The 271,957-nt window shown below is 42.8% G+C and overlaps 2 protein-coding genes across 9 annotated transcripts; one reads left to right on the top strand and one right to left on the bottom strand.

Moving 5' to 3' along the window:
• Window positions 1–111,973: 111,973 nt before the first annotated feature.
• On the bottom strand, window positions 111,974–228,236 carry TRRAP (transformation/transcription domain associated protein). 8 transcript variants are annotated; one of them, XM_088148048.1, is made up of 73 exons: window positions 228,097–228,236; window positions 226,662–226,818; window positions 225,101–225,150; window positions 223,857–223,967; window positions 223,051–223,155; window positions 222,845–222,928; window positions 222,264–222,320; window positions 221,915–222,040; window positions 220,628–220,705; window positions 220,299–220,387; window positions 219,271–219,367; window positions 217,864–218,002; window positions 216,784–216,862; window positions 215,444–215,678; window positions 214,431–214,758; window positions 213,848–213,945; window positions 213,474–213,671; window positions 212,428–212,619; window positions 209,866–210,031; window positions 209,489–209,745; window positions 208,821–209,021; window positions 207,877–208,028; window positions 206,938–207,137; window positions 205,346–205,563; window positions 205,055–205,252; window positions 204,093–204,353; window positions 203,627–203,788; window positions 202,328–202,424; window positions 201,302–201,423; window positions 200,163–200,333; window positions 199,313–199,381; window positions 196,192–196,245; window positions 195,970–195,990; window positions 194,356–194,475; window positions 193,154–193,273; window positions 191,005–191,169; window positions 190,176–190,357; window positions 189,300–189,498; window positions 188,715–188,843; window positions 187,693–187,959; window positions 185,992–186,198; window positions 183,457–183,615; window positions 183,213–183,347; window positions 182,551–182,661; window positions 180,623–180,769; window positions 176,135–176,348; window positions 174,155–174,280; window positions 170,791–170,937; window positions 170,152–170,354; window positions 167,791–167,912; window positions 166,635–166,848; window positions 162,007–162,186; window positions 161,511–161,657; window positions 161,010–161,129; window positions 159,593–159,880; window positions 158,217–158,354; window positions 156,751–156,863; window positions 155,958–156,093; window positions 149,470–149,661; window positions 146,664–146,859; window positions 144,406–144,671; window positions 142,409–142,509; window positions 138,319–138,520; window positions 137,269–137,433; window positions 135,615–135,705; window positions 134,202–134,401; window positions 131,984–132,245; window positions 125,810–126,035; window positions 123,570–123,787; window positions 117,567–117,751; window positions 115,483–115,686; window positions 114,153–114,347; window positions 111,974–113,257 (listed from the first exon to the last, which is right to left on the bottom strand). In XM_088148048.1, the coding sequence occupies exons 2-73, from the start codon at window positions 226,759–226,761 to the stop codon at window positions 112,973–112,975; spliced, it is 11,592 nt and encodes a 3,863-aa protein (XP_088004174.1). In that variant the 5' UTR covers window positions 226,762–226,818; window positions 228,097–228,236; the 3' UTR covers window positions 111,974–112,972. The 8 variants fall into 8 exon arrangements, with proteins under 8 accessions (XP_088004174.1, XP_088004175.1, XP_088004173.1 ...); XM_088148049.1 differs by having other exon boundaries at window positions 213,477–213,671; window positions 226,662–226,822; XM_088148047.1 differs by having other exon boundaries at window positions 226,662–226,822.
• A 999-nt stretch (window positions 228,237–229,235) lies between these two features.
• Window positions 229,236–243,583, top strand: TMEM130 (transmembrane protein 130). Its single transcript, XM_088148055.1, has 8 exons — window positions 229,236–229,729; window positions 232,130–232,432; window positions 233,807–233,978; window positions 234,675–234,853; window positions 236,161–236,245; window positions 237,344–237,546; window positions 239,382–239,494; window positions 240,305–243,583. The coding sequence occupies exons 1-8, from the start codon at window positions 229,654–229,656 to the stop codon at window positions 240,485–240,487; spliced, it is 1,314 nt and encodes a 437-aa protein (XP_088004181.1). The 5' UTR covers window positions 229,236–229,653; the 3' UTR covers window positions 240,488–243,583.
• Window positions 243,584–271,957: the final 28,374 nt, after the last annotated feature.

The raw sequence follows: 271,957 nt of genomic DNA on the forward strand, positions 1-271,957 counted from the left end.
TCAACGCATACTTGCTCTGTCTTGAAGAAGTACAGCTGATCAGCCCTGCTGGTATGAATTTCTCCAAAGTAGCCTCACAATTATGAAATAGCCTCTCCATGGAGGAACCTAAAACCTAAAAGCTGCCTCTTTTGTCAAACTTTATGGGGTTTTCGAAAACTATATTCCCAGAGACCCTCATTATGTGCCTTTACTGCTCTTCCAATGGTACGCTCTGCTGTTTTATCACTGAGAATTAGTTTTATGGATTTTTAGTTTTATGCAATTTGCAATTGTTTATAGTCATGGGGGTTATTGTTGCATTTCCGTAGCATGCGAATTGAGTTGGTTTCCAACGCGCATTCAGAAAAGCAGGGGGGAGAGACAGCGATACCGATGCAGAAATAAAAGCGAGAATAGAAGAATTCCCTTTGGATTTGTTTTCTGTTTTTAATATTCCACCTAGTAAAAGAATCTGATCTTGGCCAATACTTCATGTGATCAATCAGACCCAATTGTTCATTTACACATAGCATATAATCAATCAATAATAAACCCAGGCATTACTCCAGCATACACTCCAATCTTCAATACACAAATCTCCCTGCAGAGATGTCTACTTAATGACTACCACCTGTTTTACAGGTGTATCTGCAGAAGCATATAAACTCAATATCCCATTGCAAGCTCGTGGGGTTTCTTAGACATAGGGCAAAATTAAAAATTAACATCAGCTGTGCTACATCTATACCTGTCCAGGCTAAATCAATTTGGAAGTTTTGATGGCTTGCTTCAACAACACATCAATAAAACACTCCAAAGGTTCTGCACGATGGTTTCAACCAGCATTGTTCAATTCGGTGTTTAGTTCAGTAATGAATATGATAGTCAAGGCATCTAAAGACTACCCTTTCTGTTAGGTATAAGGGATCAATCTTGTAATATTTCCCACAATATTTCCCACAATATCACCCTAAATATTCTAAGGCCATTCTAAAACCTATAGTGTGGCCATATACAATCAGGAGCTCTGGTGGCTTCATCTATAAAAAGGCCAAAATTATCAAGGGGGTCCCTTGTCCTCTTCTTATAGTTTGAACTCTGACCCCTATTAGTAGTACTCCAAAAGATAAAAGAAGAACTCATTGTAATGGCCATGGAAGAATAAGCACAAAAGACTAATGTCCAGCTGTCGAGCCATCCATCTGTCTTTCCATCTGTCCGTCCATCCGTATCGCCATGGTAAAGGAGCAGCTGAATTAACTTCATGAATTTCCTCAGGCATCCAATAATGTTCTCAGAATGATCCAGAGAGCCTGTTCATCCATCTGTCTGTCCGTCCAACTGTCTGTTCCTCTGTCAGTCCACCCAACTGTCCGTCTGTCCATCCATCTGTGGTAGACAAGCATACTTAAGGTCAGTCTTTCTCCACCTTTTGAGCCTGGAGAAATCCTTGAAGTTACAAAATTATTGTATTCATTTCATCTGTAGGCCTGTATATATGCATTAACAGTGTTCTTAAACTAAAAAAAAAAGGAATGAAACTTACCTCTTTAATGTGAAGCCTGTGCTTGTTTTTTGCTCTACAAATACTCAGTTCTGGGCCGAACTTCAGATAAGCACACACGGATTTCATCTTCAGCTGAAATAAGATGATTTCTGTCTTTGCTTCTGATGCTTGTTCAATAAGAAAAACCTTGCTCACACATGTAAGAAGTTGAAAACTGCAGCAAAATGTTCAGTGCCTCCTTAGGAATGGCAGTGAAGGGCTGCCACAGATGAGCAACAACAGAATCGGTCTGTCCAATTGTTTGTCCCTCCATCCGTCCACCTGTCCATCAGTATGTCCGTCTGTCCGTCCATCTGTCTGTCCGTCTGTCCATCCGCCGTCCGTCTGTCCATCCGTCCGTCTGTCCACCTGCCATCCGTCTGTTCATCGGCTGGCTGCCTGTCCGTCCCTGTCCATCTGTATGTCCATCCGCCATCCGTCCATCTGTCCGGCCATCCTGTCCATCTTTCATAATGTCCATCTCTCACAATGTCTTTATGGTGTCCTACGTGAAGCCAATTGTAATTTATCCAGTGCAGCGTAGCCCAACCAGTAATGTCTGGAAGAAAGCATCAGTCTAGCTTAGACACTGGGTGTGATTCAGATGACTTTGGAGGGCAATCCATATATGGAAAGAAGTGATAGAATTTCACAGACGTCAGAGAACGAAACCATAGAATCCTGATGGAACATATTCAACACCGAGAGCATGAGATCCGAATTACCTGAAAACAGCTGCATGTTCTGATGAAACAAGCTTAGTTTTTTCCCGTTCCGTTTCACATTGTCCATATTTGCAAAAGAATGTAATTTCGTTTACTGGCAGCAAGGAAGCCCTCTCGTCTCCCAGCAGTTTTTCAAGGCCATGAAAAGGTTTCTTCAATGTCTTTCCGTTTCTGGTAGTTTGATAGCCACATTTTAACTGTATTATATGTAAGTGGGTAAAATGATAGACTGGATCAGGGAGACCAAGATTCAAGTCCACCCTCAGCTGTAGAAACTCACAGAGTCTGTCCAATTGTTTGTTCATCTGTCCGTCCATCCGTCCTTCCGTCCTTCCGTCCGTCCATCCATCCATCCGTCTGTCCCTCCATCTGTCCTTCCGTCTGTCTGTCTGTCTTAATATCTGTATGGTGTCCTGCGTGAAGCCAATTGTGATTTATCCAGTGCAGCGTAGCCCAACCAGTAATGTCTGGAAGAAAGCATCAGTCTAGCTTAGACACTGGGTGTGATTCAGATGACTTTGGAGGACAATCCATATATGGAAAGAAGTGACAGAATTTCACAGACATCAGAGAAGAAAACCATAGAATCCTGATGGAACATATTCAACACTGAGACCATGAAATCCGAATTACCTGAAACAGCTGCATGTTTTGATGAAACAAGCCTAGTTTCTTCCCATTCCGTTTCACACTGCCCATATTTGCAAAAGAATGTAATTTCTTTTACTGGCAGCAAGTTCAAGCATTTGGAAAGTTGCAATCGACTTTTTAAAAACTGCCGTGGGTGATGAACTTGAAGAAGATAACTCAGTTGAGGATATCAGTTACTGTAAGCCCTAGAGATTAGAATTCCGCTTTTTATGGATATCACTGCAATGCAATTGATTAGGCAGCAGTTAGACCTTTAATTTATTGTTGTTTTATATTTAAAGCCAGGGAAAGAGAGGGTGAGCCTTCCAGGATACTTGCCTTTCATGGCAAAATAATTTGGCCAAATAACGTGGCTGTATCTTGGGGATATGTCTATTTCAATCATAGAAATTCCGGTTAACAAGGCTCCCCTCCACCACGTGTGGTTCTTTGACCAAGGACACAGCTGCAGAAGTGGAGTTCATACAACACACTTGACTAAGCTGAAATGGGAATGGGTAGTTTATGGGTCACCATGCTACATTTTATCATCCTTTTAATATATCATCCTTTTAATGATAAGCTTCAGAACTGAATTAATTTCACATAGATATTTATACTCATACCAATCTTTTCTCTTTCCTTTTTGTGAAGTTTAATTTATGTAATCATTATAAAATGTTTAGGGTTTTTTCCCCTACAGTATTATCACTATTCAGTGCATATTTTTTCTTCTGTATTTCGCTATTTAACTACAAACAAAAAGGATTCTCATTATTATTATCTATAAATATGTTGTAATTGGTCCAAGATGTCATTCCCACAGAGAATGATGCATCATTTGGTTTCCATTTCTAAATATATAGACAATAAATAATAAATAATGCATGGATACCCTACTTCTATAAAATAACCTGGTTTGTGAATGGCTCAGTTAATTTCTCCTTTAAGGCAAGCAAAAATAGATTCAGAACTATGCATTTGAACGCTGGGGTTCCCCAGGAGTAAAAGAATGGCAGATATATGAAGAAATTGGATAGGACAAAGTTGGGGTGACAACGTTCAGAAGTGACAACGGACCACAAATAAATGGATGCATCTTTAACCAGAGGTCTTGTCAAAATAAGAATTATACGATTTCCTCCATTCCAATCTTTTTTCATCCCTTCATTCTTTCACAGGTTGGATATCCCCTGAACAATGTTCACCGATATTTCCCACCTGGGATACGTGCAGTCTTCTTCTGGGCTTCAGTTACACTGCCTTAGCTGATGAACACGTTGTACATGAGCAAATGGCTACAACATAGCAATATTGATTTTATTAGTTGTACAGATGTTGATCAACACAGGGTTGAGTTTGTACACAATAGCAATGCTGAGTAGGAGAATTCTTTTGGTGGAGGGATGAAAACACTTCACCAGAAGACTTCCACACAAACTTCTGCATCATCACAGCCATTTTTAACCTGTTTCTGTCTTTATCTGCAGATAGGAAGGAAACAGAAAGGACTGAAAATTGAAACAAGTTATGCATGCAGAGTGTTTGGTACAGCCATCAGAAATTAACAGAGAAACAGAATAAGAGAGAGTTTCAAATTCATGGAGGTTAACCAAATGATTTGTAGCTTCCAAGTCTAAATGATAAAATGGTGGTGACAGCTTTAGAAGGATCTATCCAGGAAGTTCTTTGCAGATGCAGAAAGCAGAACTAGAACCAACTGGCAAAATTCACCACATTAACATGAGGAGAAACCTTGTAGTAGTCGTAGCTGTTTGAGAGTGAAGCAGACTGCCTTAAAAGAAGGCAATCTCTACTTGAATGGAGTTATTTAATAGGAGGTGCAAATCAACCCTGAACCGATTCACATTGTCAGCTGCCTTCAGACAATCAATCTGATTTGGTAACTGCAATCAATTCAGAAAATTAATTCAGAAGTCCAGATTGATTTGTTGTATCTGGCTGATTTAATTCAGATCTCTGGCTTTGAAACAACAACATCTCTGCACATGTGCCGTAATGTCCATATTGATTTGAAGACATTTGATTTGACTCAGTTATTTGACCGAAATTTCCACTTCAATGGTCAATTCAGTTTGGAAATTTAATTGAATCAAAGCTGCAAATCAAAAGCTTTTCATGGGTCTAGCTTTTCTTCAAAGGATGGATAGGCATTTGTTTGAAATGTGGCAATCTTGCATTAGATCTCTCTTTGAAACAGGAACTGGAACAGATGACGCCCAAGGTCATTCCAACTGTCAGATTCCATGATTCGTATGCTCTTAATGTTCAAGCCAGCCACTGCCTCTCTTCCAGTTAACGAAGGGATTGTACACCAGCTGAGACAAATTTCCACCGAACGTACCCTATTAATGAAAAGTTTTGAAAAGCATTCCACTTGGAAAGTGTCTGGAAAATTTATATTTCACAATAATTAGATGAAAAAAAATGTGCCAACATTTGGAACTCAAATGTGTTTTCAGAGTGGTGGGACCAATTAAAGTCATTGCTTAGATCTGAAAAATACATTCCTGGATACTGTTGGTTTATTTATACTGTTGATCAAAAGAGCGTATATAAGTGGCCAAACGACAGAGGTTCTCATGTTGCAGAACTATCCACGTTCTCTGTTTTTCACACATTGCTCCTTGCACTGAACTGTATCCTATCTTCAGGTCTTCTGAATGTTGCAATGGGGTTCAGGTTTTAGGAATCAAAATCACTAGAGACCTCTCCCAGAGTTCCTACAAAGATGCTATCAGCTTCAAGATGATACATGTCCCACCTTCTTCACTTTGGGTCATGCTTCTGAGGGATTCTGGAAACTGTAATTTCCAGAACAGCAACATCTGAAATGCCACCGTTCCTATTCCTGGTTTGTATCCAGGATTACTCAGTGGTTGTTTAACAAAAAGTAGGTTGCATCGATAATAGTGCTCTGCTCGTTTATTTTTACCAACTTTCTAATAGGGAACAGACAGCAGTGAACTCAACCACATTTCATGGTGAAAGTAACTAATTTCCTTTGAACCTATACTAAAGACCTGCTTTATAACAATAATAACAATAACAGTCAATCATTGCTCCCCGAGGCAGCATAGCTGAATTTGTTCCTAGAAGGGCTACCTTATGTAACTTTAAAGGGACTTCAATCACACTCGTAAAAGCTACATCTATTGAGTTGAGAACTCCTGATGACTATACGTAAACACTAATATTACTTTTAGGCCAGGGTTGCTTGCAAGAATTGTGATGATTCAACACTAGCGTTTTGTAACACAATGAAATATCCAAAATCCATTTCAATGATTCCATCTGGTGCAAATTCAGGCTGAGGAACGGGACCAAAACATGCTTGGTTGTTTGGTAGATAGATGACTTCAACTTGAAGAAATACTAACTAATGACTCTTCCAAATGGGGGAGATGCTTTTTCACACCCCAAAGTGGGGTCAGGGAAGAAAAAACAGGTCAGAAATAACCATTATCGTCTTCTCCTAAATGTCTCCTGACCACGGGACAGCAGAGTCATCCTCTCCAGCTTTTGGTATCCAGTTCAACCAAAATGAAAACACCCGCTGAGTTCTCTTTAACCAGATTTATTCAAAGGATAAGGTATGTGTTTAGAGAAATCTCAGCCTATACATTCCTTTACTTCACAACCCAATTTATCTTTCAGTTTGTTAGGGTGGAGATTCTTTTTCAATCTTTTCCTTCTGATGAACTGGTGAGCTGGCTGCTGTCTTCCCAGATCACTGAGGAAGCTGCAAGTGGCAGTTTTTCAGCCTGTCCTCTGAATCTTTCCCAGGCTCTAAACAGATTGCTACATATTCATTCAGCCCTAGAGAAATCGGAAATGTTTCTGAGAAGTAGCAACAATTGGGCCATTGCTCATTAGAAGTCCATGCAGCAGGAGAACAGGGGAGCTGTTGGGCTGGATTGACAGGTCTCATGGCCTCCCTGTCACCAAATTCTGGCATTGACCCTGCTCTTCCAACATCCAGCCTGTTTAAAATCATACAACTACAGGTTTAACCACATTTGCTCGGCACAGTGTCATAATATTGAAAAGCGTCGGCTTATTTCCTCCTGCTCAAACATAATGACTGCACATTTCCAATTTCCTTGTGAAGAAGCATTGTTCTGTTGACACCAGCTTAAAATGTAACACCCAATTATTATCAAACCATGCTGGTTCTTCTCTTCAGCTACGGCACAAAATTCCAGTGGCGCTTTGTTGTATGAGGATGCCACACAGCTAATTTAGGTCAAGCCAGCATGCTCCAATTTCTTCAGCCCTGCCACCACATTTCTTCCTTCCTAATTCTCTTGTCGGTGCCAGCTGCAACTTTTTCCTAAATGTTTGTTTTACAGCCACACATGATGTGTTGACACTTCATCTTGATTCCAGGGAGCAGCGTGCTTCAGAGCTGACATCAAATCTTTTAGAAAACACAGCCAATTATGCAGATTCCTCCTTCGCTCTTGGTTTCGGATGGAAAAGAAAACTGATCTTAGATGCATCTCGTGCATAGAGACAATCCCAAAGAAGGGGATTTCCATTGCTAATATATCCACTTAAAGTTGTTGGGGTGGTCAGAAGAGGAAAGTTTGTGCACTTTGGTTTAGAAATTGGAGTGGTCTTCCAACATTCAGAAATTAATACATCCTGCCAGCAATCTTAATTTAATTTAATATTGGTTTTGGGCCTCCAAAGAAAATGTAGGAGGAATTCTATACAACTATTCTAAGACTTCTTTAAGATGCTGAGATCAGCCTGGCCTTGATATTAATCCATCCCATTTCTGAACAGCAGCAGCTAATGCTGAACTGACATTTATCACAAATTGTGACCCAGAGAAACGTCTAAGGTTTCTCTCCTTAGAAAGAAGGCCACTTTGGTGCATATGGTGTTAATAGCCTCCATCATTTTCTGAAAATGGTGATTTGACTGTTCACAGTAAAAGTGGCAGTGAAAAAAACAGAACAATATTTAAAAAACCACTCATCAAAAAGCAGCATTACTTCCACTGTTCAAGATGGTCCTCCTCCAAAAACACCAGTTTTCCTGCTAAAGGCCCACCTACCCTAATCCAAGGTCATGTGTGGTAAACCCAGTGCATCCAAGAACTTCAGAAGGAGGACCAACGTTGTCTTCCACTGTTGCCACTTCTAACACCAGGAGTTAAATGACAGCCCTAAAGAGCAGTTATCATTGATAGGCTAATCTTCCATGAGTTTGGCTGATACCCTTTTACCATCTACACCACCATCAATATATTTGAACAACAAATAATTCCATAGTTGTTCAGGATTCAAAAAAGTGCTCCCTTTCATTCATCCTGAATGTCCCCTCAGAAACAATTAATTTCCCTTCCATAGAAGAAAGCTGGTGAACACTTCACAAACACATACTTCTTTGCTCACAGATAGAATAGTGAACTTCCAGAGGCCACAACAACATGCCTGTTAACAGTAGTCAAACTAGTGATAGTGATACTAGCGTGTTAATATTAACTCTTCTGGGAACAATACCCCACCCATTCTTCAAGAGGTACCACATATCCCAGAGAATCCAGCTTTGCTTCTCCCAAGCTTAGCTGACACCACACACTCCTTTGCCATCTGATCTTCCTCCATTAAGTTACGGTTGGAGAGTTGCATAAGAAAAAATCAATAGTTTTTCCTAGTTGTATGGATGACCTGTCTATGCCTAGTTTGATCTGTTGCTGCAACTCAGTCTGTTGCTGTTCTGGGTCCTGCATATGTGTAACGGTCTGTGAGAATGACCTTGGGAGACAGGAGGAAGAGTCACACCCTAGGCAACTGCCGTGCAAAAGATATCTCAGCCCACAGAAGGACAAGGGGTATGGGAAGCATCTCAGAGGGGACCGTCCCTAGTTTTCCAGAGAAAAAAAGGAGAGGAGAGGAGAAATGCTTTCAGACGTACAAAATTCAGTTACTGTAATCTTACAATAAAGGTAGTGTTAATACTCATGGTTTGTGCTTCTTGAAGGGCTGACGATATGAAAAATTGTAGCTTGTCCTAGTCTACCTCCAGTCCTAAATGGATCCAGATGTTAAATTCTGATCTCCAGACCTTTTCCCCATTTGGGGGCATCATCTGGAGACCGCATGCGCTTAAGAAGCTAATGCGGCAAGCAAAAAAGCAGGGGGAGATGCAGCCTTCCTATCATTCTCATCAACTCTTTACTGGGTTCATTTGTGTTGTAGTGATGAGTATTCCAAAAAGGTCAAAGTTGATTAAGCTTTTCCATTCCCATTGTCCAGAAGCAGCCACCAGAAATTCTCATTTGGTTGGGCATGGATGCTAACTGTCTCTTAAATGGCATCTTTGATGGTTATAGATAGGAAAGACAAGAGGAGAAAAAGCAGGCCCTCATAGAAGGATACAGTCAAATGAGTTTCTGTCATACGAGCAAAATGAGGCACAGTGAAAATACAAATAATTGAACGGAATGGAACGGTAAGCTTTCTATATTGCTGAAGCCTTACCTGGAGTCCCTCCGGTCCACACCCATGAAAACATCGTCACACACACGTTTTTCTGTTTCTATCTGCTACTTGGTTAACTGAAAAATCATACGTTAACACTTAGGAACAGGAGCAAAAGAAGCCGGCTATAAGATGGGAGGTGACCAAGGGGGGTGGGGGAAGCAGCTAAGGATACATCTTTAATATATAAAAGCTGCAACTCACTGGGGAGAGTGTTGGCCAGTGAAAGACAGGACAGGATGTTCACTTAGGTCCCTCGGATGTTTTATAATCAAGTGAAATTTCCACTGCCCCTTGATTTCAGCAAAGGATCTGACAAACCAACAGTGAACCATTACAGTTGATCCAAGAGCAAACACTAAGAGCTAAAACCATCAGATCCAAACTAAAAATACAACCACATCTCCTTAATGGAGTGAATAACCTAATTCCGTCGTCTGATCCGAATGCAGAAGATCTTTAAGACTTGGGCCTCAAATTCAGCAATTGTAAGGTGATTTCAGAGCCCTTGTCTTTTCAGAAGAATTCTAAATACCGTTGCTCAGATCAACCAGGCAGTCCACCTATTCCGGGTTGGATCTGTTGCAACTTCAAATCCTTGGAAAATCTGCCCCTGAGAAATTGTTGCAAGGTTGTAAGTTCATCTGAGGCAGAAGGGCATAATCTGTCCAGAAGGACTATCTGGTTATATCTGCTGTCCATGATTGCAGAGGAAGGCTCGGTTCTCCCTAAGAAAAACACCCAAATTCTTTTCTCATGAAATATTCATTCACACACACAGCTCCAGCAAATGGAATGAGGATGGGGTGGGGAGGCTGGGGGGTGGGCTGGGGATCAGATAGATGAAGTTTTCAGTGCACCACTAATGCACATAATAAGGATGGCATTAATGAGCAATAATGTAAGGACTTCCTCTTAGTTACTACTTTCTAAAGGAGATCATTGTTCTCTGCGGTTTCATATTGTTTAGCAATCATGGTCCAAGGATTTTGCTTTTATTTTAGAAAAGGAGGGGTGGGGGGAAATAACCTTGTACCAAATGCATCAAAAAGTGGCCCTTTATCTAACATCTGCAGAGGATATTGATATTTTTCTAGCTGGAGAGGAACAAAGAAGGCTCCTAGAACAGATTAGCAGGCATGAAGGTATTAGCGAAATGGCGGTGCTGAAGCTAAGACTTGCAGCTTGGCTGAACGAATGAAGCACACACACCCTTGGCAAAAGTTGTCTGTCAATTCTTGCATTTTGGAAATTGTCCCCATCTTTCAGTGACACTCTCCTGCAGGAGAATGTGTGAATCCAGAGGATGGGAGGACACTTTCTCAGGTTCAGAATGACGTGTCTGTTTTTATAATATCCGTTTCCACTTGAAAAGGCATGATCTGAGAATTGTTGTTGATGCTGTTGTTATTACTATAAAAAACTGAAGCCATCTGGAATAAGGGACTTTTTTTAGATAAGTAGGATTGAAGTATTTCAGAACTAGATTTTAGTCATCTAGAACTGCTGAACTAACCTGAAGCTTGACAGTCCCTTTTACTTTCCGCTAAATTTTGCAAGGCACTTGCTAGTGTCCGTGTGGTGTAGCGGTGAAGATGCTGGACCAGGTGTGGGAGGCTGAGTTTCTAATCTACCCTCAGCCATGGAAGCTCCTTGGGTTGAACTCTTTCTCAACTCAACCTTTCCTCTTCTTAGAAAAATCAGCTGAAGTTGAGTGATTTGTGTGGAAGGATATTGAACCATAGTTCCTTGAATATGTGACAGTTGGTTAAGCTAAGCCAACACCCAGAACCATAAACCATGGTTTACAGATCACAGCTTCACATGTCATATCTTAGCATGCTGTGTGAACAGGGCCCACATGGCTTTAGCCTTAGGATAAAGACTCAAGATCTTTATTGTAATGATCCAAGCAAGCAGATTATCAATTTGTTGCAGAGCAGGAATAAGACACAGTCCTTTGCTACTGGCCATGCTCATCAGGGCTGATGCCCAAGATCCATGAAAGCTTATGTTGGGATGGATATCCAGGCAGGAATTTTTGAAAATAGAGCCTAAAAGCATCTGCCCTAGCAATGGGATGTGTTCGGATGGGTACGGGTTGTGAATTTCCTGCGAGTCGGATGGCTTTTTTTAACAGCTGAAAATGCCAGCAGGAGTTTGCCAAAGACCGGCTGACTGATAATGATTCACAGAAATTAAGAGGTCAAGTAATTGTTAATAATGAGCGGATCCGAGAAAGTCACCATCTGTTTGCAAACAATCTGTGGACAGATAAAAGAGGGGGGAGAGAGAGAAACCCTCCCAAAACTTCACACCAGATTATTTCTCTGCTTGACTAATTACCTCCCTGTTACTATTTTTTTTTTTTTACCTTTTCCACTTGCAAATCCCTCGACATTTTCCAGTTTACTTGATTAACAACCCTCCCCCCCCTTCCCCGCTTAGGAAGGGAGAAAAACAACTAAATAGGCTTTTCCATAAGGGGTGAACACCGTCACTTATCAGCAGGCACAGTATAATGCCAGCCAAATATATTTCTTTATCTTAATGCAGCAGCACCTGGTTTCACGTTCCTGGTCCATTACAGCTAGTAACATAACAGGCACTTGAAGTTGCCCAGTATGAATGAGACCTATGTGTAAATCCATCTGATTTGAATATTTCCAGGAATATGATCCTGGGTGGTAGAAACCTGAAGCGCGTCTTGAAGGATGAGCAAGATTTATTTCTGCTTAGAGGTCTTACGAAAAGAAGTGCTTCTTATTGCCTGCTAAAAGGAATTTGAAAGCCGTGCACCAAATTTATTCGGATTTCTTGGCATGGCTTGCCTTTTTTATCAGATCAGAGAGAGAGAGCTGGAGAAGCCTTGAGATCGTTATTAGGCTGGCTGAATATTTGGCTTGGAAATTCTCCAAATCTGCTTTGGTTTGATGTCAAAAGACCCTTGGATTTGACTTCATGTGGGAGTCGGTTTGAAGGTTTGATCAGACTGAATCTCCAAATCTCTGCCCTGGATCTTTGTCCTAGCAGCACCCATGATTTTGGAATGGGACTTCCTGCATGCTGTTGAAATATTAAGGTTCAGTCAATGCACACCCCTAACCTGTATAAAAGCCACCGCCAAGTTTGGACCTTCTAGAAACTATTGAAAACAGTTGTTCTAGACAACCTCTGGTGCACCACAATGCTTTGGTTGAGGGATTTGCAATGATGATTTCATGATTTCCATGTTTGGTTTTTAATCTTACCGTGGGTGTTTTCACTTCCTTGCTTCCATTTCTTTTGGCTCTTCTTACTGTAAACCACTAACAGTCTGGCGATTGGGATGGATAGAAATGCCAATAAATACATGAATACATACAATAAAAATTGCCCAATCCGATCAGATGTCTCTCAATGTATTTTGGATGCTTCCACACAGGGACAGAAATGGCTTTTCCCAAAACCGACTTAAAAATCCAAAGATAATCCCAGCGAGAACATCTGAATCCTATCACATTGATTTACCAACGTTATCCAAATTATCAGATTTGATCATATCAGTTTTATGATTACAAGAGTCTGAACAGAGGTCTACTTCATCTTCCTCCAGAGGAGAAGCCTAAAGCTTTTAATGCCTTTCAGTTGTTTGTACTACAATAGTTTGACTGCTGTGTATTCTCTCTCCCTCTTTCTCTTTGTTTTCTTTGCTTTTTATAGCTCTGCTGTCTCTTCACTCCCTCCCATGAGAATCAATCAATGCTTTTTCCCCATCCAGCCTCTACATTCAGAAAGTTTTAAGTTAGCTCCTGAAAAGTTGCAAACTGCCATCAACAGGAATAACAATTTATCGCAAACAGCCAGCACACAAAAATAGATTACATCATTTGACCACCAACTCTATAAATAAGGGAGGGATCAAAATGGAAGAAGGAATGTTGGCCTACAAAAGATGGGTGAACCTTCTTCTTGTCCCTGAGGACAAACCAAACTCAATCGTTCATGCTAATTTGGGAACATGTCCTTTTGGAATACTTCTGAATCAAAAAATACTGAATTGCTGCTTCCTAAATTAAAAACTCCTGAGAAAACCATGGATAAGCAAGAAAACAAACAAAGGGATCATTGAACAAATCAACTCAGAGTTCTCACTTGAGGCACAAATGACCAGGCTCAAATTATCATTATGCAAAGACCCAGCTCCTTTGAAAAGTCTATAATGCTGGGAGAAGTGAAAAGAAAGAGGATGACCATCAGCAAGGTGGATGGACCCAGTTACAGCAGTAATGGATGTACCATTGGAAGACCTGAAGGACAAGGCTGGGGACAGATCCTCCTGGAAAAAACCTAACCATGTAGTCATTAAGAGTCAATTCTAACTTGAGGGCACATAATCAATCAAATCAAAAACTCATATCATCCTTGTAGATTCAGCAGTGTTATCTAGAGCCTGTGTCAATGTTCACGTTTGTTCAAGCTGTTCTAGGGAAGCTTTCAAACCTTTCAAATCTATAGTCAAGACCCTAGACATTGACCATATATTTCACGAACTCTCCTTGTTAACTAAGATTTGAGGAGGTAGCTCGTGGCCTGCTCTTCTTCAGTAAAAAAATTCTGAGCATTTTCTTACCATTTTCTTTTTGGGAGATCTCCCAAACAGTTGGAAAATATATGGCAAAAACCGCTCCTCTACCTCAACTTTCACTAACTGCAAACTCAAGGAAGAGGCTGAAAAGGAGTCTCACAGAAGAAAGCCATGACCTGTTTTCCAAGATCTGTTCGTGTGCAGGACATGAACTCACGTCCTTCCAATTCCATCTTGATCCTTGAGAAGAGACGGTCTCCAGACCAAAATACAAGAGCACAGAACAGTCTTCCAAAAAAGTAAGGAAGGAAATGAGGGAGGGAGGGAGGGAGGGAAGGAGGAAATTCTGAAGCCCAGATGCTAATTATCTCATTTTTATTAAAACAAATAAAATGATTAGTCTACCACTGAAAAACATTCAAACATTTTAGCATCCGTGTAGTTTAGTCCTTTTTTAGTAATTCCACAGTCATTTGCTTAACAGTCTTTGTAGCATAGCAAATTATTCTGTGTCTTTGAGACCTTTTATAATAGTTTCTCATTTATATATAATGTTTTAATTGGTTTTGATTGTCTTTTTGGAATTGCCCCCAGCTCTGGTCACTGACCACAGTAAAGATTTGATTAGTTAAGACATTAGGATTTTGTACACTTAGGGAAAACAAAAGACCCAGAAAATCAAACACACATATACACACACACAGAATTTTAAAGGTTTGTTTATTCTGCTTGGGTTGGTTCTCATAAACCCTTTCCAAGGAGCCATGATTTTTTTTTTCTTCTTCTTCTTCTTCTGAGCATGACTCAAGTGCAAAGGGATCGTGACAGATTCCCAAATTATTGTCTTTTTCTTTGTCAAGAGAAAAACACGTAGGCAATAGGGCCAACAGCTTCCAAACCAGTGGCAGGCTGGTGGTTTTATCCAAGGATGCTCAGCAAGAAGGAAAAGAAGGTGACAATGTTTTCTGAAACAAAAAAAAAAGTGGATGTGAGTTCATGGGGATTCTCTTTCCCCCGCAATTCCTGAAGGTTGCTGCCATTGCTGACAAAGTACCTCAGAAGGACACAAACACGTTGGTATATATGACAGTGAGCATTGGTGGAATAAAGTTTGGAATGAGGGTTCATCACCAAATTCCATGGACCTTCTGCAAGGCATTGTTGGAGAATCCACACATGGCTTTTATTTAGAGACTTTTTCCACAGACGATATGGCCACTCCAAAGTAGCTTCTAACTCCTAACCTAGTTATTCCCAACAAGATTTCCCCCATTTGTGTAATGAATGGCCTAGCCATTACCTCAAATGATCTGTCTATTTTAGAACCACAGGAACTGGGGCTCAACAGCTGTCCGGAGGTGCCCACAACTTCTACAAAAATTGGCCCTAAATTGTTTTAGTGCAACAGGAGGGGAAAATGATTCAGTTAGTGAGGAGCAATCCTGTTATCTGTTTTAAATCAACTGGCTGGAGTTTTAAATCAATTGGAATTGCAACTAAGGTTTCATGTTTGATAGGTTCTCGCCTATTTCTCCATCCTTTCTGGAGCAGGACTCCAACATGCAAGCCAAATGCCTCTAAAAAATTGCACATTCTTACCATAGGCTCAAGGCTGACTTTTTCACTGGGTGTGACTGGGTTTATACCTGGCACTAAGTTATAGTTTGTTTAGCCTTCATTCATGTTTGACTGAACCCCCTACTTCAGATAACACATGAAGTCAAAGTCCAAACAACATTAGGCATTAGTGCATCACCTCCTTCCGGGTTTTGATAACAGGGAATGAAAACACTGGAGCTGTGTGCTCCAAAAGTTGCCACGTTGTGCCTGCTCTGCACGGTATCCCCAACCATCCAAAATACCAACAGTACATCAAAAATATCAAGGAGATGAAGATCATTTGTTCTACTTCGACAGCCTCTTGGTAAGTCTCCAAAATTACTGTTGCAAGGAGCCAGAAGCATATTTTATCAGAGTAAGGCCACTCTAACAGGCTTTAAGACCCAAATGCAACATGACCTCACTTTACTCTCTTATTTTTGTTATGTGTGCATGTACGTATACACACACACACACCAGGCTGCACAAGGTGGATGCTAAAGGCCTTCTGTCCAAGCTTCAGAGCATCCAGATTCTTAATGTTCCTTCTTGTACTGCTGTTTTTTTTTTTTAATTTTTTACCTTCCAGTAAAACATTGCAGCCATGACAAGCCTAGACAGAGTGTGGAAAGAAAACATGCCAGAAGCATTTTAACCACTCAAGAAAAGAAGAACAGTGCTTTTCTTGTCTAGTAAACAATGAATCCATAATGTGAGTCATTTCTCCAGCAGGGTGGAAAGCTGCTGATTTTGCATCCCTTCTGGATGGTGGTTTGCTTGTTTGTTTGTTTCCCTGGCCCCACCCCCACCCCCCAGCTGAAGTTGAACCAAAGAGTCATTGGATCTGTTTGAAACTTACACATTTACACGGCTGAACCTGTTGAACCTAATGACCGCGACAATGATGATGATGTTGGTGACTCCGTGGTCCAGCGAAGGACATTTCAGCAGAGTGGAATGACCCTTCAGCCAATGTATACAATGACCTGCTATTTCAAAATCAAGGCACTGATGTTCAAACTTTTATTATTATAATATTATTATTAGATTGACTAAGACAAACAGAGAAAAAGGAAAACGATTGTGAAAGAAAGAAAGGAAAGCAATATAACAACAGCAAGCATGATAGAAATTTATTTATTTGGTTTGATGCCACCTGACTCCAAGGGACTCTGGGAGGCTTACAATACACCAAACAATATAATAGAAACAGACAAACAACACCCCCAGACTCAGAAAAAGAAAGAAGAGCAAATCCAGCAAACCCCAAAACATCCAACAATTAACATCCAGCGAAGGGGGCACCAATCACCCTAGCCCAAGAACTGAGCCTAGATCTTTAGAGTCCTTTGGAATGCTAACAGGAGGATGGATGGATGGATGGATGGATGGATGGATGGATGGATGGATGGATGGATACGATAGATAGATAGATAGATAGATAGATAGATAGATAGATAGATAGATAGATAGATAGATAGATAGATAGATAGATAGATAGTATAGGAAGATGATAGAGAGATGCATTGGATGAGAGAGAGAGATGAATGAATTGCTTACGGACACTGATTATGTATGGATGATTACAATGAAATATGGTCATCCTTTAAGGAAATTTCATACATATATGAAAGGAGATGGAATGAAGGCCAGTGGTCTGGCCATCCAGACATGGCACCCAGCCCTTTCCTTTGAAGGATCAATCTCATTGTGCTTTTCAGCAATCTCTTTCATCCACCCCCAATACAAATTTTGACCTTCAACAATTCAAGAGACAAAGTCTAGGGAGTAAATACTTTTGTTAACCATTGTGAACAAAGCAGAACAGGAAGGAAGGAAGGAAGGAAGGAAGGAAGGAAGGAAGGAAGGAAGGAAGGAAGGAAGGAAGGAAGGAAGGAAGGAAGGCAGGCAGGCAGGCAGGCAGGCAGGCAGGCAGGCAGGAAGGAAGGAAGGAAGGAAGGAAGGAAGGAAGGAAGGAAGGCAGGCAGGCAGGCAGGCAGGCAGGCAGGAAGGAAGGAAGGAAGGAAGGAAGGAAGGAAGGGTGAAAGCACAATGAAGACTTCTTCAGAATAGCCTGAGTACACCCTATTGCGATTTTTAGGAGTTCCCAAGGCTAGACTCTTTGTCCTTTTATATCAAATCAGAAAAAGGAACCCATTTAATTTACTGTAGTGGCATTTCCACCATAAGTACAAAATTCTCAAGGCTAATGCATTCTCCCCAAAGCTTCAAAGGGCCCTCAAGAGCTCTCCAAACTTGGTTCTTGAACTGTAGCTTTCAACATAACAGAAAAGGGGGGGGGGGTATCATTACTTTTTGCTTTTACTTTCCTTAGGACCCTATTTGCTGGCATTAATTAATGTAAAATGGAAATTAATTCTGTGTCAATTTAACATAAGCCTAATTTAGTTCCTAGAATCAGAGGGTTGAAAGAGCTCTGGAGGCCATCAAATCCAATCTCTACTCAATGCAGGGACCCAAGTTTAGCTGTCCCAAACAGATGGTTGTCCTGGCTGTGCTTGAAGCTATCTAGCAAAGGGGACACCAGCACCTCCTGGGGTCATTGGTTCCACTGCCAAACTCCTCTTACTTTTCATCAGTTTCCATTAATATTCAACAAGAATATTAGTTTTAATGGGTGAGGACAAAGCTGCATATATTCTCCCATGTCACCAGAAAGTAATAGCAGATGACTTCCAAAAAGCAAGTCAAAATGGGATATTAAAAAAAAAAGTGAGGGGATACTACATGGATACGATGGTCATTCCCACATTTCGACACTCCCACCGCTGTATAATACAATATGACTAATATTAACCTGTCCCTATTGCTTATTTGCACAATTATTACATCTCACTTGTAAGCCACTGCATTATCAATTCCAAATGAATTACTAATAAACGCAGGCTGATTTTCTCCTCCTTCCAGTCCACAATCCATCATTCAGACAACCTCTGGAAACATCCTTCATATGGTGGTTATTAGATCCGGAGAGTTATTCTAATTAGTTGGGGGTGGGTGTATATTTATGTGCACGAGAAAGAGCTCATGAAGAGAAGTTATTTCTGCTCTTCCGTCAAAAGTCTTCCAAACCCAGAACAGTTATCTTTTAATAAGCAAAACTGACATTCAGGAACATAAAATAGCAATCCGTGCCTTTCCCGCGGAGGGCTGTAGAGCTGTTTTCTCTCCCCTCTAAAATTTACGGTCGTATTACTGACTTAATTGTCTTTTCAGGGTGTACTCAATTACAAAATTAGAATCCTTATCTCTTTGAAGCAGCCACCTCCTCAGCGGGACCCCATAAAATGGGAAAACCAACTCCAAACAATATTGCTCGGCTTTCTTTCCTGTTCTTTAATATAGTTGCCCTTCAACACCAAGATGGGGGAAAGGCAACCCAAATGGCTGAGCTAGGAAGGGACTGATTAAGCTATCCATGGTTTCTTCAAAAAACAAATGAGTTGCCCCAGGTTTGATTTACACTGGACAAATCCTATCTCAAAAAGGTGACTTTTGAAGATTGCAGCCGATTTTGGTTCCGTACAGAACACTTAGGGCTTGCTTTTCAAACCAGCTTAAAGACATCCACCAAGCCTATCTAGCAATAATATAATTTAAGGGCTGTGAAAAAGCCAAGTTTAACTGTGTTTGCTCTTTATCACCTAAGACTTCCATAGTATGTATCTCTAACCTATAGTTATATTTGAACTGGCAGCTGATTCAACCTCGACCATGGGACAGTGTTCTCCATCGCAACTGAAGGTTAGCTTAGCAGGTGCTGAAAGGGTTATGTTCTACATGGCTGGGCAAGATCAAGGAAGCAAGAAGTACATAGGTTTCAGGAAAGTATGTCTGATGCTAGTCTAGGGTTGCAAAGTAGCGTAGAAACTGCAAGAGGATTCCCCAGTCTCATTTACAGTGAGTTTATTAAAGTGGAGTTCCTTTGATGGTTCTGACATGCTTCTTCTCAGGTGTCCTGCCAACTGGGCTGAGTTGCCACTTCTGAGAAAAAGGACCAAGAGGCTCACCTTTGATCTCTTGATTGGTTAGGTTTACTCTTCCTTCCATCCTTTTTCCAACCCCTCCACTATCTCTCACCCTGCCTTCCAACGCCTGCCACTCGAGGCCCCTTGTTCACCTGACATAATGATGGGCTTAGTTCTGTGGAGAAGAAGCCATCTTGCTCTATGCAGCAACATCTCTGAGGCTAATCCTGCCCTACTCTAATTTTTGAAAAAGGACACAGAAGCACGCTATACAGATCTTCTGTTTCCCATTCTCGCCCTCCCCATCCTCAAACCAATTTCTCAGCCGTCATTTAACTCCAGTTCTACAGAGCGTGAGCCAGCACGGTCTGAGACCATGTTGAGATTGTCAGAATCCAACCTAGGCTTCATTCAAATGCAGCCAAAGCTGGCATCATGCAAATGTGAGAGGTAATAGACTGTGAAAAGGGAAAATTAAATATTAATGCCTATACAAATGACACGCCTGGTACATTTCCAACAACCTTATTTGTGTCCCCACCTGCTTTTCCCCTCTTCTTTCTCCCTTACCCCAATCTTCTTCTTCTGCTATTTGCATTCTCTCCTCGGGAAACACTGAAATAAGATTTGCTATCCCGTTCCGAAAGATGATTATAATAGACTCACAGTTTCATTTCTGTGGCTGGGGGGGGGGGACAGACGGGGGGGTGTCCTGCTATTTATTTATTTATGTCTGCTTCCCCCCCCTTATTTTAATTTTGTAGCATGCACACACAAAGTGCCTCGACGCAACACCATGAATTAATGGAGAAGCACAACTGAGCCCCGAGAGGCTAAACACGTTCGCAAGTTAATTCACAAAAGATCTCTTTGCTTCTTCACGCGTGCTGGCCCCCTTCTGCCTTACTAGGCAAAGTAAAACGGAGGCTTAGCAAACAAACAACCCCGCATAGTTCTGCCTCTTTATCATTGATTAACTACTGCTTGATCTCCTGCTTCCTTCTTTAGCACCTCGGCGCGAAGAGACCATTATTCATTTTACAACCACCACCATCCCCACCAGAACATTTGGCTGTAGATCCATGGCAGACTCAAAGCCAGGTAACCCTTATTTTACAAGCACTATGTTGGGTCCCTGGTTGTCAGCCCTTTGAGGTAGGTCCAGTCAGGAAACAGACTCCAGAAGAAATACTTGAACTCTACTTTACTGATATAGATTCTCATAACAGAATCTTGAAAGCCTGACAGTGTTTCCCTCCCTCCTCCCCCTTATACCAAAGAGAATCAAGGTGGAATCACCTTTAATTTTTTTTTAACACTTTCTTCCTTCCCTGGACTTAATTCATGTTTTGCTAAGCCATGGATCTTCTCCAACGTCATCTCTGTGCTCCTCTACCCTGGTGCACTTCAAAGTTCTCATTTTCACTTATAATTCTTTATATGGCTTACCATTGTGGTAGCCTCTCAAGGTAGTCGAGACAAGAAGCACAACCAGGAGTACGAGCTCTATCTTTATTGTAAGGTTACATTAATAGAATCTTGCAAGACTGAAAGCATTTCTCCCCTCCTTTCCTTTTACTCTCCAGAAAACCAGGGAGGGTCCCTTCTGACATGCTTCCCACACCCTCTCTCCTTCCTTGGACTAAGGTATCTTTTACATGCCAGTTGTCCAGTCTGTGGCTCTTCCTCCTGTCTCCCAAGGCCATTCCCACAGACCATTACACATTGAGGTACCTACAGGACCAGCTGCTCAGCATAGACTTAGCCCATATAACCTTCCTAGTGCACGAACCTGCCAACCTCTTCTAATGATCCTCTAGACCCACGGGGCAAAGCAGGCAGGGGCTTGCAAGACATGCGTTTTGGTGGTGGGGCGCATAAAAAGGGGTCGGGCTTCAATCGCATGATTGCTGCTGCCATCTTGACTTTTTTCACACATCCCTGCTACCAGTATCCACAGGGAGTGCCCAAACTGGCAAGATGGCAGCCGTGGCAGTGTCATCAAAGCCCTGTTCCTTCTTTACAGGAGTAGATATCACATGCTTATACAAAGAGATGGGGCTTCTATCATGCTGTCGCAACCACCATTTTGCCTTCAATCACACACACATACACACGCACACATGTAGATACAAGTAATGGAGCTGCAGTGTTCTTCTGGTTTTGTTTTTCCTTTATTTTCAGGAAGCTTGAGAATTTCTCCCAGATTTCTTTTGATGGTGTTTTGAGCTGCTGATAGTTGGAGAAGGCAGGGGGCATGCTTTTGCTGATCGGCTTGTTTTCTGCAACATATCCTGCTGTCTTTTAGTCTGTTCCCACTCCCTAATTGGGGGTGGGGGGAGAGAGAGGAGAGAGAACTTGAAGGAAACTTTCCACCTGGGAGAACTTCCCATTTTTCTTCTCCTTCGAAAGGAATTTTGAAACCCAGTTCTATTTCAGCCAATAGCATGAGAACTGGTAAGAAAGGGGGGAGAGAGAGAAAGAGAGAAAGAAGGGGAATTTTCTTAGCACAATGCCACTTACTAGATATGTCTGAAAAATCTTGAGTTGTATCTCCTAGAATAATGTGCAGATAAAGATTGGGTTATCAACCCATACTAAGTTTTGGACTTCCAAAATGTCCCCTTTCTCTAACTTTGGGGAAATTGGGAAACCGCTTTTGACACGCTATCAGCTCTAACCCATCTAAGAGACAAGCAATATCTTGCTCAGGCAAGCCGTAATATCATTCCTAATTAAATTACAAGAATTCTAATGGGAACAGGAAAAAAATGGCCAGGAAATGAAGATGGCCTTTTTTTCCCCCCCTGATACCATAATGAGTAGTACGGCTAACTTTTTGAAAAATTGATGTTATTGTGAACTTCCTTCCCCTTCTCAAAGAATGCCCACCTGGGGGAAGGGTTGGCAAATACATTTTTTTGAACATTTACTCATTAAATTAAATTTCACAATGGACCGACAAGCCCTCTTTTCCTTGGTCAACCACCCTAGTTTTTGGGGGGCGGGGAGGCAGAAAAAGAAACATCTGTTGAAGAGTTAATTTGTTAAATCCTAAGGGGAACAACGGCAAGGCAGGTCAACCAGGAAGAAATTCTTGCAGAGTTGCAAAAGCTGTAAATCTCAGACAAAAATTACAGAACTTTCTGAGTCTGCACTTTGCCTAAGGAAATAGCATTTCTATGAAAATAGCAACTATGTCATATTTTGCTGAACAGCCTGATTTGGGCACTTCTACGAATTTTTTCTCTGTCTCTCTCTCTCTCACACACACACACACACACACAACACACGTGCAACCTGAATAATCAGCAGTCTATGTCCAAAAGTCTATTTTATCCAGCATTTTCACTCTGAGTGGCCAACTGGGTGTCTTTAGAAAGTATCTGATATTATGAGAATGAAACATTCTTCCCAAATTTGTTATCTTATAATACCCATAATCTGAAGTACTACAGAGATTCTACCTGGTCACCATAAGAAGGTTTCATTCTTGACGTACCAGATGGCCAACAGTACATTTATCAGACAAAATAAATGTCTTTAGTCCTCCTTAAGTTCATATCATCTCCATGTTCTTTCAGGAGTCAAATCCTACTCATGTTGGTATAAACAGTGGGTCATCTTGACTTTTCTGACACACACACCAGATGTCCCTGCATATCCCACACAATTACCATCTCTGTTGTGACAAACTCCATTCTGAAAAATTGTGATGGTGCCAATTCAGTCTGGTGGAAATCCACCCCAACCCTCTTAAGTTAGACCACACTGAAAGTGATTAATTTCTCGGCAAATATGGTCCCTCCTTTTTCTTTTACAAAACTTCAGATTCCTCAACACAAAATTCAAAAGCTGCTAAGCTTATCATAGCATCTAGATCCTCTCCATAACGTTGCTTCTCAAAATTGTTTAATTGGCCCCTTCGGAAATAGACCATATTCAACGTGAATTGTTTCTCCATCCAGGGTAGCTAAAGAAATGGCACTCAGAAATCTTTTGATTGAATCAATATAAAGGTTAATGCTTTCCTAAGGGAATTTTGGTCATGTTATCCGAGACATGAATGAATCTGAACTCAAGTATGACTTTCCCACATTAGTTTTCTGGCTGTTTTTAATTAGAGGAATGAAATGAATAGTTAAAAGTAGCTGCAGGGAGCACTTCAGGTAAAATTATGCAATATTTTAGTCCTAATCAAATACAGAACTGTTTTGATGAAGTGAGCTGGGCTTTTCATTAAGTTCTCTCTCTCTCTCTCTTTCTTCCTTCGACAAGAAACCCCAAAGCAAAAGTTTTGACTTGTCAATCTGATTTAGACTATTTTTGCTGCTTAAGGAAAAAAAAAAAATAGACACAGCATTATTGCTCCCAAATACTCCGGTGTAATTGTTATTCTTAACCAACTCTGGAGAGCCAGAATTGAACTTAACCCTTAACCCAACTCATGCAGAAGCAGGCAGGGCCACAGGGGAGGGTCAAAAAAGTCAAGATGATGGCTGCAACTACAATCCAACCCCACTTCTTTTTTATATTCCTCACCAGGGTTGGAAGACTGCTGTCTGGCACAGTAGGTGATGGTGAAGTTGGTGGCTCCTTCTAATTAAAAGAGGAAATGACTGCACATAAAAGTCACTTTCTTTCCAGCATGATGGCTTTCCTTCTAACTTTCCCCAAAAAACTTAGTTAATGTATGTAACTTTTGCTCCAACTATTTCTATACCATTTTCAGCATTGGCGTTTGGGGCCAGCAGTTATCATGGGCAGAAGGAATAACCTTGAAGAACAGGAGGAAGAGCCACAACCAAGACAACAGTCAGATAAAAGAAATCTGAGTCCGGGCCAGAACTGTAACCTGAGTAAACATCTCAGACAAGACCCTCCTTAGTTCTCACAAAGACAAAGGGAGGGAGGGGGGAAGTGCATTCCGACTCGCAAGATTCTGTGCTTGTAACCTTATAATAACAGTAGTATTAGCATGCATAACTTTGGTTTCCTAGTCTGGTCTACCTTGGCGGGCTGACAGAAATAGGGGGGCTGGATCCATGGTAGTGGTAGGTGAGGACCCATCAATCCAATCAAGGGCTCTTGCCAATAGATCAAAGGAAAGAAGCTTATAGCCTAGCCCAACTTGAAGGTTCAGGGCTGGTTTCCCCCATCCATTGACAGCAGATGAGAAGTTTACAAACCTGACATTGTTTTCTAAGTCCTGGGCTTTAGCTGTGCTTTATTGTAGAGGGTCACTCTGTCTCATTTGCCCATAATTCTAAGAATAAACCACAACCTACAAACCAAGGCCAAACAAACTTCATTATCAACAGAAGAGCATATCTGTAGCTCAAGGTTGCATTGTGGAGTCCTTGGGGTTCTCTGAGGTTGGTTGTTTGTTTGCAGACGTTTTCTTGCAGATGCTGGGTAGCCAAATGTCTGCAAGAAAACAACCAAGCTCAGAGAACCCCAAGGACTCCACAAACTTCATTATGGCTTAGTGCAGTGTGTGAACAGAGTCACCAACTCAGAAGAGATGGCAACAATATCCTACTTTTCAAACTAGGATGCTTTGGAAACAAGTTGACTTCCCAGAAATGTTTGGTTTATGCTAGGGTGCAGCTTAGGAACAGATGGCCATGGAGAAAAAAATCTATCCATGTGGTTGCTAAAAATCAACCTCGATTTAATAGCACATAATCAATCAATCAGTCAGGGTGCAGCTTCCAGAATGAGCAAGTCTGTTAATATCTGCTCAAACCTACTAGAACTGACAAATCCTACAGTACCACATACTGTATAAAACAAGTACCTTGAGAAGATTGGGGGTGGTGGTGGAGGGGTTAAAAGAAAAACAAATTAATGTGTGAAATGAGTTTACCATCTTTAGACTTGACTGTTTTCTTCTTGAGTATCCCCTAAAAGACATGCTTCAAACAAGCTGCATCATAAATATTTATTCTTTGCTGTATCAACAATTAAAGCTTTTAATTAAATTATCAGTGATCTTTTATGGCGATAAAGCTCTCCTTTAAATAAAAAGGAAACATTCTGCATAATGAAAGGAAGCTACTATTGCCTCCATTCAAGACACATGAAACAGATGGACTAGCACTGCACCAGAAATGTCTTCTGCACCCACCCACCCGTTCATTTTCATTCAGTTTGCCGGGGTGGGGGGGGAGGAGAAGGAGAAGGAGGAGGAGGAGGAGGAGGAGGAGGAGGAGGAGGAGGAGGAGGAGGAGGAGGAGGAGGAGGAAGAGGAGGTGGATTTTTCATAAATGGGGCATCATATTATTGCACTTAACATTTTTTTAAAATGAGACCAAGAGATCTCTCCCATCCTCCATCTCTCTATGGTGTCCCAAACTTCAGATGAAATGAAAATGGGAGACTTTGCGCTCTTCCCATTTGGCATCCTCAGATCATTGTGTGGGGCAGTCAGAGAGGCCACAGAGAACTGGGTAACCCAAAATATCTTTCCCCCAAAGAGGTAGAAAAGCAGAGGACACTTTTATAAGGAAGCAAACACTGTGGGAAAATGAAAAACCCATATTTAGCAAAGCTGTAGCTGAAACACAGAAAAGACCCAAGGCTAGATCTTGGAGACCCTTTCAACAAACTGGAATTTTTTCCCCAATATTTCACAGAAAAACATGAGTTCTATCATCTTATTGTTGTTGCTGCTTTTAAAAAAAAATTACTAGTAGATGGTTCTCCACTCGTTTCTCAGCCCTTGATTGTTTTCTGTACCAGAGATGCTCAGTTTTACAAACACTTCTTGGCAACACAGCTGAGACCTCCAAAGAAAAGACAGAGACAAGTGAAGTGCTGTTTTAAAAAACATATTATTCCATTCCTCGAAGAATTATTATCCAGTCCTGTGGACTTCTGACTGCAGGTAATTCTCAAGGGCTGAATGCCGATTCCTCATAGCAGGTTCCAGAGATGTTAAATTGATGGGCCTGAATGCCGATTGCCTTTTCAGAAAACAGGGCTATTGTCAGACCAAAATCTGACTTCCAAGCAAAATGGAACCTCTTCCACAGAAATTAGGAAACAAAAGTATGTGCCCCCCATCTAGATTTGGAACAAGATTTCTCTTTGAGTTAAATGCATTCTCTTTCTGAAAGTGACATGAGAGAAAGAGACTTTGAGAATGAAATTCGCTCTGAATAATTTAGCTTGGTGGATGATAACCCTATACAGACACCTTGGCTTTAGGAGACGTTCTATCTCTATATGAAATTGGAAAGACACACAACGGGGAAAGATCGTTGGCCCTCTTTCATCCTTATGACATCTGAACATAAATTCACCACAATGGCTAGTGGGCAAAATTTAACAAAACCGTGCAGACAATGAAGTCAAAAGCTGAATCATCCAGGACATTTGAATTACTGGTAGGCTTAGCAGCTGATACAAGTCCAGCTTTCCCCAACTAAGGCATCTTGCAGAATGTAGATTTCAACTCCCAGAATTCTTAGCCAAGGCAGCCATTGCTGTCTACCCTGGAAATCCATGTGTTGTGGATGAATGTTCCCTCACAGCTTGCCATCCTTGGGAGTACATCCTTCAGCATTAGGTGGTATCTATTGGAGTTTTCTTAACCTGATGATCTCAGGTTAGACTGGGACAATAACACCCAGAAATCCTCTCTAGCGTGGCTACAGTGAATATTGCAAGGAAAGAGATTATGGCAAAGCATTAGGAGAAGCTTTCTTATAGTATCCCCAGTTCAGCAGAAGAAGACAAGTTCTGAGAAGTTCTTTTTCTCTGGGAAGAGTTATGCAAAGGTGAGAGGATAATTTTTCAGGAACAGGAGATACATAGTTCCACAAAGGAAGAACTAGGGAGTGCCATTCAGAAAGCCATTTCTTACCTTCTCCATTGACCTGCCCCAAGGAACCTACATCTTACCCAGCTATGTCATCCAAGTTCTAACTGCCTTACTTCAGTTATAGAAATTGTGGCCTTTGTGGTGAGTTGAATTTGCCCACCTTCTAAGACCTGGGAGAAAGGACATGCTGAGGGTTCCATTACTAAGAGAAGGTCATTTTGGTAACGGTGAAGGTCCCAATCCTTTGGAATAGCCTACCCCCACATATCCAGGCCACCCCCTCCCTGTCACCTCTTTGAAAAGCTGTGGAAACATGGCTATCTTGGAAGATCTTCAGGGATGAAGGAAGATCATGTTCCCCCCAAGTAGGGGCACATCGAGTGGACTGTATTTCTGTTATCATTATGGATTGTTCTTCAGGTTTAACCCTGTTCTGCTGCTATCTTGTAAGCCACTCAGAATCCTTCAAAATGGAGTGCCCTGGGAGCCAAAGCAATCAGTAATAAATAAATGCCATCTGAGTGAGAGAAAACTGAAAGGAGATTGGACCACATTAGCTGCAGCTAGTCAACGCAAGAGGAGAGACTCAAGGGCCACCAGCAGCCATGTAGGAAATAGCATTTCAGAGGGACGCCTCATTTGAAATGACCTTCGTTTTCACTCCTGTGTTGTTTGCGTGCCTGTTTGCCTTGGTACCACAACATTCTCGGTTTTATGAGAAAATCTCCCTCCCTGGCAAGCTTCTGCAATCTTTTCTTCTCAGATTCCACCAGATACACTAACATTCCACTACACCTATAAAAGGCTCTTTTATTTATATGCATTTTGAGGATGGAGGATTTAAGCAAAACCCCAGCAGGGGAATGATAGGGCTTGAAGTAATCTTGCTAAGCTTTCTCCCTACCCCCTCCCTCCTTTTCCTTCAAGATTAAATGTTCTTTTCTCTATTTTCATTCCATCCTGAATGGGCACGAGACAAAGGGATTTGTGCTTTCTCATTAAGGAAGCCACGCTGGCATCTCTGGGTTGTACAAAGTGAAAATTTATTTTGGCCAAAGAGGAAAGGCACCCCATGATCGTATGAAAGCGGCTTTCAAATAAGTCATTGGCGGGCTGAGCTGTTGTCACAGGTAGAGATGTCATAATGGTGGGCTGAAGGTCAGCCAAAGACCAACCAGTATGAAGCAATGCCACCTTTAGGGTCTCCTGTCTCTACCCCAGAAATCACCTAAAGGCCTTTCTTCCACCTGTTCTTTTTCCCCCGACTCTGTTTAGTAAATCCCTACTAAAGCAGGTCAACTTTTCTGAGAAGCATTTCCATTCTCATGAAAATTCTGCTACTCAATCCATGGGCTCCAAAGTCTTCAAGCAGTTTCAGAACTGACCTTGTGATTGAAGTGGCCAACCTGTGCTCTTGTTGAAGAGGATGTTTGACTTGTCTGTCATCTCTTGGCATGGGTGGGAAAAGGAGCCCATATGAAGATTTACTGCCATGTCAGCATTATGAGTTGTGAAGGCAATAGAGGTTTGCCACTATGGTGGCCCCAGAAACGTGGAAAACACTAGCAATTCAACCCCTTGGATCTTAACCTATGCATTGCTAAATGTATTTGCTCCAAATATATAGTTCTAAAGGCCCTTTGAGCTAGAGTTGAACCATGAATGCAGAAAACTGGGTTACCTGAAGGATAAGTAATGATCTGAGAGCACTTCCAGATTACAGATTTTCCAACCCTTGTGAATTCAGTTTAGAACACATCCAAGATAGTTTGGGGCTGTTTGGAGCATCAAGATGCTATAAGTATGGGCTTGCTTATATATTTGTGAGTCTATAGAAGTCACTGAGAACCATCAGCCTTTCTGGCCAAGAGCTGAAATCTGTGATTCAAGGATTGCCAGTCAGTGTCTAATTACATCCTCAAATATAAGCCTAAACACATATCCCTTCCCCCACAATAAGAGATTGAATTGCTAGTGTTTTCCACATTTCTGTGCCCACCATAGTGGCAAACCACTATTGCCTTCACAACTCATAATGCTGACATGGCAGTAAATCTTCATATGGACTCCTTTTCCTACCCATGCCAAGAGATGACAGACAAGTCAAATGTCCTCTTCAACAGGAGCACAGGTTGGCCACTTCAATCACAAGGTCAGTTCTGAAACTGCTTTAAAATGGCATCTTTTCATCCAAGGATTCAAGGCCACTGGTACAGGGAGACATCAAAATTGCTCACAATTGCAAACCTCCAGTTACAATGTCAGGCGATTGACAGAAAGCTCTGCTTGACATAAGTAATGGGGTTTCACCTTTGTCTAGAAGACCCTCTAGGAGTTGTGAATCATTTCATTTGTATTGTCAGGTTTCTCAAATATCATGTCACTCCACTACTATAAGAGTACTCCAAAAATACTCCTTTTGACCTTTAGGCTTGGCCTGATACCCACCTAAGATCTGGTAGCTTGCAAATATAAAAACTCTCATTTAGATTAAAATGCAACTCTCCTAAGCAAGAACATAACAACGGAGAAATAACACAACATGCTCAAAAACTATACATCATATCATGGTCATTGTTTCCATACCAGGTTTTCCCATGACATGGGGAAACCAACAAACAGAACGAGTAGGGTTTTTGTAGAATACCAAAGTCCTGAACTGTGCCACCTTTCTTTAATAAAGCCTCTAAAGATTGTTATGCGCGGACAATGCTTTACTCACAGCATCCCTACCGCATGGGCTTTGCGGGTTTAGAGAATACAAAATCCAGGATGCAGTGCAAATAAAATTAAAAGCATGCTAATCTGGGATTATGCAAGGTTGAAAAAAGAAAGCTTCATTGTGTTAGCAGGATCAAGCCAAGTCCAAAATCAAATTTTTGATGGAAATCCCTCATCTTAGACATGGTAAAGCAATTCATTAAAGATATTGTACTTCTTTACCCATGCAGGCTGCATCTTACACTTAGACGTGGGAAATACTGAGTAAGCCACAATGCTGGAATCCCTGCAATGGGAAGAATCTTTGTGACAACCTAATTTCTTTCCGCTAATTTCCACACTTCCGTCCTCTTATCATGCGTGTGCCACGGCAACACAAAGCTTTGTAGCTTCGTAACGTCCATTCACGTGAGCTTTTACATCAACATTTTCAAGAAAAGTTTAAGTTTCAGAAGGAAAGAAGCTAATTATACGATTGGCATGAATGTGAAACAAGGTTTAAGAAAAAATAAACTGAAACCAGCTTTGGGGCGGGGGGCTCTTCTCTCTGAGTCAGTGGTAAATTTTGTGCAAGCAGAAACAATGAGTTATCCCTTTTGTTTTTGTTAAAAATTGCCCCTTTAAGGCCATGCAAAATATTTCAATAAGTTCCTTTTAATATATATGATAATGAGCTTATAGGCAGGGCGAGGGGAAAAACTGTAAGCCAAGCAAACAGATGTCTTGTCAACAAGGTTTAAAATTTAGAATCATTGGGGCCTTTTTAAGGAACAGAGTTAGTGTGACATAAAACTGAAGCATATTATAATATTTCAAACTCACACTGCTGGATGTGACATTTTTGTCTCATTAAAATGAAGAATGACACAGCCAGAGAGACAGACCCATTCCTCTGCTTTGTATCCAAAGTTCAAAAGATGTCTCTAGCAAATTGTTCCAAAGAGAGAAAGCATAAAGCACTTTGAACATGGCATTGCATACAATTAATTCCGCTGCTTTTTGAACATTGTCAGTGGAACACGATGATCGCCAAAGAAATGAGTGGGTACAGAATCTTCCTGGCTATCTATGGTCCCTATTTCACCAGCACAATTTCCTCTGGGTGTGTATTCATTGGTTAAATTTGTACTAGAGCCTGCAGTGTTCTGGTCTTTGGTCAAATAATAATGTACAAGTGTTAACCGCTTCTTTGGGGATGATGGGAAGCCTAGCAACGCAAAGGACTTCCAAACGCAAGGACTTGAGCTCTACTCAGGGTAGCTGAAGGTGTTCCTCTCTTGCAGAAATGTGGGAAGAAATGTTTGGGATTATTCTGGGGTCTTGTTAGCTTAAATATCTACAAAATGATGGGGGAAAGGGCACCCGTTCAAAGAGAGGCTGTGCACTTATGCCTCAGAATCATCTTTATGTTGAGTGGTGAGGAGGCAGTTGGGTTGACAACATAAACCGTGATTTAAGGGAGTTAGAAATAATAGCAAAGAGCAGCAAAAGGACTTCTCCAAAGTAAGGGCGAAGAGAGTGGAATGGACATTCAAATGCCCAAAGTGGTTCAAGATGAGGTACATATTTAGCGCATCATTATTACCAGAAGCTATGGTTGCTCTTAGATCAAGGGTAAGCAAACTATGGTTCCCAATTCCTTTTTCCTGGGTCCCCCCCCCCCCCCGCCCCCAGGCCCATCTTCTGATTGTGAGTGTTGAAAATTGATGGCAGACTGTCCTGCTATATTTGATGGGGGAAGCACGCAAAAACTGTAACATGTGCCTTCAATCATTGTAACTATTGAGGTGGCTGTCTAGAATTTCACAGGATAGAAGGGCTATATAAATGTGACAAATAAATAAATAAATAAATAAATAAATAAATAAATAAATAAATAAATAAATAAAACTTTAGAAGGAAAGAAACTCCAAATCGTTGAAAGGAAAAAAACCCAACCCTCTCTCTTTGCATCGTTGCTCATTCCCTCCCCAAAAATATAAGCTCTGCAAAAATAAAATAAAATAAAAATTACCTGCAAATTACAAGAACATTTTTGCAGGTTCCTGGATCTCTTTGACTGAGAGGAAGTAGGAGGGGAGGGGAGGATGAAGGATGGAGAAATTGTAACACCAGGCCAGATGAAGAGCCAGAAGACATTGAAAAAAGTTGAGCAGGAGGACTGACCTCACATAAAAGCAAAGTCAGAGATCTTTAACTGGGTTTATGAGCTATGCTGTTATTAAGTTAAATCCATTGGAATTTTGAATAGCTAAGTAAATGTTATGGCTCTGCCTTTAAAATTAATGGGAAAAGACTCCTGATGTTACAGCACAAATTTCAGTAGCAATTATCCTGATTTTTCAGCCATCAGAAACTGGAGGGAGAAGGTCTAGCAAGCTACACAGATGGTGCCAAACTCAATTTCTTGGCCAAGCGAGATGGTACATAGGACCAGTCATTACATCTCACGGTAGACTTGGTGGTTTCATGAAAAGCAGCCATTAGAGATGGAGGATTTGCTCCCAAAGATGGTGGGTGGAAAAAGGATGGATCTTAAACCTTCCTTATGGGGGTCCAATCCACGCCTCTTCCCTCCCAAGCATCTTTTCCATATTTGGGGGGACAATTTAAAATTTTGTAAGGCAACTACCCCAAACTAGCAGTCTTGAGATGTGTTAGAACTTTGACTTCCAGAATTTCCACTACGTAGCCGACAAGCCCTGAGTGCAGAAGTCTGCGATCTATTCATCATATCTGCTTCGTCTATTTTCAACATCAGCAATTTATTTTTTAAAAAAGAAACCCTCTGCCTTGGAAATGGCATACCCTTCATGTGCTATTCGTGGCCTTTAGATATTTTCCATACAATTTTGCCTACGGCAGGCATTTTTCCCTGATACAATCCTTCTGGTGGGCACATTTTCCTCTCACCTTCACATTTGGGAAGGCATGTTTGTTGCGAAAAACTGCACCACAAACCCTGGAAAAACGACCAAAAGGAAAACTGAAGGAAAATCAGGTTGTTCCCACAGACGAGGAAAAGTGTCTGCCTGTGCAAGTTGTAAAAATAAAAAATGAGGAGATTAAAACACCCTTCGAACAACTAGCTTGAACCGTTCCAATCTTAACTCAAATGTTTGACTTCCCTTTTCATGTCCTGAGGTTGTCCTTAAACTAGCTTGCAAAAGGTACTTCTGGATGGTTAAACAGACCACGTGGCAATAGAAAGCCTTGGGTTTCAACATTCTGCAAATGTTAAACTCCTTCCTGAGTTTGGGCTGATTTAAAACATGATAAGTCCACCTGCAAGGAATGAAAACGTGTGTTTTGCCATAACACAACAGCCCAGGAGGTGGAATAGTTTGTTTACCTCCATTAGTTCTGCAAAACCTCTCCCATTCTTAGAAATCGTAGGATTTCCCTCTCTATTCTTATCCATCCATTGTCAACAAAATCTCTCATGGCAAGGATTGGTTTCCAACAGCACACAAAGCTTTTCTAAGGCCCCATTTGAAAACCAGTGTCAGGGAGCGGAAATCTTTCTATTCAGACCTTTTCAGATCTTTTCCTAAGCTTTCCTGCAGGTAATTGCTCTGAATGATTTTTTTTTTTTTAAGGCAACACAATCAATGGAATCAGAGAGATTGCATAGTATTTATCTGCCTTCTGAAGAGGACAATGTATTTTCAGTGGCAGAGTCAACTCCATCTTGGCTATTCAACCAGATTAATTTTCTTGGGGTGTTGAAGGCCATAATAAACAGAGGTGATAGACTCAAAGCCCTGACTGGAGATTAAAGCTTGGTTCCTAGCAGTGACGCGGCATCTGTTTCAAGTTTCACAGAATGATGGAATTGAAAGAGGCCATGGAAGCCATCGTGTTCAACCCTCTGTTCAGTGCAGGAAGCCAAATTAAAGCAGCCCCTCCCCCAAGAGATCTCTATCCAGCCTGGATGAAGAGATATCGACTGAATGGGAGTCCACCGTCAGCTTCAATCATTGGTTCTGTTCCCTGAAGACATGGTGGAGGGGGGGGGGGGAGGCATTATCAAAATTAGACAACTGCTTCCTGAGTCGATAAGGGCGATGAGACCAGTCCAGAAGTGCTAGGCTGGGCTGACAGGACTCACATATTCAGAGGTGCCTTTCTGTACTTGGGGTCCTCCTGCTTGATCCACCTCCTGCTTAATCCCTGGTGCTTCTGGGTTCACATTGCCAGGCATTTGGGGCAGAGCTGTGCTGATCCTCCTTTGCCCTTCTAAAGGCGCTCCCACCATATACTCCTGAAGGCTGAACTCAGTAGCATCCCATCCTTTGGGAAGAGCCTGAGAGTGGATATGGTTGGTTTCTGCTCATAGTGTGAAAGATCACCTCCTTCCTCCACTTATCACATACAACAAAATTCGCAACCACTTTATACAAATCAGAACGAACCAACTGGATCAAGCCCTTAGATCCATGATCTGGAAACCACACTGCATTTGATTTTTTGGCAGTCAAATCACACTGTTGCTTCTTATTCACCTCAAGATCAACTACAGAACCAAGATCTCTTTCACACAGTTCTCCCTCCTAGAACTATACAATATATTTCTGAGTTGGCAAAATGTGTTGTATTCAGTTCCTCAGCCCTATTCTGAAATTCCCTGCCCTTCTTTTTCCCACAATGGATTATCTAAGAGGGAGATGGGGGAGAAATCCATTAAAGCTCACCTTCTCTCCATCTTCATCTATAAGACCAAGCCAAACTTTGCTCTCTACAAAAAAGACTTCTGCCCTTTGAACTCATTCTCAGGGTGTTTTAGAATTTTTTCAGATCTCATTTGACAATCTTGACTGCTGAACAGTGATGGGGGTCCTGATCTTTCTTCTCCTACACGTATTTCCATCACATGAAGCTTTCCGGCCACCTACGTTGCAGGTGTTTCCTCTTCTGAACTGAAATGTGGGCAACCAGAGGGGCTGTAGACCACTGGAGAGATGTTGGTATAACACAAGGCAAGATTTTCACAGACACATACCTCCCTCACTAAGGCACATGTAAGAACTCAATACTCCACGTATAAAGCTTGCCAACATTTTCGCTTCTTTGAAAAACATTTCAAAAGCAATCTGTTTCCCAGCCAAACTGCGGGAGAATGGTTGGGGGGAAAAAAGATCCGCTGAAGTTATTTTTGGCATAATGCTACGAGTCAGCCTTTTCTGCTGCCTTCCCCAGAAATGAATGTATTAAATGAGCAAATGACAGAGCCCGTTTGAAGGTTCAGACAACATGACAAATTTTGGTTTGATGGAACCAAGAAACGTCCTCTTAAATCTGCTGGAGAGTATTGGTGGGGGGGGTTGCTAAGCCATACCTATGGGTGGGAATGAGAATCACTCTGTAAATCAACACTTTTTGAATGACCCCTGTTGCATAATTGTCGCAGCACAGCAAGTATGTTTTCAGAACAGAATGTTTGCTTCTCTATTTCCTTTCCAGCTGTTTGCAAAAACAGAAAACCAACTGCACTGGGAGGAGAAATCGGTCAAGCCGTCAAGGTACCCCAACCACAATGGAACATTTGTGCCAATGAAATCAACAATGTTTATATTGGCGGCCATGATCAAAAGCGACACACAGCATATAAGCAGATTGTCACAGGCCACCTCCCTTTGCCAGAAAGAGGTGATGTTCCAAAGAGAGACAAAGATGAACAGTAAACCTAGTCAGCTTGGCAATGTGAAGTCCTCTGCATTATTATTATTTTTTTAGTGCCTTCAAGTCAGTGTTGACTCCTGGCGACTGCCTGGACAAGTCCTTGCGGTTTCTTGGCAAGAGTTCAGAAGTCGTTTGCCATTGTCTCCTTCCTAGGGTTGAAAGTGACTGGCCCAAGGTCACCCAGTTGGCTTCATGCCTAAACGGGACTAGAACTCACAGTCTCCCAGTTTTTAGCCTGATGCCAGAAAGATGTGATGTTCCAAAGATGAACAGCAAACTAGTCAACTTGGCAATGTGAAGTCCTCTGCATGCATGTACAACAAACTCTGTTGCAGCAGTGAAGGGGGAAGATCAAGGGAGTTTTTGCCCACTTTCAGCTGGTCTGTCATCTGTGGTCCTAAATACCTCAATACCTCAAGGTGGTGCAATGTATTTTACATGGTTACAGACAGCTGGAGTTGGGGAAAGGAGAAGATAAATGCATTCTTCAGGGTCCAATAACAGGATGCTGAGTCTCTATTTGGGGACAGGGAGAAAAACATTCAGGGTTGCTTGAACTCAGGACTGCAAACTCCAACCAGCCCTAGCATTGCCTCAAAACATAGCTTGTATCTTAAATGTCACTTTCCTTCCATGTTTGATGTCTGAGTTGCCACTCGTACTGATTCATTTAATGTGGAATGACAGAAATACATGTCCCAGGGTATAAACAACTCAGTCCAGAACACCACAAGAGGTCTATCTTGCCAAGAGCACAGGAACAGAACATTGAAAAATACTGTTTGTCACCCAAACACCAGATCTGGAAACAACTAACTATCTGTTTATATGGCTTTATAAAAAGACTGAAAGCTAAATTAGGTTTTGGAACTGGGCTAATTTTTCTCCTTCTCCTTCTCCTTCTCCTTCTCCTTCTCCTTCTCCTTCTCCTTCTCCTTCTCCTTCTCCTTCTCCTTCTCCTTCTCCTTCTCCTTCTCCTTCTTCTCCTCGCAGCTTATAAAAATGTATGCCATGATATTCTTTAAGGATTTGTATTCTAGGCCCACTACCAAGGCCCTCAATATTCTCAGGGAACACATCCAGAGCTAAAATATAGCTGAAACACAATCAGCATATAACCCAGGGCCCACAAAACATTACAGCTTTGATATTTGGCACTAGACAAAAGAACCAACCAAGAAAAAAATGTTCGCGCTGTAATTTCATCAATCCACCAAGCACCACATCCAGGTTAGAGAAGCCATCACCACTCTTAAAGTGTCTTTGGATGATCTCCCACTCACAGCAGTAGACATTCCTTTGCTCAATGACCCATCAGCCTGTTTTCTTTCCTAGCAGCGGGCTTAACTGACAGCATAAGTTACACCTAGTAATCTACCCACAGTCTTCTCGATGACATAATGAAGGCTCCTCAGGAGCACAGAAGGAAGATCAAAATAGTTCTCAACTTTGCCATCTTAAGCCTGTAGTGGAGTCACCTGGCCAAAAGAACATTAACCACAGGTTACTAATAGTCTGCTCATGTTGGTTTAGGTGTTGCAACTGGTCCTGTGTCTGACTCTCTCCTCAAGTTGAGTTATGCCGAGACTGCATTCACACAGTATGCTCAGCTTGGTTACTAAATTAACTCATGTCCTGGTTTACACAAAACCTTGGGCCATAAACAAAACAGCCAGGTCCATACAACATACTAAGCTGCAACAGCCTAATCCAAATTTAACTCTAGCCCAGCTGAACATGCAAATTTATCTGCTAGGCCTTTACCTGATCTAGTCAAGGGTGTTGTGGGAACACAGCCTATGCTTCATGAAAACAACCAGTTGGTTATCCCCAAAGTATTAACAATTGCAACGGAGGAGAAGAAAATACCCAGGACTCATGAGAGTTAACTTTAATTCACCGGTGCAAATCCATTTTTTGGAATGACCTTAATAAGGCATTGGAGAAAATGAATACATTCAGTCACAAAGGGCAAACCTTCTTTTAGGGCATGTCAACCTTAACATTTGCTCAGCTGGAGAAGATTCTCCTGCCGTGATGTTATGTGAGTTTCCCTGACTCACCTAATCTTTTCTAAAGAGAGGGGAAGGGGGAAAAACGGTCTACAAGATTGGAAAACAGGAAGAACGTTGTGTTGATTGGCCATTGGCTAGACAAGTCCTGAAGATATGTACAACCTCCTACATAAGAAGTTACTCAGCCTGCAAATAAGCTGTCAGGAGAACAATTACAATCTGCATCAGACAGGGAAGGTAAGATAATAAAACATATTATCCCAGCAATAATATATTTTATTGGGATAACTGTGGTGTGAAAATGCTGAGGGGCACAACTCTTTACACCAATGGTTTGGAGGTAAATCTTTCCCCTAGATTCCAGAGGGAGAGGTGATAACTTAGTGGCAAAGCACATACTTTGTATAAGCGATGCACCAGAAAATAATACCAGCGGGATTGCACTTCGGCTAACCTCAGTGATGACATGTTGCTCAGAAATACAGCCCTGAGAAATTCAACAGTCACACTGTTATTTCAGCCACTCCACTATTGCTCAGTGAGCTGAAGGAGGCTGGGACACCATACCACCAATTCAAGTTGGCTCCAGAATGACTCTACTAACAGCAAAATCAAGCAATGGACTGTAATAACCCACCTTGTTGCTTTGTGATCCTGATTGATCCAGGCTGAGTAGAACAAAAGTAGCCAAATTTGTCCAATGATCAGGTCACTGGGGGTCAGGGGTGGGGTCACTCAGAATGGGAAAGGGCAATATCAGTGAATGGGTGGACATTTGGAGAAGATATCTCAACCTCTGCTACTCGGTTGCGATTCCTGCCCTCTGGAATGATCTCCCCCAAGGGGTTCATGTAGGCTCCCACCCTTAGGTCATTCAGGAAATTGTTGAAGACATGAACATTCTCCCAGGCCTTGGGGGGCAAAGTGATTGTGGAGCCCCCTATATGTTGTGTTGGCTTTGTACTCTGCCATGCCCTTTTGTTCTACGTTTCTTTTAATAAGTTGGTTTTGGGTTGTAAGCCACCCAGAGTTCTTTGGGAGTTTGGCAGGTTCAAGTTTCATTTAACATAACTTGTAATAAAATAATAAAATCTCCAAATGAACCCCAACGCAAGGTCTTCATTGAGTTTGGCCAACACAAAACCAGCTATCCATTTTCCACCGCAACACACAATATTGCAGTTGTTGTTTCTTCGCCGTCTAAGACCCACTAAGATTTCTGGAAAGATTTTTAATGCTAAAGATTTAATGAAACAATCAACAAGATTTAATGAAACAATCGAGAAAGGCTGCCAAAGCAATTCTCCAGATCAACTTATACCAGTGTAATTAAGATTATTTTCCATGTTTCCTTCTGCCCCTGGACTCAGAATTTTTTTGTGTAATAGCCCTACTCCCTTTTCTGTGTTCTAGACATTCCATCATAGTCACCCACTTCTCATTGCGCTAGTATATATGCCATTTTCCTCTGCGGTAAGAAAATTGGATGTTTTAATGCTCTGCCTACAGCCTAAAGCCTTACCTTTGCATTAAAATGAAGAAGCAAAAATGGAGAACCGTTGGTAGGCAGATATCTCCAACAAGAGAGGGTCCAGTGTGAACCACCCAGAGCTTTGCTGCTCAATCATTCTGAATCTGTGAAATGGATAGGTGTCCACAATGAAGGACAGTTTTTTATTATATGTCTAAGCCACATTATATTTAATCAGGATTGACAGGAGGTAGCCACAGGATGGTGGCCCCCAAATTGCAGCCATATTTAGTTGCGCCACAGTGCTTTCTCCTCTTTAAAGGTTCCTCAGCAGCTTGTACATATAATCAATTAAATAATCATCGCATCTCTTGACTGGCTGGGGGGGCCATTCATCCATGCCAACTATCATTAATAAATTAACTCTAATTATTTCCAACGGACACCCGCCTCTCCAGGCCAAATCTTGTGCAGCCTCGTTTGTTGGAGTAACTCCAATTGATTTTTTCGAGAGTCAGATCTTGTTATCCAACTTGATGGAATTAGGCACTGCCTGTTTGTTAATTAGTAACACAGAACCCCACACCCATTCAGACATACATACCTTGGCAAACACCCTGAAAATTGCCATATTTCTCTTAATATCCCCTACTGCTCCAAATCGTAAGTGGTGGTGAGCAAACAAATACTTCCTTAGTGAGTGTAAGAGATTATTTTTCCACACTCTAACAGGTATTTATTAGCCATTCAGGTCTGATTTTTCCTGGAGTTTTTTTTTCTTTTTTTCGTTGTACGTCTGTGTGTGTTGTTTGGTTGAGGAGAGGGGGTTACTTTTTCTCCAACTTTAGCAACTTTGCTCGAAGTGACGGATGATTTATTCTCGCAGCTCGTGGCTGCAGGAATTGCTCATTAACTATTATTGATAGTATATACTTTCCAATTCAACACCACCAGCTTTTCCCTACAGTTATTTTTTAAAGAAGTTTTCCGCTTTTCCCTTCTTTGAATCAACTCCAGTCAGAGTTTATTCCTCCAGCGTAATGGCAGCACCAGCTGAGATGGTTTAAATATCGCTGATTATTTCCATGATTATTGAAATTGCATCCATGCTATTTCCTGATGGTCAGAGGGAGAAAGGCAAAGGCGTTGAACAGGGACCAAGTTTCTAGCCTTCCGTTTGGATAAGCTTTGGCATCTGCAGAAATGTCCTGCTTTTCTCCAAATCACAAAAGGAGCATCGTGCTGTTATGCTGTGAGCTTTGCTCCTCCACAACACCCAGGGTTTGTATCACAATAGCACAAAGCTACTTTTATCCTTCCACCCCCCTGATCCCTGCCTTGTGGAGACCCCGATGCATAAGGTAGAAACAGGCAACACTCAACAGCTCGTGTCTGTGGACCCCTTGGGGTTCGGTGAATTTGGATGGGGAAAAAAAATTACTTTATTTTCATTAACCTTTAACTGAAATTGAGCTTTCCATTCAATAATAGAGGTAGGCAGCTAAGTAATTGATGGCCCCTAGACTCCAAAATGTTTGTTAACTTCAACCTAGCTTGCTAGCTAACATATTTATACCCTTAAAAAAGGGCATTGTCTTGTTATTGATTTAATGGATTAATAAAGCACAGATATTGCTATATTCCATATTTTTTAAATCTTTTGATTACTGTATTTGAGCATAAATGGTTTTCCTTTGTAATACGGTCTATAGCTGGGTGTTCGGTTTGATGCATTTAAATGCATTATTCTGAGAAGGGGTCTCTGTGTTTCAGCAGGCTCTGAAAGGGGTTAATGGTGCCAGAAAGCTATGGGGTTGGGAAGGGATGGAAATTTCCAGTAAATGAATATGGAATCTGCTACAGCCACGTGGCTGTGGGGTCACGTGACCCCTTAGGCATGATTGGCACTTAAAGTTTTATTGTGGGGTTTTTAAAGCCAACACTCCAGTTTGACCTAGCCAGATGTTATTCCAACAGGTTTCAACTCCCTACTGCAGTGTTTTTCAACCTTGGCAACTTTAAGATGGGTGGACTTCAACTCCCAGAATTCCCCAGCCAGCCATTCTAGGAGCTGAAGTCCACCCATCTTAAAGTTGCCAAGGTTGAAAAACACTGCTCTAGACAGATGTGCAGGATTGTCCCTTTCAACATCAGGACCAAGGTTTCATTGCTGTAACACAGTGTTTCTCAACCTTGGCAACTTTAAGGTAGGTGGACTTCAACCCCCAGAATTCCCCAGCTAGCATGGGGAATTTGTCGGCTGCCCAGTGACATCAAACCCTACAGGTGGAACTCTTGCCATCTGAGTCTCCTAATATTTGTGCAAAAGACTGCCCAAGAACTATGGGAGAACCCAAGAATATGAGATGGTTCTTCTACAGATGGTTTTTCTTCAGAAAGACTTGCTTTAGTGGCTATTTATCACAACCCACTGGAAGCGTTTGGCCAAAATAGATTTTACTAGGCAAAGCTGTTTTGACTGGCCTCTCCCTGACTAAAAGGAGAGACAAAATGCTTTTTGTAGCAGATCTAGAGCAAGGTATACGCATGAACTTCAAAGCATGAAATACTGCTCCTGGCTTTCTCCCAAAGATGGCTGACACTTGGCTGTGGGATATTCCTCTATTTTCAGTGGGTAATTCACTCTGTCCAAGTCACATCAGTCATAATTTAATATTAGCTCATAGATCTGAGCCCTATTTTAATGTCAGAGGACTGATGGCTGCAAGGAACAATAATGTTATGATCACCAGGGACTGTGCTGTAATTCACAGCTATTTTGGTGGAGCAGCCTTAGGGAACTTCAAGGGCTTCAGATGGGATGTCAGGCAGCTACAAGTGGACGATGTGACTGCAGGTTACCAACTCCTACCTTAATTGGATTTGTGGACAAAGGAGGGGGCAATTTGAATTTTGGGCCAGCTCTGATTCTACACCAGTGTTTTTCAAACTTGGCAACTTTAAGATGGATTGGGCTTCAACTCCCAGAATTCCCCAGTCAGCAATTCTGGGAGTTGAAATCCACCCGTCTTAAAGTTGCCAAGTTTGAAAAACACTGCTCTAGACAGATGTGCAGAATTGTCCCTTTCAACTTCAGGACCATGACTTAGTTGCTGTAAAACAGTGTTTCTCAACCTTGGCAACTTTAAGGTAGGTGGACTTCAACTCCTAAAATTCCCCAGCCAGCATGGGTCCACGTATCTTAAAGTTGCCAAGGTGGAGAAACACTGCTCTACTGGGAATTGAACTCCCAGATTTTCACACTTTTAGATGACTATATACAGCACATTAGCTTCAGGAACATTTCAGGTCCTGCCAGTCAATGGCTGCAGGAAGGGATACATAGAAGCTGTCCAAATGGTATCTACTGGGGAATTCTGAGAGTTGAAGTCCACACATCTTAAAGTTGCCAAGTTTGAAAAACACTGCTCTCCACAGAGGAGAAACTTAAGGACTTCTCTCTCAACCTCCAGAACAGATCCCTGCCATTTCCCACCCAGTGCCAGATCTTCTATAATAATATTTGTTTTCCAACTATGGAAATGCTGCAGGACGCATCTGTGCTGCTGACCTATAGAAGCAAAAAGCTATAGTCATTTGCCAGAAGAATGCTGATTATATTCTCTGCTGTCTCGTTCCCTCTGACCCTCCCCACTTCCAGATACAGGACTAACTTGTCATTTTTGTTGCAGCAACATGGTTCATTTTTGGAATGACACAGAAGATTTGACTGGTCTTGCATTGAAAATCTGCTCCTGTCAACAAAGCTGTCAGGAATTCTAATCTATAGGGAACTGAGGGGGATGTGTGTGGTTGTGTGTGTATTTAACTTGTGGTTTTCCCTATATATTACAGCTGTTCTTTAGAAAGAGATGTGAATTTGTACAGGGCTGTCTGAAGTCCATGTCTAAAAAAAGATACCAACACCAATGATTGTGCTTGCATTTCTTTTTACCGCTACTATAATATTTTCAGTACAAACTATGGAAGATTTTGTAGGGCACCCAGGGGAAACTCACAGTGTGGTGTCTCAAAGTCAGCCTTTGCTGTGCTTCCTGGGATCCATCCATCTGGTCCATCAAGGATGCAACCAGAATGAGTCTGTTTCTGGGAAGCACAGACAGGCTCTATTGAGAAGGACATCCTTTAGGACAGTGTTGTCCAAACTTGGCCATTTAAGATGAGAGGACTTCAACTCCCAGAATTTCCCAGCCAGCCATGTTGGCTGGGGAATTCTGGGAGTTAAAGTCCACTCATCTTAAAGTGGACAAGTTTGGACAACACTGCTTTAAGATGAAGTTTCCATCTGAGCAGTACAGAGCTATACCGTTAAGCAAGGCAAAGGGCAGAATTCTATGTGACGTCTGGTCAACACTCTGGTCCTTAAGTTAAAGTGCTGTTCACAAGTACATCAAAGGATGCTGACTTTTCTCAGTGCTGGAGGACTTAATCATGGCGCTCAGGAGATAATTTTGAGGCAGTCATTCTCTTCGAGTCCAACCCATCTCATAAGTATGTAGAGGGGATGCAGTCTCTCCTGTAAGCTGCCTTAAGATCTCAGAGGAATGATGGGAAATAAATGCAACAATAACAACAATAGAATAAGTGAACTCTGTGGTGTCTCAGCAGGTGGGGACATCTAGCTGCCTTTGGGCTCAGAAGCTAAATAAGGATAGACCTAGAAAGTACTTGAAGAAATTCAGGGGGTAGCAAGGTTGTAAACTAAACTGGGAAGTCAACAACAAGTCCCAGAAGAAAATAATGGCAAACAATGTCTATATTGCTGCAAACAAAATGGCACGTGCGTGTCCTTGAAGACAGCAACTGAGCATGACTCAACCTGAAGACGACTTTAACTTTTATAGACTCTATACGTGTAATGAAGTCTTTCGTTCTTGACCTTGTAATTATTTCCTCAATAAATGCTACCAGTCTAAAAAAGTGGAATTCACGACCCCTAACTCGCACACACTCCTGGGCTCCTCCACAATGCCCCCTTGTTCTCGTGTGATCCTTCTAAGGCTCAGAACATTTGTATAGGTGAGATGCCAAAATGTTTCTGTGGCTTAGAACTCAGCAGTCATGCATTTCCACCGGCTAAACCATATTCCAACTGTTTGTTAGGTGTGTTGACACACTGTCTCCACCAATAGCAGTGAAATGGAACTCAAAAGTTGAAGAGCCATTGGGAATTTCTTCTCCTCCCTGAAAGAGCTGTAGGAAAATCTTGCCCCATTCCCAGTATGTCTTTGATGGCTGTCCATTCACAGTTTTTACAACAGAAAGTTCCCCTCTTGGCCACCCAGATTACAGATTGTTTAGGAGTTGGGCAGCCTACAAAATAAAAATATGATAACAATCCTTTGTCCTCCCTTTCTCATTCTCCACAAGTTGACAGCAACCGCAATCTGGAGGAGAACCCAAAAAAGGATAGAGCTTCTTCCCTAGTCTTTATTTTTCTCCAGGAGCACCTCAGAGAGTTGGAAGGTTGGCTTCCCAGTTAGTCTAGCTTTGTGTATCACCTTTCAGATGTGGTATGTTCAGAAAGTGTCAGGATCTACGCAAGCTAGAAATCATAATTTCATTTAATTTAGACTAGCAATGCATACTTGACAGTTAAATGTTTAAAGTGTTAATTGGAGGCCCGCTTGCTTGTTCCTGCCATCGAAGTTAGGAGAAGGGGGGAGGAAGATGCCAAGCCAGGTGCTGCTGTTATCTCTGCAGAGGCACCAACAAGGTCAAGCAACCGTGAGACCAGGAGAAAGGTGCGAAGAATTTCAAGTGGGAAAAGAAAGTAGAAGCGGGGGGGAGGAAGGGCTTAAAAGGGAAGGTTTTGCTTGGCAATGCTTAGACTCAACAACCTATAGATGCTGTACGTTTCTCTTAATAAAGAAATCTTTAATGGAACTAATTAGACTCCAGAAGATTTACTGAACTTTGGGAATGAGTGAAGCAGCCTTCAAAGAAGAATGCAAAATTAAGTCAGGCGGTCATTTTGATCCCTTTGGGGGCAGTGTGCATTTGTAACAGAAGCTCACCGCAGCTCCTCACAACAGCAACTAAGTTGTGGCTACCAGTGTCCTCTCCCAGAATGCTCTTCCTTCCCCAAAAGTGAGGGGACATTTTGGCCCCACTCTTTTCCTTTTCTTGTTCCACTCCACACTAAACTGTTTGGTCGAATCAGCCTACTCCATGTTCCATAACTGCATAGATGAGCTACTGATTTTGAAATGCGCTCTTCTTATTTCAAGAGGAGTCATTCAATATCCATCTCTTCCTCACTTCAGTTCAGCACTCCGCAATGGGAAACAAATATTTAGCTATCTCTCTGACACAGTTTTTGTCACTGCAACAGTGTCTGGACCCCATGGAAACTCACAGGCACGGAGCAATTGCAAAGAGCAGCGCTGCTGGCAGGAAAGAGGTGCCATCACCATGGAAACTCAGCAACCACCCTCAGCCTCTCTTGCGATGGGTCATATTTTCAATGCAAAATTGTTCCTGTAGATTTTTATCAAAACACATGGACACACAAGCCCAACTTCGGGGGTTTTGCTTCTCTTCTTTCTTTCTTTCTTTCTTTCTTTCTTTCTTTCTTTCTTTCTTTCTTTCTTTCTTTCTTCCTCCCTTCCTCCCTTCCTCCCTTCCTCCCTTCCTCCCTTCCTCCCTTCCTGCTTTCCATTCTGGGACTCAGGACTGAAAAGGCTACTCTGGAACTGCGATTTTTCTTCTTCTTCATCATCTTAATATACCATCAGAAATGGCAACTCCTGCAGGAAAAGGCATTCCTTATATGTTAGAAGCACTCCCAATGAAGTATCATCCAAAACATGCATATGAGAAATGGAGAAGCCATTTCAAAACCTCTGTCTTCAGATTATTTTCCATTACTGAGTTTGCTTGATGAGCTGAAGGAACATCGCTACTTGGCAGCTTTCTACTGATCAGTGTGTTCTGCATTTTGGAGCAGAATTTCATAGTTCTCTTGACAACTCTCTGCTTCAATCCGGGATCTTCAACTGCCAGAATTCCCAGCCAGGCTAGCTGGAGATATTTCCTGTACAGCCATAGAAAGCTTCAAAAATGCATGTCCAAAGGGGTCTTGATTTCAACAACCAGATATATAAATAACCAAGGAAGGAAGGAAGGAAGACAACTGATATAGTATTAAAGTCAACGTAAGCAACTGTACTCACTTTTAACAGATCCCTTCAAGTTTATCAGCTTCACTGTCCTTTCATCTACCCCTCACTGTCCAAACAATCTTTTTGGGTGATTAAATCCCAAGATTTAAGTCTCAGAGGTGTTTGCTTCTTTTTAAATGAAGTCAAAAGATTGTACCCTTACCATTTCAAACACTTTGCCAATAATGTTAATGGTTGCTATAGCAAAAAATGCAAGGAAGAGATCCAGGTAAAGAGACCTGTACTTTATTTAATGAAAAAAATTTTTTTTCAGGTTTTGTCTCGGTTGAAGAAGAAATTTGTTGGTTCTTATCTTAAAGCTGGAGCTTATTGGAGGATGAACTGATGTCATCTCCAAGGTTGAAAATTACAAGGTGGAAGCCAGACAGGATAAAAGATCGGGGTGCTGAAGGATGCAGTATTTATTCCAGGAGTGAAATAAAATGTTGGTGTCCTTGGGGCTTAAAAGGAAAATATTTGGAACCAAGATAAGATCACTGAACTTCACTTCAGATGCATCCACCTAAAATTAACCCAGGATTCAATTCATCACATCGATTTGCAGAGTTGAATATTTGGATCAGCCCACCTTGCCTAGCTGAACTGGTTCTGTACAGGAACATACAACTTACCCAATATTTATTAGCTCAATTTATATTCTACCTTTTTTCAAGGTGGCATAGCTAGAACTCACCCTTCATTTGATCCCCACAATTCTGGGAGACAAGAAGCTTGTTGGCTGTGAAACCTTTGAACTAGGTCTCATGTGAAGTTTCCAGCTGAATGCTTTTAATGAAATCAGGGACAGGTTCCTCTTTTCCCCACTCTAGCAGGATTACTGACCTTTGTCCTAGCTGTGTGGCCAAGAACAGTCTCTGCTAATGGTAAGTGCCTAATGTCAGTCAGTTTGGGCACATCTGGGACAAGCAAAGCCCAGTTTTACCCTAGGCATGACCTTGCAAGCCAACATATTGTGGCCCGCCTCCCACCAACTCATACAGTGTACTAAGGAGATGAGATCCTCACAGAGAGGTGGGAAGGTGTATGAATTGTACGTGACGGAAGCAAGAACAGTTTGCAAGGATGAAAAGGCATGGGGATTTCTACATAAGCATCCATAAGAAGACCCAATGACATCATCCAGACAAGACGAGCATCATTATGTCATGGAGCATATAACATAATTATGGACTTGCATCATGACATCTGACACAAATATGGACACTGCATCATTGGTGTGATGATGTCACGATTCCTATGGCCACCTTTCTCTCTGAGATTGCCTGTGGATTTATAAGGAATGGTACTGGCCTGAACTAGACTTAGTTAAAATTTCCTATTCTCTTAGTTAAGATTTCCTATTCTCTTATCCCTTGCCTTTAACTTCTTTTTGCTTACTCTTTTTCTGTGCTTTGCATAATGCCGAAAGAGATTAGCGCAATGGGTATGTATTATGTATTGTCTCCAGACATGCGTTTAATCATTTTCCTCTTTTGGACATGTCTGAGGGCTACATTCCATCTTAGTGCTTCAAGTTATCCTCCTCTGTTATAAACAAAGTGGGTAAACATGAATGAGAAATATTACATTACTACACCTTAGTTGAGTCTACCAAACATGGTCTAAAATAATGCAGCATTGTCAAAGTTGCAATTCACACTTTCTACTGCTGACCGACACTTGCAGAAAAAGCTGTGTGAGGCTCCTTTCCATACTCCTCTGAACAAGTGAAAGTTCAAACTAGAGAAAGAAATGCTCACCAGAGTTTCCCATCTCGTCCCTTTAGTCCCAAACCTTCTCGTGCTAGGCCAAAAAAAGGGAGAAATCATTTTTCCTCAAGTGTGCTCAAAAACAAGGAGAATTCTACTTGGGATTGCAGGTCCAGCTTTATCAGAGATGGCAACCATGAGAGAATGTGAATAGAAATGCTATTCGGGTCTTGAAAGGATTGGAATTGCAGAAGTGGACCCTTAGGGAGCAGCCAGCTTGTGATATCATGACATGATTTCTGCTTTGAACTATACACCTTCACAGACCAGGTTAAGAAGGCTACCATAATGGAGACTACATTATGTCATCTCAAGGTTGCATGGTTGGGTTCTTGATGTTCTCTGACTTTGCTTCCATACCCCAATCAAAGGCTGATAGGACCAGTTATCATATATAACAGCTAGCAAACTCCACTCTCCCATGCGCTGATAATGATACCTCACTTGATAATGAAATGTCTGTGGGAAGAGAAGCAAGCTTAGAGGACACAAGAACCCAACACGAAGAGGACTCACACGATCACTGTACACATATTGACCTACAGTAGAAAGCACAAACGAAAAACACCTACAAAGCGTGACAAGGCTAATGTCCAGATCAAAATGCATGGCTTTCTGGCTGGGTTGAGCCCTGTTACTTTTCCTTTTCAGACTTAAGCACAGATCTATGCCATCAGAATATGAACAGATCTCAGCTGAACCAGGAAGAAAGCCTTCAGCCATGGCCAAAAAAATCAGAAAGATTTTTCCAAGACTGATGGTTATATCAAGTCAGCTCCACCGTAACACTGAATGGGAACTCTGTAACTGGAGTATTTAACTGATGTGGCTCACATCTCTCAAGGAGAGATGGGATTATATTTCTTACATCTTCTGAAAGGTGATTTCATGCTTCAGGAAGTAAAGTAAGTTTAGGCCTTGACAATCTAAATGCAGATGGCTCACATCGTGATTGACAGCAGCAGTCCTGCAAGAGGAACGGCATTCCGGCTCTAAGTTGATCAGGAAGCCATGCGAATTAGCAGCTGTTCTGGAATTACAAAGTCAACATTTTGACAGCTCCGTCTTCCTTCTCAGCTCCCTTCAGAGGCTGAGGGTAGAATTGTACAAGCAACCAGCATGACGTCAGATCATCTTCCTCCCAATTATCTCTTCTAATAGAAAGCAGGAAGACAAGTCAACAACCCAAAGCAGATCTACTCATCGTGTGAACAATATTTTAAAAAACTGGCAATGGGGTGGAGAATGAAGAAGAAAATAATTGATGAGTATGAGAGAATGAAGAAGAGCTGTTAATTTCTTCATGCTGGTAAAACCCAAGGAGATGGTTCCTAATGAAAACGTCCCACCATGAAATAAGAGTGACCTTTTTCATCATAATGATCGCTGAAGATGTTTAATCAGCCTTTTGATGGCACTGAGAAATGAATGCATTTTGCAGAAACTGGTCAATTAAATGATAATTGCCATTTCATGCAAACTTCATGTTTTCCCTTTTCATTTATATTTTTATTTTTTATATTATGCATACTTTTAAAGTTGTACACTGCCTGAGGGGTTTTTGGGGGAGGGGGAGGGGGCAACCTCAAAAGAGAAGGGAGGGAGGGAGGGAGGGAGGAAGGAAGGAAGGAAGGAAGGAAGGAAGGAAGGAAGGAAGGAAGGAAGGAAGGAAGGAAGGAAGGAAGGAAGGAAGGAAGGAAAGATTTCACATTCCTCTTGCCCAAGGTAGATAGTTGGAGAAAAACAGAAGCTTGTTTGAAAACCTTTTTAAAAAGTAGCACCATTTTCCAAGGGCTTCCAGCAAATAATATTGGCCTGGCAGACAAAGTTGTGAAGAGATGATCTGGACTTACCCAACCTGGTGTCCACAGAAAACATATCCTAGACCACTGGTAACAACAACAACAATCACCACTTCCACCACCATTGATTGATTGATTGATTGATTGATTGATTGATTGATTATATGCCATCAAGTTGTTGCTGACTCTTAGCAACTACATAGATAGATTTTCTCCATGATGATCTGTCCCCAACCTGGTATTTCAGATCTTCCAATGGCACACCCATCACTGTAACTGAGTCTCTCCACCTTGCTGTTGGTTGACCTCTTCTTCTCTTTCCTTCTGCCTTTCCCGGCATTAGAGCCTTCTCCAGAGTGTTAAGTCTTCACATAATGTGTCCAAAGCAGGATAGTTTGAGCCTGGTCATTTGTGCCTCAAGTGAGAACTCTGGGTTGATTTGTCCAATGATCCATTGGTTTGTTTTCTTGGCTGTCCACAGTTTTCTCAGGAATCTTCTCCAACACCAAACTTCAAAAGCACAAAACTCTTCCTATCCTAACTTGCAAAAATTAAGTTCATAAACAGATGGGATTTGTTCTCCACTTGATGTGCCTGATGATAGTGGAGAACAAATCCCATCTGGGGAATATATCCCTCTGGATTTATGGAAGAACAACCCTTCTAATTAAAATGCCTGGTAGGAAGTATTCTTGCCAAATTGTGCAAAGACCACAACTGGTCAAATTAGGAAATCTCTGAATTCTCTATCTAGCATGGATCAGTCTGAGAATTCTGGAAATTGATATGCAGACATTTGAAAACCAGCAAGCCTGGGGAAGTCTGGAGTAGGACTATTAAGACTAACCATATAATGGCAAACTTGACATAGCTGAAGCTTTTTAAAGCTATAAACTGAGTAGGGAACCACTTGTATCTGCTCTACACTGATCTCCCCAACTTGAACATTCCATTCCTCTGACTCATGACAATCACCTAGATGAGAAACCCCCTGCAGACATTTTGATATTGCCACACATTTTTCAGACTGTATTTTAAAAGGATGCTAAGAGCAAAATATCTCACATTGCCCTGATTAAAAAGGAGCAATCAGTTCAAATTCTTATTATTTTGCTCTCTGCATTCAAAATGAGGTATCTTCTGCAAAGTGGCTTCAAAAACAGCTGAGAACCTTCCCCAACTGGGAGACCCAGTTCAGTGCCCATAATCCCTAGCCGACACACCTACTATGCCAGTTACTGATCATGGGAGTTGAAGTTTAATGCAGGACGAAGAAGCATCAAGAAAAATAAAAATGTATACTGGGGTGACCACACACAGTGCAAAGCCTTGTCTTGAGGATGGATCACATTCCTACCATTTTTCCAATATCAGGAGGAAAGCCACCAAGCAAGGAATCATTTGAATTCCATGGAGATGTTCATTTTTGTCAAAATTGCGAACGGAGGCCTATAGGAAGCTAAGGCTGAGAAAAACTGAAATAGAGTGAAACTCTGATACAGGCATTTCTCCATGTCTCTCATCTTCAAATGATACAACCCCTGGTTTTATATGTACCAGAAATTATACCAACGGAGGTATAATGTGGTTATGAACTTAATAGATGTTTGCTAACACTACCATTTATATAAGTCATGAGGGAGATAGTTTGGCAGAAGTTCAACAGAGCACACACTGCTATTTTCTTTTCTATTCTTTTTTAAAAAGACAAGAACAATGTCCTTTAGTGCTTTGCACGATCTGATGTTTACACTTCACAGAGTGCTATTTTGAGATAGATGCAAAGGTTTCTAAAAAATCTTCAAATCATTGGCTTCATCTCCACATTCAAGTGTTTGGGGCAGAAAAAGATGGTCTCGAAGTTCTGAGATCACACCAAAGAAATGTCCACAGTACAGCGCCTAAGGCACGCATCATAATACTTCAGAGATATGACTTTTTCCACAACATCCAAGGGGTATTTGTGCCTGACACCACTAGAACCAGACTGCCTAGTTAATTGTGGTCTGAAAGTTCACAAGGAATTGTCCTAGATGACACCCCCAGGATGCTGAAACTAAGAACGTTATAAACTTTGCAAGGCTGAGAGGGCTGAGAACATCAGAACAAGGAAGCTCCAAGAATCACTGCAAGAGACAAGGTAAACCTAGAAACAAAAGACCCCATAACTACGTCCTTTTGGTGGAAAACCAGTTTTCTTCACCTCCTGGTTTGTGTCCGCAGTGTGTTCTTTCCTCTCACATCCCAGTGTGTAATTTACTTTCTAACTGTAAGCAGCACGGAAGATCAGAAGATCATTTTAAAAAAAGAAATTTAAAAGGCTTTTTCTACAGCATTAGCGGGAAGAGTCTGGCATTTATTGAGGGGAGAAAGCCTTGTCCAATTCCTCATGGCAAACCACAATTTAGACTCCGTGCTTCCCAACAGCTATTGGCTCACAGTTGTTTTCAAAGCAAAGCCCCTTCGCTCGGTTTATAAAATAACACACACGTTTTATCGCTACTGCGGTCTAATCTTTCTCAACTGAAAGGTCTCGATAGGAACAGATTCAGACGTTTTTAATCCCCCCTCCCTTGTTTGGGGGGCAGCCAACAGCTATATCGTTCATTGTAAGCCAAACACTAAGGTCAAAAGGGTGCTTAACACACTCATTCTCTTGCAAATGTCTTATGAGGTTGGTCTAATGCAGTGTTTCTCAACCTTGGCAGCTTGAAGATGTGTGGACTTCAACTTCCAGAATTCCCCAGCCAGCAAGGCCAAGGGAGTTGAAATCCACACATCTCCAAGTTGCCAAGGTTGCCAAGCTTCGCTCCAAGTTGCCAAGTTGCCAAGGTTGGTCTAATGGCTTTAGAACATCTGCTAACCACCACCTGAACTGTAGCAGGCCCTTCAACATTGAATAAATCTTCTTGTTCCACTCATTTTCATCCTCCAGCCCCATCTATGATTGAACGCAGCCACAGAAGAATGAACATAGCGTACCCACCCTCCAAAACAATCATCTGAAATTAAGGCAGCTAATTCTCTGGATGCTTCTGAGCAAACAGAGGCTCATTATGCATTCACTTTTTTTTTAAAACCAAAGCAAAACTTTGATTCTTTTTTTAAATGACTTAAATTATGGGGTTATGGGGTACAGGTGGGCTCCACAACCATATTGGAAAGCAACAGAGAGTGTCTTTTTAAAAAAAAAAATGAAGCACTAAGTTAATCAAATTTCACAGAGAGTGAATGCATAAGAGCTAGCGGCAATAGACTGAGCTGGGGTATACACTTTTTAATTTACTTTTCCACGCTCAAAAACCTTCTTCCCACTTGAGAAAACAAATTAACAAGGCTATTGCAAGAATGTAAGATTTCTGCATCAATATTTGCTCATCCTTAGAGGGGATGAAAGCAGAGGAAAGTGGGGTCAGAACTGGTACGGGAATTCTTGGATCCAAGTAGTTTACATGAAGCCCATGCTGGACGAGGTTCTTTTCCATTTTAAGTAGGTTGAGACCACTTGCATAGTCTCCAGACAGCCCTAAAGGCTCCCTAAATCTTGCTTAACCATAACTTTAAACTCACCCCCCAAAATGGGATGCAACCACATGGATAGCAATCACATTAATGACATTTGACCTCAGTTCATCCAATTCATCCAAAGCATCATCTTGGATTTTGCCCTGACCTGATATCATTCTTGGAACATGGGCCAAACCTCACATAGTTGGTACAACCAAGGAAGCAAAAACAACAGGAATTTCAGTAAGGTCTTTCTCATGCTTGTCTGGGGTCACTACAGAATCTTGAAAACTAAGAGGAAATTCCCAGGTTCAATTAATGTGCATTAATTAAGATGGAATCCCTCTGAGGCACTTTTCCCCCAAATTCTCATCATGTGGGCTGAGTTGCAATTCTGAGATACTTTCACTGACTTACCCCAATTTTCCCACAATCCCTCAGTGTGCCCACAAGGCCACCTCAGATAAAACTGGGGTGACTCTTATCTTGAAAAAGAATACCTTCTCTGATCTTAGGAAACAGCCAGATATGACTGCAGGTGATTTCCCTGTTTTCTTCTGAAAAAAAGACCACAACACTTCAAGGGCATATGCAAATGTCAAGTATGTGGTACTAGGGGAGAATTTCTAACACTGACTTTTCTTTCTCCCCATGGAATAATGGCAGATCTGTTTTATTCCACAGCAGAGCCTGAAAGAGCCACTGACCATGGAAAATCTCAAGCTTATAGGATCTGCTTAAATTCAAAGTCCACCAGCCAGACGATTGTGCAAAATGGTGGGTTGGGAAGCACAAATAAATCAACAATTGTTGCAGATAGGTAATGAACATTAAACCCAAGATTAAACTATGTAGGTTTTGAATCCAATGCCTTTGAAATGAGATGTTTACGTTAGTTTTCAAGATTGATGGACACACCCTCATGGTTTAACGGTAGACATGATCACACCATCTCCTTGGCAAGAATGAAAAAGACTTGGTGTTTTGCTCTCTTGTGAGTCTTTTCTTGACCTTAAAATGATTTGTTAATTAGTCTAGCAGGATGTTTTCCAATATAAATGATGCTTAACCTATTTCTGGTAGAGATGGGGAATCCATCCATTTCTGTTTAGCTCGGCTGCTCATTTTTTCTTACCTCAAATTCATTTCCAACCCATTTCCTCATCTACTTGCAATTTTTTTTTAAGCCCACAAGAAAATTCATACACCTGTTTGTCTGCATTTCTTCTCCACACGTCTGCTGAGTGAATCCTTTCCAATTTCCTTCTTTGGTATTTTTCCCCTTAATATATTTTTCCTTCACATTTTGAGTGGTGAACTGCATCACAAAATTCTAAAGAGTGCAGGAATGTGGATATGTCCAGTTTGTGGACATAAATATGAATCAAACAAGCAAGTATAAATATATAAACATTAAGTTCTCTGCCATCCTCTGTTTTTGCAGAAGATCAAGGGAACTTCTCAAACCCATATTTAAGGAGGGTGAATCAGTTTCTGTTTCTCTAACATCAAAATCCTATTTTTCCCTTGGTTTTTTTTCGGTCTATAACGGTGTTATTTTTTTTAAAGGCTAGCACTGTCTGTGGATCTAAAAATCCTGCTTATAGCATCCAAGTATGTGCAAAACAGGGCTTGAAAACAATAACCTGTGGTGTCTGACATTCCCAAGATAGAGTTTAGCTGACTGGAAAGTAGAGAGAGAGAGATGCCCTTATGTTTATTTGTTTTATGAGATACTCTTCACTCCACCCAGTGAGTGGATGAAAAAAAGTGGTTCATACTTGATCAATCCATCCTGTTTTTCTTTGTTCTTAGTCTACCACCTTAGTAGATGGTAACATCTGGCTTGGCTGATGTCAGAACTTAAGCACATTCCATCCTGTTTAGTACTTGGATGGGAGTCGGTCTGGGAACTTGAGGGCCAGGCTGAGATGTCAGAAATCATTTCCATAAAAGCCACCTCTATAACATTGCCAAGAAAACAGTACCGACGCAGGCATCAGGAGTCAAGCCCAATGGGAGGTGGACATCAACTTTTTATTTCTACATTGCATCTGTTATTTTCCTCTGCTTTCCTATTGTGCAAAATATACATCCACGAGAAATGTCTTCTTACTGACCAACATGTCCCCATGGTCTTCTGGATTCAAGTAAATGGCAAATACAGAAAATGAAATTCATGTTCTGCACCAAACCAAGGCAGATTATAAGGACCACATAGGGTTTGGACAGCATCCAAACCTTTATTTCCAGGTCTTCACAGGTAAGTGAAGCATGCTAGAAACATCTTACCTATAATAATCTGCAAGAACGCAGACTTTTCTTCCCTGCTTAACCTATTTCCAAGTCAATTGACAGTTTTCCCTTGTGTCATGCTTATCTATTTCATACAAACAGACGCTTCACCCTCAGTCATGATTTGTTCCACATTTGAACTCCAAGACTGAAACCTGTGTTCATGGCTAGTTGGACAGTCTGACTGTTGGAAGTTTCTAAAGTCATGTTCTGGAAAGAACAGATTTTGAAATAAAGAATGGATAATTTTGCAATGAAAGGACAGCAGAGGATAAGAGTTGCACAGTCTTTTAAAAAGCATCTCCAAGACTTTAACCACCCTGGGGAAGTAATGGCCAGAATTCTGTGACTAGAGGTAATATCCATCTTAATTTTCTTTTGGAGATTAAGTTTTTTTTTTTTCCCTAGCAATGGAAAACTGTGTTGCAAACTGATAAATGGAAACAGATTTTTTGTTCTGCTTGTCTTGTTCATTGCACATAGTGAACAAGACGAAGTGAGGTTTTTTCCCCTGGTTTTCCTCTTTTAAATGTACAAAGACATTATACCAGATGCTAAAATATCAGAAAGACTTTAAGTTTCTCCAGAATTCATACTTGTGACTTCTGAATCTTGGCCCTATCACATACAGGAGGATCCAAAAAGCCTTTCAAAATTCAACCCCAAATTTTCAGACAGCAAAAAGGAGTGAGTGAGTGAGTGAGTGAGTGAGTGAGTGAGTGAGTGAGTGGGTGAGTGGATGGATGGATGGATGGATGGATGGATGGATGGATGGATGGATGGATGGATATAGATAATTATAGTCATAGACCAGAATTAAAAATAAAACATGTTAAAAATAAAAAAGAATAAAAACACAAAATAGGATAAGAATGTTACAACTGGTGGTGGGTTCATTGGTAGGCAGTCAAGATGTGTCTGTTTTGTTATATAGGCAGTATAACAAAATTTGGCTACGTTCAAGGAAAGTAAATCATACTGAACTGATAACAACAACTGGTGAATGGTTTTTCCAAATGTCTCTAGGGAATTCTAGAGAAATTATTTGATCAAGGGTAAGAGTGGCCTTGAAAAATAGGACAACAGACACACTTCTCTTGGCAACACCAGCACTAAATGAGTGAAGGACACCATTCTCCAACCAAGAGAAATGCTCAGAAAAAAATCTCTTTTCAAATAAAATTTTAGAATAAATTCTTTTTCATGACATTGAATGAAAAATGGCAGGGAAGACAGCACGTCTCTTCCATCTTGTAGTAGTATGATAGAAAATGGATTTTTTCCAGAGTGTATTCTGTCCATGTTTCTGTCCAAAGAACACATTCTGCAAGAGAATGTGTGCCTTGGGGGGGGGGGAATCCTGTAAATAAGTAAAAAATAATTTTGGGGAATAAAGGGAGCTATGACTCAACACAGCAAAGCAATTGTCCATCAAGTCAACTACACCCTTGAATCAACCAAGAAATGGTGCATAAAGAAAAAAGAAAAAAAATAATTTGTTCCACTTTAAATCAGCCATGCAGGTGTAGAAATGCAAAGGGAAAATGAAGATGTCTTTTTAATGTCTATTAATTATTCACTGCATGGAGGGGCAATTTGATATCCATTTTGGAACCTGCGTTTCCCTCAGAACTTGGGATAATCTGCTCTGTGTTAAATCGACACCCAGGGTACCAAAAATAACAATCATTGGCCTTCACTCAGGAATGGTGATTTTTGTAAAATTACCCAATCACTAAGAAATAGGCTTAACCTTTTTTCTACAGATCAGAGTAACCTTTACAACCAGGCGTGAAGGTCAGATTGGATTCAGTGTTGCTGACCTATCATTCCTTTTGCTCCTTACGCTTGGTGGTGGGTGCTGGGATATGTAGTTGAGCTATTTCTGCAGGGCTACCAATTTTCAGTCACTTGGACCCCCACTCCCCACGCACACAGATTTTGAACACCATCGCTTAGATGATTTGTTTGTTATGGTCGTTGCAATGCATATAATGCCTGGTGCTGATCTGGTTAGCAAAAATTCAGATTTTCATTTCAGCAGATGATCTAAACGTAACAATCATTCCATCTCTTCAAAAACATCTTTCCATTGTCATCAGCAACAGCCCTGGGAAAGCTCTATTCCCAGCTCCCCTGTATAATAAGGGACAATGATTTATCAAGGACAAAAAAGCGTGGGTCCTTTCTGATCAGGGCTGAACCTGAAGTTCTTTTCACTTGCAAGCCCAACCCACGTTCTCCATCTGAATCCAGGCTAAGGAGGGGAGATGTTCAAGGGAAAACATTTTTAAAAGAAAAAAAAAGAACGAACCACGGGGAACCTTTGCCATGATGGCAGCCATTAAGCACCGAAAGCTAACAGAACAGCAAGCACCGTGTTTGTGCTGGAGCTGTGGAAAAGGAGCAGCAACGTGTGCTGGTTCCCTCTTCTTTTTTCTTTTTCTTTTTCTTTTCCTCCTAAGTGTTCTTGAAATGAAATGAGATTGATGCCACATGCATTATGCAAAGGTGGAAGGATTGATTGGGTAGGTCACACACTTCCCAAAGACCCATTACACGGCTGGCTTTAAATAATTAAATGCGGCACAGTTTACCTTTGCAACGGTCCAACTCACCATCTGACACCGCTAAGGAGACCAGCTCATGACCCCCAAACTTTCCCAACATTCACATTTCTTTGAAGAAAACAGGGTTCCTCCAAGCACCTCCCTAGACTGCTTCTCTCAAAGGTCTGATATGGAATCTGAGCTAAACTCCAGTTCCCACCACCCCTACCCCCTAGCCCCAGCCAACGGGGCTGATGGAACTTCTTGTCCAACACAACAGGAAGCTTACATGTTCTCCAACTCATGGCTTTAGATCTTGTTTCTACAAGAGCCAATAACTCAAGATACAACAAAGATGGCGGGGGGGGGGATTTATGTTCTGCCGTTGCGTTGGGAAGTACATCGTATATATATCCTCCTTCTCTGCCAACTTATGTTCCTCACAATCCTGCAAGTGATATTAAGCCAGGGGTCCCCCAACTCTTCAGCTCATTGAACCCTTCATGAACTTTCAGATTGTTCATTGACTCCCAAACATATGAAAATAATTTAATAAAGACTACTTTAATAGTACTACAAATAATAATAATAATAATAATAATAATAATAATAATAATAATAATAATATCGAACCTTTGGATAGTCCCATTGACCTTGGGCATCAATACTGACCACTCTGGAGAACCTTTTACTAAACGAAGGTTAAGCCACCATTTGGCAACCAAAACTACACATAGATTTTTTCCCCCTACCTCCAGGGAACAGAAGTATGACCCAAGATAGAATGGCATTCCTGAAATGGCCAAGGCTTGCACATTGGTTGAAAGTTGAGGATCTATTCTACAAGTACAAAAGAAAAGGGAAAATCACGGCCACAAATATAGGATTGCAGGGCATGGATACCACCCTTCCCAGCTTCTTTTTTTAAAAAATCATTTTTATTAAAGACATTTTTAACAAGATAAAAAAAAATACAAATTTAAGAGAAGAAATAAGGAAAATAAAGAAAAATAGTGAACAGTTAAGAAAATGAGAAAGAGAGAAAGAGAAAGAAGAGAAAAGAGAAAAGATTACAAAGAAGCAGCTTCTGATGCAGTTATAAATGCATTTATATTTTGCCCTCCCTAAGATTACATCATCATTTCTTTCTTTCCATAGTTTACCCTTTCTAGTCATCAGACCCATAAATCACAAGCTCCTTTTTTTCTTTCTTCATTAATAAATGAAGTTACTGCATTGTCCTTTCCCTAATCAGACAAGTCCATTTGGCCATCTCTGCAAGTTCCACCATCTTCACCAACCATTGCTCCACTGTTGGTCTTTCAGAGCCTTTCTGTTTGGGGGCATATAATAGTCTTACAGCAACCCCTCCTAGCTTTGATAGACTGGAAATTCACTGTGGGTAACTTTTGGTTTACTTGCCACCCACCACGCTGCTATTGAATCCCTGTGTCTACATCACAACAAGCCCATGTGGCACTCCATTCAGCAAGCAAAAATAGAGGTTGAGGATTATTTATGAAACATCCACCAGCATCAAACAGTCAACTGACAAAACCAAGATAAAAGAGAGGCAAAAGCAGAGAGAGAGAGAGAGAGAGAGAGAGATGATAGATTGATAGATATAGATACATAGATAGATGATATAGATGATAGATTGATAGATAATGATAAATAGACAGACAGACACAAAACAGGCCAGAATCAAGCAATATACTGGGTAATTGCAGTCTCAAATTAACCAGTTTATTTATATCAGCAGTCCTTAAAGTGTGGTCTGGGGACCCCTGGTGATCCCTGAGACCCTTTCAGGGGGTCCCCGTGGCCAAATCAATAAATATTTTAAATTTTTCAGTTTTAATTTCTAATACAGAAAATATCCATAGAAAGCTTTTTGGGGTCCTCAATAATTTTTAAGAAGGTAAAGGAGTCCTGAGACTAAAATTTACATAGCAGTAGCAGAATAGGGATGGACAGTAGGACACCAGGTAATCCCGCCTCTCTTCTGCACCATTAAAAGAACAATTTGATGTATCCAGCGATTTACCCAGTCAGCTTCATGGCTGAGTTTTGGGGGGAATACAGTCCAGGCCTCTCCAGCGCTAAGAGTATTGTGAGCATTATCCTTCACCAATTTTTCTCTCCAGCCATTAGAATCCCCAATTATTCAACTCTATTTGTGAAAATCATCCTTTCTTATTAATAACGTATACATTAGAGGCCCCTGATAGAAGCCACAATTCCATCAAAAGAATGCCATGTGCATTATGACATCATTACACAAATAAAACAAATTACATACTTGCATCATTTTGTATTGTGATTGCATCATTCACACTGTGGATGTGATGATACCATGACACACGTGAGGTCCCTCGCTCTGCCCCAGATCCCCATCAAGGCCAAGCTAACCGCTCTAGGTCCGCATCTGCTCCCCCCAAGATCCCTCAAGGTCCAACCCAAAATCTGTAGGCACAGATATTCCCTGCAAGTTGAGAAACCAGCTTGCTTAGAAAAACCTGCAATCTCACACAGGATTCCAGAATTTGTTCCTAATGAGCCTTCCCTCATTAAAGAACACTGTTCTTCAAGTCTCCCTGAGTGTAACTACAGTAAAAAAAACAAAGACAGATGGTTTGCCTGCAAGAGTTTGAACTGCAGACAAGTCACTCGTAGCAACTAGATCTATGATCTTCAGATGAGCAATGGCAAGGTAACAAAAAACTCTCAGAAGATGCTGTCAGAATATCACCCCAGGAAAAATCCTGATTCCATTCACTGTACACTGCAGCTCCCATTCATTCATTAGAAGGCCTGGCTGCTAAGTCCTGATGCCAGCCTTACCAGGTAGACCAGACTGAAAACACAACCAGATGAGCTCATTCTACTTTATTGTAAAGCTACAGTGACTGAATCTTGCAAGTCTGAAAGTATAATTCTTCCCCCATCTCCTTTACAGCCTGACGAACTAGGGAAAGTCCCTTGTCAGCCTCTTTCTCCTCCCATTATATAGTTGCAGGCTATGCCGCCTCTTATCTGACCGTTCCCTTGCAGTCTCCGGACCCCATCTCCCAAGGTCTTTCCCCCATGCCATTACACCTAACCGCTTCAAGGGAGCAGCCAAGGCGATGGGAAGGAGAATCAGGAATTTGCTCTTAGTTAGAGGTGTGTTTACCACAGATTGCTAAAGTGCTTTTCTCGAGTCCAGAATCTCTGACTTGTGCAACGGCTCCATTGAAGCAGCAGAAAACAGCAGGTGAAGCATAGCACAGCATGGAAACATGTCTTAGCAATCCATAATGCCCTTGCATCAAACTGCTGGGGAATGTACAGGAGCGTAAGGAAGGCAAATTAGACACACATAACACAGACACATACACACCCGTTACGAATGCATCCTCTCCATCTTTCTTCCTAATTGCTGCACCTTTGCAGTATGTTCCCCCCCCCCAACGTGCACACCTCATTTCACTTTAGAAGGGGCATTTTTAGATATATTTCAGGACCGGTTGGTATCTCAAGTCAGCAATGACCACAGCACACCACAGGGATGAATCCTCGCTTGGAATCTCTCTGTTCGGTTGTGCCAAGGGAAGAAAGGCTAATTTCGCTGGTGCAAGTCCCAAGCTAAGTTGCAATTGAGCAATGTAGGTTAGTAAAGCTTCGACCCTGGGTGACAGGAAAGAAAGGAGAATAAATTTGCTCTTTCCCCGAGATGCTGCGAGAGGCCTACGGGCCTCAACAGCTATGCTGCAAGAGTTGGGCAGCCAATACATTTGAATTAATTAATAATAAAAACGATCACAACGGTCAGGCTGATGCGGATAATTCCAAAGCCAGATTGGAAAATGTTTGGAGGCCTTCCCCCACCACTTAACCCTTTTGGAAGGGCAACCCCTAGAGCAGTGTTTCTCAACCTTGGCAACTTTAAGATGTGTGGACTTCACCTTCCAGAATTCTAATGTGACCGTACTTGTCAAGCAATGGTACTGATTGAAGAGGGAGTTCAATTCACTCTATGGGTACTATAGATCCAAACCTTAGTCTAGACCAGTGTTTCTCAACCTTGGCCACTTTAAGATGGGTGGACTTCAACTCCCAGAATTCCCCAGCCAGCAAGACTGGCTGGGGAATTCTGGGAGTTGAAGTCCACCCATCTTAAAGTGGCCAAGGTTGAGAAACACTGGTCTAGAATTTCTTCACTCCCTCTCTGCCATGCCAATCAGCAAGAATTCCATATATACCTAGCCAAATATAGTATTGCTCTGCTTTTTCAATTTTTAATTCAGTCTTTCAATTCATACACCTTGAGAAATACTGGTGGATGTTCATAATTCCAAGAGTTATTATATTTTTATGCTTTTTATTAAAATAGAAATAACATGCTTTTAAAAGAAAAATAGAATGCCAGAAGAGTAAGAAACATACCCCACTGCAAATAATAAATAATAATAAAACCTAACAAGAGGTGTAAAATTTAAAGGGTTTTGCAAAACTTCCTATCCCTAAACGAATAAGTCTCATCTTTTACTAAAACCTTCAAACTGTGGTTGTACAATCTGATGTCTCCTGCTTTTAAAAAGGCAATTTGGCTCATAGGATTCAGTGTGACAATCTCAATTTATCATTCTCCTAATAAGAGCCTTCAGCATTGCACGGCTCATGAATTATCATAGCTGGACTAGAACGCCAGCGAAATGGGAACAGGTTTGGGATGAAACCAGCTACCCACCCAATTTTGCAATTTTGACACATTTGGGAATGGGGGGAGAGAGGGAACCACAGCTCGATGGTAACTGGCCAGAACATAATTCAGATGTGGGCCTCATGCTTTGTCGAGCCTTTGGGATGAAGAAAAGCAAGATGTTGGATCCAAAATGATAAAAGAGAGTCATTCTCTTTCTGACAACTTTATGTTTCTCTTCTCTAGAGAACCTAAGAAATCGAGCAGTGCCCTGTTGGATCAGACCCCTGGCCCATCTTATCCAGTAGTCCATTCTCACAGTGGCCAACCAACTGCGCAAGGAAGCCCATTAGCCTCCCAGAAGATGGTCTTCAGAGGCAGTCCCACCAATAGCCCTTGATCCCCATGACCTCCACGAATTGGTCCAACCCTTTCTTGAAGCCAGCCAAGCTGGTAGCCAGCACCGCATCTCATGGTAGCGAATTTCAATGCTGAATTACGCATTGTGTAAAAATAGATTTCCTTCTGTTTGTCCTGATTCTCAGGATTCCATTTCATTGGGCGACCTCTGGTTCCAGTATTTGGGGAAGGGGTAAACAGCTTCTCCTGTTGGCCATGGGGTGACCAACTGATTGGGGCCTGTTTTTACCCGGCGCAAGAGAGAACCAAATTACCCACAGAGTAGAGAGAAGGCTTTCATTTCTGTACAGAAGCAAAGAGGCACACTCGGGACCAAAATCCTAATCGAGTGTTTGTTATCCAAAGTCTTTTCTGCATTTCAATAAGCAGATAACATTCGTCACAATTCTTATTGGCTAAAACAAACTCACGGGTGTATTACTTCATGCTCGTGTGCACTACCACAATGTATCCCATAATAAGCCATGAGGGGGGCTCATTAGCATCTCATGTTTACTCCTAGGGGTGTGTTCTTTACTATTATAATGAGGCAAAGGGTTCAGGTTTTAACTCATCATGTATCAAATCAAACCAGAACAAGCAGGAGCGACACAGGAAATTCCTAATATGCAAACACAAACAGCCCCCAACACACCAAGTCGGGGCCCACACTCCTTGCCCACTTTATCTTGTACATAAATGTGCAAGAGTTTTATCTTTACCTTTATCTTATCTTGCACATAAAGAGGGCAAGAGTTTTCCTTCACAAGCACCATTCTTCATTTAGTTCTTCCCAAAGCTCCAACTTGCCAAGAACTGCAGCATCTTCATTCCAAGCTATCTTTTTTTCTATATTCAGTTGGACGCATTCCCTCTTTTGTATACTTCAAAGAAGTGATCTTTCTTTTAAAAGGTTCTGAAATTTGGCAAAAAAACACTAGCAATTAGCAGCTTAAGAATTGGAGAAGGATCAGAGTTTAAATGGCAGGACATACACTTACCCAATAAACAGATGGTGAATAGCCATGCAAAGCTGCTGTGGGATAAGACAAAAAAAATATAACTTAACCTGATACAGTGCAACAGCCTAACTCAATAAAAGTTGGAAAGTTACAATCTTTGTATTCTTTTATTTATCCTCTAGCCACAAGGGTGTATCATTCATTCGTTATTGAATGATAAAGAGTTGAAGTCCACCCATCTTAAAGTGGCCAAGGTTGAGAAACACTGGTCTAGAATTTCTTCACTCCCTCTCTGCCATGCCAATCAGCAAGAATTCCATATATACCTAGCCAAATATAGTATTGCTCTGCTTTTTCAATTTTTAATTCAGTCTTTCAATTCATACACCTTGAGAAATACTGGTGGATGTTCATAATTCCAAGAGTTATTATATTTTTATCCCCCAACACACACAAAAAATGGTATTATTGCTTCAGTTAATTCCTTCTCCCCTTTCTGTGTTTTTCGGTATGTTTTTGTTTTCATTTTTAATCCTAGCCTCTGAAATTTCTAACCTGGCATGTTGCAACAGCAGGCAGTTTGATAAATAAAGTGATGTAATGAAATGTGGCCGTAGAGGAAACACGTCCAAGTGCAGAGTCTTAGAAACTTGGGCTCCCAGTATGGTTAATGTGTGCCTTGCAGACGATTATCTATTCAATTTAGTGAGTGCTAAAACTTCTGGCTATAAAGAGTGCCTTTGTTTCTGCAGAAGATCAAAGCTCAGCTTGATTAAAGGAAAGCTACAAGGTAGCTTGGTGGGGGCTGTCCCCTTTATGTACAGAACTGGGAAACTGAAAACAGTTTCCTTTCTTTCTCTAAAAACCAGGTCTCTATAAACCACATTTCTCGATAAACAGTCAAGGAGGACATGGACAGCTGGACCATCTCTGCCAACACCGTGAACTGCAATGAAACATTTGAGGGTGCTCGGGATACAGTATCTCCAGGAATGCCATTAAACATTGGTGGGGGTGTAGTTCTGAGTTTTCACTGCAGACCACTCCCCCATACCCAAACCTAGTCTGAAAAAATCCACTTCAAAACCATACTCAAATTCATACTTGAATACTCAAGGTTTTCAAGCAAAGGGTCATAATACTGTAGAGCTGGAAATGACCACAAGGTCCAACTCTGTGCTGGTAAACCAATTCAACCATCTTGAACGATGACTGTCCAGCCTCTTCTTGAGAATCTCCAGAGATGGAGAACCCACATCCTCCATAGTTAGAACATTCCACTGTGGTATAGATTTTACCATGAGAAAGTCTGTTTTTCTTATATTTAATCAAAATCTAGCTAGCTGCCACTTATTCTCATGAGAAGTTATAAGACAAGAGGGTCTTCTGGGGTGTCAAAAAGTCAAGATGGCACTCATAACCCCCTTGAGGAGTGCAATCAACACCTCACCCCTTTTTTACTTGTCATACATGATGTACATAAAAAGGGGGCGGAGTTTCAATCACATAATTGTGGCCACCATCTTGACTTTTTTAACCTCCTCTATGGATCCCCCAGGACTCTTCCCTTCTGGTCAATCACTACAGGTTTTTGGCCTGGCTTTTGTAGCAATGTTCCCTGCTTCAAAGTGCATTTCTTCTTCTCTTATAAAATATCAGGTTAAAGAGCTGAAGAAATCTGAAATACTATACTTGAAAGCTAGTAATATACAAAACAACAGTGAAGTACTATGCGACCAAAGGATAGATTTCTTAGTGCTAGTTAAATGATCCAAAGCAACTGAGCCTGTCTAGAAGAGACGAATAAGGATGGATAAAGAAAAGGGAGAAGGGCAGTGAAGGGAAGACTTGACGAAGAGAGAAAAAATAAGAAGATACATAGCATTTTTCAGTGTCTTTAGTGTTAATCATCAGGAAGAAAAAAAAATAAATGAGATATGGGTATTGTATAATTGCTAGAAATTTTGAGGAATGGGTTGTGTCCAGAGAAATGCAATTAAGCCTTAATAATCTGGCACACTGGGGGCAAACGAGGAAAAATACTATACATTGATCGAAACTCAACTTAAAAAAAAAATGTGTGTGGAAAGAAAAATACCTAAATTAATCAGACACTTAATGATACTTTCAACCATTTTTCTAACAGATTGCCTTAATTACAGGAAATGGGATTGACGGAGCCTCACAAGGAGACAAGAAACCATCTCTTTCCATTTCGAGCTCAGAAAAAGAGAAAAAGCCACAAATTATTTTCTTTGTATACTCCACCAGATCCATCTTCCCCGGGTAGCAATCTTTTTTTATTATGATGATGGTTATTGATTATGTGCCATCAAGTCAATGTTGATTCTTAGCAACCACATAGACCTTCCCCACGTAGACAGACCTTCTCCAGATCCTTCAGGTCTCCCAACAGTACATCCAACACCACTGTAAATGAGTCCATCCGCCTTGTAGGGACAACTGTAGGCTGAAAGACCTATCTGCACAACCCTTGGCCACCTCATCAGTGCAAGCACATCACACCACCCATAAGAACATCACCAATGTTCAAAAGGGATTTCCCCCCCATCCCGCTGAATGAAACAAAGCAGAAAATATTTTTGCTGGAGCACAGAGGTCAGTGCCTGTAGAATAGACATAGCCACGCAGATAATTTTTTGCTGCATGATTTTGGAGCAGCTCTGGATCCTCAAAGCAAGCATGTTCACAGTTTAGCGGCTCAATCTATGCTTATGGTGACTTTTTTTTTTAAAAAAAAAAGCAGGGTAGCCACAAGTTGTCTAATTAAATGACCCACTCTTGAGGACTGTGTCAGCATAGATGGTTACCAATCAAACCTACCTGAGCTGTAGAATTTCAGTGTCAGATAACAAATTGCTCCTGCGGGAGCTTGGTCCTATATCTCAGCCTTAAGCAGTCAAGAAATACACCACAGACTAGCACTTGATAGAGCAGCCATGAAGGCCTTGGAAAAGATATTCAAATGCTGTGATTATCTATACCTACAAAGATCAGAATCATGCAAGCCGTTGTATTCCCTGTGACCCTCTGTGAAAGTGAAAGTTGGGCTTTAAAGAAGCAGGATAGGAAGAGTATTGATGCCTTTGAATATTGGTGTTGGAGAAGACTCTTGAGAAGACCATGTACAGCCAAGAAAACAAACCAATGGATCATCAAGCAAATCAACCCGGAGTTCTCACTCAAGGCACAAATGACAGGCTCAAATTGTGCAACTTTGGACACATGACACGAAGACCCAGCTCTCTGGAGAAGGCTCTGATGCTGGGAAAGGTGGAAGGAAAGAGAAGACAACGACGACCAGCAGCAAGGTGGAGGGGCTCCGTTACAGTGGCGATGGAGCCACCATTGGAAGAGCTGAAGGACCAGGTTAGGGACAGGCCATCATGGAGAAAATCTATGTGGTCACTAGGGGTCAAAAACAACTTGATGGCACATAATCAGTCAATCAAGCTAGACATGGAAAAAATGCTTTATGCAGAGGTTTTCCCAGCGTCCCTTGGTTCACAGAAAGTGAGGGTGCTGTTCACAAACGGCACAGAGGGACTCTTTTTCAAAACAGCACCCTCTTGACTTCTAACGTTCCTGTCTTGAGATCTCACATTTGTGCTGTGACCCTGGAACACTCTCTTTGAAAAATCTGCAGCCAAGACTGCCAACGTGTGCTGTCCCAGCATAAAGCAACTTCTTTTTCCATGCCCTTCCCTCAATGTGCACTTCCCATTAAAGCAGGCAATATTTTAGCCCTGTTTTCAAGAGCGCATTTATTTTCATTCGTTTCATGATTCGTTCATTAACATGGCATTCCTTTTTGTCCCCAGTTAGGGATCAATGCATTCGTTTTTGCTCCATCCCATTCATGTCATTTGCGGCTGATTTCTACAGGGGACTCAGCTTTTGCAGCCTGTAACCTCCAGCCTGTTGGCACAAAAACTTTAATTCCAGGTGGCGGATCACATTCTTGAATGCATCCTGATTTAAATAAAGCTCCTGAAAGTAAAAAAAAACTGGCCTAAGAGGAAGTCAGCTGAGCTTTACTGTTTTGGTCTCACTGCTTATTCACTCAATAAGGTAGCTTATTGTCAAGACCACACACCTGGGCAAGATCTAGAAACAAGAAGGTATCTGTAATGCTAGCCAGGGGTAAAAGCAGAGCCAGGTTAAGGCCAATGGATGCCCTAAACGAAGCACATTATTTATTTATAACTAGGGCAATAGAAAAAATGCAAATTTTCAACACTACTTCATCCATTTTTAATAAAGTGGTTATAAGGGGGAAAATCCAAATACATTTCAGTGAAAACTGAAGTTGAGTGTGGTAGTGGAAGAGTTAAGGGCAAGAGAGCTAGGGGGAAAAACTCTGGGGTGCCCCTCTTCCCATGGTGCCCTAAACTTGCTTAATGGGTAAAAGCAGCATCTTGGAAACTATTAGGAATTTCCCAGCCTGCTTTCTAAGGCAGAGTCTCTTTGAATAATTTGAATCACTTCTTCCCAGATTTCTCCCCACCTGGGCTGAGTTGGTCTTTATGAGATAAAATGCCAAGAGATTCACCTTCTGTCTCTTGACTGTTTTTGACTACTCTCTCTTCCATTCCTTTCCCAGCTCTTCCCCACCCAAAAAAACTTTCACACTTATGATTACTACTTATTACTATCTTTCCTAAAGTGGTACCCTTGGGAGGGACAACAGTCCCAAACATTCCCAACTAGCAATACTGGTTGAAGACACAAGAAAACTGGACACACTTTTTTTGCCCTAGGATTTCAGAGCAGCAAATTGTGATAATTGCCGTTGACCGAAGTTTATTGAAAGTTGCCATCTCTATTTCTCAGGGAAAAAAAGAATGCATCAGGTCCGGGGAAAACCAGTCCTGATCCTTTTCATTATTCAGAAAAGATTGTTTCCCTGGTTTTTTGTCTTGACTCGGCAAATAAAACACAAAAACATTTAATCTACCCTAGCGTACTCTGAGGAATACATTGATTTTAGAAGGGAAATTGTTCGGTTGCTGAAATTCTTGCAATTCTAATCTCTCTCTTTTTTTCCCCCCCAATAAGACAATATCTGACTTTTCTCTCCATCACTTCTCCTTTTGCATCATAAGTTCATAAGGCAGAGACTTCTTGGGAATTTTTTTCAGCTAAAACACTAAGTTAAAACACTATAAACAAATAATCACATTCACTTATTCTAGTAAAAGCAGGGGACTAATAAGCCAGACCCCACCCATCAAAAATCAAATTCTTGGATAAAAATGAACTAGAGCACTCTTGCTTTCTTAAGAAAACTGGGGCCTGCTTAAGAACCACTCTAACCTGAGATCAATAGTAAACTAAATATGCTTTATCCATCATCAATATTTTGTCTAACCACCTGTATCAAAATTTTCAGCCTTATTACAAAGTAGATGGATCTCTCTGTCTCTACTTACCAGCCTTCTCGCACTGAGCCCTACCTATTTCATTGCTAATTTCCCATTTTCTTTCTAAGAGCTTGTCATATATCTTATTGTTGAAAATTCAGTGCTAACAGAACACAGATTAGGCTGAGATAATACATCTTCTAAGTTGGCCGCATCTGTCCTATCAACCCAGGATTGTTCCTGAAGGTTGTGAATAAAGTTGCTACCTCCTTCATTTCCTTGACAAAGCAAGGAAGAACCTTGAGGATGGACAACACGCCCCAAGAAGGCTGAAGACCCAAGGGGGCCCAGCTTGATGGAAATGAGGAGGTCACATTCCAAGGGTAGACAGGGCCAGGATGAAGAGTAGGTGATGTAATGGTCAGCTCTGGATCCCACAGGCCAAAACTCTGCTGGCATTTTAGAAAGGTTTAAAGACATGGCTGATTTCCCAGGTCTGGGGGTTGGGAGGTTAATAGGGACTGTGTGATAGATGTTATTGCAGTGATTGTTGTGGCCCTCAGCTGCAACTATTTTTCTTACTATTTTCTTACTGGCTTTTTTTTGTACTGTGTCTTCATTTTATATTAGCTGCCCAGAGTCACTGTTGTGAGATGGGCGGCCATATAAATCAATTGATTGACTTAAATAAATATTCAGTAGTTCCTCCTCCTCCTCCTCCTCCTCCTCCTCCTGGAGGAGGAGGAGGAGGAGGAGGAGGAGGAGGGGGAGGAGGAGGAGGAGGAGAAGAAGAAGAAGAAGAAGAAGAAGAAGAAGAAGAAGAAGAAGAAGAAGAAGAAGAAGAAGAAGAAGAAGAAGAAGAAGAAGAAGAAGAAGAAGAAGAAGATGATAGATATCAGATTAGTTGGGGGGGAACAGCTCTTATTCAGTCATGTTCTTCAATTACTTCTGCACAGATGTCATTAACAAGTCCCACCACCAAAGTCCTTATATGTATTATTCCAACAGAAGGTCTACCCATGTTGACTTAAATGTCAATAAATCTCGGATGATCAGAAGCACTGATATAGCAACATTTCCTGTCTATTTGAGTCTCACTGGATATCAGGCAGAAGATGTTGAATCAGCGAGCTATAGCAGAGTCTTTTTTGGATTTACTACAAGTGGAAGAGGAGGAGGAGAACAGACAAAGCCTGTTACACCAGCCTTGATATCAGCTAAAATCACTTGAAGGTGATGAAGATGTAGATGAGATTTTGCCAGAGAGTAAAGTGGACGAGCTAGCTAACAAATCTTCCTTAATAGATGTCTTCTCACACAATACGTACCTAAGAAATCCGGCAGAGTTTCAAAATCAATGAGACAGTGAGGACTGTAACAAAGTTATGCCAGTCAAAAGGTATTAGATGAGTATAATTAGAGGGAATTTTGCTGAGACAATATTGGGCAAAGGAAAACTATCAACTTCCCAATGACAGGAAGGAAACCTTCTGATGATGAACCAATTTTGAACACCAATTATTTTCTGAAGACAGTAATAAAAAGATGAACAATCATTATATCAGCATCATGATTCTCTGCAGTAGTGGAGAAATAGAGAGAAGTTTAAAAGGAGGGGAAAACATGTTTGGAATTGATCAAAATCTGCATCCCCCAAACTGGTATGAGAACTGAAACACAACAATGACGATCCAAAATCCACATTATTCTTCATTTTGTAGTTTTTTATCTAACTTGGGCACAGATTCAGGATGTTGGAAATGACAAAGGAGACTGATATGAAGAACTCTGCAATCAATTTAACTTTCAGTTGGACCAACCAATGTATTTCTCCCTCCCCAAATTCCCAATTTCCACTTAGTAGCTCCATTCCCATCACACACCTAATCATATGCCAGCCTTGTTTTAGCCTGGTTGGTTGTGCAAAAGAAGCCTGTTTTGTTAATTTATGGTAAGTGTTTGTACAAGTGCAGAAAATTGGGTTAATGGTTATCAGGTCTATTAGCCATTGGTAAACATGACCTCAACCACTGAGAAATTATATGGTTAAAATTTCTGATATTTTATTATAGGATTGGATAGAGAGAGAGACCCTTTAAACTCGTTCTAAGACTTTGAGAGCTGTCTTTGTTCCTCACTGTATTCTGTGTCACTGTCCTTTTTTTCCCATCATTCCTCTATGTTGAAATCAACGGTCCAGTCAACAAGAGCGTATGGACAAATGAAAAGAACCAAAATAATGTTGTATTTTGTACAATGGAAATTGTAACTGAATTGAGTTCTGTTTTTCTACGGCCTGGAATAAAAAGTATGGCTCCATCTCAACATTTCAAAAGCCAAAACTTTGGATAGGTTTGGTTATGTGTAGGGCCCAGATAATTAACCCTGTGCTCCCCTAAAAGAAATGAAGGTATATTAGCCAGTCTACCATATTTCAGAATGTCTCTGATAAAGGATTCCAGTCCAAAATGCATTAAAAATAAACTCTACTAGCTAAGTTTTTTTTTTCTTGATTTGTTTGCTTGCTTGGCCAGTCTCTTACAGTTGCTCTGGTCCCACATGTGTTTTTGTTCTTCTAAAATATTCCCTGGAAATTGTTGACAACACCCCATTCTTCCATTATTGTTCTTCAGCCAGAATCAACCACTAATATCAGATTCTATGGGGAGAAAATGCTTGTGATATGCAAATTGAGTGGGAAATTCAATATCCCACATTATCTGAAGGACATTACAGGACCCAGCTTTGTCCTGGAGTGAGTCTACCACCGGGGTTCATGGGAAATTAATAAGGTATCTAGGCTCAGCCATCCATTTCTGCTTAAAGCAATACTTGAGGATTTAGAGGTCAGGATTGCTTAGAGCAAATACAGATCCTCAAATATAGTCGTCATTACCTGCTCCTGATGAGTTCCTCTCCTATGATCATCATTCCACATTGCTACCCAATATTATATATAGAAAAAGCAGATATTTCTAAATTCTGATGGCAGCCAAAAATCCCTCGGGAATTGAATGCAAACCCTCACAGAAGCCTGTGCAAAAATTCCCACTGATCTCAAATTTTGGGGAAAGTCCTGGCTGGGTGTGTAAAAGTGTTTTTGAAGGTAACTCTCGTTCCTTGCCATTGGTATACAAATGTAGTTAAAAAGAGGAGTTGGGGTATTTTCTGAAGCGTGTTTGAGGAGGTTATGAGATCAATAAGAAGAGTGTCAGTGCCTGTGAGGCAATTTAATTGGATTTTTTTCCCCTTCTGGAAATACTCAAGGGGGAGGTAAAACACACACAAGCACACACACAAACACATTCCCTATGATTTAACACAAATGAAGAATTGATGGAATTTGAAAAAAGTAATAGAGCATTTGTTAGAAGGGCTTGAGGTATGCCATAATTATCCCAGCTGGATTTTCAGTAAAGAAATGGGTTGCACACGGATATAAAGGGAAATGACAATGCATTTCTTAGCTTCAGGCTAAAAAGTTTAGTTTAGAGGGACATCAGCATCTCTTTTCTGGTTGACAATATTAAGTGTGTGTTGGAGAAGGACTGGTACAAAATATCTCACCCCTTGGGGCTACCCCTTCTTTCCTTCCCAGCAATTTCCCCCCCAAGTTAGCATTAATCTTTTGGCCTGGGGTAGCCATAGAACGAAGCATGGAGCCCGTCTAACTAATATCAGATGACTGCACACCACGTACAAACATCAGGACCTTTTGAGGGGGTGAAAAAATATATAAGAGTTTGTTCCCAGAAAAAATCCAGGATGATTTCCCATGAATTAAACAGCCAACAGCAAGCATCTCCATGACCAATGCTTTTGGCCAGATCTTCAGAAGACTATTAGGAAGAATGCCAAGAGGGGGTCTATCTTGAAATACACAGGGATATATAGTTCTAAATGGGGAAGAGTGGCTAGAATTCTTGTAACCCCATTCAACCCATTCCAGTAAGAGAACTCTGCAAAAACTCTGCTTGGAGAAGACTTTTAGTATTAGGTGGCTGTCAAAGAGGCTGAGAAAACACCCCAGATTAGCAAGGTCAACTTTTTCAGCCTTTGAGGGGACCATGGGCAAAAGAGCAAGTCTCCCTTGTTTGTCATCTAAATCAAATTGACATTATTCTACCATGCATGGAAAACCTCTAGAGCAGTGTTTCTCAACCTCAGCAACTTGAAGATGTATGGACTTCAACTCCCAGAATTCCCAGCCAGCATGTTCCTTTCCTGCTGTGGCATTTACCCCATCTGAGCTCTATAGCATTCCTCTATAGCAAATTTGTGAGGTGAGGGCCACAGTAGGTAGGGTGATTGTGCCTCTGTTAGGATTGGCACCACAATTTTCTGCACTTTCTGTATCAAAATGTCAGGGCCACTATTTGTCCTCAACTGGGGTTGGGGCAGGGACCCCAGGTACCACAGAAAGAAGTTCAAGGACCACTGGAGGCCCTGGGACTTCAGGTTGCCTGTCCCTCCCCTACTGCAAGTATTGAAGGCATCCATCTTATATCCACAGGGAGAACATTCAACCAGTCTGTAAACATGACCCCAGAAATTATGATACTGAGTTCCATAAGGGGAAAATAGAAGAGGAGTCCATACAGGCAGACATGAGACTGAGAAAACTACTGACCAGGGGTTCCAACACAGTCTCCACATGAAAACATGGACAGCAGAAGAGGCTAAAACAAGCATTGCCTCTAGACAGATTTCACTGCCCCGGCTGCTCTTCCTTGGCTCCTGTAGTTATGTCTACTTCCCTGAATTTGGTAGTTCAGCAGGATCTGGACTTTGCCTGCAGACACCGAAGAGGAGCAGGAGGAGCAGGAGGCAGTATCTAGAACAACCTGGGCATGATACTCAGTCCCCCAACAAGTGCAGTAGCCTGAACAATTACAGCCAGCTGGAGAAACATAGTTAGGTTTACTTCTGGAAGATGGAGGAGGTTCAACCCACCAACGCTCTGGATCTGAGGCCATAAGTCAATGACAGAACATCTCCCACTTGGCTAAAACACAAAGAGGGGAGATATTAGCTTACTTCTTACGACTATTAGATTTGGGAAGTTGTCCTCACATACTACAAATGGTGGAGTACAACTCCATTATTTTTATTTTTTGTTGAATGAATCGCTTTTGAAAACAGCTGCAGAAAACCAACATTTGCCCCCTGTTCAGATCCTTGCGAAGTATTTCATATCACCTCAAAAATCACTTAAGTCAGAAGTGACAAAGTGATGAGTAAATTATCCTGCATTGCCCCCCACATTCTCTTCTCAATGTGGTGTTAATTACATAACCCAGTCTTGCCTTCTGCTTTTTTTTTTTTTCCAGCTTAAAGGCAGCATACTAATTGAGATGGGTGGCACATGGATAGAGCACACAGCATGAAAACCTCCAGGCATATCTTGGCTTATTAAGCTGAGATATGATCTTCCAAAAGGGCCATAGATTTGAAACACCATTCTTAAAGAAAAGGTCCCTTAAAAGAAATAAGAGATTTTGTACTGTAGGACTCTATTCTAAATAGAACAATCCCTTTTTTCTTATCTGATTCAAACTGGCATTACTCTCCCATGGATGGAAAATCTCTAGACAGACCAAGCAATGTTCTCATGGACTCCCATCTTACCAGTACTCCCTCTGTCTATTTAGAGACCTGGTTTCTTTGATCTTCTCTAGCTGATCTCAACCACCCACTGTTTATTCAGAAGTAGCCCTCAAAGATGACATGAGAGAACACTTATGAAAGGGCTGTTGTTGGTGTAAGTAGATGAAAGTAGATAATTTTAGGCCCTTGATTTAATGTCCATATGGAACACCACTCCGTGCTCTAGACACAAATATGATTTTGGTTGAGAAACACACAACTAATTTCGAAATACGCATCATTGGACCATAGAAAAAGATAAATTCTTAAATAAGTCCACTGAGTGTTTATAGCCTTCTATGTGCCAGAAAACCACCTCCTAATTCTTCTGATTTAGAAAGAAAAAGAAGAAAAATGCTGTCGGGATTATTTTTAGCTCTCCGGGCCTCTATCAGGATGGGAAGCACAGTGCAATGAATAAAAATACTGAAATTTCTAAAGAAGAATGCAAAACAACAAAATCCATAGCAGCATATATACATACATGTGAATTAATCTTTCATGCTGATTGACATGAGCATATTTGGAGGCCAAAGCTGACGATAGGTGTCTCACCTTCTTTGATTCAACTCATGGTCATTACGTTATCATTCATCTAGAACAGTGTTGTCCAAACTTGGCCACTTTGCTGGCTGGGGAATTCTGGGAGTTGAAGTCCACTCACCTTAAAGTGGCCAAGTTTGGACAACACTGATCTAGATGGATCACTTCAACCCAAATTTAGGTAGGAAAATAATATTGTATAATTAGAGGGGCTCTAAACAGTTCCCTTTCAGGAGGCACATTACCTTCCAAATCTAAACCCTACTGAAGTTTGAGACCAGCTCATTAGCAGCTCACTTTTGCATCATATTCCCCATTTCTGCAACTACCTGCTTGTTTTGGAGCTCCTTCTGGTGAAGTTCGTTTCTATCTTTCGGCTCTGTTGAAACTCTTGAATAACATTTGCACCACAACTATTTCCAGGGATCTATTAAGAATGTTCAGTCCAGCATGACTGTCTCACAACACTATCTCCTTGTCCCTATAGCAGAGTTTCTCAACCTTGGAACTTTAAGATGTGTGGACTTCAACTCCCAGAATTCCCCAGCCAGCCAAGGTTGAGAAATACTGCCCTATAGTCTTTAAGATACTAGATTTCTTCTGCTCATTCAATTCCTGCCTAATCTGTAGCCACATATCATAGTGGGTGGAGGGAACAATATCTCCTAGGATATTTAATTCTGGCCCATGGGGAAGCTACTTAAACATTTTGGTCTGGCCAAGTTCAGCCTCAGTCCATCTCTTCTAAGCTTACCACCCATTAGCACTCAACCCACTTTACCCATTCTCATTTGTAAGTTTTCTCTCTCTGATAGATCCTCCTTTCCCTAGATTCCACCCATGGTTTTTAAGACCTTGCTCCAACCCTGCCTAAGGTCCAACACAATCTTTGGTTGCCCACGACAAACACCACTCCAATCTCTATTCTTACTATTTTAAGTAAAAGCAGTTAGGAATAAAAGAACTGCATGTTCTCTAAAGCCAGAGAGCCTAGTTGTTTTCAGACATGTAGTAGGACAGCTTTCCACAGCAAAGTGTTTACAGAACACCCAGCCAAGTCCTGGAGGTTCACCAACCCCCATGCCTCTATAATTTCCTTGTTTTCTACAGGATGGCCAGATGTTGAATGAAACAGAGTGCATTCCAGATCTATTTCCATCCAGGCATCTCTCCAGGGGTCAACAAAACATAGCAATGTAAGTAAGTAGGCTTGGTTTAAATTCTTGCTTCTTCCAGTGCAGTGAGAAGATAATGGGTTCACTATCAGCAGCAAGTTCTACATTTGGGTTTCTTTGCAATATTTACGGTCTTGCTTTTCCCCTGTCCCAGCAGATAGCCTCAGAGGCTTCTGACGTTCTTCTCAAACCTATTTCTTCCCAGATTCTAAAATTCCAAACTGACTGGTATAGTTTAAGCATAACTAAAGTTAACTTTGTATAAACTGGAGGGGATAACACATATAGCTGCATGAAGGTTCTTTTTTCAGGATGCATTACCAGTACATAATAATGCGTACAAATAAAATTCCACCCAAAAGGAACCTTGATGCATTCACACATATGATCACAAGGTTTTTTGTGTTATTGGCTTGCTTGTGGGAAAATGGTGTTATTTTATCAATCCTGTGTGAATATTGGTAATGCAAAGTAGGGGATGGCCTATGAGAAAGGTATGAAATCATAGGAATACATGTGCATTGCACCAATATTGGAATTAAATATTGGGGCTTTAGAAATTTTTCTAATTAAGCAGCAAGGCAGAAAGGAGTAACCCAAAATAGGAAAAAGTCATGGTAGAATAAAAGCATCACTTTTCTCCATATACTAAAACTGTCTCAACCACATTATACATAAGTGTGATACAGAGGAGGGGTATCTGCAATACCTAATTTGAATAATCAATTCAGTTTGGATTTATGATCTGATCCCCCCCGGATTACTGTAATAAAATATCCGGATCAGGAAATTTGATTTGGAAAACTGATTGGGTGGAGGGGGGCAGAAAAAAGACGTTCTGCACCTACAGAAAAGTCCTGATTAATTTCAGGGAAGACGTCCGTTGTGATCCGGTGCTTCGATTCAATTTGGAAATGCAATCAGGAGAGGATCCATCTAATCACTTATCAAGCTGAATATTCCCTCAGCCACAATACCGAAGTGAGGAAGGTGTGATGGAAACATCTCACCAAGGGACCAACATCTTCTTTGGAGGATCCAAGTCTGGGAGAAGGAACTCGCTGTTATTACATCAAGTCTTAGCTTTGATATTCCTTCCACTTGACCATGCACATCTCAAGGAAGTAAGTAAGGGTGGAAGTTGATGGGTTTTTCAATTGGGGATTTTATTTTGTAAGCCACCAGAGTCACTGTGTGTGAACTGGGTGGCCATATACATTTGTTTAGTGCAAGGAACGTTTAGTGCAAAGATGGGCATGATAAAGGACAAAAAAGGCAGGGACCTAACAGAAGCAGAAGAGATTAAGAAGAGGTGGCAAGAATACACAGAAGAACTATACAAGAAAGATCTTAATGTCCCTGATGTCCACGCTGGTGTGATCACTGACCTTGAGCCAGACATCCTAGAGAGTGAAGTCAAGTGGGCCTTAGGAAGCATTGCTAACAACAAAGCTAGTGGAGATGACAGTATTCCAGCTGAGTTATTTAAAATACTAAAAGATGATGGTGTTAAAGTGCTGCACTCAATATGCCAGCAAGTTTGGAAAACGCAACAGTGGCCACGGGATTGGAAAAGGTCAGTTTACGTTCCAATTCCAAAGAAGGGCAACGCCAAAGAATGCTCAAACTATCGCACAATTGCACTCATTTCACATGCTAGCAAGGTTATGCTCAAAATCCTACAAGCTAGGCTTCAGCAATACATGAACCGAGAACTACCGGATGTACAAGCTGGGTTTCGAAGAGGCAGAGGAACTAGAGATCAAATCGCCAACATTCGCTGGATCATGGAGAAAGCACGAGAGTTCCAGAAAAATATCTACTTCTGCTTCATTGACTATGCAAAAGCCTTTGATTGTGTGGATCACAACAAACTGTGGCAAATTCTTAAAGAGATGGGAATACCAGACCACCTTACCTGTCTCCTGAGAAATCTGTATGCGGGCCAAGAAGCAACAGTTAGAACCAGTCACGGAACAACCGATTGGTTCAAAATAGGGAAAGGAGTACGACAAGGCTGTATACTGTCACCCCGCTTATTTAACCTATATGCAGAGTACATCATGAGAAATGCCAGGCTGGAAGAATCACAAGCCAGAATTAAGATTGCAGGGAGAATCATCAATAACCTCAGATATGCAGACGATACCACCCTAATGGCAGAAAGTGAAGAAGAACTAAAGAGCCTCTTGATGAGGGTGAAAGAGGAGAGTGCGAAAGCCGGCTTGAAACTCAACATTAAAAAAACTAAGATCATGGCATCTGGACCCATCAATTCCTGGCAAATAGAAGGGGTAGAAATGGAAGCAGTAACAGACTTCATTTATTTGGGCTCCAAGATCACCGCAGACGGAGACTGCAGCCATGAAATTAAAAGACGCTTGCTCCTTGGGAGGAAAGCTATGGCAAGCCTAGATAGCATATTAAAAAGCAGAGACGTCACCTTGCCGACAAAGATCCGCATAGTCAAAGCTATGGTTTTTCCAGTAGTAATGTATGGCTGTGAGAGCTGGACCATAAAAAAGGCCGAGCGCCGAAGAATTGATGCCTTTGAACTGTGGTGCTGGAGAAGACTCTTGAGAGTCCCCTGGACTGCTAGGAGGTCAAACCAGTCAATCTTAAAGGAAATCAACCCTGATTGCTCATTGGAAGGATCGATAATGAAGCTCAAGCTCAGATATTTTGGTCACCTAATGCGAAGAGAGATCTCTTTGGAGAAGACCCTGATGCTGGGAAAGATTGAAGGCAAAAGGAGAAGAGGATGGCAGAGGATGAGATGGTTCGATAGCATCACTGAAGCAATGAGCATGAAACTGAGCAAACTCAGGGAGGCAGTGAAGGACAGGAAGGCCTGGCGCAATATGGTTCATGGGGTCACGAAGAGTCGGACACGACTTAACGACTAAACAACAACAACATACATTTGTTAAAAAAATAATAAAATAAAATAAAACAAAATAAAGGCCAGCTTGAACAGAAGAGGTTTAAAATATTTATTTCTGGAGATGTGATGGATTGCAGCAGAGAGCAAGGTTATCGGGAAGGAGGGGCCGCATTCCAGCAGGGGAAAGGAGGCAAGAGGCAACACAGTCCGGAGCAGGAGTGTAGAAAGCAAAAGAGGTTCAGGGTAGCCACTCCCTAAAATCTCCCAGGGTAGATCCCCTAGTTGCAGTAGTATAGATTGAGTCTGGCCAGATCCTGTCTATAGGGTGTAAGCAAATAAAGGAACTGAACTCAACTGGATTGTTTCACCGTTGTTCTTGGGCTGGGCCTGATAGGAAGTGACTATCCATAAGGTACCTACTTGAGCACTGGTTTCCTACTCTCCCTCCCCACAAGTAATGCATTCTTTTATAGTTATTCCTCTATAGCTAGCAACCGAGGCGCACTTTTCCCCTGGCATAAGCTATTTGGATAGCCACCTCTCAGTCACTCAGGGTTGATGCTGCCCCATATCTCCTCCTGGACAAAGCACTCTTTCAATCCATACACACTCCTGTAACATTTGGCGCATTCCCTGGGCAAGAGGTTCAACGGAAGGGGAGGAACCATTGTTCTAATCTCAATGACCAGGTTTTACGAGGAGGAGAACTTGGACCAGGGAGAGGTCGTTTTTCATCCCAGATGACAGGGCATGAATGCACCTCCAACTCCACCAGCTTCATCAGGATAGGACCAAACACAAAGGTTACATTTCCCGGGAACCATTCATTGTAAACAGCGGCAACACACTTTGCTTACAGCCACACAAAGCAAGGATTCTCTATGCCCACCACTTGCCACAAACAGAAAGGAGAAAGCCAAGGTAGAGTTTTCTCCCACTTCTCTGGAAATGATTGGTCCACCTGCATTCAGTAAATGTGAGCAATTTTGAGAAAATTGGTCACTCCTTTTATAGGCTCCTTTCCAGCCCACCCTACCCCACTTTTCCCATTGATGGTTTGCTCCACTTGGAACCAAGTATTCTCTTAAAATACTTCATATATAATAGTATTAAAAGGCTTTGCCTTTGCAAGCCAAAGGCTGTTGGCCTCTGCAGGAAATCAGCAAATGTTGTAGACAAATATAAAAGAAAGGAATAAAACACCAAAATATGAACAAGTCAGTGAAAACAGCAGGAGCATAAAACCAGCAATTCTCCATTCACTTGAAACCTGCAAGAGTTGGGAGGTTAGGTGTACTTTGAGATAAGGAGTTCAGGAGCATTTGAATGATCAGTGAAAAAGTTTGTTCCCATATGACTTCCAGCCTTACGTTGGAGAAGGAGAGGTGCTTGGAGGAAGCTCTAACTTTTCTTGCTGTTGGCAAAGATTCCTGATTCGAGTTGAACCATGAACAAAGTCCTTAAGAATTACAGTACAGTAGTTTAACCTGGCCCGGGAAGAAATCACATCATTTTGAGAGGTTGAAAAGTGTTTCCAAGTGATTTGAGGGACCGCCTCTCCCCAATTTCATAGGCCCATCCTACCAGATCCAGCAGAGAGGGCATGTTGGTTCTGTTGCTTAGAGAGCTCCATTTGGTGGGTCCTAAGTGGCGGGCCTTTTCTGCTGTGGCGCCTATGCTGTGGAATCTTCTCCCCTCCAGAGTCAGGTTGGCCTCATCACTGTTGAGCTTCCAGAGGTCCCTCAAGACCTGGTTATACCAGCAGGTCTGGGGATCCCAAAGGATGGGTAAGCTAGTGAGGTGGCTCTGTGTTTATCATCCCTTCATCTATTATTTTTTGTTTTAGTTTGGTTTTAACATTTTTTTATGTATTTATTGACTGTTTTAGCCCTGTTGTACGCTGCCCAGAGTTGCTTACATGTGAGATGGACGGCTATATAAATTGTGTAAATAAATAAATAAGGATAAAGTTGGACTCAGGATGAGCATCAAAACTCAGCACATAAATTCCAAGCAACAGCAGGCCAGCTTTAGCTGCCATTTAATTGCCCCATAATGCTTCAGCTCCATACTTGTTTGGGGCATTATGGGAAAGAGCTAGACTTAGTTCTTTGGGGCTGCTGGGAAGCACAGCTATCCCCTTGGTATCTTCTCCTTGGTCAACCCATCAGAACCTCAAAAGCTTATTGATATGGAATATCAGGAGAGCAAAAAGCAGTGTGTGAGCAAGTAGCCCCTTTCTTTCCCCCTCCTCCCCAAATTTAATTTGCACAGAACACCATAGAATATTTGAGAGTTTTTGCCATGTGCTTAAGGTAATAACAACAGCTCTTTGCTAACAGCATTAGAAAGGATTGTGGCAAGACAAAAAAATGTTAGGAATAAAGAGAAAAAATATTTTATTGGCAGAAAAGGAAAAGGGGGAGTTGGTTGTTTCATCTCCTTCCAAGAATAACTTAATGAAAAAGGATCAAACATAGCCACTAAGGCAGCCTCTGATGCGTACATATTATAAATCAGCAGTGCCCTAAGGCATAATGTTTATATAGACACTTAAATTTAAAATAAGAACACTCCGTCTTCATTGCAACAAACAGAGATTCAATTACTTTGAGTCTTACAGTCTGAATAATATACAGCATAACGCTACATTTTGGTCCCCCGAGGTATCTTTCCCTTGCAGCTCATTTAAATCACCTGGCAAACGAAACAAATTAAATGCAGCATACAAAGGATGAAAATACATACATATATATCCTTTACGTTTGATATGACTTGCAAAACGAAAAAGAGCAGCCTTCCACTTCCATAAATACAAAAGCATGACAAAGCTTTTGACGCCCCACCGCTTTTTTTCCCCCTCTCTAGACAAAAGGAAGAACATTTGGTTGCTAAAGGACTTTGATGAATCCATTGTAATAGCCTTATTGCTAGCTAGATAAAAATAGAGTTGCGGAAATGGTGGGGGAGAAACCTGAGTTGAATGCAATAGCAAGCATAAGGTAGCACATCATTCTGATTATCATTCGCGAGGGTATGGAAATGACAATATTGCGTTTAGAAAGACCTTTTTGCCCACCCAAGTCAGAGAGCCATTTGGCCCACTCAGGTTCTTCATGGCATCCACAGCCAGGAATGTTGACACTCATCCTAGGAAAATGGACTTCCAAAAACATGGCCCCTTCCTTTGAAACATACCTTTTGAAATTTCTCTTGATTAGCCATCTCCAGACAAGCTTGGCATTTTCTCTTGGGGAGGCAACTGAGTGACAACCTACATACACGCTTTGTCATTAGGAGTAATTGCTTTTCTCGATTTCCTGTCTGGTTTTAAATTTTGTGTGATTTATATGTTTGTTTATTCCAACATTTATATCCCCCAAATTCAGATGAAAACCAAAACAATTCACAGTCATAGAAACATAAAAAGCATACAACAAAACAAAGCAATAACCACCCTCAAAACCATCCATGATCATTTCCATAAAAAGCAAGTAAGAAAATAGAATGGAATTTAAATCCAAATCCGGAACAAATACCCAAAACAAACCTTTCAACACCTTCTCCCTTCTTTGTACTCCAACCAACGTGCAGTGCTTGTTGACATAAATTTTAAAAACCATACTCTAAATGTTTGTATTTACCTGGTTGCATAATATATAATATACAGTGGTACCTCTACTTACGAACTTAATCCGTTCCATGACTCTGATCGCAAGTCGAGTTGGTCGCAAGTCGAAGTAAATTTTCCCATAAGGTTCAATGTAATTACCATTAATCCGTTCCGGCATCCGCGGACCACACGTCAGGGACGGAAAAACGGCCGCTGACCAAGCAGCAGGGCGGAAAAATGGCCGTGGACCACGTGTCAGGGGCGGAAAAATGGCCACGGACCACGTGGAATGGGTGGAAAAATGGCCGCAGACCACGTGGAACGGGCGGGAAATGGCCACGGACCATGTGGAACAGGCGGAAAAACGGCCGCGGACCACGCGGCAGGGCGGAAAAATGGCCACGGACCACGTGGAACGGGCGGGAAATGGCCGCGAACCACGTGGCACGGGTGGAAAAATGGCCGCGGATCCGGTTTGTAAGCGAGTTCATAAGTAGAGGTAAATTTTTGGGGCCAGAGCTGGTCGTATCTCGAAATTTTCGTAAGTAGGGACGTTCATAAGTAGAGGTACCACTGTATATGGAAGCCACTTGGTTTTAATTCTCACATTCTCAAAACTTTGCAATGGGAATCAATCCAGATGACCATCGCATTCACATCATTTCTCTACTCCCTTCTCTTCCTCCATCATTTTTCATCACTAGAATTTCACCTTAAATCCAAACCTAGACAACTGCAACCCATTTGACTCTGGCTTACTAAGACAAGCCTATTTCCAACCTAGATTTACAAAGCTGGCTTGTTTCAATCAACTGTTGTTAAACTCACCTAAGATTTTAGATTTGCTTAATCTAGACCTGAAAGAGAGGCTTCCAATTTTCCTGGGGAGAACTGGAAAGACAAAGGATCACCTGCAGATCCTTTTCTTTCTGTTAAATTTTAATTTACTGTTGTGTTTAAACACAGTCAAGATCTCAATACGCTATTTATTTATTCCACTCGTATCTCATTCTAAAGAGCTCAGTGATAGCTGTAGGAATTTTTATTTTATCTCCTCCCCGAATATTCTGCTTTTAAGCGCTGCTTTTTGCTGTTTTATCCATTTGATTGTCATTGCTTTGTTTATTGATATGCACGTACACACCGTTATTCTTTTGCAAGTCATCCTGGAGATTTTAGAGAAAGATGGCATATTTTATACACCTCTCTGCGAGAATGATGAGAGAAATAAGAAGCCAAGCTGAAAAGCAAAATGTATCCACGGATATGGTAAAAAGAGACAACAAAGGAAGTCGGAAATGGTGTGTTGTTGGGTTGTTGGCTTTTTTTACAGTCATGTTACAGATGTCTTTGGACTACAGTTTTCATAAGCAAAGTCAATATGGTCAGGAATCTCATGGGAATTGTGGTCCCAAATATCTGAGAAATATGGGTGGCTTATCTGTGATAAGCTTTAATGGAAGCTTATGAGTTGGGGTCTTTTGCATCAACTAAAACTTTTCCAGATCAGGAAGTGTAGACAATAAACTGAAGCCTTCTTCCAGCAGAAAGGGAATAGGTGTTTATTTAGCTAAGAGCCTTCCCTGAGATTCATCTTGAGTCTCCAAATAAAAGCAATCACATATGATGAGACATGACAATAAATGTTTCACCATCATCTAAAAGGGTAAGGACATTTTCCTGGTGGCTTCAAGGACACATCCATGTTTTCTTGGGAACAGCAAGGTATAGGCTTTCACAGCCAGTATCTGTTGGGTAGTGTTGGGCTTCAGGGTTTAGCAACCATGGTCTAGACAACAGATTTCCTGACGTTTCACTGGCAACTGTGGCTGTCATCTTCAGAGACAAGGTGGCCTGCTACAGAGACCACCAGCAACTGAGTCAGGACTGACTGGTCTCCAGTTTTTATAGCGAGATGTCCTGGCTTCTGATTGGTCTTTAGCTGAGCTGGTGGTTCTGACTGGTGCAGAGACCAGCCCTCCCCATCCTGCACCAATCAGAAACCAGCTCGGCTAAAAGCCAATCAGAAGTCAGCACACTTGGCTGTCAAGACCGGAGCCCAGCTGAGTTGGAATGTTCTGATTCTTCTTACAAGTGGCAGCGATTTCGCTCTGCAGATGTGATTCCTTACTCCTTGCCCAACTGTTAACTATTTTTGTTTCTGGGGATCTGCAGGGGAGTCATACAAATCAAGATGGCATCCATAAACAAGCAATCAAAGCCCCTCTCCTTTCTGCATATGTGGCACATAAAATGGGGGTGGAGTTTCAATTGCATGGATTTGGCTACCATCATGACTTTTTGACTCCTCCCTGCAGACCCCCCTGTATGTTTTCCTCCCTACAAAGAGCTCCATCTTTCCAGCTCAGACTTACCTCATCTGCTCATGTATCAAAGCTGGTACTTTTGAAAGGTTCTGCTCATGGCAGAAAAGGTGTGGAAACTGCTGTATTTCAACACACACACACACACACACACACACACACACACGGAGAGCGAGAAGGCAGGAAAGGCAGACAGCCTTTCCAGACACTTACCCTACAAAGCTCAGATTGACGTAAGCCACCATCCTTCTCATCCTGCTTGGTGCATTCATGGGAGAAATTTCTCTTCATTTTTGTCTACTTCATATTGAATGAAGGCACCTGTTATGAAAGAGGAAAGGGGGATATTAAATGGAGGCACAGATGTCAGGCTCAGTTGGGTATCTTCATGATGCAACCCCAAATACGTTTGCAAGCATGTTAAGCCAAAAAGCCCAGCCAAAAGCATCATACATGTGGCTTGTGGGCCAAGCGAGCTCAGAAAATTGGTATGACTTGGATAAACTATGGTTAATTGAACCACAGGTAGGAATGTCAGGAGAATATAGTCACAGCATTGCAGGAGGGGGCAGGCTATGGCTGAAACACAAGCTGTGTGTGCTGAAATGCCACTGAAATGAATTTCTTCCCCCTTCTTATTACCTTATGTCTTCTTTTCTTACATCAAGGTTTCTATTCACTGTCACACTACTGAGATTAGTTCCAAAAGCTTCATTTTAATACTTGAATCCTTTGCTTCATACGAGACACATTTTTAAAGTCTTCAACCTTGTCCCAGCCCAAAAGGTTTATGAAATGCTTAAATAAAAGCATCCTGCCTCAATTTAACCGTATTTTTTTGTCCACAGAAATTCTGCTTTTAAACTCAGGAGACATCTAAAATGGCTTTAGTAGGAAAAAGAACTCCAGTCTGCTTCCGATAAAATGTTTAATAAAATTTACAACATTTTGTTCAGATCGAAGTTGGAGGAAACCAAATTTATGACGGGCTGCTTGGCTCAGAGCAACAATAAGTGCCAGCTCAATAAAAGGATGCTTTTTCTTAACACGGACAAAATAAAAGATGGGAGGCAGAGAGTCACAAAATATGGCTGGAAAACATCAAGTTACAGACTAACTAATGCAAAAAAATAAAGGGAAGTCTTCTTTTTAGGAGATGGAGAGCATCTGCATAAGACAACAAGCAGGTTTCCAAAACAAAAACAAATTAAATGCTACCTTTTGAAAATATATAGCCATCAACTCTCACTTTAGACCTCAATTTTGCTGCTAAAAGTCGCCAACCAGGTCTTTCTCAGCCAGGAATGGAGCACGTGTGACCTTCCAGATATCAGCAGACTTAATTCACCACATCTCAGACTCTGAGTCAAGCTGGATGATGGAGTTTAACAATAACTCAAAGATGACAGAATGCCTCCACTGCTCTATAAGAGGTCATAAGAAAGTCACACAGGAACCACCCCTTTCTTTTATCTCCCAATGGTTCGAAACCCAACATTTCAAAATACCCAACCATATTTTAGATGGATCTTCTTCCCTCACCCATCAACTTTGTTGACTGAGTCAAATAATCCAGTGTTCCTCTAGATATCAAAGGCAACCTCCAAATGTGTAGAAGTTGGCCACTGATGAGAATTTTAGGTCTTGAAGTCCACGTATCTGGAAGTTGTCCAGATCAGGAAAAACCACATAGACCATGTGTTCTAGAAGTCTTAAAGCTGTCATTTCTGATTTATGAGTATGGGTGTTGATGAACAAGATGGATAGATGTTTTTCCTGAGTCAATATCCAGCCCTAAACATTAATAAAGATCCCATTAGATCTCTCTGTTTTGCAATAAGATTACAGTCTGTCATCAAACAAAACATTTACGCTGATAAAGTCTGCATCAGGTCAAGCACCAGCTTAGTCCAGTATTACAGCCCTAATAGATTGAAGTTGCATATAAATATTCTAAATAAAATTAATTGTTCTCACGGTGGCCCTGCAAATGCTTCTAGTGGTCTGCAAGGTAGATGTAAAGACACACTCCTCTCCTGCAGTTGTCCCCCCCCCTCCAAAAAGCAGAAAGTTAAACAAAAATTTCAATCAAACTTAGAAGAGAATTAACAGGGGTAGGGAAGCAGAGCATGAAAAGGGTTTTGACTTTCATGGATGAAAGTAAAAAGATGTTTGAATAGCATGAAAAACTCTTTTGTGGAGCCTCACCCTGCTCAGACTAAAAACTGAATGCTGCCCAGGTCTCTCTTCTCCAATGTTTCCATACAACAATCCTGGCCCAAAGCCACCAAGGCAGCTTCCATGGCCAAGAATACAGATCAATCCAGGTCTCCCTGTTTCTAGTCCAACACCTTCACCATTATGCAACATGAGTACTCTTTGTCAAGGACCAGGAAACAAGATCGCAGGCAGGCAGGCAGGCAGGCAGGAAGGAAGGAAGGAAGGAAGGAAGGAAGGAAGGAAGGAAGGAGAGGGAGGGAGGGAGGGAGGGAGAGAGAGAGAGAGAGAGAGAGAAAGAGAGAGAGAGAGAGATCTCAAAATCCATCTTGAAGCATGAAGGCACCATTTGTCAGCAGTAAGAGGGTCAGCAACCTGACACTAAAAAGCTAGTAATTCAAAGCACTCTTCAGAGAGACTTCAGGATGAGAAGGCAGCTTTGCTAGTCAAGATATGTAATTTTCCCATGCTTTTGCTGAGATGGAGCAATTTGCACAGCTCAACCAAGGGTGTGGATGGGTTGCACAACAGACCTCTTCAGGAGAAATGTCTAAAAAGGACCAGAATGAAAAGGAAATGACAACTCCGGCTGTCTAGAACCCAACAGTAAATGCCCCTACGAGCTTCTAAATAAGATCCTGTATAAACAATGTGCTTATTTTCCTTCTGAGGTTGCATCGTTGCTACATAAATATGCAATGTTTGAAGAAAGCAAAAACAGTAACTAGTGGAGATGAAACAAAAAACAAAAAATTAAAATCAACATATTGCAAACCAACCAAAGTCTCCAAAACACTTTAGATGCTTATGAGAAACCAGCATCTTCCATTACACACAGCTGTAACCTTGAGTTTATGGTAATATAAGAAACTAGCAGATAAATCAGGATGTATTTGAGAAAGTTGCACTTTAAGAAGCTACCACTTGGGTAGGTATAATTGTATATATATTTAAAGGAAGTCCTGGGCATTTTCCCTCCCTTCAGGAGTATCACATTATTTTGAGGAGGCCTCCAAGAATCATTCAGAAAGGGTTGGTGACATGGTTGAGAATGGTCTTTTAATGCAATCAATCAAACTCCCGCAACAAAATTCAAGCTGCCAAATTTTGCTGCAAATGTTGGTGGCCTCATCCAGTGTTTCTCAACCTCGGCAACTTGAAGATGGGTGGACTTCAACTCCCAGAATTCCCCAGCCAGCATGCTGGCTGGGGAATTCTGGGAGTTGAAGTCCACCCATCTTCAGGTTGCCGAGGTTGAGAAACACTGGACTAATCTAACAAGGTTCTGGGGAAAAAAAACTTTAAAAATTATCTTGGGGTGGTTTTTAAAGCAAGCAACCTAATTCTCCTGTCCTTTTCACTTTGTTTAGCATCTGGGTTTGTTCTGTTTATTTTCTGGCCTCTTTAGATCAAATCTATAACTCAATGGATGCTTGTTATCTGCAGCAAGGAAATCCCGCATACATCTTGCTTAATGAAGGTTATTCTGTCATATTTGAACTCTTGAAAGTGAGGGAGGGTTGGTAAACAACCTTCTCCCTTGATCCTTTAATCCAGTTCACTTTTTATGTATTGCAAGCACTCATTAGAGATGATTTGTGTAACAGACTTCTTTGCTTTGCAATATCGGTGCGTTTGTTTAAAGCCCCTTGCATAAATGCCTTCCGTGATGGATAAGGATGCCTTCTGGAAGACGTTCTCCCAAATTGTGATTTGTAAGGAAATCAGAGGAAGGCTATTAGAAAAATTATGAAGTGAAGACTGATTTCCTGGGAGATACAACTGAAGAGCTGAAATAAACACCTCATGCCTGGGGCAGAGCTGAAAAAAAATCCCAGAGTTTTTTCCCCCTACCAGTTCTCATTCAGTTTGATGAAAGAGACTTGACTTTCAAAAGTTCTTTGAAAGAAGAAAGTTTCAGGGAAATAAGTGGAATGCGGCATTCTGACACTTCAGCAATGACGTGTCTAAAATTGCTTGCTTGAACTTCCTTTCCTTTTACAATCCTGTTTTCAGTTATCTACAGCCAGCTTCCAGTATTCCCATTCAATCATAAGAAGGACTTTTTCCGTGGGGTTTTTCCAATAGCAGTGCTATGGTCCCATCTGGTCCTGGAGAAGCTGTTGAAGAATTTCCCTTCCCCTGAAGAAGTGATTCAATCAATTTCTCTGTCTGGTAACCTGGGGGTGATGTTTGAAGACCTGGTTCTAAACAAATGAAGGGGGGATCTTCTTGGCTTGGTTGATGCTTTTGACCTTCAGTCCCTTCCACCTTGAGTTTGTCTCACACAATAAGCTGTAAACAAACCATAGGTACCTGCTTCCAAGCTGCACAATGCAGAAGAAGGAAGAGCAAATCCACCAGTAGTGAGTTATGTCTATCCTGGCACATCCGAAGGCACCACCATAAAATGGGCCTGCATAGAATCGCTGAGGCTAGAGCTGCCTCATCTCAGATTCTCAAGAACCAGTCAGATCTTGGCAGAGGTGCAATATTTCTTCTCCATTCAGAATTCTCCCAGCATGATTGATCTGTCCTTCCCTAGTTCTCTGAATCTGTTTTACAGTTCACCTGGTTATCAGCCTTTAGAATTACATTGGGTCAAGATCCGAATTCCACATCAACCATGCTCTTCCATCTCTAACCAGTTCTGCCCTTTGAATGAAAACAGCAACATCTGCAAATCTGGCCTCTACCCAGAGTCTAACAGGAAGCTCTCACCCAACTCCCTCCAACTGCTTCATCACAATGCCCAGCCTGGACTCTCCATCTGTTCTTCCACACCAGAAGAAAAGCTTGACATTTTAGGAGATTTATAAAGAGAAACCAGAAAATTAGCCTCCACTGAGTGACCTTGACTTGATGATGAAAAAGAAACCTCTGGTGGGTTGCCATGTGAAGCTATAGATTCTCTAGGAGGCAAAAATAAAATCAAGGGGTTGGGAGAAGAAAAACAGCTGTGTGCGTAGGTTGTGCAGAACAGCATGTACTGTAGCTTAATTAGGGTGCTCAGACCTGGGCTTCAAAAATTGTGACAACCACTAGGGGCAACCAAGATGTAGAGCTTTGTCCTCCTCTTTGCTGCCCACTAGTGATCAACGGTATGCTTGCAACCCAGCTCTGATAGATCCAGCTTAATCATCTATTGGGATTCCGGAAGCGTGTCTTCTCTGTAGCAGTACCTCCCCTCTGGAATAAGGTCTCCCCAAAGATCCAAATGGCCCACAAACCCTGCTGATGTTTCAGGGAGCCTTGAAGACCTGACTCTTCATTCAAGCCTTTGGCGAGGATGAGTGAAGCCCCCTTTGGATTATGAGGATTCTTCTTTCATGCCTGTCCGAGTTTTGTCATCCTTGCCATCTTTCATTCTTGCCTATTTTTGTATTTTTTTTCCTTGTTTTTAATGTTTTTACTTGTGAACCACCTGGAGTTGTTGGTAGTTGGGCAGCATACAAATTATTATTACTGTTAAAACCCTTGGCAAGAAATTTCTTTTTCCTTCCCACTTGGCCATGTGGCAAGTGTAATGGTATGTGGGAAAGACCTTGGGAGACGGGGCGAAAAGATGCTGCCTAGGGAACAGTCAGATAAGAGACAGCATAGCCCACAGCTGGATAGTGGGCAGGGCAAGAGGCTCAGAAGGGACCGTCCCTAGTTTCTCCAGCTGCAAAGGACATGGCGGAAGATTTGTATTTTCAGACTTGCAAGATCAACGTCAGCCTTCCCAGGTAGACCAGACAGGAAACACAGCCAGATGAGCTAATTCTACTTTATTATAAGGCTACATTAAGAGAATCACTTGGTTGAGATGGGGGCTACAGAAATTAAAATAAACAAAAAATAATAAAAACAACAGAATCCTGCAAGTCTGAAAGTACAAATCTCCCACTGTCTCCTTTACAGCCCAAGAAGCTTGGGAGGGCCCCTTCTGAACTCTTGCTCCACCCACTGTCCAGCTGCAGGCTATGCCTCCTCTTACCTGACCATTCCCTAGGCAGCATCTCTTCACCCCATTTCTCAAGGCCTTTCTCACATACCATTGCAGCGAGAACTGTGGGAGTTAGACTCTGAACCCACCTGGATGCCACCAAGTTAAGGATGACTCATCTATATCATAGCAATGTTTTCTCTATATACAATAGATACAAAATATCTGTGGCACCCATATGTGCAGGTTTTATGCAATATGCTTCTATGAGGTCTCTTTTCACAGCACCCCATGTCTTCCCAAACAACGGACAGTGTCACAAAGTGATGCCCCTTGATGATTTCTCCCCAAAAGTTGCAGCTTCCAACCTTAACTTGTATCCTTTTAGTTGGATTTCACGGGAGAGCAAGCTTGAAATGTTTCATGTCGTCTCAGAGGGAGAAGAAATGAAACAGGTAATTCTAACTCCTACGCTGCTTGGTGGGGAGAGGGAATTTCCATTACAAGAATAATATACCAGGGAGCTATTGATGTGAAGAAAACCACAAACACAAGGAAAATAAAAGCAAAGCACTGAATTAAAATTTCCACCTCCAAATGGCACCTTAGTGGTGCAGCAGAAGATGGGGGAGAACAGGGGGAGGAGAAAAACACCTTTGCAGAAATTACAATAGTCATTCCCTTGGAGATCTGTTTTGTGTTTCTTTCAGTGCACCAGAATGTGGATTAAAGAAACCATTAATATAAAAAGAATGATATTTTTTCAGTTTAAATCAAGAGCAAGTGGATGCAAAGAATGTTCTCCATCAAGGGGTATCTCAAAATCTCAGATCTGGGTGTCCTTGCAAAGGGATAAAGGTCATGCGGAAAATTTCATCCCCATGTTTCCTCCTTCTTGCTCACTTAAATGAAAGGAATAGTCTTGCCTTCTTCCCATCCCAAAGGAAAAAGGGTTCATGAAATGTTCACATGGGAGGGTGGGGGGAGGTGTCTGACATTTCCCTTTGCTGAAAGCTGAAAGCTTTTCATTGGGCTGTTATCTCTGGCAGCCTCCTTCGCCTTCCAATTTTCCATTCAAGCCCCAGGGAAGACTTGAGAAAGAAACACATCATGCATTTTCAAAATCATTGACAGGCAGCCAGGGAGGCTGCAGGGGAAGGAAGGAAGGAAGGAAGGAAGGAAGGAAGGAAGGAAGGAAGGAGGGGAGGGGGAGGGGAGGGGAGGGGAGGAAGGAAAGAAGGAGAGACAGAAAGAAAGGGAAGGGAGGGAGGGAGGGAGGGAGGGAGGAAGGAAGGAAGGAAGGAAGGAAGGAAGGAAGGTGGGCAGACAGGAGGAAGGAAGGAGGGAGGGAGGGAGGAAGGAAGGAAGGAAGGAAGGAAGGAAGGAAGGAAGGAAGGAGGGAGGGAGGGGAGGGGAGGAAGGAAAGAAGGAGAGACAGAAAGAAAGGGAAGGGAGGGAGGGAGGGAGGGAGGGAGGGAGGGAGGAAGGAAGGAAGGAAGGTGGGCAGACAGGAGGAAGGAAGGAGGGGGAGGGGGAGGGAGGAAGGAAGGAAGGAAGGAAGGAAGGAAGGAAGGAAGGAAGGAAGGAAGGAAGGAAGGAAGGAAGGAAGGAAGGAAGGAAGGAAGGCAGGCAGGCAGGCAGGCAGGCAGGCAGGCAGGCAGAGGTGAAAGGAAAGGAAAAAGAAGAATGAAGGAACTGTCACAGTGAGAAAAGTAACTCATGCCAGCGCAGGAGAAAAAATGAAAAAATTCAGCAAGATGATCTTTAAAAAAAAAAGACTTTCAGATTTACAAAGTAAGAAAACACCTTTTACTCCAGGACTTACACCTCTCTGACACCTTCCTTTGTGAAAGGACACAAAAGTTCCTTTCTGCATACTTCAGCCCCACTGTGAGGACAAGCCTCCTAAGAAACAGGAGAAGGTGCCAGTAAGCTTGGTTGAATCCAGAAAGGTGCAGGAATACCGAAGCACCGAACCCTGGATGTGCCACAGTTGAACAGCATATTTAAAAGTCCCTGGTTCCAGCCAGACTTCATCTGACTTTCTCAAGGTCTCAATATTTATTTATTGTTGTGGAAGTTATCAAACCGTGTGATGACATAGCTAAAACTGGAGGCTGTGGGAGGAAGGAGCCAAAGAGTGTAGTTCCCCTCGCCACTCTGCTGGGGATTAAGGGATTAGAAAACAGCTCTACAAAGTCCTATCTCTCCAATCCCATTTTTCTGGGACCCGGCGCTGTGCTCCACTGCACCCATTCTTTCCCAGCATCAAAGCTCTTATTTAAATATGAATTCTTCTTCCAGGGCTTAATTATTTTTTTCTGGGCACTTTCACAAACAGCTGCAGAGATGGGCCTCCCCTGGCCTTGCATGTTGGAGGCCTTGTTAGATTAGATGTGCTACTTGTCATGGCTGTTTCTGCTGGAAGGCAGCAGGCAATTGGGCAAGGGGGGTGGGGGCAGGCTGAGGATTCACACATCCCCCCAAATCTTGGATGTGTCTTTTGGAGCAATCCCAAAGTTGCCATCAAGTAGATATTTCTTATGTGATAGGAGAAAATGAAACACCCTTTGAATTTGGGCCAGTCACTTTCTCTAGGGCTACTTTGACTGCTTGTAAGAAGGAAAATAGAGAGATAGAGAGATGAGAGAGAGGAACGATAGATGATAGATAGAAAGATATATAGACAGATAGACATTATACATAGATGACTGATAGACAGAATGATATAAACAGATGATATAGACAGGTATAGACAGACAGATGATAGAGACAGGTGATATAGACAGACAATATAGACAGATGATTGATAGACATGATAGAATGATACAGACAGACAATAGAGATAGATAGACAGATAGACAGACAAGTGTTGACATTATGAAAAATTCAAATGGAGGCACTTAACTGTCAAAGGCTAAAGATTAGGGCTTCGAAGCATCACCTTTAAGGCAACCCTTCCAAGCATCGGATCAAGGTGATGCTCCAATCCATTGTCCTCAAGGCTTTGCTTGGAAGCTTTGAAACAAAATAACTTGGTCCTCTTCATCACAGCTCTGTTTCAAATCAGAACCCTTTGAAGACCCAAAGCCGAGCTGGTATCCAGCTAAGGAGCTGATCAAAACCCATTTAGGAGCCTAGTGTTAGATGGGGGAGGATTTGCACTCTAGCCTCATCTTCTTCATTTGGGCAACAGCAGGATAAGGATGATGGGACATGTAATTTGCTCCATCTCTACCTCTTGATTTGACTATCTGCCACACATTTAAGTGCTTCAAGTGATGGAGGGATTCTAAAATTTCCAAACAGTGTGAGGGTAAGACTTAGTACTGCTTTACATTATTCAACAGGAAATATAACATTAGTTCCTTAATGGGAGTGGGACCAGATTTTGGGGGCGGGGGGGGAGGCAAGAGACCTTCCCAGTCCCTGCCATTTCAGAACTGGGAATCCAATCTTGGAAAGCCAACTAATGCAAGGGACACAACCTTGTTCAGGCCAAGGATGAACATGGTACATAACATGCAACAGCAAAGCAGTAGAAAGTCCCATCTAAAGAGACTTTCCTTCCAAATTATTTTGTACTTAGGTTTTTTTTAAAAAACAGCTAATTATTATCTTGTTCTTCAACTAGGTAATTAATTTTTTGCATTGGTGCTCTGCTCCTTTCCTTGTGTTTAATTGTCAGAGGGAAGGAGGAATAAAATGAGAGGAATTTTAATCAATGCAACTAGAGCATCTTTTGGGGGTGGGGAATAAGAGACAGTCCAGCTTGTAAATATCCTTTCATCAACCACATTCACTAATTAGCACAGGGCTGGCAAGAATGGCTGGCTTTACCTTTTTCATCCTTCCACCAATTTTTAAAACATAAAGATGTCCCTTGGATATTAGGGAGCAAAATAAAAGTGTTGCTTTTATTTTGCTCACCAATGTCCATGAACATGCTCCTCAACAACCATGAACTCAAAGAGCCCCAGGGACAAGAATCAATCCCGCCCCTTTTTTTTTTTTTTTTTAAGTCCAGCCTCTGGAGTGGGTAGGGGCAAACATTACCATTTTAAAAATTTCTGTGGGGGTTGGTGAGCTTCTAAGAAGCAATGGAGATGCTGTAAGCCTTGCAGAGATGGAGAGATCCATCTCAATTCTTCTGACTCCAAGCTCAAGAAATGAGTCCTGTCCAGTTTTGGAACATGTTCTTCAACATGCCATACAAAGCCCCACGTGGGTCTTGAGTCTCCAGAAGTCATGCTGTGGACTTTTGAGGAGCTGGCACTTCCAAGTTCCTCTTCTTCTCTCCATACCAGTTCTGATATTTCTCTTCCACCATTTCTCCATACCACCCATCTCCAGCATTCAGAAAGGTAATTCCTCCTACGGGATATCCATCTCTATGGAGACCCAATGTTCTTTAGAGTAACGCTTTTGGAAAAGCAGGGCAAAGAAAAAATAAGGGAGTCTCTGGGTACATTTCTCCCCATGCACCATTCTTAATATTGCTACTACTCCCCTCCAGATGTTCACAATAAGCTAATGTAAAGCTAAACATACCATGTTCTAGACTGGTACATTGGATGAATCAAACCATAGAATCAAGAATCATATTGAATAGAGTTTGTCTAACTGAAAAAGATTCTCAGATTGGGAAGAGACAGGTAGAGATCTCTGTATTAAAGCTCACTAGGTGACTTGGGGCTTTTTTTCAAAATTATTATGAGCTTAAATTGAGGAAGGAACCATTCACTCAAAAGAAGTTTGGATTAAAAAGAAAAAAATGAAAAAAACTAAACATTCTTCTGAGGCTTGAGAATCTCTGAGTAAAACACTTTTGCTATGAAAAGACCACCTTTGGTAAAAAAATAAAATAAAACAAAGTTCTCTCTCCTCCACCTCTACGCCTTATAATAGTAGCTGTTTTACTGGATCAATAAGTGATGGAGAACAGGGGGAAAAACATGTATCTTATCCCCATAGCGGTTCTACTAGAAGTCTGAAATCCATGCCAGGCTCCTACTCAAATTAACATTGCTTAGCTAATTTAATGTTTCCCATGTCTCTACATTCCTTTGGAGAAGAAAGTAATTAAAATATTTGCTTGTTTTTATTCTGCTTATTACACGTCTTTGTGCCAAATGAGTTTTTTAAAAAGGCAACATTTGTACAGTTTAAACACCCCTACATTTTACTTATTTATTTTGGGAAACCACCATTTCTTTTTTAATATAGCAGATGAGTCAGTTGCCATTGATCAAAACTAGCCTGATGTGATGTCGTGAGGAGGGAACAAGTTATGGAATGTTGATGACCATTAAAGCTTCTGAGAAGTAAATCAGACCAGCTTTGGAAAGTAAACTAAGAAATGCTGCTAGCTTCATCAACATATCTCTTGCTCCAGTCCAAGAAATACATCAAAGAAGATTGGGTGAGTATTTTACTACACGATTAAAAAAAAACCAGATTTGCACATTCCACAAAAACCACCAGGAACCAAACATCAGTCAGTTCCTTTTTTGTCCTCGCAGTTAATGCAACTTCAGAAAGCTATAGACGTGTTTATTAGGGTCAACTACTTCCTTAAAACGTTTTAATTTACCTTGTTCACTGGGTGAAAAGCACCCTGATCCAACAAGGTGGAATTCATCTACTGCTCACAGCAGTGGCTTAGATGTGCACACAAAGGAAGGGGCAAGTGGAGGAAGAAATGAAAGTCATCGAGGTACTCCAACTAATAATGCAGGTACCACCCAAGAGATTCGGTTTCAAGACCACGGAGAGCACCTCTTAGCTACAGAGCAGACAAGTTACTCCAAAACCAGCCTGGGCCAATTGGGAGTCTTTTTACTAAAGGTACAATAACACTGCTGGAAGCTCCACCCTTTCCAATATGCCTGTTGGTTCTAAAAGGGCCAGCACCCTTTTTCAATGGCTATATTTGCAAGACATACTCACCCAGAGCTTAATAAACCATGGTGTTAACCCAATCGCTTGAGTTCTTATAAGTCACCAAATCCTAAATTAACCATATTGGCACATGGTGCTGATTCCCAAAATAGCAACTACAATTTAGACCAGTATGTTACATGCACCCAGCCTAGGTGCTTAGTTTATGATTCTGGGTATTGTGTGAATCAGGGAATTGGACTGAGTAAACAGTTATTTTCATCATTGGTAAGTCTATCCTATGAATACTGGCTCCTCGCAAGTGATTAAAGTTGGAAACATGATCAGTTGTGTTTGCACAACACATTGAGCTCGTGTCACAAATTAGACAGCCATTTTTTAGCCTGCAGTGTTATACTAATAGCCAGCCCAGGCCATTAGTATAGGATTCAATGAATTATGCAAACCCAAAGAATTAGACTAAGTAAATTATGTTCTTTTAATCCTGAAAAAGTATATTTTGTGAAACACAACTGATAAGTAGACTGGAGAACACTTTATGACATTTCTCTGTTCATGGACATCTTACCCTAGAATGAGCTAGCTAGCTAGCTAGCTAGCTACACACACACACACACACACACACACACACACACACACTTTTGCAATACCTCTCTATGGTTCCAAAAGTTGGGGGATCTTAAACCTGTTTACTACTATAGTTTAATGTGTTTGTCAATAAACAGAAACTGTCCTCTCAAGAGGTTAATCCAAGACAAGCCATCAGTTTCATAGTTGACACTATTTCATTTAAAGACAGATCTTCTGCTTGAAGTCCAATATCTTAGCTACTTAACTGCTTTTCCTTGTATCAGGATACCAGATTTGGTCTGCAAACTCCAGCCAATCACAAGCTATCCGCAAAGAGGTGGGGGGAAAAAAAGCTTCAACTCTTATGATCTGGTGGCCAGCTAGATTTTTACATCCCAGCCCTGTCAGCAGATCTGTCATGATAATCTGGGATCCCTCCAGCTATATTTGGATAATTTTTGCAACATATGTATATGCTCCTTTAATTTTTTCTTCATCTATTACAATTTTCCTTTCAAAAAACACCAAGCAGCCTAGAAGCAAAAGGAATTATGTTTTTCACATATGCTTTTGCCCACTTGGCAAACCTTTTCCTTCCTGTCCCTTGCAAAGCCTAAAATGAACTTGGCTTTTGAAATTCTCTGTGTTGTCTTTGCACATCATTATCGGAAATGCTAGGACAGCTTTGAAAAGGGTGTTTGATTGTTAATTGCCACCACTGAGCTATCCACTCCAGGGAGCACCACCACAAGCCGCATTTCATTTTCAGCAAAAAGCATCTGTTCACAAACACTGGAGAACTGCAGGCTTTTTAAAGCAAAACAGTTTTGCCAGCCACTGCGGAAAGGAAAGGAAAGGAAAGGAAAGGAAAGGAAAGGAAAGGAAAGGAAAGGAAAGGAAAGGAAAGGAAAGGAAAGGAAAGGAAAGGAAAGGAAAGGAAAGGAAAGGAAAGGAAAGGAAAGGAAAGGAAAGGAAAGGAAAGGGAAAAGAAAATTGGGGAAGGGAAGGGAAGGGAAGGGAAGGGAAGGGAAGGGAAGGGAAGGGAAGGGAAGGGAAGGGAAGGGAAGGGAAGGGAAGGGAAGGGAAGGGATTTCCCCACACATATAAAAGCACAAATTTTTGGCCTGGATCTTAGAATGACTGCAAAGTATCAGATAGAGAGAGATTTCAACCTTCAATTTAGGTGACACCACTCCCTGTGAAAAAGGACAATAATTTTGTGTTGTTTTGTTATCTGGTTTCTTTGTATCATCCTCAAAGCTCAGGGTGACTTCAATTCTTACTGGTTGCCCTATTGCAGCCTCAGAAGGACGTTGGAGGTAAGCTAAGCTGAGGAACGTTGGGCGTGCACGTTGCACTAAGCTGGAATGACCTGATTCACAATATTGCCCAAGCTATCATGCTGGCTGGGGAATTCTGGGAGTTGAAGTCCACACATCTTAAAGTTCCCAAGGTTGAGAAACCCTGGCCTCAGGTATCTTGCCTGAGCCCCACCAATGTGCTGAACCAGTTCCAATTCCATTATTCTAGCCCCAGTTCAGACAAGGAATCTATAGTCTTTCTATATTTCTGTAGATATTACTGGATTTTACTTCTCGGCCCATCTAGGCAGCCCCTCATGGATAAGGCTCTTCTGGCCTTTGTTCTTGACCTTTATTTCATCTAAGAGTAAAATATCTGCTACCCTCCATATGCTTCGGACCTTACTGTCCATCAGGCCCCACTGGACACTTAATAGCACAGAATTCTGGGAACTACAGTCTAAAACATCTGGAAGGCTTCAAATTGCTTACCTGTTTTAAACTCTACATTAAGCTTGATTTGGGGATGGGATGGGGGAGAGAATAATCATAACTGTCCCACTGTTTACATATTGTGCTGGTGCCTTATGCTATTTTTTCCCCTTGTTCTAATTAATTTTTTACCGTAGTTTGATTTCTTACCTAATTTGTACATTACCCCAAAGACTAGCCTGATAGGAGATTAATAGCACCATCTCATGCTTGTCTTCTCTGAGATGCATGCCAAACAGAGTTCAGTGTGGCTTGTTGCAAAGAAGTAGATATTAGAATGCATCCCAGTTAACAAGCACCAATTAATTAATTAATCTGTCTCCCCAAAGGATGCCTTCTATTTTGACACATGTACATAAACTACAGCCAAAGAAATCCTTCAGGTTTAATTGCCAAATTAATTAGCTGGCCAAGGTCTACGCAGCTACAAGAAAGAAGTGGTTGAACAGGCAAGGAATCTGCCCTCCAACGGGGCTTAAATCTTCTCCACCATCACAGTTTTGCACTGTTTTGACAAGTATTGCTATGTCTGATTGCCTAGAGGAACGGTGGGAAATTTGATATGCAGGCGGGCTGTTAGTGTTCGCATCGCAGGCTGTTGGCTATTAGCTCTCCCATCAAACTGCACATCTCTTTTTCTGCATGATGGAAATGAACAAAGCTTTGCAGGGGGGGGGTCTTTTCAGCCCACCCACCTCTTCCAAACCCCTTCCGACCATTTATCCCTCTGGCACCCTGGTGGGAGGGGAGCCGAAAAAGTCAAGATGACACCCGCAGTCATGCAATTGAAGGCCTAGCTATTCACATGCGACCCACAGAAAATAATGGGAGCGGGTTGGGCCATCGCAGCTCCCCCGGGCTGCTCCATCCTGCCTATCGATGTTCCTGCTTTCCAGTGAAGCTGCTCCAAAGACAGGACGGGTGGGGTGAACTGTCCAGCTGGAAAAACAGCACGTTTTTATGTCGTGCACCAAAGAGAGGCACAGAGGCTGGGTTTGCACACCGCATGAAACCACAATGTGGTTTGTTAGTTACCATTCCATATCAACAAAGCCACTGCATGTTATCAATGGGGGGGGGGGCTGTGAACAGTCCCTATTTTCTCTCTGCAGCAACACAACAGCTGCAACCCACAACAGTACCCTGCCCTTTGTTTTTTTTAATAATATTTATTAAAGTTTAGAGATACAAAGATTAAAAAAACCAGTACAAACTGAGAAAAATATAAGAGTAAAAATAAAAAATAAAAAGTGCAAAAAAATCTTTTAGAAAAAGGGGTGCGTGTATATACACACACACACAGAGGTAGTCCTCAACTTACAACCACAATTGGGACTGAAACTTCTTAACGAAGCGGTGCAGTCATTAAGTGAGTCACGCCCAAGTTTATGACCTTTTTTACAGTGGTTGTTAAGCAAATCACTACAGTCATTAAGCCAATCATGCAGTTGTTAAGTGAATCCAGCTTCCCCCATTGACTTTGCTTGTTGGAAGCCCCCTGGGAAGGTCGCAAATGGCGATCATGTGATCCCCAGGATGCTGCAACCGTCATAGATACATGCCGGTTGCCAAGCACCTGAATCACAATCACATGACCGTGGAGACACTGCAATGGTCATAAGTGCGAGGACCAATTGTAAGTCACTTTTTTCACCACCGCTGTAATTTTGAACAGTCATTAAATGAATGGTCATCAATCAAAGACTACCTGTGTATTCTTCTTATGGTGCCCTGGCCTTCAGAGCAAAAGCTCTAAAATACTTCAAGGCCAATTCTTCAAGAATGGCCCACCCCAAGCAATTCCCACCCTATATCAACTCCTTTGGGGCTTTGTCCACACATTGTGCCTTAGCAGGCTGCATTAATCTGGTTCGCGAGGAAAATAGGAAATGCAAAACATGGTTTTCCTTTCCCTCCCTTTGAATTCTGGCCATGCCCACTTTCAATTAAATACAAATTAACGCCATCTTTGAGGAGAAAAAAAATCATATCGCTCGGTCTGAAAGAAGAGAAACCCTTCCTGTTAACTCTCCTGCACAGTCACAGCCCTGACAGTCTGCCTGGATATAAATAGGACAGAATATTGTCTTGCCATAAACTTCCCTTAAGCTTATTTAAAACACAGTCCTTTGCCGCCTCGGTAAATGCCTTCCACTCGAAAGCCTCTTTGTGCAGTGACCTTATTTCTTCCTAGTCAATACAATCAATGTAATGTTCCTTTTCTATGCAAGAATTATGAAGGAGCCTGGGAGGAGGGGGAGGAAGAAGAATCCAGCCTCCCAGCAGATAACGTTTTGATGCCGAAGATGAATATTGCAATAGCAACCCTGTCATTTTATGAGATGCCATTTGAGTTCCAAAGCATTTGCTGCCTCATTACTCAGATCAACTATCACCATGTATAAGTTTCCAGCTTGCTCCACATTTGCCTTCTCTCCATCTGTTGCTTACGCTGTCGCCCTAAACATCTGCAAAGAGGGAGAGAGGCTGTTCATGCCCTACACTTAACCTAGGCAAGTCTTCTCGCTGGTGGTTGGGGGGAGAGAGAGACCCCCTGCCTTTGACAGTACTACATTGGAGAGGTTTACTCATCTTGAGACACTCTATCTCCAACTCTTTTTCTTGGAGGATTAAAGGGGCAGAGTTTGGACACAGCCCCACCATGGCTTGGATTAGGTTGTTCACCATGTAATCCAAACCAGAGTGTTTTACCATCCCACCCACCCAGAAGTCAGGGCTGTTTGGGGTTAAAACTAACCTCTCCTGCCCCACTGATGAATCATTTATGGCATGGAGTCCTCGGTGCTCTCTGAGCTAGGATGTTTACTTGCAGACAATTCATTACCCAACCAGATAAATGGTGTTACCTAGTTGGTCCCAAATTTGTAGGGGCTGAATTCACACGTCATACCAAGCTCTCCTGAGGTTTCTTTGGGTTTGGGCTTCATATGTTGCAGGAATCCAAACAGGGTGGTTTATAAACTCATAGGATTTAATTAAAGGGGGCGGGACCTGGGGGTCTGTTCACTAAGCCACAAAACAAGCCAATAGAAATATGTAGGTTGTCCACCGTTCTTCATACTGGGGCTTTCTTGGGGAATTTCTATCATTGCCTCAAGTGAAGAAACCACTCCTCTGAAGATGTGTGTGGCCCTACTATAAACGTAAAAGGTTCCCTCAAGTCAAACTCAACCTCTGGTGATTTCTTGGATGTGTTTCTGTCACTTTCTTGGCACCCAAGTAGAAGTGGGTTGCCACAGCCTTCTCCTGGGAAGTTTCTCTGATTGTCCAGTCTAGCCTACAGACCTGGGACTTCCTGGTGATCTCCAGGTGGACTAACCAGGTGTGACCCTTCTGAGCTTCTCTCAAGATCATTTAGGAACTACCATCCACTGTAGGCACAACCTTCCCACCTAATCACATTTCAGCCTCATCTGTTGGGGGAACTCATTTGATATGAGCCAGTTCATAGTTTGGAGTGTTGCACAATTCCAAAAATTAGGTCCCTAACCTTGTTTAAATAAACTGTGGGCAAATATGTCATATACACATACCACAGTGACTAGCTTCTTACCATATATGGCAAGCCAAATCATGCTTTGCTTGCTTGTGGCTTTATGTGTTTCTGGAAACTTAGCCACTGCAGTTTGCCTTGTAAACCTTGGTTTATGACTTTGTATATGGTATGAACTCTGTCACTTGTGGTTTGTCCAATAAATCATGATTCATCCAATCAGGGCTTAGTGTGTGCAGTGTGGATCCAAGCAATCTGTCTATAATAGCTTAAGACCAATTTCTAACCTAGAGATACCCACCTGAGTTGACAATGTCACTGCTTAGCTTGTCCCCAACAACTCCTTGTCTTTCATGTGCCTGCCAAGGTGCCTACAGATTAAATCATGCAGCAGAGAGGCAATTCCTTAAATCTTCTAGTTGTAAATTGTCACCATGGCACATATTCCAAGAAGTTGTCTGCAAACATAAAAGGTGGAGAAACATAAATGGAATTTAGATGGTAGGGCCAAAACCATTAGGGATCAACAGGTTGATCTTTCCCTTCACTCAAATATTCTCAAAGGTTTCTACCCTCCTCTCCCCTCCCCACTCCAAGCCCTCCAGGCTGCTATGGAAAACAAAGTGTGTGTGTACGTGTTTTAACTTAAATCATCACATAATATGATGGTAATGAGATTCTCAGAAAATCATTATGTCTCTGTCAGGTAGTAATAAAATTGAGTATTTGTCTGTGTTCTCAGCTCGCTTGGAGAATATGCAGATCTGCCAGTCCTTGTTATATCTTGATGGAAACAAAACCCATTATCATGGGGGCTGTGGATTTTAATAGGAGAGACATGCTGGAAAGCAATCCGGGTCAATGATAATGAAACTGTTACACCCAGCTAAACTGATAAAAATCTAATTATGCTCATTATCAATGGACTATTTCAAATTTGGGTGGCATCAACCTTCCCATTCCCACCACCTTGTGGCAGGAAGGCAGGAGAGGCTCCTCCCTAAATGGTGGTCTATAATTGGCAGGTAAAGAACGTATGCTTCAAAGGCAGGCTGTCTTCTGGCCTTACAAGAACTCCCATCTTTGCTGGAGTTTTGCAAAACCGCAGAAATTTCATTCCGATCCAAGCAGTGAGCATGCCACTGAGTTTTGCTGGTTGATGACCAAAATAAAGAGATTTGACCTGCACCAGTGGGTAACCCAAAGGGTTGAAGAGAGATCATGATTCTCAACCAGTCAAACTGCTCTGAAAGTTTGGAACCAAGCTAAATGTTGGGTGGGTTCACACCACACCACTCAACCAGAACGTGCGTTCTGCTGCTTTGGCTTAGGGGATGGTACAACCCCAGCTGTTGTGGCTTTTAAATGGAGACGGATGAGTTGGACATTGTGCAAGCCAAGTCAGTTGTGGTTTAGCACTCTTCTACACTGCTGATATCCAGTGTGGGTACTGGCAGAAGATGCCAGCTTGAAGGTGCAATGCTCCCTCATTTTACAACCCCCTACCGTTCCCTTAGAATGAAGGGGTTCTAGCCACATCAAAATTAAGGGAAGGAAAGAGATGGAATGGAGGACATCTCCTTTGGTACAAGGAACCAGCTACAGAAGACCCATCTTCTCTCATCATCCATGGCAAGAAGTAGGTTGAGAGAAGAGATCCATTTCCTGCTTGTCTGCCCAATTTCATGGGGAGCAGAAGCAGGAATCTGATTCTGGTGTCAAATCTCCAATCCCACCAAAGAACTAGTAGTAAAGAAGCATCATCTCCTGCTTTTCTCTTCTCCTGCCCCCCTGGCGTTGATTAACCACTTAGCCATGGTTTACTGAATAAACCACACTTGCCTAGGCTTGCATGATACAGTAAACTATAAACCATGGTTTACTAAGTTTATTAACCACAGCAGGTGGTTTTACCCAGCATGCTAATCAAGTAATAAACCAACCACAGTATGGCTAGCATGATGTGTAAAACAGGCCTGTGGTTGCACACCTTAAGCTGAAGTGTAATGTAGACACGTTTGCTTTTGGCTTTGTTCATGGTATGAACCTTATTACTTCATGGCTTCTGGCTAAATACGTTGAGTGAAGCCAGTTAATTGTGGCTTATGTAATTGTGTTTAAGTCTATGTGAGAAGTAGGGCTGTGAAGAACAATCCAAAGGCACTTCTTGGTGGCTGGACAGGAAAAACCGGAAGATACAATCAGCTGAATTCCTATATCTTGAACCTGCGTGTATTGACACCTGAATAGCAGTTTGCAATAACCAAAAATTCAGTTATAACAGAGAATTAATGGCTTTCATTTAAAAGTAGCAAAACTCCTTACAAATGAATTTAAACTCTTTCTTTTCATAGCCAACACAAGGGAAATGCAAAGACTCTGATTGTAGATAGCTACCTCAAAGAAGCAGGAAGAATCTGTCTTAACACAGTACCTATTGAAAATTGATTGCCCTTCCCAGAAATATTAGGACTCTCCTCTTACTGTAGAGTATCCTCTTACTGCCATGTTTCAATCCATCATTTAAAAAAAAAAAGTTTGCTTATTCATTTACAGTGACATCATTTTTTTATCCTCAGTGATGGTGATTACACAGCATCTATTATGATCCCTGGTAGGGTAGGATCAAACATACTGTACAATTAATGTAGAATGGCAAAACTAACATCCGTTCTGGGTCAGGTGTGATGCAGAAAAGGGGATAAGTTTGAAAATCTAAATTGTTCAGAGACGTTTAGGAGCATGAGAGGGGAGAAATCATCCTGCCTGGAAATGAACCCTTTTGATCAGCTCTGGACCATTTTTTTGCATGTTAAGATTCAGTCAAGTAGAGATCATCAGCATATTCATGTTTAAGCCCTCCAAAATCACAAAATGTAACATTCCACCTTTGAACAATACAAATACCTTCAAGATCTTCTTCCAGAAATGGTGTTGCTGAGCAACTGTCACAAATGAACCAGGATACCTTGAGGTGAGTCCATAATCAGGATAGAAGAAACTCCAGGAAGCAGAGTTAAGAAGCAAAGCAAAGACCAGGATCAGAAGCTGTACCAAAAACCAGGACTGAAGAACCATTAAGGAACCAGGAACATACTCCTTGTGGTTCAAGAGAGATTTAACTGGACCACTGGGCTTACTTATACTGCAGGGGTAACCATGATGGGTGGAGTCAATCCAAAGCAGGATGGCGATTTGCTAAGATGACCACTCCCTGCAGCTCTGTAGCTTGCCACCCAAGGCAGCCTCCACCAGAACCAAACAGCTTCTCAATACCTGTGTTGAAAATCAGAAGTTGAAGCTGGAGCACGCATGGGAGTTCAGCTGATGTAGAACGATTGGAAATCATGCCCCCATTTTGGCTCTCTGGACCTGCCTCAAAGAGCAGTGCCTTTAAAAGGAAAGAGAATAGTTTTCTGAAATTGATGGTTCTCTGTTATTTCCCAAAATGTTCATATTGACAAGTGCTACTACTCTGTCTGCTGCAATAAATGGAAAGAGCTGTCCAATACTCACAGCAAGAAACTAAGGCAACTAGGTTTGCTCTTTGAGTGTGGTGAAAGTTCTGTAAATTGGGTGTTGTAAATTACATGGCATGAGATGTGTTGTGGGCAACTGATTACTTGTTGATGTTTCTTTATTGGTTGGTAATCTTCTAAGGCAGGTCTTTATGTATCACAGGCCCAAAACTGGATTTTGGTTCTCGTTGGGATTCTTCTAACAACAGCTAACGGTCTGGAGGGATAATGAACTCCATTATAAAGCAACTGTTCTACCTGAAGGGAGTTTTGTCAAAATAACTATGTTGTTATTTTTGAATGTGTTATTTTGCTTGTGCAAGCTCCAGAAAGTAGAGTAGGAATGGATGGCCCATAGATTACACAACTTGCAAAGTTCTCACTTTGGTTGTCATCCAAACTTGCAACTTGGTTGACCGCTGGAATTGGTTAATAAACATTTATTTTGTAGCTTAACACTTTGAAATTCAGGAATACAATCTCTGCGTAGGGACTGGGGAGCCTTCAACCAAGTTATTGACTTACCCCTTTTTCTGGGATCACACAGTATATCCAAACATAAATGAACCAAATGGGTTAACTGCAAAAAATCCTAGCTTAGCTTCTTGTGCTGATGTAACCACAAGGTTTTTCCAACCTGATTAAATGTGTTGTGCGAACAGAATGAAGTCATTGTTTTGTTTGAGCATGATTGACAACCTTCTGTTTTTACCTATTATTGTTATATGAAAAAGAATTGATTGTGTTAAAGATGATATAATAAAAAGCAATGAAATTACCTTGAGAGGAAGGGGGGGGAAAACTACTGCCACCTACACAGTTTATATTACTTTAAAAATACATCTATCAACTTCCAGATCTGATTTATAGAATAATTGCTGGGTTTTTCTCAAGGAAGTGGGTGACAGAGCATTTTTTGTTTAGCTTTGGAAGGGAGCTTGCAACTTGCATGACACTGGCAGACCTCCATTAAAATCCTGCTGTGGTCCTGACTTTTGGTGTGCTCTTGACCCAGTGTAACGGTATGAGGGAATGACCTTGGGAGACAGGAGGGAGAGCTGCAGAGTAGACAATGGTCAGATAAGAGGCAGCTGAACCCACAGAAGGAGAGAGGGTGTGGCAAACAAGGGACCCTCCCTAGTTTCTTGGACTGTAAAAGGGGAGGGGGGAGAGATGACTTTCAGACTTGGAAGATTGATGTTAGCCCTTCAAGGTAGTCCAGACAAGAAACACACCCAGAAGTACGAGTTACATTAATAGAATCTTGCAAGTCTGGAAGTACATCTCTCCCTCCTCGCTTTTACAGCCCAAGAAACTAGGGAGGATCCCTACTGAGACATTTGCCTCGGTCCCTTTCCTTATGCAGGCTCAGCTGCCTCTTATCTCACTGTGGCCTAGTCTGCGGCTCTTCCTCCCGACTCCCAAAGTCATTCCCACATGCCATTATACCCAGTGCCGAAGTGCCCACTGCAGCAATGGGTGCTGATCAAAAGATCTTGCCAAATAAGAGGATTTGATCCGTTATTATCCAAGTCTTATAAATATCACCAGGCAGTGCAGTGAGACAAGAATTAATGTGCTTAGAAGTCAAAAGCCACCAAGGGCCTCTGTCCTCCCTCAGATAAGAAATTAGAAGCTTTTCTTAAGAAAACCTATGAAGTCAGCACTGATTGAGGGCCCAAGGAGGGCAAACTTTGATTGATGAGGGTGGGATTCTGACAGCAGCCACGGATAAATACCCCATCTCCCCAAGGAAAATAGCCATCAAGCATGGCTTGATTGTTGGAGCATTGACTGCATCAGTTCTATGAAGCAAATGTCACCTTTAAAAATAATAAATGCCAGCCCCGTGACCCTTCCTCACTGAAGCCAATGGGCTGGTTTCCTTGGCAGCTGCTCTGAAAAGCAGATGGCATCATGGATGGCTTGGGAGGGAATTTTAACAAGGAACTCTTGTACAAAAAGCAAATTTGATTTGGGCTTCGCATTTGAGTCTAATGGGTCAAAAGTGTAGAAGCAAGGCAGAGGAGGCCACAGAGACTGGGGTAGGGAGCCATGGAGACGATCTTGGAGGAACGATTCAGAGAGGGTTACAAAACATGCCCGGGGAACAGGGAAAGTGTTAAGAAGAGACTCAGGCTGGCTCCACGCTGATTCCCTGGGGTAGAAGAGGGAAGGGAGGGAAGGGAGGGGAGGGAAAATGCAATCAGGAGGAGAATCCTGCAAGATTCTTTTAGCCTGTCTCAATAAAATATAGTTCTAGACATCTTGCGGACAATTTTTCCTGATCTGGTCCACCGTGAAGGGCTGATAGTCACCAAGTCCAATCTATTTCTTCAACTTCCTCCAAAGTTATTAGGACTTAGTGAAACCAGTCCAGCCTCTGCTTGAAGACTTGAGAAAGACTTTTTTAGCTAAATAATGCCATTGTCTTTGCTCAGATGCTTAAGCATCCCAAACCAAAACCTGTCCTCCTATATCTGAAGTCGAATAATTGCTAAAACCCAAAATACAACAGATGCAGGTAAAAGGAGGGCAGGTTCCAGGCTAATCTTTCTGGTAACCATACTGTTGTTTCCACTTCCAGCATAGTAAACTTTGAGACTGGTAGACATTTTCAGAATGTCCTCCATGTCATTGGTTTTCTTCTACTTCCCTCCACCTTGCCAAGCATAACCATTCTTTCTAGTCCATCATCTGTCTGCATCACACACCCAAAGGGAATGAGTGTCTCCTTGCAGATCATTGCCTTAAGGTTGGTTCTTGAACTGACTGGTTGGACTGTTTGGTTCTTCTTGCACTCCATGGTCCACCTTGTAACCAAGAGCAGATGTGGGTGATTCAAAACACTCCCATCTCAGAAGTCCTGCTGGCAAGTCCCTCAAGTCCCTCTCTCCTTCAAAAACCCTGCCATAGAGAACCACAGAGATGACCTTGGTGAAGAAAGGTGGCAGTTAGCAAAACATGAATTAAACCCAAGAAAGGAAGAAAGCAGGAGTCAACTCAAGACTGCCTCACCTTGGCCCTCTTTGGTATTAGAAGGAGGGAAGGGAAAACGTTGTCAGGCTTTCAAGATTCTGTTACTATAACTTTCATCAATAGAGTTGCAGCATTCTTGTGGGGATTCCTGACCTGGCCTACCATGAAGGGTTGGCATGTACACACCCTTTCCAGATGCTCTCTACCAACATGTTCATGTTTTATTCAGGCGGACACCATCTTCAAAAGATCCTACCGCTTACCATTTTTGTTTCTGAACAGCATCTATGGATTCTGTGATAACTCCAGAGAACATCTCCTGGGCTAGGGACTGAAGCTTTGCATCAGACTAACTCCCATTACTTGATTTAATTAGCAGAATTATCTTTAACATGCAATAACGTTAAGTAGGAGAGGGAACCGGATGGAGCCCCAAGAGAGGTGCTCGCAGTACCTTGCTGTTCATAGATACCTAGATTCCTCCCTTCAGTATACATTCAGCAGCAAAATACTCAGGAGTCAATGCTCTATCCATCAGTATATAGAGAATTAGGCTGATATGCTATTTTTGGCATCTAGCTAAAACAGTCAGCTTCCTGCCACCACTACCCTCAAGCAGCTATTTCTTTGCTAGACACCCTGAGTCATCTCCAACCACCTAATCTCTCCCTCTCTCTTTTTTTAACCCACTGAACAGCCCAATTACAGTGGGGGCATTGCGGGGGAGTAAGGTCCCAGACTTCGATGACTCGAAACACTTAGCCAGCGCTACATGATCTCACTTGGGAGCAAGACGGCGAGAGCAAAAATACAATTAGCAGCATCAAAAACGCACAAATGCTTCACCCAATGGAACAACGTGGAGTTTTACCAGGTCTCCATGTGCTACATCAGCCAGCTGCCCTTCCAGGACACGGGGGAGTGTAATTTTCTCTCTTTTTGCACCCGTTTGCTCCAGCGTTTGCTCACCTTCATCAGCTGCAAACGGTGTTCCCCAAATAAACCAAGGCATAAATAAAAGAGGCCGCATCTCTCTCTCCTCCTGGATAGTTCTTGACTAGGGTATTGATTATGGAAAAATGCAGTCCCCCTCCAGAATATGGGACTGTTTTGTTCCTACCCTCCCTGTCTTCATCAGCAAAGCTGACCTTTGCACAGATGTGAATTTCTTTTGCTACAGCCATGATTCACTGGGAGAAATGTGGATCCCCCAAAATTTTCACTAAGGGGATGTAGGCTGGATGAGATATTTGGGAACTGGAATCCCAAGGAAGATGGGAATTGGAGTCATCTGAGAAGTGACATATGACGAAAAAGTCACTAGGATGAATCAGGGGGGTGAGCACATGATGTGCAGAGTTCTGTTTAAAGGCACAAAAATGGCCATATTTAAAGCACCAAGTTCTTAGAATGTCTGAATATAGAGGCAATTTTATATCTGCTCTTTATGCCCCGCGTGCAGCCAAAAGGCATAGGAAAAATCTCTATTTTAAAAGCACCCTCCTTTTTTGGGAGGGCTGTGCCTCTCATACCTCTCTTTTTATTGCCATTTCAAAGACCACCTTCTGGTAAATAAGTGCCATTTCTGGCATTTTAGAAAATATTTATTCTGAAAAAAGTTCACTCCATACAAATTTGAACTAGAACATTCTCAATATTGCATGGTTTATAAAAAAATGCTAACAGGGACCCCAATAAAAGCAATTTCTTTCTCTGTTCTTTTAAATTACACAGCTAAAACTAAAAAGTTCCTCAGGAAGTTACATTTAAATGAGTCAGAGCTCAAAAAAAGAAAAAAAGGTCACCAGGTTTTCAAAAGCTTTTGGATTTGGTGTGAATGGGTTACTTCCAAATACTTATTTTAGTAGATGACAATTTCTGTTTTATAATGTTCCTCTTAGGCATAAGGGATTCATCAACCCAAAATTCAGAAAGGAGTCCCCTTTCACTACATAATGCTCTGCAGGGGGGGGGGAAAAAAAGCACAATTTGATCTTTTTTTTTTACCAACTAGCAACCAAAACAGTAACAACACCAATAAAAACAAGAGGGATTTCCTGTACATCTTTCTTACAAAATTGCTGTACAATTCCACTAACTCACATACACTTTTGATTGGGTTAAAATGATCTTTCAGCAGTCTCTGTATCAACCTGAAAGTAAACAATTAAAAAAAAAACCTTGAAAAAATCTTTGCACACTAAGATCCACAACGTGGGGATAATTCTTTAAAGCACTTTTTTAAAAAAGGTTGACAAGGATTCCTATGAAAGTCTCAGCTCTCACAAGCATCTTCAACTCTTCTTGCTCACGACATAAAACAAGATTGTTCTATGTGCAAAGTTCAAATCTCATCCGTTTCGTGATCCCTCAGAATGGGGTGATGCCAGCATAATGAGGAAGGAAAACAACTTTCGGAGCCTAAAAACAGAACAGCTCCTGGAAAATTGATCATGCTGCAAATATCAGGGCCGAGATGGATGAAGAAGCCATCCATGATGGGTGTGAAGGTTCCCTTTCATGTCTCAACTGGCTTTGTTATTATCCAAGCCTTCATGACATCTACAGCCATGGATGCCAGGCTGGGTCCATGCGACAGAGGTTGTCTAAGCTATTAGCTGCCGCAACCAGGGTGTTGACTTTGCTCTCCCCACCTTCAAACTGAGCTAGGTTATGGAGCCGTGTCATGATGGCGGTCACAGCTTTCTGAACAAGCGAAACCAGCTGTTGGCTGTCCATGTTCTCAGGTTGTCCGGCTGCCGAGAGCGGGGAGGATGTATCCTCCTGGGTTTTCTTATGCCAAGCGATTGTTTCATCCCGCAGCACTGTTTTCAGAATGCCATCAACCTAGAAGGTAGGGAAAAAGATGAGTGAATTCAACTCAAAAAAACAATCAGAAGGATGGTGGAGTTTTGGACTGCCCTGGAAATACTCCCTGGTGCTTTAGGGCTTCTTCCAGACATTTTTCTTAACTCTTTACATCAACAAGTTCATTTCAGAGCAAGCCAATTGAGAGAGAGAGTCTGGATTCAGGATCTGGGTCAAGCCAGAACCTTTGAAGCCGGAAGATTTATACTTCAGAATCACTGGAGGTGGTGAAATATTTTAATCCGATCCTCTTTTTGGGGGGCGGGAAGGGTGGTGCTTTAAAGCTTTGGGGAAGATTTAGTCCAACTGCAGGATGAGTCGTCAAAAGTAGCTCCAACATAAGCTGTTCCTTCCTTTGAGCATTTCAGAAGGAAGACGCCCACTTCCTTTAGCAAAGAGCCTCCTGCAACGAGCTCAGCCGCATCACAGACACAGTACAGATTTCACTCCCTGTTCTGCTAACGAGCTACCAAGGCCAATTTTGATTTGCGGCGCTAGAGGGGTGGGGGGGAGAAAATTACCCTAAGCTAAACGATGTCATTTCCATCACCTTTCTCAGCCTTGCAAATGCCGGCGTTGCTAGAAGGACACAACGGCTGGGCCAATTACTTCCGCCCCAATGGGCCGAGGCGAGGATGGAATTACCCTCCAAACAGCAACAATTCTTCCCCCCAAATCAAAACCAAGATGGCTCTGCACAGGCTCTCTGGTTGTACAAGGGGAAGCGAAATGGTTCTCTAATTGACTGGAAAATGGGCATGAAAGAGCGCTGAAGCACAGCAGCGCTTTGCAGATGGATTTCTGGTGGCTGAGGGAGGGACAAGCTGCCCATCTCAGTACTGACCCAGCCCCGAGGCAGCCACTACACACTTACCTTGAAGTTTGGCTGAGCAAAACAGCGGGCAACTGCAATCATGGATGCAGTGAGTGGGCCAGAGACCCCGATGGTGGTGAGGAACTCAGAAATGTTTGGGGTGAGCCGGAACGGGACAGGACGGTTGGCGTCCAGATCTCCGGTAGCGTCGTTGATGTCGAACCGGAAATAGGCCACATTTAATTTGCCTGTATCCTATTTTTTTTTTAATGAAACACAAGCACAACATTGTAAGGAATGATAGGAAAGGGGGAGACAGAAAAACTACTCCAAAATAATAATGTACAGCCTGGGACGCCGGGGCCACATGTGGCCCTCCAAAATCTTCAGAGTGGCCTTCAGAAGCTTCCAGACATTTCCACCAAACAGTAATCGGTAATGCGATGGAAAGAGAAAATGTATTACGTAATGGGAGGACTCATATTCATTGTACTTAATTAATGCAATTTTAATGACATTAGATTTAGATTTTAACTCTCCCTCTCCTGCTCAACTGTTTTTGTTTTTTTTTTGGTAGTGTGGCCCCTGCCATGTCCCCTAGAGATGAAATCAAAAAAAGGGCACCCCTCCTATTCAATTTTTCTGATATACAAGGTTGACGTTCATGCAGAATCATAAAGGATGCTTTGTAACCTGCTCAGGCAGAATCAGCGCAGAGAGGTTAACAAGAAATTCAGCTCTGAACGCACCCCTCTATTAACAGCCGTATAAAGATGACAGGTATAAACTTTCTCAGCAAGGTATCAATCCTGAATAATGGGCTCTTTTGTTGTGCTGGTGGATGGGTCAGGCACGGGGAAAAATTGCTCTTGTTTCTGCCTTTCTCAATACAGAAACTTTCAATGTTCTCCCAGACAATACAACTGAAAATGAAGGGTTTTAGAATTGGAAGCGGGGGTCAAAAAAAAAGAAGGAGGGGTCCATTAACATTTCAGCAAGCTCAGCATCTTTTGCATTAAGAACAAGGTAGGGAAAAGACAAAGAGTGTGGCTTCTGGTGTTCTTCCCAACCCCTTCACCAGCAGTGGCCAGAGAAGACATTTGGGTTTTCTTCTCTGTGATGAACTGATGTGTTGCGTCTGTGTGTATGTGCAATTTCTCCCCAGAGTCTAAACGGGGTCACTGCGTGTGTCACCTCTGTGTCTGTCTGTGTTTCAGCTCTCCCCTCCTGTTGTGAGTGTGCATTCACATATCTCTAGGCCAGCGTTTCTCAACCTTGGCAACTTTAAGATGGGTGGACTTCAACTCCCAGAATTCCCCAGCCAGCCAACTCTGCTAGATTGGAGGGGCACAGACAAAGTCCCTAGGGCCAACCAGCTTTCAACGCCTACCTGGGCAATCTGCAACATCTCAGGGTTAAGCCGGTTCAAATGGAAGACAAATTCTGCAAAACCGATCAGCGCCAACTGGATCGTGAACATCTTTCGGAATGTCCAGTAGTCGGTAGCGTTGGGGAACGTGTGAAGGGCCCACTCCTTCAGCATGCTGCGTGGCACCATGTTACCCTGAACTTCTTTCAGAATATCCCGAAGGACCTGAAAAGGAAAGAGTAGGATGACCAGGAGGTGGGTTGGTTACACTGTTGGGCGCTGTGGGGCAGAACCTTGAAATGATGTTAGTTGGAAACACTAACCCCACTCCCTTCTAGCAGTGAAGATGTTACTTAGACGGGTAACAAAACATTTGCAAGAAAACAGCCAAGCTCAGAGAACCCCAAGGACCCCTCAGTTCAACCCTGAGCTACACATATTCACTTCTATTATATTCTTCTTCCCTATCACTTTTAGGGGGTCAAATCTTACTGTTCAGATGGTCCATAAAGGGCTTAGATCAGCCTCAAATCTCTAAGAGCTTTTCGCTCCCACACATTCTGCAGGCGAGTTGGGTCTCACGTGTAAATATCTGTAAGTCACCCATAATGAATTACTACAGCATGGACTGGCTTAATTAATTGGAGCTAGAAATAAAGAGGGGAACTGCTCCTGTGTGCTCGGAAAGAACAATCACTGCACTTGCTCAAATTAAATTATTCAGGGAGACAAAATTTCTGCGAGCCGAAGGCAAGTGCCTTGAAAGAAAAAGGAGACAGATGTTCCAAGTCACTTGATTTTTAGGCTGGGCAAAGAATGAAAGGTTGTTTATTAGCAGGTGAACTTTCAAGATAGAGTGCACCTGGAATTTCACCTATTAAAAATAGGTCAAGGACAACGTTAGGTCTACCTATAAATTTTAAACCTTTTAAGCTAACTATTTCTTATCACAAATGGATGAAAACAGAAGATTAAGTCTTACTTATTCCATCTCAGAAAGACTCAAAGTGTGCACTGGTCAGAGTAAGGAAATTAAGGGAAAGATGTGGGACAGCAGTTTAAATGCCAACGGGAAAAGACTCGTAACAGACCAATCTCTTGAGTGTACAACACTAAGTGGAGAGTGCATTCTGGGGTACATCACCACAGTTCACCCAATTGCTTGGTATTATTATTTATTATGGTTGCACAATGCTTCAAATTCAGTTCCAGAAAGATACTTTGAAGTGTGCAGAGACATCAACGTAACAGTTGTTGGTGACTTTAACATCCCCATGTTCACACATCACACCTAGGGTCATGGGCAAGATAGGAAGGTTGTAAAAACACACACAACCAGTCAACAGCAGGTTAAAGGGGGTTCATTTCAGCTCAAAAGAACTTTGTCCCAAAAACAGAGGCGAAAAATTAACACCATCTCTTCCTGCTGCTTTTGTAGAGGCAAAGTTCTAGAAGGCCCCCATAACAATATTTTAGCAATTGCATCTCTCTGTTCATTTTGCTTTTCATCCCCCTCCCTGAAGTCCAAGAAGAGTGGAAGAGAAATAATAAGGTGATGGGATATATGAGTCAACCTCCCAATATTCACTCTGCAGTGGTGCTAGATCAATCAGGCCACTGCGTTATCTTTTTTAAAAATTTTCTCAAAAAGGCTTTGTTTTTTACAAGTGAAAACCTCTCAACCACTTTTGCAGCACCTGGAAGGTTGCCCATAGGGGAGCAGTTGAGTAGGTCAACCATGTTCTCCACGTTTAAGTGTGGCTTCCACCCAAGGCCTCCAAAGGCAAAAAGAAAGAACATTAAATGCCACCCCCCAAACCTTTTCATCCTACACAACATCTGCTTTTCCCATAATCGCATTCTATTAGGTAATCACGGTCTTCTGTTTTTGTTTGAGGGGCTTCGGTTTTCAGAGTCCACCATGAGCTTAATGTGATGCAAGGGCTTCCAAGGGCTTCTGGTGTCTCTGCATTAAAACAGTATTCAGCCAATAAAAAAGCAGGGGAGGAAGAAGGCCAGAGAAGGATGCCAAAGCAAGGAAAGCAAAGAGGTGACAGAAGTGGAGAAGAAAGCCCATCCTCAATCTTTGGTTGCCGGTGCAATACCTGGTGACTGGCCTGGGTTCCTCGTGCCTGGACGGTCGCCAGCCTGTCATAGTAGCGAGAAATTGGGCTGTCGTGCTCAATCCCTTTCTTGGCACAGCGCTGCTTGTAGATCTCCACCAGGGAAAGAGAAGAGGGATTGTCTTCTACCAGGCGCATCTGGGGAGAGACAGCCACAACTCGGGGAACTGGAAGAAGGGGACAAGAGGAGAAAACAAAAGGAACAATTCATTTCATGGAAAACAGCTGGAAGAACCACAGCCAGCAAAGTCCAAAAGTTTATCCCTCTTTCATTGGGAGAGCACATATCCTTTTACCTTCAAATCTCTCCAGAGTCCTCTGTAATCTCTCTTCTAATCTCAGTATGCCATTTCTCGTAACTTATGGTCACAGCTTCTCATCAGCTCAGGCCACAGGAGATGCTGCAAGGCCTCACACAAATGCCCAACCTTGAGCGTTTAGGACTCTCAGGGTTCCCCAGACTTCACCAGTTTTCCTTCATAAGGCCAGAAGATACCCCTTTGCCTTCAAATTCTAACTCTGAGGATTCTGTAAGTGAAGCTGAGATACCATCACTTTACCCTCACTCCTGAGGGTGGAACTTAAGGGAAAAATATGCATCTTCTCTGAGACTTTGCTGGAATTTCTCCTTGCTAAGACCTATTTATGAACCTATTGCTGGTAGTTTACCTTCACCTTAGATAGTTCCTTCAAGTTTGACCTTCAGCTGTCCAATTTCATTTCCTTTTTGTCTTGTGTTGCTTTGCACTAACAGACAACCCAACTTTGGTTCTGCTTTCTCTCTTGTATCTTCTTGCCCTACCAGCTTTGACTTCAGATTTGTCAATGTGCACTGTTCATTGAGCCAAGTTCTATCTGAGGTCAGCACAAAACAAACCCATCCTTGCCTCTTCTAAACAAAACTCACAGAACCCTGTTTTGAGCCTGAAACCCTCAAAATGGTCATTTTGTGCTTGAAATGTTTTTGTACATGGCTGTAAATGTTTCTGTACATACAACATGTAAACGTTGTAAATGTTTTTGTACATGGCCTCACGGCTAATACTTCGGATTTCTTTTCAACAGAATTTGAAAAAACAGAAAAAACCAAAAAAAGAACAAAAATATTTGGGCTGAAAGGAAGGCACCTCTGAGTTGAGGAAATGCATGAGTGGGATGGACAATGGATTTTTTTCAGTCAAATGCAGGCCATGTTTGTCCACCCCCCAAATCACAGCTACAATATTGAGTTGATTGATCAACTGCAAACACTGTAAAAAATTTCCCTCCTAGTCAGTCAGCAGATTTTAAAGCTTTTCCAACATTCCACTGGAACCCTTACAACAATGACAGGCAACAGCTACAATCTTAAACATGGCACGCCCTCTTCTGCGAGAGAGAAAAGGGGAGGGGAGCACGAAGCCACAACGTGCATGTGCATGTTTTGTGATGGGTGAGCAGCCTTTCTATTGTCAAGGGCTGGATTGCTTCCAAGGTAAACTTTTGCGGAGGGGGGAGCACAGGGTGGGCTGGGCTGAAGCAAACAATGGGTGGAGATTGAGGGAGACAGAGCAAAGGTCTGGGAGACCAGCCCGTCTAAATAAAAGCGAGAGTGTTTAATCAAGCAGAAGCACAATGAGATGATCGAGTGAAGAGCATTGTCCATCTCTTACAGCATACTCAAGAACTCTCCACAGAGAGAGCTCACAAGAGGACCTACCCAGAACAGACATTCAGCCTGTCAAAGATAACTCTGAACAAGCAAAGGTATAACCGTGAGCAGATTCTAGTTCCCCTGCCTCGGTTGCTACACCGTGCCACTGGAAACCTGAAGGCAACTGGCAAGTTTGCTTCCTTTAATTAAGGCATGAAATACGGTCTTCTGTTCCAGTAGCAAAAAAAAACCCAGAGCAGGGCTCAAAGCTATTGGAGATGCAACAGAAAACCTGCACAGACTGGGGAAGGAAAAAGCTGGCCAAGAACGAGGGAAAGGCCTTCACCAGCAAGGCTGTTGCCAGTCCACTGATACTCCAACTGTGACTTTTAGCTCTGTTTTATACCTGAGGTGTCAAGACCTGAAATTCTACACTCTGTCTTTACAGCCAAGAGACCAAAGAAAGAAAAGAGAAAAGAAATGTGATTTATTAGGTGGTGGTATATCAGTCCATAGCAGAACTATCAAATATGGCAAGGATACGACTTTCAGATGAAGTTCCTACAAAGCCACCAAAATTGGCTACAGAAGGAGAAGAAAAATCATTAAGTATATGGGATAGGACTCAGATGAACTGTATTTAATTCCACTTCAGTTTAAGTCAATTCTAATTAAACCAAATGTCCTGGTTTTGTCCTGGCCCCATCAATTTCTTGGGCAGCCCCCAGCCCCCCCAGGAGGCTAGATGCCCCCCAACACCCCCCCCAAAATGCTGAAACCATTTGAACAGGTCATCTTACAAAAGCCAAAATAAAAAATAATGAAGGCAAGAGTCAGTAGGTTAAAAGTCTTGTAGAATATGAACCAGGACAGAAGCCTGTTCCCAACTCAACTTCCCCAACATGATATCTTGAGTCTGAGGATGATGGGGCTCATGATCCCTTCAGTCCCATTGGCACGGCAGACATAACTGAGTCAAGCTATCACCCCAAGATGATCACGTCACCCTAAAAACTAATCCAGGGGGGTTAAAATAATTCACCCCCAATCAACCGCATCATGCAACAACTTCTGGGGAGGGAGGGATGAGGTGAACCTCTCCACTTTAGAGGTAGCAAACCAGATTCTTTATACCTAATAGGATTTCTCAGTTGTCTCCTATTTGCAGAACAGGAGGCAGGAAGAAATGGAGACCGGTAAAGCCGCCCATCTTGCTCTGTCCACCATGATGCTGATTACTGCGGGGACGACATGGACCATGAACACTTCCTGGGTGACAAGGTTGTTCGAAATTCTACTTTGCTGGTGGATGAGGATGAGTGTGCTCCCAGGGGAACAGCTGTCTCAGCCATGTCATTCAAGCATGGCCAATGAAGCAGCTGAGTTTAATCACACTGAAATGGAGATACAGCTGCTTCTAATAAGAGTTCAGAGGAACCTCAAGTAGCAAACAGTGCAAAACTTTCTAATCCTTGCTTTCTGACCATCAGCAAGCTAGTGGTGATGCCTCCCTCCATGAACTGGGGAAAGAGACAAGCTCAGCCTTCACAGGGTTTAACTTCCTATTTAGGGACCCCGCCAGATTGCTGTGTTTCTCAACCTTGGCAGCTTTCAGAGGTGTGGACTTCGACACTCAGAATTCCCAGCAGCCTTGCTTCAGAGGTGTGGAATTCTGGGAGTCGAAGTCCACACCTCTGAAAGCTGCCAAGGTTGAGAAACACTGCTTTAAAGTCAGGCTTAGAAAAGCTACGTCAGGACTCTGTTTGCCAGCATCAGATAACCTAGAACAGCCTGAATTGTACTTTGTCACAAATAAGTAAGACCTGTCACAAATGTGGGGGCAGAAAAGAAAAAGTGAGAACGTAAGCATTAGGGAACAATACACCCCATCCCAAATGGGTTGTTAAAAATGACTCTGATTGAAGTATTTACTTTCCAAACATGTTCTTGATGGGTTTTTTTCCTCCTTTCATTATACGCAGAGAATTATTGTGTGACATGCTGCTATATTTAGTCTGCCATCAGTGAACTCGTAAAACTTAAAATAAAAAAACCCTCCAGAACCAAAAAGTTTGGTTGAATACTGTAATCAAACCCAATTGAGAAGCAGAAACGATGCACGCAAATTGTAACTGAAAAGAAATCTGACATTTTACCAAAGCAATACGAATGAACAATGGCGGTATTATGTTATTTTGCCAACACTGACTTTACGTTTGATCCTGGTGCCCACCCTGCCTGCTGGGCTGAAAAGAATAAAAACCACCCAACTTAAGTTATTGTAGCAGGAGAGTCCTGTTAGTCCCTGGTGGCAAAACAATCAGGATTCCAATAGCCCCTTTTCCGACTAACACATTTGATGAAAAGGTAGAAGCTTTTGTAAGCGGCAGGTTACTTCATCAGATGCATAGAAGGGCTAGACTGATGTAGTTCGTGGCCAGTCGAGCCGCTCCCTGCATTTAACGATGTGATTTGTAGCTCACAAAAATGGATGCCTTTCAATAGAATTCGTTAGTTGGAAAAGGCGTTACCAGACTCTGGGTCTTTTGCCAACTTAACATTAGTGCCCCGTCTCAACACTAATTCTAGAGGTTCTCTGAGCTTGGTTGTTTTCCTGCAGACGTTACATTACCAGGTTAGGTAACATCATCAGCACATGGGAAGATGAAGTTTGCGGATTGTTTCTTGCTTCTCTAGGTAACACTCAGATAAGCAGGAAACAGAAATCATCAAGGAATTAAACCATCAAGGAAGAAACAATAGTCTAATCAAGTGTGATGGAATGGAATTATGAAGGCCAGGCTCAGGGAGATAAGCGTGTTCTTAGTTCACCGGAGGAGCGTGGGAAGTTCAAGAGGATGAGGCTGGCACCTCCCTGAGGAATTCACAGTGTTGTGGCTGGCTGGCTTGGGAGCTAAGTTTCAGTCTGGGGAGATTTCTGTCTAGAGGTTGTAGCTAATAAACACAGCAGAACTGAATTTGCATTGTCTCTTGGAGTTCTTTGGGCTAAATCTGACAGTAGAAAAGTTTATACTGCAGATCTTAATTGTCCACATTCATGATGTGATGGAACAATCCCTTAAGTCAAGGGTGGATAACACCCAACCCTCCTATGGTGCTCTTTTGGGGCCCCAAAGCCTCACCAGAGAGGGAAGGGACATTTTCAGCCCTGTTTATTGGGGAAGTGGTTAGGGTACAAACAGATTTGTGATATCTGCTTATATTGTGTTGAGTTTTGGAAATGGACTCCAGGACAGCCACTGTCTCTGTCGCCAGGGCACTGTATGAAATCTGAGGCATATTTTAAGGCTGCTCATAAGAGGAGAACCTATTCCTCAAGATCCTTGGAAGCAATAAGTTTACAGGACAGCAGTGGAGGACCCAAAGCTCTCTGGAAGTTATTGAACTACGGTTCCCAGCATTCCTCAGGCTACCTGGAATCAAGAGTTGGAAGGGTCCACCTAGGTCATCTAGTCCAGGTCCCTGTTGAGTGCAGGATACACCTCCAACAGATGACTACCCAGCCTCTGTCTGAAGACCTCCAATGAAGGACGACTCCCCATTTCACATGGCAGTGTGTTCCACTGGTTGACTCAGCTTGTACCATCCAGTAGTTCCTCTGGATGTCTAACCTGAACCTCCTTCCTAGTTTTAATCCACTGGTTCTGCTCCTGCCCTCGGAGGCAACAGAGGGTAAGTCCATTTTCTATATAACAACTCTTCAGGTATCTGAAGACTTCTCCCTTCGTTCATCCATTTGGTAGCCTAAACATACCCAGATTCTTTAACTATCCCTCACAGGGAGCAGTTTCCAGACTCTTTCACTACCTTGGCAGCCCTGCTCCAAACTCCATCCAATTTTGAACTGCCCTTCTCATGGCTCAGCCACAACTACAGTCTCTCCCCCCCCGCCCCCCCCCATATGTTAAGGCTTATGTCAGAATCCTCGCAATCAATCACTTGCACTGCTAGTTCGCTTGCTTCGTTTCTGTCATTTCAGCGAAGGGGAGGAAAGGAGGGAAGGTTGGGAGGTTAACCGTTAGGCGCAGACGGACTATTATCTGGCTCTCAGGAATGCCCAAGGTTGTACCAACGTGAGAACTGGAGAGAATCTTCAACATGCACAAGAGAGATTCAAAGACAGTAGAAGGATGAAGTGGGGATGAGGCAAAACTAGGTTTTGGCGCACACGGGGCTCAGCTCCAGCTATGCTTCTAGAGCTGTTCACTACTTTCCAATAAATGAACTTTCCTTTGAACCCGCCTTGGTTTCAATGGGAGTTGCTTTCGTTGGGAACAGAGTACCGCGGTTCTTACAGCTTCTTGGCTGCTGCTCGCTCTTGTCAAACTCACCGGTGAAGAACAGGTGTCTCTTTGTGGTTTCTTTCCTCTTTTCTAAACAAGGGTTGAGGAGGCGAAGCAGCTGTAGCACCCGTTCCTCTCTACGCGACTCGGTCAAGCAAGCATCGTTCATGACAAGATATGGGTAAATCTTTCCATTATGGCCTCGGATATAGAGTCTTCGGGCTGCCGTGTTATGTTTCTGCACTATCTCCACTCTGGGCATAAATCTATCAAGAAAAAAGAGAGAGAGGAGGGGGAAAAAAAAAAAAGATAAAAAGCAGCTGAGCTTCCAAAGTCTAAAGCTTCATTTCTCTCCTTCACGATGAAAGCCAGATTTTTTTTTTTTAAAAAAAGGAGGAGGAATTCTATTACCTTACTTAAAAAGCTAACAATAGGAAGCACATTACAATGTTAGACTAACACCAGCATTATGAATTTTTATAATGATACCACCTTTTAAGCAACTACGTTTTTCTATTATGCGGCTCAGCTGAGATTAGTGTTTTCCGTGAAAAGCTTCTGCAGATACATACATGCTTTTTGTCTCCTCCAAACTGAATGACAAAATTTCTTTTTAAACACACACACACACAGACATGTGGGGAGAAAAAATGCAAGTTACTGAGCATAATCAGACAGTTTTCTAAGCCAGAGACAACACACCTCCTAAGTGCATGTGATGTCCTTGAGCCCAGCCTTCCTGAACTGTAGATCCTCCAGCTGGGTGGGACTACAGACTCCATGAGTCCCAGTCTCTGGTCCCAGTCCCAGTCTCTCTTTCAGCTTGTACCAGGTTGGAAAAGACTGGTTTAGATACTCAGATGAGGGGAGATGCTATTTGGCAACATCTTCTACAAGTTGGGTCTAATCAGAATTTTAACTCCCATTTACGTCAGTGAATCTGTACCGGCTCAACCCATCGCTAAATCACTATTTAAAGAGTTCAATACTTTCAGCCCCTAAATGGCTGAATGGACAAAAAAGCTGCTCCAGTCACCCAAGTGCCTGACAAATCCAATAATTGGGTATATTAAACTAATTCTAAGAAGAACAACTAGACCATGACAATGTTTTCTACACGGGGCTGCCTTGGAACAGGATAGAAAAGCATCTGTCGATGCAGAATCTGGTCCCCAAGTGTTTTGGCGGGAGGGGACAGAAAGAAAATGCTTTGGTTTTATCAGTGGTTTTATTAACGCTTTATTTCTTTTACAAAAGCACCTTCTGGGTGTTCTTTGAGCTTGGACGTTTCGTTACCAGGCTAGGTAACATCATCAGTGGAGTTTCTGGATGTTTAGATATTGGAGCTTGCCTTGCCGGTCCCTTTTTTTTTTAAAGATTTTTTATCCCGCCTTTATTATTTTTATAAATCACTCACGGTGGTGAACATACCTCATGCTCCTTCCTCCTCCTATTTTGCCCACCACCACAAACCTGTGAGGTGAGTTGGGCTGAGAGAGGGGGGCTGGTCCAAAGTCACCCTGCCGGCTTTCGTGCCTCAGGCAGGACTAGAACTCACCGCCTCCTGCTTTCTGGCCTGGGGCCTTCACCACTAGACCATACTGGCTCTAAACTGGTTTGGGGTGTGGTTTCTTCCTTTATAGGAATTGATTTGGATATTGCTTCTTCTTCCCTGACAGTTTATCTGATGCTGTTTCCTGCTTATCTGGGCACTGGCTGCAAGGGAGGGTGTGAAAATTGCGGCTGAAAGGTGGGTGGATTTGTCTACGTGTTGAAAGATTAAGGAACCAAAACATCCCTATGTGTCTGTCCCTTAATCTGGCAACAGAGAGACAAATTCACCCACAATTTCAAGTGGGTAAAGGCTGATATTCTAGACCAGTGTTTCTCAACCTTGGCAACTTTAAGATGAGTGGACTTCAACTCCCAGGATTCCCCAGCCAGCATGGCTGCCTGGGGAATTCTGGGAGTTGAAGTTCCCTCATCTTAAAGTTGCCAAGGTTGAGAAATACTGGTCTAGACCAACCTTCATGCAAAAGCGCTAAAGAATTCCTGGAAGCTTAGCATTCTGACTAATCCGCCATCGACAGGCCCACAGAGATAAACCCTACGTACATTCCATTTTTAAAAAGAGACAGCCTCAGGAATCTCACCGTTCAACCCTGAGCTACATGTATCCTCTATTATTAAAAGCATTTCCCATGAATCAATTAAAAAAAGAACGCTTGGACAACGGTACCCAGGACCAACACTACCACCAAGTCTCCATTTTGCCAGCCTTCCATTACCGTGCAATTTTGATGTAGTAGTGTGTTGGCTTCGGCATGAGGAACTCCCCGGGAATTTCCACTTCGGCAGTTTGGGCAGAGAAGTTGCTGAGGAAACGGCACTTTTCCTCGATGAGAAAAAATTTGGGCAGCTGCTTGGTTTTGGCCTCCAGGATTTTGATCCACTTCTTCAGCTTAGAAATGAGATTGTGGAGTTTCATGGAGCCCGGCACGCTGAAGTCAAAATCTATCAGAGAGACGGACAGAGAAAAATATCTGCTGTTACGAACTGGAATGAGAAATATTCAGGTACCTGAGATACAGAATCAGAAGCTTCACCTCCAGAATTTTATTTCCTTTCCCCATCCTTTCTAAAAGGAGTTCACGATGAAAAGCAGAAGAAAACAAAAGAAGAACGTTGTGCATCTTCAGATGCGTAGGAAGACACATCTCTTTGGCCAGGTTTTTAATGGTTATATGATTTCCATTATCTATTTTATTGTTCTTAATCTGTACTTTCCCCCTTTATATTCTTTTTTTTAAAAAAGTTGTTTACTGTTCTGAGTGCTCGCCAGAGCAGAAAAGTGGGGTATAAATCATATCCAATCAAGTCAATCGAGTCTTAAGATTTTGCAGCATTTTATCCTATAAGCCAGTGTTTGAAATAGACGAGCAACAGGGACGTAAGCTGACCTCTTCCAACTTGCACAGAGTTGGAAGAGAACACACCTATATGAAATGTGCTTGATTTTTTCACTTCTTTTGATATTCTGTGGATGCTGCTTGTTGCTGGGGTACCCTGACATTAAAAAAAAAAAAACTATAAACGTTTCATTCTGTGCTATTGTTAACTGCATAAAAATGGCTAGATAGTTCCCTCCCATGCCAACTTTCAAAAGGTTCACTAGACGTGCAGTAAATCAAAGGCAATTTTGTTTGTAGAAAAACAGGCCCAGGTCCTCCTGCTCTACAGAAATATATTCTGATCTTATCTGCCCAAATATGCCCAAAGATTCAGATTTGTTTGGAGGAAATCAAATCTCATTCATTCATTCAATTTGTTCAATTCATTCAACTTATATACTACTCATGCCAGCTTACAAAACATTAAAAAAAAAAAACTATCCATAACAGTTAAAACGTCCAAATACTTGGAAGGAAAATGGAAACGGACGGGTTGCTGGTGGCACCGGGAATACCTTGCCTAGAGAGAGTTGCTGATATCTGCCTTCAAAGATTTTTGACAGCATGTAAATTTTCTATTTTCATCTGGCATTTTCATACACTGTTCCTAAACCGCAACTGACAGGCAGTGACATTGGACAGTTTTAATCTGATTTTTTCCCCTAACGTTATCTTTCATGCTGTGTCTTGCACTTTATATTACATTTGTCCTATATATGTAGTTTTTATTACCACTGCAATCATATTTAATAATATGCGATTCGGTATTATTAGGTGCTTTAGAATTACCCACTTTGGAAGTGTTATATAAAATTTAATTGAAAGAGGAACCTGAGTGTGAGAAAAGGCAGGCTTCAATGTCTTTCAAGTATTTTTAATCTAAATCTGACCACTGTGTTTAAGTAACAAAACTGGTCGCTGTGATTCGTTAAGCTTTGCATTAACCCAAAGGAAATCTTTACATTCAGGGCCTCCTTATGAAAAAGGCCCAATGGGGCGATAAAGATAGTACTCGTTAAAGATAAATTTATATTTAATAAAAGGCAAGCATCTTCTATCTGGAACCGTCCCTCTTAATATTACTCAAAAACAAGACTTTAAAAAGATTTGGCGAGCGGCTTTCAACAGCTAAAGTTACCCGTTCTCAAATACCAATATTTTTAATCCCTTTAGGTAAACGGACAGGGAGACTTACACACACTATCAGCACGTCAGCAGGTTTTCAATACATCCTCAACAGCCCTTCCTAGCCTTCAAAACTGCAGAATGACATACATACACAGTGTTTCCCAATGCAATGCCCTCTAAATGTGCTTGACAATCTCCTCCATCATCCACAGCCAGCCCAGCACGCCCAGAGGGGACCGAAGATTGAAAAAGGCTGCCTTCTCAAACTAAAATTCTTCAACCCTGCTCGGAAGTACGAGGCATACATCAAAATAGCCCAATCATTTTTGCTAGAGGCGGAAAAAAAGAGGGCATTTCTACGCAGTCTCCACTCATCTCTGTCAATGGCCTCCTCGTTCAACGCAAGGCGTACCTGAGACAGGTAAGGATGCGATATCTCTGGAGGGTTTTGTGCGGAGGCAACCTATTTATTCGTTTAGATTTATGTCCTCACTTTCAATAGAAGGATTCTCAAGCTGGTGGATAATACATTGTAATACTCAGCCCACTTGTGCCTAGGGCAACCGATCTACCAACAGGCCCATGATCAAAACATTTTGCGAGATGCCCGTTAAGAAAGAGATGGACGATTCGTATGAATCTCACAACAGATTTATTGCACAAAAAAAACCCACGTTTTTTAAAAAATGCCCCAAATCTTTTCCAGCATCTCTTGGGTCGACTCTGAATGTCAGAAAAAAACCAACTCTAATTCCAAGCCTACCCTCTAGTGAGCAATTGGAGTAAATCGCTCGGCAGAAGAGAAAGACGCAACACGCCGTTCCGTTTGCTGCTTTCCGCTACCTGAAGCGCAGAAATAGGCCACCGAAGGGGGAAGTACAACATTCTTGCTAATGCTATGCAAAGAGCTGAAGTTTAAAAAAAAAAAAAATCAGCAGTCTTAATTTTTTTTTTTAAAAAGTGAGTCACTCTTTGCACCATGGGAATCACTCTAGTTTGCCGAAAATACCTATTTTAGATTCGCTTTTTCTTCTTTCTCGCTCTTGTTTTGCTTGGTGGGACCAGATGATGACGACAAGAGAGCACGCAATTAATTACCTGTCTTTGTTCATGCCAGAAAGGCTTCACGCTGAGCTTGTCTAACTAAATCCAGACTTTCAAAAAGGCAAAGAATTACCAGCAATGTGAGTGGCACGAGCCACAGTCACCTGTTCTGGCGGTAGCTTAATGAGGTTAGAAATGAAATCTCTTTTGGCATCAATCCGAAACACAACCCAAGCCTTTATTACCTGCAGTGGTTTAAGCGCTTCAAATTGAACAAAAACATGACAATCTAGTTGAAGGAAAGTACATTTTGGACTTAGCTCGGAATGTTCTTCTGAAACACTGAATAACTGACAGATGGATTAAGAGTCTTTCACTGGAGGTAAAAGGGGAAGCCAATTATTTGGGGCAGCAGTGAAATAGAACAGGGAAGCCTAAATCCAACCATCCCCAACTGGTTGAGGAACATGGGAAATGAAGCTCAGAACATCTGAAACAACATTGGGTTGGAGAAGGCCAAAGGAAGCATAAATCACAACTCCAAGCTTAAAGAGTAAGTTGACCAACGGAGAAGGCCTATGAGGTTTGGTTACAGGATATCCAGATAGGCCACAAGGGATGAAATGAGGTCACCCATAACAGACAATCTGCTACCATTCAGCGCTACTCCTGAATTTGAGAACCTTTCACCTTGACGTTTAATGACCTTTTATTTTATTTCACCAATGTAGATGACACTCACTCCTTAACAATGCTTAAGAGCTATCTTCCATGGAGGTTAGGATAGAAGATGCTAGTTTGGACCACAGCTTTCCTATGGATGCAACACCTTTCCTGCACTGGTATTTGTTCTTGTAGGCTCTGGCTGTTGCACTGCCTGGACCATGGAGATGGTTGGAAAGTGATTCCCTTTTCGATTCACAAAAGAACAATTGCCACTGGAGAGTAGAGAGACAACACAAAGAGATGATACTTCGGTATGGAAGCTACAGGAAAGGAATAAGAAGAGCAAACCCTGAAAGGTCTTCTTTAGCCATGATTACCTGAGTTCTCAGTATGCTCTTAATGTAGCAAGAAGCTTACAGAACACAACTAGCCTCCAAACCTTATCCACGGTTTGCTCTCTTCACAAGCAGCTGAGAGCTGGGAAGTTCTTCCACCCAAAACGCTGGATTTTAGTTCCTTCCAAAAGGTCAATGTGCTGGCAGACCCAATTTCTATCTTGCCACCATCCATCCCACAAAAGAATCTCCCCCAGATGCCAGCCTGCACAGCACCGGTCTCTGCTTTAAGGAGAGCTAGGATCCTTGGCTTAAATACATTTCCTAACCACTCAGAATCAGCACCCAAGAACAAATAAGTCACTTGTGCAGTGAGATGGGCAGTATATATAAATTTGAATAAATAAATAAATAAATAAATATCCTAACTTCGAAACTTGGCTTGTTACTTGTGACATGGATGCTTGGGAAAAGATCCAATGCACAGAAGAACAGGACGACAACTGCGACGAAGAGATTATAAAGCCGGAAGATCTTGATCAGCGATGGAATAGTATGGTGATTAAATTGCCATTAATTCAGCAGCACTGATGCTATTCTTGTTGCACATCAATCAAAATTTTTATTTTCTGCAAAATGAATTAAATCCCACAACTCCAAACTGTAAGCCCATTGACCAATTTAATTGCAGCCGTCTCCCCTCCATCCTTCAACATTAATTCAACGCCCAACTTTTAACAGATTAAAGCAATGTCATCTTGAGCTAAGTAAAATGGCTATTTTCATCTTAATTACACAGGCCTAATCATAATTGAAAAATAAAATATTCTGAATCTATAAAAGATATTTGAAAGGGGTTTTTAATTATTATTATTATTCTAAAAAGGAGAGAATCCTTTCATCATCCTGATTGTTTCAAGCCCTCTATTTCAGAAGTTGAAGAAAATCTGCCTCTCCGAACAGTTTTTTCCCAAGATGCACAACTCAAACAAGCCCAAACTTTGTCCACGGCATTTGAAAATGTGAAAAATAAAGAATGACCAAATGCATGCAACTATTAAGGATAGAATTATTTTTAAACGTGAGGTGGGAATAGTAAAATATCTCAACTGAACCTATAACATTGATTTTTCTTGGAGTCTACACACCGGGGGTCTATAGGATGTGGATTAGTGGGAACCGAGCTTCAGATCCAGCATGAGATGTGCAACAAGATGGCAAGAATTACGTGATCCCTGGTTCCACTGAAGATGTCTGCTTCCCCATCCTCAATCTTCTCCCTATCCATCCACCTTTCCAAGACTTTTCAATATCTGAAATTTTGGTGCTACGCTCCAATGTCTCTTCACAGCAACCATATTTGAAATGAAGCACAAAGAAGGCTCTAAGTGAAAGCTGATGGCCTTGCAAAGTCAAGGCAGAGGGAAGGAAAAAGTTTTGGCTTGCAACATTTGCATGTACCCATGTAGATACCATTCTACGTTGGCCTCCTAGATGCCACAGAATTGGGGAATGGAGAACATTTATGAAATGGTCCTGCTGCTTGTTTCACAGGGAGGAGAACCAATGGGGCTCAGTTCACGTTGCAACCTGAAGCAGGTTTTACTCTGGATTAAACCCAACAGGGCTTCCTTTGGAGCAATTGTGCTTTCCCACTTCAGCAGAACAGTAAACATCCCGCCTCCTTTTCCAATGGCTTTGCACAGGTGCTCCTCACAGATCAAAATTTTGTTCACTGCCAATCTTGAAATAATGGAAAAGGAGACTGGCTAATATAAAACCAATAATGTTATTGCAATGCTTCCCAAGTGGCCCTTTTAAATAACCAATTATAGCAATCGATTTAAATTATTTGGCTTGGATGCAAAACCCTCAAGTAATGCTGTAACTGTCTGATACCAAAAGCTTAAATTATTTGCTTGTACGAATGCAATTTGGTGGGGGGGAGTGGCATAGACGCATACAAATTTTATCATCACATTTCAAGAGGGCCATTCAACCATAAATTTGAACTACCTGAAGATTATTTTCTTATTCACGTTTTTTAAAGGACTTAAGGCATTAAGTCTGGTAGACTGAAAGCCCACAAAAGAATTTTTATAATGGGTCGTCCCTTTTATAACAGAGATTGGAAAAGACCTAATAACCAACAGTTTCAATTGCCCTGTTGCTTCCACCCCCCTCCTCCCAAACTAAGAAGAGAGAATGTCCTACTTCAAAGGCAAGCATGAACATTCCAAATTCCAAATTTGGGGAACCATGGTTGATTTAAAACTGGGGAGGGGATCCTGACAAGGAAAACCAAAACTGAATCCCAGTCAGTATAGAAATGACTTGCCTGTTGTGAACTGCCCTTTCAGTTTCTGAAAGACAGGATCTTGAGCTGTGGCCTGAGCCCTCCTGGCTAGTGATTCGGAAGCAGCGCTGGAGAACATGGTGGAGACATTGGAGACGTTCTCAAGGCCCACTCCGAAGGTGCTGACCAGCTTCTTGACAAAATTCAGGGTGTGGGGTGTGATTTTGGCATCTGAAACTGCCCCACTCTTCTCAAAGGCAACAGAATAGCACTTGGCGAGGCCTTGTTGAAGTTGTCGGAGAACCTAAAGCCACAAACACGTGAGGGACCAGTGGGGGGAGGGAGAGGGGTCACAGAGAGAGAGACAACACAAAGAGGGTCTTTTGAGTTGAAAGTATGGAACAAACCCACAACACAATATTGCAAGAAACCAAAGCAGAACTGCAGGTAGCCAGAATCCAACCCTGATAACTTTGCAGATGGGACACAACCAGATATGGAAACGATTACCTTCCAAGTCAAAGAGAGCTCCCTCTCATTTACAGCCACATCACTCTGACCTTGTGAAGATATTGTTTTGCTCCCGAACGAGTTTTAGAAATATGCTAATTTATTAATAAAACCTATATTCTGTCCTTCAGCTGTATTGTTCTTTACTTCTATAATAGCTATATTAAATGCTTCAAAGGAGATCTTTTCCTGAAGGATGAAGTATAAATGCTTACAAGAATGGGAAACAACGTTGCAAGAATCAAGGGGTTGGCTAGGATGTGGTCTGTTTGACTTTGGCTTAGAGTGCTGCGTGAACCCAGACAACTGTAGCAAAGTTACCCAAAACAACAAAAATCACAGTGTAGCTTCACGTGTGAATTTAGCTCCTATATGTATATGAGAGAAAGAGGTCATATGTTCTTGCTGACTATGCAAATCAGGAAAGCTAGTGAGGTGTGGTGGTGAAGGTACTGAATGGGCACCAGGGAGACCCAGGTTCTAGTCCACCTTCAGCCGCTGAAGCTCCTTGGATGACTTTGGGGTAGACACTCTCTTCAACCCAAGAACCAACATGGTGTAGTGGTTAAGGTGCCAGAAACTGATATTCAAGCTTCTTCTCAGCCACAGCAGCTTTCTGGGGGACTTTGGGCCAGTCACTCTCTCTTGGCCAAAGTTTCTTCATATGGTTATTGTTGTGGGGCAAAATGAGATGAGGAAGAACTGCGTACATCATCTTGAGCTTCTGACCAAAACAGCAGGAGATAAATCTAATAAATAAATACATAAATTCCAATAGAAGAGACTATCTGTAGCTCAGGGTTGAACTGTGGAGCTCTCTGAGCTTGGTGGTTTGCTTGAGACATTTCATTACCTGACTAGGTAACATCATCAGTGCTAGTGAGGGGTTTGCTCTGTAATCAAGAAACTACCAAGGAGAAAACCACATCTCCACTAACACTATATATAAACAGGGAGCAAACCCCACAACTCCCTCACTCTGATGATGTTACCTAGTTGGGTAATGAAACTCCTGCAATCAAACAGCCAAGCTCAGAGAGCACCAAGGTCTCCACAAATACATAAATATCAGGTCATACTCAATGGTGCTGGGGAACAGTCTACTTCTGCTGATTGGTTTTATTATAATATACTTTAATTGCCACTGTTCTGATATGTTGATGAAGATTCTCAGTCATCCAGGTGGAACTGTCTGGAGGTTGAGTCATGGCAACTGGACTTCTTTCCTTTTCGGTTAGAGACGTTTCGCTACTTGTCCAAGCAGCTTCTTCAGTCTAAAAAGTTGGTTGGGGGGACCCCATTAAAAGTCTTCCAGGGTGGCTGTTCTGCAATATGCCAGTTGGGAATAGAGTAGCACAGAACTATGAGTAATAAATAACATAAATAGTACTACCACCAGAAAACTCTAAAAAATGTTTCGAGTCTTCTGCTACAGAATCAGAGAATCGGAGGATCCTAGGGTTGCCAGAGGTCTTGGTGGCCTTCCAGTCCAACCCCCCCACCCCCAGGGCAGGAATCTCCAGGCCATCCTAGAGAAATACTGTCCAACCATTACTTGAAAATTTCCAGGGATGGAGCACCCGTGACTTCAGGAGGCAGGCTGTTCCTCTGCTTAATGCACTGCGTACATAAGTGCTCCATTTGAAAAAACGTGGACCACACCACTGCACAAGGGAAAAAAAATCCCACTACTCAGGGAAGCAGGAGAAAACGCAAAGGAGCAAACACCTCAAATTAAAACAAAGTCTACCTCCTCGTGCCAGTTTTCTCGGAACCAGACCATCTGATCCACAATCCCTTCCAGAGACGAAAGGAGCGTCGGGTGCAATTCCCGTTGCATATGCATGATTCGGCTGCATCGCCACATGGGGGCTGTCGCTCGGATCGGCCCAGGGTCAGAAGCGGAGTGCGACTGGTTTCCAACCGAAGTTGGCTGCTGCTGCCCAGAATCTTGGGGGGGGGGGGGGGAGATGGGAAGGAGGAGGTGTCAGCCCTTCAAAGTAGCCCAAGTTGAGAAACAGATACAACATAAACTATTGGAACTCTATTATTATAGGGCAGGGTTTCTCAACCTTGGCAACTTTAATAGATGTGGACTTCAACTCCCAGAATTCCCCAGCAAGCCTATCTATCTGGCCTAAGTTGATTTAGAAAGTAAGGAAGATGATCGTGATGGAGATATGCAAGCTCCATTCCCAAGGCAGCAAGGGGTAAACTATAGTTTAAGTCCACACCAACCAGATAACATTTGGCTCGGGCAGACACCTCCCTAATTCAATGAACAATAGAAGAGGAGGCACAACACAATCAGATTGGAAGACTCTGTTATTGGAGCCAATCTCAGTTATAATTGGTTTTAGCCTTCCTGTGATTTTCTGGTCTGCTCTGCATAGTGGGGCTGACAGTTGACATTCACATAACGGTCACTGAATGTCTTCTTCAAGGCCACCTCTGTACTCCTCTACAGGAGAAGAGAATGCCCAGAAAACATCATTAAGACTACATAGGTATAGCATAGCCTCAAAAACACACTGTTGCTGCCTTATAAAGATGCAGCAAATGTTAACAGATTCGTTATTCAAGAACCTGAGAGATTTGGCAGGTGGGAGGTGGCCACTAAGAGAATACCTTGTTTCTACTTCAGTAAGGCTGATCAAGAAAATATTGGGCAGAAGACTCAAGCTGGGTTGATTTCCTCTCAAAGTGCTGTAATTTGACCACAAAACTCACAGTGCCATCAAGGCCTTGACAGAACAGGCATCCGAGTAGCCTTCTCATTCATTCAATCTCACGACCAGCCCCCCAAATCTACCTTATTCCTAACTCCAGGACAATCTGCATTGAAGGAAAATGGAGCTGGGATCGATGAGAACCCATACAATTGAGTACTGGGGGATTTTATATCCCTCAGACGTGCTGCTTTAAGAAAATAATCCTTACTGCAATCGCAACTTTAAAAAGGCTAAATTCTAGCCATCATCAAAAATATCATTAAAGCAGCAATTAAGGGTTTAACTAGGTCCATCTGATCCCATTCTCTAATTAGTAAAGAAGGCTAACAAAAGATCTGCCCATCTGCCAGCCATGGAGGCAAGGTAACTCAATTCTCCCTGACCTGAGATCCATCCCCCGAGGACACAGCGCTGTGATGTTCCCAGCTTACCGCTTTTGTAACGCTCTCGTTGTTCTATCTTCAATGTCAGATAGAGGGTTCGGATGGGGAAGTAAACCGCCTGGGGATAGACGCGTCCAACCTATTTCATGAAAGAGAAGCGCATGTTAAAAATCAACGGCCGCCTCTGAAGTATTATGATACAGCAATTTGCCTGCTGATTTACGTCCAGCTCTGTCTCCATGAAATCAATTAATCATGATTTATATAGAGGAGAGAGAAAAGGGATGGGGGGGAAGGGTAGGTTAATCTTAAAACAAAGGGTTTGATGATGAGAGAACAGTTTTACACAAATCGGAAAGTGCATCTTATTTTCCTGCTCTCCTTGCAGACAGCTCCACAATCTTTGAAGGGGGACCTACCAGAAAAGAGTCCACCAGGGATGTAAATCTAAAGCCATTTTTAATCCCCCAAAGTCCGGATGCTCCCCTTCCCCAGAACCACCTCACCTGCCCCACAATGTGCATTTTGTAATTATAAACAGCTGGGGCGCAATGATATTGATAGCTAACGCTCAACTAAATCAAATTTAGCTTTGCCCTGGTTCTACTTCTTTATTCCAGTGCCACTTATTCTTTGCTGAACTGCCCCGACATGTGACTCAGAAAGCCAGCATGATTCTTGATCTAATTCCCCCCCACCCCAAATGTACCTAAGTCTGGTATCAAAATTAAACACACGCAGACCCAGATTGCAAATCTTTTCCCCAAAAGGCATCCCAGATATTCCAGAAAAGCATCCTGGGCCTACCTAAGTTGGGATTTAGATGCATGTATGATCAATTTAAATGTTGCCCCCTCTATGGATGTCTACTGTCAACATCAGATGGAAACAGAGGGCATGGTCTAAACACCCTCTGCTTCCTCTCCATATTTCCCGATGTGCTTAAAAGAGGAAGCTGAGAAAGGTTCTGCTGTATTACTCAATATGCCAGATATCTGCATAACCCAAGGCTGCCAAGGATGCTAAAAAGATGTTATTTATGTGAATCAAAGAAGGGAGCAACCCAAAAAGGATACTTAGCCTTTAAATAAGGCTGCCATAAATTGTGTGCTACGCATTAGTCAGGCTCATTAGAGCGTAACCTTACTCAGCAAAAATTGTGGCACTAAAGGTAAAGAATGGCCACTGAATGAAAAGGGGAAAAGCACAATTAGCAAGTGGTTTTCCTCCAGAAAAGGAGGCAGAGGAGAAATGGGGTAAAGTAAGGTAAGGTAAGATGGTGTATTGACATCCATGTGCCACTTTTGTCTTTAGAGGTACAAACTTTGGTGTCCATGAAATGAAAGAATACATTTGATCAGATGTTATGAGGCAAAGCATATGAGAAGCTATGGCAAGTGGTTTTTCCTTGCCAACCCTTACATCATCTGCACCATGTGGGATAGGGGTATGGATTACAACTGGAATTTTGAGATCATGTGGTGGTTAAAAGCCCCACATAGCTGGCAACCCAAGAAGTGAGAACTGGATAGAATTCAGAAAGGCTTCTTTAATGCTAGTCAAGGTAAAACCACCCTTTTGAAAACAGTAAAAGCCTTCTAGCAACCCCTTTTTCCTTCAAGAACCCCGGAAAATGCCGTCCCACAAATACAAGAACACCAGTCGTCAAACCATGGCTCATCCGCTTCCTACATCTCCATACCTGACTAATAAGGTTCAAGAGGAGTTTTCCTTCTGATCCAACCAAACAAGTTAAGAGCTGTGGGATCCAAGCCAGCCACTGGATGGGTGGGACTCCGATGCAATACTTGTCCACGGCATCAGCCAGTGTATTCTTGTCATCATCAAAGCTCAGGAGCCAAAGAACCTGAAGCAAATCGCAAAATAAGAAGAAGAAGAAGAAGAGGAGGAGGAGGAGGAGGAGGAGGAGGAACAACTAGAAAAAATAGGGAAATATAAAGACCTTCAAATAGAGATCAAGCAAATGTGGGAAAAGAAAGTTGTAATGGTGCCAGAAGTGATTGGAGCACTTCGTGCCATCCCAAAGATCTGAACACACACTTGGACACCAGATGAATGGACAGAGTCTCAACTCTTCAGTTACAAAAACTTGCATTACTTGGAATAGTGCATATATTACAGTCTCTTTAACTATCTGTAATGGTATATGGGAATGACCTTGGGAGATGGGGGAAGAGCCACAGCCAAGGGAATGGTCACATAACAGGCAGCTGAACCTGCAGAAAGAATGGGGGAGAAGGTCCCAGAAGGGACCCTTCCTAGTTTTTTGGACTGTAAAGGTGAGGGGAGAGAAATTTACTTTCAGACTTGCAAGATTCTGTTACTGTAACCTTACAATAAAGTAGAATTAGTTCATCTGGGCGCGCTTCCTGTCTGGATTACCTCACAAGGTTGACACTATCCTAGATCCTTGGAAGGATCTGATAATCTAAAGCAGTGTTTCGCAACCTTGGCCACTTGAAGAAGTGTGGACTTCAACTTCCAGAATTCCCCAGCCAGCATGCTCATGGATCGGTGGTTTGCTTGCAGACCTTTCATTACCCAACTAGGTAACATCATCAGCTCGACTAGGTATCCCAACCTACTCACTCGCACAGATGATGTTACCTAGTCTGGTAATGAAACGTCTGCAAGCAAACCACCAAGCTCAGAGCGCACCAAGGACTCCACGAGAAAGAAACTGCCCACATCTGTCTTTCAAATTGTTTCTCCCCCAAAAGAAGACACTCACCTTTGCTAAATACTTCCTGGATTTGCTTTCATTCTGGTGCCGGCAGGCATGTAGGTAGCAAGTAAGTGCCGACACCCCGAGGTGCAGCTGACGCTCCTTCACAAAGATGTTTTCCAAATAATCGCCCCACATGGCCCAGGCCTTCACTAGCACATCGTGCATCTGCACAGCTGCCGAGAAAGCTTTGTTGGCTTCTTCAGACCTGGGGAGAACATGAAAGGGGAAGTTATGAGCTGTGCACGATGCCAGCGACACAGGGAAGAGAATGATGGAACTGGACAGTCCAAAAATCCAAACAATTGTAGCATCTTCCAGGCTGAAAAATAATGGGTTCATTTCACAATGTAGAAAGGGGAATGAGGAGGAGGGAAGCAGTAGATGTTTCCACCTTCCTCCTTGGCCACAGCTACCACCTTTACCCCTACTGGAACCTCAGATGCACTAATATGCACTACTTGTATCTCAGCATTGGCAATCAACATGTGCCAATCCAGAAAAATGGGCAACCCTTTCAAACGGGGACATTCCCAAAGGGAGGGAGGCAACATCAAAACAGCAGGTGCAACCAGGCAATTGAAGCCCCTTTTTATATCTGTGCAATACTGGTAGCCCTCGTTTAGCAACTGCCTCATACAGCGACCGTTCGCAGTTACAACGGTGATAAAAAAGCAACTTCGCAACCAATCCTCGCATTTACGATCTTCGCAGGTCCACAAAGCAAAGGAAAGCTGAAGTAAAATCCACTGTGATGTTTTACTTAGCAACCAAGTTGCCAGTCCCAACTGTGGTCGCCAAACAAGGACTACCTGTACAACCAATGCACAAAGAGGTGATCTGTGATTGCACAGTCACGCCTGCTGTTCTGACTTGGTGGAGCCTGCCCCTGCCCTGCCCCGGGATGGCCCCACCTTCAAAAGTTTCAGAATGCCTCTTGGCCTTACAAAATCTCATCTGCACAACTCTCATCGTACTTAATTTAGGACGGCCTAACCTGCCGTTATCCGCCTGCAGCACTTAAGAAAAAAACGGATGGAATTGGGTGAAAAACATTGCCAAATGGAAAATAACCCTATCTGTCAAATAGCTTATTAAACAGCTAATTAGCCTCGGTATTACTCGGCTTCATCTTCTTCTTCGTCTTTTCCTTTCTGGCTAACGGCTTTCAGCAACCCAGACTCTGCAAAGCCGTACAACTTATTACCGAAGGGAAACAGCTGATAAATGGCTTGCCATATTTCTCCTTTCGACGGCTAACAACAGGATTTGTCTTCGAGACGCTTCTTCTGTTCTCGCCCCCCGTCTGGGGTTATCTATCAAGAACGCTTCTGATAACTCTTTATACTCCTACGGCTTCCAGAGCCACACGGCTGGCAAAACTGACCGGGCCTTCTCTCCAAATGATCTTTCAGTCCCAGTTCTTCCAACGGCTAGCCAGGGATCACAACTCAATCTAGGTTTTAGCAAGCATCTTGAAAATACGGAATAGAAATACCAGATCCCTGGTTCCCTGCCTGTACTTTTCTCCTGCTTCTTTTTGGACAAGAGACAAAGTGAAGCTGGCATTTGAAGATTATATCTTGCCCAAAACCTTGACAGCAGGCAGGTCATCTAAATTATTTAACCCCACTTCCTCTGCAGAGGAAACTTCTGAACACGCTCCTGGGGTTGCTTAAAAAGAAAGAGGTTATTGTACTTTTCTGCTCAATTAGTTACCTTTTCCTGGTTTAAAATCCTCTCTTTCCCCAGGAGAGGACAATGATTGCTCCTAACCTATGCCACTGTGATGCTAAGCAGCGCGTTTGACAACAGGTGGATTTTTCCCCCCACTTTTAAAGTCCCTCCTCTCAAAGGACTGCAAAGAGCACTGCCTACAGGCTCAACTCTGCTTCTGGTTCAGTATGGAGAGGTTCTGAAAACCTGACAGCACCAAAGCAGGCCCAGAGCTGTCTTGCAGCTTGGCCGTGATGTGTTTTTGAAGTGAAAAAAGGAAGGACAGGTTGCCTTTCCACAAAGATGTTAAGGAGTCCAAAAGAAGAGAGGGGAATAGGTGTACAGAGGGTTGAGCTGGCTTTCTTCAAAGGTTCTTCTAATTAAAACCAACCAACCAATCAACCTTAAATTGGAAATTCACAAGCTGCAAAGCACAGTTCCAGCCTCTATCATCAAGTGTTATTTGGTGGAATATCTTTAGAAAACAACATCTCACTGGGATAGGTAAGGCTGGCCCCAAACCCTGTTGGCCTTCCAGGAGGCCCTCAGAACATGGTTTTGTCAATGAGCTTGGTGATCCCATGGTAGAGTAGAGCTTGTTGGATAGTTTATGATAGTTAATTGATGCACTCTCTGTCGGCTGGCCGCCGGTTTTGTTTTTTACTTTGTTTTTATTTTTAATTTAAATTGTGGCTTTATTGGGTTTTATGTATTTTACTTTTATGTATTTTGTTTTATTATGCACACTGCCCAAAGTCACTATGTGAGATGAGCGGTTATACAAATAGGATAAATAAATAAAATAAATTAAAAAATAGTCAACTTTTGTGACAAGCCATCTCTTCCATGGTGGACCCTCTGCTAGCTCCATGCAGGTTCTTCCTATGCTCACTCTACGTTTCGTGGATTTTAAACTCCCCACGAGTCACACAGTCAGATGCAAGATGTGAGATGTCATCAGAATAATAGGTATTTCTCCCCTACATTCTCTTCTTCCACCAAGATCTGGTTTTTATCTTCTCATAGGGCATGACTGCAAGCTCATTCATTTAATTCTACATAAATCTACTTCTAAAGCAGTGTTGCTCAACCTTGGCAACTTTAAGATACGTGGACTTCAACTCCCAGAATTCCCCAGCCAGCATGCTGGGAATTCTGGGAGTTGAAGTTCATATGTCTTAAAGTTGCTAAAGTTGAGAAACACCGTTCTAAAGAGAAAGGCTGAGAAATCCCATCAGAAAATTCTTAATAATTTTAGCAGAGTTACAGTTCTGAAGAAAGGCCGATAAGCATGAGTTTATGGCGATACAAATGCACATCACCAAAGCAGATTTTTACATACGTCCCCTCTCCATTCATTCTCCTCCCTCCTCCCTTTTTTAAAAATTATTACTTATTATTTATAATCCATTTTTAAGGGGAAAAAAGAGGTGCCATTAGAGAAAGCCACCTTAAGCTAGATTGCATCCTGATGGTGAGTCCCACCCCATTACAGAAAGCTGAACAGCATTTAATTTCTGCAATTCTGTGTGCATTTCCTTGTAAGTTTCACTGAACCCAGGGACATTTCAAAATGACACCATTTGCCCCCGTAGGCCACAAGCTATGACGGGCACCCATAACAGTTGATATGTAGAAGACGGGACAGAATTGTTCAGAAATGTTCCAGAGGACAGAACAAAAAGTGGATGGATTCAAATTAGAAGAAAGGAGACTGCAGTTGGACACCACAAAACAAATTTACGCATATAAAAAAGGAAAAAGGTTTCAATGACACAGTCGTAGCCACCATCTTGACTTTTTCTGACAACCTCCACCCCATCTCCCACGGACATCCCGAGGTCAAAAGAAGGAATCTTAGGTTGCTCTTTGCATTTTTTTGCATCTCTGGCCTAAAGTAACGACTTCTCGTTAACTAACGTGTGTGAGAAGGGCAGCTGTATACATTTGATAAAGAAATAAACAAATAAACAAATTTCCAATAGTGATCTACTTGTAGTTTTAACTGTTTAAAGGGCTAATATCAATTACCAAAGACAGACACTAACTCGGTATCTCTTTTGTAACCCATCTCAGTCAAGGCTGATCGAGAATGAAGAGGGAAAGCTAATTCATTCCATCGCATCTAATTTTAACTTCTGAAATACATGTAAAAACCTAAACAAAGAAGTGGGTAGTACCCATCAATCTTTCTACCACACTGCGTAGGGTGCAACTGATAATTATTATTATTATTCTTCATGGCCCACACTGAAGCTCTCACTTTGCACACATGGTCTTTGGAATTCAGAAAACAAAACAAAACTTTGTCTCTGAATCCCTGGGCGTTGTTTATACACATTCTTAGATGTTACTGCAACATTTTACCCAACATACATACTTGTTAATCTGCGCTAAAAACATCCCCTTCAACGCGTAGAACTCGGCAGTCATTTCCTTGGTAAAATATTTCAGGTTGGTGGACTCAATCACCTCCAGGCCCTATCAGACAGATTTGGACACAGCAAGATTTGCAAGAGGTATATCAGTTAGATAAAGACATGTGAAAATGTTTCAAAACTCAAGACTTCACAGTAGACGACTCCTTGATATACAGCCAAATGCTCAACAATGGTGATGGAATGTGAGGGTGGCCTTGGAAGACGGGGGGGGGGGAAGAGATGCCACCTCGGGAACAATCAGATATAAAAGAGAAAGGAGTCCACAACAGGATAGCAGTCAAAGAAAGAAATTTTGGAAGGACCCGCCCTAACTACTCAGGTGGTAAATAGGAAGGGCAGGAGACTTGTACTTTCAGATTTGCAAGATTCTGTTAATGTAGCCTTACAATAAAGTAGAATTCGTTCATCTAGTCTTGTTTCCTGTCTGGTTTACCTGGGAAGGCTGTCAACAGCCTTAAACCATGCTAAATATTGCTTGAAATGAGAAATCAGACACTTGCCATAAAATCCAAAGCAGTCAATCGATTTTTACCATTTGATTTTTATTCAGATTTTTGCCGCTTGAACAAGTCTCTATTCATAACCCCTTTGGAGTTTAGTGGTTTTACTCTCTAGAAAATACCTTCAGGATTGCAACTGTAACATGTTTAATATTGGGGATTACTTTTCTGATCGTCCCCGCTCAAGGCAGAGGGTTGATGTGTTCTGCAAGGATTATACAGAAGGAAAACTGAATTTGGAGTCAGATTAACTGTCCGGCAGACAATTGAACATGCCCTAATTCAGAAGTATTTTTCCTCCTTCCAAGGCATCTCAAACAGCAACACTTGGGAAGTGGAAATCATTGAACGCCAGCATCACAATTGGCAGAATCAGCAGCAGCAACCTGAACACATCTATCAAGCAAGTAAAACCAGTTTAGGTAATATTTTAAAATGCCCAAACAGACACCCTACTGGAGGTGCCAGGCAGTTCTTTCAAGGTGATGGAGAGGACTCAAACCATTGGTGGCTGTTTCTCCAGCCACCATCCCCTCCTATGGAAGCTGAAGGAGCTTGGAGAAGTCCTTCTAAAGATGCTGTCTTAAACCAGACTTTCGTCCAGATGATGGAGCACGATTCATGTTCCTTTTTTGCATTAGTATCCTTATATATATGAACCAATGCGTGGAAGGACAGCTTTTAACTTTGCTACAGGAGCAGCCTTTGGAGTTTCTCTCCAAAACCAATCATCGTACCCAAGTCGAAGATGGGATTCTGGGCATCTGCGTGGCATTATGGATCATTACTGGGCTCCTGGACTAAGGGATTAAAGGCTTCCCAAGATCGATTTCTGGTATCCCCAGGCAGACCAGGGAAAAAGCCTGCTTGAAATTCTGGGCCAATCCGTGTTGACAATATTAAGCTATAAGGACCATTAGTCTGATCTGGTATTCCTACCCCCCTAAGGGTATAATTTAAATGCAAACCAATAATCACAGCGTATGGCTTTTGTTTTATTCTCTTGAGCAGTCTCTTGTGTTATTTAGACTGTTTAATTGGAAACTGAGTTTCAAGGTGCCCACCCCTTTTTGCTCTCCCCCTGCTGTCATGGATTTTAGCTCTAAGCTGAAATGGTTTCTGCATTTTTATTAACCCCCCCACAACTTCCCCTCTCTTCTTGTATGCTGAATTCTTAATCCCATTCTCTGCTTCTTGAAAACTAGACCCCGATACAACCCTCCATTCCACTGGGCCAGGAGAGACACCGTTGGCTGCATTTACACATCACGTTAAGCCAGATGGGAGGTGTTTGCTCTCAGCTCAGTTCAACGTGTTTGTAAATCACAGTTCAATGTTATATGCAAACCAGACCACTACGGTTGTTCAGCAAATCAGGGATTAAGGGCGTGTGCCCTGCAAAACATTGCGCGTAGTCTGGAACGTGGCTGTTGTACCTGCATACATTCGTTTTTGCCCATCACGCCAGCGAGCTGGAGGTAGCATTTGACTTGCTGTCGAATCTTCTGGAAGCAATCCACAATGGGCACAGTTGGGATGGTATGAATGCGGCTCAAGATGTCCAAGGCCACGTTGACCAGACCCTGTTTCCGAGCAATCTTGCCATACTGGATAATGGCTGAGGCTGATGCATGGACTCCCAGCATGGCATTGTTGGAACTCGGATCATGTTGAGTACTGTTCTCGTAGGCACTTACGATGGCTAGAAAAGTAGAAAAATAAAGAGTATTTTTTTAAAAAAAAAAGACATGAAACACAGAATGAACCTAAGTATCTAGGTTCCCTAATTACAGCGTTTATATCCTGCCCTCCTTTGATGATGGTACACAGAGTGGCTAAACAGGGATGAAACTGAGTTCTCACACTTATCAGTAAAAAACAAGGTAAGTGGAAATCCGACCACTGCAAATGTCAAGGGTAGATGGAAACAGGCCAGGCCATTCAAAAGACGGGACCTCCTAGTACTCTATTACACAGGGTAGGAAGAAAAACAAAAGGCAAGAAAGTTTAAAAATTTTGTCTCTACGTAGGATTACTTCTTGAATCAAAAGAGTTGCTGACAGTTCTTTGGTTCTATCTCCCTGTCTTTAAAAATATTACTTATCAGAAGTTCCTTGATTTTCCTGGGAGCTCTCCTAAGTGTTCCGGTCCTTGTCAGGTGAAGTCTGCAGAACACCCCAAAATCCAGATTCGCTTTAACTTCAGCAATGCCCTAGTTCAGGTGCCTTCACACTAGACTTGATTTAGCGGCAAAACACTTGGCATGCAAGAAGTCTCAGATGCAGATCTGGAAAACGCTTCTTAAAAAGAGCTGCTGTCATTATTGATGGTCCTCTGCTAGATAAACCCAAGAACTGATTGAGTAGAAAGCAGGTCCTGGTGTTCCTATGTCTTCATCTCATAGCACTCTTGCCTCTGACCAAGGATAGCTAAAACAGGGATAGGAAATCTGCAACCCTGAAGATGTGGCTGACCAACTCATAGCAGCCCTACGAAGCGTGGCCAACAGTGAGGGCTGCAGGAAGATCTACTTCAGCAGTATCTGGGACCCCACTGCAGAGAGTACAGAAGATGACCTTGATGGAAATATCCAAGAACCGTCACCTAGGCAAAAGGGGCTGAAACATTCTTTACATCCAGAGAAATGAGATAACATTGAGAAGGAGCTCAGGCAGAGCCCATGATGGAGTATAAGAAGGGGGAGGAGGTCCAGCACAGTCCGACTTGCAAGATTCGGTTATTATAGCCAATCTCAATTAAATAGTTTGAGCCCTCCTGTGGAGTGGATTTCCTGGTATGGTCTACCTAATGGAGCTGACACCCACTCGGGCGAGGTTCTCCACTTCATTCTTCCACAGCCTATGGGTGGCCCCATCCCACAGGAAACACTGGATACACTAAAATACAGAATTACTCATTAGGATCTCTCCTCCTGAAACAGCTATGCTGTTTCTAGGCAAAATTCCAAGTGCTGATCTCAACCATTAAAGAACTTAAAACAGGAGTAACTGAAGGGTCACCTTTTCAGATCCATACTGGCCTAAGCCCCTCAATCATCAAAGGACTTGCTGTGGGTATCCTTGCTACAGGAGATGAAACAGGTCAGGGCCACATCTATGAAGCACCCTCTCCACAGGAACTGAAACTTCCCTGAAACCAAAAGCATCCGCCTTTAGGTACTAATGATCTGCCCTTTTAAACTTCCAACATTTAAGCTGTTCTTTTAATCCTTAGTGATTGTTTTATTTCAGCCTTTCTGCTCTATTGTTTTCGGGTATTATCATTTGCACTGGTCCATTGTCAAGCTGCTTTGAAAATACCTTGCTTCAAAATCAGAATAAAAAATCCTTGCGTACCTACCCCGACTTAGTTATGAATGTGTCATCATCCCATTTGATGCATGCCGTTAAATATACATCAGTGCCTCTCAAGAACCGTCGGTTTGGAAAAAGAGTGTTTCACATCACTAAGCTTGTCGATACTGAGATTTAATTTCCCAGACAAGCTTCCCCAAAATAGAATTTTAAAACCCCACCACGTAGGGCATTGTTTTCTTTCAGCTTCCCAGACAGGCAGAAACTCCAAATGCTCTAGAAAAAGAATCCAAGTTCATCCAAGGAGAGGATCTCAGCGAGATGTTGCAGCAATGAACTTTTTAACCAAGTTGCTGAGGTCCCTCTGGAGGGGGTCTCACCTTGATAATGATGCTGCCTCCACATGAAAATGCTGCTCCAGTGAGACAAGTCATCCGACACGATGGGCAACCTATTCCTCCAGGTCTTCACCACGGTTTTCATGTCATGCAGGCTGTTGTTCCGCCCAAGGTTGGCTGGTTGCAACCCTGCGTTGATCTGGGCAGCTTCCTGAAGTTCAATGATCTGCTGGGCAGCCTGGGTGGGGGAGGAGGAGGAAGGTTAGAAAAACATAAAAATGTGGGTTCTTAAACTCTCAGGAAGGAAGTCTTACTTAACTATTGGCAACATAGTTGGGTCCAAGCATCATACTAAGAACAAAAATAGACAACACCAGGGTGTGTGTGCAAACAGGCAAGTGACTGGTTGAAGATCACCCTGCAAACATCATACAATATAACTAAATGGGGATTGGAGCCCAGATTACCTAATCCAACATACTCACCACTGTATATTCTATCTCTGCTTACTTCAAATGCATATTAACCAATTCCAGTACTTACTAGGCCCAGAAACCAGCAGTGTTTCCCCAGCTATTTCAAAGCACACAGAGAGAGGCCCCTACACAGCACAGAGTTAAGCTCCAACAGACATATAAACATTGCTGGAATTTAAATCCTGCAGAGACAGTAAACTGATGTAAGCCATTTGCCGACCTCCTTCATGAAAGATAACACTTGTATGAGCTATTAATCAACTAACTCAGGTAACTGTCTCTTATACCCCAAAAGTTAGGCTACACTTCTGGCACGAATCTCTGAAAATAAAATAAATTCAGCAAGGCAGCCTCTTTCTCCAACCCCCACTCCCACCCATAAATGCCATGGTATCAGCTCCCACAAGAGCCTCACCTTCTCCCTACCCCATTCATCACATAAATTTAATTTTCAAGCAGGTACTTAATCACCCACTATCTGATCTAGAAAAAAGTAATTACTGCTGAGTAGCTTTATTGCCATGTTGCTAACTTGTCATTCACAGCCCACCTAAGCCATCTAACAATGAGAATATGATGGAGGTCATCCATCGTGCTTAGCCATCATTGGATTAAGCCAAGTTTGTTGAATAAGCCACCAATAAATTCAAAAAACCCACTAAGTTATACATCGCAGCCTACAAACCAAAACAGCGTGCTAGGGTCAAGCCAACCACATGATAGCTTTGCGCCTACATTCCCAATTTTGCCAGCTTCCAAATGTCTGGGCTTCGACTCCCAGAATGCTCAGCATGGGTCATGCGTAATGGGGAATTCTGGGAGTTGAAGTCTTCACATTGGGGACTGGCCAAGGACAGGAAACATAGCATAATGTGTGTACCCCAAAAGGACCTGATAAGGCTTAGGAGAAAGCAGCTCAACAACAACTGGTTGCCAGCTCTGGAAGAAAGGTCCCATCACTGATCACTGTTATGGCACCTTCCTTTTGCCTTTCAGCAGTTCTGCCATGAATGCGAGGGGCACCATTCAGTAACTGCAGGGCACAGCAACTGCTTCACAATTCAAGGAGGTTTATACATCAGAGTTTAAAAGAATTAGGGTCCCCCTGCCCCATATTTAGGTCTCCAAGGATTCCTTGCAGCCAACCCAGGTGGAATCAACAGAAAGAGATTGCATTTCCACAGACTGGGGAATGACCCATTAGGATGACAATCAGCATCTCTCCCAGGGTTTCTCAACCTTGGCAACTTTACGATGGGTGGCAACTCAACCTTGGCAACTTTACGATTCTGGGAGTTGCAGTCCACCCATCGTAAAGTTGCCAAGGTTGAGAAACCCTGGGAGAGATGCTCCTTCCGTCTGCACTCAGAGACAGAATTTGAGCCTGCATCACGTGTGCTACTGTTGACGATTGAGCGCACAGCTCCAACTACCAGTACTTTTAATTGTCCCTGTGAGTATTGCAGGAGAAGAACCATGCTGTTAAAATAGGATGGGAAAATATCAGGGATCTGGTAGCGACAAATTGTATTAAAAATCATACGCTTTTGTGAACTGGAGTTTACTTCATCAGAGGCATAGACTGGTTCGACTGATGTATCTGAACAAGCGAGCTATTGCTCGCAAAAGCTTACGCCTTTTAATAAAATGCGTTAGTCATAAAAGATGCTACCAGATTCCTGATTTCCTGCGATTATGATATTACTGTTCTTCTTTTATGTGATCAATTCCCAGAAACCTGTAAGAAGGTTGCTAAATTCCTATCGATAAGCCAAGGCTTTTAGAAATCACCCAACTGATTAATATTATTAACTGTTTCAGGTTTTTTATGTTACTCAGTACATTTGTTGTATTTTACTTTGGATGACTGGGCTCGGACCATGAATAAATAAACCTCTTTCCAACCCAAGTGGATTCTATGGATCCATCTGTCCTTCAGCAAGATGAGACTCCAAAAACAGAACGGAACTGGACCAAATTTGGTGAGGGGGGAGAACCCCACACCAAAAGAAAGTTTGAGATCAAGGGCAGGTCTGGCCAGGGGGTGCCGAGAGAAGAATCCCAGGAAAAAAAATTATCCCAGTGCATCCCTAGAGGAGACACAACAGGACAGCAGCTTGGGAAGTTGACAACTGCCCCATTCTAAGCCTTTCTCCCACTTCCTTTCTGAGTCTTATTAAAGAAAAAAATTCAGAATTTCTCTGCTCTGCACGCTTTCCCTAGCTGGTTAAGGAAAGCCAAATATCCCAGAATGATTTTTGCAAAAAGATGGGGTAAAAATCCTGAATAATTCATTATTAGCTCTCTTCTTTTGTGGTTAAAGTGACCACCTGCAAAAGAATTAGGCTCCTCCAGAGATCAACCTATCTTACCTGAAGAAGTGGTGTATGGACGTGGGAAACCACCTGTGGAAGTCTTCGCCACTCCCGGATAGCCAACCCGCTGGCCATTTCCACCAGGCGCTCAATGAAGTTAAGCTGCTGTTCGTCAGGGTGGCAAATTGCCAAATATCCCCGATACATGTTGACTTTCCATGCCATCTCTTTGGGGCAACTCAGCTCCACCTTGGGACAAAAGAAGATGATAATGGAGGTGTCGGGACCAAGGGGATCCCAAAGAAAAAGAGTGGATGATTTTAGACGCAACATGAAACTGTGGCTCACGTGAATTGCATCAAAGGCTCACGCCATGCCATAAAGACTGATTCTTTGCTTTAGTTTCTCACTTGATTAAGACTCAGCTTCATATAATTCCTCCTGCCTCTATTAAGAGGAGAGCAATGGTTTTAATACTGAAACGGTCAGGAAATTCATACTTGCTAGCAAAACATACTTAGAACTAATGTTGGTTTGCAAAGGTTCATCAACCTACCATCACCTAGCGAGCCAACCCACACTTCCATTTTCAACCAAGACGAACAGCCAAATCATTCATACAACTCCACCCGGTATAAACTGCTTTGAACTACATTAAATGACTCCCAGTGAAAGTCGGTCAGGATGAACTAGCAGCATTAAGATAATTATGCTTCCAATATTGTATTTATGAACATTTCTTTTTTTTTTTAATGGAAATAAGAACAAAATCAGAGCAGCTTAATTTATACCAGAGTGTTCCCCCCCACCCTTTGGAGTTCATTAGTAAAGGCTTCATGACTGAACATCTCTCATTCTCTCCAACTCCATTGAGAGAGTGTCCAAAGTCCTGGTGGCTGTCACATCGTTTTAGCTTGCAAGACTACACAAGGAGAAGCTGTCAGAAATGATCAATTCACTTGGCCGCAATTCAAGGCCTCTTAGCCTACCCTGCAATTTATTCTTTATTGCACAGCTGCAGTAGACGTAGGCGCATGCAAACACACACAAACGCAGCGCCAAAATACACTTGTTATAAAATTATCTTCAGATGTATCAAAGGGATAAGCTACCTCTGGAGAACAGATTTGTTCCTGCTCTTTAAAGGGAAATAAATGTACTGGACCTCAGTTCCTCATTATGCAGGAAAAAAAGGCACCTTCCAGTTTTCTGGCCTGTCTTTTAATGATGAAAAGATTCCTTCATTGTTGAAGGACAAAATTTGTTTCAATTATTTCATTTAGACCTGAAGAAGAAGCACAGATTGCATAATTCCTGCAATTAATCAGCTTTCTGCTTTATTTTTTTTTTCCCCTAGGACTTGCCCTGTCACTAAATGTACCTAAAAGGCTGGACCCTGACCTCAATTTTGCACCCATGGTTTAGAAGAAATAACGTTTGCACAAAGAAGAAATAAAGTGAAGAGCTCATTAAAGAATTGTCACTCCGCCACCATCTTGAATCCCTTCCAGTAACGAGTTTCTGAGTCATTCTCCACCAAACCCCCAGACTCTCGTCCACGAAGAAAACTCAATACAGAATAAGTAAAACAGGGCCGCATTCTTCCACTAACTTGTCCTCTGCCCTGATGCTGATTCCTCCCCATTTATTTCTTCTCATTCTCGCCATTTAGGAGATGAACCTGTCCTTTGAGGGTATGTTGGAGGGGGAGTCAAACTCCAGAATTGCAAAGGAAGCAGGAAGGGGCAATGCCACTTGCCCACTGGGTAAGGATCCTTCAGCCACAGAATGGGCATTTTGCCAGACTGCCCCCCATCCCCAAGTTGGGAAGGATCCCCTCCAAAATCAGCAGCTGAATTGTTACTTTTTAAGTGACCGCACAGAAAGATTATTACATCTATGGAGTAACCATAGTAAATAAAGCATTCTTTGACTTTAGCTCCGTGCTTGAAGATTTCAGGGAGATGTCCATGAGGAGGCCTTCTTCTGAGATGCTTTTTTGGACTCTTCAAGGTAGCCTCCACACTTGGGATTCCTCAGGTATCTCCCATCCAAGGACTAGTCAGCCCTAACCCAGCATAGCTTCCTAGGGCAGAGAGGATTGGCTGCCACTGCTAAGCTACATTCAAATCAAGTTCTTGTGAAGTTCCTCCCTACGTCCTTGGCCCTTCTTTGCCCAATGCTGGAGTTTGACTCCCCCTCCAACATGCCCTCCAAGGGCAGGTCCATCTCCCAAATGGCACACCCTTGTGTTATGAGCATTTCGTCAGAACTCCACACACAGATTCTTCTTCTCGTCAGTTCAAAATGGGTTTCGTTTCTATTCAGCTGAAAACTTCTTTAATAAAAATTAATAATCATAAAAAAAAAGAACTCCACACACCCAATTGTGAAGATTCATGACGTTCATCCTGGTTTTCCTAATCTCTTACTTCCCTGCACTGCACAGGTTCAAATGCATGCAGGCACCGCCCCCCAAACTTTGCAGGAGAACTGAGAAGATACAGGAGGACCACAATCAGATGACTGAGTGCAACACCACCAGCTTCCATCGTTTTTTTTCAGGCCTCTAAGGCTGTATCCATTTAACTTTAAGTATCATTTAGCTTAAGGATGGATTCCACAGGCATTCTTGGTGGAATTCTTTGGATAGACTCATGATAAAAACCTACTTGAAATATACATTTGAGCAAACTATACAGAGGGGCTTCTTTTAAAAAATCATTATATCTGAAGTTCTCAAATATCTCAGCATGCCTGAATTATGGGTTTAGTGAAGAGAAGCTGCATTTCAAAACCAGCCCTTCTATAGCAAGCCACTTAGCGATATCAAATTTCACCTAAATGCATGTGGAGTTTACTTAAGAGGAAAACAAACACACTCCAGTTCAAGTGTGGAGATTACTTAGCAGGATGCAAGATGCAGGATGTAACAGCGTACAGTGTGTCAAAAGCAAATCGACCATACATAATTTGGGATACTACCTAGGGCTGCAAAAACCTATAGAGTCACTAGATGGCAGTGAAGGAAATGCTATCTGCCACCTAGTGGTGAGCTGGATTATTGCAGCCCAGATCTGGTACAGTAGTCCTAATATGGCCCCACAATCAGAAGCCACTTCAGAAATGGCAAAGGGAGAAAGAAACTATGGTTTGCCTTGTACATAGGAGCAAACATCTTTTATGTTACAGCACATCTTGGCTTGGTATGACATAAGGCAGCTGCTTCATCCTATTTTAAATGTTGAGCAAGACTCCTCTGGAAGGGAGCAAGCTTCAAAAGCTAGGAGCTGGGCACTGAAGTTTTTCATAAACATGGTCACTGTCTAAATTGGCCACTGAAGTATGGATCTCCCCAACCAAGCAAGAGCAAACGTTCGATCCCACTTCCAATTCTTGTCTTGAAATAAAGCACGTTGACCCAACTTGAGCATCACATCAAATAGCATCAAATGGAAGATGAAGCACATATTGGCAACAAGTAAACCATGGTTTGGTCATGACTGTCGAACTGGGCCAATGAAGGTAAGGTAGGGGAAATATCAAGCAGTCTTTCCTTTCAGACAAGGATTGCTCTGCATCTTTGGTCGCTCCATGATTACACCTATTTTATTCTCTGTCTTTAGATGCCAGGTAGACATCCCAACCCAATTCTGGTTAATGCAATTTTTTATACCACACGAAGCTGCATGACCTACATAGGTTTAACACACTGCATGCAGTACATAAACTGCCAGGCATCCCAAACATTCAAAGATCGTATTTAGAATGGTTGCAATTGCAATCCAAGTTGTTCCTCTTCACCATTTGCCAACTAAAACCTTCAAGCACATCTAATTGATTTCTTGTCTTTTTTGGTTGCCAATCTTCACTGCCATTAAAGGCTATATTGCAGGGCATTGTGATGTCAAATGAAACAGTGGATGGCTGATCACTAATGAATTTTTCATTTTAAAACTATGCCATCCGAACTGAAATCTATCTCCATTAGCCATCAGCAGTGTTTTATGCCCTCCACTTCCAGCGCCGGCTTTAAGCACGTAAACAACAGAAAGAAGGCAGTACCTCAGACAACATGGTCATCTCCTTGGTGCACAAATTCAGAAGCCAAAGGAACACCAGAAAGGAACCCAAAACTGAAAAATCCATGTCCAGCCACAGTGACAGAAAATGGTATTTCCACAAAGGTATTTTAACAGATACTCCTACGCATTGCTGTTGAGTAAATTACAATTACAAGATCTGGTGCTCTCTCTTACCACCAACCTCCATTTGGGAGCATACACAATTCCACGCAGCTCTAAATATTTCTTACATTTAACCTTCAGTGCTTTCTAAAAGGGTAGCCCAATGTTCCTTCTGATCTTAACCATCTTAACCAGGAGTGATACAAGCAGGGTAGAATCTTCTACAGGCTGGATGCTGAAGCTGTGGTCTATGGTAGATTTCAGAGGGACTCAGCAACACAGTTAACAAAGATGCCAAGGCAGAGACAATGTATGGAATCTGTGCTTCCTAAAATGGTGCAAGCGATCCAATGATCTTGCCATGCCGCCTGATTTTTGTTAAACTATATTCTGGGGAACGACTGTTGGAAACGTATGATCCATCTGTTTCGGACAAGGCTATCATAATTCTCTACTAATCAAAGGATGCAACGCTAACGTGTTATTACGGCAGAGAGGTTGTGATATTTTACAGAAATATTTTGTACCGATTATATTATAGCGGTAAACCAGTGTCTATTGATAAGTACAATATTAAGTTAGATTTTTCTCTCTTTTTTTTTCAGTTTGTATTTTTAGTTTCTGCGGGGTTGTCACTTCTCTATTTTTAATTGTTTTTCTTAAGTTTAAAGATTGTTTTATTAAGTATCGATTTTTTTAAAAAAAAATATGTTCTTACTAAAAAAAATATTCTGGAGATGGGAAATCTTTTGTGTGCTGAGGTGTGGTGGAAGGCATGAGCGGGGAGGATTCTGGAATGGAGCTCCAAGGTTACAGGGAGGGGGGAGAGGCATTCCAAGGGAAGCAACTCCTCAGCCCCCAGATGGACTGTGTGAAGGTCAAGAGAAAGAGACCGGCCCCTCCCTAAGGGCACAATGTTATAGTTGCTGTCGTTGGGGGATTAGAGTTAGTCTGGCGAGATTCTGTCTAGTAGGTGCAAGCTAATAAAGAAGCTGAGCTGAATTCTGGACTGTCTCGTGGTGATTCTTGGGCTGAACCTGACATGAGGGCTGCACATTCTTGGGGACAATCTCTTAGAAGACCCTTAGTGGTAGGGAATGAATGTCCTCCTTTTTCCTCTTCCTGACTTTTCTCTCTCCTGTCCTCAGTAACAATCACGGTCTTCTCCAAGTCCCCCAAAAGCAGAGGAAATCTCTTTATCTCATCCCACTTGCTGACAATTCTGGAGGACTAGGGAACTGGGGTATCTGTCTCCGGATGTATGTCCCCTCCCTTCTCTTCTCCTCTGTTGAAAAGCTCCCTGGTCACAGGACGAGACCAACGAGCTGCAAAATCGTTTGTCTGTGTTCCATCTGGAGATGCTCAATCAGCATTCTCTACTCTTCAAGAAATCTTGATGACAAAACCTACAAATCCCTCATGGGTAGGCTACGTGTTGATGGCCAGAAAAACCAGCTGCTCACTCCATCAGAAATAATCCTACAAAAGCAGGGCAGAGTCTCTGTCTGTGTGTTTATGTCGGTGTGCATTTGGCTAACAGCACCGCACAGGCCGCATTTGAATGTAGCATCATAGATGGTCTGACCCGGTAGATGTGAGAGACTGTGGGGAGGCTGGGAAAGAAACGGAGGAGAGAGCAGACATAAACAGTCAAGAGATAGAAGGCAAATCAATTGACAGTTTATCTCATAAACAGCAACTCAGCCCAGGTGGATAGAAACCTGGAAAGCGGCCATTCAAACCACTCAGAGAGACCTCACCTTAGATCAGTGTTTCTCAACCTTGGCCACTTTAAGGTGTGTGGACTTCAATGCCCAGAATTCCCCAGGCAGCATACCTTAGATAAATTAATAAAAACAAGGGTGGGAAATTCCTCCTACAGTTTTCAAGATTCTGGATTTACCCTGACATTTGCCCCCAGTGGTGATTACATATACTTTACAAACATTCGTGTAGATCTTGCCTAGCTGCCTGGGGCTGACGGAAGGGGCGTAATCCAACCCACTGCTCAGAGTGGGCATCAGGCATCCATTAAACCATCTTTGACAGTGGCCATCCAGCTTGTTTGAAAACGTCAAGGGAGGAGGAATCCACCACCCTTCTATGCAGACTGTCCTACTGCTTCACGGCTGACATCAGCCAGAAATCCCTTCTAACAATCAGTCTGAATCTTCTTACTTGTAATTTCAACACGCTGATTATTGTTCTGCTCAAATCTGAAGACAGGTCCTCTCCTCTTGCTCAAGACAACCCTTTCGATATTTGTCAACCACAATCACATCTCCCTACAATCTTCTCCCTTGCAAGATAAAGATGCCCAGGCTTGCAGATCCTTTGATCACATTGTTTACAACTCACCTGTACTAGGGCTTCCTTCATGGCTGTCCAATTGGAGACACGCCATGCACACTCCAGAACCAGGTAAGGGTTTATGTGACCCTTGGACTGGCCATATTCCGTAAGCGCTTCCCACTGATTCAATTCCTTGGAACACCTAGAAACGAGAAATGCAACACCAATCCAGTTTTCTGGTCAAGAGGAACCTTTCCTTTGATCAAATGCAGGAAATCTAGCTGTTATAACCCAGCATTTTGAAGGATTCTGGCCTTCTCCACTCCAGATATACTGCAGATTCAATGATTTTTGGGAATTTTTGGAATTTTTGGAAAGGCATGCCATCACACTTTGCAGGTACCAGAACACAGAAAGTCTGCTCAAAACACTTTCAAAGAGTTGAGTTACCCTTCAACATTCAACTGCTGTCTTTTGGATCCAATTTTTCTCTTATTAGGAGCTTAATCTGAAATAGTTTTTACTCTACTCCATTTTGGCTTGTAGAAATATTCTCACAACACACATGTGTAAAAGGAAAAATATTTGTGGTAAGAGACACAACAAAACAAGGTCTTTTTCCCATATCACAATTTTAATGTAGAACGAAATAATTCTGAGGAAGTCCATTCAACTAAAAGCAAGGAACATTTTTGCAAAGCTGTAAGGAGGCACTCGCTCTGAGGGAATGGAACAAAGTTTGCCTGTTTCTTGATATTTTCTGAAATTTAGGTGAAACCTCACATCCTGGTCTCCAGAGGCCCAAATGTTCATAGCAACATCATAAAAAATGAGCCACAACCAGATTTAATTAACTTACCGAATCCAATGGTCTTCCCAGAGCTGATATTCAGGAAAAATAGCAGGAGAGGCATTACTTCTTTCATGTTCTTTCTTAGCTTTCTCCATCGCTTTTTCGTAGGTTTCCTGAGCCTGGAAAGAAAACAAAGACGTTCAGTTTCTCATGGACCAAGCTAGAGGAAAGATATGCTGACAGAGGCTAGGCCCCACATAGTCTGCTGTGGCATGACATTTATTCCCCACCACCATCACCAATCACTCAAGGAGACTGGCTCCACTGGGGAGGGACAATCTGATGGGTGCCCTGATTGTCGGACGCAGCTTCCTAAACTGGAGAAATAACAACCATATCACACATTTGCATTATTCATTCATCAAGACAGTGGCGGCCATCTATTTTCGGAAGGGAGGGAGGGGAACACTTTCTCCTACACCAAAGGCCACCTCTGGCCTCCGGGTGGCATGCCAGGATAAATTGGTGGGTGGGGCCACAGCAAAAAATGGAAATGGATTTAGTGGAATTACTTTCATTAAAATACACTGTATTTTTAAGATTTCCCCCCTTACCATCCCTTTAAATATTGTAAATCGATTACAACTTTTGGAGGGGCTTCAGGAGTCCGCTCAGAGGGCACCTGGGAGTTTTTCAGGAGGCCGTGGCATCTCAGTTTATCTATCTACTTTGCCCTAGAGCATCAAATGTATCTGTGGGGTATGGGGGGAGCTGGCGGGACCAGCCTCTCCCCCTGCCCCCCCAGGGCCCAGCACAATTAGTCTTCTAAGCAAGCCAGAATCCCACTGGTACCCCAGCATCTTTGCAAGGCGGGACTACGTGCAAGTCAGTTCGTTGAGTTTAAACTTCAAAGTCTCGCACAGATCCATAAAATTCCTAACTAGGTTAACCATGCTATACAGGTTAATCCAGACGTTTTTCCAATTCAACAGGGTGGCAGACGAGGGAAAGACAACCGCCTGCCTTTAAGTCTCAATAAATTCCAATTCCTACATGCGTTCCTTCAAGAAAAAAAATCTGATTCCAATCAGCCAGAAGGGTTAATAACATCCTACCTGGCTCATGTGCCATCCGTTGCTAAATATCCCTCTTATCCATTTAATCAGCGTTCAAACTGTTGGTGGAAAGGGTTTTTGCTAGAAAAGGCTTCTTCTGGCCTTATATGCAAACATCGCCAAGCTCAACAAAAGTAATTGTGGCGGCTACTACCAAGCACCTCAAGTTTGTGAGAAAGCCCTTAATTAAATTTGCACGGTTTGAATGTATCACAGCTTGCAAGAGGCACTTAATCAAGATCATTCACAGCCCTACTGTTGTTCAATAAAAGAGAGGCTTCACAGGCTTCTGATGTCAAAGGAATGGCAACTTCAAGCAGACCTGTACCGTTGTGGTCTATTTTTCATCCCATAGATAGGTTTTTTTTAGTTATGCACACATACATGCACACACACACACACACACACAGAGACAACCTGCTCGAAGAAGCCGTGCTGTTCGTAAGCAATAGCGGTTGCTGTCTCCGGAAATTTACAACGCTTCTGCCACAATCCAGCCCACATATCCTCTTCTTGGAGCAAGCAATACAGCTCTGCCAGCGAGTCAAGGATTTCCTACAAGGGGGCGGGGGGAAGCCAAAAGACAATCGAAGATCAATAGGCACTGGTTTACAATTAAGCTTCTCAACCCATCAAGATGGACCAGGTCAAGAAACAGCCACCACCGGGCTTCTAGGAGTGTTACTTTATTGTAGTAGGATATATTAACAGAATCTTAGAAGCCTGCCAGAGATTCTCTTTGCCCTATCTTATACCAGACAAGATCATGAAAGGATATTTTGAGTTTCTTTCTCACACTCTCCACTTCCTAAGGACCCAGTTGCTGCTTCTCCCTTAACCCTCCCTCCCTCCCCTGTCCTTTACACAGCTCAAATGTCCAGTCATAAGGGCATGGCAGCATTAAGGTATTTATTTATTTAAATGGATTTAATGGCCACTCCAACTGCAAATAACTTGAAGTGGCACACAGGTACTCCTCATTTAGCGACTGCCTTGTACAGCGACTGTTCACAGTTATGACAGTGATGAAAAAGTCACTTTGCGACCAATCCTGCATTGACAACTTTCACAGGTCTGTAAAGCAAAGGAAAGCTGAAGTAAGGTCAGAAGCACAGTCGCGGTTTCATTTAGCCACCACTCCGCTTAACAACTGAGTTGCCAGTCCCAACTGTGGTCGTTAAACGAGGACTACCTGTGTATCTATCTTTAGAAACTGGGTTAAAAACAAGGCAAGAAAAAGAAGAAAAATCAGGGACACCAAAAGATCTTCCACAACCAGAGGGAACAAGATCACAGCTTTCTAGCTGCCAAGGCCTGATGGAATAACCATGGTTTAATGACCTCCCTAAAAGTTAGGAGGGAAGGATCTATCTGGTTGTCTGGGGAGATGCTGCTTTGCAGAAGGAGACACCAGCCTTAAACATTTCCTCTTCTAGAGTCTAGTACTTATATCTTATTGTTCCGTTTTTAACTTTTTAACTTTTATTTCCTAATGAAGCTTCTCCCTAATTAAATTAGAAATTGTTGAGGCCTTGCCATTCGAGCTCCGAAAACGCTATGACACAACTGTATGCTTTTCCAGCCCATGTCTGTAACAAAGATGTCCTCTTCTCCCTTTCCAGACTGGGCATTTTGAATTCGAAGTGGTTCCCGTTCCAAACATTGTGTAGACCCATTTGCTTCACATCCATCACCTACCCAGGTTAACTGCACTTGCTGGGCCTTTTTTGCCTACACACACACAGACACACGTATATTTTTTTTCAGGAGACAAATCCCAAATTTGCATGTACCTGCTGGGGCGGCGTGATGCTTTCCTGCTCATAAAACTCCGTGGTCTGCTTCGGTTTGATCTGCAGACTGAGCCCTTTTTCAAAGGCCTGGTGTTCCAACATCAGGGTGGAACGGAACCAGAGGTTATGAGTCTTTCCCAGGTACTTCAGCACGCACGGCCTGATTGGGATGGGGGGGACGCACTGTGACATGGCTTCCACAAAGCAATTCAGTGCGCTCGGCTGGCAGTCGCGCTGGACCTGGTGGCTGCCGCTGCACAAGAAAGGACTGACTTCCCCAGCAAGAGCCTAAAAGGGAATTAGCCATTGTTGCATTATTCAGGCAATTCCAAGCGCAGAGCTGGCATCGTGAGCAGGCTTGCCGGTAATGCTCTCCACAGAGACCTTGCCAAAAACTGTTCTTTCAGGACTGGAAACATGAGTCTTGGTGGGACTGAAACTGCCACTGTGAACCTCCCGGGAAAGCATTAAAGCTCTGAAACTTCTTTTTCCAAGAGGAACAGCGCTAAAGTGAAGAACAGAGTCTCCTATTCCCCAACATCCAGAATGGAGCGATGACAATTTAAAGCCATGCGCGAAACATTCCCAATTTTCTTTTAGCTGCCTGTGCCAAGTCGTCTAGATTCAGCAGCTGATCAAAGATTATCAATCAAGAGGCTTCCTCTGTCTGCCCTAACAGGTTACATAGATCTGGCGGCATACGAGTTTGATCGATCAATCAATGAACAGCAGACAAGCATGTTGTTTCTTTCAAGGAAATCTAAGCATCCCCTTTTCCCTAGGCTGGAATGATTTCCTGATCTTGGAAAAGGGCTTTTTCTTGCAAATGGTAACTCCAAGCAGGAAGGGAGGTGAAAGAGAAACAGAAAGGAGGGAGGAAGAAAGGAAGGAAGGAAGGAAAAGAAAGAAAAGGGAGGGAGGGAAGGAAGGAAGGAAGGGAGGGGTCCCTGCCCTATGGAATACTCCCCTCCCCCCGCAGAGGTGAGGCGGGCCCCTTCCCTCCCAGTTTTCCGGAAGGAATTGAAGACCTGCCTCTGCCAACTTGCATGGAGCAAGAAAAGATACAACCAACGCTGGGGATGGCTGGCACCTTAAAGACACTCCTAATTAATAGCACCTAATTAACATCAGTCTCTTGGAAGTATTATATAGGAACCTTGCTGTTGTAGTGTATTTTAATTATTAATATTTATTTTATATTTTAATTAATATCTATGCTTTTTTACTGTAAACCACCCAGAGTTGCTCTATAGTGAGATGGGCGGTGACAAATCTGAAATATAAATAAAAGAGAAAGAGAAAGAAAGGAGGGAGGGGAAGGAAGGAAGGAACAAAGAGAAAGAAAGAGAAAAAGAGAGCGAACACCAAAATATTTCACTAGTTTTGCATCACTGCTTATTTTCAAAATGACACTCACATGCTGCTGTCTGTCTGAAAGGATTTTCCACAATCTGGAAAACAACTGGATCCACGTTTTTTCAGCCAAGGGGGTGGAAATGTGACAAAGCTGTACGAAAGCACTTAGCAGGGCTCCGGTCTGGAACAAAACTGCTAGTTAGGCATATTAAATATGAAGAAGATGAAGCTGCTTTACCCCTCCAGAAACAGCAAGGGAGAATCTTCCCCAAGCCACAACCTGAAGCCAGCAGGTTTACGACAACTCCTCAAGGTCACCCATCTGGGGAGGGCCGAGCTAGGAAAGGCTGCTGGAGAGACCAGCAACACACAGGTCTCATCCTCACCCAGCAGACCAACTATGGGACAGCTGTAACAGCAATGCATGAGGAAACACCCTAATGAATGGCTTGCAATGCACCTACTCTTACACCAAGAGATTTTAGCAGCATGCACACCGCAGAAAAGGCTCCGAATGCTCAAGTGGTCTTGTGAAACGCAAGGGGAGCATCAACTCACTCACCTTCACTTCACGCAGAGAATCCAGGAATTTATCGTGCCGGTTGGTTAACATGTGCAACTGGTTACCGATGTCCTTTTCAGAAAGCTCTTTGGTTTTGGGGGTGCTTGTCTGATCTCCTGGAGCCAACTCGATGTCTATTTCGACATCCTATTTTATTTGTAAAGAGAATGCAAGAGTTTTTCAACTACATGCGTTAAGGTACCTAAAATGCAGAGATCTCTATATAAGCCAGTATGGTTTACATGGGTAGCAATATATAGCAGGCCCAATATCTGAAAGGGAATGATCTCCAGAATCTGCCACCCAGTAGAGGACCTCTGGTTCAGCCCAGGTGGGTGGGAAAGATGAAGAATTGCTACCACCAATTCCACTAGATCAAGTTGACTTCAACGACAACTCCCATAATTCCCCAGCCAGTATGGCAGGATGGAGTCAGTTTGCAAAAATCTGGTGTAGTGTAACACGAGGGGAGGGGTGTTGTGAAATAAAATGTTACCTCTTCTTTTGATTCACTGTTTTCTCTTTCGCGAGGTTCTTGCTTGACGTGAGTCACCATGGCAAAGGCCGCCCGGTCGTGACTATCAGCCAGGTTAATGACATTTGTGATAGAGGGAAGTGTGGCTCCTTGACAGCTGGTCCCAATTGTGGTGTTTCTTTCGCATACCGCCAGCAAGAGCTAAAGGGGTTGAAAAAGAGAGGCTGCAGATGGCTTGTAGACATGGCTAACCATTTTTCCCTGAGTGTTACAGTTCCTGTTGTTCTTAACCAAAGCTGAACAAAGGTGTCTTGTGCATGCCACTTTGAATTCCTGGTGGAAGGAAGGCATCATCAAAAAACTAAACTCCCATTGCTAATGGACTTGTGCAGATGTGCAAATGAACATCTGTTCAATAGGGGTGGGAATTCAGGGGACCAGGCTACAGTTTCCCTCCTTCATCAGACACAAATCAGCGCTCACTTTAGCTCACTTTCCTCAATCTGATGCTCTCCAGATGTGTCTGACTCCCAGGATCCCCTAGCCAGCAAGGTCAAGGACTCACTTATGGGTTACCAGAGCAAATGCAGAAGCCACGCTGGGAGGAAAATACTAGGAGTTTTGCTCCCCAAAACAGGAAGACAACAGGTTGGGGACACTTAGTTGCCTTGCTCAACACTATGGGAATGAACTTAGAACTTGGGTAATCCACCTTTACGTTACTTCTCCTCCTACCCCAGCAAAAGGTGATGCAAAGCATTAGCTTCTATTGTTCAACTCAACAGGCTTCACCCCCATAACTGAATCCAGAGAACTCCAGTTCGGTGTGGTATAACTAGTCAGCAAGTCAGAATCTGTGGTTTTCTGAGTTCAGATGGAGGGGCAACTCCTTTTATTTTAAAAACAGGACATTGACATGTCAATGCTTTCCCAGCTACAGAAGGAAGAAGAAAAGAAGAGGAAATTTGTCAGCCCTTCAGGGTACAGACTAAGAAATTCAAGTCATGCAAGCCAATATTACTTTTATTATAAAGATATAAGTAACAGAACCTTGCAAGTCTGGATGGACTTCCCCCTTCCCTCCCTTTAACTTCATGAGAACTAGCGAGGTCTTCTGTGAGATGTTTTCTCAGGTTACAGTTCTGCCCCAGACCAAGGTTTCTTTTATCTGACTGTCATCTTGGTAATGGATTTTCCTCCTGTCTCTCAAGGCCATTCTGTCTTCCTACTACAGAAGTCCAAGCTGGAGGCTCTTGTGAATAGTGTATCATGTGTTGGCACAAATCCTGTGGCAAGTTCCTTTATATGAGAACTGGGGACCACATTTCAATTGTTATGGCTTCCCAGAAGCTGTAGCGCATGAACAGTGATGTCACTACATCACTGGAATAGGCAGGGGCAAAATTTTCACATTTTCTTTTTTCGTGCATTTGTTGGAGGGATTTTAAGAACTGAAACGGATGTCTTAAGACTTGTGCCTTATAATTCTTCAAAATCAGGAAAAAACAGCCAAATCTGGCAGCGGGAGGATTAATGGAGGAGTGAAATGGACTTTATAAATAAGGCTTAAGGCACCCATTTGGCTCTTTAAAAATTTGTTAAGTTAAAAAAAAAAAAGAAGCCGAAAACTACTCCAAACTGCTCTGGGTCCCCAAAATAGGTGTGGGGAGCTGCAAGCAGATTGCCTCTCTTGTATTAGTCAATATGACCAGGATGTTGGAATAAGCACTCCCCACTTACATTTTATGACCTAAATTGCGGTTTTCAAAAAGTCAGCTGGAATGAAGGATTCCAAAAAGGGGGATTCTTCTGCAGATCTCATTAAACCCACTTTGAGATTACGAAGACTGATTATTCTGCACAAATGGGGGGCAGCTTGCCTTCCCACCCCACCCCACCCCCAAGATCCATAACAGACCCACTTTTATGCTGACATTCCAAAAAAAAAAAAAAAACGCTGAAAACCCGGTTATTTTCCCAGGCATAAGGGTAAGATGATTGGTGAGAGTAAGATTTTGTCCCGTTTTGTATGATTTTTCTTTGTCGAGATGCACATCAATGGCTCTGTTATGCTATTATTCTGGCGCTTTATAACATCAAGTGCCTAGAGTCATCGGGAGTCGGGCATTCCTTAAATCTATGCATGTATGTCAATAAATAAATGTGATTGTTTCTCCATTTGATTTGTTTGTTTTGCGCTTCAAGGAATTGTTCGGCATTCACCCAGCAAGACTGTAAGGTATGTGTTACAATCCCATTATTTTATCATTAGCCAGAGGCTGCTCCGTGTTCTTCCTTTAAGCTTCTCCCTTATTAACTTGATTTATCCCACACTGTTTGACACAGATGCAGGGGGTTACCAGCAAAGGCAGAGGAGGCAGAGGAATGTCAGCTGTTGTAAGAGAACAAGGGAAATCCTGCGTGCGTCTGAACGGCACCCACAATTCTAGATGGCTTTATGAACCTTCGTTAAGAGCCATCTTCACTGTTCTGCTTTACTACATGCATTTGGTACATGATGACCTCAAAGCATTTCTGGATTGGCATGTAAAATGGGATTTCTGGGTATTTTTCCCCCACTGGGGTGTGCTTTTGTAACTTTAAGAGTAAATTGATCCTGGTAGCAGCGTTTCTCAACCTTAGCAGCTTACAGATGGGTGGACTTCAACTCCCAGAATTCCATGCTGGCTGGGGAATTCTGGGAGTTGAAGTCCACCCATCTGAAAGCTGCTAAGGTTGAGAAACACTGCTGGTAGAAATGAGAGATGGTACATAGTCTAAGCAACTGGCCTTAAATATGCTGGGTTGTTTAATTTGTATAGGTTGTCCTCTCAAGAAAAACGGTCTCTGATAACTACTTGGCTATCATCTCCTTGGAATAAGGAAAAATATTACGCCCCCAGGCTTTCTTCTCTCCCTTTTCAAACCCTTTCTTCCTCCTCATTCAAGTCCCAGCACAACTATTTCTTCTTTAATCATTACAGATCACAGGCCGTGAGAGAGTGCTTCAGCCACCCGCTAGCCACCTTTCTGAATTCATCCTGGACGCGTTTCCCCTTCACCAAGAGCCATTTTTCTTGCTTCCACACCCCCTTTAAATAATGTCTTTCTGCAAAACTTGGAGTTCTCCCAAGAATTCAGACTCCTCCCTCCCATTCAGGGCTCTCACGCCTCACCAATCCAAGACCTTCGGTGGAACGACAGTGATTTCTGCCTTCTCGCTACACAAAGGTACACAGATCACTGTCTCTGAATTTAATCACTAGGGCACTTGAAGGAGCAGAGATGATCATGGAATGTCAAAAGCGCCCAGAAATGAAATTCTACTGGTAAGTTTCATGGGGCAGATCAGTCATATGTTTCGCAGTTGAAAAAGATGATAACAAAGAAGTTTATTCGGGATTCTGCTGGTGTTCGTTTAAAAAAGAAAAGAGATCTGGCGACTGCTGTGATGGGATTTTTCTATGCGGAAGGACCCCAAGGAAATGCGGTACCTCTGTTTACGATTTATAATAATAAAAAAAGAAAGAAAGAGCAGAGCCTGGGAGGAATTACGCAGCACAGTTAAAAAGCTCAGCTCTGCGTGGTTTGCGTGCATCCTATTTTTCTGCAAAATGTAAATAAAACAGGAGTTATTCCCTCCCCCTTTTTTGGTCCCTGGAACCTCCTTTGTAACTGCTGAAAAGCAATAACATGATTCCCTTCCACTGAGAAGTGGAAAACAGATGAAAAGTCTACTCTAAAGCCTACAAATGGCAACTCACACCTTAAATCCCAGTCTAGGGACCTCATGATCACAACCGCATATCCCACACTGTCTTTCAGCATGCATTTCCACTTCTCCATCTAACCTACAGATCTGATCATCTCCCATCCCAGTATTAAGTGAAATCTTGTGGAGAGCCACAGAGACAGCCTTCAGGAAACTAGGCAGCGACAGTTACTGAAACATGCATTAAGCCTGGAAAATGAAGAAAACATTAGGAAGAAACTCAGACCGATTATGTCTTAAGCCCATGGGGCAGTGTTTCTCAACCTTGGCAACTTTAAGATGTGTGGACTTCAACTCCCAGAATTCCCCAGCCAGTTTTCCCGACATAGTCTATCTCCAAAGGCTGACACAACTGTAAAGAGGCCCTCAACTTCTAATTTTAAGTGTAGCCAACCAAACCAGAATGCAAATTAGACTGTACAAGTAGACCCTGACTTACAACCACAATTGGAACCGGAACTTCCATCGCTAAGGAACACATTCATTAAGCGAGTCATGCCCGATTTTACAACCTTTTTTGCTGCAGTGGTTAAGTGAATCCTGCTTCCCTCATTGATTTTGCTTGCCGGAAGCCCCCTGGGAAGGTCACAAATGGCAATCACATGCCCTGGGACGTTGCAACCATCATAAGTACATGCTGGTTGCTAAGCATCCAAATTTTGATCATGTAACTATGGGGACACTGCAACAGTCATTAGCACAAAGACTGGTCATAAGTCACTTTTTTCAGCACTGTCGTAACTTCAAACAGTCATTAAACAAATGGTCGTAAATTGAGGACTACCTGTATACTGAATCTGCAGTGGAAGAGAGATCTTGCTGAAAAAACCTTACTTCCAGAGAAGGCACAAAACCCCCCAACTTGCTGTATCCTCACCTCGATGCACTGCTTGATCCAAAAATGATTTCCCATTGCTTCCCAGTTTTGAGAACAGGTTATGTACAGCAGCCGCTCGTAGACCCGGCGCTTCATGGAGTTGTCAAAAACCTCAAAAAATTTAGCCCTAATGAGAGGCTGGGCACATCGGAGGCCAGAGAGAAAGGCTGGTTCAAGTTTAGCGGTGAGTTCGCTACCTGAAAGGTTTTCATCCCTATGAAGAAGAAGAGGGAGAAGGAGAAGAAGGAACCCAAATTAGTGCTGGTAATAAAAGTATAGAAATGACTAGATGAGAGATACAGGATAAGTTCACCTGCTGGAGTTAGTTAACAAGGAAGCTCTCGCTAAACATTACTAACAAAACTGAATTGTAAGGCTATGCAGAGATTTAAATTCAAAGGGCAAAATATGACTTGCAGCGTAGTTCCTACCGGGAACACTTTAAACCAAGCACAACTTTTCACCAAATCACGTTGGAAAAGATGCCCAGAAAAAGTTGCAGCAAGTTTAAGATGGTCCGAACACATGCTCCCCATATGTTCCAAATCACATCCAGGTCATTGGGTAGACCTACTGACTAGAAACATCAAAAATAACATACTCCTGGATAAAACGCTGCTTGAAAATTGGCACATATTTTAAGAACAGGACACGAGGGACATCTCAGAATGCTTTGGGAACTTTAGAAAGTAGATGCCACCTAGTAAATGCAGCAACGGGTTAGATTAGGGATGGGTAACGTGCACGCTCTGAATCCCTTTCTTGAGATGCACAGAGCTGTCCAGGGAATGTTGGTTGTAGCTAAACTGCTGAGAAAATCCAGTCATGCTCCAGTACAATGCAAAGAAATTAGTCAATTACAAAACTCCCACTGAATTTTCTATCCTGAAACTTTAAAAAATGCTTTGACTCCTATAGGATTTCGGGAGGGGGGGATATTTTTTCCTTAGAAGAACTGACAGAGATTGACTTAGAATTTGAGTAGCATGAACATTAACCAAAACCTTGGAGAACTAGAAATTGATTGTCCCCATCCCCACAACTTTCCCAAATCCCTAGATTGACTTTAAAAGATGAATGGGGCGTTCTTAAGGTCATACATGGCACAAATTATGAACCGAGATGCTGGACCAGGTGATTAATTGCCATAATTTACCTATAGACATAGTTAACAAGGTCTAAGAACTGAGCGTTTAATTCAAGGTCCTCTGGAAAACGTTTTTCAATATAGGTCATCATTTTTACCAGCAAAATGGACTTCTCTCGGAGTGTTGGAATCTGTTCAGGGGGGAAAAAAAAAGATCATTCATTTTTCTCCAGCTGTCCCTAAGATGGCAGAGGAACAGCTGTCCGTCAACATAGCCCACTTCTGAAATAGTCTTGTAGCAGAACATACACAATAATGTGTGTCACCACCCCCAAATTCTTAGGACAAATGCAGTGATTTCATCAGCAATCATACACTGTATCACCCCAAAACAGTATAGAACATGAAATTCAAAAGGTCACAACATCCCACCTTTGGTCATCTCTTTCTTCTCAAATAACTATTCTACCTAGCAGACAAAGGAGGTAATCGAACACTACCCAAGCTAAAAGAAAGTGACAGATACTGCAGACAGTATTGTGAGAGGAAAAATGCTAGTAGCCTAAAACTTATTTTGATATAGATATATGTTGCTTAATCACATTTAATAATAAAAGCAAGGGCTAGCTTGGAGACGACCTTTGGGGCCCTGACAGGAAATAATACTTGCAAAACCAGAGCAAACTGTTAAATAAGCAAACTCGTTGATGGGAACAGACGTGACAGGGACAAAGGGAACAGGAAAGTGTGGTGAAATTAGCTTTGGGAACGTTATGAAAATCCTAAGAGTCATGATTGTGGTTTGCGGTTTTAAAGGATAAAAAGGATTGCATTTTGGGGGTCTGGACCCACATGGTCAAGCTGTCCCAGTGACAGCTTGCTCCTGTCGGTCCGCATTGCAATGAGTATCTAAGTAAGTACTTTGTATGTTATTGATTGCACTTTACTTTCTTGCTGAACTAACTTTTAATAAAGCTCTTAAGAAGAACTTAGAACTTTGAGGTGACTTGTTTTATGGTGTGTCTGTCTCCCGTGTTTAATGAGGTTTTTTCCCTGACAGTATGAAACTGAATGTCTGATAGTGTAACATCTAAGAAAAATTTCCTGGCAAGCATCTGCATGTGTAGCAGAGCTGCTAAGGCCCACCCTTTATCTAACTCTGTCTTGTACGGATCATCACTATGCTTGTCACTTGTTCTACATGCTGGTGATGACAATGGTTTGTTTAACTACTGCTTTGCGGCATAGACAACAGATAGATCCTTGATTTCACATGACCTTAAAAAGCCAAACAGTATCCACCTGCTCTCTTCACTGATGAGAACAGAGGTTTTTATGAACAGTAATATTTTAGGGAGAGCCAGTTTGGTGTCGTGGTTAAGGCACCAGGCTAGAAACCGGGAGACGGTGAGTTCTAGTCCTATTTCAGGCACAAAGCCAACTGGGTGACCTTGAGCCAGTCCCTCTCACTCAGCCCTAGGAAGGAGGCAATGGCAAACCACTTCCGAAATCTTGCCAAGAAAAACGACAGGGATCTGTCCAGGCAGTCCCCAAGAGTCGACACTGACTTGAAGGCATCAAGAAAAATAAAAAATTAGGACTGTAGAACTAACACAAACTTGTCAGTGAGATGGGCGGAGACAAATTTAAATATACATAAATAAAATAGTAATGGTACGACACCCTACACAATACACCAAGAATGGATCCCTTCCCTGGGGAGAGAGTGTGGCTTTGCCTGCATGCATAGAGTTGCTGTGTGAATTTTAAGAAGGGTTCAACAACACAGTGAGTCCTGAACCACCTTTTTTGGCATCACTACTTCAGATTGGCTTGGCTTCCAGAATGTCATAAAAGGGCTGGGAGGGGTGGGGTCAGTTACAAAATTGCCGTGGTTGTATACACAGAAGAGTGGTAGAGCACATGGTTGCCATTCGGCTCCAACCTAAAAAAAATCTTTTAATGACATCACTTCTAATCAAGCTGGGAACCCAAAACAGCAGGTAAAAGAGAATAACTAGCATGGCCAGTTAGGTACTATCGTGTATCATCTATACTGATATTGTGGAGGTACCATTAAAACAAAAACTGGATTTGTTTCCCAAATAGTGGTGTGGCTTTGGGGATGTGACCTTTGAAACAGGAAACCCATAATTCAAAGTAAAAGTAGCAAGGTTCAATTCATTACAATTCAACTCTTAGCCCTTCCATTTCCTTCTTATTTCATCAATATCCATGTTTATGCAGCCTTCCTTCCAACATGCTCAAGGACATGCATGGGTCCCTTTCCACTCACTCCTCCACAACCCTCTGAGGAATGGTTTAGGATGAAAACGTAGCAGCGAAGTGGGGAGTTAGTACACTCAGTGGAATGGGTGGGAATTCAAGCCCACTTCCACCCACCCACCCACCGTCCTCCTGTTAGGTTACCTGGTTAGCTGCCATGGAAGAGCTGTTTTTTACCCACTCTTCCACAATTTTGACCACGGCACGAAGGATTTTGGCATCGTTTGATTTTTCAATGAGCGAGGTCAGGATGGCTTGAATGAAGTTCTTCCTCATTTCCATGCTCATCATAGCTAGACGGGTTTTCACCAAGTCCAAACTCAGCATAACCAACTCACTGGTGCCCGCTGCAAATAGAATCAAGACAGAAACCCAGTCAAGTGTGGTTTAATCAACAGGCCAAGGTTAAGCACACCGTGATTCAATTCCATGCTTAAATCCAGCCTGCATATCTTAACACATGGGGGAACGTCAATAGCTCAGGGTCTAGGGGAGCTGCAAACAGGGTGTTGGGGCTGGGATGGGGCCTACATACATTGCCCACACCTTTCCTATATGGATCACTCCCACCCACACTCCTCTCCTGGCAGTTTTCAATTGTTTCTCCTGTTCATTATCAGAAAAGAGCCAAATTTGGTTAGGGATGGAAGAGGCTTGGAATAACACTGGCCAAAGCAGATGGTACTGTCACCTACAAATACTTCTCCCTTCATTCAGCCAAACTCCACATTTTAAGGAGCAAAACTGCTGTGACGGGAACTTCAACGTGGCAAGGAGGCCTACCTGTATTGGCTTCTACTGTTCCTGCTTGAGACTGCTGGTTTAAATGCTCCCTCACCATCTTCTGGAGCGATCTCATGAAGACTGAAATAAGCCTGTCTATGTAACTGGGGTTATTGCTGCATGCAGATTTCAGAATCATTAAAGTACCTAAACAAAACAGAACCAGGCATTATTGGAAGATAAGAACAGAACAGAAGCCACCTGTCACTGTTCTGTTTTGAACCAGCCCAATCAAGTGCTATTCTGAAGGTGATAAAAAAGGTTAGATCCCTTGCTTTTGAACACCACAGATGGATGCAACCCACCAATTGTTCCTTCCAAACAAATGACTTCTCACCGGTGGAGTTTGAAAGCAAAACAGAATAAAACTAGACAGTAAAATAGGCTCAATAAGCATTCAGTGACTTTCTGTAGACTCTTACAATGTTCTGGGCACATACATCAGGCCTTTCTATCTGCTCCTCTGTTGCATATTATCCTCATTTCTATTCATCTATCTTCTAAAACCATCATCTCCAAACTTGGGCAGTCTCCAGATATGTGAATTTCACCACTCAGAAGTCCCAGCAATGATCATTTTGGCAGAGGAATTCTGGGAGAGGTTCCCCACATCCGGAAGGCACCCAAATTGGGGAAAGTGGTCCTTGTTTCTATTTTACTGGGCTTATAAACCACTCTAGTCAAAGCTGGCTCTGAGCAACATACAGCTCAACCTTTGTAAACTGGGTTAAAATACACAACACGCATTACAATAAAAGAGCAGCAACCACAAGTCATAATAATAACACTACAGAGAAAAACACAGCACTGGGAATCTAATCTGTTCAGCAGTCACCAACCAAAACACAGTTTCTGTTGCTATAGGAAGCAGATCACACCGTTCCAGTCCCCAATGCCTAATGAAATAGCCATGTTTTGATGAATGTGAGAGACTGTGGAGAGGGCTGGAAAAGAATGGAAGGGAAAGCAGACACAAACAATCAAAAGACAGAAGGACAGACTGTTGGCGGCTTATCTCATAAACAGCAATTCAACCCAGGTGGTGAGAAACCTGGGAAGAAGCATTTCAAATCATGCAGAGACTCTGCCTTAAATGAACTCATATAAATGAGGCTGAGAATTTCCAAGACTCTTTCTTTACTCAACACTGTCATTAAAGGCCTCTGTGTAGTTCTTGCCTTCTTGCCCAGTTGAGTGGAGCTTGATGATGGACTTCCTAAAAACCAGGAAGATTTTGCTGCCCAACCCAACTCAGCTGCCCCTAATGTATCCAAACCATACTTGCCAGGCCAAAACCAATTCCACGTCCTCCCTATTCCAACTACAGAGCTGGGATTAATCCCGGCTTCTCTCATCCATTCTTATTTGCCATCCAGCATATGAAACCAAACATCCAATCTCATTGAGCCACTGTTCTGAGCATTCAATCACTGTTAGACGTCATCCAATCTATAAATGCCAGGTAGCAGAACCATCTGCACCTGCAAGAAAAAGCAGACAACGAATCCCAAACCAGGGTTGCCTTCAGCAGACCAAACATTCATCTCCGTTCCAAGGCAGAACAGGAGGAAAAGAAGATCCTGAATCGGATATGTGATGGGGTTCTACCAAATCTAAACCAGCAGACTGCTGTTTACAAACACGCTCCCACCTTCAAACCTTTGGCAGATCAAATGCATCCATAGTCAACAATACGGTCCCATAATCTCTGATGTGTTTGCTCTCAAATCATAACTCAGGGAATTCTACAGAAATCCCATCCAAATAATTTAGACATTCCATAATGGGTAGCCAAGAGGAAGACTTCTCCTACTGCTTTGCCCCACTGTTTCGGCTTTTGTCTTCCTCATCATCAAAGATGCTTGACATTTTGCATCCTTTAAGAGACTTCATTTACTTCCTTCCTTTCACAAGGGGGCCTAGGGGACAACATCTTCAAAAAGGTTGTGAATTAGCTCTGGACTGGGGGTGGGGATGGGGGGGAGAGAAACCCAGTAGCAGCAGGCTCTATAACCTTGATGTGTTCTAGACAAATGATAAGTATCTTTCTTGGTTAGTCTGTCCTACAGCACAACTGACACCTGACAAATAGGCAATTCCCAAATGAAATGACCTCTGTCTGCACAGATCACAGGCTAGGATACCGAAGGACATCTGCCATTGAAAGCAGCCAGTGCACCAAGTCACTGCAATTTCAGACCCACGTTATTGACAGAAGTAATTCCACAGCAAGCTTAAGATGGCCGCAACTCGCCAAGAGGTTTAATCATCTCAGCCCATCTGCGCTACTGGTTAGGTGGCTTTGATGGGATCCCAAGAGAAGCCTAGTGCCGCTCGCTTAATCAAAAGTTAATATGTGAGTGGAAGAGGAGAAAGCTTCTTCGAGATTCACAGGACAAAGCGAACACATTTAGAAACTGTTTCTGAAACAAGGCTCTGGTATCGGTAAGGAAGGAACAAAAAGGTCTCGAAGGTTATCAGCAACGCATGGGAAACGCAGAGAGCGTCCTTAAATAAGAGCCAAACAGCAATGGGCCCACAGGGAAATAAAGGCAACAACTGAAGTTTGGGCTATTTAATTGTAGAATGTGAATGTTAGCATTCCTTGGCTTTGCAGTTCTAGCCCCTGTGCAGCAAATCTTCCATTCTTTCGCCTACTCAGTTCGTTTTCCCCTTTTGGAACTGCCTCTCCCAACCTAACCTTCCCCTTCCAGCCTGAATTCCATTTTCTTAACCAACCTGCATCTGATGGCCTGCAATTTCATATTCACCTCCTATCCCAGTGTCTGACTATTCCTCCTTCTCCTTCTCCTTCTCCTGTTTACTCCTTTGTGCTCTTGTCTAGCATCACAATGGCTCAACCAATAGCAATTAGCTCTCTGGAAGTATGATCCCAATGTCTTTTTTTAACTAACATTAAGCATTAAAGACCCTCAAGAGAAGCTCAGCCAATCATTCTAGAGATTTCACCACCCCCTTGATAGAGATTTCACTATCACCAGCTTCTGCAGGCCCCTTATGTAACTGTTGAGCACCGTTAGTTACGTTCCAACTGACGTAAAGTCAGCCTCAAATAAGACCAAGTTAGCTTTACCCTTCTCAATCGCCATCACGCACAACCAAGGCAACACCAAGGTCTTCCAATGCAGACCATCATCTTGACATACATAGCATGCTTTCTGTGAATGCACATCATCAGCTCTATGGAAGCATAATGAAGTTGTCTTAGTCTGCTATGAATACTCAGCAAAAAAACTATGGAAAGTTGTCTTCTTAGTTCTCAAAATATTAAAATAAATGGACCAGGCCATTTTGTACTGATTACATGCTCAATCATAATGATGCAATAAATCAAACTGCTTACCAAAAAGCTGAGAAGGGTTAGCACTAGCAGCTTTTTCATAGTTGGTAAGTCCTTCATAAATAACCTTCCCAACAGCAGCGTAGAGACACTCCAGTTCCTCATATTTGGATGCAACACTCGAAGTGCCTACGCAAGAGTGGACAAGAAACAAAACAAGATACATTCACACATTGAATGGAATTCTTTGAGTTTTAGCAAGTGGAATGTATATTTTTGAAAGGGGGTGGGGGATACCATACAAATCAAATCAAATCCTTCCTCTGGGGGAGATGGGCAGCATATACATTTAATTAATAAATAAATAAAATCAGGTGTTATAATCATTGGTTTGTTCCTTGCTTGCTATGTGGGGGAGGTGGGGGAGAATGCAATCTTTTTTTCTTTTTTTTTGCAATCCCCACCCAGACTGTATGAGACCAGAAACTTTACTCTTTTTTGCATTTTGTAGAGTTTGGATAAAAGGTGTTCAAGAACAAAGCAAGTACCTTAAGGCTTGCGAAGAGTAAGGCACCAATCTGGCCCATAAACCCACTGAAAAATCACCCCAGGCTGGGGCACTGCATTCCCCCACCCCATCATAAAATCCAAGGTGAATCTGTCATGCAACATTTAGCACGGTCTTCAAGCCAACAAAAGTTGTGCCTTCTTGCTCTACTGCAACCAACCCAGTACATGGTCAGACCCATCTACAAATTGGGAAGTCCTCTTTCAGCTCCTGAAGAATGTGACGGGCTACATCTACCACTTTCCCATCTCCATCTTCTCCCACTCCCCAATCCATTTTTCAATTATACTGTCTGATGAAGAGTATTAAGACACTTGGACACTTGTCTACTAACATCAAACTTCACCTGGTGAAATAAAAACATTGCCTCTGGGAATTTTGGAAAACGTTACAAGTTCTCTAGGAATGTCAGCTCTTCAAGGTAATTCAGACTAGGAATCCAATGTCACATAGGTCAGTACTACTTTTATGGTAAAGCTATAGTAACAGAATATTGCAAGTCTGAATGTGCTTCCCCCTCCCTTCTTTTATCTTCATGAGAACAAGGGAGGGCCTTGTCTGAAACATTTATTCCTGTCCCAGTCTCGGTCCTCTTTTATCTGGCCACTGTCTTGGTAGCAGCTCTTCCTCCTGTCCCTCAAGGCCATCCCCTCTGCCCTCTACAAGGAGCCATATCTCTGCTCTGCATCCTCTGCTTGAAAGGGAAAAGAATATGCAATTTTTCAAGCAAAATGGGATCTCCACAATAAACTACTAAGCAGGAACATATAGCCCTTTGGAGCCAAAGAGAGCAAGGTGGTTCAGACCCAGTGTGCTCGCTCTTGCTGTTTGCCTGTGTCCATGCAACTACTGTACAAGTCCAGGAAAAGACAACGATTCTTTCAGGAGCTACAGGCAGATGCAGCCCCTTTCCTGCTTTGGATCCAAACAGACGCATATCCCTAATATTAAACTTAGTTGCAATCATGATGGTGCAATCACCCATCTCTCTATTTAGCACTTAATCCCGTGCAGCCAAATGAGGCTTCTTCCCAGGCAAGGTTGGGCAAAGAGATCCTTGGCTTTTATTCAGTTGCTCCCTCTTATCAAAAGTCTGCCTTTACACCTAATTTCCCTTCCTTGTCTTACTAATACAGCCATGTTCAACAACTGAGAAACTGCACTTTCAAAGCAGAAAAAATGGTAATTGCAAAAGACATTAAATTTATGACATGCATTTCTTGAGCCAAAGTAATAACTGCCACAGGTTATTAAGTTTTTATGCCACTGGATAATGATGTATTTCTAGTGGTTACCTATTTCAACTTTTTATTTTAATTGGGGCTGGAAGTGCAAGTTTTAAAAAATAAAAAAGTCCATAAAAACAGGCACAAATGAGAAGAGCAACATTAGAGATGTTCTGCCCTTTTTCTCGGTCTCCCATTTTCCAGGAGGACCCCGAAAGGCCATCCCCATTCCTTGTTGTCCCTACGTACTTGGTTCGGTAGGGAAGTTGCTCATTAAGCGAGAAAGGAGTGTGTGGACAGCCCGCAGAACCTTGGTGTTTCCACACGTCATGCAAGAGGCTATTCCTCTCTGCAGCGGTTTGAAGCTACTCAAGATAACGGAAGACTGGAGCACAGTGAGCAGAAAGCTGAGAACTTCCAATCCGGTGCAGATATTGGCAAAGTTGGCTTGGTTGGGCTGTTCCTGGAGCAAAACATTGGAAAGAAAAAGAGGATTTGAAGGGACAACCAGCAAACTCACATATATACACACCTAAAGAGGCTTTAAGATGTTGTGGAACAGTTTCCATTCTTACAAGGAGTCTTCCGACCTGAGCAACCTGTGGTTCTTCAGATGGTGCTGCATTAAAGCTTCTAGCAACCTTCACTATGGGTCATGCTGGCTGGGAGCTGCTAGGATCACAAGTCCCCTCTTCTTGTCTTAATTCCTGAAGGCTCCAAAGGAAAACCCATCTGCCCTTTTTAAATGCATCGGCCCTTTGCCCTGAGGTCAAATCACAAATGAGGTAAGCAGGCTGAGTCCTTTTCAGCAATCATGCTCCCAGTTGGGGAATGTCTTCTCCAGACAAGCATGCTTGAGGTCTACATTATGATCTTCTAGATGCCAGGTGACAATGTTTGTATTTCCCCAGGCTGTACAGGAAGCATCTTACACTTGCGAAGGTTGCTTTGCCATTTATTTCACTTATTACATTTATTATTGATGTTGTTTGTTTCAATTCTGTAAAGCTGCTAATTTTTACTGTTTTATACCCCACCTGGGAATCTGGGTGTTGTGAGTTTAGGAATGTAAAAGCTAAATATGCGTAGGACACATATGGAAAGGGAAGAATAGAATTTTATATACTCCCCATGTCCAATCCCCTTGAATTCACAGAATCAGGAGATGCCGAAGACTTAGGAAAAACAGCATAAACTGATCTGAGGACTTCCATACCAATAAACAGTGCCACCTTCAGGAAATATTGCTTAATAAATAGATTTGCAATCATTTCTAATTGGATATGTACCAGAGCACCATTTACAGGGAATCTCAGTCTTTACCATTTTACAGGTTACATCAAATTATATTTCAGGACACACCTTGATTTCTGATCAACCAACCAGATAGATGGTTACATCTCCATTTTGATTTAAAATGAAAGAACTGTTCTGCTTCTGTGAGTAATAGCTATGCTAATTATGTCCTAATTACAACTGCAAAACAGTGGAGGCTAAGATTAAAACCAGACCATCTTAAAAACAATGCTTTAAAAAAAAACTAGCACTCTCCAACCACATTTAGATATCTTTCATTCCATGATGAAATATAAAATTGTGTTCCTTCCCTTCCCTTAAGATGCATTCCAGAGACTACCCTTTTGAGTCCCTTAATTTAAAATGGAATAAGACTATAGTTTGGTGTCAGCAAACCCAAAAATATAGTTCACTCATAAAAAAGAAACTGTAAACAGAGTCACGACAACAGCCCAAGGGGAACTGAAATACGATTTGTAAAGGCATCATCTTGTCACAGCTCAGCAGAAGGACAGACATTTTGCATGGCTAACATGCCAGGTGTAATCCATGGAATTTCCAGTGGGGAAAAAAATAAGAAACCCTTCACAAGATCTCCAAGAGATATTTCCTAAAAATCAGAAAGAGCCTGGAGGGCTGTAATTAAGAGACAAGAAGATTCTGGAAAGCTACAATAAAGAGTCAACAAGGTCCCAGAGTGCTACTTTCTATGAGTCAACAAGATCCTGGAGAGCTATCATCAAGAATCAACATGACCCTGGAGACATATCATAAAGAATCAACAAGATCCCAGGGAGCTACTCTAAAAGTCAAGGCTTGCAGGGAATAGAGGGTGAGGCTGAATGGACCAACAATCTGGGCTGGCAAATGGCATCTTTCCGAAGGTGGAATAAATTATAGGTTTCATATCTTCATACGTTGTATTCTGTTCTAAAACTCCCAGACATAGTATTCTAAATGAGTACTTGTCCCTCAACTCCTCTATGAATTATAGATTTCCACTCAGACTAGAAGCCAGCCCCTTGCTCCATGCAGGAACCAACAATACAACATCCTGACAGACAGCTGTCCCACCTCTGCATGAACAGCCAGGACAAAGGGGAGCCCACCAACCTCAACAGATGCAAGAACCATACAGACACACTGACGGATGAAGTCTAAGGATGGGTAACGTTTTGTGTAGCCCCACCCCATTCACACTGTGTGGCACTGTCTTCCTTTCAACTCTATCAATCCAACATGTTGCTAGTCAAAACCTGTGTGAATCGTGCCTCAGACCCAGCTTCTTCTGTCCTTCCCCAGAGCCTGAGGCATAAAGGGAAACGTGACCCTCCAGGTTCTGCCAGGCTCCAATTCCCATCAGCCACAGCTAGAAGAGCCTATAGTCTAGCTACCAAAAGTCACACAGAGGTCCAAAGATCCCTCACTCCCCCCACTCCCTATTGCCAGAAAGGTGTCCCAAGGAACAAAGGAGCCTCTCTTTTTTGCTTCTGACATGTCTCTTGATGTAGGATTCAAAGATCTGACAACTACCAAAATAATAGACCTACATTCAATTATTCAGAGCAGGAGAGATGGGCCAAAAATCATTATTCCAGCCCTATCTAATGGCATTTCATTTATGAGAAAGGTAGATGATGTGCAGAGCAGGGACTGAGTGATTCAGTTTGATCTTATTTTCTTTTTCTAAAGCACTACATTTTAATAGGAATCATCTCATGTTCACATATCAAACAACCAGAGAATGGGTGTAATAAAAGCCCACCTTTAAAGAGAAAGAGAGAAAGAGACAATTACAATTAGACCCCAAAAGAAAACTCCAAACTCTAAAGCTCAAGTGTTTAGAAAATAAAGGGGAAAAATGACCCCCAAGTTCACAATTAATTAATTCACAATTACAATTCTGCTAAATAAATAAAAGGCCCAAGGCTGAGACACTACAGAAGAAAACTTCGTATCAAAGGCTTCCTAATGTGTAGAAGGATTTGGAATTACATGCCATCCAGGAATAAGCTCTCCAATCTAATTGCCACATTTTACAATACAGGCCGCAACTGGGAATTTTTGTTTATTTTATTTGTTGATAGACCTATGTAACATAAATGCTACGCTAATGAATAAAATAAATATTCCAGACTGCTGCTTAGGATGCAAAATGTGGCAGTTAGCACCCACACACATAACTACCAGGACACAGTTATTACATTTACTGGTAGCATTAATTAGGTAGCATTTAAGGTAAGTTTGGAGGCAGGAAATGTTTAACAAACCACATCTCTGGTTAGAGACATGTTCAAAAAACATCAGCTTCCGTTTTCCCAATGTACACACATTTGGAAGTGTCAGATTCCCTCTTCCTTCCTTTTCCTTTCTCAAGAAGGAAGCTAGCTAGGCACCTTTCAGATCTGTTGGGTCTACAACAGTTAGCATCGCTGTCATCCGCGTTGGTGGAATAAGCCTGTGATTTGCAGTCTCAACACATCTGAAGAGCACCAGCTGGGGAAGAGTGCTCTAAACACTTTACACCATGAGTAACAGTCCCAGTGTTACTGCTGATGCGTGAGGCCAATCTCAAGGATGTGAAAAAGGATACTTCCATTATACCCCTGAAAGTAAGATGTAGTTGAGCCAAGCTTGACTCTTGCTGACACTTCCATGGAGTTGACTCTGGGCGCTTACCAGACACATCCATGAAGTTTTCTTGGCAATGAAACAGAGGTGGCTTGCCACTGACTTTTTCCATAATTCCCATTTTAGCCTACAACTCTGGGACTTCCTGGTCAACTTTTATCCAAGTATTAAGCAGGTATGACCAGCCTAGCTGTTGAATTCAGACAACATCAGTCAAAACTCCCACTCACCATTACGCCACCTGAATGAACCTGAGCTAATAATGAGCTATAAACACAAATCTACTTGCATAGATAGCGGGTGGTATTCATATAATTCTGAGCTTTTTAGGGGAAGAATGAAGCTACCACCAGACACATAAATGCTCATCTCAGAAACAATTCTCTGGAAACTCAACCATTTTAAAAGATTTGCACTGGGGGAAAAAAGAAACTAACACCTCATCAATATTCCAATTCAAAGCCTAGTATCCCTGCCTTGCGTTCATTTCCAATTCGCAGCCGTTGACTTTTCATCCCAAGTCAAGAACAAGGACAGGCGTAATTATTTGAGACTATAAATCAATTCCATTAAGTTGAACATTTTCCAAGTCATGACATCAAATTAAATTGGCAATTAAAGAAGCTAACATGACATTTCGAGATCTCTGCTTCCATACACAAACACCCCTCCACACCTATTTGGTTTCTCCATAATTTTAAAACAAATCGACACACTGGACACAGCATGACAACTCATAATACAACCAAGGTGCTTTATGAAGCACTTAATTATGCTGATGAGTTCTTTCAAAGCCACAGTGCAACTTACCACGGTCATTAGAAGCTTATCAAACCACTGCAGTTTCAGCTCCGATTTTGGCCACATGTCTGGCCGTAAAGCTGTCTTCAGAAGGTTAACACAGCGCCGAGAGAGCATTTCTCCTGGAGAGCCGGCAGTGTTTGAGTTGTCATTTACCTAGCAATTAACCAGAATAATTACCAAGCGGCAAATATTTATCATCATCATCTTTTAGAGCTCATTAATATTTTAATGCCATCATACCTCCCATGGATGCAGGGATGACATTTCACTTCTCCAAAAAGACTTAGTTCAACTAGGAGATTACTGTTAAGGGCAACGTCATTCAATAATTCCAGTAAACTGCTGCTGGGTGGGGAAACAAGATTTCCATATCTCCACCTGCCCCCGAACCTAAAACTCCACCGAGCAGCAGATGTCGGAAAAGCTTCTGCCCTGGAAGTCACTTAATGGTATCGCTTGGGCTAATGTAGGGGCAAAGCGTTCCCATTTTGATTAACCAGCGCTCCTTGGGCATTGTCTCAGCCCTAAAAAGTTGTAATTAATCTGTACTGTAGTTAAGTGCAACAAGCAAATCCAGACAGTGGGTTATCAAGTTGTCTTGCCTCAAACAAAGCACACGTAGAATTATTCACAAGGAAATGTAATAATAAACTGAAGGACAATTAGTCTGGGATGGGAGCTGAAGACAAAGTGTCCTTCAAGTTGAGCTTGGCTTCTTGTGACTTCATACACACTTCATTCATTCGTTCGTTTGTTCATTTGTTCATTCAATCACGCCTAGAACTTACATCCTGCTCCATTTCTGGAAACTCTGAGTGCCTTATAAAATATCAGTATAATAAAATCGAAACAGAAATCGATTAATACAGGTATAAAGCAATCAACTTGATGTGCCGTGATGATTTTACTCATCCCCAAATGTCTTTCTGAACAGCCATGTTTTTATGGATCTCTGAATATATAGTAAAAAAAAAGAGTGGTCCAAAGATCCATGCAGTTTTCTTGGCTACAGAATATAAGTGGTTTGCCACTGCTTTATTGGATGATATATTTTTTTACCTCCTACTCTAGTCTGCAGCCATGATATTCCCTGGAGTCTCCCATCCAAATACTGACCAGCTCCGACCCTGCTTGACTTCCAAGTCCAGACAAGGTTATCTAGATGCTTCCACCTGCTAGGACAAACTGGCAGCCAACATCTCTAAATGCTTCCTGGACATGTCAGAGGAAGAAACAGGAACTGGAAGCTTAGGAGATGGTGACTGGGACCATCCTTGTCATGATAAATCCATGATGTCTAAGGGCAATAACTGGCTTAGCAAAATGTGTGACCCAAGCTACTGCATACAGTATGCAGGATCCAACTTTGGAAAAATCATCACAGATACTTTTCTAAGTGACCCTCTGTTCTGGCAGGAGGCAGGCCTATTCAGTGGTGGCCTCTCAGTTCCATAAAACTCCCACCAGAGCCACCTGTCTAGTGCCATGTTCAATCTCAGGTGGAAACCTTTTTCCATTTACCCCAATTTTTTAATCCTGGCTACCTAATAAAATAACATTTTCAGGGTAGTTTCAAGTGAGGTTCAAGGTAAAAAAAATACCACTGACAGAATCCAATCACACCACATTCAGAAAATCCCAAATCTCTTCTTCCAGCTTTAGACCTGTGGGACACCATTTCTACCATGCCTCCCCATGACCTCTCACTGGCTGAGGGACCCCATTGGAACTTGGAAGAGATGCTTCAAACAGAAAGACTATTGTGAACTGAAAAATCCAAAGGAGTAGAAGAAGAACTGGATAATGCTCGAGGATTCTTATTTCTCTGCCTTAGGACCAAGAAAACCCTCCAGATTGCCCTTCAATGGAGCAAAGAGACTGACTCTCTGATACTAATCAAGCTAGACCATGTTCATTTCAGAAGAGCACAATACCTGGCAGGCAATTCTAATGAGGAAATTGATCACCGTGTCGGTGTGTTGCTTGTCAATGGACTTGGAAAAGAGGGCGTCAGCTCCAGAAAGAGATTGGCTGCGTCCAAACACCTGAGAGAGAACACACAGGACACTGAAATGTTTAGCCAGTCATTACAACAGCACAGCAGCACAGAAAAACCGCACAGCAAAAGCAGAATAGGCATTGTCCTTTTTTTTTTTTTCCGGTTTCTTTTCCTCATCTGAAAACCTGCCCATCCACCCAGGCGTTTGCAAGACAGAGGGACCAGGCTAATTTTGAATCTGCCTATTACTCTACTTTTTTTTTTTTTTTAAATGTGGAACATGGAGTGTTGTCATGCAGACACGGTAACTATGTTTTTGGAAAAAGGATGATGGTCTTCTTTGGACGCCTCGTACCTCTTCCTCAGTTAATTCCAGCTGTTCTAAACATACCTACAGATACACTTAGTCCTTCAGTTTCTCTGCATTTCTTTGGTCCTTATTTTGAAGATTGCTGGGTTTTACAGGTGAGAGTTTTTGTCTTTCTTTTCTTTAGCGTTCTTTGGTCAGCTGCTCTAGGCTCCTTTAGAAGGAAAAGCAGCACAAATATCAAGGGAATAAAGAAATCGGGGGTGGGAAGCAGAAAAAAAAGTGCTTACTCCACTGATTGCCCCAGTTGCTGTTCGGAACCGCTTCACTTCCTGACCGGAATCCACAGACAGCCCTCTTTTCACCGCCGACGAGGCAGTGCTCACACCCTCGCCGCTGGCACCTTGATCCATATCTGAATCCGGCTTTGCGGGGGGAAAGGAGAGGAGAAGAGAAGAGAAGAGCCCAGGAAATGGCTACGATTAATTCTTTTCCCAATTTTGCAGGCAGCCTCCCAAACCGTTCCCTCTTTACCTGCTGATCCTTGATTCGCTGCAATTCCCACTTGATAATCACTTCTGCTAGATCCACTGCCAGTTTCCTCTGCTCGATGGTCACGCTGGGGGTGAAGCCCAACCTTTGCATGGCGCTCACCATGTGCTGCACTAAATGGTGTCGGACCGGGTAGTAAACCTGCAAAGGCGTATCACAGAACAGCTCAAGAAGATTGCTCAAAACCACTCAAAAGTCACCTTCCTCGCCCCTCTATTGAAAGAGAGCTGAATCAATTTTAATATATTACACACAACAACGTGAAAACGCAACTACCAGTTCTTTAGCTGGTGTTGGCCTTCATTCGCATCGAGTTCTTCCCAAGAACCAAGGATGTCGTAATGTATCGGCGTGGTCTGTGTGCGGATCCAAGCAGGGTGGCCTTTTGTAATGGACAGATGGAAATTTTGTCAATGTGCACATTTTCTAAATGCCATCCAAGGCTTTTTGGTATGACACCCAGTGGGCCGATAGCCTCTGGGACCACCACTGCTGGTTTATGCCATAATCTTTCAACTTTGACTTTCAGATCTTGATACTTTGTGATCTTCTCCAATTCTTTGTCTTCTATTTACTAACCCCTGGCACTCCCACATCCATTATCCACACAAATCTGGTTAGAGGAAACTGCACGAGACGATATGTCTGAAGAAAGATTTTTGGTCTGGTGTCTCAGTGCAGAGATTCAAAATTGTGGAACAGAGTGTTGTTATACAGGCATTATAAGAGTGTTTTCGGGAAACGGATGATGGTCTTCTTTGGATGCCTCGTACCTCTTCCTTAGTAAATTCAAGCTGTTGTAAATATACCTACAGATACACTTAGTCCTTTGCATTAGGAGGGCCAGAGTAATATAAAGAAGAGAAAAAGAGCTTCCTGGTTCTAAATACCATATTCTAAATGCCTCAGGCCAACAGACTGCCGAGCACTTTTCTCTTTTGTGACTCCCCTGAGCTCACAAATAGCACGAACCTTGGGGGCATCATTACTATTCCAAGATGACAAAAACCAACCCCATTCACAAGTCGTCCAAGTGACAACAGGCCACAGCTCCAGCAGTCTTGGTCAACATTAAAATGATTTCCCCAGCCCTCCAGCAATCCCATCAAGTATTTGCTGCTGAAAATAACCCTAACCCATTTGACTTCCCTGCTGCTCCAAAACGTCTCGGAGGATTCCAATCCGAGCTGCTTGGACCCCACGCAGGCCATTTGTGAGTCCACTTCATCAAAAGGCATTGCACGGCTTTGGAGCCATTCTGCTCCTTTGAGACCACACATATACATTCAGCACAGCTTCTGCTTAATGCCAAGACTGATTCAAGAACACAGTATCACCCCAATTGTTTGTATCTATCTATCTATCTATCTATCTATCTATCTATCTATCTATCTATCTACCTACCTACCTACCTACCTATCTTCTACCAATATATATTTTTTATCTCTATATATCATCTAGCTCTATCAATCATCTATCTATATCTATCATCCATCATCTATCATCTACCTGTATCTGTCATCCATCATCTATCTCCATCTATCTATATCTATATCTATCATCCATCTATCATCTATCATCTACCTATATCTGTCATCCATCATCTATCTCCATCTATCTATATCTATCATCTATCTCTATCATCTATCTATAAATATCATCTATCTATATCATCTATCATCTAGCTCTATCTATCATCTACCTATATCTATCATTCAACATCTATCATCCATCCCCTCTCCTCCATCATCTATCTCCATCTATCTACCTACCTACCTATTTCTCTCTCTCTCTCTCTCTCTCTGTGAGTGTGTATGTGTGTTACTGATTTATCTGTCTCTACACAGTAACAGGACAACATTGCAAATCCAAACGGAAAGAGGAAGGAGACAGCTTTCCAGTTATTGTATACAGAACTGTATTTATTATCAGCCTCCAATTTTGCAATATGAAGTGATGTTTGGCCAACGTGACCTGTTCCTGAGATGACCTCCAGCAGGTCTCAAGTCAATACAACAGAATGTTCAAAGGTAATTAGGGAATGTGCACGTTTTGCTAGAGAGCTTCAGCTATTACAGTTTGTTACAAGAAAACAGATGTGGTTTGATATAATATTTAAGAATGGAAATGATCTGAAGAAAATTTGCAAGAGTTTCTGATTTCGCAGGACAAGCAAATCAAGTGCTGGGGTTGCACCACCATGATTTGACTATAGTTTACTGAATAAACTATAATTTGCTGGGTTCACACATCACACTATTCACAAATTGTGAGCTCCAATCACCACAGGTTACCAACGCCAAGGAAATTACATGTAGAAATCCAGCCTGTCTATACCTATGCTCGCACTGCCCATACACACACACACACTGATGCAAACCCTACCAAACTTGGCTGGCATTGCATGTGGTCATTAAGTTATTTACTAGTTTTAGTTTTTAATACACAACATACCCAGACACCTAAAGAAACAGAAGTTCCTGCCTTGCATCAATGTTATGCAGGCTGAGTTCATACCTTAAAGTGCTGAACTATCAAGTGCAAGATATGGACCAGTTGAGGGACAGTATGGCCTTCCTCAACTATGATCTTCCTTGTCCAGTGAGTCAACATCTGGTGGCCATCCTCCATTCGAGCAGGCACTGCAGGAGTCAAAATAGCCATGGCTTGTCTTACAATGATCCGAGCCTCCATTGCATGAGCCTTCAAGAGACTGTGAAACACCTGAAGAGAAGGTGGACACGATTTCAATGGGCAGGAGTCTCAAGTATGTAGCTTTTACATTAAGACTTTCTGGGTGGATATTACAAGATGATAAGGCAGATCTTTCCAACCTGGCTGGCTCCAGACTGTAATTCCCTTTCAAATTGGCTGGAATCCTAGCAGCTGTACTCTCAATACATCAAGAAGCTGCCATATTGAGGAAGATTAAACTAAGTCACCTCCCCAGCCAAGATGTCAAATGGTTTCTCCAAGAACTTTCCACCTTCCACCCCCTAGCATCTTCTCCAGTTACAGGAAAATAAATCTCTTCAAAAGAGAAATTTAGAGAATGGAAGAATTCTGGAGAATGGAAGAAAAACTGTCCATAACACTAATGACATCATTGGGTATCTTTGGCCACACAACAGTTTGTTCTTTAGTCATTAAGGTTTTCACGTAAAGATAATGATAAATGATGGTTTATGAACCACTGCTGGATTCTATGCATTGAAGACAAGCTTCCTTTGAGCCAAGCTCAACTCCTACAGTCCATATGGATGAGTCCATGTCATTTTCTTGGCAACAATAAGGAAGTGCTTTGCCACTGATCCTTATAGAACAGCTTTTCCACTTCCCAGTCTAGCCAGCATCCTGAGATCTCCTGGCATTCTCCCATCCAACTGCTAACCAGGTCTGACCTTGCTTAGCTTCCACGTCTAAGAGAAAGCCCAACACAGAACTCGAACTGAAGACGTTCTACAGTTCAGTGGCCGTTGCCAGTAGCTGAACTCCACTGGAAGATATCTTACCAACCTCATGCATTGACTACTCCCAAATGAATCCAAATACTTTACACCAGTGCTCAATATAGGAATCCAATGGTTATGTCCAAGGATATTCAACAGCCTTCTTCTAACTTCTACTACTGGTATGAATCACTGGCCACACTTCCACACATCCTTCAGAAGAAGCAGTTATCAAACCGTGGACAACTGGGGAAGATCGAGGATTCTACTAAGGTCTCCTTAATGCTAGTCAAGGATAAATACCAAATCTTGAAAGCTGTACAAGGAATTTTCCAACCTCCTTTATAGTGAGTTCATTAAGGGAGAGTTTCTTTCAATAATTTGAAAACTTCTTCCCGGGGTTATCTCCATTTGGGCTAAACTGCTATTTTTAAGAAACTGTCAATTGATTTGCTTTCTATTTCTTGACTGCTGGTATCTGCCCTCTCTTCAACTCCTTTCCCAGCTCCTCCACCATCTCTCACAGGAAGCTGTACCACCACCTCTTCCCAAGCAAAGCCTTCAAGGATCCCTTGGCCATATTAATGCATGAATTAATACATCAATACACACCAATGCATTGCATCACATATGCCTACATATTTCAGGCCCAGCATCATTTATGGGAAGGAAAACAGAGCAAAAAACACAATGGCACAAACCCAGAATTGGCGTGATTGCAGAACAGTGCTTCAAAAGGCTGCCAACCTCTTATTCACCCCACACATACCTGTAAGACAATCTTCTTGTGGATGGCAAACTTGGCGATGATGTGCGCAAGGAGCAAGTGCCCGCTGTATTTGCAGGCTGGGTCGACACAGGCTTTGGAGAGCAAACAGGGCCAAGCAAAGGTCATGAGGCGGCGGAGTTTGCTGTTCCGGTTCTTGTTGTTGTCGTGAATGTGGTGCGGTGCGTGCTCGACCAGCAAGGTGGCAAACTGCAGGAGGTAAATCCGGAGCGAATCCAGCATGTCGGCTTGCTTTTCTGGGTCAAGAACCTGAATCGCCCAAAGGGAGGGGAAGAAATGCCCAGAATATATTATCGAACAAATATGTATCGGCGTGCACACCTTAAAATTACCCCAGGAGCTGCTGGGGCTTGGACTGGCAAGGCACACTTGAGCCCCAAAGGGTCGAAGGTGCAGTCTTCCCAAGGGCAGAAAAGACTGCCCAGGGGCAGAAATTCTATAAGGGAGCCCTCCCAGACTTGACATCCTCCAAACTGCTGGGTTTCACCTCCCAGAAGGTATCCATGTCAACCTGGAATTGTAGTCCTAGCCAAGCTGGTGTTGCGAGATTGGAGAAGAAGACTAGAAGATAAAGGCCTCCTGTTCGGACTAAGATTATGGGCTGGCCCACAATAAACCATACTTCTCCCAGCTTCCAAATGTGTCCCTGGCGGTTAAATTCTTACATTACAGTTGAGCACCAAGATCAAAGGGACATAAAGACATTTCTCATCAGAGTTGATCTGAGATAGTCTGCCACTTGAGACAAAGGCCAAGATGATAGTCTCCCTGCTTCATAGAGAGAAACTGACCGGACTAACCAGACTGGCAGCTGAAAAGTAGCTAACGATATCTCCTTCTACACTATGCTAAAGACAGCAGGCTAGTTTAAGAGATGAAAGACAAACTCTGTCTCCCCTCCTCTTGCATCTCTCCCCCTGCCCAATGGTAGAGCTGGCCCTGCTTTGAATGCATCCCCCCCATAAGCTTCCGACCCTCTTTTTCCCCTTCTTAGCTGAAACTACCTTTGTTATGAATACGCTGGTGATACTTTCAGGGTTATCACCTTCAGGGTTGGGGGGCCCCAGAAGCTGTTCCCCTTCCCCCTTTTCAAAGCTGTACAAGAAAGCAGGATTCAGAATGTACTGCAAAACCTATCAGCCAAAGAAAAGAAAAACAAAATGACGATTAAAAAACCTGCCAGGTTAGCCTATGGGGGAGCCCATGACCTACAATATTAGGAAGATGACGCATAAGTAGATATCAACAGGACACGTCAATCCCTCTTGAAATTCAATTTCTTTTGCAGAAAAGCTGCAGGCGAGCACACACGTCAATATTCAAGAAGAGGCATGTCTGAAAAGGAGCTGGATGAATTCCCAGTTTCACCCATTATTTATTTATTTTATTTATTTATTAGTCACATTTATATAGCCGCCCATCTCACACCCAGCAACTCTGGGTGGCGTACAACGGTTATTTCTCTTCATCGGGCTCAGAATTCTCCCAAGAGGGGACCAGCTAATTATCAAATGCTCCCCAACATTTAAAGCGAGGAATTCGTGTTGTTCAAGAACAGGAACGCACAGCCAAGTTGGACTTCGCTTTACCTTAGCTTTCAGCTCATCACCGAAGTTAAGGTCGCTGAAGTCGACAAAGCGGAAGAACAGAGCCCGCTTCTGGGCAATGGTGTAATTTTTGGGAATGTCTTCTTCCATGTACTCTTTCAAGAATGTCATGTTGCAGAGGAAACGGCCAGTGAAGGCACGGAGAAGCTGGAAAAGCAGTTCGATGTCGTTGTAATTTCTCCTAAAGATAAAGAGGGGGAAGGAAACCCAGATGTAAAAACACAGAGGGCACTAAAGGTTTCCCTTAGGTGCAAATGGCCTGTCTCATTCATCAAGGCTTTAGGCGAGTGCTGGGAAGGGGAGGAAAATTGGGAAAGGGAAGGGGAGGGGAGGGGAGGGCTCAGCTTTACAGATGTTGGAAATATTTCTAGCCAAGGGACACCTGCAACAAAATGTCCATTTATTTCTTTATTTGCTGGCTTGATCTTACAGCCTTTTTCTTCCGGTGCCCAAGATAATGTCCATTAGGATCTCCCCTACTTTTTTTATCCTCCCACCCCAATAAGGTCAGTTGGGCTGAGAGTGGCTGGCCCAGACTTAGTTTTGGATGACTTGTGGCTGAGCAGAACCCAGGCCAGGTCTCCCCGTCCAAGGACTGCTTAGCCCCACAATCACCCTCTGCCCACTGGGTGGGCTTCACATGGTACGGGCCAGCCCTCCCCTTTGCTGAGCAATGGGGCGTTCTTCCTCAGCCCTCCGTGTGGTCAGGAGGGTCCCGTGGGTATCCCCTTCCCTCCAGAACTCCATCCCATTCTCTCTTGGAGTCCCCTACGAGAGGGAGTGACCCACACTCCAGTTTGTTTATACAGAAGCAGGCAAGCAGGGTGCTACGTTTACTAACTAACAGAAAAGACGCACTTGCAATAATTCAGTAAGCAGTAGGCCAAGAGTTTGGGTTCCTTCCAGTTTGTGGCCGCCATGTTCTCCTTCCGGTGCCTCTCTTGGAAAGCGTCGCTGACCCACACTCGCCTCAGTTGGCTGACCAAGGAATGCTGGTTTGCCAGCCAGCATTCATCATTCTTAACAATAATACTTATGATCTGTCAAAGCAAAAACAAGGACGTCAGTAGGTAAATTGCCTTACGCAGGTGATCAGTTGTTGTGCACCTAATGTTTCCTCTGCCATGGTTCTAGGCACGGGGATTAGGAACCTGAAGACCCTTGGAGGCCGGATCAAAACAGAAGGGACAATTATGGAAGCATTCACCATAACAAGGGACCTACAACAAGCATGGAAGAACCTGGAAAGGAGATGAGAGATTAGAAAGGGGTGCTAACAAATATGTTAAAGAAAGGAGAGTGTCTGGGGGCCACTGAAGAGGGCAGAATCTAGCATCTGAATACACTTTGGAGGAATCTGCTGGTGTCAGCCCCACTAGGCGGGTCAGACCTGGAAATCAACTCCCAAGGAAGGCTAAAACTACCTTCGTGGAGATGGGCTAGAACAACAGAATCTTGCAAGTGAGATTGTGCTGGGCCTCCTCCCCCTCTTCTTATACCGCAGGGAGTCAGGGGGGTGTCTGCCTGAAACACTTCCAAATAGTATCTTGTTTCAGCCCACTTCGCCTGGGTGACGGTTCCTGCATATTTCCTTCGAGGTCATCTTCCTAACTCTCTACAGCTAGCAAAGCCAGTGAAGTCCCGATGAGTACCTCTTTGCATCACGTGTTAAAGAGAACTGCCCTACCTTAATAGCCTGGAACTGGAGATCGAGGCGCATGGTGCTGGTGCTGGGGGAGCCAGGCCGAACAGCTGTCTGGGTACTGCCGGGTAGGAGTAACGTGATGAAGCGGTTGGGATTCGCTGCCAGGACATCCCGCAAAGGCTTGGCATCTTTGTGTTTTAAAAAACTCTTTAAAAAAAAAGGGAGAGGGAATAAAAACTTCTGATGAAGACACCCGCCCAAGCTCTACGAAAAATGCCCAAGACATGATTTTCTACAAGGCCTTGCTTTGCACCTCGAATACACAGTTTGCCCAAGTTGGAATATAACATACAAATCAAACCACAAATCCTGGCCAAATAGGTTTATTTCTTTACTAAGATCTGGGCACTTTCTTCTCCTTATCTCCTCCCTTCCCCCTGCCAGAGTTAACCATGAGGTAGACTCACCCCAGCACTGGCCAAATAATACTATGTTTGTGTGAAACTACAGTGTGTCAGAATACACTGACATTGCACCCTCCTGTGGCTGAAAGCAGAACCACCATGCCAAAAAGATGTAAAGGGGTTTGTGTATATACACAACTACAGCTGATCTTCCAAAGGCCAAGAAGCAATCAATGTTTTTCTGATTATAAGGTGCTACAAAGCTTTTGTTAACTTTTGCTGCTGTCCTGGAAACTCTCTGTAGAGCAGGCATAGGAGGAGAACCGTGTCAGTCTGTGGTGGCAAAAAATCGGGAGGAGTTTGGTAGCATCTTTTCTGACTAGCAATTTTTACCAAAAGGCAACAGTATTTGTTAGTTGGAAATGGGGCTACCTAACTCCTTCTCATTGTTTCTAAAGAGGAAGGATGTAAGGCATCATATTCTGGTCAGTCACTCATGCCCTAGTCATCTCCCGTATAGACTACTGCAATGCGCTCTACATGGGGCTACCCTTGAAGAGTATCTGGAAGCTACAGCTGGTGCAAAATGCAGCCGCGTGAGCAATTTTGGGTGCCCCGAGGATGGCACATGTAACACCTTTGCTGTGGGAGCTGCATTGGGTGCCAGTTTGCTTCCGGGTCTGATTCACGGTGTTGGTTATTACCTTTAAAGCCCTACATGGCACGGGACCAGGCTACCTGAGGGACCGCCTCATCCCCATTATGTCGACCCGTCCCACCCAGTCAGGCAGAGAAGGTATGTTGCAGACCCCGTCTATGAAGGAATGTCAACTGGTGGGGCCCAGGAGGAGCGCCTTCTCTGCCATTGCCCCCACCCTGTGGAACACTCTTCCCCCAGAGGTGAGGCGGGCCCCCACTCTCCCAGCCTTCCGGAAAGACCTGGCTCTGCCAACTCTCTGTGTGGGGCGATAGGGGATATAATCAACCCTGGGGGTGGATGGCGCTGTGAAGACGCTCCCTGAGTCTACTCTTAGTTAACATCAGCTTCTTGGATGCAAATTATTATTCATATAAGAAGCTTTTGTAACATCTTTTTCATTACTATTTATTTATTAATTTATAATAAATTTATTTATTAAACTGCCCAGAGTTGCTCTGCAGTGAGATAGGCGTTGATATATTTGGAATATATATATAGTGGCTGGACAGCGTAGTGGTTAGAGCACCGCCTTTGTCGCAGGAGGCTGGGGTTCAAATCGCAGCTGGTACCTACCTTACCAGTAAGGGTCCTTGGGTAAAGACCCCCTAATGCTTCACCTGCCTACCTCAAATATGAGAGTGACACAAACTAAGAGAGAGAGAGAGAGAGAGTGTGTGTGTGTGTGTGTGTAAACACAATACCCAGCAACAGCTTTACTGTCAAAGTCCTTACAGCAGGGCATGATAAAGGAACCAAGGATCACACAGGCTTTAATGCAAGAATTAAGGAATCTCGGAATGAGAAATAAACTCACGAGATAAACTTTATATCTTTATGAGATAAACTCCCACTAACTCTGCCATCTGCTGACGGCTGGAGGCTAGAGCTCCTCCCAGTTCTTCCCAACCTCCTCGCTCATCCTTAACATCTCCCCGTCTTCAACACCGCATCCTTTCCCGAGGTGGTGCATTTCAGACGCCCTGGAGTTCACGCCACCTAATTCATACTAGCCAAGATTGGAACACTGAATGCCAGCACTAGGCTGGGATGGCGAAGGTGGGTTTACAAAAAGCCAGCTGCACATTACCATGAACATTCTGCTCCACTGTGGATCGTTTAAGGTCGCTTCCATCATAAAGAGCTCAACCGTCTGAGATGGGTGACGCGTCAGAAACTTTATTAATGGTTCTCGGAAGGGGCTCCCAGCCTGCAAAGTGGATTACAAAGAAAAGCTCCATTAGCACGTGAGCAAGCACGAAGCACGTCCAGCTTGCTTTCTACGAGCCCTTTTTCTTACTGACTGCAAAACATGACAGCAACTCTCCTAAAATGGCAGGTTTTTAAAACATTTTTAAAACGCAAGACTTTGGCTTTTCCTTTTGAATCCAGACTAAGCACAGTGATAACATATTTTACACACTGGGTATGTTGATACAAGGCCACGTTCTTGGGCAACGCTCAACGTTACAGGAAAAAAATCAGTTACGATTACAGTATAATACCGATACACTTTACAACGCAAAACATTCCGGGAGAGACAGATGTGCAGGCTGAAGTCTAAAATACGTTGTGTGTAAACGATAAACAAGGAGTAAAGCCACATTTCTGATCAGGTGGGCACATCTGGAATTCCCAGAGCATGTGACATGCACGCTCACAAAATGGCTACCCAAGAAAACTGGCACATTCCCCAAATGGCTGCTATCACATGACCAAAAAAAAAAAATCTATTTCCCATAAGGCAAACTGAGGGTAGATCTCAAAGCACAGATGGCAGGGCACTTGTTAATCAGGGTGGACTGTGTGTTGCCTCACTCTACATCTCAATACCATGTGGTGGGTTGCAGGAAAGAGCAAGGTCCTCAGGAAGGAGGGGGTGCATTCCAGGAAGGGCAGAGAGACAAGGGACAACACAGTCCGGAGCAGGAGCGCGGGAAGCAGAAGAGGTTCAGGACAGCCACTCCCTGGAATCTCCCAGGGTATGTCCACTAGTTGCTGTAGTATAAATATAGTCTGGCGAGATTTTGTCTATCGGGTGTATGCAATAAAAGAACTGAACTCGGTTGGACTATTTCCCTGTTGTTCTTGGGCTGGGCCTGACATACCCCCTCCATTGCTCAAATGCCTTGAAGATCTATCTCCAGCCCTTCTAAAACCACCATCAAGAGCCAATAAGCCAATACTCAATCAAACCAATGGCACTGGAGAGCTGAAGGCATTCAAAACACAATTGTGGCGTGCATTGCAAACAGCGGATCGGAAACAGTTAAGGAAACAGGGGGGCTTTACCTCAATCAACATGGCCCGTTCCGTTTTCATCACCACTTCCAGTAAGGGTTTGACAAGCGTCTGTGGAGCAGCCGGGATCAGATGAAACAGGTTTATAATCGCTGAGCAAATCTTCATTTCCTGCAAAATATCAGCACGCACACAGTGGCCTTAAATATATATTTTTTAACACCACGACTAGCCCTAACTGAAGCTATGGTCCTGTTTCTGCAGGTTAATACAGCTAGCAAACCAAAGCAAGGAGTTAAACCATGGCTACTTACCCCAGGGTGTTTAAGAAGGTGCCTTGGTTTGAGGGGCCGGGGTTTATCTAGGTCATTTGGTTATGTTTTGGTAGTGATCTGTAACTCTTTTCTTGTTTGCTTTTAACGAAATAAAAACAGGGGCTTGGGAAGTTGTGAAACTCTGAAGTGGTCCCTTTCTTTTCCAAAGGCAAAACCTGCTACTGAAAACGGACTTGGACAAGATTAGATCGTTAAAAACGTTTTAAAAAGTTTTTAAAAGATCTTTCTCCAATACTGCAGCTCAGCTGTTCATGTGGACTAGCTACTTTAAAAGCCAACTGTGCCATCCTAGCTGTGCCTCTTTCACAGGATGGCTATTTTCCACCAGCTACTTGTTTTCACACTGAATTGCAGTAAATGCCTTAAAGAGGAGGGGGAAGGAGGAAAAAAAAATGCATTAAATCTAGAAAGGTGGCTGCATTTCCAGGACTTAAATCAAATATAGGACAGAGAAGCCGTCACAGCTTCCAAAACAGGGAGCTCAATTATTTCGTTCCAGTTTGACATTAACAACTCAAAACATTCAGAGATATATAAACACACACACACGCCCCAAATCTCCCAGTGTAAAATAAAGAACATGCTTAAAACTCCTTCACACGGCAAGTGTTACACAAACAACTCCATCACAGACGAGAAAACAGAGGACAAATCACAGCACTGCACTCAAAGGCACAATGCATTCTGCCCCAATGTGCAACAGATACAACTTACAAACCACAGCAAAAATAACAGTGAAATCAAAAGAGTCGAAAAAAGAACAACAGGAAGGCGGAGGAGGACAAGGACCAGGAGGAGGAGAAAGATGAGGAGGAGGAAGATGAGAAGGAGAAAGAGGAGGAGGAGGAGGAGAAAGATGAAAAGGAGGACGATGAGGAGAAGGAGGAAGATGAGGAGGAAGATGAGAAGGAGGAAGATGAGAAGATGAGGAGGAGGAGGAAGTTGAGAAGGAGGAAGATGAGAAAGATGAGAAGGAGGAAGATGAGAAGGAGAAAGAGGAGGAAGAGGAGGAGGAGGAGGAGAAAGATGAGGAGGAGAAGGAGGAGGAAGACAATGAGGAGAAGGAGGAGGAGAAGGAGGATAAATGAGAAGGAGGAAGATGAGAAGATGAGGAGGAGGAGGAGGAGGAAGTTGAGAAGGAGGAAGATGAGGAGAAGCAGGAGGAGGAGGAGGAAGATGAGAAAGAGAAGGAGGAGGAGGAGGAGGAGGACAATGAGGAGAAGCAGAAGGAGAAGGAAGACGATTAGGAGAAGGAGAAGGATGAGGAGAAGGAGAAAGGTAAGGAGAAGGAGAATCACCACTTCCTTGTGCCTCTACCAACAATTCTCACCTCTACCCCTTCCACGGCAGGCTGAACCAAACAACAAAAGAAAAAAAGAAAAGAAAAAACAAAAATTCACAGCATGAACAACCACAAAAAAAGGAACACAAATGCCAAAAACACAAAAACCAAACGACGTGTATGTGCTGGTGCTTTGGATTGCAGTCGGGGGGGGGGGGGAGAAACAAACCAACCAAAAACTGATTTTTTACGTAGGGATCATGTTCTCACCTCAAACTGACCGAATGGAGACAAGGAACATTTCCTGCACTCCGCAATACTGTCCTAAGGATGGGAAAAGCAACTTTTTTTTCTTTTTTGCTCTTTGAACACACACGGAATACACAGAACTCCCCGCATTTCCAAAATGAAAATTTGCACACGGGGGGTGAGACGGGAGAGAGATTAGAGCTGGACGAGACAGTGAAAAGCAGCATTCAGATTTTTCGCAGGGGGGAGACAGACGGTGTGGCGTGAGGAGGCCACCGCTAGAACGTCCCCTTCCGGTGCCTGAGCGAATAAACCAGGCCATCTGTTCACTCGAACACACACCCAAACACGCTGCATCCTTTCAGAAAGTTTTAAGAAAACCGTCTGCATGTGGGGAAAAAGGTATACGAAGAGCAGGATCTCTGCAGAGAGGACGGGCACCTTGTAGATAAAGTTCACTGCATGTTGGATGTGTGAGTAGAAAGACTTTCTTAAAATATTTGAGGGAGGCGGGGGGAGGACACCTGTATGAATGCCAAAACTGAAAAGCCAGTGCCATTTTATCCCAGTGCTTTATTTTCCCCAAGAAAGAGATTCCAGCCTATCTTGTTGATGAAGCAAATTAGGGGAATTTCAGTAAGATAATATGCATCAGAAAATTTCCAAATGCAAGGTAAAAAGCATGCAATGCAAATTTCCCTGAAATTCCCAGATCAAAATGTTGGGAACTATCACTCTGCTGCTGGTGACCCTGCCCTAGTTTCACTGGGTGTGAACCAGGCTAGTATGGCCTCTTCAACAAACCATAGTCAAAACAAAGTATTAATTACTCTAGCCTTATCCCTGGACTAATCTACTTCACAGGATTATCAGACAAATGTTACTCGGGCACAGACAGACTGGAGGAAGCATTAAGAACACAAGCGTAATCAGCTTAATGGAACTCCCCCCACCCACACCCCAACATAGGGCTAGATAACTTATGGATGTTCTGGAAATGGATGTTAGGAGTAATATCAGGAGTACCACAGATTGCCAACCCCTGCCCAAGCACAGGCCTGCAGCTAAAGACAACATCTGGATACAGGTTATGTGATGAGTGTGTGGTCAACAGAACTCTATCAGTTTCTGTTGTGATCAAAGGATCCATAACTACAACTCCCAGAATTCCCAGGCAAGAGTTCCCTTAGGAAGTTTGGGAGATGTGGTATAAAAAACCTCAGGAGGACATCAAGCCAAACAAGGCTGATGTTGAATCCAGAGATACAGCAGTTCATTGCTGGTGGTTATCTGGGCTGTCTACTCAGAAGTAGGCTCTTTTGTGACACAACTCAAATGGGGTGACTTTATATTCTTGGAGGGAGCACCTAAAAGAAAGGGAGTTTATGGAATAGGAATCAACATATCATCATAAGCTAACTTTGCAGAGGACTACTCCTCTCTACCACCCAGGAGAGAAGATGAGTCATGAAAGATGATGAGTCAAAGGATTACATACTTAGTCATCCTAAATAGGATTACAATTATGAAGAAAATAAGTTCTAAGGGGGGAGGTTTTGGTTTGAGAGTCCCTTAGAAGCATTTTGCTAGCCCATCTGGAAAACCAGAAAGGACCAAAAGCTCTGTTGAAATTCCAGGAGGTTGGAGGAGGTGCCAAGACAGTGACTGAACCGGACTGCACCATCCTTGGTGGAAACTGAAGCTGAATGATGGAAGCTTCAAAAGGACTTGGCTAATTCCAACCTTCATGCACACTGCTGTAAAGCTTCCAAACAAGTCCCATCCACACTTCAAATTTTATTAAACTACCAGTGATTTATCATGTCTGTATTCCCTGATCGCTTTGCAAAAAGCTTTTAATATCGAGGGCTTGCCACTCAAGATTGAAACCACATTTTTTATACTCCCCTGACAGACTTCCACGGCTGTTTAAAGAATGGATTTTACACACACACACACACACACTCTGAAACACTGACAGTTGTGACAGAAAATATCAGAAGAAGGCACACCATTAAAAGCAAGCTGCTGTGCTGTAACACAACTGCTGGATAGAAAAATCTATCCAATCAGTAGTTTTGCCCTACTAATGAATCTTTCCAAAAGTCCAGAAAAACAAACGATGTCTGTAGATTTTAGGTACCAGGAGACTAAAAATGAAACAGGAAAAAATTACTAAATGTTAATGATACGCCAAAACTATGGAGATGCAGATTTTTCCTTGGGGATTCAATCTGATAGAGCTGTAGCCAACACAGATCAGCCCATCATTTCTTTAAAAAAAAAAAAATTCAGAAGGCACAGCATGGAACATCTGTCAGCCTTTTACTAGCTTTCACTAGTTTCCTTTACTGTAAGTCTCATAGAAGACTCTGCTTTCTTTTCCCCTAAACATGGACACCAACTCAACATAGCCTTCAGGGGAAAAAAAAAGCTGGGGAATGTGATATGCAAGAAGCTTGGCGCGTCCAGTACATTAACTGGAGAGATGGAGGGGAGGAGAAGAAAGAGACAGACTCACTTCCAGGTCAACATGTATTTTTTCTAAGGATGGATTACTCTTAACGACAGAACCAGTTCTTCTGAATCAGTCCACCCCAACCAGGTTCCCCACATCTGTTGGGGGCAGATTTCCCCCAATCCAGAGGCTAGAGACCATTCTGGCTGGAAATCAGGGAATTACAAATCCGAATGCCTCCGGAGGGTACCAGATTGAGTGGGGTGAATTGGCCTAATTATCTCCAATGTCCCAGCGGTGGTAACCCAGACCACCACCAAGGGCCAGGTTGGGAAAAGATGATCAAGCAACAGACTGGGATGGAACTGCCAATGGAAACCAACTTCCGTCCAGCCACACTTTTCACAGCACAGGGATCTTGCACACCTTTCACTCAGCAAAAAGGGGGCATGTCTTGCACGTAAGCTCCAGCAGCAAATGTCCCACCAGCTGCATCTCCATGCCATGGAGGGGCTGTATGCTGATTATGAAAAATGCAAATGTTTAAATCGTATGAAAAACAGTTATTAAGCAAGGTAAATTATTTGGAGTCAAAACTTGGCAGTTAACATGATGTTCCCCCTTATACTGTTAAGCATCTCTGTTTTGGAGTTCAATGCTCCTGAGAAAGAATCTCCTACTTACATTGCCATCGCTCCTCTGACCTCCTTTATGGGTAAGGACCACCACTTCCATCCATTTACGCAAGTGTTGCTGCAAAAGGATTAAAGACACAGTCATGTCCTGCACCCTTACGTTCCTGATTAGCAGGGGTGTCTCCCAACGAGAAGAGTCACTCTGCATGGATCATGACATGCCGCAAATGACACAATGTATATATGGCGAGTTATTTGCGTCATGATGAGTCCAACGCAAATGAGAGTTTGTATCCTTTGCATGGTGACATCATAACACACACCCATGATGTCACTGCACCCGGTGCTTATGACTATACCCTAGTGTTTCTTAAACTTTTTTTCTCTCAGGACCCTTTCCCACTTTTCAAAATAATAGAGGACTCCAAAAGAGCTTTCGTTGGTATGGGTTATATGGATCGAAATTGACATATTCAAAATTAAAATGGATGCATTGACACTGCTGCTTCTCACAATGGATGGAATTTTAATACTGTGTGATTTTTCAACAGAGGATGGCAAATAATTTTGATTCTGCGGACCCCTGACAAGGTCTTGGGAGACCCCCCAGGGGTCCTTGGACCATATTTTGAGAAACACTGCCATAAGCAGGAGGTCAGAACAGAGCCTCAGGGATTATTGGCAAGAAAGAATCAAGCCAATATATTTAAGAACACCTATTTTAGCTCTGCTTTTTTTTTAACTGAGGAAACTAAGGGCAGGATGTGAAGATTGTGAACATTTCAAGTCAAGGAGTTCCTAGGAATTTCCCCACTCCCCTTAGTGGCAGCCCAACTATAATCTTCAAGAAAACGGCCAGTTTCCAGCCAGCAACCTTTGCCTTTGTTCCATGTCCTCACCATCATCTGATCGCAGAATTTATCGTTAAAAGAGTTGGGGAAGAGCCTCGTCACCGAGGTCAGCCTGTTCACCACATTGAGGGTCAAACTTCGATAGTCGCCCAGCATCATTAGCAACGGTCTCATGTGTGTGTGGATCTGGTCCACTTCGATGGTTGCCCCTTCCAAAAACTGCGAGGGAGCAAAAACAGACAAGCCTTGGAGAACGCCAAGAGAATGCAAACGCTCCTTTTAGGCTACTGTACCGTGATCAAAAGAACCATGCTGTTCCCTGACATTATGACTAGATAAATATGTTGTAAATAGCCTGTTATTTACAACATGTGCCTTGGTTTATTTCACCAGTCTAACCCAGTGTTTCTCAATCTCAGCAACTTTAAGCTGTGTGGACTTCAACTCCCAGAATTCCCCAGCCAGCCAGCCTTGCTGGCTGGGGAATTCTGGGAGTTGAAGTCCACACAGCTTAAAGTTGCTGAGATTGAGAAACACTGCTCTACCACTGCTCTAACCAATATGTAATGCTGGCTCTCGCTGTTAGCAAACTCCCGTAGCTAATTAACCACAGTCTCTCAGCCATGTAATCCCTGCCAATCAAGACATCAGACATTTAACTCACTTTGCCAACTGCTTAGGGGGAAAAAAAGTCACTGTGCCCACATCCAGAAAAGGAAGCCCACTGCTTGTTTCTCTAAGGTTAAGATGCACGGTCTGAGCCCTGCTGTTAGCTCTGAATATTACGCAGCCCACAGGCACCCATCAGCAGTTACTTTAACAGTTTGGGGCAGGACAATTAAAGATCCATTAAAGGGACATTATAGCTACACCAACCGCCTTCGTTCAAGACTATACGGGTGGGTGGTAAACGTGGCACGGAGAAAGCATCTGAGGGAAATGCTTGTTCTCAGTTTGGGAGGTAGCACCAGGCATTTCAGAGGCCCTGGAGAAGCGGACACCCAAAGTCAAGCCATGTCCCCATCCCATCCGCTTCACGGTGCCCCCATTATAGCGGCTTCCCGCAACCAAGATCTCGACAGAGACTCCACTGGCCTCAGGAACCGTCTGCTTTCTCGCAAGTTCTGGGGCTGAAAAAGAAAGGAAAGGAGGCCAAGAGAGAAGAGCTGGGTTTCCCGGCCACGAACCTTTCGCATGCATGCTTCACCGGCTTCCTGAAGCTCGTTGTTCGTCGAATTGAGGGCCTTGAAGAGAGCTCCGATGATTTTCTCTCGGGACTGGGGCAAGTAGTTGCAGGCAGCCAAGGCATCTGTGGGGAATCAGAGGAAAGCAGGTCCCCTTCTTAAGTGGGAATTCAAAACCCAGAACCCAAACAGTCCAAAACGAGGCTCTCGCGATGGACGTTCTGCCACCTAACACCCTTTTGATCTCTCTTCAAATTAGGAAGCGCTGAAGAGCTTCTGCCAGGAGCAACAGACTTCAAGAACAGATAGATCTAAGTTCTTAACAGATAGATCAAAAGAGAAAGATCAACTGGAACTCTGGTTCTGGACCATAATAACCCAGACACCCATGTCTATTTGCACATATATTATGGATTTGTGTGGGCTACTCCCACAGCTGGACTTCACTACTGAGTTTTTCCCAACAGATTTCTCAGCAGTTTGCAACAACTTGATTCAAGCAACATAAGGCAGGAATTCAGGCCATGCCCTACAAAAGCTCTTTTCACTCATACAGCTAACACTTGCGACTTCATTTCTGCTAATGGTAGCCTTCCCCAAGTGGGATGCTCTCCAAGCAGGTGGAATTAAATGCCCAGAATTCCTTGCTAGCCACCTCTGAGAATTCTGGGAGTTAAAGTCCACATTTCGGGATACACTTCAGTTGTAGAAGGTTGACTTCTTCATTTCATAAATGAAGGGAAAGAAAAAACAGCAACAGTGGAAAAGCTTTCTCTGACAAAAAAAGGAGGGGATCCATGATGAAGTAGAGATGCCAGAGGGCTGCATTTCCAACCTAGTGCCCTCCGGCTATTTGGGCACAGCTAATAATTTTGGCTAGGAATCCTGGAAATTGTATGCCAGGGTCAGGGGAAGCCGTTGAGCCAACAAACACCAAATCTTTTTCAACCCAGCTGTCCTTAGCCTTGGAACGGGTGCCATTTATCCAGTAAACCTGTACTAGCCAGCTTGAAAGCTTGATAAACTTACTCAGTGCTGCAATTCGAAGGGGCACCAAAGAAGGAAGACTCTTGTAACAGGGCAATTTCATCAAGGCACAGTCTTCAGCCTCACACAAATTCAGCAGCTGAAAGTTCAAAGAGAAGAAAACTTAGCCCGTTGGCTTTGGACCCAGCCCAGGCTGGAAGAGAAACCATCGAAACGCCAACATGATCTCCAGAATTAAATTGCTTCATTAACTTAGTAAGACATTTTGAAGCTGAACGTACTAGTACACTGTTTCTTCCCCAGAGAATCACCTGTTACATTTTGGAAACCTCTCCCATCACTCCGTGCTGTTTTACTGATTCAACCACAGAAAAATATAAAAACAACCCCACTGGATAACACCAAGGCCCATCTCAGTCTAATATTCTGTTTGTCACATTGGCCTACTAGATGCATCTGAAACATTCATGAGTAGGAGATGAATGATCCCTTTTCCCTATGTTCCTCTACAACTGGTGTTTGAAGATACGCTACTCTCAACCCAATACTGTCTTCAAGAGTATTACAGCGTGCTAGACTTTCCTTCATGAATAGATCCAACCACTTGGTCTAGTCCAGCTTATAATGACAATTCCAAATTCCGCACACCCTTTTTTCCCTCTCTTGAACAACTCTGGAACATGGCTCAGTCTGATAATCCAACTTCAGTTCTTCAAGTGCTGAACTTCATTCCCCAGAATTCCTTTCATCCTACACATCTGGAAAGATGCTGGCTGGTTCTTGATTCACATCTACACTGCATACCATAAAAAGTGAGGACAGTTGAAAAGATGAAAAGCTCCCTAGGAACGATTTGTTCAGCGTATCAAAAATGAAAACAGGGCAAAAGAAAAAAAAAATCAACCATCTTTGAATAGGGATTCTTAACCTTTTGGCGCCATGGATCCCTTGGGGAGAGAGAGTCTGGTGAAACGTATGAGGTTTAGAAACGATAAATTACTTGCTCGCCCATATTCATTATTAAATGAAAATCTAAATTTCAGTTAGAAATTAGTAAACGCCAAGCGGTACTTTTTTTCCCATCCAAGTTCATGAACCCTCTGAAATCTATGGATCCCCAGGGGATCTGTGGATCCAAGATTAATAATCTCTGTTTTAACATTAAAAAGCCTAATACATTAGGGGGAAAAAATCCAAGCAGAGGTATGTTGCTGATGCACAAATTTAACAGCATTCATGAATGCCAGTCTTTCTCGCTCAACGCTAATCAAAGCATGCACAGGACTGCCAATTTACAGGGGTCAATTTTAGAAAAGATCTGAGAGCACCAAAGGAAAATACCTCTGTATAAAATACTTTGTGCTCCACCACATTAAGGTCCATTGTAAAAAGCCGAGGTTGCAGGGTGGTGCAAAATGTATTCCCCTCCATCAAACCAATCTGGGCGTTTGCAGGCTGGTGTCTGAGCAGATGCTTCTTCGGAGGAACCATGTCTTGGAGAACCTAGAAGACAGCAGAGACATGGCCTTGCTGGCTTGGTTCCACCACCTCTCTGGTTGTTTCCCCGTTCGTCACTCAAGCCATGTTCAGCCCTCAGAGAACAGAACAGCAGCATTACATTTGAACGCTCAATCTATGTGGAAAAGATCCTTGAAAGCAACGAGCCAATTATCTCGCATTCAAAGCTCAATAAATCCCATGCAATGCCACTTTTCGACCTGCACGGAGACTTTTCTTAGAAACAATACTGCAAGAAAGCATTCACGCTTCGACTTTCCAGCTGCAGGCCGACAATGCGCAGCCTCACCTCTTTATGAGGCTCCATGATTGCAGTGACGCTCTTCCCCGTGACTTGGGCGACCACCTGCAAGGAATGCATTGCTTGCTTTCTCACAGTGGAGTTTGGTGAGGTCACTTCTCGCACCAGGTCATGGGTGACATGGTGGAACGACTTTTCCTGGGCTGCAAGGATGTCGTCCGTTTTCTCCTCTTCTTTCAACAGCGTCGCGCATCTGATCAACAGCTGCTCAAGAGTCGTCTTGGCCATGGCAACAGCCCCGTTGGAAACCTGGGTGGGCAAGGAAATGCTAACTTGAGGATCAGATGGAGGCCTCTGCAATTAAAAGTGAGAACGGATCTGCTCCTGAACCCAGGAGAATGCAGCATTTAATCAGGTATCTTAAACATTATTTTTTTATCCAACTCCACAATGCAATTATTTCCCACGTCAAACCAAGCTGGGAAGTTTACAGCCTGCAGCCTCCAATCCCGTGATCCTCCAGAACACCCTCTGACTAACTACACAAATCATGTTGGTTGTGCCAGTTTTTCACAATTCTGAGATGCAAGAAAATGGCAAAAAGGTTAAAAACGCTTAAGAATGATGAGCAATCTCAAAACTCCTTCCCCAGGAAGGAAAAATATAACAATTGTGGCTCCGTCCATTTGAAACATTACTTGCCCCTGCAGCTCTAGGTTCCTTCCAGTTTAGCCCTGTACCAGAGGTGTCTGAAGGTGTGGTCAAAGAAGTGGGCAGCCACAACAGTGCAACTGAAGCCTGTTTTTCATGCGCATCACACTTTTTTGACTGCACCCTGCCCAGATCGATGCATAATATGTTTGGTTTGGGCTTAGCAGAGGTGACCCATTCCACCCTGGCTTGTCCACAAACTAGTTAAACAAAAGCTGGCTAGAAAAGGCAGCTGGAGTGAAAGTCACGAGAGGGGACAAGGAAAGGGAGGCCAGCTATAAAAAGCCAGTGAAAAATACCTCTCCTGTCAGGTCCATCATGACAAAGAGCAATGCCTTGAGGAACGTCTGCTGGTTCTGGAGGACCCAAATGAGAGGCAGGCGTTCCATGAGGAACTTGATCGACACCACCCCGCCAAGCTTAGCATACCAGGCTTGTTCGTAGCAACACGCACACAGGCGTTCCACGATGTATGAAAACAAGGGCAGCTGGCAAGCCTGGAGGTCAGAAAGAAATGTTGGTCAACCAAAGGGCCAGGAACCAGGCCCCGGTTTTGAAGAACAAGATGATGGCCGCATCCCACTGGTTACCCGTTCCTTTGATCCCAGAATGATGCTGGCCACATCGAAGATCACAGCCAAGGCCACCTCTCCTATTTTGCAAAGCTCCTTCTCCTCGTAAGCCATGCAGATGGCGATGGCATCGATCAGCACCAAGGGATCCATGCCTCTCGATCCGTTTTCTTCACTGTGAAACATGGCTGTGCTGGGCTGGCTTCCCACCTGATAACACTGGAGCAGGAAAGGGCCTGGGGATGGACCACACAGCAAGAAGAGCAAAAGTGGGGGGAAGGGGAGGGGGAAGAAGAGTCTTCCATTAAAGAAGAGCAAGTGGGCAGTCTTGCTGAAAGAGAGACAGAGCCCTCCACATCCAGCATCCTGGTGACCAACCTGCAAAGGCTGAATGAGACGCTTCCAGTAAACTAGTAAGGATGATATTAACAAAATCCTCTTCTTATTGTCCTTCAAGCAACTCATTTTCAGTTTTGGCCACGAACATAATAAAGTCTTCCCTCCCTCCCTCCCTCTCAATGCTTCTGAACAGGAGCTTCAACTTAGCCATTGTGGCTAGGGGATGCTAAAATTCTCCTCCCCCAAAACAGGGAACTGAGGCCTTCCAGATGTTGCTGAACAAGTCCCCAGCAGCATTAGCCAACATTAAGGGTTGAGAGTCATCTTTCAACAACATCCAGAGTGGCAACAGATGCACTCTGTTCTATAACCTTAGGTAAGCTTCTTGATTAAGCCAAACCATTTAAGCCAAGCCTCTTCTCACAGACCATCTCAATCATTCCATTCCAGGTAACCAATCTTCCCCACATTTATTTACACTGAAGCTGCATGCTAAAATAATCATATTTTTCATTCTGATTCATGTGCAGAACTCACTTCCCTGATAACAGCCAATATCTAGCATAGTGAGTAAAGCAAAAACCAGGTTGACTCCCTCTATGTCGTCCACCCCCAACTATGGATAGGAGTGTGAAAATCAGCCAAATTTGCAATCCGTTGGGTTGATCCAACCCGTGCAGATGCCTACTGAATCTTCAAATTGATTCAAAAGGCCCGATTCAAACTGATCTTGCAATTCCATTCAAAGGGGTAATTTGATCAAATCATCTTCCAACTAACACTTTAAGTCAAACCTTTGCAGAGTCCAACTAACACTAGATCTTTGCAGTCAAATCGCTGCAGAGCCCTAAGAACCCCAGACTTATATCACAACCTCTCCCAACCTGGTACATGTAGGATTGCAATTCCAGATGTGTTGGAATTACAATGTCAAGAATTTAGTCTTTGACCCTGCTGGTTGAAAACTCTAGAACAGTGTTTCTCAGCCTTGGCAACTTTCAGATGCGTGGACTTCAACTCCCAGAATTCTGGGAGTTGAAATCCACGCATCTGAAAGTTGCCAAGGCTGAGAAACACTGCTCTAGAAGCTTCAACATCAACATACCTAGAAAGCGCTGGGTCAGGTCTACATTTATAGTCATCTTTCCTCCTCCCCAAATTAAAACTACATAACAATGACTTCTATTTCTTACATGCTAGTCTCTATACCTACAGGCAAATCAGGAGCAACATAGGTAATTGTTATGTCTGGCGCATCCCTGAATTCTTACCACACTGCTGAGCTACAGCCACCATGGTGTAATGACGGATTAGGCTGGCTACGAAAGGCAGCGCGCTGGGTCGCAGGTCTTTGATCACCGCTGACATGAAGGCCCCGGTCAGGGCCTGCTCAAAGGTTTTACGGGCAGGCGTGTCCTGGGCCTTGTACCGATGGGAAATGATCACGCTGGGAATTGATTTCTCGGTAAAGCTGCCAAAACCAAAGTAACAGTTTGTTACTGACCCAAGAAGAATCACATGAATTTACTCTGAAGGATGGGAGAAAACTGTTGGAGCCAAGCAAGGAATCAGAGAAACCTTCAGCAGACCACAAGCTAGCATCCATAAAAGGCAGCTCGCATGTTGCATTAGGCTGCAGCCAATATTAATCATTAAATCAAACTAACAGAATCCAGTCTTGGTTCATGCACAGCGATAAACTATCATGTGGCTTCTCAGCCTTGCATAATTAGAAACCCAGCATTATGGCTTAGTGTTCTATACTGAAAATCGTCATAATGGCTAAAAGGTCCTATTTAGCCTCATGGGTTCATTTTAATCAGGATTTATTGAAAAAGCTAGAGGGCTCTGCTTTACACACAACACCTAGCCATACATCCTAGTTAACAACGGCAATGCCACTGTCCTAAAAGCAAAAATCAAACAAACGACATTGTAGCTTAACTCAACATCTGAATCCGATCAATGACAGCTCTTTGCCAAACTGATTTCCTTCCCTTTTACATTATCCCCATATGATCTGGCCAGCCTTCCCCGCCTTAGGCAGCCTCCAACTCCCAGAATTCTCAGAAATGGCCACACTAGCTAGGGGATGCTGGGAAGGGAAGTTGACGCCTCCAAAGGGCGCTCAGATTGGACAGACTGCTCTGGGCCACTGCGAGAACAAGGCCCAGCTTGCCAGTGTCAACTTGATCCACCTGTACTCTTACTTGGGATGTGCAAGAAGCTGATACAAAGCATGCTTGTTATCATCTAGGCTCATCATGGCGACCAGAAAGCACTTGATGACTTCCCAAGCTTGTCTCCGATAGTAGGGCTCCGTGTTTGCGCTCTTCAAGCAGTCCAAGGCAGTCTCAATGGCCTAAGAAAGAATCTCTCTTGGTCAACCAGTAAAAAACCCTAAAGCACCACAATATTGGAAAACGACAACAGAGCATTTGTACAAGATAGAAACTCAACAGGAGGGGAGGCAGGGCATAGACAGATGCTGCTCTGTGGCAGGGTCTGCGGGGAGGGGGGAAAATGGACGTCAAAAAGGATGAAATGGTGTTTGCAGCACGATGATGCAAGCCCCACCCCTTTCGCGCAGGCTGTACAAAAGGGACAGGGCTCACATCGCTATGCCATATTCACCCCCTTGGTGACATCCCCCCCACTGTAGACCCCAATGGTGGTCTGTTCGATTTGGGCTTGGTGTGTTGGACAAACCCAGCCCCTATGGCTGTTGGGCATATGGCATGTACCCAGCCAATGGTGGTTATTCCTTAAGCTAGGTTTAAGCCAACTATGGCTTAGAATGTTTTGTGAACCCAATCCAAGAGTGCTTCACTCCAGACAAAGGCTGACTTTTTCATCAAGAAAGGTTTCCCAATTTTCTGGTGATCCTAAAATGTTCTGCCTGGATGCAGAATATTAATTAGATGTATGTATAAAGGCTGTAGGCTGGATAGGGTATCTGTCTGTCTGTCTGTCTGTCTATCTCCACCCTCGTAGGAGGTGATGGCAAAACGGATCTGTCTCATTCCAAGAAAAATGCTTCGTTCTCACCAGAAGTCAAATAGGACTCGCCATTCAAGGCCACCAGGATCTACGTATAAATGCAGACTTTCAGGCTGAATACCCCTAACCAGAAGGATCTCAAGGTAGACATTACCTTCTCCATAGGGAGCTGAATGGATGCTTTACAGTCAGAGAACTCTGCCGTAATACTGGGCCCTTGAATCTCGGTCACCACGTAGTGCAACTTCTGCGACTCCTTCAGCATTTTCCTGTTGCTTCCACCGAATTTGCCCAGCACGCGATAAGCCACGTGAGAAATCGTCTCTGCAGGATTGCGCAGTGTGCGCCACAGAGCCTAAGAAGCAAGCGGGTAGAACATCAAGGGGCAGTTCAGAAGGATGTTGAAACTCTGGGCTTTCAAAACTTTTTGAAACCCATTCTGGATGGTGGCTCTTCAGGGAAGTATAAAACCTCCAGAATAAATATACTGTGAAAAATAAAGAAACCGTTCTTCCTAGCTAGTGGGAATTCTTGCAAGTTACAGTTTTACGACATTTTCCCTGTTACAATTCAACAGGTCTAAAACAGGCCAAGCTATTCTCCCTGCCGCTCTTGGACTGATCACCAACAATTTACACAGTAGTTGTATACCACAACTTTCCATTAGCAGCACCTTCCTCAAAAAAAACTTGCCTCCTGTTTATCAGACCGCCATCCACCTTGAATCACAATCTGAGACATGACCGGCGCAAAAGCAAAACTTTCTGAATAACCAAGCAAAGGGCGACTCCTACAGCCCCATTCCCATAATTACACCTTTACCTGCATCAGTTCAGCTCGGACGGGTTGAATGTGATCGTACAGGAAATCTGGCTGCAGATTATCTACACACAGCTCCAGAGTGCGCAGACCCTGGCTGACTAGTGTCTGGGATCCATTTAAAGCCGATACCAAAGGATCCATCAGCATCGGTAGATAGGGAAGGAGGGAGCTGAGGCGAACCGGGACAGTCAAGCAAAGCTCAACAAATAAATCTTTCATGTGCTGCTTGTGCAAGCCGCTCTGGAGCATGTTGAGACCTGAATGGCATCGGGGGGCAAGAACAAAACATTAAGTCCGCTACCAAAAACTACTGACCTAAAGAGATATATGGGGGGTGGATGGGGGGGAGTGTTTGATGAGCTTAGAGGTCTACTGACCTTGTAGTAAGTTAGGTAACAAGGGCAAAAATTCCTGATACAAGAGGTCGTGGCTCCCTCCTCCAATAGATCGGAAAAGGGCTCTGAGAAGCAAGAAATAATTATAGGGTTCCTTAGCTGTCTGCGCAAGTTCCATGGAGCTGTTGACTATCTTGTGTAGATGTGGCTGAAAAACAGAAGGGGAGGTGGGGGGGATAAGGGTGCTGATTACAGGGAGTCCCCGGGTTAAGAATGCCCAGTTTATGGACGACCCGTAGTTACGGATGGAGGCTACAGTAGCAAAATTTGAGTTAAATACACAGTGGTTTGAGTTCATTACCCAATACTACTTATACAGTACAGGTAGTCCTCAGTTTCAGAACAAGTTCTGTTCTCAAGGCCCGTCCTCAAGTCAAATTTGTATATAAGCCGGAACAGTATTATTGTATGATACAGGGAGTCCCCAAGTTAAGAACGCCCAGTTTACGAATGACCTATAGTTAAGGACGGAGCCTCTAGTAGCTAGTTCTAGTAGTAGTAGTTGTAGTATTCAAGTTAAATACACAATGATTTGAGTTAAATACACAATGGTTCGAGCTCATTACACAATACTACTTATACAGTATTATACAATAATACTGTTCTGGCTTACATACAAATTCAACTTAAGGACAAATTTGATAATTAATTAATTAATTGATTAATAGCTGGAGTCACGTATTGAGCTGAATCAAGATTTTTTTACTCACAATTTTTTTCAACCATCACAACGGTGTGGTTCACACCTGTATCACTAAGCCATAAAAATGAATCATTCTTCTATTGTGGCTTAGCCTCATATTTGAACCAAGCAACTAGGTTAGGTTGAGCAGAATTTATTCTTATGTCCTTAAAGCAATGAAGCTCTGTTGTTCAAAAAAAAAAAAAGGGGAGGGAGCAGTAGGAATATGACAGGCCCTCACATTCTTTGAGGGGTTTTCCCCCCTTCTAATAATCTTACTGCTCTCTTGAACGCACTAAAAGTAAGCAGGAGGTTCAAACCGATAACATTAGACCAGTGTTTCTCAATCTTGACCTCTTGAAGACGTGTGGACTTCAACTCCCAGAATTCCCTAGCCAGTCATGCTGGCTAAGGAATTCTGGGAGTTGAACTCCACACATCTTCAAGTGGCCAAGGTTGAGAAACACTGCATTGGACAGTTAATCAACAGATGAATACATTTCCCATCACTATAGGAGAAAAAAATTAAGAGGGCTGGGCTACTCCGACAGAAAAGTGGGAGAAAAAATGGCCATTTGACTCAACTGAGTAACAAACTCCAAAATAACTGTTGTTTTTTTATTATTATTATTATTAACATCTAAAGGCCCAGCCTTGCTCCACTATTGGTGAGAATCCTTTTCATCACTCAAATTAAATTGTCTACTCAGGGCCATACATCAATTCTTGAGCATCGAATAATTTAACAGGCGTGGAACAAAGGCGCAGTATATCACGCCAATGAAATTGGATTTGCCTTTTATACAGGCAAAATGACCTTGATTCAGGAGGCTGGCTTAAAAAAAATAATAATACAGCACCCAATTCCATGGAAGGAATGCTTTACACATCCTGGATTTATTTGCAAGGCAGGAAGCAGTGGGGTTAAACAATTAGCCCACAAGTAATCAGGACTTCTTGGCAGACGAAGAAATGTTCCCTCTCTCTTTTAAATATACATGTCACGTTTGTAATTCAAAAGAAAAAAATTACCGAGTACAATTACACTAGTTGAGAAGTAGATTGGTACATGTTGGCTAAGCCCGAAGTAATTATTTAGGCATGCTTAAAACAAGCTTCCACAACATGGCGTTCTCCATATATCCTGGACTGTAACTCCCATAATCCCCAAGCGTATCTGGCAAGTACAGCTTAGAGAAAACTGAACTAACCATTTTGAAGGGTTCATTAGTTTTTATTTTCCCCTCCAGCTTGTCACAAATTGCTTTTGATAGGTCTACCAACACAAAACGAGTTACTTCCTAACGTCAAGACAACTTGTAAGACGTTCTTGATTTAATCAACTGCGTGCTGCATTCCTTCAATAACCATGCCCTAAATTGTGCCCTGTAGACATTTTTTTTCTGCACTGTTTGTCTTCACTGGCTGGAACACAGTCTCTATGTCAAGAGTCTGCTATGTTTTCTGATTCCAGGAGCCATCACATGCTCTTCTACAATGGTCCAAGGATTCCTCCCTTCTCACAAATCTCTACAGAAATGCTCATGAGATTAAAAAGTTCTATTATTTTGGGGTGCTCAAGCACTTCACAGGTCTTCAAGAGAGTCCACTTTCTTCTATAAATAGCTATCAAAACAAAAATGAACAAAACCGCAACTAATTTTCAAATTCCTGCTCGTTCAAAGAGGCTTTCTTTGGAAAACTCCAACCCTTGCTCTTAGATGCACCAAACCACGATTTTTTTTTTTGGAATCCAACTACAATTTTGAGATTGGTTTGGCTTTTGCACAAAGGGAATTGGCCATCCTTACGCTCAACACCATGAAAGACACTTCCCGCATCTCCATTTCTCCAACGTTTACCTTTAGCATCTGCTCGTTTTCTGCAGCGAAGAGCGAAACCGAACCAAAGACCAGCTTGAAGAGTTTGAGATAAAGGTTGGACAGCTCCACGTTGGAGCCCATTTCAGGCAAACGGTCAAGCAGATACTCTACCAGGATTGTGGCAAATAAAGCTGAGGTCGTAGGATTGGCCAAGAAAGAATTTGCAACAATCTGTCAAAATACCATAAAGAAAAAGCAATTGGGAATCATCACCCCACCAATGATTTTTTCTAAAAAGGCTACTGAATGGCAAATTTAGCTGCTGGGGGAGAAAAGCAACCGGAATACCAATATCAAAGCTTCCATCCCCTCCAAACCCCTTCTAGGGTGACCCCAAAAAGCAGAAGAGGAAGCAGCAATGTTAAATGCGTCTCTGGAACTTATTCTGCCCCTCTTTCCTGATCTGCTTTTCTCCAGCTTGTAGAAAAAGAAGGGCAAAAAAATAGGTCAGTTCCACAGATGACACAGCTCTTCTTCTGCTCCACAGATGTCAAAACCACCATGGCTTGCTCGTGGTGACCAGACTTTGCTCCACTTCCAGAATGATGTCATCGGGGAAGTCATGGATAAAGAACTTCCATGGTTCTCCTCCTGTTAAGATTGACCTCTCTTCTCCTTTGGAGAAAACCTAGAGCAGCTGGGATACACAGGGTGACACCTTCCTAGTTTTCCAAGGACCCTCCTGACTCCTCTAAGGCTGTTGCTTTGCTGACGTTCCGTTCCCAATCGTAGCAAAGGGCAAACAGCAGAGAGCTGGTGCCTGCCATAGACCTTCCCCAGAAAGGCTCACCAGTGGCTCTTTTTAGATCAGCTGGATGTAGATCTTTCTTAAAGAGATCTTCCCACTTCAATGATTTTCATTTTAAATCGTGATGCGCACCGTTCAACCTCCGGTGCACAGCCTCCCTGCAACCCTGAGCGCCCAATAAAATGCCATGGCTCTTATAAATCAGTCTTGGAGAAGACTGTGTGAAACTTGTCACCCAGTTGTAGGTTCACCTTACTGTCAAGTGCACAAAACATACTACCTGAAGGGCATAGTTCTTGGAGATTCTTTCAACCATATAAGGGACAGACGTCTGGAAGATTTCTTTAAACGTCAAAGGATTCATCATGGTGAAGACACCAGCAAAGTGCTCCAGGACCTCTTTCTCCTCTTTCATTCTGACTGTCTGGCAGTTTGCAACTCGAATGTACGTCTGCCCATTTCCAGCTATTTGGACCTAGGTGTGGTGGATACATTTCAAAGGATTAAAATACGTTCCTTTGCAACTGGCCAGGCGTTAACTGGAAAACACTGAGCTTGAGAAGAAGAAAATTTTCCAAGGGAAATGGATTAATCATCTTCCAAATTAGGTATAAGCCACATCCATGATGACACAGGGGTCCCAATAGGTACCTGATAAATATCCAAAGCCTGCATGGCATATTTCACCAATTTGATATAGATCTGGGTCTCTTTAGGCTGCAGCTGCTTATTGGGAATGAACTGGGCTTCTAAAAAAAAGACGACAAAGAGAAGGGAAGAAAGAAAAAGACTGAAACCAGAATTCTGCAAAAGATCGCTAGTTTGTGTAACAGTAAAACATTAGGGCTGTGCCATTTATTCAATTAGCCAGCATGAATTTATTTAGATATTTTAATGCAATAAAAAGACACCCCCTCCAATTAGGCAGGCAACAGATGTTTTAGAAGAGGCATTCTGCTTTCTCCCACAGAGTGGAGGGAATGCCTCTTTGAAGATGTTTGCCATAACTATTTATCCCGGAGTGAAGAGAATGCCTCTTTGAGAAGATGCTTGCCGTAACGCACCTTTCATCCAAGCACGTAACATAGAAATGCCATTTGCCTATAAGTATGCATAAGTTAATAAAGCAAAAACAGAGCAAACTCCAATCCACAATTTCAACTTAAAGGTCTGTGACTGGGTTGTAATCTGAATACATTTTTAAAAAGGGTAATTAAGAATCCATCAACTTTACCACCAGGAGCTTTACAAGATGTGATGCCCCACGTAATTGTCTTGACGCCACAGACTAAGGTCTTCACCAGGCTTCGACAATCAGTGACTTGAAAGGTCTGCTTGTCCTCCTTCTCCTTCTCCCCTTGTTTCTCAAAGACAGGTCCTGACGCAGGGACTACGGGGGTGGTGGGAGCAGGTGACGGTACTGTGACCGGAAGAGTGTTTCCCCCTGCTGGTGCACCAGATAAAGCTGCTTCTCCTGCCCCCAGCTCTGACTGTGGTTTGCACTTTTTAAAGATAACGGAAAGCTGATAACGGGCAATGGTGTGAAATTTCAAGACAAAAACCTGAGGAATCAGAACAAGAGGAAGGGAGATCAGGAATAACAACTGCACCAGACTACCAATGGAGCTACAAGGAAGTGGCTGGAATTCCTGCATCCCTCTTGCTACCCAGTCTTTCGGATACCCACGCGCCCAACTGCTGTAAATTTCACATTCCCTTTGGAATCCTACATCCCTCCTATTATTGCAATTCTTCCTCTGCTCGGCTATCGGTAATTATTCTACCCAGGCAGACAAACAATGGTTTGTACTGCAAATGAACTTTACAATCCTCACTGTCACTCAGTGAAACCATCATTAACCTGATGGATTAGCAAACTACATGTTTGCCTTCTTGAAGAAGCCAACTGCAGACTGAGCTGAAGCATGATCTAACCCAACATTGTCAAAATGGGTCAACATTCATCAGGATTTCAGGCAGGAATCTTTCTCTCGACCCCACCTGCAAATGCTGGGGACTGAACGCAGGGTCTCATGGGTGCAAACCTTAAGTTCTACCACGAAGCTATGAAGCAACCTTACACAACCGCCTGACTTTCAAATGACTCCACCATTTCTGTTCCTCCATTTTTCATTCCCATTCTGGCCCCCACCATCTCTCCAGAGAGACCATGTTTCTGAGCAGTGATATCCTTTCATGCTATTCCCGCCACTGCAGGCTTCTCGCTCCCACTACAAGTCTTCCTACCTCCAACATTCTCATGAGAATATCTCGGCCGTTTCCATTTTCCTGTTCGCTCTTGGACCGAATACAATCCACCAGGTTTAGCAAAAGTTTACACGACATAGTCTGAATACTGCTGGGTAAAGATTCGTCATCGATATTCTTGGCAAAGAGCTGGACGGCCAGGGAGAGATCGTTGAGGGGTAAATGCTGGCGGACGTGGTGGACCAGATCGGCCAGGGTGCTATACGCAAGGGGCCTAAAACAAAGAGAAGCGTACTGTTTTGGAGGCGAGGGTTACTATCTTAAGCTTTCGCTTTTCCAACAGAGACGTCCAACAGCTACCAAGGTCGGGGAGAAAGCTTTCTACTGCTTTATTTTTCTGCAGAAAGCTTTCCATCTTTGGAAAAGCATGCAGTTGTGATACAGTAGTGCAACCTTAAGTCAAACTGGGCAACAAATACCTGCCAAATTTTAAAACTAAAAGAGTATAATTAAGGGGGGAGTGAAATCTAGGAAGCCTTCCGCCAATCCACTCCCACCCGGACCCTTCAAATGGGTTAGATTACAATTTCCACAATTCCCAGCCATCATGGCTAAAAGGATGCTAAACGTCAAGGAGATGGGTGGGTGTTTTAAGTATGGTTTAAAATTTGGGATGATTCTTTTCCCCCCAAGAACTTTTACAAATAAATCCATTTAAAAACCATACTAGGCATGTTAAAGTGGTTTCTGAATAAGCCCTTCATTTTGAACAAGACCGGTAACTTCAACCTTCCAAAGGTTAATTCCAAAGAATGCCGATTCTAGGCAGATCAATCACATGGAGTCTTCTTATCCAACTTGCAATACCCAGTTCAGCTCCTCAGGAGTAGGGCCCACACATTCATCTAGCATTTCACTGTTACTAATGACTCATTGAAAAAAGGAGAAGCCCCACCCATCTCAGTTTCTTCTCTTAACATAGCCAGATATTAAGCAAGCCACTACATTCATCTTGAGAGAGAGGAAACAAACTCCATAACGTCCCATTTTCACCTCTGGAGGAATTGTATATTTTATCTGAGAAAGGGGTTTCTGAAACACCCTCTTTTCCTCCCTTGCTGTTGACATGCACAGAAAAGACAAAAAATCTCTAATCATACACCCATCAACTTCTGAAGCATGACGCTATTAGCCATGCCATCTATAGCACGCTATTGTCGAAATGACGGTCATCGTTATGACATCTGATGCAAGTATATTAAGATGCAGCGTTTGTGTGATGGCGTGATCATGCATGCATCGTAATTCGCCTTCCCCTGCAGACACCTATGACTCTTATATATGACCCCTAAATGCCTCTAATAGCCCCCATTACACACCTGAGAGTTTCACGGGCCGTGTAGCCAGAGCCTATGAGAATGGATTCATCAAACAATTTGTCCATGCATGGGATAAACTCTGCAACAAAAATTTGCAATAGAATCAGTATTGTAACGAAAGCAACAAGGATTATTAAGATGTTTCAACTAACTGAAGCTAGTGATACAAAGGTCGCAAAGGAATGACTTCCGTGTGAAAACATGCTGGCTGATTATGAATGCACTGGCTAGGCGACACTCTCTTTTCGTCTTCCTTTCCTCCCTCAAGCCAAATAGAATACAAAGCAAAAGCAAAACTTTTTTCCCCATAACATTTCATCCACTCCAGAATTCCCAGCTACCTGCTTCTAACAACCCCCAAATGGCAAGGCCCAGGGCAAATTTTCTTTCGCAATTAGGGCTTCTGAATTGAGTGTTATGCCAGAATTCCCTTTCTGAAAGATCTGCTGGGAAACTAGCCGGTGAGAAAGAAGTACATACAAGACAGTTAAGAGAAGCACATCTTGCTCTGTGAGAATTTTGAGATAAAGTCCCTGGGTCCATATCAGTATCTCAAGAACTTGAGAACTGAGAGATAGCTGAAGTTTCTCTTTAAGGTCCACCAAAACCATAAAGGACTGCATCATTGGGCAGAAATCCAAACAGTGTATGCAATGAAGAACGAGGAGGAGGAGGCTGCAAGTGGATAGTGAATATTTTGAATTTCTACTTGCACCACTACTACAGGAAGTAGAATTTAGGGGAAACACTATGCCTTGTACAAATGCATTGCCATAATTGCACCATCACCATCCTTATGAAGTGATTGGGGAAGCTGAGCCTGGAACATCTGCCTGGAACCCTCCCCAGGTTGACTTGAGAAGCCCATGATATGGAGCAAAATCTTATATGTGGCTTTTAATGTAAGGCTTCAAACTTCCACAGCAATTGCAAAAACCATTCTTGCAGAAATTGCATGGCCTTAACAAGGCAGCCCATGGGATGGTCTGGCATTTATTTAAAGAAATGGTATCCTGTGTCTACCGCTCGCCACTTCCTCATCGCTGCATGCAACTACCTAACCAGGGCAGAAATACGTACGGCTCCTCAGGTCAGTGGTGAGAATATGTTTGGCTGCAATGAGCAGCTCCTTCCTCAGGTGAGCCGTTTCTGCTGGACAGTTGGATAACAGCTGCAACATTCCTTTCACCATTTGCTGAGAATACTTAGCCACTAGCTCCTGGCAAAATGAAAAAAGGAAATGCACCTCGATATTATAGATATAGCCTCCATTGTTAACATCCCAAGGAAGAGTAACTTAGAGGAAGTCTAAGGAAGGTTGACTTTCCATTGGGTTGCATTCCAAACTACAGGACCATGGCTGGCTGGCAATGACAAGGATTGTAGTCCAATGCATCCTGAGGCCACTAAGTTTGGAAACTATATCTCAAGCCACCTAGATAAGCAGCAGAAACATGTAGTCATTCCCATGATCTCCTTCCAAGAGAGGCGGCTTCAACACTTATCAACCAAGAACCCAAACTCCTCCTAGAAGGTGCCTATATAAACTATCTCCATGGAGGTATCTCCAAATATTTTGGGGGTATGAGGTTGAGAAGGATGATTTGGAGGATCTGAATGAAGAACATGGAGAGAGGAGGAGGAGAAAATGAGACAGTAGATTGGTCCCCATTGTGACAGCTTTCCAGAAAGAACTAAGGTTTGAACTATTCCAGAGGGCAACAACATTACGGTCACTGTTAGCTATGGGGTGCATTATAAGTGTCATAGAAATATAGTAAGAATTGTCAACTTATTATGACAATAGGGTGTTACTTTATCATTATACTGTAATGTAGACATTTTAATTTTTTTCCATGGATATATTAATGTCTATCACTTACTATGAACATTTACCATTTCATATTCATTGTGGATGTTCTGTTGTTCTATACCAGTTGAAACCTTGGCGACTTTAAGATGTGTGGACTTCAACACCCAGAATTCCCCAGCTAGCACACATCTTAAAGTGGCCAAGGTTGAAAAACACTGTTCTGTCCTGTTACATGGACCATGGAGATTTAATTGCTGCGAGCTGCCATTCATCAGCATGAAATCTGCAGCGTACATATTTGAGAAATCACTAAAAATATCTGCTTCCTCTCCTTTACCCATTTCCTCCAGCCTCCACTAGTGCTCAACATTTAATCATCATCCTCTTTAATATGGCCACTGACCAAATTTCAGCAGAGTTCCATAGGTAAAAAGGGAGCAAAATTTTAAAAATGGCTACGTAATCTGCACAGAATAAGAGGGAACAAGTTAAAAGAGTAGAATATAGGACTATTCTAAGATATATAAAATATATATTATCTAAGATACATAAAAGAAATACAATGCTGGCTGTTTAGTGTTGGCTCACGGAACCTGGCCAAGACACTTTGCCTGGTTTCTTCAGCTTCTGCAGATCGTTGACATCCAGTTCCTCAGACTTCTACCGTAGCTCACCTGATAAATTCTTATAATGTACGCCAGGAACGACAACGTTTTGATCTGTGCAGCAATGAAGTCAGCGTACAATTCCTTGTTGTAATTTTTATTCTGCCTAAAAATTGAAGAAGGCATATTTGATCACAACAATTATTCATTGGCTGTGTTATGAAATAAGCACAGAAAATGTTTGTAAGAAGTATAGAAAGCAGGCACTGCCTTGGAAGAGGCGTTCTGCTTTTCCCCCAAAGCATGCCTCTTCTTAGAAGGTGCTTCTTGAGGCACGTATTTTAACCCCTAGACACAAAGCCAGCTTCTTGTTATGAAAAGTCCTTTTCTCACATGTGTGTTTGTTTTCTTTAAAAAAGGTAATTTTCTCAGTGACTGCATATTTGTTATGGAAAAATAAAAGGCTTTAAAATGGCCCTGCTTCCCGGTGGGTGGGGGGGAAGACCCACCATATTCAGTGAGGATTAATCCCGAGTAGTACACACAGCCTTGCACTCTTAAGCTAGCAAAATAATATTCAAAAGTGCATAAAGCTTACATCTCAAACCAGGATGGAGACCCCCAAAATCTCTGGTTACAGATCCCCCACGAACCCCCCTTTGTCACCACAGATTGCAATGTTTCATATGACAGATACTTACTTGTTAAACCCATGGAAAGCAAAGATATGACTTATACCTAAGTAAATAATGCAACTGTCATTAAATTACATCCCATTTTTGTCCTGGCCCATTCCTTGTTGGATACAACTCTCAAATGCAGCCCTCAGCTTGAAAAAAATAAAATAAAATCTTGCCACTCCCTGCCTTAAAGACTCCAGGTTCAGGGAGGCAGCCTCCAATTCAAGGAGGTTTTGGTCATGATAAATCTCTCCATCTTAAGATCCCTGAAGACTACGGCGCCTTTTCTTGCAGTAACGAACAGGGTTTCTCCTCTGAAATTTGAGGTTGGAGTTTGTTCCCCTTTGCTTTGTATCAGCAGCGTGCATTTCTTCACATAGGTCAGGAATTGTTAAAAGGTTTGTCCCCTACACATACCTGGCTTGGTTGGACACCTGAATAATTATAGTATTCATGATCAAGGGCACAAATTCCGCTACCACGTTGTGAATATTCAGTTTGTACAGCTAGGAAAAAACAAAAAGGTGTGTTAAGGAAGGACAAGCATCAACCCTGCTTTTTTCTTTTCTTTTCTTTTTTTGCCTTTCAGTAATCCGAGAAGAATAGCAAAAACGTTCGAGACCAGATGTGCACGAAATTACACCTACCTCTTATTCTTGTCTCTGATGGAGGAAAAAAGGGCCAGAGGGTTTGTTGGAGGTAAAGAATAGGAATGTAGCTATGGGTGAAAATCGCTTCATACGAACCTGATACATGAGGACAACAATTATGGGAAGTTCTGCTAACACTTTCAAGGATAGAGAGCCACGAGGAATGACAGCGTGCTGAAAAACAAAAAGAAGGGCACTGAGCTTTGCAAGGCAATAAAGGCCTGGATTTGGGCCACAAGTTAAACAAGTCCTGTTGGTGGGTTTGTCTGTCTGGTGTGTATCAGTTAATGAGGGATGGTTTTCAGGCCTGGGCATCTCTTACATATTTTTTATTAGCTAGGGTTTTATTCGGCCTATTAGCTTTGGCTGGTTTTAATCCTTTGTGCCCCACCCAGCATCTGTGCTGTAAGGGATTAAGTTGTTTAAATTTACTTTTACTTTTTTGAAGCTCTTAGGAATTACCTATAGCTTTATTACCAGATTGCTTTTGCTGCTTTCTCATAAAAGATCCCTGAAGTCAAACTGGATTCTTGGTGACTACATAAACATATTCAGATAAATTTCTTTGGTAACAGTACTGAAGGAGCTTCCTGTTGCCTTCTTCATTAATTTTTTATTTTATTTTTTTTACTTCTCAGTCGAGCCTATAACTCTGGGACTCCTAGATTGCCATCCAAGTATTAAGCAGAACCCTCCCTCCTTAGCTGCCACCAATTTTGATTCCACTTTCTTAAATATCCTTATTTTAATGTAAACTGCCCATACTTAACGCAGCTTCATTTCAGTCCTGGCTTGTTCAGCAAGACAGGCATTCTTCCAGGTCAACAAAACAGCCCTGCCTTGATTCAGCCCATTTCTAGTTTCTTCCCCATCTATCTCTTCTGCCAGCACTCAAAGGATGTCTCAAATATCTTCCCAGCCCCCAACCAAACCAGAAATAAGATAACATTCCAAGTTTGGACGCAAAAGGCTATAATTAAAGCAAGCCAGGCTGACCATGGTTTGCTGAGGTGGCTTCCCGACTTTCAACCACATACACTTCAGTTAAACAAACTGAGATGGAGCATTATGTGAAGCCAGACTCAATTTATCTGCTTGACCGCCCTATATTTTTGTATTAAAACCTTCTCTAGATCAATGTTTCTCAATGTTAGCAAGGTTAAGATATGTGGACTTCAACTCCTAGAATTCCCCAGCCAGCCATACATTGAGAAACACTGCTCTAGATGGTCATTAAATAAGTAATATTTTCTTGTGTATGTACTGCTAATATGGCAGTGGTAAACAGCTCACTTTTCTGACACCATCCAGACTGACAAGACTGCAAGGAGTCACAAAGACAGAACTTGGCAGTTTTCAAGAGATATCTTTTCTTGTACCCACCGATCTGGTTTCACTGTCATCTCTCTCCGGATTTACTTTCACCACAATCGTCGTGATCAAGCCCACCATTTCTGGGGTAGGAATGGTGTTCTCAGGAACGACCTGAGGATTCTCAAAGTATCGATTCTAGAGCAAGAAAGACAAGACATCACCCTAGCTGCGGAGCACAGGCTGCAATGTGAAAGTGATTGGAACGGATGGATTCTGGGATAAGGAATTCTTTTAGGAAAACCAGCCAAGTGTAGAGAAGGCACTGAGTATTCAGTGATACTGGCTCAAGACCAAGGGTTACAAAAAAACACACCTTCCTATAGAAGAAAAACAGTAACACCATCATCACGTTACCTACCACTACTTTTGGTAATTCCTTGTAAATCTGTTTCACAAAATCCAAGAAGTGATGAATCTGTGGAAAGGGGGAAAGAGGTATGAGAAATCTTATTTCAAAATCTGAAGCAATTCTATTCTTGGAAGAAGCCAACATGAGCCCCAGGATCTGCTGCTTGAGGAGCCCATAAGGCAGTGTTGTCCAAACTTGGCCACTTTAAGATGAGTGGACTTCAACTCCCAGAATTCCCCAGCCAGCATGGCTGGCTGGGGAATTCTGGAAGTTGAAGTCCACTCATCTTAAAGTGGCCAAGTTTGGACAACACTGCCATAAGGGAAGGCCTATGACCCACCCAACCCAAGTAGAGGAACCAAGGTGGGTTCCATGTTCTCTCTCATCTTCTGCTTTCAAGCGCAAATAATCATTTGTAGGGAAAAGGGACTCTCAATGTTATTTCTGCCCAATCAAATTGAATTAATGTAGAAATAACATTGAGAGTCCAGGATGGCAGAAAGGGCTACATGTCACCCTTGTAAAACAGGCCATCAGAAAGTATCTCGGAAGTCCCATAATTTAACAACTCTGACCAGAAAATTATGTACCTCTTGTGTGATTGGTGGCCGGAACTGTTTGTGAAGTTCAATAATGATCCTCAAGCAAATAAGTACATTTTCTTCATTTTCAGTCTAAACATTGGGAGGAGGGGGAGGAATAAGGGAAGAGATTTATTAAATAATGGCAAAAACCAGAGCCTCATATTACAAAAGGTTTGGGAAAAAATGCGGATCATATTATCAAATACAATTACCTCTAGAAATCTAAACATCACAGATAAGATATTTTTCGTGTGTGGGCGCAAATGTTCATTGGTTGGTATTCTATGGATTATTTCCAAAACTAATTTTCTCAGTTGCTGCAGAAGGGGAGGAAAAAAAGGGGGGAATAGAACTTGGTTTTGAATGATATATGTTAAAGACACAAATTCAACAGAAAAAGCACACGTTATAACACTAAATGAAGCTGTGCATGATCTGCAAATCTGTTAACTTCATTAACAGCTTAAGCAAGGTTTTACATTAAAAAAAAAGGTAACATTAAAATACACAATAATCAAACCCAATTAGGTATCAGTTCCTCTCGGCTAACCTCAACAAACTAAGCAGAGTCACACCCCGTTACTGTTCTGATGGGAGACACCAGGAATTTTTAGGGTGGCAAGTAAAACTGGGAAGTTCAAAGAAAGGTCTCAGAAGATGCCCTAAACCTTTTACATTGCAGCCAAGAAAATTACACGGAGCCGAATTCTATCCAAAGCGGGCTTTATCTTTTAACAGTAATTCCACCTTCCTTCCAAGATTTGAAATGACGGTATACATGTCTTTATAATAAGGATGGGCAACCTGTTTAAGATTATGCAACATCCACCAGAAGTCACAATTTGCAAGAGAAGGGGACACCTTCCCTTCTGAAATTCATTCCCTTCCTGGCCAACAAGCTGCTTTGAGGAAGAAGAAAATCCGTTTGACCCGCATGGCTTTTAGCCAGCTGCTAAAAAGGCCCACGCAAGAAGCTGAAGGCCACCTCAGCCAAACAAAGAATTATTTTGGAGGATACCTGTGCGGGTTTTTCCTGCAGGAACTGGACTTCCCCATCCTGGAGAAACGTAAGGAAGCGAGGGATGATGTGTTCCAGGAACGTGGAATACTGAGGAGATGAGGTTACATTCTAGTAAGAGAAAATAAGATTTTAAGTACCTGAGGTTTTCAACCACGCACAGGGTGTAGAACAGTGTTTCATAACCATGGCAGCTTGAAGATGTGTGGACTTCAACTCCCAGAATTCTGGCTGGGGAATTCTGGGAGTTGAAGTCCACACATCTTCAAGCTGCCATGGTTGAGGAACACTGGTGTAGAAGGAACGTTCCAAGCTTTATGGTCAGTCACTTACAAAACTGCTGCTGTTAAAACGGACCAAGCCACAAACTCTTAAAACAGCTCACTCGCGCGCACACACAGAGCATCCGAGACTGGAAGGGTCAGAAGGGATCTTGGAGATCACCTAGTCCAACCCTTGGCCCAGCAGGACTCCATGGTTCCAGCAGCCCTAACCGATGGCCACCCAGCTTCCGACCTAAACACCTCCACGAATGGTTTGCTTTCCCACGCTGTGCTCTAAAGCAGGGTGTGGAAACCACAATGGAAATGACAGAAGGCCAAAATGAAGTCAGCCACACAATGGCTCAAGGCAACCTTGTGCAGACTCAGATGACTGACTGCAAATCCTTGGTCACAAGTCGATTTCCACATACCCTTAAAGGGAGCAGCAGACCTCTGCTCGCATCCCAGTCTGAAGACTGAGATGTCCCTCAACACCGCACAATACACTTCAGCACGAAGAGACCCCAAATCTGCAAGCAATCATTCCAGCAAGGAGCAACAGGGACCCAGGAAGCTACCTTCTACTTAGTCAGATTCTGCCTCATCTCTTCCAGTATTTGTCAGCATTATCTACCAGCAGCTTTCCAGGTTTCTAGTACAGGGAGCCCCCAAGTTAAGAACGCCCAGTTTACGGACAACCCATAGTTAAGAACGGAGCCCACTGTAGCAAAATTGAAGTTAAATGCACAATGATTCAATGGTTTGAGTTCATTACACAATACTACTTATGCAGTATTATACAATAATACTGTTCCGGCTTACGTACAAATTTGACTTAAGGACAGGGCTTGGGAACGGCACTTGGTCTTAAACTGGGGATTGCCTGCAGACCTTTTCTAGCCAGGAAGTGAACCTCCTCCTCTCAACAACAGCCCCAATGTTCAGATCTATCAAGCACCCCCTGCCACCCAGAGCTGTTACCTCAAAGTTTTCACTGACTTCTTGCATCATCTTCAGTTTCGTTTCGTCGGCTGCAAAGCAAGAACGAAAGGCAAGTGATTAAATATATTTGAAGTGCAGCAGAGAGGTATGATTTGAATTCACTTAAAGAAGCAATCAGATCTTATCAGTTTGACTCTCACGACCCCCATTTTAAGCTTCACACATCACAATTCCCAGCCATGCATCTTCACACACATTCATCTCCATGCACTCACACGCAAGTTATTTTTGTGGGGTTCAAGGAAAATAGTGCTCATCATTTGCTTCTTTGTCTGTACATGTCTGAAATTGCACAGCTGTGTGCAAATCTGGGTTTGTAAATTATCAGCTGTCCTCACATAGGCATTCTCTCCCCTCTCCAGTGCAAAATGCAATTGAGCATCCACTATTAAGTTTCTCAAACTCTGGGTCATGACACAAACACACCCCTCAGAGAGGTAGTCCTCGCTTAACAACCACAATTGAGACCAGAATTTAGGTTGTTAAGCGACCTAAAAGTTTTCCAACCTTTTTCTGGTGGTCATTAAGTGAATCACATGGTCGTCAAGTGAATCCCGCAGTTCCCCATTGACTTTGCTTGTCGGAAGCTGGCTGGGAAGGTCGCAAACGGCGATCATGTGACCCCGGGACACTGCAACTGTCGTAAGTGCAAGCTGGTTGCCAAGCGCCCAGATCGTGGTCATGTGACCATGGGGGCACTGTGGCAGTCATAACTTCGGGCACTGGTTGTAAGTCACCTTTTTAGCACTGTCGTAACTTCGAATGATCGCTAAACAGTCATTAAGTGAGGACTACCTGTACAAACAACTTGCAGGTGGTGCCCCAAACATTTTAAACTTGATCAGGCTTTGGCAGGCAAAATGGGAGAGCTATCAAAACTCGCTCTTGGTTTTGGTTTGTGCTTTGCCTGCTTCATCTGTGGGCTCTTCTGGCAAAATGGGAGCAAGTTTTGACAGCACCCACGTGTGCCTGCACAATCCTGCGCCGGGCAGTTATGCTACTCCAAAGGTTGAGAGTTCCTGTGATGTGTGGAATTTAATTATGAAAAGTAGCATATTTCTTTCTTGGGCAGCTGTAACCACAATAAGGTCATTCAATTCATTCAGCACAAATTGTTTTAGCATTTTAGTGGTATTGCAAAGTTGGAGAACTGGTTGATTAACATCGCTTATATATTCAATCTCAGCCATGCACATTTTAAGCTGTGTTTTCTGATCACGGCAATGTTTTCTGGATTCCGGCTTTTTCTGCTCAGAAAAGGGAATAGCAATCAGGAAGCGTGTCCTAAAGCGCTTTCCTCTTACTGGCAACCCAACATCCTGAAGAATGCTGGCTTACCAATTAGTGCTAACAAGCTAGTGGTCAAATGAGGACTTTTATGACCACCCACGCTTAGCAGTAGATTACTAAAAAAAATTCAAGTTCAAGAATTCACCATTCGATAAGAAGTCAACAGGAGAGGAAAGAGTATGCCCTCTGGAAGATAACTCACAATTTGCCAACTACAACTCGCACAAACCAGAGCCGAAAAGAAACTTACGTGTGTTAGCATCCGTGAGAGCCGCCACAAACTGGAGATACTTTTTCATTAAGGTGGTCTGGTCGACCACGGTGGGCCCCTGGGTTGAAACAAATGCCATTTTGCTTCTGAATGTAAGTTCGTGTTTAGGAGGGAACGGAAGAGTTCAAGTATCAGCCTGCCTAGAAGAAAACAAAAGGCAGGGCTATTTTACCATCCTTACACAGATCCCGTGATGTTACAGGCATAGGAGAGATGCAGGATGATTCAACCATAGGCTGGGTCTAAGCCCTAATCCAGAGTTTGTTTCAAAATAAATTAATCTCCAGTGCTTTAGAACCTTGGCAACTTGAAGATGGGTGGACTTCAACTCCCAGAATTCCCCAGCCAGCCTTGCTGGCTGGGGAATTCTGGGAGTTGAAGTCCATCCATCTTCAAGTTGCCAAGGGTGGGAAACACTGCTTTAGAAAAATGCATTGGCGTAGCTTGGTGCCCCATTGCAGCCCCCAACAATAAAAGGTTAGAGCCTTTTTTCTAAAGTGTCAGAGATTAATTTATTTTAAAACCAACTCTGGCTTCGAGCAGCTTCGTCTGTCCGAAGTGACACTTACTCCTGGACAAACCTACTGTAGTTTCAGGCTGAAAAAGTCGAGAATCGGTGTCTATGAGGTCAGACATCCTGAACTACAGAGGACAGAAGGGCGACCCCTGAGCTCCTTCGCTGCTCTGAGACAAAATAAAAGCCTCTGGAAGGCTTTTATTTCGGGCGTCTGCTCCGCATCAGGCTGGAATTAGGATTTGGGTATTTGCGGCGGAGGAATTGGGAGAAGGGAGAGCCGAGATAGAGTCCCCGCTCAGCCGCAGAAGCTCCGTGGGTGACCCTGGGCCAGCCGCAGCCTCCCTCACAGGGCTGTTGTTGCAGGCAAAAAAATAACACTGCATCCAATGCCTGGAGTTCTTGTGCAGAAAGCAAAGGATAGATCTAATGCATCCATTATATATAAAAAGCTCTGCCCCTCCAGGCCTGAATCTATCCTAACCCCATCCCACCCTTCGAAGACAAGCCACAATTCCCATCACCCACAGCCGCCACTGAATCTGGATCAGCATCCTCTCAACCCCCAGCTCAGCAGCCCCAAACTTGGGGCGACTCCCCGTCCTTTCCCCGCACGGGTCGCGAGGCAGGGCTGAACGCCCAGCAGGGCTAGGGAGAATGGGAGCGGCAGCCCCCGGGAAGCAGAGGGCGCCCGGTTGGAGAAGCACCCCGAGTCCATCCCCCCCACCGCAGAACCCGAGTGCCAATCTCGCCTCGCCCCGGGATGGCCACGCCTCCCCGGCGAAAGCCACGCCCCCGCCACGCCCACTTTTGTGCTTCGCAAGGGGAGGGGAAGCGTGCCTCCCCTTCATCCTTTCCTGCCCCCCCTTCCCGGGCGCGCGCTCCGCCCGCTCCTCTCACCGGCCCGGGCCGCACCGGCCCCCTCATGCCCGTCTTGGAGGCTTCCCGAAGCTCCGCCACAACGGCCCCGGAGACGCGGACGCCTCCCGCGCCGCCGCTCTCGCTCCGCTCCTTCACCTGCCCGCGGCGGAAGCCTTTGGCGGCGCCACTTCCGGCCCCTTCCGCCTCCCCTAGAGATAGGCGAGAGTTGAGAGAGGCGTGCTGCCGACACTTCCGCCGCCATCATAAACTAAAGAGTTAAATACGGTTGGGAGGTGCCTCAGAGCTAAGAAGCGAGGCGCATAAAAAGTAACGCAGGAATCCAGGAAAGTATCGGAAAACGTCCGCATCGTCCTGCACGCAGATATACATTATGCATAGCCTTTATCTTCTCTATAAACGTGAAGATGCCCGGCTTTTCCCTTCTCTGTATACAGAAAGAGCCATGGCTTTTGCCTTCTCTACACATTTTCTATCTCTATCTCTCCCCGCCTCCTCTGGGATCGGCCAATCAGCGCGCTGCTCTCGCCTCTTCCCAGCCAATCCATGCAACGCTGTGCAGAACTGAGTCCCACCGAGCTTCAGGCGACTGACTTCTCCGAAAAACGGGCAGGGGGAGCTTTTCCAGAGGCGTAGGAACTACAGCTCCCAGAATTCCCTCTCCGCGGCTTGGGCTCTGGGGCTTTCTCGTGCCTGCGCGTGTGTAAGGCGGCTGGTGCAGAACGTTGCCCCTGTATCTGGCTTTGCAATCCGTGGGACTTACGCTGCCAGCATAAAATGCTCCCCTGAAAGCGCTCGACCATGCCTGGTCGTCGGATTTTCCACCTGGCACGGCCATGGATTGCAAGCGCCCCGGGGTTATCTTTGCAGCCGGTCCTTTCACCAACAAGTCAAGACAATCGTCCTCGCATACCCGGGTTTTGGATGGATTGACACCAGGAAGGCAACACCAAGAAAATTCTGGCTTTGATTAGTGTGACGCATCGTTATTCCACTCTCTGCAACAGGAAGATAGTTTACACCGGTGTTTTTCACACTTGGCAACTTGAAGATGGGTGGACTTCAACTCCCAGAATCCCCCAGCCAGCCATGCTGGCTGGGGGATTCTGGGAGTTGAAGTCCACCCATCTTCCAGGTGCTGAGGTTGAGAAACTCTGGCTCATGGATTTCCTGTTGGTCTCCCATCCAGTCCTAACTCCTTCCTCTCTCACAAAGAACAAGTTTCATTCCTAGATAAGACCCTTGAAACCCCGGTTGGTTCTGCTGCATAACGCCCCGGGGAATGGGCTACAAATTGCTCTTTCCAAAGCAGGCTGGGCGTCAGAAATGCCGCGGAACGTTTAGCAAAAACCTTCCTGCGGAGACGGAGCCTCCGCTGCAGAAGAATGCAGAACGCCCAAGAACTGCGCACTGTTCTCAGGCTGCCAACAGAGGTCGGCAGCTACCACGGGCTGGTTTTTTTTTCCCCCCCTTAAGGTAAAAGGAAAGGAAAGCCAGCCCCGCTGAAGATGAAATCTGACACTCTTGGCACTGAGCAGACAGGAGGAGAGATTTCCTTCCAAAGCCGTCATCTCCGACATGGCTCGGCTGTTCTCTGCCCTGAATTTCATCCAGGTGATTTGGGGGACACTGTTCCTTGCCACCACAGCTGCAGGTAAGATCCATCCCTATTTCTTGGGGTGGGGGGAGAACAGGATGGGCTACATCCTGAAATGCAAAGGGTCTGCTCCAATAAGCTTGCTGCAATTCGTGATAAGATGCCCTCAGCATTATCTTAAGGAGGCGAATGCATTCAAACGTCATCTGCCCTGGCTGCGTTATTGAGTTCAGGCATTCCAGAAGTCTCTTGTCTGTGGATGGAGAGGGGGAGATGACTTTAAGATTCACCGTCCGATGAGATTAAAAGAGGGGTGCACAATCGGAGGCCGTGGGGTTGCCCCAAGTGCCTTGGCCAAGACCCTAAAGGCACCTCCTAAGGATGTCCCCAAATACTCCTCATTAATAGGATCACTGGAGAAAATGAATCAAGATAGACGGAGTATCCAGATCGGAATTGCGCTCCCTCCGTCACCTCCCTGCCCACTGGAGAAGCATATTGCATCTTCCGAACATTATTCCAAGGCTAAGGGTATTCTACAGCACCCCCCTGCCATTCAGTATCCCTGGGTTTAAACAAGACAGCCGCTGCATCCACACGACACACTAAACCCCAGACTAGTTGACTACAGTTTAGACTAGCATTGTTGGTCCGTATGCTTTGCAGGGTGCTTCAGAAACCCAGAAAACTGAGTCAGTTCCATCCATCATGATGGCTACTCACGGCAAATGTGTGGCGTGAACCCGGGCCATCGAATTAGAATGATCTTCTCGGGGGGGGGGGTCCTATTTGGCAATATGTTCCCTGTAGCTCTGTTGGTCTGGGGGCTGAAAAAGCCAAGTGGTCAAGTCAGGGAGGAGAAAGAAATCAGCTTTTGTCAGCAAGGCAACCGAAGTGCAAGAAACAGCATATGAGCCAGCAGGAACCAAAGTTGGGCGGGGGGGATATTTCTGTGCCCGAGGACAGAAATAGAAACAGACACCTTAAAATCGTCAGAAGAAGGGGAAAAGTGGATGAAAAGTGACATGTTGAATACCCTTGCTTTTATTTTTTGCTTCTGATGGGTGCCACCCCGTTCTAAACCTAGGTCAGTTTTTAGACCTGCTGGCTTTAAATAGCTTCTTGAATGTCACCTTTCACGGTTTGTTCATCACACTAGTGTGTGAACATTTCACTCCAAGGGGACAAGTCTTGTGGTCCACTGTATGATATTCAGATGCCCACCCTCATTTTTTCTTCCTGCAGCTGCCATCTGATCAGCTGCTTTTCGGGGGGAAAAGGGTTCTGAAAAAGCTGTCTTTAGCTGGCTTCATGCTTTAAAGCTTGGTTCCTTTAACTTGGTTTGTTGGCTAAGCTGCAGTTGGTCGGCTTTGCACAGGAGCTAAGCTTTCAGTCAAAAATCAAGCCACGATGGCGCGTCAGCCAACTGGGGTTGAAACAAGCCATGGGTTCGTGTGACAAGTAAACCCCGACGTTGTTCCATGAAGATGTGTGCCCCATTGTCAGGAAAGCAAGGAGTGTAAAATGAAGGGACCTAAAGGAAGCTGATAAACCCTATTTTTTTTTTTTTCTAAAATTGGTCAGGAGTGTGCAAAGCCAAGATACAGGACTGAACTAGGCATTATATGGAATGGGATGCAGCAATTGTTTAAAATGGTCAGTGTTTCCCTGAATTTCCTTTTCACAGCTATATTAAACCTCTCTTAGGGTTTATGCTGCAAGTCCCCCTATTTCAACATGTTGGAAAATTGCACCACCCGTTTTCAGCCATCACAGTCAGAGGCAGCCCCAGGGCTGTAGGTTGCCGACCCCTGGCGTCTAAAGTCCTTCCTGTAATTCTTATGAATCTCTGGGTGTTCTTCACCCAGGCCTTCAGAGCTGAAGATGCGCCTCACCCAACAATTCAATTCTGTCTTGATTTGAGGTGGTTTTTGGAAGTGGGGGGGGCAGGGAATGAGGATCACAACTCTTTTCCATACTACAACTATATCTCAAAGAAGTACAAGTCGACGGAAACAGTCTTCATATAGGTACAGTAACTCCAGGATGGCTAGGAGCAAGCCCTAACCTGACGGGACGTATTCAGGAAAAGTCAAAGAAGATGGTGCCAGGTTCATTGGGTGAGGGTCTGAATAGTCGTCTTCTTTTTACAAGTGCTGATGGAACATAGGTAAATGAGCCTCAACAGATTCAGCATCTTGTCCCTCCCGTTGTTATTTCGACACGGGCCACATTTTCGTAAGAGAACAGGGTTTCATTGAGTTCATACCAGAAACTACAAATTCCAATAAGAAGCATAGCAGATAAAGTAAAAGAATTCGCAGAAGAAGGTCCCATATTCCTTCACCGTAGCTCTAGAAAACACAACCACAACTCCTTTGTGCCTAGGGTCGTTCTCAGATCCATCTCTGGAATGAAACCAGAGTTCTTCATTTTGAGAATGTATTATTTCCACAGCCTCCTATGAACTGGAAGTCACCAACAATGGTCCTGTTGTAACAGAAGCTCAAGCTACGATTCAGTCCACCCTCCGCCAGAAGAACAATGGGCTTCCACCGTCGGACATCCCCAAGTACCATTTTGCCTGGAAGTTTGACGCCCCCCTGGTTCTGGTGGAGAAAATCAAGTGTGGGAGAAATTCCCAAATTGTGGTCACTAGCCCAGTTCCTGGAGCGTTTCCTATTTCTGTGGAGGTGACACACCCTGACTGTTGGTTTTGTGGGACCCTTGTAAGAAATCTAACCATCCTACAGGTTTCAGGTAATTCTAATTTTGCATGCACCGATGGGTTCTCCAGGAGAAAAATCCTACCTGTGTCTACTTAAAAGTGCATGCCAATACATTCAATGGGGCTCACACCCAGGAAACTACTGTCCCAATAGAAGAGAATATCTGTAGCTCAGGGTTGAATTGTGGAGTCCCTGGTGCTCTCTGAGCTTGGTGGTTTGCTTGCAGACTACCCAACTGGGTAACATCATCAGTGCAGTGATGAAGTTACCTAGTTGGATAATGAAATGTCTGCAAGGAAACCACCAAGCTCAAAGAGCACCAAGGACCCCACAAACAGCACTGTGTTATAGTGTGATCCCATCCATGTCTGATTCAAACAAAACACACTGAACTCTTTTCTTCTAAAGAACTACAGAAAGGAAAGCAGCTAAAATTAATTCACCATTACATTTAGTCAGGTCCAGAGGGGTTCATCTTATGAACTCACCCAATTAATGGATTATATTCAAGAAGGCACATCTCAGAAGCCGTGACTTTTGAAAACACTCAGAAACATGAAAACTGTGAATTCAAAGGTAAAGTTTCCTTGGATTCTAACTTGATTTTGGAGATTTCATGAACACATTTATATAGTTTTTTGGCAACAGAAATGGTTCTTCATTGCCTTCTTCCAGGATGTTGTATTACTGTTGTTGTTATTTCCCAATCTAACTCACAGCCCTAGAATTTAGGTGGTCTCCATTCCAATACTAAACTGGTTTAATTAGATGCTTCCATTAGATAACACTGTCTGCAATGTTTTATTTTAGTAAGGTTTTTTTTTAGATTCACATTTACCAAATAATTTAAATTATTTTAAACTCTTCTTCATCTTGGAATTTAGTCAGGAAGATCTAAGGTACAACACAGTGCAATACATAATGAGCTTCACACATATCATGTTAAGCCATAAATGTGGTTTGTTTGAACCCAGAACCTTACCTGCGGGCTCAGCCAGTAGGATTTAGAAACCACGGTTTATAGCTGAGCTTAAATTGTGCAAATCCAGGCAGTTGCTTTTCCCAAGAACTATGCTTCAACCAGTTATGGCTTAGCACAATCTGTCATCCCAGTCCTTGTTCACCCAGAAGTGCCAGCGATTTCAATGAGGCTGACTTACCAAGATTGCAAATAATCTTCCAGAATCTAAATGGCTACATATCTATTTTGGGGCTTCACCCCTCAGATGTAGCCTCCATCTAATAAAATGTTATTTCTTTGCTGATTAGTTAGTTGATGCACGTACCAGTTCAAATGCATCAAAGTCCTCCTCTCGGCCATGTCAAAATGACTACTTTCCTAGGGGATGGGAAGGTCTTTGTGCGATGCAGGCAGGCTAAAAATTCTTCCTCTCTTCTCTTACAGAGTTTATCATAGGGAATCTCTCCATCACTCAGATGAAGAGCTGCAATGATTGGGAAGAACTTGATTGCCATCACCCCTCTGCTGTTCTGGCCCTGGCGGCTTTTTCTCTTCATGACCCGAGTCATTATTTTAAGTCCGCATCATTCATTTACAGCTGGGATTTTGGAGACGGGTATGCCCTTCTTCTCCTCTTATCCTTTAGTGACATGGTTCGTGTAACATACTAAGCCATAAACACCTGGCTTAGTAGGTCGTGTGAATCCAGCCAGCTGTGGTTTATTCAGTAATTCATGGTTAAACTAATTATGGCTTGGCTTGATATGGGAACCCAGTCCTATACATTTGAGTTTTAGGCATACACACATACACACATACACGCTTACAGTATATATTCTGTATCATCTTGGTACTTTTTTTATTCCTTATTTTTCTTTTTTTAATTGTGAGCCACCCAAAGCCATTAGAATTCGGGCAGCACACAAGTGTGTGTGTGTGTGTGTGTGTGTATGTGTGTGTGTTAAAGCAGCAGATCAGAAGCAACCACTTGCTTATTTACTGAAAGGAATCACTATTACAACTATTAGGACTAAGAATTGTCATATCAGTATGGCTGGGAGATCACCTTCACAGGCTGTCCACAGATGTCACTCTCAAATGTGAAGAGTTGGGTGAACACCAAGGAAGATGTGTTCTGTGAAGGGATCAAATGATAAATTTAATCACAGAAATTCCAAGCCATTGAGAACTTCATTTCATGACATCCTGAACTGATTGTTCTGATATGGCTACCTAACTTTTACCAAACAGTTAGGCCAGCCCCATCTAATGACAGAAGAGGTTGACTGTCCATGTTTTCCATCCAACGCAGGACAACAGCAGAAACAGGAAAGCCCGCCATCTACCATAATTACTCTACCTTCGGGACTTGGACGGTGCGCCTCGATGTCATTGCAGAATGGAGGCGAGAAGGGACAAGCGTGGAGCATCCCACAGAAGTTGCCCAGAAAACAGGACATTTCACCACGACACTGAAGTTGTTGGATGAAAGCCAAGCAGAGCAAGAAACTCAAGGCAAGATCCAGGGTTTGAAAACCTTGGGGGCTGTAGGAGAAAATATGGTGCTGGTTAGGACAAGTGAAATAAATCAAAAACATTTCCCTTCTCTAATTACCTTCCCAGAGACTTCAGAAACAACACGCTTTGTCAGCTCAGCCATAAAACATACAGAGGGCCAAGGAACGTTAATAAAACCAGAAGAAATTAGGAGGCAAACGTTGCTCTGAGAACCAAGGCCAGTTTAGTAGTAACTCCCTAGAAAGAAACCATGTTCAGGAAATACTATCTCTTTGTTCTCTCAGAATGATTGTCTTTGTAGTCCTGCCCTCAATTACCTCACAGTCCCACCCCAATTCCCTCAGTAAACACCATGTGCTGCTACATCCAGCCAAATATTTTGCCGCTAGATCCAATCACATGCATGTTCTAAAACACACAGCTGTCTATTCCATCCTTGTCCTTTTTAAAGTTAGCCTCAGCTGCCTCCGGTACCGTGTTAACTCCGCTGTGTTTCATTGGAATTGGGTACCGGTCTCCAGTTTTAAACAATTCCTTGGAGGAATCTGTGGGAGGAATTTCTCCTACAGGGCCACAGAGAATACCCCATCAGTCTGTCTTATACACCTCTTCCCCTTTCTATGCAGCTGAGCCCTGGATGGAATACTATCAAATGTTCACTTAGAAATGTGATTACTTACAGCAAAGGAGAATTAGCTATGATCTTCTAGGTCATGCTGAACTACAATTCCTAGTAGCCCCAGTCTGTGGGTCTAATGATGGGGGATGATGGCCATTGTAGTTCATCAGTGTCTAGACCAGTGTTTCTCAACCTCAGCAACTTTAAGCATGGCTGGCTGGGGAATTCTGGGAGTTGAAGTCCACACAGCTTAAAGTTGCTGAGGTTGAGAAACACTGGTCTAGACAACCAGATGTTCCTCCATCCTTGACCTACAGTCCCTAACATCAGCAGCCACTGATTGGCTTCTTTTTCCACAAATGTCAGCTTTAATTATTCCTGTTCCACAGCCCATTTTGATCATTAATAGTAGTAGTGTTTTTGATAACCTTTATACACCATTTGGAAAATAATACAATTGAGAAAGTCCCGCCCTCAGGTTTGCAGCACCAAAGGAAAAGCACACACACAGAGGGAAAAGGAAAACACAAAACTTCTGCTACTCAGCGGATTGTTTAGACCAGGAAAATTTTGAGTCAAACTTTGAGACTTCTCAGTTTAATAAGTTAGGACAAAGATAGCAATTTCTTGTTATCTCGTCTTTTTTATCTCTCTTTCCCAGATGCTGTAAGAAGCATTAACATCACAGGCTCCACTGAAGCTCATGTGATGGAAAACTTAAATTTATCTCTGCATATCCAAGGGAGGTGAGTAATGGGTTTTTAAGAAATCCAAAACATCTGCAGCTATTTTCCCCAAGCTGTACTCTTTGCATTTCTTCTTGGAATAGTAGTCTCCATTTTTAGGCACGGGAAATGTCAAATACATGATGGTTGATCAGGCTGGTTGGGAATTGCTGTGCCAAGACAGTTGGTGGGCACTTTCAGGGGCAGGTGGACATGGTCAAACCATGCTGGACAATATCATTATTTCCATCTTTGGATGGCTCCTGGATCATCATCGTATCATCCTCCAGGAGGATCTTAGACTTTAAATCAATCCAGTTGAGAGTTCTAATGCAAAGGGCATTCAAATATCCCAACTGGATCAATGCAGACCAACTTAATTCCTTGCAGATGACTGCCAATAAGAGATAAGAAATAAGAGATAAGAGATGCAGCAAATTTAACAAAAATGAAAGAGTTCTATATTTATATATTTGAATTGATAGATCCAATGTTAGCTTAAATGTCAGCAGAAGCAAACCTCTAGGCAATGTGTGGGGCAGAAGGAGAACTCACTGCTGTCCTCAAAGGACTGTTAATATTTGCAGTCCGACTCAGGGTGGAAAGGACACAGTTCATCTCTTGATTTGGTTGAGCAAAGGGCAACCTGCGCCTTTTTAAAACATTCCAGCCCAGCCAAAAAAAGAGTCTTGTCTCCAGGCAAAACGTTTCTCCCAGTCATCAGCAAGAGAACGAGGTTGGGCCATTGGGGCTGGTCCGCTCTTTCGTGGCAATTTCTGCCAGGCGAGGAGAATCATCCCAGGGCAGCTGTTGGAATGAGTTGACCCACCGTACCCAGTGGGTACCTGGCAGCACTTTTCCCTGCCAATGTAGACCCAGGGTCGGCCAGGGGAGGGCTTCCTGCTTGCAGATCTGGGGCCAGAAGCATCACAAGGATGCTGTATCTGCAAAGTGTTGAGAAATGAGAAAGGCTCTCCAGGGGTGCTCCCAGCTCCAAGTAGCCTGGGCAGCGGTCAGAGATGAGGGGAGTTGGGGGTCCAGACCCACTTGGAGGGCCACCGGCCCCCCCTCCTCTGAGCAAAAGTGAACTCACTGTTCTTTGCACTCACTTGTTTTTAGCCCCCCGCTGAGTTTATGCTGGTTAATTAAGACGGAGTGTATCCCGCTCGGAAGAGACCAGTGCCACCTAGTGGTGACAAATAGCACACAATACTATCTGAACCACACCTTCAGCAACGCTGGACAATACTGCCTTAGCATCCGCGTGGAGAACCGGGTGAACATCTTGCAGTCCTACCAGGAGATTCAGATAAGGCCGTCAGGTGAGAGTTGGATGGCACCTATGGGGCTGTCTTTGCATATGCACCCTGTTTCATCCCCGTTTTGATTTCCTCCTCTTCCTCCCCACGTGGGATACGTTTGGCTTGAGGGCAAGATCTTTCTATGGAGGTCAAAACCTCAACCCAGAATGGAAGTCCCAATGGTTAAAAAAAAGTCACGTGCTGCCATTTGGTGGTCAGTAATAACACCACACTGGTTACCCACTGTAAAAATAGGGGGAAAACCACCCCTTTGGAAGTCACATTGTAGGTGGGGGATGTAATGGCATGTGGGAATGACCTTGGGAGACAGGAGGAAGAGCAGCCACCAGGGCAATGGTCAAATGAGCAGCAGCTGAGCCCATAGAAGGAATGGGGACGTGGTAAATGTCTATCAGCCTTACCAGACAGGAAACACGACCAGATGGGCTAATTCTATTTTATTGTAAGGCTACATTAACAGAATCTTGCAAGTCTGAAAGTACAATCCTTCCACCATCTCCTTTACAACCTGAGAAGTTAGGGAGGGTCCCTTCTGAGCCTCTTGCCCCACCCACTAACCAGCTGTGGGCTATGCCCCCTCTTATCTGACCATTCCATAGGCAGCGTCTCTGGGCCCAGTCTCCCAAGGTCTTTCCCACATGCCATTATGACATCTCTGAAGGGACCCTCCCTAGTGAGATGTACTTTCAGACTTGCAAGATTCTGTTAATGTAACCTTACAATCAAGTTGTAGAGCTAGTGCTTCTGGGTGTGCTTGTTGTTTGGACGACCTCGCAAGGCTGACAGGGGACATGACATAATATAACATCTATATCTCTCTGCTATGAGTACGTAAGGGCAGGCGGATGGCATGTACCATTCAGATAGATAATTAGTGCGCAAGTTAATATTGAAATTGCACGTACAGACTAGTTAGTGAACTCTACAAGTCCCATTTTCCAGTGCAGGAGCAAAATCATCTGCTGGAACGCCAGAATAACTAAGTCCCCCTCCTGGCTTTGCAAATGGAGTTGCATGTTGCAAATTTGTAAAGCTTCCTTCTTTACGATAGAGTTAATTCAGATTCCCGAGTGGGTTAGTGAATGAAAATAGAATAATCACGCAGGAAGTTAGATGCTTTGTTCTTTGGTGATTTTCCTACCCTTACGCCCAATAATTTAAAGTGGATTGTTTGGACTTTCCGCGAGGAAGGATGTGTGTTCGTAATGAGCGCCCGCTTAACATTGGCACTTATCTCTCTGTGTCCGTAAGAGGAGTTCTGCTGAATGAGAGGCAGACGTGTGTCTGCTTGTGCGGCGGCCAATCTCGGATAAGAACAAACGCAGTAACGACTCACTCTTGCAAAAAGTATATTTCAAAGCCAAAAGGGTTTGGGTTGGGATTGGGGAGCACCTGAATCAAGTCCACCATCAGGCATGGAAGCTCGCTGTAGGATTCTGAGCCAGCCGCTTTCTCTTTGCCCAACCTACCCCATAGAGTTGTCGTTGGAGGGGGATGGCAAAAATCGGAGAGGGAGTGGGCTACCTTGCTTTGAGAGGAAGAAAAACGGGAGGTGGGGGAATGTAAATCTAGCCAATAATAAATAGAACATGTTAAGGCAGTGTTGGCTGGGGAATTCTGGGAGTTGAAGTCCACAGGTCTTAAAGTTGCCCAGGTTGAGAAACACTGTGTTAAAGTATCCTTCTCTTGACCTTGGAAGCTTGACTTGGCTATCACAATCCTTGGAATGGAGAGGAACTTGGGTCAGTTGTGAATGTAAGCTCAGCCTTGCCTAATCGGGGCCTGCAGAAGGCTGCTGGTTCTACCCCAAGGTTTTTCCTTCTGTCCTTCAACAGGCATCAACCCAGCTTCTTTCGTCCTGCCCTGCATCCTCCTTTTGCCGGCCACACTGGGTTTAGCCGTCTACGTGACCTTTCGAAGCACCATGCAACCAAAGGATCTGGTGGAGGTGAGCTGTTTTTATTTCCCTGGACCTGAGCTAGCGAGCTGGACAGCTTTGATCATGCTTTTGGAAATCTCTTCCCCGGCCTTCCAACCCGAGATCTCTATGGCTTCATCATGCACTGGCCTCCAAAGGCAACCCTAGCCATAAACGAGGACTTCTCGGGGCCAACTTGTTGGATTTATTTATTTATTTGAACAATTTATATGGCCACCCGCTCACTCACGTGATTCTGGGCGGCTTACAAGAGTAAAAATCCCAAATACAAAACCCACTACACCCCCTCACCCCCCTGGCAACACCACCTCATTTACACTGGCCATTTGATGGGCTCCGGATCGACCTGGGATCCCCAGACCGCTGGCAAAACCATGTCTTCGGGGCCTTGCAAAAGAGCATTGAGGTGGGGGCCAGTCTTATCTCCACGGGGATGATGTTCCACAGGGAGGGAGCCACCACGGAGAAGGCCCTTATTCTCGGTTCCACTAGATGGACGTCCTTAATAGGGGGGACCCGTACATACCCTGCCTCCCCACTCTGGTGAGTCGGGCAGATGAAACTGGGAAAAGGTGGTCCTTCAGATAACCTGCTTAACGTGTGCTAGAGCTGTTTGGGGGAAAGGCATAGCTGAAAGATGCAGCCCAGACACTGTGTGCTGGGGGTCCCAGTCTCGGTTCCATATAGATCTTGGGAGCGATGCTCCCTTCTTCAAGATTCAAAGGGACCAGATCAGCCCAGGTTAGTTGAGAGCTAATTCTCCAGCAGCTGGGTGTCTCCCAGGTCCCACAGAGATTTTGTCTTGTTGCTGAGTTACAGGTTGCTGATTTTGACTTCTCCCCCGTGTCCACCAAGAAGCCATCCAGCACCAGATGGAGCTGTGGTCAAATCTGCTGCAAAACCTGCTTTCTTGGGTCGTCTCCCAAGCCTTGCAGCACAGCCAAGGAGCACCATCGCCTTCTTCAGCCCCTGTGCAAATCTAGACAGTTGTACAGTGCCTGAGAGACCCCAAACAACATATTGCTCGTGTCCAATGCATTTGCTTCGCTGCTCTGCCATGCCCAAGTGCTTCATGGAGAATCAGAGGCTTCGCCAACGTGGGGGGAAGAAGCATTGATTAAGGGACAGATGATTAATCCGCCGTCCAGAAAGAGAGCAAGCTTAACGCTGTCACCATGCCAAAATCTGCCTTACAGCCCTTGAAAAAAGAGGCTTCTGTTTTTCCACTTTATGCTCAGGGTGCTTGAAACTTTCTTGGTCATTTCTCTTGGGGGAATATTAGAGCTGATTTAACGGTAGGAGGTCTCTAGAAGGGAATTTGACTGGTGCCGCAATTTTTGATCATCCATCTCTCCATCCTTCTGCAGGTTCCGATATCTGTACTTTCTAAACTTGAAAAGTGCTCCAGGAGCTGTTGTTGTCTAATGTCTTCCCTTGGAGCATGATAAAAACATGGGAAACTAGAGAAACTGTGGGATACTAAAGAGAGGGCTCTATAATAAACAGCAGGACATTCACATCCAGCCTTCAGTGAAATCCTGATCAGTGATAGTCCATGATTAAAATGATTACAAATTTCACCAAAATATTCTCTGAGGGGGAAAAAATCCCTTTGAAGTGATTTTTCCACATCAAACGAATTGCAGGGGTAGTTTTTTTTTTTTTTTAAATAGAGAATTTTAAAAAATAGAGTACATTTTTAACGGCACTACTGAAAAAAAACCAAATTATCAAGTTCTAGCCTTGTTTACCGAGCAGCAATTCCCATCCAGTTCAGTGGCATTCATTCAGCACGAAGCAGCCTAAATGACTTTTTTTTAAATTGTGGAGACATGCACTGTATGACAGGGCCCCTGCCAGACTGCATATACATTAGGTCTTATTCATAATTTAAAATAATTATAGACCCAGGCCCTCAAGAGCCAGAGAATAAATCCTGGACATTTACGCACAGCCTCTGGTACGCTCTTTCCATAAAGGTATTCAAAACAGTTCTGAAGGAACAAGGCCAACCGAAACCCTGTTGGGGATGGAAACGGACACAGATCTGTTTGGTATCGGCCTTACGAGTCAGTAAGAAGGTATCTGAATCTGTTGATGCTGTTGATGAAATGTCAGGTGAGGCTCCTTGTTTAATTTCAATCAGCCCTGGAAACAAAGCTTTCTGGCAGCCAAACCAATACTTTTTCACCCAGGATGGAATTTAATCAGAAATCCCAATCACCCCTTCTCCACTTGAAAAATTGTCAGCAGAGAGATCCTCTTTCCACCTGTCCCTAAAAAGAATTAGATAGGCAAATCTCAGCTTCGTTGCAGAGACTAAATTACATTTAAATGTGGAGGGGGGGCTCCTCCAGTGCTCCACATTTATACTTGTACAGTATACTGGCAGAACATCTGGCAGCAGACCTACGCAGGAGAAAAGCTCCTCGTGAATCAAACTCCAGGGACAGGATGTTTGAAGGGTTTCCAAGCTTCTTCCCCATCAACATATTTTTTAAATAAGGGAGAGGAAGATTTACATGGTCTGAAGAGAAATCAGAGTACTTTTTAAATATATTTCAAAGAAATTGAAAGTGTTGCTCTTTACTCAAGCGTGTCCTTACGGCTTTGAGCTCTAGCCAGCGCGGCGAAAGAAATATTGGGAATTGTCTAAAACCTGAGAGAATCTTATACAGCTTGCCAATCTTCCCAATATTTCATGTTGGGGATTGCCAAGGGGGAACTGGTTTTTTAATTAAAGCTCACTGCTGGCAAAACATGTTGGTTTGCCTGTTAGAAGCTTTGGATGAGACAAACCTGGGATAGATTGGTTAGGATCACAAGGATGTTGTCACAGTTTGCTTAACAGTGGCGTGTTGAATAAACCACGACTGGGTGACTTCATACATCTGGCCAAGTCGTAAACCATTGTTTTCAGCCCATAACAGCTGGAATCACATGCCATACCAAGGTGCAATTTGTATACTAAGCCACATTTGACTGAATTCACACATCACGTTATGCTGTAAAACCACAATTTGCAACCTACAAAGGCTAGTTTCATGCACTGCACTAAGACAATTTTTGGTATTGTGGTTTATTGACTCAGCCACAATTGGATGTCTGCACAGCACACAAGCCATAGACTGAGGTTTAGAAACCATAATGGCTGGTTTCATATAACACACAGGCCCCAAACAAAGCTGCATTATAGCTTTAGTCTGTTGTGTAAAGCACATAATAAAGTGATCCAGTAGTAACACCCCAGGTACAGTATGTGGCACTGAATACACAAACTCAGAAGGTCATATTTTGCCAAGAAAAAATAATCCAAGCAAAGAGTAACCACATAATAATTGGGTCAAATTTAGCAGTTGGCAAAACTTGTCTAGGCTCAAAGGCTAAGCAAGATCAGCTGAATTACTAGCTGGTTGGGTGACCACAAGAAAATCAGGGCTCCAGGACGTTCTGGGAAGCCCAAGGCAATGTCAAGCCATTTCATGCTATTGACAAAACAACATGGATTGGTGTCCATGAAAGAGATTCTGATTGAATGGAGAAGGGAAACACCATCTGCCATCCTGACCACCCAAGCATAAAAAACGTACTTGTGGTTGATAACCCAAATCTCAGGAAGAGCTGTGAGAAGAACAGACACTCTTTCATTTAGAAAGAGTATTCATGAGATGTACGGAGGGGAGTAGAAATGAGGTATGAAGCCAGCAAGGAGCAGTTGAGGGAAACTTGGAGAAAAGGAGAAGGCCAGAAGAGAAAGAATGGCCAATGGAATCGGACATCTTGGGCTGCTGAAAAGATGCCAGTTTGAGGGGGATTCTAGACCATCAAAGAGGAATCAGTGTAGGGATCACTGTTCAAGAACATGATGATGCAGTGTGGAATCAGTCTCTCCACACAGAAATCCAGAGAGAGAAGAGCAACTGGAAATACCAGGAAGTTTAATGTGTGGCCAACTAACTTTAATGAAGCCCTTGATTAACTCTTTGGGGGAAGCAGTAGCAACTACATTTTAGGATAAGCGCACTGCCATTTTATCAGAAGCAGCATTGGGACCAGCAGAGAAAGTGTGATGAAAGTGGGGTTATGCAAATCCCAAAGGGCTGGAGGTTGATGGTACACATCAGGTCTTCATTATCTGGGGTAACAGAACAAAGAACTTCAAAAAAGATTGCTTGATCCGGAAAGAAGAAAGCATGAAAACAACACTCAAAACAACTCACCGTGATTTTGTTTGGTATAAGATGGAGTAGAGAGAAATCCCGACAAGCCTTCAAGATTTTGTTACTACACACAATGAAGAACGTTCATGGAACCCCCTGCCCCTCCTGCTGCCTACCTCAAAGGGCTGGCAGCTGCCTCCAAAGATCAACCTACAGCCAAACTGATTATATCCATCCTTGTTATGCTAAGAAAAAACATTGGAATGGTTCACAAAACCAGTCTGGCATGCTGGATTTGGTCTAACTAATCCTGAAAACTTCCGATAAAACGGCTTTCTCTCCTCTACCCACCCTGAGTGTTTTTATGTTGATATGGAATATGCTTTTTACAGTTTTGCCAGCAGAGGCCTCTCTTGCATAAGTGTCTGGCCAGAGAGTTGAATGAGCAGCTGGCCATTGTTTGCAGACTGGACAACAGTAGTAAACAAATTCAAACCTGCGTGTTCACCCCCTTTTCCATCCTCCTTAGAAGATCTTCTGTCTTTGTACAAGATTACAGATTATTTACAATTGAACTACAGTAGTTTCAGGATAAAACCACCTTAAATACTTAGGATCTACTGTATTCTCAAGTTTATGATTTAAAGAAAAGGAACGCTAAGGGGGCGGATGTCGGGTGGGGATGCTCAAGATTTGAGAAGGAGCGAAGGGGGGAGTTTGCAACCAAGACTCTGCATTTCAAAGGCATCCTGTGCCAGAATTCCCCAGCCAGCGTGCTTTAAGATGTGTGGACTTTGAAGTCCACACATCTTAAACTTGCTGAGGTTGTGAAACATGGCTCTAGAGGAAATGGTGCCAAACCTTAAAGGCTGGAGCATTGCTGGGTTCGCACAACATGTTCCACCAGGTCAGTTATAAACCGAGTGGCAGAACTGGCCCAGCATAGTAAGGTGGGTTTACTTAGCCTTGGATTTTTTTTCTTTGCCCATTGGTTTCTGCTTAGCACATCACACGCATTCATTGGTTGGCGGGCAGTGTCCTGTGCAAAGTGAAGTTGTGTGTCCTGAGTTAAGTTGTGTGAACCCAGCTACTCGGTCATGAGCATTGCGAGGGGGTAAATTCAAATGGTACACCCCACTCAAAGCCTAGGGCTTCGAGTTGCTTCAAAGGAGGTGCCTGCTGGAACACCAAGACACAGATGCGGGGTGTGGATGCGAAAGGCTGCATCCTTCTCTCGCAGGCTGTGTTCGAGAGAGGGATGCAGATCAAGCCAAGCCTCCGGGCAGATTTCTAGAAAAGCCACGTTGGCTTTGTCAACCTTACAAAAGAAAGGAAAAGAAATCAGGTTAGCCACCATGCATTTTGCATGAACTAGAAGAGAAAGAGAGTGAGAGAGAGAGTGTATTCCTGGCCAAGGGCAGGTCAAGTCTCAGCAGGGAAATGCTAACGTATAAATATTACTTAATAGGGAATGAAATGACCAGACAATTGAAAGAAACTTACACTGGCCACTGTGTTCCCCTGTTCACTTCTCCGTTGGCATCGGCCCTGGTGGGTTGCTCATTTCCCAAATTCAGGGTTTCGCCCGCACCTTTGCCTACAACAAGAGATCAAGGAGAAGAAGAAGAAAAGAATTAGGACTCTGGTGATTGCAGCTGCCTTAAAGCCAACTCACCCTAACAGAAAATAGATGTGGTTCAAGGTTAAATTGTTGGGCTCTTAAATCTTCCTGGAACTTGCTTTGCTGATAATCTTACCTAACCTGGTAACAAAACAACTTCAGAAAGAGAAGCAGGTTCAAAGAATCGGAAGAACCCAACAATTAATGCAACTAAACAAAGAAAAGTTCAGCCCGGACCTGCAACTCTAGGGTCTTACATTACAATTTGTTTTGTATTAATTTAAAAAATGTTTAAACATAATAGAGGTCATACAGCTAGATATGCATAGCTAGGATTAGATTGTCCAAAGATTCATTTATTATTTATACACACACACACACACACACACACACACAATTTTCTATTATACCCAGTCTGAGACCTTTTGTGAATAAAGGCCTTTTCCTATTTTCAATTTCTGTCTTCATTTGCTTTCTAAATTCTGTTGCCAGCACTGAGAGACCTAAGATTTCCACAAATTATTATTCCTTCCTTAAACCTGCAGTTAGACCCATGTTTGACCCACTTCTCTCCCTGCCAGTGAGAAAGTCACAAAAAGTTAGGAGAAATCCACCGACGGACCCTTTAGAGAATACATCTGCATCTGTTTCCATAGTAATGACCCATTGCACAAGTCACAGAACATCATTTCAAGAAATTTTACAAATGCCTCTTAAAAAGCCATCAAATACTGTTGGGGAGGCTAAATGAGAATGCCCTGTGTTGGCTAGCGATTATGGTTGTGGGCGCCTGACACATCTGGAGCACCAAGTTAGAGATGCCCGTTTTGAACTCCTGTCTGTTCTCTTCATGTATAAGCAGGTCGAGTTTTCAAAGGCATCAGCCTTAAACCAGAACATGATTTGCACACTTCATCCAGTGCTGGCTTAATTTACTCCACCCACTGTGCGTGCTTTGTTCACAGACGGGGCCAACCCACAGTTAGCCTGTCGAATTTACCCGATTGCTAGAGTTGCAGCACATGACACACCAAGCCCACACCTAACTGCCTTGGCTAATGAACCATAAACCCGCCAACTCTCTTTCAGCCCAGAATCTTTTCAAACTGTTTGGGGCTTTAGGTGATGATGTGCAAACTCTGCCCACGAAAGAGAAAGCTCAAAGCCCTTCTCTATTTTTAAATGATTTGTTTTATTGCCTGGAACGGAGAGCCCGTGCTCCATCTGATGGTTTCAGATGCTGAAGCATCTGTTGTATGGAGTCCCTCCACACTCAGGGCAAATGGTATCTTTGACTATTTCCAATGCACGTGTGTGTCATTTGCATCCTGACCCAGCCAACCCAACCTTTGGCCCCTGACATGCTCAAGCTCGGTGTTCTCATCATGATGCCATGATGGTTGGCTAATTCACCAGAAGACCAAATGGATGGTTCTCTACCCGCTTGCTGGAGATTCATCATCCAGTCTGTTTGGTCTGAAAAATCAGATTTATTGTGAAATCCCACAGGAAAAATTGCTTCTCTTCCCCACCCACCCCCATACCACAAAGTTCAAGGCAATTATAAAGTGCTTCTTTATGTGGAAATCGTGTCTGTCAAATCGCACTCAGCATGCAGCAGCTTGTAGAAAATAAAAAAAAAAAAAATAGAGAAAGAGAAGGTTCAAAAATATCCATACATTAACATTAAGTCTTCTCTGAAACAGAAAAAAAAAATATTTCACAATGTCTCATGTTAATGCAACAGATCCTGGGGAGCATTATTGTTTTAGAGCGTATTAGTGACTGACTCGATTGAAGGGAAAGCATTTTCAATTTGATTAAATCTAATGCATATTTAATGCCAAGTTTGCACACTCGAAAATGCTATTCTGTTAAAAGAGCGGGGAGGGTATCTGGGGGAGTGGGTGGGGTGTGCAAGAGGACTGACGGGGAGTGCAATAAATAATAAATTAACTGAAGATTCTCTCCTTCCTTCTTCCAATTTGAGGAAATCCCTCCGATGGTGAAAAAAAAAGGTCTTGGCAAAAACAGTGGGCACGGAGAAAGCATTTTCATAGGGGAGAATATTAAGCCAGTTATCTGATTTATTCCTGGCTTGTTTAAAGGTGCAAACATCGGCAATTTGTGGAGAAGGACTGAGATGGCAAAGCCATCCTAAAGGAACGTTTGTGCCGTTCAGAATGCCTCCAAAGGGCATGTTTTAACAGCTGGCACACAAAGGGAGTGATAAAATAGAAAATATAATTAAGCAGGGCCAGATCTAAATGACTGTCATATTCCACCCGGGTATCAATTGCCTCATTCGTGGAAAATACAAGATGCAATCCTCAAGATTTTTTTTTTTTTTCCTGTCTCTCCAAATTCGGATGTTTCCCTGAATCTTTTCATAACTGTTCTTTGGAAGTGGGTGAAGAAGATGGCTTCTATGGGCTACCAGTGACAGTATATTTTGAAGCTTCAGGAGTCGTGGTTTTTTTTAAAAACCCATGGGGCATGGCTAGGATACGCCACCAGGAAAAACACAAGCTGATGTGAGAAATTGTGGGAAGGTGGGAAAGGAAATAGAAGCGAGTCGATAGAACAATTCTACAAAAGATTTTTTTTCCCCAAAAAAAGTTAGTAGAATTGGAAGGAGGCAAAATATTTGTCTTTGGAGACAGGAACGGAGGGTTCGATCTGAATTTAGACGCATCATCCCAAAGGAGGAGGAGTGAGATGTTTCTGCAAAAGGTGTTTCAGTGCCCCAGCCAGCGTGTTGAAGTTCAAGTCCACACACCTTAAGGTTCCCCAGCATGCTGGCTGGGGAATTCTGGGAGTTGAAGTCCACTCATCTTAAAGTTGCTGAACTTGAGAATATTGTTCTAGAGGCCAGAATTTGATCCAGTTAACCATTTCTCCTCGGATCAGGCTGTAGGATATTTAGAAGCCTATGAATGAATGCCTATACTTCCTACAATAATGGCCCTGGATAAGTAGAGCAAAACTTCCCCCAAAACTACAGGCTGCATCTTGCAGTCAGGCTAAGAAAAGTGTCTCTGAATTACAGCTAACATTCAAACGTGCCGCGTGGCTCTGTGGCTGGACAGCCTGATTGCTAAGTCCAGAAAGTACCAGCATTTGCAAACCATTTTGTAAGACGAAGTGAGGCAGATGCCAAAGTTTCTGGACCGTGAGGAAACAAGGCTCGCCTATAAAGAAAAATATTTCAAGCGTCTGTAAGAGCAGGGAGAGGGGATCATCAAAAACATTGCCCACAGAATGTTATACTTAAACTATGTTTTAAAAAAATCAAATTAAGTTAAAACGTGTTAAAAGGATCGGAATGTGTTTCAGTTTGATTCTTATCAAGAATCTTTCACTGGGGAGGAAACATGAAAAGGAGAAAGAGCCGCTAGCATTTGTTACCCATTGAATTCAGTATTTTATGAGCAGAGAGTAAGTCTATGCAATCCTCTGGCCCTGGATCACCAAACAGAAGAAAGACGGCATTAATTTTAAAAATCTATTTCTAACCTGATGTGCCATACACATGTCGGGGTGGTAGCTGAGCAGCAGGAGCATAGAAAGGCAAGCCATCTTGGGCCAATATACTTAGAGCAGTGTTGTCCAAACTTGGCCACTTTAAGATGAGTGGACTTCAACTCCCAGAATTCCCCAGCCAGCATGGCTGGCTGGGGAATTCTGGGAGTTGAAGACCACTCATCTTAAAGTGGCCAAGTTTGGACAACACTGGCTAAGAGGGTGCCAGCTTGGGGAACTCTGGGTTGAATATGATGCAAAAGAGAGAAGTTTCTGAACATCTTCCAGGGAAACCTCCCTTTCTACCCCAGATGGGTCACATCTGGAATTTTGAGAGGATCTGCTAAGGATCAAGGGTGTTCTCCAGACTGGTCTTGGGAACTGATTGTTATAGTTATCCTAAATTCTAAGCAGAGGAAGGCCATGATCCAGCAACTTTCATAAGCCCATAAGCTAGATAAACCAACCCAGGTTTCTTACAAAGGACCTTAGACCTTTCTGCTCCGCCATCAGCAAGGATTGGTGGGCAGCACACTTAGAGATTGATGCAGCAGTAGCACAAGCCTAACCCACCAAATATACCTGGCACCACCAGCCCAGAAGGCATGAAATGGGGCACTGCCCCACCCCAAAGGGCCAATCAAGAGAGGTACCTCCTGTTTGCAGGAAGTCAACACGTGAGTCCTGTTGACTCTGCCCCTTCCCTGCTCAGAAACTAGCTGTTTCTTAATTTAGAGAGCATCCTGCTGTGGTCACGCTCACAAAATGTAGGAAGAACACACGTATTTACAAAATGGCTTCCAGGGTGGAGCTGGCCAATCAGAAAATACTTCTTTCCCAGAAGTCAACTCTGAGGTTGTTCCCTGGCACCCCAGTCTCCACTGGCCCTTTTCCTGAGCCCAACTTCAAATGCCTTTTAGTTCCTAACAAAGCTGGAACCCAGAGGTATATTGGCCAGCAAAAATTCTGCAAAGACTGGTACTTTGCTTCCCAACAAGTTAGCTACTGATTTCATTTCTTCCTTTTCAATAAAGAATCAAGTTATGACTACAGTGTCTTCCCACTCCTTCATTTCTACTGCCCACCTCATAACAGCTTTCTAGTCTTTTATAAACTGTCTCTAAAGATTGCTAATTCTTCTGCACCCTTCTCCAATTTAAAGCAAAATCTCATCATAAAAGGAGGATAAATCAGCTCCAGAAAGACTCAGCAACGTGTCCCTATTCTGAACAGTTTAATTTCAGCTAATTATGACAAGCTGGAGAGTTTTCTAATTAAGCATGGCCTCTGATGTTCACCCTCAAATGAGCTTGTGTCTTGGTGTGTGAGAATGTGTAAGCACACCAGTGAATTCTGGGCCTTTTTTTCCCATTCGTATTGCCAGGAAAAGGAACTAATCTTACACACAAGAGTTTCTACCCCTGGAACCAGTGATTCTGGGAAGCAACGAGACAATGGCCTTGAAATGCTCCATCTTGTGACGTTCTTCGCTGAACTTAGTCCCCCTTCAATATCACTGAAGAAGTACAAGCAATGTTTCAAAGCTACTCCTCGAAACTCAGATTGGGGCTTCTGTTGGAGAGCAATTTGCATGGGGGGAATCACCCTCAAGATCTGCAGGATTTGCCCCCAACCCTTTTCAAGGTCGTATCCTGCCCAAGACCTGTCACTAGCTCTACGCGTGTGGTAGGGATCACATCAACTATGGTTACTACCATAAGCCCCAAGAAGGTCACAGTTCTATTAGATTTACCTCTCTTTTCCTTCTACATTTTTAACATACGCAATTAACAAAACAATCTTTCAACTTAAACAGAATTAATAGAAACCAAAAGGAAAGAAAATAGGAAAAAACAACCCCAAACAAACTAAGAAAGAAGAAAAAAGAAGGGAATTTTACCTTATATATTATATTTATCAATAGTCCCTGGTTTACTAATCAATACTCTACTATAATATACTGAGTACAAAATATTATTGTAAAATATCACAAATTCTCTGCCATAGTAACACATATTGCTGCATCCTTTGATTAGCAGAAAATATCACCTTTTCCAAAACAGATGGATCTCACATTTCCAACAATCCTTCCTGAACATCTGGAATAACATCACTTTTACTGTTGCAGTCTTGGCAGAAAGAAGAATGGGGTAGGTGGTGATAGGAAGCTCTTGGCAACTTTGGGTGCTTTGAAGGCAAGCCTTCTTAGAATATTTTAGGCTGACCCTTGCACTTGATAGAGTTCTGCTTGCTAGTCATTTTATTAGAGACAAACTTTTAAAAAATTGAACTTTTCCTTTTCCTTTTACATAAACTGCTCAGACGAACAGAACAACTATAAGGTTGGGGTTCTTCAAAACCTTATGTCTTAGATACAGGAGGAAACCAAATAGTGATACCTTTCCTGAATATTTATGTGGCAATATAAGATGAGCTTGTTTAGAATAGCTTTGTTGTTACAGAAGGAAAACCAACTGCATGAGAAAGAAATAAAAAAACAGTGGGGAAAGGGGATGTGGATTTCTGTTGGAAAAGTCTTGCTGAAAACCCACCATGTCCCCATGTGATACGGTCCCACCCATTTGGAGTTCTCAGGCCCCCTTCCCATGTCCTCATTGCATGCTGAAAGGCTCTAAGATCTCTCCAACCAGGTTAGTCTCTCTTCCACTGGAAGAGAAGACAGAAAAAAATAGGAACGGCATAAATTTCTTTGCAACAACAAAGCTATTCTAAACAAGCTCATCTTATATTGCCACATAAATATTCAGGAAAGGAATCACTATTTGGTTCTTCTTACACACGTCCTCTACCACTGATTCCACTCCTTGTGTGCTGGGATTTTTTTAATCACTCACCCCTAGTGATGTTTGGAAGTATAGAAATTATTTTTCCTCTCATATGTGCCTATAGACGCGCACACAAAGACACACCCCTTTGCAACAATAAAGGAAAAACAAAGCCTCTTCTCTGGTAAGCTGTTAGAAATTCTACATACAGCTTTAAACAAGGTTATTCAAACTTAGCAGTGTTCAGATGGGTGGACTTCAAATCCAGAATTCCACAGCCAACGTGGCCATTGCTGTGAATTCTTGGTGTTGGTCTGTACATGAGAAAGTTCTCAAGGTTGAGAAACACCAAGTGAAAACGTATCAGAAAGAAGATTGGGCTAGAACTGTTCCCCTGAGTATCTGACTTTCTATACCCAGGGAGTATAGAATGAAGGATTAGCTAGGGTGCATGAGGATTCAGATTCTTATCCCTCTATACACCACACTCAGAACTTACTCCAGAAAGAAAATCAGTGTGGGGATCAAGATCTATGATGCAGCTAAGCTGCTCTTTGCTAGGTCAAAATTTGGATGGGAGTTCAGTTGAAGCCTTCAATATACACAATATATTCTATCAAGTATAAAACAGTAGGTTGGTACTCTGATAATGCTGTGATCAACGGACACTGGGTCAAAACTTGCTTCTGCATGTTCTAATCTTCCTCTTTCAAGCGAAGCTCTGGTTTGCTTCCATGTTGGCTTGTTGCACAATCCATAGGATCCCAATCTGCATTCAGCACTAAGCTATGAACTACAGGTTATCCATCAGAATTGGATTGGTACATCACTCTAATAGAAGGAAAGAGAAGAAGAGGGCGATCAACAGCAAGATGGATGGACACAATCACATTGGTGATGGGTGCACCATTGTAAGACCTGAAGGACCAGGTTGGAGGCAGATTTTCCTGGAGGAAATCTATCTGTATGATTGCTAAGAGCTGACATCGACTTGATGGCACATAATCAATCAACTCAGATCACTCTAAGCCCAAATCTAACTTGATGACCTAGCTTGATAGAAGAAGTGTTCCTGGACCTCATTTTGAAGAGGTACTTTAGAAAGTATTCTGGACTTCAGAAAGAAAGAGGTACCTGTTCAGTCATCCTTCTCTTGAGGCAGAGGTACACTCTGATCTCCGTCTCTCAAGTTAGCATCAAAATGAGACATAGTATATAACATCAACAACAAAAAAGCAGGGCGTTATGAACTGGCAAGCTAAATTTGGAGAAGTTAGACTGGCTGGAAATACATTTAGGAGTTCATCACAAAAATGACATGTATTAACAATATAAGTATTAAAAATTTTATTATCACTATTTTACAGAGAAGAATTCAGACCAGTTTTCATCATCATGGCCAAATGGCTATTAAAATGAGGATGTTCCTTCTCCTTCCCGGTACCTATTCCAAAGGGATTGGATAGATTTACCTGTCGTGAGTATAAACACATTTCATTCACAGATGGTACGTCACATCTACCATGGCATCGTGGGTGGACATTCAGCAGCAAACCACCAAAGAAATTTGATTTCTGGTTGACTCCCCCCACCAAAAAAAGCAAAGAGAAATTAGTGTTAACCTCCATCAAGATGACCACCCTTACACACACATATTTTGGGGTTCTCCAGTTTCTGTCTCTTAAGTTGTTCTCCCACTGTGTCAATTTTTCTTCTCTTCTCCCCTTTCATAAAGAGCTTTTTTTGTTTGTTTTTTGGTTGGTTTGGGGGTTTTTTGAGTGCCTTCAAGTCAGTTTTGACTCCTGGTGACTGCCCTGCGGTTTTCTTGGCAAGATTTCAGAAGTGGTTGGCCATGGCCTTCTTCCCAGGGCTGAGAGACCATCAGCCTTTGAGATAATTTGGCTGAAGAGGTGGAGATGGCCAATGAAGTTTTTACTCTAAATTCATTATAGGCAAATAAAAGTATTTTAGTTATTTGTTTTAGTTTTAAATAATCATCTACCTGACCATAGCTAATCTCAAAAAGATAAGCAGAGTCAGACTTGGTTAGTAAATCACCAAGTGGTCAGGTCTACTGAAATCAACAGATTTATGTACTTTGACAATGTCATGGATAAGTCCTCCCAAATGCTTTGGGCTACAACTCCCATAATCCCAAGACACTGCATCTGCTGATTCATGGAGGGCACCAGGTTGTAGGCCTGACTGGGATTACACATGGGATGATGACTACAATACTGGGTAAAAATCAGATAAATTGCAGAACATCAGTTGGTTACAGCTTTATTTATCTGCATTTCTTCCTACATCAAAGATGCTCTCCACATTTGGGTGTGCAATCAGAAAACCAGGAGCAGCATCTGCCAAAGAAATTATTTGTGTCCTTGACTCTAAATATCTGTTTGCTCTCTACACTTTGCAAATAAATTTCACAAGGAATCAGGCTGATTTGCCTGAACATTGTAAACATTTTTCAGCATATTAGGTCGTCGTGAACTGGAAGAATAAAATTTAAAAACAATATGATTCATGACCAACAGATATTCTTTAAAGCTTCATCCTCTACACACAACCATCACCCAAAGTAATCTTGGGCGGTTTTGTACTATTATGTATTCAATATTGTCTTCTTAAGATTGGGAGCTGTGATTTATCAAACTATTTAATCTAGGATTAAGATTTACCTTATAGTTTAATCAATAGGAATGTCAGCATAGTACTGGGCTCTTGACAAGTTTTCATCATACAGTGTACAAAAATATGTATTATCCTCCACCATATTAGAAATCATTAATTAAGAGAGATGAAAGAGGGACAAACCTGCAGCTTATGAAGATACTAGACTAGCCTTTGCTAATCATGTGTCCTCCAGATATGCTGGGATGACAGCTCCCATAATTCCCAATCAGCATGGTCCTGGAAATTCTGAAAGCTGTAGCCCCAAATACCTGGAGGTAACTGGTACTCAGAACCAGTCCCCAATACTCTGTCAAGAACTGTTGTCTGTTGCTCTCATGGGATGAGTTATATCCTTCCAATTTCTCAGTGAAGGACCTTCCAGAATGACTTTGACTGTCTGGCTGTAGGCAGAAAGAAATATCACAAGACCACTCATATGAACTGAACTGTACTGGAAGGTCAACCTGCACACACAAATTGAGATGCCAGAGCTCCCTGAAGCAATGAATCTCTTTTTTTCATAACCCCAGCCCCTACCATCACCACCCCCACTGCAGAAAACCAGTGACGTGGTCAAAACCATCACTTGGGAGATGAGTACATGAAAGCTTCAACACAAACCCTGAAACAGAGAAAGCGTAGCCAAAGCTTTCAAATAGGTTTCATGTGAAGGAGAGGGAAATCAGAACATTCTGATGACATACAGTAGACACACTCATTGCAGCACACACACCCAGCCCCCAAAAAGGTTAAATGCTAATCCAGATGTTGTGACGATCATCATCACCCACAAATTCCAATGGGTTTGGACTATGAGAACCTCAATCAACAGCTCCCCAATTGCCAATATTCGCTGTAAGAACCCTGCTAGCAATAGTGAGAATTCAGAGGAAGAAGTGATTTCACCCTGGCAGTTGTCCAAGGAACTGAATACCTTTCATTGGCTTTTCTAAAAATCTTGGACAAACAAAAGAAAACAAGCATGTGTTTGTCCTGCTGCTATGCCAACATTCATCTTGCAGTTTCTAAAGATTTTCAATTTAGAAGATAGTTTAATTAACTGAGAAATTCAAAATCACCCCTGAATTTTACTAGATGTGACTTTTTCCCCATTGTGTTATTTCAACAACAGTATTACAACAACTCCAGGCAAAGTTCTTCCTCCTATAGTCTCAAAGGGGCAGCCAAAAATGTACAAATGAATCAAGACACTTCCAAGTTCAGATGGCCACATCTAAAGTAACTTCTTTTCCGTCCACCATCATGTCAGGAATGGTTGGGCACACAATGAAGTCCTGCAGAAGCTCAGAGTCCAAATCCCCTCAGCTTCTTGCCCCATCTGCTCCTTCTCATTGCTGCTGGTTGTCCTCTGTAAGTATGGAAGAAGTGAAAAGAAGTTCTTTACCATGTCTTTCATCTTTTCCATTTGAAAACTGTATGGATTAGAATCGAGAAGGCAAGAATCGCCACTCCAGTCTCTGTGGTGAGAAGGTACTCTAAGATCATTCCTTCAGAATGTCTGCCATACCACAGAGTAGCTGCATGGGTGGAGCTCCTACACAGGGTAGAAGGTTTGATGTACTATCTAGGCAGCTCCAGGTAGCCCTACCGGAAACAATGGAGTACTGCTATTACAGCCAAACTGGAGAAAGACAAAATGCTAGAATAGATGGATCGATATCCTCTCTGAATTTGCAGCTTCCTACATTTCCTTAGAAAAATCCTAGACTAGCTGAATTAAAAGCCTAACTTGGAATCTGGCATGGGGCCAGGATAGATAGATCAACAGTCTGACATACAATTGGATGGCTTCCGATGTTTCTTCACAACCCAAAGCCAGCCCTTCACTTCCTATAGTGAACTTCAAGCAAGTGCTGTGCGTCCGCTGCCTTTCTCATCCCACAAGTGCCTATAAAAGCTGTATTGAAGAGTAAAAGCTTTGTGAGAATAGAAGTCATCTTTTCCCCTACTCTTGATTCTTCAGAAGCCTCTTTTTCAACACCTGCTCCATCTGCTGTGAAAGGAAGCCCGCAAAAGGAAGTCACCAACAGAGTCCATCAACAGCTCAAACTGTGTCATCTTCCATTTTATCTCCCAAAACTATCCTCTCCGAGGAATGGGAACACTCTCAATTCCAAGCTCTACACACTCAGGCCAAAGGGAAACTCAGCATATTAGAAAGAAGAAAGGCCCATGGGCTTCTGGAGCCAACGCAAGTTGTTACCTCCCTGGCTTCCTTAAGCCCATCTGGGATTTCTTTTAATAGATCGAACAAGGATCTGCTTTGTTACCTCCCTGGCTTCCTTAAGCCCATCTGGGATTTCTTTTAATAGCTCAAACAAGGATCTGCTTTGTTACCTCCCTGGCTTCCTTAAGCCCATCTGGGATTTCTTTTAATAGCTCAAACAAGGATCTGCTTTGTTACCTCCCTGGCTTCCTTAAGCCCATCTGGGATTTCTTTTAATAGCCCGAACAAGGATCTGCTTTGTTACCTCCCTGGCTTCCTTAAGCCCATCTGGGATTTCTTTTAATAGCTCGAACAAGGATCTGCTTTGTTACCTCCCTGGCTTCCTTAAGCCCATCTGGGATTTCTTTTAATAGCTCAAACAAGGATCTGCTTTGTTACCTCCCTGGCTTCCTTAAGCCCATCTGGGATTTCTTTTAATAGCTCAAACAAGGATCTGCTTTGTTACCTCCCTGGCTTCCTTAAGCCCATCTGGGATTTCTTTTAATAGCTCAAACAAGGATCTGCTTTGTTACCTCCCTGGCTTCCTTAAGCCCATCTGGGATTTCTTTTAATAGCTCAAACAAGGATCTGCTTTGTTACCTCCCTGGCTTCCTTAAGCCCATCTGGGATTTCTTTTAATAGCTCAAACAAGGATCTGCTTTGTTACCTCCCTGGCTTCCTTAAGCCCATCTGGGATTTCTTTTAATAGCTCAAACAAGGATCTGCTTTGTTACCTCCCTGGCTTCCTTAAGCCCATCTGGGATTTCTTTTAATAGCTCAAACAAGGATCTGCTTTGTTACCTCCCTGGCTTCCTTAAGCCCATCTGGGATTTCTTTTAATAGCTCAAACAAGGATCTGCTTTGTTACCTCCCTGGCTTCCTTAAGCCCATCTGGGATTTCTTTTAATAGCTCGAACAAGGATCTGCTTTGTTACCTCCCTGGCTTCCTTAAGCCCATCTGGGATTTCTTTTAATAGCTCGAACAAGGATCTGCTTTGTTACCTCCCTGGCTTCCTTAAGCCCATCTGGGATTTCTTTTAATAGCTCAAACAAGGATCTGCTTTGTTACCTCCCTGGCTTCCTTAAGCCCATCTGGGATTTCTTTTAATAGCTCAAACAAGGATCTGCTTTGTTACCTCCCTGGCTTCCTTAAGCCCATCTGGGATTTCTTTTAATAGCTCAAACAAGGATCTGCTTTGTTACCTCCCTGGCTTCCTTAAGCCCATCTGGGATTTCTTTTAATAGCTCAAACAAGGATCTGCTTTGTTACCTCCCTGGCTTCCTTAAGCCCATCTGGGATTTCTTTTAATAGCTCGAACAAGGATCTGCTTTGTTACCTCCCTGGCTTCCTTAAGCCCATCTGGGATTTCTTTTAATAGCTCGAACAAGGATCTGCTTTGTTACCTCCCTGGCTTCCTTAAGCCCATCTGGGATTTCTTTTAATAGCTCAAACAAGGATCTGCTTTGTTACCTCCCTGGCTTCCTTAAGCCCATCTGGGATTTCTTTTAATAGCTCAAACAAGGATCTGCTTTGTTACCTCCCTGGCTTCCTTAAGCCCATCTGGGATTTCTTTTAATAGCTCAAACAAGGATCTGCTTTGTTACCTCCCTGGCTTCCTTAAGCCCATCTGGGATTTCTTTTAATAGCTCAAACAAGGATCTGCTTTGTTACCTCCCTGGCTTCCTTAAGCCCATCTGGGATTTCTTTTAATAGCTCGAACAAGGATCTGCTTTGTTACCTCCCTGGCTTCCTTAAGCCCATCTGGGATTTCTTTTAATAGCTCAAACAAGGATCTGCTTTGTTACCTCCCTGGCTTCCTTAAGCCCATCTGGGATTTCTTTTAATAGCTCAAACAAGGATCTGCTTTGTTACCTCCCTGGCTTCCTTAAGCCCATCTGGGATTTCTTTTAATAGCTCAAACAAGGATCTGCTTTGTTACCTCCCTGGCTTCCTTAAGCCCATCTGGGATTTCTTTTAATAGCTCAAACAAGGATCTGCTTTGTTACCTCCCTGGCTTCCTTAAGCCCATCTGGGATTTCTTTTAATAGCTCAAACAAGGATCTGCTTTGTTACCTCCCTGGCTTCCTTAAGCCCATCTGGGATTTCTTTTAATAGCTCAAACAAGGATCTGCTTTGTTACCTCCCTGGCTTCCTTAAGCCCATCTGGGATTTCTTTTAATAGCTCAAACAAGGATCTGCTTTGTTACCTCCCTGGCTTCCTTAAGCCCATCTGGGATTTCTTTTAATAGCTCAAACAAGGATCTGCTTTGTTACCTCCCTGGCTTCCTTAAGCCCATCTGGGATTTCTTTTAATAGCTCAAACAAGGATCTGCTTTGTTACCTCCCTGGCTTCCTTAAGCCCATCTGGGATTTCTTTTAATAGCTCGAACAAGGATCTGCTTTGTTACCTCCCTGGCTTCCTTAAGCCCATCTGGGATTTCTTTTAATAGCTCAAACAAGGATCTGCTTTGTTACCTCCCTGGCTTCCTTAAGCCCATCTGGGATTTCTTTTAATAGCTCAAACAAGGATCTGCTTTGTTACCTCCCTGGCTTCCTTAAGCCCATCTGGGATTTCTTTTAATAGCTCAAACAAGGATCTGCTTTGTTACCTCCCTGGCTTCCTTTGACCTTCCAGAAACCTTCTTTAGAAACAATGCATCATCCTTTAACTTAGGGTTTATTTTTATCTGATGGGGAAAGAGCTGTTAAGAGGAAGCAAGTGTGTTCTTTTGCTTAGGAAGAGCTGCTGTATTTCGGTTAAGGACTGAGTCACCTGTCTCTGCACGTGGAGCAGCCTGTTTATTAGAAGGGAAAGCCTGTGTAGCTTTAGCAGCAGTTAACGTATCTGCTGGGTTAAGGGAAGGGGCCTCTTAATTAAAGACAAGCAGCAAATCAGAGGTTTTCCTTTTTCCTTTTCTTTTTTTACATCTAATTATAGCTACTGTGATACCTTGCATCTTTATATGGATTCCTCCCGAACAAACATTCTTGAGCCAATTCACAAAACAAGTAAAAATCGCTTCAATTCTGTATTATAATGAAACTGTTTAAAAAGTAAAACCCTCCTTTTATTTTATGAATTGAAGGGATTGAAAACACCCTCAGGGCAGTTTTAAATGCCAATTAAAATCCAAAGTGGGACAAGTGAAAAGACAGTCAAACCTATAGTGATTTGTACAGATTCTTACATTTTTGAGCTGCCTGCAATTTGACTGCAGGCCAATTTCCTGCTCCTTTCCTTCTTGCATTTGAATAAATGCAAGTACATCTCTGTAATTATCAGGTACCGTCAGCAACTTCAGGGGTGATTGATTATCTTTCGAAGGGTTGTTTTAAGGTCTTGGATGTGTTTGTTTTCAAGGTGTCTGCTTTACGTTTTGGATTCGTCGCCATTTTACTGAACGATTTCTTGCTCAGATTAAACTTCTAGCAGGTTGGGAAAATGGCATATGCAGGGGCGCTACTGGGTAAAGATCTGAGGTTACACAACCTTTGAGGAACAACAAAAGATAATTTCATAAAGCAATCCCTTGGCTTTTTAAAAACTCTTTTCACAACAGAGGCACTCTGAAGCAAAACTCCTACCTTACCCCCATTTTCACTGGCTGAGAATCTTCTGATCTCACGTGCCTTTTCAACAAAAGGTAAGTTACAGCAACTGTAATGCAATCCCATATTTTGTTTCAAGAAAAAGAAAAGGTTATTCCCTCTGGTGCTGCCTTCTGTAAACGGAAAGGAAATGAGACTTTTTTTTTTTAAGGGAGAAAACTAGGGGATTTTTAAAAAGATTTCACTGTCAAACTTGGCAGATGCTTTCTGTAAAATAGGTTTAAGGAAGAGATAAAAAAAATCTGACCCATTTGTTTCCTTCCTGCTGACAGGTGAAGAGGGAGACCAGTAACTGATCAAGGGCTAGAAAGCAAGGAAGAGGGTTAAGCATTCAACAGTCAGGTTAGTGCAGGAGTAATTAAATTAAATTAAATTAAATTAAATTAAATTAAATTAAATTAAATTATTAAGAACATCTCCAGAGCGACCAATAGGGACCAGGTCACTGTCAAGCCCCTAGCAGTTGCTCACAACCAGGAATACTAGATTCTCATAGAGTCTTATTAACAGGATTTATTGAAAGGGGAAAAAGGAGGAGAAAGTTACAGAAATCTTGGCAGCTGGATTACCCCATTTATCTCTAAGTCCTTAGGTTGATCTTCTTGCTAAGCGCCTTTGAACGCAGTGGGGAGATGGCTGTCCACTTTCCTGATAAAGAAGGAAATGTGCAGATGTTCTGCCCTTGAGTTTGCAAGCCATCATTCACGTCCATTATGGTCAGCAGACCTTCAAATTGGAATTGGCTAGATGTAATAAAGAATAGGCCAGATGCAAAGATCCAGAAAGGGATCTTATAAGACCCATGACATATGAGCAACCCAACATTCTCCCACTGGTACAAGCCTGTCTGCTACCTCCAAAACTTTGTGCCAATCATCCCTGGAGTACATGTGAGTCATTATTATTACTTTTAAACTGGAACAAGCATCATGTGGAAAAGAGAGGGAGGAATACATGCCACTGCCTACTTTAAAGAATGCATACCCCCACACACAAAACTGAGACTTCAGAAAGGAAGCTAACTTGCTATAGCTCACAGGGAACTGATCTTCTGGATGTTAGATGTTTCTGTGATTGGCAAGGAACCAAACTCTCTTTCATCTCTCTTTCATTCTTCATTTTGCCACTCCTGGAAGGTTTAGCAGCCCCACCACCTTCCAAGTCTTTTCTTTATTGCTCAGAACATCCTTCCAAAGGGAGCTGCTTGATTCACATTCTGGTTAACCTCTGCTTCTTAGAAATTCGAATGCTTCGTGGCTATGGAAACATTTGGAACCAGATTAACAACAATCGAGTGAGATTGTCTGACAGAATGCATCATCAAGCCAGCCTTCCTTCCAGAGTACAACTCTTATCCTTCCTCAACCAAGATGATGATACAGTTCAAACTCTGTTCCTCAGAACCCTATGTTCCACCTTCATGCAAACTTAATGGGGTTCCTTGAGAGAATGATGGGTGGGGGGAGTTCACTTGAACACAACCAATTTTGTATCAGTAGAACTTTGCCTCTTGATTCCAGGAATTCTCTTACAGGTAGTCCTAGTTTAGTGACTGCCTTGTTTAGTGACTGTTCACAATTATGACAGTGATGAAAAAGTAATTTGATGACCAATCCTCACAGTTATGACCTTTGCAGGTCTGTAAAGCAAAGGAAAGCTGAAGTAAGATCATAAGCACAGTCACAGTTTCACTTAGCAATGGCTTTGTTTCATGACCAAGTTGTCAGTCCCAGTAGTCACTAAACAAGAACTACCTGTACTTTTTTTTTCTTTTTTAATCAAACAGGTTCTGCAGTTTGAGAACTCTTGCATTAGACAGTCATTCCAGTGATGGTATTCAGCCACAGCTTGCACTTTAAGAACTACTTACACTGTGGAATCTAGCCAACTGAAGAAGCAGGAGGTCCAACTTTTCTGAACCAGTCAAAGGAGATAACTGAGGTATATACCATCAAGCAGCCTAGTACAAGCAGAAAAAGAGCTGTCCATTAAGTATCCAGGCCATATGCAGTGTATCACATTAGCAACTTCCAGGCAAAACCTGAGAAATCCTAGCCCACAATATCCACCTTAGACAAAAAACAGACCAGTCTAATATGAGCCAGCAGTGTGATACAGTGGCTGAAAAACCCAATTCAATCTTTGGCAACTTTAACAGAAGCACAGCCTCCCAACTGAAAGTAACTGTAATACTTTATTGATTAGCCATTAGGCCATATCAGAATACAAAATATAAAACACAGAACAGTTATAAGACCATATGTTAAAAATAGAATAAAAGAAATAAAAGAAAATGCAAATCATATTTCCGGGTCACTCCTACATTTTACCCCAATCAGATCCACATATGCAGTTCTCAACTATATTCTTTTGTTCAAATAAAGGGCTGTATTATATGCAATTTTTGGATTCTAACCACACATGAAATATGCTGTGTTAATATAAGGATCTCAATAGGTTGTTCATCTAATATGCAGTCAAAGATACTGATCTCTCTCTTTCTTATACAAATGACATTCATATATGTGTTATGTCTTCTATCTCGGGAGCTCTGCAAATATGAGTATGTTCATCATAAGGGACTTAGTTAAACCTTCCATATTTAACCATTGTGTCCAGCTGCTCAAATCTTGCTCGAGTAAATATTCCCCTAAGGTGTTTGGGCATTTCTGTGTTTAAATACTTGGCAATTTGGAAGGTACATTTATAGTGTCTCATCCATTTCAATGTGCCAGCCTTACTAAAGATGGCTATATCTCTCTGAGCTTCAATAGCCAAAGTTGTTTGCACAGCAATCTTTTTAACTTGTTTCCAAAGGCAGTTGGACAAGAAACAGGGAGACCACAGCTCCTGATATAATTTGTCAGTTGTACAATGCAAGAGGTCTGTAACTGAGATTTTGTCTGTTCTAACAGATGCAGTTTTGGGACCCAACTAAAAGTAGAAATATCCCATTCTACTTAGCTGTGGGCAGGGCTCATAAAGAGTATACTGTCTAACTCTGGGTGTTACATTTTAAGGATGAAGGAGAAGTGGAATTTAACCTAGAGGAAGGTGTAATGGGAAGAAGGAATAACCTTGAGGGACAGGAGGAAAATCCGCTATCAAGGCAATGGTCAGATAAAAGAAATCTGAGTCTGGGTCAGAACTGTAACCTGAGAAAGCATTTCAGACAAGACCCTCTCTAGTTCTCATCAACATAAAGGGAGGAAGGAAGGAAGCACATTCAGACTTGCAAGATTCTGTTACCATAATCTTACAATAAAAGTAGTATTAGCATGCATGATTTTGGACCTCGTCTGGTCTGCCTTGAAGGGCTGATAGAAGGTGTCTAAGTTGCTAAAGAGCCTAAAAGAAGACCCTGAATCCAAAACTGTTTAATAACTAATAAAATATGACCCAAGACAGGATCATTTCATACTCCACAGCAGGTCCAATCCATGTCAGAACCATGACTTTTCTCCCAGTGATGGGGAAGAAATCCAGAGAATGCCCATTTTTTTTTCTGCAAAGAGATAAACAATTGGGGGAAATCAGTTTTCAAGCACATTAATGCCAGGCAAGGAAAAAGGTTCAGTGCCACCTCCTCTTCCTACCCAAATCTGCTAAAACCAGCTTGCACCATTTGAGCTTTAAAAAAGAGACCAGAACAGCCATTAACTCACAGCTTGGTCCTTCACCTGAGTTTTAGAAACAGTTTGGGAATCTGTGCTTTTATTTCCCCCCACCCCCCTGGGACTTACCCCACTCTTTTCTCATGATTCGATTACCCTGTGTGGCTAGCGCCTGTTTGTGGTGTGCAGACATAAGGCAAATGTTCTTCCTGCACTAACTGATGCTGCATGGAAGATGCTGTTTGCTGGAAACTGCATACATGCCAAACTTAAATGAAGCCTCCAGCTGAATCCCTCAGGGCTTCAGTTCAGATTTCGGATCTTGGCCCACAGCCCCTCCCTCGACTCACTCCAGAAGCTCTTAAAGCTTCACTTTCCATTTGCAGGAGTATGAGAGTTGCAACTGGGTTACTTGTGCATCAGTTCTTGGAGTGGGGGGGGGGCATAGTCTTTAATCTTAAAGCAATGCCTCTTGCTACCAGATTAAGCCAGGTCAGTTTGCAAAAACACACGTTGCAGGGCAGCTAGGAGCTCAGCCCATCTCCTCATCTACTTATTTATTAGATTTATATGGCTGCCCATCTCGTCTATGTGATTCTGGGTGGCTGACAGTTCAAACAGGACAAAAACAGAATAAAAACAAAACCAATTATTGTAAATCACATAAAAAGTAGCCCCTGAGAAACTCACAGCACTCCACAATCCATAGAGTCCAAAATGGGGTCACCTACACGATCAAGGCCCCAGGCAAGTTCTTAATGGCTTGCAAAAGGGGCAAGTCTGATCTTGGGCAGGGGGATGATGTTTTAAAGGGCAGGGTTGACAGCAGGAAAAGCACTCCTCCTGGGTCTAACTAGACGGCACTCTCTCACAGACGGGACCCGGAGCATGTCACTCCTGCCAGATCTAACATGTAATGGTATGTGAGAAAGACCTTGGGAGACTGGCCCAGAGGCACTGCCTAGGGAATGGTCAGATAAGAGACAGCATAGCCCACGGCTGGATAGTGGGCAGGCCAAGAGGCTCAGAAGGGACCCTCCCTAGTTTCTCGGGTTGTGAAGGAGATGGTGGGAGATCTGTACTTTCTGACTTGCAAGATTCTGTCAATGTAGCTTTACAATAAAGTAAAATTAGCTCATCTGATCATGTTTCCTGTCTGGTCTACCTAGGAAGGCTGACATTGGGAGACTGGAGGAAGAGCCACAGATGGGACAACTGGCACGTAAAAGATGTCTCAGCCCACAGAAAGAGACAGGGTGCAGGAAGCATTTCAGAAGAGACCCTCCCTAGTTTTCCAGAGAGTAAAAGGAAAGGCAGGGAGAAACGCTTTCAGTCTTGCAAGTTTGTTAATGTAACCTTACAGTAAAGATAGAGCTATTACTCCTGGTTGTGCTTCTTGTCTGGACTATCTCGCAGGGCTAACAAAAGGGACAGGTAGACACCACTGGGGAGAGACAGTCCTGTAAGTAACACCGTAATGTTGAAAAAGTGGGAGTATGCAGCGTACAGGATGTTACTGGAGAACTGTAAAAACTATCTTGCTTTTTTTTCCCCTAGACTTTGGCTTTGCCCCAAAATATTATCCATAAAGGTGGCCAAACAGACCAGATTTCTGCTCATCCTCTTGCTGACACCAGCCCTGCCCTGAGAGATGGGAGCTCCTAGCTGGAGCTAGAGAAAAAGAGTCAACCCAAAGCACCCCATACGTTAAATGTGACAGCAGCAATATGTTTATATGTGTGAATCAGCCCCTGTTCTTCCTGCTTTCGCAAGTCTACTTCGCCTCCATGAGATGGTTGAGTAAAAATCATCCCCTCCAAAAAAAAAAAAAAAAATCTAAAACCCTGAGCTCACTCACATATTTCAAGCCATTAGCAGCCCATTTTCTTTTTAATGGATGTTCCTAATTTGCAAACGATATTGCCAGACTGCCTTTGGAAGAAGAAGAAAAAAAAGAGCCCACCAATTTACAGCACTCTGCCCAAAAGCGATTCTCGGCACTGTCAACGGTAATTGGGCCAACAGCTCCCCGTTTTTGTAAAACTCTTGTTTCAAGTTTCATTTAATTAATTTTAATTGTAATTAATGTCTCCGGGGTATCTGACTAGGGTGATGTAACGTGCCATAGGTGGATCCACATCATCCATTTTTCCCTCCTTTAATTTGGTATTTATTACAGAGGGAAAGCTATTAAACACACACACACACACACACCAGGCATTCTTCTTGGGAGTAAATACACTCTACTGAACCGAGTCTACTTAGGAGTCAGATTTTTAATTAGATCAACTCATCTTTAGCTTTCCCTGCTTTGAGCAAGAACAGCTTGGATGGATTTTCCTTTGAAAGAGAAAGTATTGGCAAATTTAACTTCAATATCTCTTTATTAACGAATAGCAAAAATGCCTCCAATTGTCTCCAAATGCTGAAATTCCCTGGCTGTATTCCTATCCCTAAAGATAAATGATTGTCAGCTCCTGCCACCTTCATGGTAGACAACATTGCCAGCCATTTCTACTAGATAGTTACAATACTCCCTACTGGGAGGGGACGATGTTACCCTTGCATGCCACCTGGTTGTTGAGGATGAGGAACCTATGTGGGAAAAAAAAAAAACCCTCTATCTGGTTGTATCAGCCCTTCAAGGTAGTCCAGACCAGGAAACCAAAACCATAAGTCCTAACACTACTTTTATTGTAAGGTTACAGTAACAGAACCTTGCCAGTCTGAAAGCCCCTCTCCCCTCCCTCACTTTAACTCCCTTGAAAACTAGGAAGGGTTCATTCTGAGGTGCTTCCTCCACCCCCATTCCTGCTTTGGACCCCGCTTCTCTTCTCAGTCTGTTATCTAGGCTGCAGCTCTTCCTCCTGTCTCCCAAGGTTATTCCCACAGCCCATTATAGGTTGGGCTTATACAACATGCTGGATGGAACAAAAAGAAGGTTGGGGAATTTCAGTGAGAGAGCTTGTCCCTTGCTTTGCATGTTGTATGAATTAGGCCATCAGATAAGGTCACGATAGGATTTATGCATTGGTGTAGAGGGTATAAAGAATGGCCTTGAAGGACAGGAGGAAGAGCCACTACCAAGGCAATGGTCAGATAAGAGGGACTTGAACCCAGGGTTAAGGGGAAAAAAAGCTTGAGAAAACATCTCAAACAAGCCCCTCCCTAATTCACACAAAGAGAAAGTGAGGGAGGAGAATGCACATTCAGGCTTGCAAAATTCTGTAACAATAAAAGAAGTCCTAATCTATATGGCATGGGTTTCTTAGTCTGGTCTATCTTGTAGGTCTGACAATTAGGGAATAGCAAACACTGTGTTTTCTTAGTCAAGAAGTATGATTGAGGGTATGTGTAAAGTTCAGTGTGAATCCCAGCTAGTTTAGGAGAATCAGACAGGCCACCCACTCATCCTCATCACCCACATTTCCTCCAGGAACTCAAGGTAGTTCAGGTCTCCCTTCACAATACACTTTAAGATAGGTTGGGCTGAGAGGGAAGATCTGGCCCCAAATCCCCCTGGGAGCTTCGGTGGGGGGACTAGAACCCGGGTCTTCCTGCTCCTTATCCAGGACCATAATCATTGAACCACCATGGCTTTAGATGTGAGAAGGGGGGACTGACCCAGAGTCATCCCAGGAATTTCCATGACGGAGGGGACTAGAACCTGGGCCTCCCCAATCTTTGTCCAACCTCTTAACACTTCTGTTTTACTAACTGAAATGTAGCATGCTTTGCGGACCAACACCATTTTCTCATTTAAAAAAAAAGTTTTTTATAACCTATGGGGAAAAAAGTGTGAATTGAAATAGTTATCAAAGCATGAACCAAACATTCTTTTTTTGGAGATCCTAGTCACATTTTAATTGCTCAGAATAACTGATTGCCAACTTCATAAGTCTGCACCTACACCATCACCCACTCACAGTGGTTGAAAACGATCACCCAAGCTGGATACAGAATGAGTAACTGTCTCATACCCACATTTTCTGTTTGTTTGTTTTTTTCTTTCAACTGGATAATTAGCCTGGCATTTTTAACAAGTATTATCACAAGAAAGACAAGGGACTGCTGAGTTGCGTGGACATGTGCTAAATGAGAGAAGCTGAGTAAATCTTCAGGTTTGTTTTTGAATGAACTATTTTTTTAAAAAAAAAATCACATATTTGGATGGATTTCATTTCTGAAATGTTTAGTTTTCTTTGCACTCAGCCAAGGCGGACAAACTTTCTACAACTGGGGCTTTTCTAAAACCTCAGTTGGACCTCCAAAGGCCATGGATGACGCAACGATGCCATCCAGGCCACGTACAGGGTCAGAAGAAGCTACTGCAGCATTATGCAGGCTTTTTCCTGGAAGATCATAACTCTGGAACATGTAAGGCCTGCAGAGTGCTAACATCATTTGAACAACATCATTTATTTATTATGTATATTTATACATATTGCCCAGCTCCCAAGAATTACCAGAATTGGAGACATGATGAAGACAGTATCCAGAACAATGGCCAAGTTAAGCATTCCTGATACAATAATCTCTAAAGGAGCTAGTCACGGTAACAGAAAAGGGCAATATGTTAACTCCACCTTTACATTTTTATCAGTCTAAAAAGGGAGATTATTATTTCTTTTGAAAAGCAAACGTATCCCAATGGATTCATTTGATGCCCACCCTTTCAGCCCCAACAGGCACCCAAGATGGTTAATGAAATTTCAAACAAGAACAGACTCTAAGAAGCTAAAAATGCAGATTAAACTAACAAATAATAATTACTCAAATAAGGCATTGCCCTCCTACAGCAGTTTTCTGCCAGATTTCAACTGTGTTTGGAGGCGATTGGGAGGATAGAAGGTTGGATGGAATAGTGCTGGGTCTGAAGGAATGTGGACCAAATCAAATCCACCAGTGGACATACACACATATACAGAGTTGATGTTAGCCCTTTGGGGTAGTCCAGACAAGAAGCACAGCTATGAGTACTAATTCTATTGTAAGGTTGCATTAATAGAATCTTGCAAATCTGAAACTATTTCTCCCTTCCTAACCTTTTACTCTTTGAAAAACTAGGGAGGGTCCCTTCTGAAATGCTTCTCATGTCTCCTCTCCTTTTGTGGGCTGAGAAATCTTTTACGTGTTGGTTGTCCCATCTGAGCTATTCCTTCTGTCTCCCAAGGTCATCCCCACATACCATTGCAGATAAAGAGAAAGTGGATTCCGTATGGAAGATTGAAAGATCCAAAGATGTATTATTCACTGAAAGGATGGAACAAATTTTCTCATGCCCCCAAAGTCTGCAGTAACTAAGGTTTTATGATTGCAGGTGAAGATGCTGCACTGTTCAGTCTTTACATAAACTACCTATGTTACATAGTGATCTGCTTATTTGGAATATCTGATTAGTAAAAAAAAAAAAATCCATTGAATCTTTTCACAGCAACTGCAATAATCATCTCTTTTTATCAGAAGAACATGATTCCTCTACCTTCGAAGGATGGGTTGACAGGATTAAAGTCTGAAAATGGACATGATTGATGCTTTACAAGAGCAGAGTAATAGAAAACCATTTAGTACAACATTAGTTGTTACCCCGTGTATTTCAGAACAATCACATTTCATGATTGTGTCAAGCTGAGAGCATCATGCTCTTTCCTTATTTTTTTTCCTCCCAGGGACAAGTTAAACCATTAGCCAGGATGGTTCCAATAATGATGCAGATCACTATGTAACATAGGTGTTTATGTAAAGACTGAACAGTGCAGCATCTTCATCTGCAATCATAAAACCTTAGTTACTGCAGAAAGAGTGCAGAGAAGAACAACAAAGATGATAAGGGGTCAGGAGGCTAAATCCTATGAAGAACTAGGTATGTTTAGCTTAACAAAGGAGAAAACTGAGGGGAGATATGATAGCAGTCTTCCAATCCTTGAAGGGCTGCCCCAGGGAAGAGGGCATCGATTTATTCTCCGTAGCACCTGAGGGTAGGACAAGAAGCAATGGGTGGAAGCTCGTCAGAGGGAGATCCAACCTGGAAATAAGGAGGAATTTCCTGACAGTGAGAACTATTAAGCACTGAAATAGCTTACCTCCCGGAGTTGTGGGTGCTCCATCGCTGGAGGTTTTCAAGAAAAATTGGACAACCATTTGCCTAGATGGTATGAGGACTCCTGCCTTGGACAGGGGATTGAACAAGAAGACTTCCAAGGTCCCTTCCAACCCTATGATTCCATGATTCTATGTTTGATAGGGCCTGGATTGGGGAAAGAGGTTACAAAACATAATCTCTTCTATCTGCCTTTAATTTTCTTTTCCACCTGATGGGCGTCATTGCATGATTTTGGAAAATACTTAACTTGAATACACTTCGCTATTTGTTTGAGATTCCACCCTCTTTGTGCAAACACTTTGAACTTACCCACACTATTTTCACAACTGCCCAATTTTTCTTCCTTTTCATCAGCATTTAACCCTCAAGATCGCTATTAGCAGGAGTCACCTCATCTTGCTTCTTCACTTATGCTTTTTCAAGAAAACTAAATGCTTGATTTTAACAAGCCATTCTTCTAGGGGATCCATTGTATAAAAATGGATAGATTTTTCCTATGAACTCAAGAGCTTTCACCTTGATTTCACTTTAGGTTTTCAGCACAAAAAAAACCAAAAAACTTTCCACTTTTCAACAGCTAGGGCCTAGCCAACATGGAGAAAATCAGAAAGCCTGCAAGATATTCAAGGCTCCAGGGAACACTCTCTCTAATAGGGGCTGCTTATAAATGTTTAAACACTCAAACGCTCCCAGTGACGTCTTGGCTTTCAAACCAAACATTCCAGCATAGAAAAACTGAGCAAGAAAGACACTGGACAAAATAAATAAGCAAAAAAAAGGGGGGGCAAAAATCCACTAAAATGGGAGGAGATCACTTTATGGATATTTAATATGCCTACAACTTTTCCATAGAACAGAATCAGACTATAAAGATTTGAAAATTAGAGCCTGTTGGCCTTAGGTCATCATTCCAGAACCTGAAGCCCTAAAGAGGCCAAGCGATTATAGCAAAAATATGAGAAAAGTCCTGCTAGATCAGGCTGAGGTCCTTCTAGCCAGCATTCCATTTCACATGGTGGTTTACCAGATGTGCCTAGGAAGCCCACAAACAGACTGAAGCGGCCCTCTTCTCCATTGTTGTTCCCATGAACCTTATATGGAGAGGCACACTGCCCCCTTGCCTGGAGGAACAGTCATCAAGGATCCAGAGCAAGTCATCAAGGATCCAGATCAAGGATCCAGAGACTTTAGGACCATTGTCACCAAATGGTCATTGCTAATATGAGAGGAGGAGGAAATTATTCAGTACATAACTGGATAGTCATCAAATCAACTAAGTTTATTTAATTTTAAGTGCACTACCCTTAGTCAGGGCAATGTTGCTTGCTCCTACTTTAAATTAAATGGCAAAATAAAACATACACTTTTCCCCCAGGGCCACTGTTAATCCAACTCCCTTTTTCAAGAAGGAAAAAAAAAAGGCAGAGGACAAGTTGTTAACAGATTGTACTGACTCATTCAGCAGATGGAAAGATATTGCCACTAAAGCATACCAGTTGCAGAGAGGACACACTCGAGACAGTCATCCTTGGTGGGAGAAAATCCAGGTGTTGCAATGATAGTAACATTTGTCTTCTTCTCTTCCTCCACCTCCACAAAAAAAAAAAAGCACTGAAGATTATGTTGTCAAGTGTCAGCCAAAGTTCACTTGCAACACAGCCAAGCTCCAGAACCAAAGAGAGCTTACTAACAGCCACAAAGAACCAACAGCAGGTGAGATCTCAAAATAAAGTAAGAGCCAGAACTACTATTAGACAGAAAGAGGGCTTGGGCAAGTACTGGCCTCCCCTGACCAAGTTGCTCCAATGCTGTTTAGGGGAATGAGGAACTGGTAGCTCTACAAGAATTGCTGAAGAACACTTTCCAGCATCCTTCAACTCCTTCAACCCATTCTGGGTTGGTTTCTGGGGAATCCACCAATGTCATGAGGGTTACATATCTCCACACGCACACTCATAAAAGAGCCTGGAAACTTGTTCCTCGCTCATTTGGTAACATCTGAAGGGCACAAATACTTTACAGGGTCCAGTTCACATGAAAGTTTCATATCTAGTTAATGGAACTTCTCCCAAGGAAGTCTTGTTCAACTTCAGACTCTGGACGTTGGTTAAAAGTTTTTTAGAAAAGCACAAAGCTAGCTAGCAAGATGC

This window comes from Python bivittatus, unplaced genomic scaffold, assembly GCF_059951505.1.
Source record: "Python bivittatus isolate LINGU-HERP-01145 unplaced genomic scaffold, Pbiv_v1 ctg000560_np1212, whole genome shotgun sequence".
In the NCBI taxonomy this organism is placed as follows: domain Eukaryota; kingdom Metazoa; phylum Chordata; class Lepidosauria; order Squamata; family Pythonidae; genus Python; species Python bivittatus.

Coding starts and splice junctions, on each gene's coding strand:
- TMEM130 (XM_088148055.1), top strand. CDS start 229,654: ATGGCTCGGCTGTTCTCTGCCCTGAATTTCATCCAGGTGATTTGGGGG. Junction 229,730..232,129: donor CCTTGCCACCACAGCTGCAG/GTAAGATCCATC, acceptor TTATTTCCACAG/CCTCCTATGAACTGGAAGTC. Junction 237,547..239,381: donor GATTCAGATAAGGCCGTCAG/GTGAGAGTTGGA, acceptor GTCCTTCAACAG/GCATCAACCCAGCTTCTTTC.
- TRRAP (XM_088148048.1), bottom strand. CDS start 226,761: ATGGCATTTGTTTCAACCCAGGGGCCCACCGTGGTCGACCAGACCACC. Junction 196,246..199,312: donor GTCAGAGGAGCGATGGCAAT/GTAAGTAGGAGA, acceptor TCCCATCCTTAG/GACAGTATTGCGGAGTGCAG. Junction 117,752..123,569: donor GAGACACCTGTTCTTCACCG/GTGAGTTTGACA, acceptor CCCTTCTTCCAG/TTCCCCGAGTTGTGGCTGTC.